The 279,586-nt window shown below is 54.5% G+C and overlaps 5 protein-coding genes and 1 non-coding gene across 36 annotated transcripts; 2 read left to right on the forward strand and 4 right to left on the reverse strand.

Moving 5' to 3' along the window:
- Nucleotides 1-46,298: 46,298 nt before the first annotated feature.
- On the forward strand, nucleotides 46,299-177,278 carry MPRIP (myosin phosphatase Rho interacting protein). 14 transcript variants are annotated; one of them, XM_073798408.1, is made up of 25 exons: nucleotides 46,299-46,674; nucleotides 81,803-81,880; nucleotides 83,684-83,860; nucleotides 128,043-128,194; nucleotides 132,721-132,805; nucleotides 137,899-138,118; nucleotides 139,276-139,789; nucleotides 143,336-143,477; nucleotides 144,287-144,391; nucleotides 145,897-145,953; nucleotides 146,984-147,052; nucleotides 149,402-149,491; nucleotides 153,357-153,466; nucleotides 155,741-156,296; nucleotides 157,874-157,990; nucleotides 160,580-164,302; nucleotides 167,013-167,160; nucleotides 167,829-167,946; nucleotides 169,058-169,217; nucleotides 170,310-170,429; nucleotides 171,096-171,182; nucleotides 171,688-171,850; nucleotides 172,893-172,978; nucleotides 173,445-173,509; nucleotides 176,604-177,278. In XM_073798408.1, exons 1-24 carry the CDS (start codon nucleotides 46,552-46,554, stop codon nucleotides 173,475-173,477), a joined length of 7,233 nt encoding a protein of 2,410 aa, XP_073654509.1. In that variant the 5' UTR covers nucleotides 46,299-46,551; the 3' UTR covers nucleotides 173,478-173,509; nucleotides 176,604-177,278. The 14 variants fall into 14 exon arrangements, 13 of the variants coding, with proteins under 13 accessions (XP_073654509.1, XP_073654508.1, XP_073654507.1 ...); XM_073798407.1 differs by having other exon boundaries at nucleotides 173,445-173,505; XM_073798406.1 differs by lacking the exon at nucleotides 173,445-173,509.
- On the reverse strand, nucleotides 71,470-71,542 carry TRNAG-CCC (transfer RNA glycine (anticodon CCC)). The gene has a single exon. It is a non-coding gene; the product is annotated as a tRNA-Gly (tRNA).
- PLD6 (phospholipase D family member 6) lies at nucleotides 173,466-205,530 on the reverse strand. Of its 3 annotated transcripts, none has more exons than XM_033848228.2 (4): nucleotides 196,786-205,530; nucleotides 195,781-195,852; nucleotides 194,704-195,581; nucleotides 173,466-192,353 (listed from the first exon to the last, which is right to left on the reverse strand). In XM_033848228.2, exons 1-4 carry the CDS (start codon nucleotides 196,935-196,937, stop codon nucleotides 192,106-192,108), a joined length of 1,350 nt encoding a protein of 449 aa, XP_033704119.2. In that variant the 5' UTR covers nucleotides 196,938-205,530; the 3' UTR covers nucleotides 173,466-192,105. The 3 variants fall into 3 exon arrangements, 2 of the variants coding, with proteins under 2 accessions (XP_033704119.2, XP_073654516.1); XR_004523980.2 differs by lacking the exon at nucleotides 173,466-192,353 and adding an exon at nucleotides 192,479-192,918 and having other exon boundaries at nucleotides 193,068-195,581; XM_073798415.1 differs by lacking the exon at nucleotides 173,466-192,353 and having other exon boundaries at nucleotides 192,479-195,581.
- Nucleotides 205,531-205,647: 117 nt separating this feature from the next.
- On the reverse strand, nucleotides 205,648-222,721 carry FLCN (folliculin). Of its 10 annotated transcripts, none has more exons than XM_019928995.3 (12): nucleotides 222,628-222,721; nucleotides 218,253-218,528; nucleotides 216,812-216,958; nucleotides 215,642-215,863; nucleotides 214,644-214,804; nucleotides 212,967-213,058; nucleotides 211,306-211,481; nucleotides 209,823-209,936; nucleotides 208,956-209,079; nucleotides 207,812-207,943; nucleotides 207,593-207,698; nucleotides 205,648-206,932 (listed from the first exon to the last, which is right to left on the reverse strand). In XM_019928995.3, exons 2-12 carry the CDS (start codon nucleotides 218,499-218,501, stop codon nucleotides 206,731-206,733), a joined length of 1,725 nt encoding a protein of 574 aa, XP_019784554.1. In that variant the 5' UTR covers nucleotides 218,502-218,528; nucleotides 222,628-222,721; the 3' UTR covers nucleotides 205,648-206,730. The 10 variants fall into 10 exon arrangements, 9 of the variants coding, with proteins under 9 accessions (XP_019784554.1, XP_019784558.1, XP_019784557.1 ...); XM_019928999.3 differs by having other exon boundaries at nucleotides 218,253-218,525; nucleotides 222,628-222,717; XM_019928998.3 differs by lacking the exon at nucleotides 222,628-222,721 and adding an exon at nucleotides 222,489-222,621 and having other exon boundaries at nucleotides 218,253-218,525.
- Nucleotides 222,722-227,366: 4,645 nt separating this feature from the next.
- COPS3 (COP9 signalosome subunit 3) lies at nucleotides 227,367-251,022 on the reverse strand. Of its 5 annotated transcripts, none has more exons than XM_033848567.2 (12): nucleotides 250,865-251,022; nucleotides 246,814-246,943; nucleotides 244,323-244,435; nucleotides 244,182-244,231; nucleotides 242,387-242,479; nucleotides 240,760-240,939; nucleotides 237,981-238,121; nucleotides 235,742-235,915; nucleotides 232,636-232,722; nucleotides 228,935-229,048; nucleotides 227,976-228,056; nucleotides 227,367-227,685 (listed from the first exon to the last, which is right to left on the reverse strand). In XM_033848567.2, the coding sequence occupies exons 1-12, from the start codon at nucleotides 250,917-250,919 to the stop codon at nucleotides 227,632-227,634; spliced, it is 1,272 nt and encodes a 423-aa protein (XP_033704458.1). In that variant the 5' UTR covers nucleotides 250,920-251,022; the 3' UTR covers nucleotides 227,367-227,631. The 5 variants fall into 5 exon arrangements, with proteins under 5 accessions (XP_033704458.1, XP_033704456.1, XP_073654518.1 ...); XM_033848565.2 differs by having other exon boundaries at nucleotides 246,814-246,962; nucleotides 250,865-250,970; XM_073798417.1 differs by lacking the exon at nucleotides 246,814-246,943 and having other exon boundaries at nucleotides 250,865-250,980.
- Nucleotides 251,023-253,725: 2,703 nt separating this feature from the next.
- On the forward strand, nucleotides 253,726-267,884 carry NT5M (5',3'-nucleotidase, mitochondrial). 3 transcript variants are annotated; one of them, XM_019929006.3, is made up of 5 exons: nucleotides 253,745-254,250; nucleotides 257,542-257,642; nucleotides 262,396-262,456; nucleotides 265,870-265,984; nucleotides 267,267-267,884. In XM_019929006.3, the coding sequence occupies exons 1-5, from the start codon at nucleotides 253,984-253,986 to the stop codon at nucleotides 267,407-267,409; spliced, it is 687 nt and encodes a 228-aa protein (XP_019784565.1). In that variant the 5' UTR covers nucleotides 253,745-253,983; the 3' UTR covers nucleotides 267,410-267,884. The 3 variants fall into 3 exon arrangements, with proteins under 3 accessions (XP_073654300.1, XP_019784565.1, XP_019784566.2); XM_073798199.1 differs by lacking the exons at nucleotides 262,396-262,456; nucleotides 265,870-265,984; nucleotides 267,267-267,884 and adding an exon at nucleotides 258,652-262,054 and having other exon boundaries at nucleotides 253,726-254,250; XM_019929007.2 differs by lacking the exons at nucleotides 253,745-254,250; nucleotides 257,542-257,642; nucleotides 262,396-262,456 and adding an exon at nucleotides 262,463-263,212.
- Nucleotides 267,885-279,586: the final 11,702 nt, after the last annotated feature.

Raw genomic sequence — 279,586 nt, forward strand, 5'->3', positions numbered from 1 at the left:
GTCTTCCTGTTTTCACCCAGCGTTGTTGTGATCAACTCGCGTTAGCGCGCACACGGCTAGTGCATTCCTGGTGTGGTGCTGCTGTGGTCCTGGTGTGTTCCGGTGTGTTCTGCTGTGTTCTTTTTCACCACTGTCTGGAGCCCCGCACCCACTCCCATCCCTCCTCAAGTGAGGAACATCTAGGTTGCTTCCGATTCCTTGGTGGTGTGAGCAACGCCATCCTGGGCAGACGTGCAGCCTCTTTGCGCAAACACACGAGCGTCTCTCCTGGGCGGATGTTGTCCAGCAGGACCTCTGACCTGCAGGGTCCGCATGCCCCGACTTCAGTGGCTGTCGCCAAACTGGCCACACTCCTACTCACTCCCAGTGGCAAGGGGTGACCTTCCTCGTCCCTCCTCGACTTTATCTGCACAGGACAGGGTCAGGCTGTTTCATTTAGATTTTTTGGCAACCTCACAGGTGAGAAGTGTATCTTGCTGCCTTAATTTCCTCATTGCTGGCAAGGCTGTGCACACGTGCTTATTGGCCATTGGGAGAAGGCCTGCGGTCACTCAGGGGGAAGGAAGAGGCCCGGGGAGTGCACCTGGGCCCCCGAGGCCAGCGGATACTGCGACTGTCAGGTGGGCATCGTGGAGGGTGGGCGTCGTGGAGGGAGTGTGATTATTCTCAGTTCCTAAGGCTCCCGTATTTCTATTAATAGAAACGCTTGCCGCCCATGCCTGGCTTACCGTGCACCAGGCACTGTACTTAATCAGATCTCATTTAATTCTCTCGGGAATGCATTTAATATTATTCCTATTTTGCTGAAGGGGACACGGGGGGTCCGCGAGGTGCACTGACCTGCCTGGGGTCACAGAGCTGGTAAGCGCACCGTCTCCAGTCCCAAACCCTTCCCTCCGCGCCGCGGCCCCTCCCACCCTCCCACCCGTGGGGAAGTTCCCAGAGGGGATAAACAATGGCTTCTCACAGAAAGAAGAGTCAGGCTCAGGTTTTGCTGCCCCTCCCCTTGGCTGTGAGCAAAGAACTTGTTTGTTAACTGAAATGTGCAACCTTGCAAATAGTTCCCAGCCCTCGGGCCCAGGAGACAGAGAAGGCGGGAGAGTGCTTCTCTCCAGGCAGCTCAGGAGGGAGAGGTGGGTTGGTGATCTCTTAATTTCTTGCAGTGTTTGGATCGTTTGTAGCCTGGGTAGGTGCGGGGCGGAGCTGCGAGGCTCCACACTCCACAGCTGGTTGCATCTTAGGTTTGAGAGCAAGAGGAAGCCCTCCCCCTCCCTCCCGCCTCCCCCCAGCCCTGTGTCACACACACGTGATGTTGGGGGAGATGCTTCCAGGCCCCCCCCAGCATCGGGGCTCTAGGAGAGCGGCGTCTGAGGCGGGCTCAGGTGCAGCCGGCCCAGGTTACAGGTGGGAAGGGAGACTCCGGGCTGCTTCTCCTCAGAGCCCAGCTGTGCACTCAGCACCGCGGCACACGCGTTGGTCGAGTGAATAAATGAATGGACGAGAAGGTTGGAAGTTAAAAGCAAACGCACTCTCAAGCTTTTGGCCCTTTGGGTTCTGCGGGGTGGAGGGAGAGGCGTAGGATCAACGAGGCGAGGCCTTCGTGAGAAGATGGCGCCGGGCCCCGCGGGAGGTGGCGGTGACTCAGCGAGCACGCGTCGCGGTCCACGGGCTGGCGGACGTCCTGTGCGGGCAGGAGCGCAGACGTGGGGACGGCATTGGACGAGGCGCCGCCCGGCTGGCCCCCCGCCTCCCTGCTGTCCTTCCAGCCCCGCCCCCCACCCGTGCGCTTCCTGCCGGGAACACTCAGACAGCACTTTCTCAGGGGGCCTGTCCCCGCCTCCCAGCCAGACCCCCCCCACCAGGGACCTGGTGTGCTTCCCTCTGAGCTGGTCGCACGCTTCCTCCTCGGAAGGCCAGGGCTTCGTCTTGACTGCTACATGGTCCGTTATGAGAAATCGACTGTGTATTGGAAGAACCTGTTGAAGAAACTGGGCTGCACTGGGATCTGTGGCTGGCAAGGCTGGATGGCAGGTCCCCCGGAAAGGCCTGGGGTCCCACCGGGGTCCCCAGAGCACACGATGAGAGCCCTTGTTAGAGAGCCTGGGGGCTTGGGTCCTCGCTCCCCCGTTCCCCCCTACAGGGACTCCCCCTCCGAGCCTCGGTTTTCTCCTCCATGAAGTGGAGTGACTGGTGGCATCTGCCTCTGGGGCCGAGCTGGGGGCTGCTGGAGATGATGTAGAGGGACACTCTGCACGGGGCCCACCCTGCCGTGACCTGGAGCCTGTCAAGGACTGAGTGGAGAATTGTTCTTAGCTAAAGTATCCGGAGGGCTTTTCACGGCGAGAAAAGCTGTACTCGGCCCAAGTCTTCATCCAGAGGTGGGGGGATGGGGGGAGGGTCACGTCAGGCTGGTTCTGCACCCTGCGGCGGGTTTTCCAGAAAGTTCCAGACACCTCCAGCGATGGATATCCCTTATCTGAGCGCCCCCCCTCCCCAAGCAGCTGCGTGTCTGCCCTGAGGTCCCCGGTCACCACCCAGGCCCCACCACGGCCGTGCCGGGCATGTGCTGTGAGGTGCCGGGGAGCCGGGATCCCTTTCCCGTGACCCGTGCGACCCCGTGGACGGCAGGATGGGGCGGCCGGGGTGCAGGCGTCTTCTGGTGCTGGGGGTGACTGGAGTGCGGGGCGCTCCGGTCCCCAGTGTCCTGCTCCCCGGCACCCAGGCTGATGGTTTCCAGCCCCTCCGGCCGTGTCACCTCTCCCCAGACTCACTTTGCCTGACCGTGGACTTCGCACAGAGGCGCTCACAGGGCGTCTGTGCCGGTACTCTGGGCCCCTCGCTCCACCTGCGTCGCGTGTGTCGGTAGGTCACCCACTGCGTTCCCGGGCTGTGTCCTCAGGCTGATGGACACTTGGGAAGTTCAGTTTGGGGCCGTTACAGACAGCTGCCGTGAACGTTGTTCTACCGGAAGGTTTACCCGGGAGTGAAATCGCGAGCTCGGGGGAGGCCGAAGCCCGTGGCCCCGTCACCCAGCGAGGACAGCGTCAGACACACTGGCCAGGCCCCGCTTTGGGCCCACGCCTCCCTTCTCCTAGCCTCAGTTTCTTCATCTGTAGAGTGGGGCGGCGAGGATGGGGTGAGATGAAGGCCTCAACCTCTTCCCCAAGAGTGACCCCCGCCCCCTCCTCAGAGCCCACAGGATGCCCTCCGTGGCCCGGTGGGCTTGGGTGGTGGTGCGAGGGGCGGGTCTCACCCGTCCCAGCAGGGTAAACCCTGGATCCTTCTTCCAGAAACAACACCTGTGGGGTCAGGATGGCTCTGACTCCACTCTGGGGGAAGGGGCTTCATGGGCCAGCCTCCGCACCACCATCCCCGCATGTGACGTGGAGCGCCGCTGGGCCCAAAGCAGAAGGGCACAGGGCCCTGCCCCCCGAGTCCCTGCCACCCCGGCCCAGGGCCCCTCCCGGCTGCCGCTCCACGCCACTCGCTGCCCGGGTTGGTGGGGGCTGGGGAGACCTTGCTGGGAACCACGCTGGGGATGACGAGCAGAGATGGCCACACCTGTGTCACCACCACGCCACACCTGTGTCACCACCACGCCACACCTGTCACCACCACGCCACACCTGTGTCACCACCACGCCCACACCTGTGTCACCACCACGCCACACCTGTCACCACCACGCCCACACCTGTGTCACCACCACACCACACCTGTGTCACCACGCCCACACCTGTGTCACCACCACGCCCACACCTGTGTCACCACCACGCCACACCTGTGTCACCACCACGCCCACACCTGTGTCACCACCATGCCCACACCTGTGTCACCACCATGCCCACACGTGTCACCACCATGCCACACCTGTGTCACCACCATGCCCACACCTGTGTCACCACCACGCCCATACCTGTCACAACCACCACCTGAGTCACCACCACGCCCACACCTGTGTCACCACCATGCCCACACCTGTGTCACCACCACGCCACACCTGTGTCACCACCACGCCCACACCTGTGTCACCACCATGCCCACACCTGTGTCACAACCACCACCTGAGTCACCACCACGCCACACCTTTGTCACCACCACACACCTGTGTCACCATATGCCCACACTGTGTCAAAACCACCACCTGTGTCACCACCACGCCACACCTGTGTCACCACCATGCCCACACCTGTGTCACAACCACCACCTGAGTCACCACCACGCCACACCTTTGTCACCACCACGTCACACCTGTGTCACCATATGCCCACACTGTGTCAAAACCACCACCTGTGTCACCACCACGCCACACCTGTGTCACCACCATGCCCACACCTGTGTCACAACCACCACCTGAGTCACCACCACGCCCACACCTGTGTCACCACCATGCCCACACCTGTGTCACCACCACGCCCACACCTGTGTCACAACCACCACCTGAGTCACCACCACGCCCACACCTGTGTCACAACCATGCCACACCTGTGTCACCACCACGCCCACACCTGTGTCACAACCACCACCTGAATCACCACCACGCCACACCTGTGTCACCACCATGCCAGACCTGTGTCACCAGCACGCCCACACCTGTGTCACAAGCACACCTGTGTCACCACTGGCCCACCAGCCAGCACTTCTCTGCCTGTAAACCCCTTTTCGTTCCTCAGCTGCCACCCCCTGTGCTGGCTCAGGGCCCTCACACATGCTGTTCCTTTTGCTTGAAACACTCTTCCCTTCCTCCGCCCGCCTGATGCTCTGTCTTCCTTGCGCCTCAGCTCTGCCTCTGCCGTCGGGAGGGAACCCCCTCTCGGCCACCGTGGCCCCAGGGCAGCCCCTCAGCCCCCCGGGCCCAGCCCTGCTCGCCTCGTGTTTCAGCCCCTGATGTGTAGCCACCTGTCTCCTCGGGAGGGATCTGGGGAGGAGAGGAGAGACCCATCAATGCCTGTCTCACGAGGAAGACAGACGGGGAGATGGGAGACTTGCCCGAGGTTCTCGTGAGCGGTGACTCTGGTGTCGTCACCCTCAGAACCGTGTCCGAGCCCTCGCCGAGCAGAGCGCCAGGCCCGTGGGCGGCCTCGTTCACTTGCAGCCTGTTGGGGCTCTGGGAGGCTGGCTGGGAGGGCGGTACGGGCACCCGGCCCCGAGCGGCTCGGACGCCCCGCTTCCCTCCACGGCCCACCCACATCTGTTGGAAGGTTCAGGGGTCCCCTTCACGGTGATTCTGAGACCACCACCTCCCACCTTCTCCTGCCCCGCCTGCTTCGAGCCACTTCCCCCCTCACCTGGCTGGGCCAGGTGGCCTCTCTCCTGCCTGCGCCCTCGTCCGTGGGATCCCCGCCCGGGCCCAGTGCCACCTGTAGCCCAGGTCACTGCTTCGTCGTCCTCTGCCCAGAGCCCTCGGAGTGGGAGCCTGAGGCCAGGTCCCTGCACCCGGACCCTTCCCTCTAGGAGCCGCACGACCCCACACACGGGCTCCCTCTCTGGGCCTCAAGCACGTCAGGGCCTTGCTGTGCAGTCCCTGGGCCGGGAGAGCTCTGTGCCCAGATACCTGCTAGGGGGACCCGTCGGCTCCTGCAAAGCTTTCTTGGCACCTCACCCTGTCCGTGAGGACAGCCCTGACCACGTCTGGCTTGTGGCACAAGCTCAACAAGTGTGGGGGTGCGGGGTCACCACACAGCCGCTTTCAGTGCGGTGAAGTCGGGTCACGGGGATCGCCAAAGAGCAGCCCAGATGGCGCAGCAGGGAAGACCGCTAAAGGCCACCATGAATGGGCGTGAGGGGGACGGAGGTGGCTCTCCCCGTCTGCCCTGACGCGGACTCTGGGACCCCAGACGGCACACAGTCTCATGCCCCTGCCTCCCCCTGAGGCTCAGCCCTGCCCACCCACCAGGAGGCCCAGGACCCTGGGAACAATGGGGTGGGCGGAGATGCTCAGGGTCCTCAAAGCTCAGCACGTTCCTCCTCCAAACAGGCAAGCCTGCCGCCCCTCGGAGGGGTCCAGACTCTGGACTCTGGTCCTGTTGGTGTCCCAAGCTCCGTGTGTGACCTCAGAGCAGGCGCTTGAGGTGCTGGGCCCCAGCTTCCCTGCTGTCAAAACCGGGGGAGCGGACGGCAGCCCCTCTGCGTTCTGAGTGTCTGTAAATACCGCACACGGTGCTTATCTGCTAGGAAACCTGGCCGCAGAACCAGCCTGACCAGTGTGGGTTTCACTCTGAGGCAGTAACCGCTGCACCTGGGCCGGCTGCACCCCAGACCAAGGGCGAGGTCACCTGGTGCCCCCCTTCCTCTCTGGGGGGACCGGGGTTTCACACGGAGCAACCGAGGCCCAAAAATAACAGCTGGCCACTCACAGGCCAACCCGCCCAGGCCCTAGAAAGGAAGTGAGAGAAAGGCGGGCACTTCCGTTCTTTCTACAGAAAGGAGCTGTTTCTAAGTATCTGCCGGGCGCAGGCCTGGCCCCTCCCCGCCGGTTCTCTGGGGCGGGTGTGGGCCGACTCCACCTGTGATGCCCCCAAGCGGACGGGTGAAGAGACAGAAGTACAGTCACACTCACAAGGGATGCGGCAGAGACTGGACCCAGGACTCTGTCCTGTATCATTCTGTGGCTCGCCGGAGTTCAAGGGGGTCGTGCTGACAAAACTGTGGAAAGAAAGCCCCGCGGGGGTCCTCCTAGTGACCCTCCAGGAGCAGGTGACTCAGGGTAAATCCCTTTGTGAGGTACCTTCACTTGTAGGTCCAAATAGTCACCCTGCCTTTCTTAGATTAAACTGGGCGGGGTAGTGCAGAGTCGCCTGGCCAGCCAGGCCCCTCGTGGGGACTTCGGAGGAGCTTCGACACACGGTCCCAGGACCCAAGGACAACGACGGTCCTTGCAGAGCCGGTGGGAGCAGAGGCGACGGGGAGGGTGTGAGTGTGTGGCTCTCGCGGGCCCCGCCCACCTTCATTCAGCTCCTCCTTGTTTTGGGTGGTCCCTCCTTTTCTGGCCCGGACTCTGCCCGGTGCAGCAGCAGGGTGCGGGATGAATAACGTGCTGCAGGTCCTGACAATGGAACACTGCACGGCAGGAAAAGGAAGGAGATCCTCGTGTGTCCCCTGCGGCCTGAAGAAAAGTCGCTCCATTTGTGTGAACTTTAAACACAGACCCCAAGGAGCAGTGGGTGTAACCCCTACACACTTCCATACAGGTGTAAAATGGAAAACACGGGCCAGGAGCGCACGACCCAGACTACAAGCATGGTTACCTCTGGGAGGCGAAATGGCACCGGCGGGCGTGGTCAGAGGGAGTGGGACAGAAAAACACGGAGCACACACACAGCCCGTTGTACACAAGGCCCATCTGGGGATTTGGTAAATTACGGCCTGCAGTACAATGAATATTAAAAGTCTTCTGGGCTATTGTTCCACTGTTGAATTCCAGCACGGAGTTTGCTGAGCCCGACTATATACTGGGCTGCAGGGCAGAGAGTGTGGGCAGAGCAGAGCAAGTCTCCCGCCCCCCTCCCAAGTTCATGGTCCCCTTAGAGAGACACACGGTAAACGAGACGAACAAAGAACATGGGAAGCATGTCGGGTGCTGAGAAGGGCAGGAGTGGGGCCCTGGGGACAGCAGCAAGACGGGGAGAGCGTCTGTCCCTGTGGCTGCCGTGGGGAGGTCCACTGTCTTGGCAACTCAGACGACGCGCACTTATCCCCTCGCCGTTCAGAAGTCCAGAAGCCCCGGCCCCGCACCCCTGGGCCCAGGAGAAGGCGTGGGCAGGGCTGGCTCCTCCTGGAGCCCCCCGGGCAGAGACCCTTCTCTGCCTTTTCAGCCTCCTGAGCTGCACTCCTCGCAGCCCTCGGCCCGTCGGGCGTCTCCCAGCCAGCAGCCGGGCATCCTGCTTCGGCCACGGAACCTGCTGCTTCTGCCTGCCTCTCACGGGACACTGGAGATCACATTTCGGGCCCACCTGGGTAACCCGGGCCCACCTCCCCATCTCGAGATCCTCAGTGTAATCGCGTCTGCGAAGCGCCTTTGTCATCTGCGGGAACCTCGCAGGCCCAGGGGGCCGGCCCTGCAGGCCTTCGGGGTCAGCATGTTTGTCTGGGAGACCTCGCGACAGTGTGATGTTTGGATGAAGGCCCGAGGGGCAGGAAAGGGAGGCGCGTGGTTCTCTTCGGAGGCACATCCCAGGCAGAGGGAGCGGCCGGGCAAGTTCGAGGCACCTCAGCTATTTCCAGGTTTGGGAGGTTACCAAGAGAGCTGCGTGTTTGCGTGGCGTCCACATTTGCATGGACATGTTCTTTCGTTTCCCTTGGGTGCATGTCTAGGAGTGGAATCGCTGGATCACACACTGTAGGCGCATGTTTAAAATGTCCAGAATCTGCCGTATTATTTACCAAAATGGTCACACAGTCTGTGTTTTGAGTCCCGCGCTTCCATGTGTCCTCACCGGCACTCAGTGTGGCAGCCATTCTGATAGGTGGGCAGATGTGTCCCCTTAGGGGTCTAAGTCGCGTTTCCCTAACGACGAATGACGTTGAGCATGTTCTCATGTGCTTACTGGCCGTTGTATATCTTCTTTGATGAAGTGTCTGTTCAAAGCTTTCGCCCACTTTAAAAAATTGGGTTGCTTATTTTCTTATTATTGGATAGGAGTGTTCTTTACATATTCTGCATAAAAGTCTTTCATCAGAGATTTGATTTGCAAGTATTTTCTCCTGTCTGTGGCTCGTCTTTTCATTCTCTTGAACAGCATCTACCGAAGAGCAGAAGTGTTTTATTTGAATGAAATCGATTTACCATTTTTTTTCTTTTATGGTTCGTGCTTCTGGTGTCGTATCTAAGAAATCTTGGCCTAACCAAGGTCTTCTCGTATATTTTTCTAGAAGTTTATACTTTTAGGCTTTACATCTAGGTCCATGACCTCTTTTGTGTTGATTTTTGTGTATTATGTTGATTTTTGTGTAATGATGTATTAACAATATTTTGTATTAATATTTATTTACAGTAGGTCCTTGTTGGTTGTCTGTTTTAAATGTAGCAGTGTGTACATGTCAATCCCAAACTCCCAATCTATCCCTCCCCCTATTAATTTTTATATATGGATCCAAGGTTTTTTTTGTTTTTGTTTTGTTTGCATACAGACTTCAATTGTTCCAGCACCATTTGTTGAAAGGCTAGCCTTTCTTCACTGCATTTCCTTTGCACCTTTGTTGCAATTCACTTGTCCAGATCTGTGGGTCTCTTTCTAGACTCTCTGTTCTGTTCCACTGACCTAGTTGTCTGCTCCACACCAATACCACACCCTCTTGATTACCGTAGCTTTAAGCAAGCTGGTGTCAGTGCTCCAACTTTGCTCTCTTCTCAGAGTTGGTTTGAATATTCTAGCTTCTTTGCATTTCCGCATGAGTAGGATACGTGTGTATATATATGTCTATATATCTGTATATCTCAATTCTATTGTTTCTGTCTCTCTGGAGAACTTTGACTAATACAACCAGTGCTTAGAACAGTGCCCGGCACATAGTAGGCAATAAATACTTGTTGAGTGAAATAATAAGCTTATCTGCTCGTTCATCCCCACACTGCCAGCACCTGACAGGCAGAACAATGCATGACAAATGTCGGCGTGAGTCTCTCCTGTTTAAGGCCAGGAACCCACACGCAACGCTGTCTAGGGGTTCAGCTTGCTCTCTGGGGTCCAGAGGCTTTGCACTTTGCTCCCCAAGAGGGGTGACCGCGGAGTCTTACTTGGCCCGCTCCTCTTTCCCCAGGTTTTGTCTACAACCCACGCGATTCTGCCCCCCGCCAGGGGACGTGTGACAATGTCTGGAGACATTTTTTGCTTGTCTCAAGGGTGGTGTGGTGGTGTGGGGGATGGAGGCCAGGGACGCTAGCAAACATCCGACAGTGCACAGGACGGCCTCACAGGAAAGAATGATCCAGCCCAAATGTGAATCGCGCTGATGCTGAGACACCCTGGTCTATACTCGCTGCTGGTCTAAACACGCCGCATTCGCGCCCTTTCACCGGCGGCTCTGTGCCAGCCTTCCGTCGGAACTGTGCCCCTGCGACGTGGGATGATCATGAAACTGTAAAACCACAGGCAAGACGCATTTGTTTTACGAGGAACATCCTGGAGACCACAGCCATCTACGAATTTTGCATACGGGAGGGTTTTGTTTCTGAAAACTGAAATTGCGGAATAAGTGCCCAAAGAGGCGAGAGAGAGAACTTCACTGTTTCTGTTCAAATTAGCAGCCTGAGTATTCTTGGCTCCTGACAGGAAAGACGGGCGGGTGCCCATGTCAGAGGAGCACATCTGCGGAGGCTGCGGGTTTCGTTCTGACCGGCTTCCCAGGCTCCGGCCACGAGAGCAGCAGATGTGTGGGAGACCAGATGCCTAGCCGGCCGCAGAGAGCGAGACTTGGACTTGGGGGCAAACAGAGTGATGATTTAGTAGGATGGGAAGATCTGCTGGCTGCCCACTCAGGGCGGGGCGTGGTGGTGTGCTGACCCCAAGGCTCGGACCGCAGGGCTGGGCGGGGAAACGGCCTGTCTGGCTCCCGCTGGGGCTGGGTCGAGGCTGGGGAAGGGGAGCCACCAGGTGGAGCTGCCGAACTGGCGCTCTCCGGACGCGGCTGCTAGAGTCTTGAGAGATTTACATTTAAATTCAAATTAAGTGGGACTTCCTTGGCGGTCCCGTGGTTGAGACTCCACACTCCCAACGCAGGCCGCCCAGGTTTGATCCCTGGTCAGGGAACTGGATCCCACATGCTGCAACTAAGACCTGGCGCAGGGCTTCCCTGGTGGCGCAGTGGTTGAGAATCCGCCTGCTAATGCGGGGGACACGGGTTCGGGCCCTGGTCTGGGAGGATCCCACATGCCGCGGAGCAGCTAGGCCCGTGCGCCACAACTACTGAGCCTGCGCGTCTGGAGCTTGTGCTCCGCAGCAAGAGAGGCCGCGACAGTGAGAGGCCCGCGCACCCCGGTGAAGAGTGGCCCCCGCTCTCCACAACTAGAGAAAGCCCTCGCACAGAAACCAAGACCCAACACAGCAAAAATTAATTAATTAATTAATAAAAGGTGTTGTTATAAAAAAAAGACCTGGCACAGCCAAATAAATAAATATATTTTGAAAAAGTGTGCATCTCTCAATAATTGCACTTGACTTTAGGATCGAAAAAAAAAATTAAAATTAAGTGAAGTTAAAAATTCGGTGTCTCTCTTGGGCTTCCCTGGTGGCGCAGTGGTTGAGAGTCCACCTGCCAATGCAGGGGACACTGGTTCATGCCCCGGTCCGGGAAGATCCCACGTGCCGCGGAGCGGCTGGGCCTGTGAGCCATGGCCACTGAGCCTGCGTGTCTGGAGCCTGTGCTCCGCAGCGGGAGAGGCCACAACAGTGAGACGCCCGCGTACCGCAAAAAAAAAAAAAAAAAAAAGGCCACTGGGATTTTGATGAAAATTGCATTGAATCTGTTTATTGCTCTGGGCAGTATTGCATCTGAACAATATTAAATCTTCCAGTCTATAAACACAAGATGTCTTCCCGTGTATTTAGGTCTTCTTTAATGTCTTTCAGCAATGTTTTGTAGGTTTCAGTGTACAAGTCTTTCGCCTACTTGGTAAAAGTTATTCCAAAGTATGTTATTCTTTTTGATGCCATTGTAAGTGGAATTATTTTCTTAATTTCCTTTTTGGATTGTTCACTGCTGTTTGGACTGTTCATAGTGTATAGAAATACAACTGATCTTTGTGTGCTGATCCTGTACCTGGCAACTTTGCTAAATTTGTTTCCTAGCACTAATAGTTACTCAGTGGAGTTTTTGAATTCTCTATATGTAAGGTCATGTTATCTATGAACAGAGATAGTTTTACTTTTTGCTTTTCAGTTTGGATATCTTTTGTTTCTTTTTTTTTTTTTTTGCCTAATTGCTCTGGCAAGGATTCCACCACTATGTTGAATAGCAGTGGTAAAAGCCGGCATACTCTTCTTGTTTCTGTCTTAGGGGGAAAGCTTTCCGTCTTACACCATTGAGTATGATGTCAGCTCTGGGCTCTTCGAAAACATCCTTTATCACACTTAGGAATTTTCCTCTATTCCCAGTTTGGTGAGTGTTTTATCATAAGGGGTGTTGGCTTTTGTGAAATGCATTTTCTGTGTCAGCTGAGATGATCGCGTGGCCTTTTCCCTTCGTTCTGTTAATGTGGTGTATTACATTGATAGATTGGGTAGCTCTGATTTTACAAGATAAGCTGGAAATCTGAATTCCAATGGGAAATCTTCTTTCTTTGAAACGATGACATGCGTAAAAAAATTGCACGGGCCAAATCAAAGTCAGCTGAGAGCCAAATTGTCTCTGGGGCCACCAGTTTGAAATCTCTGATCGAGAAACTTAAACATTATTCTGCCCTTTGCCTTAGGAATTCCACTTCCAGGGATCCATCCCGAAGAAGTAATCCAAAATACAGGCAAAGTTTTAAACCTACACTTGAGTGTCATTTTTATTTTTATTTTTTTGCGGTACGCGGGCCTCTCACTGTTGTGGCCTCTCCTGTTGCGGAGCACAGGCTCCGGACGCGCCAGCACAGCGGCCATGGCTCACGGGCCCAGCCGCTCCGCGGCATGTGGGATCTTCCCGGACCGGGGCACGAACCCGTGTCCCCTGCATCGGCAGGCGGACTCCCAACCACTGCGCCACCAGGGAAGCCCTTGAGTGTCATTTTTAAAGCCTGAAGTCGGAAAGTTCCTGAACACCCAGCAGTGGAGGTCTAAGGGTGCCGTGTTTGCCAGGGAACCAGGCTTTACCGCCACTTCAGGGAGGTTTTTGTGAAGATGGGGGGCCAGCAACAGACCCAGGCGAACAACCCTTCTTTTTGGCACTTTCTGCATTTGATTCACATTTGAAAACATTTGAATCTCAGGAGCGCATTTCCATACACCAATTTCCATTTTGCTGCTTACGTGGTCCACCTCCGTTTGCTGGTGGGTCATTATACATTAATTGCTTTGGGCAGAAATCCGTCCCTCGGCCCCAAACATCCCTGTCCTTTATAAGCACTTGAAGCAAAAACCATCTGGATTGTGGTTTTTGGCGTGACTGGCCGCCAGGGACCCACACCTGTTTAAGAATTAAACACCAAGTACAACAGTGTCCCCTCTGTGCTGATTTTGGCCATTTAAACTGTAGCCTTAACACTAAGCGGCTTGGATAAAGGCTGGCCTTGAGATTTATTACTTTATGAAACGTGCCACACCACAGAGACCTGATAGTTCTTTCCGTGGGTTCATCCTATAAATCCTGAATTCCATTTTGAGTATTCCAGGTCTAGGTATCCATGATGGTGCCTTAATAAGAAAAAAAAAAAATCCTGCTGCAGTTTTCTGTTTTTTTAAAAAATTTATTTAGTTTTGGCTGCGTTGGGTCTTCATAGTGGTGCGCGGGCTTCTCACTGCGGTGGCTTCTCCTGTTGCGGAGCACGGGCTCTGGGTGCGCGGGCTTCAGTAGTTGTGGTGCGTGGGCTTCAGTAGTTGTGGCTCACGGGCTGTAGAGCGCAGGCTCGGTAGTTGTGGCACACAGGCTTAGTTGCTCTGGGGCTTGTAGGATCTTCCCGGACCAGGGCTCGAACCCGTGTCCCCTGCATTGGCAGGCAGATTCTTAACCACTGCGCCACCAGGGAAGTCCCCCTGCTGCAGTTTTAATACCAAAGTGGGGATGGCCCATTCCTGCTGCATAAGGATGGGGCAGGACGGGGCAGGGGCTCTGACTCCCCAGAGTTGTGCTGGGATATCGTTGTAGAGGTGAGTGTAGGTGGGAACATGCTTCCCAGCCAGCAGGTTCAGAGCAGTGCGGTGCAGACCCCACCCAGCGGCCCACGTGCTCTGCTGGGCGCGGAGGACAGGGGCTGGTCCTGGTGGTGGTCAGGGAAGGCTGCGTCAGGGGCCTCTGCTGAGTTCAATAGAATGCACCCAAATTCACGTCCCCCTGGCCTGTGATGTGATCTCATTTGGAAATGGGGTCTTTGTAGATGTGATCGAGTTAAGAATGAGGCGTACTGGATCCGATGACTTGTGTCCTCACGGGAAAAGGGGAGCGAGGACGCAGATGCACGGGGAGGCGTCGTCCTGTGAGGACTGAGCAGAGGTGGAGCAGGGGGCCGCCACCCCCGGGAGCTGGGGAGCCCGGGAACTCCCTGGCCCCGGATTTCGGGGAGGGGGGGGCTCTGGACTCGGCCCTGGGAGGGATAAAATTCTGTAGCTGTCACCCCCGGGTTGGGTTGCGGAACCGCACAGACCCCGCCCGCACCCGCAGGAAGCCCGGCCCTGAACGCACCCGCGCGCCCCCTCCCCGCCTCCGCCAGCAGGTGGCGCCCCGCCCGTTCGGCGGCCGCGCAGCCCGGGTGTGGCCGGTGTGGCATGAGAGTGGCGTCCGCGGGGCTGGGGTGCGCGGTGCCGGCTCCGCCCGGGCCACCCTGATGCTGAGGCCCGTGTCAGGGCCCCCCGACCTGATCCACCTGCGTGAGGAGGGGGGGTCGCCCCTGCGGGGGGAACCAGTCCGCCGTCCTCCCTCCGGGCCGGCCGCCAAAGGACACCGGGGTTCGGGAAGGAGCGCGCGGAGCCAGGCCCAGCTCCACTCCCGCAGCCCACCCCAGCGCCCCCCACCCCAGCCTCGGTTTCCCTGGTGACACTGGCCTGAGCTGCGCTCCACGGAGCTTGTGCACGTGCGCGGCTCTGCCCACAGACCCGGGCCGACAGCAGAGGAACCTCTGCACGTGGTCTTGGTTTTTATTTTGGGGGGTTGTTGTTTTAGTATTTTTATTGTGGTAAAATATACGGAACGTCACATTTACCATTTTAAAGTGTACAGTTCGGTGGCATTAACGTTCACGTTGTTGCACAGCCATCACCGCCATCATCTCCAGAAATCATTCATCTTCCCAAACTGACACTCTGTCCCCATCAAACCCTCACTCCCCACCCCTCCCCCAGCCCCCGAGAACCACCCTTCCACTTGCTGCCTGTGTGGATTGGGACTCTAGGTGTCTTACGTAAGTGGGATCGTGCAGTACTTGTCCTTTTGTGCCGGGCTTGTTTCACTCGGCAAAATGGCTTCAGCTTCACGGGTGTTGGAGCCCGTGTCTGAATCTCCTTTCTTTCCAGGCTGAATGATATTATTCCGTTGCATGCGTAGACCACACTTTGTTCATCTGTGGACAGACATTTGCTTGCTTCCACCTTTTGGCTGCTGTGAATTGTGCTGCTCTGAACATCTGTGGGCAGGTACATATGCGAGGCACCTGTCTTCCCAGGGCCTGCCTCTGAAGGGCCCCCGGAAGTGTGGGTGCCGCCATCGTAGGACAAGCACACGCCCTGGCATCAGGTGTGGCCTGTGTTTGCAACGTGCATCCCACACCCGGGCTGGGAGAGCATACGCGGATTTGCAGCTCGTTCATCCTGCAGGCGCCCGGCTGAGCCGAGAAGGTTTCTGAGGCAGAACCACCTGTGCCTGCCACTCTTCTTCCTAAAAAGGCACCGCGTTCAAAGAGCTTCTCCAAAAGAAAGGCAAAGAATCTTTTCACCTTGAAACCTCATCGCTTATGATCCTTAAAATCATGCACATGTAATATTTATGTAACTGTGTTCACGTGACACATAAAGGCTTCCAAGCTGCCTGGTGCGTTCAGGGGCAGAGAAGGAGGGAGAAGACGTGAAGATCTGCTGTGCCTTATCTGTCCACAGCCCAGCAGTCCGAGACCAGCTGGGGGACGGGCACTGACCACTCAGCGGTTGCACTGCGTGGGCCTCCGCTCTCGCACACCAGCAGGATTTTCACTGCCTCCTGGAAAGCAAAGCCAGCCAGTGGAGAGGCAGATGTTGGCTCAGGACAGAGACAAGCTTTCAAATGACTAGAGAAATGACCTTGAGAGGTGGTGAGCCCCGTGTCCCCAGAGGTATGCAAGTAGAGACTAAAAGACCATTGGTGAGGGATACTATGACAGGCAGAGAACGGGGGGTGGTTCTTGGAGGACCTCGGTGGCCCAGCAGTGTTGATGCTTCTGAAGGAATGGTGTTCGCCACGCTGCCTTGACTCTACAGAGCCTTGGGAGGCAGCATCCACCCGGACAACAGCAGAGCAAATAACGACACTAGCTGCTGCACGAGGGCCCTGTAGGGAGGGCCGTCCGAGGCATGTGCTCCTGGCAGGAGAGCTGTGTTAAGAACGTGGATTCTGGAACCCAGGAATCTGGGTCCAACCCCTTTGTGAGGCAGGACGGGACCCAGGTGGAGGATGTTTTGATGGAGGTGACAGTGAGCCTTTCCCACAGCCGGGAAGGAAGGGCCTGCACTCTAGACAGTCCTGTCCTACTTGAACCATCACCACCACTGTCATCATCCCTGTGGGAGTCTGCTGTGTGCCAAGTACTATTTCAGTAACTCACTGAATCCTCCCCAGCCCTCCATTCTAAGGAAATGGAGGCCCAGAGAGGTTCGTTAACTTGCCTAAGGTCACACAGCAGATCAGTGGTAAAATCCAGTAAAGCTGGGATTTGTGGGGGCTCCAGCTCTGCGTGCCTGTGCGCAAGCCGGCTGCCTGCAGCCCCCACCTCTGCTGTGATGGGACCCACAGCCCTTCGAGCCCTCTGCCAGCGACACCTTCTTGACCACAGGCTGCGTCAGTGATGAGTCACCTCCTTCATTCCAAGGAGGAGCTGGTTCCGGCCTGGTTACCGCTGGGGTCCGCCCGCAGACCTCTGCAGCCTGTCTCCTCCCAGAGCCCCTCGCCAGTTGTCGTCACCCGCCTTTCCGCAAGCCCTCTCTTCGGGAGGCCCCGAGTTTACACACACACACACGCTATGGTTACTTCTTAGATTGCCTGCTTCCTGGCGACGTCGTGGGAGACGGTGACCGGATGAGTCTGAGGCTCACCCCGGGAGGAGCACCTGGGGCAGTCACCCCCATCTGGAGGGCCAGCTCGGGCTTTGCCTACATCAGGCATGAGCAAGCGAGGGATGTACGCTCTGGCAGTAGCCTGGGTCTTCAGTGACCTTCAGGTAAGGGGCAGCCTCCCAGCTCTGACACTTGAACAGGCCACGTTCCTTCCTTGGGCCTCAGTTTCCCCCCCGGACCTCTCAGGGGTGCCATGGATGCGGTTAATGCTCGCCCACACCCGCCGGGTCCCTTTCGTCAGACCCATGTGCCGCCCGAGCTACCGTGTGTGCTCACCTGCAGGGCTCACTCCTGCACCCTGGCCTGGGCTCCTGGGGCGGAGCCGCTGAACTGTGGGTGGCCCCTCATCCACCCCTGTCCTCAGCTAGTGACTGACGAGGGCTGGAGTTGAAAGCCCAGGTCCCACCTACTTCCCCGAGATGGAATTTATGCCCTGAGCCACCTGCAGCATCCAGCTGGGGTGGGGCTTCTCCTGAATAAACCACTCACACCAGTACTTGTCGGTGGGCTCCTTCCAGAATCAGCCCCCCACAGAGCTTGAGCCCACCTGACGTGACCCTGTAATAGAACCTTCCTTATTGCTTATCTCGGAAAGCACCTGTGGTTAATAGGCTCTGGTGTTTACCTGCCGTTCTGGAGGAGAGGCCATGCCCCTTCCCGAGGGGCACCGCGTGGCTCTAACGAAGCAGGAGAACCAGCAACACCGGCAAAGCCCGTTTAAAGCACTTGGTTTTAGGGATCAAACTCACCTGCTTCTAGCAGTGGCTGGCATTGGAAAGTCCCTTGTCTCTCGATATCCCAAATAAGGCAGAAGGAAACTGGGCTTGGATGTTGAGCACAAGAGCCTGCTCATTGCCTGCGCAATATCTAATCTCCCCTTCTCTCAAGGTGACCAGGTGAGCAGCTAAGACTGCCTTTCCCGCTTCCCTAGCAAACAGGTTGGCTAATGACATACAAGCAGAAGTTGTTGGGCAGGACTTCCAATAAAGCTCCTAAAGAGCTCGTGTGCGTTCCTCTTATTTTCTTCCTTTTTCTGCCTGCCTGGAACGTATACGTGATGGCTGGCCCTCCAGAGGCCATTTTGTGACCTTGAGGGTGGAGCCAAACTCTAAATATGGCAGAACAGAAAGGATTGGGGGTTCCCGATGATGCGCTAGAATTATCACACCTGTCCTGGGAGTCCCTGACTTCTTTGATCTGTGAGAGTAAACCTCTATTTTATCTGAGCCCCTATTTCCCAGGTTTCTGCTACTTATAGCTAAATACAGTTTCTAACTAGTATAGATGTTACCACACATCTACAGTTTGTTTTTTTGTGTTTTTTTTTGTTTTTTTTGCGGTACGCGGCCCTCTCACTGTTGTGGCCTCTCCCGTTGCGGAGCACAGGCTCCGGACGCGCAGGCTCAGCGGCCATGGCTCACGGGTCCAGCCGCTCCGCGGCATGTGGGATCCTCCCGGACCGAGGCACGAACCCGTGTCCCCTGCATCGGCAGGCGGACTCTCAACCACTGTGCCACCAGGGAAGCCCATGTCTACAGTTTTGATCCGAAGTGAAACAGGGTTCTCTCTTCCCCGTCTCTCCTTCACCAGGCCCTTCACCTGGCCCTGCTCACAGAGACTTGACTAGAAGGAGCAGGTGACCGTTCATATCACCGAGAAAACTACACCAACCCTGCGGCCCAGGACTGCTTAAGACAATCGGAGAATTGCACCTTCTAGCCTAGGGCCAGAGTGGGGACTTCCTGGTTCTGCACAGAAAAGGGGGAAACGAAAGTGGACACAATCCAGGGCTTTACCATCTCCATCTAATGAATGACAGTGACAGAGAGTCAAAGTGCCGGAGCGGCACTGTTCATAATAGTGGGAAAAACCCTGGGAACAGCCACATGCCCACGAGCAGTAAGATGGGTCACTTGTGTGTCTTCACCCGGTGGGCACGACGTCACTGAACGTCTGCTGCTGCTCGCGGAAACACACCTCTTGCAGGCGTGGCGTCCAGAGAAGACACTGGATACGGGTGACTGTCGGCTGTGTGATTTCATTCTGAACATGAAGTTCAAAACCCGGCAAAACCGATGTGCGGGTGGGAAATCAGGATGGCCGTTACCCTTGGGAAAGGCAGTAGTGGGGCGAAGGGGGCTCTGGGCTGTGGTCCCACAAGCGTGGTCACTTTTGAGATTCAGTGAGCTGCATAATTACGATTTGTGCAAATGTCTGCGTGTGGGTTGAACTTACAGAGAATTGGTGGTGATGGACCCAGAGGAGGGAGGTGACCTAGTTTGGCAGATGTAACACAAAGCAGGCTCAGCACGTGGTGGGGTCTCAATAAGTGGCATTACGACCCGAGTGGAACTCTCGGTGGAAAGGGCTGGGTGCTCCCTAAGGTGTAGGTCAGCTTTTTTTTTTTTTTTTTTTGCTGCACCGCGTGGCATGCAGATCTTAGTTCCCTGACCAGGGATCGAACCCTCACCACCTGCAGTGGAAGCTCAGGGTCTTAACCACTGGACCGCCAGGGAAATCCCAACGTGGGTCAGCTTTGAAAAGGAGCCTCGCTCAGGAGAGGGGCCGTCGCTGTGGCACTTGGGGCGCCGTGGCCAGTGCAAGGTGGCGGGGGTGGATGGTATGTGCCTGGGCAGGCAGCCTAGACCCCCCCCCACACAAACAGCACCGGCGGTCCTTCCCAGCCCCCCACCTGAGAGGCCCAGCTTGTCTGTGGGTGATGGGGCCGGGGCAGTGGCAGGAAACCCCGTGTAGTACGCATCCTACATCCTACGCACGGCTCTACTATACACCTTAGGTCTCTTTACGATAATTGCCTAAGGTAGTTATTACCATTGCAATCAGAGTGTTAATCAGGGTTCTTTTGGTTGCAAGTGAAGAAAATCAACTCAAACGGGCTTAACGAGAGAGTAAGAGAGAGAAGGAAGGGGAGAAGGGGAAGGGGGAAGGGGGGAGGGGAGAAGGGGGGAAAGGAGGCGTCCACATAGATCCACCCCACAATTCGTAGCGGCTATGCGGTTTCCCATATTGTGAACATACTATCATTTATTCTCCTTTTGATAGAAATCTGAATTGTTACCAACTTGACGGAAGGCCGCGTGTGTGGACCTTTGCACAGCAGGGCAGATACTCCTCCCGGGCTGCTTCTCACAGCGGGCATCTGGGACAGAGGGGAGCACGCGCGCGGATCCTGTAACTCGGTGGGTGTGCCAGTGCCCACCGGTAGCTCTGCACCGTGAGGCTTTCACCCCAGGGCTCTCTCCCCACATCCTTGGTGATGTCCGAGTTTGCTTATCAGTCTGCACCAACCTGGTGGGCCCGTGGCATCTTGTCCATTTGCTCCTGCTTCTCTGCTCCCGGGTCACGTGTGCTCTCGTGTGTGTCTGATGGCCGGGGGCATTTGCGCACGTCGCCTCTTGGTGTCCTTTCCCGCATTGCGATTTGTTTGCCTGTTTCTTGCTGATTTGTACAGCCTTTTTACGTAGTGGATGTTAACCCTCTGTCCTGGTTGACTGGTTACTGACGTTTTCTTAGTTGATCATCTCACTTCCAGCCCTGTTGACGGGGGTTTGTGCATTTGTTTTGCCCTGTGTTTGGCCTTTGGGAGCGTTTCATGCTCACGTAATCAGATGTGTCATTCTTTCCCTCTGTCATTTCTGGTTTCTGTATTAGGAATCCCCACTCTTAGGCTACATTCTTGGCCTCCCGCTTCAGACTGGCCTGCCATTCTCTCTAGGTTGACTCGCCCGCATCCCATTCTCTCTGGCCCTTCATGGAAAGCCAGGTGGCCATTCTCTTCCCCCTGTTCCACAAGAGCAAACTCCAAGCACCCCGTCCAGGACCCTCCACCCTCCCGTCCACTTCTCTGATCCACCTTGGGGTCCACCTCTCACTTTCCTCCTCTCTGGAGCCTCAGAGCCCAGCCTGGTCGCCCCTCCCTGACCTGACAGCAAAGCTCAACACACCTGCTCACCAGCACCGCCCAGCCTGGGCCAGGAGTCAGCATGCAAGGTCATTATTTCTCCAGAAGGGAGTCATCGGGTTGTCCAGATGATTCGAGAATGATCTAGAATCACCTGTGGCTTTGCCCCAGGTCTGCCCTGCTGGTGCCTCCTTCCTGCCTTCTCAGGCCGAACTCCCCCGTGTCTGTCCCGCTGCCCGTGATGGAGCACTTCACCTACAGACCAGGCTTGTCACAAGCTTGCGGACAGGAGTCCAGAGAAGCATGCCGTGCGAGCTCCTGCAGCGGGCTCTGTGGTCCTCTCCTCCCCTGCTGGCCAGAGGCAGGGTGCGTAGGGAGCTCGGGCGGCCCTGCAAATATCTCCACGGATGGAGCAGCTGTAGGAAAAAGGTCGCTGTCAATGAACCACATCACGCCGGGTCGGCTCCCAGGCCGGGACCTGGCAGCCTCCTCGTTGCTCCTGGCTCCCGGGACCATGCCCGGAGCTCCTGGTGCCCGTGCCAGGGTGGCCTGCGTGGCCAGGAGCAGCTGTTCCCCTCCATGCCCTCTGTGGGCTCCGGAAGACCCCGCCCTGCAGGTGGCAGGCAGGGGGCCCCTGCAGCCATGGCCAGTCTGGTCCTCACCTTCCCCTCCTGTTTTCATTGGCAAAGGGCCCCAGCCGATGTGGTGGGGAGCCCCCTCTCAGGTGCGCCGGCGGGTGCCTGGTTCCCAGCTGCTTGGCAGCCGGCTCAGGTCAGCGCACATTTCTGCAGCATCCACTGTATCTTCTTGGTTCCCGTGGGAGATCTTGCGGAGTGCCTGCTTTTATTTCTTCTATGACCCCGACCCTTGCTTCTGCTTTGCCGAGTGCCTGCTATATGCTGGGCTCTCTTCTACGGGCTGGGGATGCAGCCTTGAGCAAAGATGTCACTTTGTGTCCTCCCGGAAGCCGGCAACAAGACGAGCTAGAAATGCAAGGAACATTGGGGGACCCCCCTGCAGTAAGTGGGAAGGGGGCCTGAGCAAGCAGGGGGTGGCCCCAGCCCACAGAGGAGTCTGTGGGAGGGCCAGCAGGGGCCTCGGCCAGGCCAGCGGTGCAGCTGCAGGCTGTCGGCTGACAGCACTTCTTGTGGCAGCGTCTCTGGAAGGGGCATTGCCTGCGCAGCACACCCCACCCCGGCTGCCACGGCAAGATGGTGTGCAGCTGATATCCTCCCAGGTTGCAGGGGGCAGACAGCATACCAGCCGCATCCTCCTTCTGGTATAGAGGCCGGTGCCAGCGTCTGGAAGGAAGGCACCCCTCCTCCCTCCTTTGCTCCCTGCTGCTAAGGACAGGGATGTGGTGGTGAACCATCTCGAGCCTCGTGGCAAGACAAACGCCCTAGGGGTGGCCGGAGAGGAGCCGGGGCCCAGCGACTGCCGAGTAGAGTCTCCACGCCAGCCCTGCACAGCCTCCCTCCAGACCAGGTGCAGGAGAGGTGGATGCTGTCTGTTTCAGCCACTGGTGTTACAGGAGACAGACCCTATATCCTAAATAGAGGGATCGCATTCTTTTTTTAAAAAAAATTTAGTTAATTAATTTATGGCTGCATTGGGTCTTTGTTGTTGGGCCTTCGTTGCTGCACGTGGGCTTTCTCTAGTTGCGGTCAGCGGGGGCCACTCTCCGTTGTGGTTCATGGGCTTCTCACTGCGGTGGCCTCTCCCGTTGCAGAGCTCAGGCTCCAGGCATGCAGGCTTCAGTAGTTGTGGCTCGCAGGCTCTAGAGCGCAGGCTCAGTAGTTGTGGCGCATAGGCCCAGTTGCTCCGCGGCATGTGGGATCTTCCCGGACCAGGGCTCGAACCTGTGTCCCCTGCATTTGCAGGTGGATTCTCAACCACTGTGCCACCAGGGAAGTCCCAGGGATCCCATTCTTTTTGTCCACAACAGGACTCTGTCCAACAGACAGTGGCTGGAAAAGATCCCATCAGCCCCCAAGCCCCAGCCCTTAGCACAGAAGCTTAGTTGGGGGGAGGGAGGACGAGGGTGGAACTCCTTTGGGGCACACGATGACGTTTTCTATTGGTAAAATATACATACTGTAAAATTTGCCACTTTAGCCGTTGTAAGTGTTTAGTTCAGTGGCTTTAAGTACATTCATGTTGTCGTGCAGCCATCACCACCATCAACTCCAGAACTTTCTCATCTTCTAGGCTGAAACTCTGCCCCCGTTATGCCCTCACTCCCACCCCTCCTCCAGCCCCTGTGACCCGCCCTTCTACTTCCTGTCTCTGGATTGGGACTCTAGGGACCTCCTATGAGCGGAATCATACTGCGTTTGTCCTTGCATGTCTTGCTTATTTCAGTAACGTCCTCAGCGTTCATCCATGTTCTAGCAGGTGTCAGTCTCCTTCCTTTTTAAGGCTGAGTAATATTCCATTGTGTGGATGGACCCTATTTTGTCGTCCATTCATTTGTCGGTGACACTGGGTGGTTTCTATCTTCGGTTGACTGATGCCGCTGTGCACATGGGTGTACAAGTATCTCTTTGAGTCCCTGCTCTCTTTTCTTTTGGGTATATTTATACCTGTAAGTGGAATCGCTATATAACAGGTTAATTCTACACATGACCTTTTTTTTTTTTTTTTTTTTTTGCGGTACGCGGGCCTCTCACTGTTGTGGCCTCTCCCGTTGCGGAGCACAGGCTCCGGATGCGCAGGCTCAGCGGCCATGGCTCACGGGCCCAGTCGCTCCGCGGCATGTGGGATCTTCCCGGACCGGGGCATGAACCTATGTCCCCTGCATTGGCAGGCGGACTCTCAACCGCTGCGCCACCAGGGAAGCCCTACACATGACCTTTTAACTCGTTTTTAACGTACTTGGAGCCTGAGCCCTGACAGGGCCGGGTCCCTCCCACACCAGCTGGGAGGTGGTCAGTCCTGTCCTCTGGGGCCGAGCCGGGCCAGAGCCCTGGGCGCCGTGGCCCAGGAGGCCTGAGGCGTGTGGCTTTCTTGGGCCGGGGTCCGAGGCTGATGGCATTCTTTCGGCCCCGTCTCCAGGACTGGGGGGCTTGGCATGGGGACCCCTAAGAAACGCTTTTCCCCATGACGGTGTAGCTGCCATCAGGAGGGCCACCCGGGAGGGTCGGTGACCCGGGGCCGAGATGCAGCTCCAGCCGCTAGCTCTCCAGAGGCCGAGCGGTCAGGGCCAGCGTGGCCGCCGCAAACCACCCCAAGCTGGACGCCCTTCAGGCGGACCGGGGGACTCCTCGGGAACGAGGGCGCTAGGCCTCCCCTCCTGAGTCACGGGAAGGGCACGGGCTGAGCCCAGAGGCCCCGGTCTTCCTCCTGGGGCCTCACCTGGCTCCCAGGTGAGTCCCACCTGCCAGACCCTGGGTGGGGACTCTCTTTGGGGATAAAGCCCCTGCCGCGTCCCCCAGAGGAGGGGGAGACACGCGGGTGGGCAGGGAGGGGCCGGGGGAGGCCTCAGGCAGGACCCCCGACTGACTGCTGGGAGGCTGCTCTCAGAGGAAGTTGCGAAATCTTCCTTGGGACTAATTTGGGTTTTGGTTCGGGGCCAACCAGGCCTCTCTTTATGGCTCTGAGAACGTTCCCGGCGGTAGACATTCCTTCCGTGACGTGGCTTCATGAACACTAGACTCCCGGGTTCCTCACCCCTTCCTGGGGGGCCGCCTGCTCAGCCTCTCCGAAAGCCTTCGCACTGGGGAGGGAACGATTGCCAACACACGGGACAAAGGGCTGATTCCCCTCCTGTACCAGTAACGGTCTCGCCACGGGGCGCTCGGTCAGGGGGGCCTGGTCCCAAGCCCTCTTCGCGGTGGCTCCCCGGGTGCTCATGGAGGAGGAGGCCTGGGGTGCCGCGTGGGCAGCAGAGCCAGAGCTGGACTCCGAGGGAAGCAGTGCCCTGGCCTCCCTGTGCTACCCTCACGTCAGTCCTAATGACCGACAGGCGGTGACAAATGGCGGAAAACAGACCAAGGACACAGACGATGCACAGAAGGAAAGAACGCCAAATGGGTACCCCTGCATTCAAGGGAAACAGCGAGGCCCAGTTGGGACATGCCGGACTGGCTCATGTCTTAATGGTTTCCAGGGAGTCCGCGGCCAGGGAGCCTGGGGCAGGTGCCCCGCGTGGCGGGCGTGGTGGGCGTGGTGGGTGTGGTGGGTGTGGCGGTGGTATAACCTTTCTGGAATGCCGAGACGCCTGCCACCAGGCAGGACCCGCCAAATGCCCTTAAACACCAGCAGTGTCCCCCCAGTCCTCCCACCTTAGAATCTCCCCGAAGAGCCTGCTCAGAGGCGCGCGCGGCAGAGATGAACGGATAAAGCATTGCTTACGCAGGCGAAAAATACACAAATTAAAAGGAAATCGTGGGCAGGCTGCTGGGGAGCCACGCAAAGGGATGCTTTGGAGGGAAGTTTTGTTACACAGGAAAATGCTCATGATATAATGTTACACGAAAAGACCAGGATACACAACTGTGTGTGTTTAGGGAAAGAGGGTACGTGATTGCTTGCGAGCCAGGTGTTGAGTGGGTGAACGGGGTGCCTTCCTGAGGACTAAGGCACCAGGTACCAGGGCCGGGAGACCCGCTTCCCTGCCTTGTGAACGGCTGAGATCTCTGTCGTGTACATGTATTATTATTATTATTATTATTATTATTTTGCGCGGCATGTGCGACCTTAGTTCCCCAACCAGGGCTGGAACCCATGCCCCTCTAGTGGAAGCGTGGAGTCTTAACCACTGGACCGCCAGGGAAGTCCCTACATGAATTATTTTAAAAGTTTCTGTTCTGAAATAATTCCAAACCTACAGAAAATTATTAAGAGTAAAAAAAAAAGAACTTCTGGGGCTTCCCTGGTGGCGCAGTGGTTAAGAATCAGCCTGCCAATGCAGGGGACACGGGTTCGAGCCCTGGTCTGGGAAGATCCCACATGCCGCAGAGCAACTAAGCCCATGCGCCACAACTACTGAGCCTGTGAGCCACAACTGCTGAGCCTGTGTGCCACAACTACTGAGGCCCGTGCGCCTAGAGCCCGTGCTCCACAACAAGAGAAGCCACGGCAGTGAGAAGCCCTCACACTGCAGTGAAGAGTAGCCCTGTTTGCCTCAACTGGAGAAAGCCAGTGTGCAGCAATGAAGACCCATTGCAGCCAAAAAAAAAAAAAAAAAAAAACTTCCGTGACACCCTTCACCTTGGGTCACCGTGGTCAGCGTTTGATCACGTTTGTTTTCTCACTCACACTTTGTGCTAACGTGGAGTTATACGATGCCGCACGTTGTGCTTTACGTTATATGCGTCATACGTGATGATTACACGCAGTGATGTATCACGTGTGCACGTTTACCGAGGTTTTTGTGAGCCACTCGCTGGTGAACTGCAGACCGCATGTCCTTCACCCTGATGACTTCAGGGCGATCCCCTAGGGTCCTGAGATCAAGGGCGTTCTCTTCCCCACAGCACATTGATGGAATTCACAAAGTTAGCGCAAATAAGCCTGGTATACAGTCCATATTCAGACTCTGTCACCGGCCCAATAACAGCCTTTTAAAGCCCTTCGCCCCACTCCCGTCTCCCACCCAAACCAGGGTCACATCTATTTCACTTCCTTTAATCCTGGAAGCGGTTCTCAGCCTTTCTTCGTTTTCCATGACTATAGACAGTTGCTTTGTATAAAGTCTGTCTTCGGATCTGTCTGGTGTTTTCTGGTGATTAGATTCACGCCGTGTGTCTCGGGGACATCGCCGCAGCGACCCCGCAGGGGAGTGAGCCTGAGCTAGGAGGCTGAGCGTCCTTGCCTGCGATAAAAATCCTTGTACTAGTGTCGTTTGTACACGTGCAAATGTCCCTGCAGGATAAATTCCCAGGAGGGAGTTTTTAGGTCAAAAGGCACGTGCATGAAAAAAATGGGACTCCCCTGGCGGTCCAGTGGTTAGGATTTGGTGCTTCCACTGCAGGGGGCACGTGTCTGATCCCTGGTCGGGGAACTAAGATTCCACATGCCACCTGGCGCGGCCAAAAAAAAAAAGTGCACTCCCACCAGCAACGTGTGAGGGCTTGTGCCCCACACCAACACCAGCAGCGTCATCACTGCCAACCCAGAGGTGAGAAATGGAGTTGGACTGTACTTCCAATTTGCACTTCTATTTTGAATAAGACTAAACATCTTTTCAAAAGTTTGAGACTCAGTTGTATTTCCTGTTCTGTGGGCTGTCTGGTCACATTCGTGCTTACTTTTCTGTTGCAATTTTTGTTTGTCTTATTGGCTTGTGGAAACTCTTTACTATTACAGAAAGGTGAGTCTCGAACAGAAGGACGCAAGGATGGCAGCAGAGGGGGAACGTTCTTCCCTGAGGCTGCCCGTGAGTTGTTTCCTGAATCTCTGGCCAGACATGTTCTTGCCACTTATTCTTTTGCTCCTGTGAGCCAAGTACACCCCCTGCTCGTTTTGTTTTGGCTTCATTCACCAGAATGGAGTTCAGTGATTTAATGAACTGTGATGTGTCTGCCTTCTCCCCCCCGCAAGGTAGAGGTCCCAGGAAGGGTCTGAGGGGGTGTTCTCCCTCCTGGACTCCCTGCTTCCTCTGCTGCCCCCTGATTCCCAGGTCCCAGGTGCCTGGAGACCCTAACAAGCGTCTGCAGCTTCCTGTGTCCCATCCCCTCGTCCTGGCCGGGGCTGCTGCTCTCTTTACTTAGGAGGTGGTGGCAGGGCCTGGGCTCAGAGATGGTTTGTGCTTCCGGCTCTGGGAATGTGGATGGCGGGTGCCCCTTGATGACTGTACCCCAGAATCTCAAGGTCAGAGCCCATGGGCCTCAGGGAGTGTGGGGCTGGCTGCCTCTGTGGATGGAGGAGATGCAGTGGCCAGAGGTTGGCTTTCGCGGGGAAGGACTGGCCGCCCCTTAAAGGCTTCGTGGGAAAGCTTGGTGCTGGCTTGGAGGAGGCGTGACTCTTCGCGGGAACCACCCCGCCTTACGTGGCCACTGCCTTACGTAGCCCATCCAGGCCTCCCCTGAGCGCTTTCTCTGTGACACCCCTCCCCTGGGGAAGTGCAGAACTCACCCAGCAGCCCCAGCGTGGGGCGGCCAGCAGCCAAGGCCTGGTGGGAATTGGCGGGTCAGTATCCTGACGGCCAGTGGGCTGGTGACTGGGGGCTCCTGCAGGCGGGGGAGCCCACCGGGGCTCCTTCCCTTCCACTCACCTACAGTTTTCCGGATCCCCTCCACCCAGGCCACCCGCCCTCAGAACCTGTCTCAGGCTAGGGGACCGCAGAGCCAGAGGAGCTCGCGCAGGAGCCCTGGTTCTCCCCCTACCCGCCCGAGCCACGAGGTGTAATCCGACGCTCCTGACCCGTAAATTCCGCAGAATCGGAACCAGCCCCTTCTTGCTCGTTGCTGGCCCCCAGCCCTGGTAGGAGGCACCTGGTGGGTGGTGTTGGGCTGGGGCTCCTGCAGAGAAGTTGGCGGGGGTGGGGGGGGGGCCCCTGGGGGACTGAGGCCTTTCCCCAGGTGAGCTGGCCACAGGAGTCGGGCGGCCGTTCTGCAGGGCTGAGTTCTGTCTGCAGCAATCCCGCCAAACCGGCTGGAACCTGTCTGGCTGGGTGCAAGGCCCCTGGGACCTCGGTCCTCCCACTCAGGGGCCGTGGCGTCAGGCAAGGCCCACAGAGGCATTTCCACTGCTGGGCCCCTCCCTGGACAGAGCCCCCCTCCAGATCTGCCTGGGGGCCATACCCTGGGACGGCCTAGTTCTTCTACAAACCCAGAATGGACTCTAGATTTTGCTGGTCGTCACTGAACACATCCAGTACGCTGGACACCAGGCTGGGGATGAGGACACAATGATGGGTAGCAGGATGTCATGGGGTTTCTGGCGTCCTAGGGGAGCCCAGCCTGGATCGTGTGTCCCGTTCTCAAAGCCTCCAGTGCTGGGCAGGGAATGAGTGGGCAGCTCTGAGGGCCGAGGACAGAGGGGCCGGTGTGGGGGCAGATGGGAAGGTGGCTCAAAGAGGGCGGCCTGCAAAGACTAGTTTGGGCCCGGCGGAGGCGAGTGCCAAGGCCCTGAGGCAGGAAAGAGCAGGCATTTTGAGACCCCAAAGGGAGGCCGGAGGGGAGAGAAGTGAGGCAGGGGGGGAAGCGGGGAGTGGGGGGGGGTGCAGGTGGAGCCTGGGGGCCCACCAGGAGTGCTTCTGGGTGTGCTGTGAGCGGAAGCGGATGGGGAGCCAGGCTGTGACCGTTCTTGAGACGCAGGCCCTGGGAGGGGTGTGGGCATGAACAGGCCTCACACAGCTGCCCTCTGCCCACTTCACAGTCAAGGAAACTGAGGCTTGGAGACAGGAGGGAATTTCCCCGGTTCCCCCAGCAGCACCCTGCAGCCCCCGATGCCAGGCTGTTCTCTGCCTCCCCCGACGTCTTGATGGCGGGCCTCACGTGGCCAGGGCATCTGTGTCCCCAAGGGGGGGGACGGAGGAGGGAGGGGTTTGCCCACACGAGCCCCGGCCTGCAGCCCTGCCCCACCGTGTTCCGTGTTCTCACGGCTTGGCTTGATCAGTGTGCTGTCCGTGCTGGCCAGGAAGCAAGAACACGCAAGGACAGGGGACCGGCCGGGCCGCGGAGCCGACCAGCAGATAAAGGAGTGCACGCGGAGGCGTCCTCCTCTGCTGATCAAGGTCCGACCCCACTCACGAGGCCGGGTGACGGGACCTTGGGTCTGACCTCACCTCCTCCCGGTACTCTCTTGTATGGGCCTTCCTGACCCCTTCGGCCTCCAGGCTCCCAACTGGAATGAGAGGATCCTTAGAGATCCTTCCAGCAAGCAGGGGCTGAAGCCCGGCCAGTGGCTCCTGGCCCCTCGCCCGTCAGCCCCACGGGGTGCCTCCCACCGAGGCCCCGGCAGCTGGGCTTCCGTGGGGCTGGGACCCCTGTCGTGGCCCCCGGGGCTGGTGCGTCCTACCCCAGGGAGAAGGCCGAGAGCAAGGGTCTCTTTCACTAAGGAAGCTCCTGTCCCCTCCAGACCTCAGTTTCCCCTGCAGTGAGGGGTGGATGAGGGGTCTGGGAGGCTGGGATGCATTCCCAGAATCCCTTGGAGTCCCGGGACCGCCCACGCCCTTTGTCCCGCGATCCTGAGAAAGGCCAGGCTGACGAGGCTGTGGGTGGGAGGAGGGGCCTGGCCGCTCAGCTGCGCTGTCGGGGCCCCGGAGGTGGGGGGCAGCGGCCTGGGCTCCGGGCCGCCAGGGCACCACCCTCCTGGCATTTCAGCGATGCCGCGACGCGCCGGCCACAGAGGGCGGCCACAGTCTTATTTTGCAAGGTTTCCCGGAAAGAATGCCAAGTGGTGTAGGAGGGGAGGCGTGGCTGCCCTGGGCCCACCCCCAGCTGGGTCCCTCTGAAGCTCGCTCCTGAGCAGCGCTATTGTACCTTCTCCCTGGAGGATGGGACCCGCTGGCGTCGTTTCTGGGCTCATCCCATCTAGCGGGTGGGGGGCACGGTGCAGGACCACTCCCCTCCCTACCACCTCCAGCCCGGCCTCTCCCCTAGGCCTAGGGATGCAGTTCAGCCTCCGTGCCTAAAATTCCACCCTCGAGGCACAGTTCTTGCCAGGTAAGGCATCACCTTGGGTGAAAAACGTAGGTTTCCCTACTGTGAAATGCAAGCAGGATGGAATCGAAACGGGCTCAAGGAAACCGGCCGCTTTGCTCCGACGCCCGGCTGCGAACACCCAGAAAAAGCTGCTTTAAACAAGCAAGCCTGACAGATGGAGCTGGTCCAGCCCAGGGCTGCCTTGCCCAAGGAGGGCCCTGAAGGATGCTCCCATGGGTTAGGGGAGCGGGGACCCCAGATGCGTTAGGGCGGTGTCCCGGGGCCTTCCGTCGGCTTCTGGTGCCAGGAGGTATGGGTGTGGGGTACACGGAAGCCCTGAGTGCCCCCGCCCCCCGTGGGACCTCAGCCACCTTTGCCCCACTGAGCACCGTCTTTCAAAGGGCGTCACTGTGGTCCTCCTCTCAGAGCTGCTGGGAGCAGGGGCCGAAGCCGGAGCCAGGGCCGGACACACGCTTGGTGCTCAGTGAACGCTGGTGACGCCATAAGCTGCACGTGGCCCCCAAGCCCGTTTGCCCCCCGAGCCCTTTTCCAGGGGGCGCCCCACGGTGCTTGGCAGTGGGATGACCCCCTTGCAAGAGGGTGAACTCCCCGTCGGTGGGTGAGGCAGGTCACCAGGGTCTGGCTGGAATGGCCTCTGGTGGCGGAGGGGGAGGCTGCAGTGGCTGGGGACCCAGGCAGGGCCATGGGAGCCTGGTGGGCCCCTTCCCACACGGTCCAAGCCCACCACGCTCAGAAGATATCCACACTTCCTCTGAGGGCTGCCCCTGGTCTGGGCCTGCTGGGAAGGCAGCCAAAGACCTGGCAGGCGGGGCTCACGGCGGGGCTGTTCAGTAGCATCCCTGTCGCTGTGACACTGGGGTCAGGAGGAAAGCAGGAACTTGGGAGAGACGTTCAGGAATCCTTTTTCTTTTTCCTTAGTGTTAGACCCTTCTGTTCTTTAGTATGTCAGCAACCATTATCTCCCTTCAATGCCCGGAGACTCATTCTCTGACTCTTTCTATATATGTGTGTGTGTGTATATATATATATATATATATATATATATATATATATATATTATTTATTTATTTATTTAATTGGTTGCACTGCGTCTTAGTTGTGGCAGGCGGGCTCCTTAGTTGTGGCAGGCGAACTCTTAGTTGCGGCATGCATGTGGGATCTAGTTCCCTGACCAGGGATCGAACCCAGGCCCCCTGCATTGGGAGCGTGGAGTCTTACCCCCTGAGCCACCAGGGAAGTCCCCAGTGTACATATATATATATATATTTAAAATAGTTATATTTTTTAAAATTTTAAAAAAATTTATTTTTAGCTGCGTTGGGTCTTGGTTGCTGCACGCGGGCTTTCTCTAGTTGCGGCGAGCGGGGGCTACTCTTTGTTGCAGTGCGCGGGCTTCTCATGGCAGTGGCTTCTCTTGTTGTGGAGCACGGGCTCTAGGCACGTGGGCTGCAGTCGTTGTGGCCCGTGGACTCTAGAGCGCAGGCTCAGTAGTTGTGGCGCATGGGCTTGGTTGCTCCGAGGCATGTGGGATCTTCCCGGACCATGGGTCGACCCTGTGTCCCCTGAATTGGCAGGTGGATTCTTATCCACTGCACCACCAGGGAAGTCCTATATATATATATCTTTTCTCATTTTTTTTATTGTGGTGAAATTACACAATATAAGATTTACCATCTTAGCCATTTTTATTATTTTTTTTATATTTTATTTTTTCTTAGCCATTTTTAAGTGTACAGTTCAGTGGCCTTAATAAACATGTCCACATCATCGTGCAACCGTCAGCCCCATCCACCTCCAGAACTTTTTCCTCCTCGGAAACTGGAACTCTGTACCCATTACAACTCCCCCATCACCACTCCTCCCCAGCCCCTGGCACCCACCATTCTGCTTTCTGTCTCTCTGGGTTGGGCTCCTCTAGGAACTGCATGTGAGTGGGATCATACAGTATGTGTCTTTATGTGACGGGGGAAGCCCTATATTTTCAAAATATATTGATTAGCACTAAAAAATTATGAAACCTTTCGGACATCCATAACAAATATCGACGTTCTCACCCCTTGGACTTAACAAATGGTCTTCTTTCCAAAACAAAATTAGACTGCACATCAGAGATGAGTTGATAAGTCAAATGTATTCCATCCATATAACGGAAAATCATTCAGCCTCAAAAAGAAAGGAAGCACTGACACGTGCTACAACGTGGATGAACGTTGAACGCATTATACTAAGTGAAAGAAGCCAGTCACAGAAGGCCACACAGCACGTGATTCCACACGTGCGAAGTGTCCGGAATAGGCAAATGCATCGAGACAGAAAGCGGATGAGTAGTGTCTGGGCGTGGGGGTGTGTGGGGAGCCTGAGCAATGACCGCTTAACGGGTCCAGGCTTTCCTTTTGGGGTGAAGAAAGTGCTGTAAATTTCGATGAGGGTGAGAGGTGTGCAAATCTGTGAACAGAATTAGAGGAGTGAATTCTGTCACGTGTGACTTACACCTCAGTGAAGACACGTGTCAGTTTGCTGGGGCTGCTGTAACAAAGCCCCGCACGCTGCGCGGCTTCAACACCGCAACCTCCTGTCCCCCGTCTGGAGGCCGGAGCCCATCCAGGTGTCGCAGGGCTGGTCCTGCTGCGGCCGTGACGGGAGGAGCCTCCCCAGTCTCGCCCCCGGGACTGCAGACGGCCGTCTTCTCTGACGCGTGTCTGTCTCTGTGTCCAAATTTCCCCTTTTTCAAAGGGCACCTGTTATGTTGGATTAGGGCGCCACCTTAATGACCTCGTTTTAACCTCATGAGTCCTGTAAAGGCCCCGTCTCCAAGTAAGGAGACATTATCATCCTTCCCGGCACGTGGTTATTGACACAGAGTCCAGGAGGATTGAGGGCCGGGACACCCGGAGGAACCGGCCTGGGGTCCTGGTCGAGGCCCTCACGAACTGTGCAACTTGGGGAAGTCACGTCCTGACGGAGGAAGGCTGTTGGCCCCTGGCAAGAGGCCAAGTAGGCAGCATCTGCTCCGTCCAGCCCAGCCCAGCCGAGCCCAGCGTCCGCCCGCGGATTGCCGAGTGAACACGTGTGGAATAAGCGTCTCACGGCTCATGGTATAAATCTTCCCTCATTGATGACAGTCAGTCACTGGACCGCTCTCCAGGCCAGGCCCCCTGCTCAGTGCTTTACTCCCGACCCTCCCTGCGGGACCCCATTGTCCAGGAGTGGGCTCACCCCTCCCTCCAGAGGTGGGGGCCCAGCCTGGCAGGGGTGGTGCCTCCCCAAGGCCGCTGCTCAAAGGAGCAGCAAGATTGAAGCCAGGCTCCAGAGCCTGTGCTGCTTTTTTCAGAGTTACTCATTTTAAAAACTCGTAACTTCCACACCGTAAAGCGCATAGATCTGGTGTGTAGCTCACACGCGCGTGGCACCCAGATGGGGACCCAGCGTCTTCTTTGAGCTCTGTCCTTGCTGTTGGTTCACCAGCATTTATCCTGACTCCTCCCTTTGCAGGTGAGGAAGTGAGACCTAGGGTGTCACAGCAAGAGCAGGACAGTGCTGGGACTCAAGCCCCATGTTCTCTGGGGCCACCATGTGCTCCGTCTGGGTAGGATCTGGGCTCACCGTGATGCCGAGAGCTGTCTGCTAGGGGCTGTGCTGGCTGTGAGTCCCGGCTCCCTGTGCACTAGCTCTGCGAAAGGGGGCAGGTGTCCCAGGCCTCCACTTCCCCGTCTGCAGAAGGGGCATGATGACAGCACGTCCTCCTCAGGGGTGTCAGAAGGGCTAGAACATGCCTGCGTTGGGGAAGTGTTCCACACATGATTTTATTTAATTAATTAATTAATTAATTTTTTTGTGGTACGCGGGCCTCTCACTGTTGCGGCCTCTCCCGTTGCGGAACACAGGCTCCGGACACGCAGGCTCAGTGGCCATGGCTCACGGGCCCAGCCGCTCCGCGGCATGTGGGATCTTCCCAGACCGGGGCACGAACCCGTGTCCCCTGCATCGGCAGGCGGACTCTCAACCACTGCACCACCAGGGAAGCCCACGCACATGATTTTATAACACAGGTTGTTTTTTATTTATTATTTTTATTTTTTAAAATAAATTTATTTATTTTATTTAGTATTTTATTTTTGGCTGCGTTGGGTCTTTGTCATTGAGTCTCCATTGCTGCACGCGGGCTTTCTCTGGTTGTGGCAAGCGGGGGCTACTCTTCGTTCCGGTGCGTGGGCTTCTCATTGCAGTGGCCTCTCTTGTTGCGGAGCACGGGCTCTAGGCACGCGGGCTTCAGTAGTTGTGGCACACGGGCTCAGTAGTTGTGGCACGTGGGCTCAGTAGCTGTGGCCCATGGGCTTAGTTGCTCCGCGGCATGTGGGATCTTCCTGGACCAGGGCTCGAACCCGCGTCCCCTGCATTGGCAGACGGATTCTTAACCGCTGCGCCACCAGGGAAGCCCCACGGATTGCTTTTTACTCTCATTATAAAGTCTCAGTGTGTGGTGGAAAGATCAGATAATGATCTTTATTCCTGGAGCTGCCCAGACAGTCTTGGTTGGGGCTGCCCTCTCGGCCTGGATGGTCCGACGGCCTCCACCTTCACCTCCGGGTGGGGTCAGGAAGGAATCCTGGGAGGCGGCTCACAATGAGCCGCATTCTTCGGAGAGGTTGCCCCGTCCACAGTCCACCCCGCTGATGTATGCCTGGGGTGCAGCCAAGTGCACGCAGGGGGCAGGTCTGCAGCCCCGTGACCCAGGGAGCCACACGCCTGCCCAGGGCTCGGGCTGCCAGGCGGCCCAGCTGAGGCCACTGTGGGTACGACTCCCAGCTGTGCCTCTTTCCTTGGCTGCGTGACTCTGAGCTTCAGGGTCCCCATCCTGAACCGCAGGCCAGTCCCCTGGAGAGGCCACACCTGAGGTCAGCCCCGAGGTTGGGCAGGGCAGGAAGTGGAGGCCTGAGGCTGAGGGGAGAGCTGTCACGTGGGAGGTGTGCCCGCAGCCTCGCCAGCTGCTGGCTCTGGGACCAGCCGGGCCCCTCCAGGCCAGGCCCGCTGCACACCCTAGGCACCTGGGCCAGTGACCTCCCACCCCTCCCGCTCCCTCAGAGCCAGGACCCCTCCCTCCAGGCCGTTGGGGGTGGTGACAGCGTGCCCTGCTCCCCTGGGCCATCCGGTCACTCCAGGAGCCTCCGAGCCTCTCCCACGGCCCAGGCGGTTTTAGAAGGAAACTTGGGGAGGGGGTGTCGTACGGAAGGAAGCAAGTTGCACAACAGCTCCGTCCGCACAGAGCAGACGGTCCGGTACGGGAGGCAGGAGATTTCAGAGTGAGGTGCCGACCCATGAGGGTGAGAAGGGCCCTGGGAGCCGTTCCAGGCAGAGAGAGGGGTGGGGCAAAGGTCCTGGGGGAGGGAGTGTCGGGCGTTTGGGGGGGCAGACAGCAGGCCTCTGCCCACCGCTGAGGACAGGGCTTACCTGTCCCGTTCTTAGGGCCTTGGAGGCCCCTCCACTAGTGATGTACGGCTATGCCATCCGCTGTTTTTAGAGAGGACGTTCTTCCTAAGATGGAACCAAAGCCTCTCCCCTCGACGTGAAACCTCAGCCTCCCTTCTAGGCCCCCTGGACCCAGAGCAAGCTGGCTCCTGCCGCCACCTCCTCACCGGCTCCAAGGTGACCATCGTGGTGGGGAAGTGCATGGAACACCCGGTGACCTAAAGCATCTGCCCATGAACCCAAGACAACCAGATGGGCCTGTTTTATCAGCCTCTGACGCAGTGAGAGGAGCCAAACTCTGGAAGAGCAACTGGACCCAGGGCAGCGAGGGGAGGCTGGGGAACTGGTCTGAGCGCTCCGGACGGGGACTGGAGGGCTTTCAGTCAGCCTGTGGGGGAGGGGAAACAGGTGGACGGTACTAGTGAGGGTGTTCAAGTGAGTGCCCAGTAACTGAGAGGAGAGAAAGGAGCTTGGGGATCGAGTGAACCTTTGCTATGCTTATGGTCTGTCTCTGTGACTAGCGTATAAGCTCCATGAGGGCAAGGGTTGTGTCTGTCTGGTCCGTGCCTGTATCCCCAGGGCCTGGCTACAGTAGGTGCTCAGTACATGTTTGTTGAATGAATGAATGACTCCTGTGAACCCTGGTGCTACCCAGCTCTCTGAAGGGAAGGCCAGTTCTGCTGGGGAATTGCTGTGTGACCTCAGGTCAGGATCTTGCCCTCTCTGGGCTCAGTGTCCTCATCTGTAAAACAGGGGACTGGACCAGAGGGTCTCCAAGGGTCCCTCTGGCCTAAGGCTCTGAGGCTTCCTGCGTCTGTTACTCACCCCAGCTGACCCCCCATTCACCCATCGCCTCAATCCCCCAACCCTCCCCCAGCCCCCCCAGCTCACCTGTAAACAAAAGGCCTTCAGGCAGTACCTTGGTGGGCTGTGGGGGCTGTGTCTTGGAGCAAAGACTCTTCGAAGGCCAAAGGCAAGGGGCCCCCAGGAGCCACGCCAAGGCAGACTGGTGGCTGCAATGTGTGGAGGGGACGCAAAGGAGTGTACTCTGGGGCCTCCAAGCCTGGACTCTGCTGCTGGCCCACCCTTGGCCTTCTCACCCTGTGCCTCGGGCTCGGGAGCTGGAGGGGGTGCTTGGACCTACGTGCTTCTCACGGGGACCTGCAGGAACCAGGGAATTGAGAAGCTGGTGATGATTGTGACCTCTAACCCCCAAACCCCGACTCCTGACCTCCAGTATCCAACACTCCCACATACATGCACACATATGTACACTCAGTGGACACGCACACAGTTACAGACACTAACATACACTCACACGGACGCACAGACACACCCGAGACGCCCATACATACAATAGACATACAAGCAAACACAGCTGAACAGAGCAGACACACACACACATGTGCGCACGTGTACACACATGGTATAAACACACAGGCAGTCCCGCAGAAACACAGATATGTAGGCATTGGGGCCAGCCAGCCAGGGCCCCTGCCCACAGACACATAAACACAGAGGATCATCTCACACGCATACAACAGAGACACAGGTGTGCACATCTGCACGATGCGCCCTCACACTCACGGTTGTGGACCCACGGATGAACGTGCCAATACTCATGTAGGTACACAGCATGGCCATGCCTGTGGACACTCTGAAAGACGGCCAGACCCACCCAGACGTGCACAGACACGGACACCCGAGGGGATGCCGGATCCATCACTCACACGCATGCGCGCACACACATGCACAGTGACCTGCCCAACAGAGGGTCAGCACCGGCCCCGTGGGCCCCGAGCAGACCTCCGTCCCAGCCTGGCCGCGTGCAGGGCCGAGGCCGGGAAAGTGGCAGCTCCCCAGCCCCCACCCCGGGGAGCTGGCGGTCCTCCAGGCCCAGGAGCAGAGGGGGCCAAGGTGGGGCGGCCCCGCTGACGCCCGGGTTGCCTGCCTCTTGGCACCCAAGCCCTCTTCTCCTTGGCTGTGTGACCCTGGAGGCCTTCTCCCCACGGCCGAGTGGGTCCTAGAAATTTGGGTAGCAGCCTGGATTTCGATTTCTTTTGGAGAATGAGAAGATCCGTCGGGACTGGTTCCAGGTCCCGTAGGACATTTCAGAAGGACGGCGGGCACCAGCCCACCTCTCCCCCTTGCCCTGGGGCTGCAGCACCGGGAGTCTGTGCACCCAGACCTATTCTCCTGCGTGTGTGTACGTGCACATCCATTCACCTATATGCACACACCTTCTCAGTGATATTTTTACAAAAATGGGCTCGTTCAGCAAAAACTGTATGAGACCAGACACAGATTTCCCCTTTAATATATCATGTGTACATTCTTACGCTAAAAAATATCTACCTTCAGGAATTCCCCGGCCGTCCAGTGGTTAGGACTCCGAGCTTTCACCGCCCGGGCCTGGGTTTGATCCCTGGTTGGGAAACTGTCCTGGAAGCCGAGGGGTGGGGCCATAAAAAAAAAGAAAAAAAAAAAGGAAATACCTACCTTCTGGCTCTTTAAAATACTACTACATTTTGGAACAATTTAGATTTGCAGCAAAGAGAGCACAAAGGGCTCCTGTCCACGCTTTACCCAGCTTCCCTGAATGTGAATGTCTTACTTAACCGTGGCACATTTGCCGAAACTAAAAAATTAACATCAGTGAATTATTATTATTTAAAAAAATATTTATTTACTTATTTATTTGGCTGTGTTGGGTCTTAGTTGCGGTACATGGGCTCTTCGTTGTGGCACGCGGGCTCTCTAGTTGTGGCACGCTGGCTCTAGAGTGCACGGGCTTAGTTGCCCTGCAGCATGTGGGATCTTAGGTCCCCAAACAGGGGTCGAACCCATGTCCCTGGCAGTGGAAGGTAGATTCTTAACCACTGGACCACCAGGGAAGTCCCAACATTAGTAAATTATTGTTAACTAAACTAGGGGCTTTATTCGGATTTTGCAAGTTCTTCCACGACTGTCCTTTTCCTGTTCCAAGACCCTGTCCAGGACCCCATACGGCATTCAGGCCAAGCTGTTACCTTTCCTCCTGTTTTGTGACCTTGACAATTTTGAAGGGCACCGCTCAGGCGTCTTGTAGAATGTGGGTCCATTGGGTTTGTCTGATGTTTTTCTCACGATGAGACTGCGGTAATGGTTTTGTGGGGGAGACCCTTCTCGGGGCATCCCATCCGGGTACCTGACGTCCACATGATTTATCACTGCTGGTGTCCAGGGGCGGAGCATCTGCTGGGCTTCTCCACTGTAAACTACTGTTGTTGCATTCCTGCTCCATGCTCTGGATGTCAATCGTGAAGTCAAGCCACGCTCGAGGGAAGGGGGAGTATTGTGCGCGTTACCACGACCTGGTTGGTTTCAAATGACAGGGACAACACTCCATTGTATGGTTCTGTCGTCGTTTGTTGAGCTGGGACCCTAATGTCTTACACTTCTTCTGTTGCTTTCGGTTTTTCCTTTTACAAACAAAGCAGCAAAGAACAACGCTGGAGCTCAACCTCACATTCAACAAATATTTTCCAAGCAGCCTCTCTGTGGCAGGCGCGCGGCACACCCGGCAACAGTGTCCGCCTCTCTCTTTCATCTTGTTTTCCTAGAACAAATTCATGGGTTGGGATTGCAGGGTCAGAGATAAGCATATTTTTAAGGCTTTTGATAAGTGTCACTAAACAAACCTGCAGGAGAGTTGTACCAGTCTGTCTGTCCCCTGGATTGGCTTCCTTTTCGTTTTCAACCTTTATTATTATTATGAAAATAACTCACATTTTTTTGAGATAACTGGAAGTTACTGAACATATTAAAGAATTATTATTTTTTTAGGTGTGATCATGGTTTGTGGCTGTTCTAAAAAAATAGTCCTTGGGACTTGCCTGGTGGTACAGTGGTTAAGGCTCCATGCTCCCAATGCAGGGGCCCCAGGTTTGATCCCTGGTCGGGGAATTAGATCCCACATGCATGCCGCAGCTGGGAGTTCGCATGCCTCAACTGGGAGTTCGCATGCCTCCACTAAGGAGCCTGCGTGCTGCAACTAAGACCCAGTGCAACCAAATAAATAAATAAATGTTAAAACAAAAATTCTTAAAAAGAAATAGTCCTTATCTTTTAGAGACACACGTTGAAGTATTTTTGTTGTTGTTGTTGTGCAACTTCCTTTATCGCAATATTTTATTGCAGTGGTCTGGAACCAAACCCGCAGTATCTCCAAGGTATGCCTGTGTATGATCTTTGCACACGTTGAAGTACTTACTGAAGAATGGTATGAGTTTGGGGTCTGCTCTAATATAATATGGGAGGGGAGGGGAGGGGAGGAGGGTGCCTGAAAGGAGGCTCTTCCTGAGCTGGACTGTGGAAGCTGGGGGTGGGGACACCAACCTTCATCACATGACTCTCTATAAAAACCAAAAGTTTGTTTTCAAAAATTTACACACATGATATAAATCAATAGCTTAGCTGAGAGTCCACGTTCTTGTCCCTCCCAGGGTTAATTTCAGCAGTTTGGTTCCTGCGCCTCTAGAACTTCTCTGTGCAAATACTGTGTATGTTGTCTCTGTATCCACTTAAGACAGGAGGGAGCTACCAAGACACACACCATTTTCCTACCAGCTTTTAAACTTCACCTTACGTTGCAGACGGCTGGCCGCTTCAACCCTCTCATTCTTTACTAGCTTCGCGGTGCTCCCCTGTATCAAAGAACCATCATTTATTTATCGGATCCTCCGGTGGTGGCCAGCTGGCATGTCTCCGCGGTTCTGCTCTTGAGAACAGGGACGCATCCTTGTGTGTAACATACCTTTGTGCACGTGAGCAACTCCACACCTGTCTTTCTAGAGGGAATCACTAGGTCAAAGGGTGTGCATGCTTAAAATTTTAATCGAATGGCGAAATTGCCCTCCTGCCGGACTTTGTATGTCCAGTGCCTGTCATTCTCTTCAAGTGCATTTTTGAGGATTGTTGTCATTCGGTGTCTGCAGGAGTCAGAGCTGGAAGGGGCCTCCATGATCCTCTGATCTCCTTCCAGGGCAGCCGCACCTGAGCCCCGGGGAAGGGCGGGGCCCGCCTGCCCACAGCACCCTTGGCCGGGGTCGGGTAGGGCAGTGGTTATGGATATGCTGCCCACGTCTGAATTAGGCCTCACCGTTTACTGGTTGTACGACCTTGAATGCTGTCCTCGACCTTCCTGGGCCTCAGTTTCCTCACCTGTAAGCTGGGAGTAATACTAACCCCAGGCGGCAGTCAGGGAGGGGCTAGTAAGCTGCATTTGGACCATTTGGGGTGGCTTTGGGGGACAGCTGGGGGATGGGAGGTTAACAGTGACCCCCATCAGGCACCACTTGGCACTGCCAGAACTGCCTTCCAATGGTGGTAGTTGGGTTCAGTGCGCTTATATGTGATGGAACCTAGCATCCAGCCTAGGGCACACTGACAGCGCTCCATGACCATGGAACCCCGAGAGCCGACGTGATGGCTGACAGGGGCTAGACCAGGACCAGGGAGACCCACCTTCCTGAGAGACTGGCCAGGACAGGGAGGCCCGACCGAGAGGAAAAGAGGGGACCCAAGGAAGAGGGCCGACCTGGCCCCCCGCTTGTTATTGTAAATAAAGTTTTATTGGAACACAGCCTCGCCCACGTACTTATGTATTGTCTATGAAGCCTCCACGGGACAACAGCAAGAGGGGGTTAACTTGCGACAGAGACCACGGAGCCTGCAAAGCCTAAAATACAAGCTCACCAACCCCGACATAGAGGTTCTAGGCATAATAAAAGCTGAAAGTTTCGGAGCAGTTACTGTTTCAGATACCAAACTAGACACGTCACGTGTATTAATATATTTTGTCCTCACACAATAACCTATGAGTAAACACTGTTTGTGGCAGCCAGTCTCAAGGGGGCCCCCGGTGAAGCTCATGGAAAGGGGGCTGAGGCCCTGGGGCAGTGCCCGGGGCTGGGGCAGCTGTGCTGGCTCATAGAAGGCGGAGGGACTTTGAGACCCTGCTGGCTTCTGCCTCCCCCTCCTGGAGCACTTTGGGGATCCCTGAGCTGTGGGGAGAGCCTGGGCACCATCTCACTGGGCTCACACTAGACCCCCAGGCCAGGCCAGCAGGACGGAGCCGGGGCCCAGTCAGCCCGCACAACCTAGAGAGGCAATAAAGCAGCAGCCGGTGGCGCTGGGTCGGTGGGTGGTTTCGTGCAGCCCTGTGACCTCCTGGGCCCTCCTGGGCTGGCGACCTCGTGGGCTGTCCCTCCCACTCTCCCTGAACCAGTGGGCCGCGCCCCTGCCCCTACAGTAACTGCCTCGAGGAGTTTTTCCAGATGCCGATTAAATCCGAATATCTGGGAATCGGGGCCCAGAGTAGGTATTTTTTAAATCGCTCAAGACTGGAGAACCACAGCTCCATCACTGTTTCCAAAACTCGCCTAAAGGTCAGGCAGGCTTGGCAACCCATGGCTTCCAGAGCGCCGACAGGCCCTGGTTCGGCATTTCCAGGGAAGGCCCCGTGAGCTGGAGAAGCAACACATCCCCCAGGTGAATCTTATTACCAAGTTAAGAAGCAGAGGGGGAGAGGAGGGCCAGCCCCCAGATGGGAGGACTGTCCGGGAGTTTCCTGTTCTGTGAAACACAGGCTCACCAAATCCCCAGCTGTGCCCTCTTGGGTGGTCCCAACAGAAGTAAGTGCTTATGTGGGCCAGAGTCAGGCCAAAGGGTGCCCCTCCGAGCCTCACTCACCACGGCCCAGACTGGGGACATTCGCGGGGCCGCCCGGCCAGTGGACTCTGAGGCAGCGGTGAGAAATCGTGAGGCACTGACACACATGACGGCACAGGGTGCACAGACCCACGGGTGAGTGAGAAAGCCAGACACAGAGTGCACATTCCACTCACACGCGGTTCAAGGGCCGAGTAGACGGATCCGCGGTGACCGAGATTACAGCAGTTACCTCGGTGAGTGTGTCCACGCGGGGGTTCCACAGCTGGGTCTAAGAGCGGATACGCACACGTGTGCACACACAAGTCCCGCTCCTTACAGGATGCTGTCAGGTGTGCAGAGCACGACTTGCCTGCATTTGGGGCCCAGGTGAGAGAGCTTTGCTTGCTTGCCTGTTTATTGCCTATTTGAGCTCTGCGTTATCCACAGAGATGTCTGCAGTGAACAGATCATAAGTGTACAGCCCGATGAATGTTTCTGTGTTCACGTGCAGTATTTGACCTTGTCCCAAGTGCTGTTCTAGGATCCCGGAAATGGAAACCAAGGCTGGAAGACACCCTGTTCGCGTGGGTTTTATACTCTGGTGGGGGAGAGACAACAATACGAGACAGAACGGTCAGTTTTCGTTGGTTCATACTTTGTGAGTGCCTACCACATGCCAGGCGGTGAAGCAGGCGCGGAAATGCAGCCGGAACCACAACCCAGCCCTGCTCGGACAGTGCCACAGTCTGGTCATGTCTGGAGAGCCCCACTTGGAAGGGTTAAGTACACCCGTCCGTCCTGAATATTTCCCGAAGTCTCCCACTGACTCTGTCCTAATTCAAGCCTCTACCTTCGCCGCTCTGTGGCCTGTCGGAGTAGTTTCCTAATCAGTCATGTTTCTGGTCTCCACCTCTGCTTCATTCTCCAGGCCAATAGCCCTTCTTAAGTGTTCAATCTAAAGATTTCACTTAATGGTTCCCTACTGCCCAGGCAGCTCTGGGGTCAGTCTGTGTGGGCTTGAATCCTCACTTGGAGAGTGCATGTTGGGACCACAGGCAAGTTCTTCAAACGCCCTGAGCCTCATGTGTGTTTTCTGTAAGATGGAGACAAAACAACAATAATAATAAACACCAACATCGCCCATCTCCCTGAAGACGGTGAGCTTTAATCTGCCGTAATAGGTATTCGTTCAGCGAGGGCTAAACCTGTGCGAGCACCATCTGTTTACTGTTCCCCCTCACTCTCACCTCTCTGTGCTACTTCTGTCTGGAGTGACTTCCCTTTGCCTTCTCCTGGCTGGTTCTTATTCAGCTCAGGTCTCAGCCTGGCACTGCCTCCACCAAGGAGCCCTCCCTGAAGCCACAGACAGAGCTGGGTGCCCTTGACTGGACCCTCACAACACCCCGGATTGAATTTGTCTGTCTGCCCTCTGTTCTTATTTGTCTCCGCTTGCTCAAGTGTGAGCTCCTCCCAGGCAGGCCCGAATCAAATGCCTCTTTATTTCCCCAGCTGCAGACCCTTGCCATTCAAGGCAGGCACTGGATGTGTCGGCTGACTTGAGCGGAACCTGCCAAGCATCTTCTTTTTTCTTTTTATTATTTATTTATTTGGCCACCCCACGTGGCATGCGGGATCTTAGTTCCCCAACTAGGGATCGCACCCATGGCCCCTGCAGTGGAAGCACGGAGTCTTAACCACTGGACCTGCAGGGAAGTCCCCCAAGGATTTTCTTAAGGGAAGGGGCCTTTGAGTTGGCCTTGAGGCATGGGTAGGACTTCAAAAAGTTATTTTAAAACAAGTTACACATGCACACAATATCAAATCCAAAGTAGGACTTTAAAAAGTTACTTTAAAACAAGTTATACATGCACACAATATCAAATCCAAAGAAACAAAAGGGCTCACAGTGAAAATTAAAAGTAGGTCACCTCTCACCACCCAGCTCCCTCCCCAGAGGCCACCATTGGTGTCAGTTTCTGAGTATTCTGTGCAATTGTCTGTCTTCCCCACCACACACACACTTTTTTATTTTGCAAAAATTTAAACCAACAGAAAATTTGCAAGGATCGGACAATAAACACCTTTTGCTTGGATTCACCAATTAACATTCTGGCACATTATGCTAAATATTTGATAGGCATTATATCATGTAATGCTAACAATAAGCACACAATCATGCCAATTTTGTAGATGAGGTAACTGAGGCAGCGGGTAGGTGAAGGCACTCAACCAAGGTCAAGAGCTGGCCTTCCCCCTTAGGTGACCACAGGAGTTTGATCCACCTTTCTTCAGCTCTCTTGGGAGGAAAGTATTTTCTTACACTGACTTGAAATTCACCTCCCCGGGTTGTTCACCGGATGCTCAATGGAAAAGTACACAGCCCTGGAAGCAGTTGCTGCTCCTCCTAAAACCTTCCATTCCCTTAGCAACAGCTGCTGTCGCTGCCACTAACACATGCTTCAGTGTCGCCTCCTCTGTGAGGGCTGAGTTGGCTCACCCCCCGTTTGGAAACTCCCGTGGTAGACTCCTGGCTGCCGGCAGGATGACCTTTACGCGCGCCTGAGCTTGGAACCCGAGGCGTGGGGTGCCCTGGCCCTCGGGAATCCCTCAGCCTCATCCGTCCTGCTCCTTCCTCTGCTACCTCCACCCCAGCCCCTCTCGACCTCTCACCTTCTGCTTGAATTTCCCCTCCTCTCTGAAGCCACCCCTAATTTCCCCAAGGAGCCCCCCTCTCTTGGCTGCTGAGCCTTCTGCCTGCGCCCCCTTTACAGTCTTCTCCAAGTGGTCTTCTGGCCAGGAGGCTGGATAGTGGACGATTGGAGTGACAGTTGGGCCGCCTAGTAGACCCCGCACACGCACACATCGGAGCCTTATTTTCCTCAAGCACGTAGTGGGGACAGGAATGCCTGGCTCAGTACCTGGCACCGCGTCAGCCCTTACTAATCTTCTGCAATAGAACTGACAGCTCTTCCGGGCTGACATCTCTTAGTCACCCCCCGCCGCTCAAAACCCTACGTCCCTCTCCTTAACTTCTCTGCGCCTCAGTGTCCGCCCTCGTAAGATGGGGATGGGGATGGGGAGGCTGTGAGCCTTCGCTGAGCTCATGCATATCAAGTACTTGGAACAGTATGTAGCCTTGCTGACCGCCACGCGGGGCCGGCGCATAGTGGGTGCCAAACTAATCGTCTCCGCGTGGGCGCGGGACCGCGAGGTTGCAGGAACTGTTTGCAGAGCCAGCCCGCCGTCCCCGCCCCCGCCCCCGCCCCCGCCTCCGCCTCCGCCCCCGCCCCCGCCTCCGCCTGCAGGCCCCGCCCCGCCTGCAGGCCCCGCCCCGCCTTCAGGCCCCGCCCCTCCCGCAGGCCGCGCCCCCCCTCCCGCAGGCCCCGCCCACGCAGCTGTCAGGACCGGCGGCCGCGCGCCCGTCCACCAAGCCTGAACTCCCCACCACGCCCCGCCTTACTTCGCCTACACAAGTTACCTTGCGCCTGGCCGCCTTTTGTCCCACCCCCGGCTCCCATTGGCCAGGGGGTTTCTTTGTTAGCCAGGACGCGTCGCTGCCATTGACCCGCCGGGCCGCCGATCGCGCCGGGAAGCGGCCCCGCCCCGCGCACCGCCACGCCCCGCGCGCTGGCCTGTCGCTCCCTCGCGCGCGCCTGCCGCCCTGGAGTGCGCCCGGCGTTCCGCTCCCCTTCGCTGCGGCCGAGGGCGGTGCGGGCACCGAGCGCGGGGATCGGCGGGGCGGCGGCGGGAGTGGGAGTGGGCGCGCGAGGCCGCGTCCATGGGCCCGGGACCGGCGGGCGGCGGCGGCGGCGGCGGCGGCGCGGGCGGGCGGCGGGGGCCGCGCGCTCTGTGAGGCGCCGGCCTGCGTGCGCGGCTGGAGGCGGCGGCCGGGGATGCGGCGGTGCCCGGCCTGAGCCCGTTCCCGGCCATGTCGGCGGCCAAGGAGAACCCGTGCAGGAAATTCCAGGCCAACATCTTCAACAAGAGCAAGTGTCAGAACTGTTTCAAGCCCCGCGAGTCGCATCTGCTCAACGACGAGGACCTGACGCAGGTGAGCGGGCGGCACGGGCGGGGCGGACAAAGCGGCGCCCGCGGGACTGAGCGGCGCCCTCCGCTCGCCGCCCGGTGACTCATGCGTTTCGGCGTCTCGAGGCGCCCGGCCGAGCGCGGGAACAAAGCGCGGGGCCACACTCGGCCGCCCGGCTCCGCGCCCTCTCCCACCGGCGGCCACCGGGCGGGGGCGGCCTGGGTCCGGGTCTCGCTCTGGGCCGCGACCCGGGGCCGCCGGCGGGGGAGGGGCTCGCACGGCCTCCCCGCCCCCAGGGTCGCCGCTCCCGGCCGAGTCTCTGTCCCTCGTCCCTGGGGGGTTTCGCACGCTTTGGCGGCGGAAACCCGCCCACAGCGCGGCGCCGGGCCGTCCCGCGTGCCCCGGCGCGGGTCCAGGGCCCGGCCGGCCCTTCCGGAGCTGGGCTCTGCGGCCCCGCGCGGCCACTCCCGCTTTCCCGGTCGGCCCCGCCCCCCCCCCACCCCCGGCCTCTCCCCAGCCTCCGTCCCCCCCCCAAGCCTCCGTCCCCCCAGCCGCCACGAGCTTCCCTTGATCCCTCTGCGCGAGGCCGGGAGCCCCTTCCCGTTCCAGCCCAGCTGAGTTCGTCGTGGGCGCTCCTTCCACCGACACGCTGCTTTGGAGTGGACTGGCCTGGCCGTTTCTCTTGCTGCGAAGTGTTTACACGGCCGGCCGAGTGGGTGGCAGGGCAGGGGTGACGGCCTGGGACCGGCTGCCTTCCCCAGTGGCCAGAAAGAAACTTCTGGTACCCGAGACCCAGAGCTTCACCCCGCACCCAGGGCTGCGGAGTCAGAGCGTTAGGACGGCAGGGTCCGTGTCCTGGTGGTGTGCCGGGCTGTAGTGGGCTTCTGAGGGAGATGCTCTCCTCTCCACTGGACGCCTTGCCCTGGGAAGCAGTTCATGTGGCCATGAGGGTCCTGGACCAGGAGTCAGGGGACTGAACTTCTAGGCTTGGCTATCACTTGCAGCTGCGTGACCTTGAACAAGTCCCTTTGCCTCGTTATAATTTATTTTCCTTCTCTGTAAATTGGGAGCAGGGATCCCTGGCTCTCCTGCCTCACTAGGCTGTTGTGAAAAGCAAGGCATGACATCGTATGAAACTTTTTCTTCTTGCAGTTTAAAAAACAAATGAACAGGAATCACCTACAGAACAGTAAGCTTGGATTTAGGAAGTTTCTGGTTTGGCAAGGGTTATTCTGAGAGAGTTTTCTGGTTATTCCAGGCAGCTGCCTAAATTGGGTGTTTACACCTCCTAGGGCTTGTTTTCCGATTCTTAAACTTAGATGAATTAGAGTGGAATCTGCATATTTGAATTGAGTCTGTTTTTAAAATGCTGATTATTAATTGGATTTGGTGGGGAGGGGGATGTCACAAATTTAAAAGTACCTTAATCTTGCACTGTATTCACAGTTGAATTGTGGGTTTTGAAATAGGCCTGGGCCCTCCAGGGCACAAGTGGAATGGTCGTTTCTGAAATGAGTGGGGTTATTTGTGCTGGGAGAGACTAGGCCAGCCTTCTACCTCTTGGGATCTTTCAGGAAGAAACTGTTTTTGAAGAGAGACGGAGGGAGACTCAGGGCTGTTGCCAGCAGCCTTAGCTGCTGCTCCCTGCATCCGGCCCTCCCCCAGCCTCTTACTCTCATCCTCATGGCTCCATTAGAAAACCTCAGCCAATCGGTTCCCATCAGTCTCCTTCAAGCCCCTGCTTCCTGTTGCCCCTCCCACCCTGAGCTTATTTTAGACCATCAAGGCTGGAAGATAGATCAGTGATCATTGAGGCCACCTCCTCTTTAAGGCATTTATCCTTTAGTCCTTCTCCTATGCATTTCTCTGCATACATGCAGACTCAAGTACAGTTAAAAAACCTATTTAAACCTAAGCTGTATGTGCGTTTTTGCTCTGAAATATATTTTGTTTTTTCTGCTTAATGATGTTTTATAGCCATTTTCATGGTAATACATATCAATATACCAAACTTGTTTTTTGCACATTGTACCATCAGGGATATTTTGCATATTGTACCATCAGGGATGTACCATAGTTTAACCATTCCCTTATTGGTGGACAGCAAGGTTACTTCCAGGTTTTGTCATTATAGACAGTGAATGCCTCAACGAACAGCTTTCTAACTGCTTTTGGGTGTGTGTGTGTGTGTGTGTGTGTGCGTGCGTGTGTGTGTATGTGTGTGTGTGAGAGAGAGAGAGAGTGAGAGCGCGAGAATGCATGTGCGTGCGCACACGAAAGCAAGTATTTCTCTGGGGGCAGATACGTAAAAATAGAATAGCTAGGTTGACATCAAGTGCATTAAATTTTTTTTTTTCTACAGATAATCACCAAATTGTCTTCCAAAAAAGGCTGTATCATACCATTGCCAGGATTGGGTATTATCAAATTATTTAATTCTTTAATAATTTCCCTAGTTACCAGTGAGATTAAGCCTCTTTTAGTAATATTTATTGACTATATTTTGTTCTTTCGTGGATTTTCATATTATTTGCTCATTTTTCTATCGGGTTAGGGCCCCCCCACCATTGATTTGTAGGAGCTTCTGTATATACCCTAGGTCAGCGGTCCACAAACTTTTCCTAAAGGTCAGATAGTAAATATTTCAGCCTTGTGGGCCATAAGATCTTAGTGGCTACTACGTAGCGTTGCCATTGTAGCACAAAAGCCGATGTGTGAAGTTGCTGTATACAAGACATACACTAAGGGGTATGGCTCTTTCCAGTGAAACTTTTATTTACAAAAATAGGTAGCTGGCAGGATCGGCCTGTGAGCCATGGTTTGCCGACTCCTGCTCTAGATGTTAATCTGGCACCTGTCATACATTGTCTTTAATTGTATGGTCATTTTTCTTTCTCATGTGGTAGTTTTAAATATGACAGTTTAATTCCCATGTTTTTCTTTATAGTTTGTAGTTTTATTCTCATTCTTATGAAGATGTTCTTTCCAATGTTATAAAGTAGTCTCTGATGTTTTTCTTAGTTCTTTTATAGTTATTTTTATGCTTAGCTTTGCTTGTTCGTTTGGTTTTTGGCTGCACCGCATGGCTTGTGGGACCTTAGTTCCCTGACCAGGGATCGAACCCAGGCCCTTGGCAGTGAAAGCGTGGAGTCCTAACCACTGGACCTCCAGGGAATTTCCTATGCTTAGCTTTTTAATCCATTGGATTTGTGTTTTAGGAAGATAATTCTGGCTAAAGGCAGAAGTTCTAATAGATGCTCTTGAAGAAGTCCAATTAAATGTCAGTAAAGGTCTTCTCTAGGTCAGTGCTGGCCAGGAGGGAAAGGAGTCGTCAGACACCAGGGACAGGATATTGGCAGTTGATCGGAGTGGGGATTGAGGAAACCTGTGTGGATAAAAGTACCCTTAATGGCAGTTGAGAATAGCAGATTTGGAGTAGATTTGAGGGAGCGGGGAGGAGTAAAAATAGTGTGGTAAGTTTGACTTGGAGGAGGTAGAGGTCCAATTTGGTCCTTAGGTGGAATCACCCACTTAAGGCAGTAGGCGGTTAGAGCTGGAGGAGGGGTGGGGACCAGGTGGGAATTCTGATGTCATGGGAGTGAATGGAGTCACTCAGGAGGCTGTGTAGAGTGAACTGAGAATAGAGGGAGCAGAGCAGCAGGTCTGGAACTAGGGTTCTTGGCTTCCAGGTCCTCATCCCAGCCAGGGTTCCTGGTGGGTATTGACCTGACATGATGTCTCATTCTCCTGCTGACTCGTGCACTATTAGGAATCACTTTTTGTGGAAGGAGTACCAAACTTCAGTTCTAGTCCCTGGTCTAGCATTGTTTTGTTGTGGGACCTTGGCTGGGTTGTTTCTCCTTCCTGGAGAATGAGCAGGTTGGTCTTGATCTTTCCCAGCTCTTCAGTCCTTCTTTGTCCCCCCTCAGCCCTCCTGGTCTAATTCTGCCCCTTGCTGTGTCCATACTCCGCTGCTGGGACTGCTGGGGCCTTGGTGTAGGAATCCCAGACATAGAGGTGGGTGGGCCAGGAGTTGGCCTCAGTGAATCATTTCATCAGTCATTTCAGTCAATCATTTCATCATTTCCCTTTGTTCCTGTGACTTTCTTAGAAGTTCCATGGTATGGAACTTCTTTATTTGACTTAACATTCATCTCAGAAACAATGGGAAGATTCCATGCCCACCCTTTTTAGAAGATTTGTGATTATTCACAGATTGGTAGGTAGTTTGGCAAGGGGTGTGTCAGAAGTTCCAGACCTTACAAATGGCCAATAAGCACATGAAAAGATGGTTATCATCATTAGTCATTAGGGAAATGCAAATTGAAACCATAATGAGGTACTACTTCACACCTACTAGGATGGCTTTAGTAGAAAAGGGGAAGTATTAAGTGTGGTGAAAATGTGGAGAAATTGGAGCCCTTGTGCATTGCTCGTGGGAATGTAAAATGGTACAGCCGCTGTGGAAGTCAGTTTGGCAGTTCATCAGAACAATTAGCGTATGACTCAGTGATTCCATTGCTAGCATATACCCAAAAGAATTGAAAACAGGTATTCAAACAAATAGTTTTATGCATATGTTTGTAAGAGCGCTATTCACAATATCTAAAAAGTAGCAACAACCCAAATATTGATCAGTGGATGAATAGATAAACAAATTGTGGTCTAATCCATACAATGGAATATCATTCAGTCATAAAAAGGAACGAAGTACTGAGACATGCTACAACATGATGGACCCTCAGAAACATGATATTAAGTGAAAAGAATCAGACTCTAAAGGTCACATACTGTATGATTCCACTTATATGAAATGTCTACAACAGGTAAATCTGTAAAAACAGAAAGCAAGTTAGTGGTTGCCAAGGTTCTGGTAAGGGGGGAATGGGGAGTGCCTGCTGATGGGGTTGGGGTTCTGTTTTCGGGTAATGAAATGTTTTAGAATTCGATAGAGATGCTGTTTATATAACATGAGGAAATTACTAAATGCCACTGAACTATGCATTTTAAAGTGGTTAATTTTATGTGATGTGAATTTTATCTCAGTTAAAAAAATAAACGTGCAAAAATCACACACACACACAAATTCCAAACCTGCCCCCTGCTCCTTGTGTCATTGGAGTGAATATCCGATTGTTTCTAGAGTGTAGACAAGGGATTGGCAAATTTTTTCTTAAAGGGCCAGATAGTATATATTTTAGGCTTTGCAGGCCCATAGGAAAAATCGAGGAATTTAAGTAGGTACTTATATAACTCTTGGAAAATGTAAAAACCATTCTTGGTTTTGAGACCTTAAAAAAATAGCCAATGGGCTAGATTTGGTCAATGGAACGAGCATACATAGCTTGCCAACCCCCCTGGGTTAGACCAGCCCTGTCCAATAGAAGTGTAATGCGAGCAACATATGTAATTTAAAATTGTCTAGTTGCCACATTTAAAAAGTAAAAAGAAACAGGTGAAATTAACGTTACGTTTTATTTAACGTATCCAAAATATTATCATTTCAACATGTAACGAGGCTGTTATATACACTTCTACCTTTACAGCACCTTTGGTCCGGACTAGCCACTTTCCCAGTGCTCGGTAGCCACGTGTGGCTGGCGCCTACAGTGGTGGATGGGCGGCTCTGGCTGCAGTGGCCTGGCCTGAGACCCTTGGGGGAAGTCCAGGGTGGGAAGGCTGCGCTTGTGGGTTTTTCTCCTTGGCCTGCATTCGGATTCCTGGAATGTTGGCTCTCTCGTGCTGTTACTCCTGTTTGCATCCCCCTCTTGATGTCTTTTTGCCAACTTCAGGGGGTTCTTTCTTTGAATGTCACTTCTTTTTTGGTGACTCCTTTTACTGTGTTTTAGAGCTCTGGGGCTCTGATCCCTACTCCCTGCAGGGCAGAAGAGAGAAGGGTGTTTGCTGGTCAGGGCTTAGTGGACCTATGCTGTGGGGAGTGAATGAGAGCCCGGGGTGGGGGGGTGGGGACAGGCTTACATGTCCCTCCAGGCACATGGCAGGACGTGGTGACTGCATTCTGCACAACCCTTTGTATTTGCTGAGTGTTTTGCCGCTGTATCCTAGCTGCCTTTTTCCCTGTGTTCTAGCCTGCTACTTGACCTTTCTTTCTGAGTTCCTGTGCCCTTGCCACGCAGAAGGACTACAGTCGACGACCTGTGTTCTGTTCTTGGCACAGACGTGGCAGTGTGACCCAGAAAGGTTACTTACATTCTCCCGGCCTCGGTTTCCCACCTGTAAAGCAGGTGCCCACGTTCTGTACACAGGGAGTGTCCACTAATGGGATGGATGGAGACTCCTGAACCCCGTTTGTGGTAATTAATATTCCAAGAAGCATGCTGACGGTCTCTCCTGTGGGGAACAGATCTGTTCTCACCTGATCACTAGGACCCTGATGTTGTGTAGCTGAAATAAATTTGACTTGGAATATTTATCTTTAAATTGTTCCCAAGCTGCCAGCTAGACTTGAAGGAGAGGAGAGAGCATTGCAATCAGGGAAAAGAGACAAGAGGGAAGTAATATCCTACTGCCCACATCCTCGTCCTGTGGGGGAGCGAGGCACACAGGGAGGCGTGGTGAGCACTGGGTGCCAATTTCGAAGCATTTAATCTGAGAAAACAGGCTTTTCGTTTATCCTTGGAAACTCACTCTCCAAGCATCACTTTCTCATCTGAAACGACATGGTTGGACCAGGTCAGTGGTTTTCAAACTTTAAATTGTGGGGCCTTTTACTCAAAGGAATCTCGTACAGAAATATTGTGTATGAAACAGAAAAAGTGACACTGTTCTGGGCGACACGGGGTCAGAGCTTGGCCTCTCAGCCATCTGTTTCCCACCCATGGGACCTCCAGTCATTTCTGAGGTCTGCGAGGGGCAGGTTTGAAAACTCTGCCCTAGATTTCGTGGTCCCTTCAGTTTGAGCAGCTGAGGGCTCTGTGAAATTGTCTGCAGCTCTTTCTCAGCTGCCCTGGGATGGGACCCCTGAATGCCCATCCCCACGACTCCCATTATACTGTCACTTCCTTTTGGGGCGAGAGAGCCAGAGGATTGATTCGCTGCCATTTTGTTTCTGAAGCCTGGAACTAGAATCTTCCAAACCACTTGCTGGTTTTCTCAGTCAGGGTCATCCTAGTTCACATGAAACCACAGCCTGGTTCTTGCCTGGAGTCTGTAACCCTTCCAGCTCCTTCCTCTCCTCGCTCAGCTTGGTGTGTGTGCTGCGCTGGACGGTCTCCTGCCCAGTGCTTGGGGCAGCTCGCGGTGAGAATGAGTGGACGGGCCTGTGGAGTCCTCCTGAGCCTGCTTCGCACTGGATCAGGTGTTGTGTGTACTGTGACTTCCTGCCACCGCTGGCGGCTGGGGAGGCGAGCAGGGCTGGTGGCAACATGGCCACCTGTGGAGTGTAGGGGACGTCGAGTTTCAGAGAGGTTGGGTGCCTGCCCTAGGTCACGGAGCTGCCTGCGGATGGGGCTGTGTGCCACATGGTTCACACACCAGCCTTCGTGCGGCCGGGAACCTGCCCTCCCTCCTCCTGGCAAGGCCGCTTTGACTTGTTAACGTGGTACTGTTTCAGTAGGAGGCTGGGGTATTGCAAGCTGAGTTAGAGCTGTTTAATGGAGCTCTAATTCCTTCCCCCGGGAGGAGGGGCCTGAGGGGCTGGGGGATCCCCCCACCCTTGAGCAGGTGAAGGATTGTCCCCATTAGCAGGTGGAGCCACTGAGACCCAGGGAGGTGCAGCCTAGGTCACAGGAAGGCCAGTGTGGGTTTTTTCAAAGTTTTTCTTGGCCCTCCCTGTGTCTGCTAACATGCATTAACCTTTGCTGTCAGAAACAGGGCCTTACCCTGACTTGAATTCCTTGGTTGCTGGGGGCGCATGGGGCAGGCAGAGCATTTTACAGGTCCTCCTGCAGGTCCTAACATCTCAGCCTTGGGGTGTCTCACGTCCCCTGGACAGGCTGCTGGCCTGTTGCAGTGACCACACCTTTGGTGCAGCCCTGAACAGGAAGCACTGTTTTCCCCTGAGGGGTTCAGAATCAGGAAGTAGTTGTGTCCTTGATCCCTAGGTCCTAAAACACTGGTTGGAACAGGCAGACCGGGGAGACTCCATGTGCACCTGCGGTCCCGTCTCTCCCCTCCTAGTATCCTGGCCCACAGCTAAAGGGGCTGGGCGGGGGAGCAGCTGCTGGGAGTCCCAGCTGAACCAGAGAAAGAGTCCAGGTCTCCCGGGTGCCGCACTCAGAGCCTGTCTACCTGGGGCTGGCGGGTCTTCCGCTTAGGGACCGCCCTGACCTAGAAATCTGACACAGTTACACGTGCTCAGGTAAGGGAATGGGAGGGTTGAGGGAGGGGGCTTTCAGCTCAGATTTGGGTCTTATGCTGCTTGAGCAACTTACTCAGAATTTAAGAGTCTGCATCCCTCCTCTGAAAACGGGGGCTGCAACAAGATTCATGTCTGTGGGCGCCTGTGAGGATGGTGGAAGATGCAGGAAATAGCAAGAGTGCCAAATCTGTGAATGCTTGGGTGTGTAGTGGGCGCTCAGCATACGGGGTTCGTTTCATCAGCACTGACCCAGAGAGGGGAGCCACCTCTGTGGCGAGGTGCTAGCACGTGGGATGGCTGGCCCTCAGACTCTCTTTCTGTCTGCCCTGTCCCCACAGGGCAGGGGCCCAGGCCGCCTACTCTCCTGCGAGCTGCTTGGCATCACCCTAGCAGCTTCCCCACTTCAGCCCCGAGGGATTGGAAGGGCCTTGTGGGTTTCCTTATGTGGGTTTGATTTTCAGAACATGTTTAAGTGTAAAGAGTGAACTGATTTGAAGAATTTTTAGAGTATAAGAAGCGAAGAGTCGGGACTTCCCTGGTGGTCCAGTGGTTAAGACTCTGCACTTCCATTGCAGGGGGCATGGGTTCGATCCCTAGTCAGGGAACTAAGATGCCATAGGCCGTGCAGCGTGGCCCCCCTCCAAAAAAAGCGAAGAGGCCAGGTACCATCAGGCGGAGACTTACCATTAGAGGGTGTGGGCTGCTCCAGAGGCCAGCAGCCAGCGTGACAGCCACCCCGAGCACCTGCCAAGCCCAGAGAAGTGCACAGTGCACGTCCCGTGAGTGGCAGGGGCACATCCCGATTTCAGAAGTCACTGTGCATGCAAGTGTCTGAGTGGCCGTCAGCAAGGTGGGAGAGGGTTAAGAGAAGCTGCTTATCCTGCTGGTGTCCCTGGGAGCAGTTGTCTGGGAATCCAAGTTTTCTTGCCCGTGGGCCTGGGGGAAATGGGCAGAGGCGGGTAGAGAGCAGCCTGGGCCCAGTCCTGAATCACTGGGCAGTGAGCAGGAGGTCTGGCCAGGCCCTTTGGTCGCCAGCATTGATTAACTCACTTCAGCTGGCAGGTGGGTTCTCCAGCTTCCTCCCCTGCTGTCCCACATCCTTTACAGATCACACACTCTTCCAGGGGGTGGAGCGTTCCGTGGGGTCTAAACAAGCAGATGTGGCTCCTTGCGAGAGCCTGTGAGCAAGCTCTTCTAACAGGCAGATGCCATCTTGGCACACAGCCCGTTGACTCTCATCCCCACGTCTCCCTTCCCTCCTAGAAACCCTGTGAGCTTGGAGGATCTTCCTGGGAACTGGGCCAGCGAGCTGGCCATGCAGCCTTGTCTGGTGTGGCTTTCTATACTTAAATCGAAGGAGCAGTTGACGTGCTCTGAGATTAGTTATTGTGGCAGTGGTCAGTGGTGGCATTCATAGCTAACAATAACTGCTGTGTGCCAGGCCACTGTTAACTCATTTATATTCATAACAGCCTTATGAAGTAGAGAGATAAGAAAACTGAGATGGAAAGAGGTCCTAGAACTTGTCCCGGGGGTGACACAGCAAGTGGCAGAGGTGGGACGCAAACCCAGATAGTCTGACTTGGCCTCCTCCCACTGTTCCCCTTGTGGACCTGGGTGGGCTCAAGTAGGCTTTCTGGACCTTAGATCTCTAGCTGTGTGTGTCCCTTGGCCCCTCGTGTCCAGCAGCCAGGGGCTGCCCTGCCAGGGGTATATGTGCTGGGAAGGGTGGGGCTGGAGGATGAGGCTGGGGCTGAACTTGTTAAATTTCCTGTCTCTTTTTTTTTTCCTTCCATTGGACTTTCCTGTCCTACCTGTTACTTTATAGGAAGCACAGCTTTTTGAGGGACAGGGTGTGATATTTTTCCTGCAAAGCCGTTGCCTCAGAAATTTGTCCCCACGCATTCTCTAGCATTCCTCCCTTTGCCACAAGTGGCGTCATGTTCCAGAAATCCCACGGCCATCGGCTCCTTGTCAAGCCCAAACAGGGAAGGGGCTTTCTAAAGTGTCCCTTTCCCCTCTTCCTGCAGCTGCTGCTGTCCAGGGAGGAGCCCTGGGCATGGGCTGGGCTTGCAGGGCATGTGTGTGGGCAGAGGGGTGAGTGGGCAGCTGAGCTGGGGCGTGGGAGGGAGGATGGCCAGCAGGCCGGTGGCCTCGTGCCCTCCCGTCTCTAGGCCTGAGATCTAGTGAGGTCTGCGTGTGGGTTTTTGTTTGTTCTTGGTTTTTTGAGGTAAAATTCATGGAACGTAAAATTAATCACTTTAAAGCATACAGTTCAGGACTTCCCTGGTGGTGCAGTGGTTAAGAATCCGCCTGCCAATGCAGGGGACACAGGTTTGAGCCCTGGTCCGTGAAGATCCCACATGCCACGGAGCAACTAACCCTTGCGCCACAACTGCTGAGCCCGTGCACCACAACTACTGAAGCCCGCGTGCCTAGAGCCCGTGCTCCACAACAAGAGAGGCCACCACAGTGAGAAACCTGCACACCAAAAGAGTAGTCCCGCTTGCTGCAACAAGAGAAAGCTGGCGTGCAGCAACAAAGACCCAACACAACCAAAAATAAATAAATAAATAAAGTGTACTGTTCAGTTGCGTTTAGCACATTCACAATATGCTAAATTCACCAGCAGTCTGTAATTTAAAACATTTCATCACCCCAAAAGAACACGCCATTACTATTGAAGAGTTAGGCTCCACTCCCTACCCCCATCCTCAGCAACCACCAATCTGCTTTTCTTCCCTATGGATTTACCTCTTTTGGAAATTTCACCAAAATGGAATCGTAGAAATTGTGACCCCTTTTGTCTGGCTTTTTGCACCGAGCATGTTTTCAGGGTTCATGTGGTAGCATGAACCTGTGTTCACTGCTTGTTTCTGGCCGAGTATTGCATTATGTGGCATAGCGCATCTTGTTTATCTCTTTGTCTGTAGATGGACCCTTGGGCTGTCCTGCCTTCTGGCTGTTGTGACTAGTGCTGCTGTGAACACCCACATGCACACTTCTGTCTAACCCTCCTTTCAGCTCTTCTAGGTGGAGACCAGGGGAGGAATTGTTGGGTCCTGTGGAATTCTGTTGTGAGCCGCGTTGGGAAGCGGCACATTAAGCCAGACCTCAGCACTGCGGACTGTGGGGTGGGCGGGCAGATACGGCGCTGGGCGGGTGCAGGAGCCTGGGATGGGGACCTGGGGTCTGTGGCAGAGGCGCTGAGCCCGTGTACAGGGCTGGCCGAGCCACCTGGAGCTCTGCTCCCTCCTGAGTATCAGCCTAGCTGCCGAGAAGGAGCTAAGCTGGGGCTTCAGAGTTGTGGGGAAGAGGGCCGAGGGGGCTTGGGAGCTGAAGGCCAGGCCGTGTAGGGAGACACCGGTGCACCCCAGGGTGGTGAGGTGCGGAGGAGCTGCTGAGAGCCAGTCTCCGACCTGATCTGGCCTGTTTACTACTTTTTATTTTTACTTTTAGTTTTTGCGTTACGCGGGCCTCTCACTGTTGTGGCCTCTCCCGCTGCAGAGCACAGGCTCCGGACGCGCAGGCCCAGCGGCCATGGCTCACGGGCCCGGTCGCTCCGCGGCATGTGGGATCTTCCCAGACCAGGGCACGAACCCGCATCCCCTGCATCAGCAGGCGGACTCTCAACCACTGCGCCACCAGGGAAGCCCCTGTTTACTACTCTTATTACCAGTTTTCAAACTTTATTTCTTTAGCCATGGAGCATGGAGCCCCTTGAAATGGAACGCGGAACTTGCCCATGTGAAGTCCCCGGAGGGGGGAAGGGATGGTTCTCCAGCCGCCTGCCCCACCCCATGGTCTGCAGTGGCCCTGAAGCACTGTTTGAAAACCACTGATTGACTCTAACCCTTGCATTAAAATTTGTTAATAGAATGAAATATTTGATATATACGGAAGAACTTCAGTGGCGTGTGTGTACAGCATAGGTGCAGCCTTCCTGCTGAATGTTCGAGGTGCTGGTGTTTCTGCTGTGTCAGCCTCCCAGATGCTGGGATCCAGGGGAGGGGACCACAAGTAGGTGTTGCCCCGTTGTTGGGCCCAGCCCCCTCTGCAGACTTCCTCTCCATGCAGAGGCTCGCCTCTCGAGAGGAAGGTCTCCCTGCCCAGATGTGTGCAGGAGTCTTCCAGTTCCAGATGGACCTTAAGGCAGCTGCTGGGAGCAAGTCTGGTATGAGATGCGACCCGTTAAGATAGTGCTGTTGAGGAGAAAGGACTCTGTGTGGAGACCTGGAGACAGACCTGAAGGCTTGTGTGTTTGGGCTGACAGAGCCAGCGTGTGAGCAGGGCCCCTGAGAACCAGGAGGGCTGATCTGAGGACGGGCTGGCTGGGGGTGGGGCGGCTGGCTAGGTCAGTGGTTCCCAGAGTTGTTGTTTTTGGGCCCCTTTATGCTTTTGATTACTGAGGTCTTCAAAGGGCTTTTGTTTATGTCGGTTACATCCAATGGTATTTAACTGTATGAGAAATTAAAACGAGACATTTTAAAAATTTTATTAATTCATTAAAAAATAAAATAAACTTGTTACATGTTCACATAAATAACAGGTATATTCTGAAAAATAACTTTTCCAAAACAAAAAAAGTTTTGTTTAGAAGAGTCGCATCATTTTACCTTTGCAGATCTCTGTACCATCTATCTTAATGGAAGACAGTTGGATTCTCATATCTTTTGCACATGATCTGTTGTGATATCCTGTCGTGTAGCCTCTGGAAAAGCCTATATGCTAGTGAAAGAATGAGTGCAAAAAGGGCAAATGATGACTTAGTATTTTTGTAAAAATAGTTTTGGCTCATGGACCCCTTAAAAGGGTCTCAGGGCGCCCTTAAAAGGGCCATCCCTTTGAGGACCACTGGTCTGGCTCAAGCTGGGCCATTTGCTTGAAGGCCCCGAATGCCCCATGGGAGCGGCAGTGAGGACGTCTGTCAGGACGGGCAGAGCCCCAGGCAGTGCTCAGAGTGCTGTGGTGGGTAGAGGATGGAGCGGGAGGCATAAGCAGCCACCCTTGCCTCCTGCTGCCAAGGGCTGTCCGTGGAATAAATAAAGTGTGGGTAAGGCACACGGCATGTGGTGGGGAGTCGACGTGACACACAGGGAATGTTTATTCTGAGGCTTGGCGAAGTTGTTTTGCTGTCACATCTCCCCACTAGGCTCTGCAGCTCTCAGGAGGGAGGGTGGAGATGACCGGAGGTTTTAGGATGGAGCCTGCAGTGCTGGGGCTGGTGCCACCGTGATGTGTGGCGTGAGAGGTGGCTGAGGACTGCGGAGCAGGGCAGGCAGTCCTCCTTGGGCTCTGCCGCTGGTTTGCTCGGCAGCCAGAAGGCAAGGTGACCTCACTCTTTTCCCCTAGTGCTGCTTGACACATTCCGAGACCCTGGAGGCACAGCGTTGGGGCTTGGGTGGGAAGTCAGGGTGGAGAGGGAGATTAGGATTCCTCGCTCTTGGAGTGACGGTCAGTCGAGTCCTGCGCTCTTGAAGCATGTTGGCGGGAAGGGGATTCATGAGAGTCTCGGAGGCCCCCAGAGGTCTCAGGTGACACAATAGGGATTTTTAAATTCTATTTTGGGGGAAGAAGCTTGGATCAACCCTCAGGATTTTCCTTGGAGGAGGAAAATTACCTCTTCTGTTTGGGGTTAAAGTGCTCCTTAGCCGGGTCCTGCCCCTTGGATTTGGTAGCTGGCAGGAATTTAGTTGTCTTTCTTTAAAAAAAATTTTTGGCTGCACCTCACGACATGTGGGATCTTAGTTCCCCAACCAGGGATTGAACCCGCACCCCCTGCAGTGGAAGCACTGGAAGCGTGGAGTTTTAACTACTGGACACTCAGGGAAGTCCCGGAATTTCAGCATCTTTAATGTTAGATGAGAAGATATCCCCATAGACTTAGACCTTTTAGTTATACCACAGTTTCTGCTGTGACTATATCGTATGGCCTCTGTTAAAGAAAATATTTCTTTGCCCCTCCCTTCTTGTGCACTGGTTGCCCCGCCCTGTCCAGCCCGTGTGTGGCCGGCACGTGGAGGCTTCCAGCTTGAGCTTGATCTGAGCACTTGGGGCTGCTGCCCCCCAGTCTGCTTTCAGGGAGCCTCTCAGGACTCCCTTGCAGCACCCCATTCAACCCTTTTCCCTTTGCAGCTTTTGAAGAGCTGATTGTTCAGACTTCACATGACATGTGGTGTTTACCTCTTTGGTCTCTCCTAAAGGAGTTTTAACAACAGTCACCAAACTTGGATATGAATGTTCACAGCCACCAAAAGGGGGAAACAACCCCACTGTCATCAATAAACAGATGTGGTCCATCCACACAATGGAATATTACTTGGCCATGAAAAGGAGTGTGGTACAACCAACAACTACAGCATGGATGACCGTTGAAAACATCCGCTCAGTGGGAGAAGCCAGACACAAAAGACCATGTGTTATCTGATTCCATTCATGTGAAGCGTCCAGACTAGGCAAATCTGTAGAGACATAAAGCAGATTAGTGGTTGCTGGGGACTGGAGCGGGGAGTGTGTGGGGAATGATAGCTAAAGTATACAGGGCTTCTTTTTGGGATAGATTTGATTATGGTGGTGGGTGCACTACAAACCATTGACTTGTACACTTTTAAATGGGTGAGTTGTATGGTATGTGAATTATATCTCAAAAAAGTAAGTTATTACAAAAATACACCAAAACAGTTATTACCCGCACCGCCCCCCCCGTTTTTGGTTTGTGCTTATAATTCATATTTTTTAAAAAAATTTATTTATTTTTGGTTGCGTTGGGTTTTCGTTGCTGCCTGTGGTCTTTCTCTAGTTGTGGTGAGCAGGGGCTACTCTTTGTTGCAGTGCGCAGGCTTCTCATTGCAGCAGCTTCTCTTGCTGTGGAGCACGGGCTCTAGGTGCGCGGGCTCAGTAGGTGTGGCTCGCGGGCTCTAGAGCGCAGGCTCAGTAGTTGTGGCGTACGGGCTTCGTTGCTCCGTGGCATGTGGGATCTTCCCGGACCAGGGCTTGAACCCGTGTCCCCTGCATTGGCAGGTGGATTTTTCTTTTTTTTAATATTTTATTTATTTATTTGGTTGCTCCGGGTCTTAGCTGCAGCAGGCAGGCTCCTTAGTTGTGGCATGCAAACTCTTAGTTTGTGCAAACTCTTAGTTGCAGCATGCACGTGGGATCTAGTTCCCTGACCAGGGATCAAACCCTGGGCCCCCTGCACTGGGAGTGTGGAGTCTTATACACTGCGCCACCAGGGAAGTCCCGGCAGGTGGATTCTTAACCACTGCACCACCAGGGAAGTCCCTGTAATTCACATTTTGCCAAACCTTTATTTGACATCTTTGTTTCCTGTCTTTTTGTCATTTTTGGTTTGACATCTGCTACCCATGAGTAGCTAACACCTCAGATTCTACCTCCATCCTGCGCTCTGTCCTGGTTACCCCAGGCCCCCAGGAGCATGCTGGACGGGCATGGTGTTGGCCTCGCCCTCTTACACCCACGTGTGCGTGTGTGTGCACGCACAGCTTGGGGCTCAGCCGTGGTCAAGTGCGTGGCAGCTGCATGGCAGCAGCGTGGACATGTTCTGTGCTGAAAGCAACTGGCCATCAGATAACTTTATTTGGAGTTCGGTTCATTGTTTCACCAAGTATTTATTGTCTTTGTCTCCACCCAGTGCTACTTCTGATTTGGCTGAAGGGTGGGACTTTATCTCGAGGTTTAGAGCTCTGGAGGAGGGGGCCCCCAAAGACACTGGGCCTTATGGTATTTTGGGGGTGTGCCCTCTCCCCTTGGAACCCCGCGCCATAACATGCTGCCGGGTGGGCGGCATGAGGCAGTGTGTGAGGCTTGGCGGCCTCTGGAGGGAAGTGTGGGCCTCTGCACATGCCAGCCGGCCTCCCTGTCGCATGTCCCCTGACCTCCATTTCTGAGGTTGCCTTTGCTCGCTCCTCACGGAGGTCTCTCCCAGATCCCTCCTCTGTGCTCCCTGGTGCTGAGTTCCTTACCCTTAGCTCCAGTTTTTGTGTCTTTGTCTCGTTGTGGGTATTCTCAGTGGCTTTGTTGTCTTGGCATCCTGACATTTGACAGCAAAGATGGGTAAACTGCATTTCTTGTAAGTTTCTTTCTTCTGGGCCACATGTCCTTGTGTAATTAGTAGGCTCCCTACTCATTCCCCAAAGTATCCCAGTTTGGATGATAAATGTACAGGGTTACTCTACATTTGAGGCTCTACTTTCTCTGGGTGGAGGTGGGAGCCTGTGCTCACACTTACGTCTTTCATCCACAGGTACGAAAGACTCCTCCTTCTGGAGAAGAGCCCCATGGTCTCTGTCCACTCCCCAAATGCCTTCACAGCCCGTAGTGCCTGGCCAAGCTGGGTGGGCGGCTTCATGAAGGGTGGTTTGTGGAGGTTCATCCTCTAGTGAACTCCTTACGGGGACCATGCATTGGCACTACACACAGGCCCCAGGCCTCAGCTGCAGGGATGTCTAGGGGAGGCCCTGAGTGAGGTGCTGGTCAGGACTAGACCCCCAAGGAGAGTCACCCACTTGGGAACGTGCATCCTGCTGGGATAGTACCAGCCTTTACTTTTGGGAGTGGCTCACTGATGGGCGGTGTCGAGAGGTTAAAGGCAAGATATGGGGCCAGGTGGCCTTGACTCACACCTGCTTAGACACTGTGGTTTCCTTGTATGTGAAATGGAAGAGTGGCACAGGGTACATGATGTGAAGTGCCTGGAGCAGTGACTCGCCTCGTAAGCCGTGAGCGTTGGCTGTGGTGACAGTGGGGACAGCTGTGACTAACAGAGCAAACCGATGGGCATTTCAAGCAGACTTCCCATGTGCTCACTCAGAGGGAACGTGTTTCTTCAGGGCCACATACCTGATGCTTTCCTTTCTCGGAAGCTGGGCTTCGCCCTAGGCCCTGATGGCATTGAGTTGCATACGGTGGCTGCCCCACGATCGTGCGTATCTTCGCAGCAGCTGACAGTCCTCTCCTGACTTTCAGAGGCAGATGACAGGCCCTGGGCGCTCGTGCCGGCAGGTGGTGCCCACGTGGAGGAATGTAGTTTGGGTCTAGAACTGAATGTCTGTAAAGCAATAGGACAGTATTCTCCAGGACTTGATTGAGACATCTTGGACGAGGCTTAGAGACGAGTTCCAACACAGTTTGGTCCACGTGGCATTGGGAGGAGAAGCCTGGTGTGGCCTCTTGAGGGATCTGCAGTGATGGCTGACGCTGGTTGGCCCTGACGGGTTTGTCCTAAAAGAGAAGCCCCACGTTCCTGGGGTCTTGGCCCTACTGGCCTGTAGAGGTGTGTGCTAACCCAGGTGTGGGTCAGGCAGGTGGGCACAAGCTCCGCTGACAGGCCTCCCTCTGCGGTGTGCTTGGATGAAGTGGTCTTTGGGTGGCCAGGACACAGCGAGGTTTTGGCGGGGGCAAGGCGTCCGACTGACTTGGACATTTGCTCACATTTCCTTTTACTGACTTAACATCTACACATCCCAGAAGAGACAGGCAACCTTGGAATCTCCCATGATTTACAAGCTTGTAAAGATGGCCAGACGGCTGCTACCCAGGCATCGTTTCTCCTTTTGGAATTGAAATGCAGAAAATATTATACATCCTGTTTGCTATGAGTGTGGAAGCGTTTCCACAGAAACTCTTTTGTGGAAAAGAAGGTCAAGGAACCAACCTCAAAACCACAGAAGATATATTAGCTGCAATTTACACACCTTCTGCCCATAGATCTTTCAGTGAATCTTCTACCAAAGGGCCATTTGCCCTCACCTCATGCTTGAGTGCAGCTCCTCAACCCCCCACATCGGGCCCAGAGAAATCTTTGCCCCAGGAATCTCCCCGAAGCTGGGATACTGGCCCCCATAGGTATGGATCCTTCTTCAAGGCTGCTTGGAGATTGTTCTTCTTGAAGAACTTTCATGGGGATGGTCATTGTGCTTGGAGGTTATATGTTCAGGCTTGTGTGCGGGAGCCTGTGTGGGGTTTGCATGCTTTGCCCCTCCCCTCAGAGTCAGGAGTCCTGGGGTCCATCTGGACTGGCCTTGAATACTCTACAGTCTTACCCTTCACACTTGGGGTTCATTCCCCTGAGCACTGCTGGCCTCTACACACCAGCTGTGTGCATGGGCCTGAGTAGATGCTGGGATTTATGTCCCTGACTCTCAGGCATTGATTGTTTAGTGACTCAGTGTGTGTTTGTGTCTGATGTCATTTAAAAATTTTTTAATGGCAAGGATATATATATTTTCCTTTTATTGTAGATGTTGAAACTGAGATTCACAGCCGTAGCGTCTTGTTCTGGGCTACACAGTGATGAAGTCAAGGAACCAGGACTTGAACTTGGGCCTCCTGGCTCCCAGGCCGGGGTCTTTACACTGACTACCCAGAACTGTTAGGTCATGTTGGTGGAGAGTGCAGTACAGGGGTTCCCTAACCTCATCTTCTGCTGGGAATGATCAAGGCTGTATCAGAAGGCGTGCATACATGGGCAGTCAAACATCTTCCCTTCCTTTTAAAAAATAATATCTAGGGGTTTCCCTGGTGGTGCAGCGGTTAAGAATCTGCCTGCCAATGCAGGAGACATGGGTTTGAGCCCTGGTCCGGGAAGATCCCACATGCTGCTGAGCAACTGAGCCCGTGCACCACAACTATTGAGCCTGTGCTCTAGAGCCCGCGAGCCACAACTTACTGAAGCCCGCGCACCCTAGAGCCGGTGCTCTGCAACAAGAGACGCTACCACTGTGAGAAGACCGTGCACTGCAACAAAGAGTAGCCCCCGCTCGCTGCAACTAGAGAAAGCCCGCGCACAGCAACGAAGACCCAACGCAGCCAAAAATAACTAAAATAAATAAATAAATTAATTAAAACAAAAAATCTGGTAAGTGCTATATAGTAGCATTAGTTTACAAAAAATGATGTTAAGTAAACAAACAAAAACCCCCAAGAGTTGTTCATGATCCCAACAGTGAACGCAATAGCTGTTTTCTTGTTGACTCCCAATCTTACTCAGTCCTGCTGTATTTTTAAATCATAGGCCACATTTTCACATCCTGCCTTGGTTCCCTGAAGGAGACATCCCTGGTCCCCTTCACTAGACTGAATGCCCCTTGGGGACTATATGTGTTTCATGTTTTTATCTCTGATACCTTGAGTGATTGCAGCTTCAGAGCAGCTTGTGGGGAAATTCTGCTGAACACTTCCAGAGGGCTCTGATCACCCAGGAGGCAGAGAAAAGCCCCCAGCTCTGGGTGGGGAGCACTGACTTGATGGGAGTCCTGTGGGTTCATACTCTAGAGGGTTTCTTGACTTCCTCATAGTTATCTATAATTAATTAATTATAACTGATTGCTGTGTAATATTTTAGAGAGTTGATAGATCAGCATTCATTTAGCCATTGACTTGTTGGACAGCAAGTTGCTCCCAAGTCGTGAGTGGAGCTGTTTGTTGCTCTGTGTTATTTCTTTAGACTCCATTTCTGGCTGGTGGGATTCCTGGGGGCAGGAGCATGGAAATACCATGGTTCTTGCCACATGTGGCCGCGTGGCTGCTCCCCGAGAGTGCTGGCTTCCCTGTGGTGTTTCTGCCTTTTGTCGAGGCCAGCGTGGCGCACACAGTGTTGGTTGGGGATTGGATTCAGGAAAGGGAGAGACGGTTGGAGGTCAGCCTGTCTGTGTGCTCCTCAGCGTGCTGGTTTGTCCCTTAGTGTCGGGGGTGGACCGGTTCCTCCCGGTGACCGGGCTCTGAGTGTGGAAGGCAGAGGTGTGGCCCGGGCTCACCCAGCCTTGGCCGGGAGCCCTCACAGCAGCACCCAGAGAACAAGTAGGGAGCAGTTGGGTGACGCATCAGTGTGTCCACTGACTCATCCCGATCACTCGGCCCTGCTTTGCACTGGGCACCTCGCTGGGCGAAGGTGTGGAAACGGGAGGGATGGAGATGGCGCGGGGCTGGGAGATGGGTCTTAGGGGCGAGCAGACCGTTGCCAGCAGGATGTGGTGAAGAGCCCTCCACGCAGAGAACTGCTGTGCAAAGCCCAGAGGCCTAAGGTGGTTTTCTTTCCACGGGGAGGTGTAAGTGTAAGAGCAGCTCAGCAGGAGGAGCCCCAGGAAGTTCTCAGTAAGCATCTGGCTTTGGGTTGGTTACTGTACTTGAAGGGGGCTTGCGTTTTAAAAATATATATATATTTATTTATTTATTAATTATTTGGCTTCATCGGGTCTTAGTTGTGGCAGGCAGGATCTTCGTTGCAGCATGCGGGGATTCTCTTTAGTTGTGCTGCGTGGGCTCAGTAGTTGCAGTGCTGAGGCTCTCTAGTTGTGGCACGTGGGCTCTAGAGTGCACGGGCTTAGCTGTCCCGCAGCATGTGGGATCATAGTTCCCTGACCAGGGGTCAGACCCGTGTCCCCTGCATTGGAAGGCGGATTCTTAACCACTGGACCACCAGGGAAGACCCAGGCGTGGGATTTTTTCTTTTTTTATTTAATATTTATTTATTTATTTAGGTTGCATTGGGTCTTAGTTGCGGCAGGCAGGCTCCTTAGTTGTGGTTCGCTGGCTCCTTGGTTGCGGCACATGGGCTCCTTAGTTGCGGCTCAGCAGCTCCTTATTGTGGCATGTGAACTCTTAGTTATGGCATGCATGTGGGATCTAGTTCCCTGACCAGGGACTGAACCCATGCCCCCTGCATTGGGAGAGTGGAGTCTTATCCACTGGACTACCAGGGAAGCCCCCTGGGCATGGGATTTTGAGGGGACCTGCACAGGGGACAGGGAATTACCCTAGTCCGTGGAGTAGAGGTGTTTGTGTCGGGGGGTCAGCTTTGGAAGTGAGGGGCCCCAGTCCGTAGAGCGCCTTTAGGATGATGGGGTGTTAGCAGGGGGTCAGAAGGTGGTACCCACATTTCTGCAGGGATAGTTTTGGGTGCTCCCTCTATGTTGCCATACTGTGTGGCGTGTCTGACTGCCTTTCTCAATGCCCTGTGCACTCTGAGGGCGGGTGAATCTGAGGGGACAGAAAACTGAGCTTCACCGCCTGGCAGAAATCTGTCACTGATGTCTGCTCTCTTTGAGCCTCAGATGGGCACGGTGAAACTGAGAGACGTGCATGTAATGTTCTGGACGCCTTGGAGCTGGTTGTGATCGGGCAGCTGTGTGCAGAGGCCTGGATGTGTCTGGGAGGCATCCGTGTGGCAGCTTGACCACGCTGTATAAAGCCAGCCAGGGTGTTTGCTCCTTCACCTGCCTGCAGCCCACCCACTTGGCCTGAGTCGAGACATCAGGCTGTCCTTGATGCAACGCAGATCTGCCTGAGGAGGGTGGCGAGGGGCTGAAGAATCTCGCCATGGTCAAGTCCACAGGCCTCAGAGAAGGTGTATGCATGTGTGCCTGTGGCCTCAGGAGAAGCTGGTGGAAAGGCCAGTGGAGCTCATGCAGCACAGCTGAGGGCCATGCAGGGCCGCCTTGCCTGGGCATGACCCCTCTGGACTGCAGAGGCTTTTGTGGCTGGAGCCTCTGTGCTCTGGGGCTGCGATGGGTCCCCTTCCAGGGGTAAACGCTCATATGTGGGTGCAGGGAGTATTCTGAAGTAACAGGTTTTTTTTGTTCGTTTGAATTTTATTATATTTATTTTTTATACAGCAGGTTCTTATTAGTTATCTGTTTTATACATATTAGCATATATATGTCAATCCCAGTCTCCAGTTCATTCCCCCCGCACACACTTTCCTCCCTTGGTGTCCATACATTTGTTCTCTGCATCTGTGTCTCAATTTCTGCCTTGCAAAACGGTTCATCTGTACCATTTTTCTAGATTCCCCATATATGTGTTAATATACGATATTTGTTTCTCTCTTTCAGACTTACTTCACTCTGTATGACAGTCTCTAGGTCCATCCACGTCTCTACGAATGACCCAATTTCATTCCTTTTTATGGCTAATATTCCACTGTATACATGTACCACATCTTCTTTATCCATTCGTCTGTCGATGGGCATTTAGGTTGCTTCCATGACCTGGCTACTGTAAATAGTGCTGCAGTGAACATTGGGGTGCATGTGTCTTTTTGAATTACGATTTTCTCTGGATATATGCCCTGTAGTGGGATTGCTGGGTCATATGGTAATTCTATTTTTAGTTTTTTAAGGAACCTCCATAGTGTTCTCCATAGTAGCTGTATCAATTTACATTCCCACCAACAGTGCAAGAGGGTTCCCTTTTCTCCACATCCTCTCCAGCATTTGTTGTTTGTAGATTTTTTAAAAAATATATATTTTTAAAATTTAGTTGTTTTATTTATTTATTTTTGGCTGCATTGGATCTTCGTTGTGGTACATGGGCTTCTCATTGCAGTGGCTTCTCTTGTTGCAGAGCATGGGCTGTAGGCACACGGGCTTCAGTAGTTGTGGTGCATGGGCTTCAGTAGTTGTGGCTCGTGGGCTCTAGAGCACAGGCTCAGTAGTTGTGGCACACGGGCTTAGTTGCTCCGCGACATGTGGGATCTTCCCCGACCAGGGCTCGAACCTGTGTTCCCTGCATTGATTGGCAGGTGGATTCTTAACCACTGCGCCACCAGGGAAGCCCTGTAGACTGTTTTTAAATTAAACTTTTTATTTTGAGATAATTGTAGTTTTGCATGCAGTTGTAAGATACAATCCAGAGAGATCCTGTGTACTCTTTCCCCAGTTTTCCCCAGTGGTAACATCTTGTAAAATTACAGCACAGTGTCACAGTCAGCAGGATCTCAACATCCCTGCAGTCAAGATGCAGGATGCTTGCACCCCCGCAGGGTCCCTCACAACCACACGTCCTGCACCTCCTACCCTTGTTGCCTCCTTAACTCCTGGCAGCCGCAAATCTGTTCTCCATTTCTAGAAATTCCACATTTCAAGGATGCTATATCCGTGGAATCATACATCATGTAACCTTTCAAGGATTGACTTTTTTCACTCATCCTAATTCTCTGGAGATTCATCCAGGTTGTGTGCATCACCAGTTGTTTCCTTTTTATTGCTTACTAGTATTCCATGGTGTACACGGCTTAACCACTCATTCGCTGAAGGACATCTGCATTGCTTCCAGGGTTTTTTTTGGCCTTTACAGATAAAAATGCAGTAGCCACTCATGTACAGTTTTTGTGTGAGTGTAAGCTTTTATTTCTCTGTAATAAATGCCCAGGAATGCGGTTCCTGGATTATGTTGTAGTCGCATGTTTAGTGTTTAAAGAACCTGCTAAACTGTTTTTCAGAGTGGCTGTACCATTTTATATTCCCTCCAACAACATACGAGTTTCTTCACATCCTTGTCAGCATTTGGTGTTGTCACCATTTTTTTTTTTTTTCTTTTGCGGTACGCAGGCCTCTCACTGTTGTGGCCTCTCCCGTTGCGGAGCGCAGGCTCTGGATGTGCAGGCTCAGCAGCCATGGCTCGTGGGCCCAGCCGCTCTGCGGCATGTGGGATCTTCTCGGACCGGGGCATGAACCCGTGTCCCCTGCATCGGCAGACGGACTCTCAACCCCTGCGCCACCAGGGAAGCCCCGTTGTCACCATTGTTAATTTTAGTCATTCTGATAGGTGTGTAGTAGTATCTCATTCTTTTAAAAAAATAAATTTATTTATTTATTTTTGGCTGCGTTGGGTCTTTGTTGCTGCGTGTGGGCCTTCTCTAGTTGTGGCGAGCGGGGGCTGCTCTTCGTTGAGGTGCGCAGGCAGAGCACGGGCTCTAGGCGCGTGGGCTTCAGTAGTTGTGGCTCGTGAACTCTAGAGCGCAGGCTCAGTAGTTGTGGTGCACGGGCTTAGTTGCTCTGCGGCATGTGGGATTTTCCTGGACCAGGGCTTGAACCCGTGTACCCTGCATTGGCAGGCGGATTCTTAACCACTGCACCACCAGGGAAGTCCCTCTCATGTGGTTTTAATTTGCATTTCCCTAATAGCTAATGATGTTGAACATCTTTTCACGTATTTATTTGCCGTATGTATATCTTCTGTGAAATATCTTTTCATGTCTTTTGCCCATGTTCTAACTGGGTTGTTTGGTTTTTTTTATTATTGAGTTTTGAGAGGTCTTTATATATTCTAGATACTAATCCTTTGTTAGATATGTGGTTTGCAAATATTTTATCCCACTCTTATTTTTTCACCCTCCTAGTAGGGCCTTTTGTAAAACAAATATTTTAAATTTTAATGTGGTCCAAATTGCCAATTTAAGTGTGTGCTCCATTTTGAGTTAATTTTTGTGTAGGATTGAGCTTTATTTATTTTTTGCCTATGGATGTCCAGTTGCTACAGTACCATTTGTTGAAAGACTGTCACTCCTCCCCTGAAATTTTTAGCACCTTCGTTTTTTTTTTGTGGGGGGGTGCCTCGCCGTGCAGCACGTGGGATCTCAGTTCCTCAACCAGGGATCAACCTGTGCCCCTGCAGTGGACGCATGGAGTATCTTTTTAAAAAAATATATTTATTTTTTTATTTGGTTGCACCAGGTCTTAGTTGTGGCATGCAGGATCTAGTTCCCTGACCAGGGATTGAACCTGGGCCCCCTGCATTGGGAGTGCGGAGTCTTAACCACTGGACCACCAGGGAAGTCCCTTTTAGCACCTTTGTTCAAAGTTAAATTGGGCACATTTGTGTGGGTCTGTTTCTGGGTTTTCCAGTCTGTTCCATTAATCTATGTGTCTAACTTTCCATTAATACCACAGCTTTGATTACTGTGGATATATAATAAATCTTATAATCAGATAGATGGATTCCTCCCTCTGTCGTCTTCTTTTTAATTAAACATAGTTCCTTTGCCTTTCCGTATAAATTTTAGAATAATCTTGTCTATATCTGCAAAAAAGTCTTTGTGAGCTTTTGTTAGGAATTGAATTAAGCTTATATATCAGTTTGGGGACTATTGACAATTTAGAATCGTCCAGTCTATGAACACAATATGTCTCTCCCATTTATTTATGTCTTCTTTGATTTTTCATCAGCATTGTGTAGTTTTCAGCATGCAGTTCCTGTACATGTTTTGTTAGATTTACACCTAAGTATTTCATTTTTTTTAACAATTGCAAGTGGTATTTTATTTTTTTTAATTTTTTTAATTAATTAATTAATTTATTTTTTAACATCTTTATTGGAGTATAATTGCTTTACAATGGTATGTTAGTTTCAGCTTCACAACAAAATGAATCAGTTATATATATACATATATTCCCATATCTCTTCCCGCTTGCGTCTCCCTCCCTCCCACCCTCCCTATCCCACCCCTCCAGGCGGTCACAAAGCACCGAGCTGATCTCCCTGTGCTGTGCGGCTGCTTCCCACTAGCTAACTACCTTACTTTTGGTAGTGTATATATGTCCATGCCTCTTTATCGCTTTGTCACCGTTTACCCTTCCCCCTCCCCATAGCCTCAAGTCCATTCTCTAGTAAGTCTGTGTCTTTATTCCTGTTTCACCCCTAGGTTTTTCATGACATTTTTTTTTTAAATTCCATATATATGTGTTAGCATACGGTATTTGTCTCTCTCTTTCTGACTTACTTCACTCTGTATGACAGACTCTAGGTCTATCCACCTCATTACAAATAGCTCAATTTCGTCTCTTTGTATGGCTGAGTAATATTCCATTGTATATATGTGCCACATCTTCTTTATCCATTCATCCGATGATGGACACTTAGGTTGTTTCCATCTCTGGGCTATTGTAAATAGAGCTGCAATGAACATTTTGGTACATGACTCTTTTTGAATTATGGTTTTCTCAGGGTATATGCCCAGTAGTGGGATTGCTGGGTCATATGGTAGTTCTATTTGTAGCTTTTTAAGGAACCTCCATACTGTTCTCCACAGTGGCTGTATCAATTTACATTCCCACCAACAGTGTAAGAGGGTTCCCTTTTCTCCACACCCTCTCCAGCATTTATTGTTTCTAGATTTTTTGATGATGGCCATTCTGACTGGTGTGAGATGATATCTCATTGTAGTTTTGATTTGCATTTCTCTAATGATTAGTGATGTTGAGCATTCTTTCATGTGTTTGTTGGCACTCTGTATATCTTCTTTGGAGAAATGTCTATTTAGGTCTTCTGCCCATTTTTGGATTGGGTTGTTTGTTTTTTTGTTATTAAGCTGCATGAGCTGCTTATAAATTTTGGAGATTAATCCTTTGTCCGTTGCTTCATTTGCAAATATTTTCTCCCATTCTGAGGGTTGTCTTTTGGTCTTCTTTATGGTTTCCTTTGCTGCGCAAAAGCTTTTAAGTTTCATTAGGTCCCATTTGTTTACTTTTGTTTTTATTTCCATTTCTCTAGGAGGTGGGTCAAAAAGGACCTTGCTGTGATTTATGTCATAGAGTGTTCTGCCTATGTTTTCCTCTAAGAGTTTGATAGTTTCTGGCCTTACATTTAGGTCTTTAATCCATTTTGAGCTTACTTTTGTGTATGGTGTTAGGGAGTGATCTAATCTCATACTTTTACATGTAGCTGTCCAGTTTTCCCAGCACCACTTATTGAATAGTCTGTCCTTTCTCCACTGTACATTTCTGCCTCCTTTGTCAAAGATAAGGTGACCATATGTGCGTGGGTTTATCTCTGGGGGTATTTTATTTTTAATTTTGGTGTCCACATATTCATTACTAATACGTAGAAATACAGTTGATTTTCATATACCGATCTTATATACTATAACCTGTTGAACTCACTAGTTCTAGGAGTTCTTTTTTTAAAATAGATTCCTTGTGATTTTCTACATAGACAGTTGTGTCATCTGTAAATACTTTATTTCTTCTTCCCAATCTGTGTCTTTTATTTCCTTTACTTGCCTTATTGCACTGGCTAGATAGTCTAGCACTATGTTGAATAAGAGTTCTAAGAATGGACAACATTGCCTAGTTTCTGATCTTAGAGGGGAAGCATTTAGTCTTTCACCATTATGTATAATGTCAGCTCTAGGTTTTTTGTAGATGCTCTTTGTCAGTTGAGGAAGTTCCTTTCTATTTCTACTTTTCTGAGGGGTTTTGTTGTTGTTCATGTTTTTTAAATGAATGGGTGTTGAATTTTGTCAAATGCTTTTTCTGCATTAATTGATGTGACCACAGAAGTTTTCTTCTTTAGCCTGTTATTATGGTGGATAACACTGATTGATTTTTAAATAGTAAACCAGCCTTGCATCCCTGGAATAAACCCCACTTGGTCATGGTGTATAATGCTTTAAATATATTGCGGACTTCTATTTGCTAATTCTTTGTTGATTTTTGCATCTATATTCATGAGGGATATTGGTCCATAGTTGTTCTTTTTTGTCCCCTTTTTTGGTATCGTGTCTGATTGTGATATCTAGTTAATACTGTCTTCATAAAATGAATTGGGCAGTGTTTCTTACTTTTTCTTTTTCTAGAAAAGACTGTGTAGAATTGGTGTTAATTCTTCTTTAGACATTTGGTAGAATTCTCCAATGAAACCCTCTGAGCCTGGAGATTTCTTTTTTGGGGAATTTTTAAATTACATACTTAGTTTCTTTAATAGTTATAGGGTCATTCAGATTGTCTATGTTTTTTGAGAAGTTGGTCCGTTTCATCTAAGTTGTCAAGTTAAAGTTTGTAGAATTGTTTGTAATAGTCCTTCGTTATCTTTTTTTTTTTTAAATAAATTTATTTATTTATTTTTGGCTGCATTGGGTCTTCATTGCTACACGAGGGCTTTCTCTAGTTGGGGCAAGTGGGTGCTACTCTTCGTTGTGGTGTGCGGGCTTCTCACTGCGGTGACTTCTCTTGTTGCAGAGCATGGGCTCTAGGCACATGGGCTTCAGTAGTTGTGGCACATGGGCTCAGTAGTTGTGGCTTCTGGGTTCTCGCGCGCAGGCTCAGTAGTAGTGGCACATGGGCTTAGTTGCTCTGTGGTATCTTCCTGGACCAGGGCTCGAACCCATGTCCCCTGCATTGGCAGGCGGATTCTTAACCACTGTGCCACCAGGGAAACCCCTCTTTGATTTTTATTTCTCTTCCTGCTTGATCTTTTGGGTTTTTTTTCGAATTTCTTTTTTTTTTTTTACGATAAATTTCAAGATTTATCTATGGTGATTTTTTCAGTGTAGATTTTTTTTAGTGGCTGCTCTAGGAGTTTCATTGTATATGCATAACTTACACGCTCTGTTGGTGGTGTCATTTTACCAGTTCAAGTAAAGGGAGTACCTCCCTTTACCTCCTTTTACCATTCCCTATGTAAGTGTCTTAAATATTTCCTCTACATGATTCAGAACCACATTAGATAGTGTTATAATTTTTGCTTTGTTCATCAAGCATAATCTAGAAAACTCAAGGAAAGCCTGGTTACAGGTAGTTTTGCTTACTCAGGTTTCCTTCTTTTATCATTTCCTTTCTGTTTAGAGAACTTCCTGTAACCATTTTGTAAATGTAGGTCTGCTAACTATTTCTCTTAGTTTTCCTTCATCTGAGAATGTCTTGATTTCCCTTTTGTTCCTGAAAGATATTTTTATTGGTTACAGGATTCTGGGTTGACAGTTGTTTTCTTTTAGCACCTGAAAAGTATTGTGCTACTTCCCTCTGGCCTTTGTGGTTAAGCCCAAATCATTATATTTGGTTTCTCCTATCCAAAACCTGTTGTTTTTCTCTGGTTACTTTCAAGATTTTTTCTTGGGCTTTAGTTTTCAGAAATTTGTTTTAATGTGTCTTGGTGTGGATTTTTTTGGATTTATCCTTTGGAGTTCACTCAGCTTCTTGAATTTATAGGTTACCATTCTTGCCAAGTTTGGGAAGTTTTCAGTTATTCTCTCTCTGAGTATATTTGTACCCTACCCTTCTTTCCTTCCAGGACTCTGATGACACAAATGTTAGATCTTTTGTTATAGTCCCACAGGTCCCTGAGACTCTGTTCTTCTCTTACTTATTTTTTTCAGTCTGTTTTCTCTCTGTTATTTGATTGGGTAATTTCTGTGCTTTTGTATTCCAGCTCACTGATTCATTCCATGGTTCCCATCATTCTGCTGTTGAGCCCATCCATTGAACTTTTAATTTCAGTTATTGTATTTTTCAGTTTCAGAATTTCCGTATGGCTCTTATAGCTTCTGTTTCTTTGCTCAGGCTATCTGTGTTTTTTGTTTATTCCAAGCATGTTCATAATTTCTTGTTGAACCATTTAGCATGGCTGTTTTAAATCTTCATCAGATAACTGTGACATGCCTGTCACCTCGGTGTTGGCATCTGTCTTCGTTCATTCAGTTTGCAACCTTCCTGGTTCTTGGTATCATGGTGATTTTTCAATTGAAATCTGGACATTTTTGTGTCACATTAGGTGACTGCAGGTTGTGTTTGACCCTTCCTTCTCTTTCAGTCGGCTTTTTCTAACACTGATGCAGCAGGGGAAGCAGGGCTGCTGCCTTTTACTTTTAGGTGGAGGTAGAAATCTGGCTCCTCACTTGGGCTCCAGTGATACTTGAGGCAGGAGATCCCTTGTTACTGATGCAGGGTGTGGGGTTCAGCTCCCCAGGTGTCCTCCTCTGACGTTGTACCAGGAAGGAGAGGGAGGAGACCTGTTACTGCTGGGTGGGGCTGAAAGTCCCAGCTCCCTGCCTGACTGCCTGACACCTCCCTGGTAGGGGTGCTGGGGCGCCTCTTGGCCGGCAAAGGGAAGTCTGGCTTCTGCTGGTGGGGGTGAGGGTGTGGCTCTCTGTTCTTTGGTGTCCGGCTGGAGTAGGACAGTTATTGTCTAAGAGTTCTCTGTCTTGCCAAGTTGTTCTTCCCCGGTTCTTCAGCCAGATAGGGCCTTTACTGGGGCTTCTGTGTTTTTGGTCTGCGCCCGTTGGCACTTCCAAGTTGCCCCTCCTCCAGACTCCAGTCTGGGACAGTGAGGCAGAAAGAAATCCAGGGCGTTACACCTCTGTATGGTTCCTTGGGTCTCGAGGTTCCCAGCCCCTCTGCCTTCTACTCTCCATCTTTTCGAGTCTTCTTAGGTTTGTCTTATATACAGTGTCCAGGGTTTTATTTGTACTTAGTGGGAGGCATAGGGAACATTTACATCTACCCTATCTTGAAGCAGAAATTTCCAGTGACCATTTTCAGAAGGGCTTTGGGCTGAGGAGAATGCCTAGGCCACCAGCAGTCTCTTCCCAGAGATCAGCCGGAAGCGTAGCCTCTGGTTTATTGGGTTTGCAGGGCATGGCTCAGTTTAATCGGAAGGGAAGAGGCTCAGCGGGTGCTCTCAGGTGGTGACTTCTGCACAGGTCTGGTGCTTCTTCCCAGGTGGCCTGCCTGAAGCAGAACTCAGTCCCATCTTTTGGGTCCTCAGTGTTGACAAGAGTTACCTGCTTCTCCTTTTCCCGCTGCCCCTTAAAGTAAAACCCCAGCTGCCCAGCCAGAAAACAGCAGCAGAACTACATACCATTAAGAGTTTCTAGAGCCCACTTCCTGTGCCAGCCGCCTTTGGGGTTGCCACAGTTCGTACGTCAGGTTTTTGGGGGGCTCCCAGGAAGAGGGTGCCTTCGGTCCTGTCAGAGGCCCCGCCCCGCCCCAGAAAAGATGAGGCAAGAGAGGGAGGAATGCTGCCCTACAAAACCTCTGTCTGCTTGTGAGCCTCTCCCATGGGGACAGAGGCTGTGGTGGGTGTTTCTGGACTCACTGGCATGGCTGGGTCTGCTGTTGCCATTTTTAGACAGTCTGAGAAATAGTGGGAGCAGCAGCTCCTCTGGGGCGCCCTTCCATGCCTATGGGGTTACCTGAGAGAGCGGGGTGTCCTGGTGTGTGGCTCTCCAGGCCTGTGGACGGGGTTCCAGGTGCTGATGAGTTGAAGGAGGGCGGCAGCCAAGCCGCGCTGCACTGGTGGACGGGCTCCTGCCTCTGTCTTCACTTTAGCTGTGCCCGTGCCAGCGAGTCCTCTCCGCCCCAGGCCACCCTCCTTCTCACAGGTTGGTTGTTCCCTGTTTGTTTGCTTGCTTGGATGGCAGTGCAGGGTGGCAGGTACCTTCCTGTCCCCTGACGACCCTAGCGTTGCGCACTGGACATCTGGAGGTTCTCGTCACCCAGCTGTGGACGCCAAGTCTGCCCTGTTAGCCCTTTGCCCCACTCCCGGCCCCAGCAGACCTGAGCTGCTGCCTTGGGCTTCCCTCTGGATGCTGTCTAGTATGTTCTAGCTCGCTTGCTACAAACCAGGGGACCAGCTCATTGTCCTTGGAAACTTTTGTCCCTGTCTCTTTGACTGAAGTTTCCCAAATCTGGCTGGGGGTGGGGGGCGCAGAGCACAGAGTCACTTGAAAACTTACGTAGCGAATCCCTGCCCCCGCAACCTTCCCCCCCCCCCCCCCCCCCGCTTCCTTAGACTTGGCTTTCTTAGCTTAGACTTGGCTTTTCTTGGCTTTGGGAGAAGGACTCATTAGTTTACATTTCCTGTGGACTGTGAACCCATGAAGGTAGGAGCAGTTTCTTATTTATCTCTGCTTCCCCACTGCCTTACATGTTTGCCTTACAAACATTTGTAAATGTTTTTTTTTAAACAGCTTTATTGAGATAATTCTTCACATACCATATACAATTGACCTACTTAAAGTGTACAATTTGATGGTTTTAGTATACTCCCAGAGATGTGCAACTGTCATCACAATCAATTTTAGAATGCTTTCATCATCCCCAAAAGAAACCCTGTAGCTGTCACTCCCCACAATCCTTCCATCCCCTCTGCCCTGGGCAACCCCCGTCTGCCTTCTGTCACTATGGATTTGCCTTGGTAAATGCTCTTGTGGAACGTTACCCACTTCCCAGGCTGCTAGAGTACTTGTTTCTTGCCCTGTGCCCTCTACTGGCCCAGCCTTCCCACCTTTTAGGACGACCTGCCCACCTGAGATGGGTCCCCTTTGGGGTGATCCGTATATGGAAGTCTTGGCCAAGTGAGGTGGATGCTGGCAGGCTCCCTGAGTAGATGGTTGTTGAGCGAATAACGATGCTGATTTCGGGCCAGGTTCTGAGGGACTTGTGCCAGTCGCAGGTCTCCCACTGCCCCTTTTGAGGAAAGGGCAGGTAGGTGTAGCTGATAATGTGAAGTCGCCCCAAAGCCCTGCAGCCAGAAATGAGGAGGGTGATGTACGATCAAAGCCAGACAGAAACGGAGGAGACACGGCCTTGGGGTCTAACCTCCTGATTTTACAGGTCAGGGAACTGCAGGCCCAGCGGCCATGTGGGGGAGTCACCTGGCCGGGGTACACATGGGGTCGTCCCCCAGCACAGACCTCTCCGCCCTGTGTGCAGAGAGAGGCCAAGTGTGCTCGCATGCCTGGGGGATGGCTGGGTGCCGCTGGTGTTTGCTGAGAAAACAGACCTCTATTCTCTTTGCTTCTGCTTTCCCAGGCAGCATTTCATTCCACACACCCCATGGTCCTTCTGAGTCATGTCCCTCTAACTCTTGGTCCCCTGCCAGCACCCACTCCCCTGTTGCTTGCTTTCTTTTCTTTTTTTAATGTTTTTTCCTGCCTATAGACATTAGTATATCTTTTTTAAAAAATTAATTTGTTTATTTATTTATGGCTGTGTTGGGTCTTCATTGCTGCGTGTGGGCTTTCTCTAATCGCAGGGTACGGGGGCTACTCTTCTTTGCGGCGCGCAGGCTTCTCACTGCTGTGGCTTTTCTTTGTTGTGGAGCACGGGCTCTAGGCGTGCGGGCTTCAGTAGTTGTGGCATGTGGGCTCAGTAGTTGTGGCGCACGGGCTTAGTTGCTCCGTGGCACGTGGGATCTTCCCGGACCAGGGCTCGAACCCGCGTCCCCTGTGCTGGCAGGCGGATTCTTAACCACTGCGCCACCAGGGAAGCCCCCCCATGTTTCATCAACGCCAGTCTCGCTTCTTTCCTTCAGCCGACTCCATACCCCTTGCCCGAAGCCCTTCTTTCTGTTCACAGGGAAAAGCCAGTGCTTCCCCTGGGGGCCTGAGGACCCTGCAGAAGCCAAGAAAAGAGGCTCACCCCTCATGCTCTGTGACCTCTGGCAAGTGACCTTCCCTCTGTGAGTCACAGACTACACAGCTTTTCAAAATGAGGTGGTGTGACAGGGCCTCCCAGTTTGGAAATGTTGAATAAAAAGCATGCTAAGAGGACCCCTAGGGCTTACCCGGAGATAGTCTATGTGTGTAAATAGCAGGCAGAGGGTTTGGGCTTTAATTTGTGTTGCTGCCCTCCAAAGGGCAGTGCACACATTGGCCTGGTTGTGCCTTTCCCAGCCCTTTCTCAGGAGCTGGGTATGGCTTAAAAAAAGGGAGGTGGAGTCTTGAGTGTCTGTCTTTATCTTTTAGCTCCTGTTGAACTCCTACTGCCAGTATCTGGGGGGCCAGGGGGACGCTTTGGATATAAAAAATATAAAAATAGCCAGCATTTATTAAGTATTTTAGGCCACACGCTGTGCTCAGGTATATTTTTTCTCGTGCAATTTTTGAGATAATTCATATACCATAAAATTCACTCTTTAAAAGATATTTATTTACTTACTTGCTTATTTTGGCTGCTCCGGGTCTTAGTTGCAGCACGTGGACTCCTAGTTGTGGCAGGCATGCGGGATCTAGTGCCCTGACCAGGGATCGAACCTGGCCCCCCTGCATTGGGAGTGTGGAGTCTTACCCACTGGACCACAAGGGAAGTCCCAAAATTCACTCGTTTAAAGCATACGATTTAGTAATTTTTAGTGTACTCACAAGTTCATGCAGCTGACTCCACTGTCTAATTCCAGAACATTTTCATCACCCCCAAAGAAACCCCATACCTGTTAGCAGCCACTCCCCATTTCCTGCTCCCTCCACATCCTGGCTACCTCTCATCTGCTTTCTGCTTCTGTGGAGTTCCTTATTTTGGACCTTTCATATAACTGGAATCATGCAGTTTGTGGTCTTTTGTGTCTGTCTTCTTTCACTTAAAGCATAACGTCTTTAAGTGAAAGGTTCAACCATGTTGTAGCGTGTCAGTACTTCATGCCTTTTTATTTCTGAATGACGTTACATTGTTTGGATGGACCACATTTTCTTTATCCATTCATCTGCTATGGACATTGGGGTTGTTTCTACCTTCCGGCTATTGTGTATAGTGCTGCTGTGAACGGTCATGTCCAAGTTTTTACTTGAGCACCTGCTTCCAGTTTTCTTGGGGTTGTATATACCTAGGAGTGGAATTCTGGGTCATAGGGATTTCTGAGTTTAACCTTTTGAGGAACTGCCAGACTCTTCCCCAGTAGCCGCACTGTATTGCATTCCTGTGCTGGGCTGTGTTTTACTTGGATTGTCTCTTCAGTCCTCACATAAGATTCATGAGGTGTAGATTAATTATCATCACTCTCACCTTTCAAACGGGAAGATAGAAACTCGAAGGGTTTTCAGCCCAGGGTCATACAACCAGCGAGTTGGTGATTCTTTGGCCAGTGCTAATGATGATCGCTAAAGCAGTGTCTCTGCTCCCAGGCCCTGTTCTGTACCATCAGGATGAGGGGCTTTGACTGTGCTGGTCACATGATATCCCTAGTGCCTGCACATATTGGCACTCGCATGGTTATGAAGAAAATGCCATTTTCCCCTGATCCTGGTGGCTTGATAAGAAACTTGAGGGGGAGGTATCTGTTTCTTAGGAGTTCCTATATTCTCCGGTGTTTCAGACTCTTGCTGGGTTTGCATTCTTCTCCCACAGCAGATGCTACAGACCTGCCAGGAGGCTCTCCAACATCTCTCTTGGCAACTTGGCCTGGGGCTGGGGAATGGGATGCATGGAGTGTGTGGAGCAGAGGTGGATTCTTTTTCCAGCGAGCGCTTGTCAGCTTGTCATTAACTTGACCGTTGAAACTGTCCAAGGCCACTGATGACCTGCCCTCCTTTTTCTCCTCCAGGCAAAACCCATTTATGGTGGCTGGCTGCTCCTGGCTCCAGATGGGACTGACTTTGATAACCCAGTGCACCGATCTCGGGTAAGGGCATCAGAGTGAATTCTTGGGTGGAGAATTCACCAAGAGAGGGGCCCACCTAAGGCAGATTGACCGAGTGGAGGACGGAGATGGGGGGTTGAATGGTGGATCCTGGGATGGCGGATCAGCAGGGAACCCCTACCTATTTGGTGAACTTGCAGGTCCCAGTAGTTATTATGCCTCGCCCTCCATTCAAAAGAGATGCACTCGCATGGTGCTACCTGTTTTGTGGGTCAGCTCCACTCTAGAAACAGTTAAATGGAAAAGACCTAAGGGCAGTTCAGCGCACATTTGCATTATGCTAATTAGGGTCCGAGTTCTTTCAGGGCCAATGTTCTGCTTCCTGTAGCCCCCCCCCCCTTTCCCCTCCCTTCCTCCCCAGCTGGGAGCTCAGCAGATGAGCAGGAGTGAGGGGAGGCAGGCCTTAAGGGCCAACTTTGCTTGCGTCCCATCTCTCCTGGGCACCCAGCCCCGGGTGGGTCCTGCTGGACACAGGCTACTGCTTGGCCAGGTCTCAGCTGGAGCAGCGAGATGGTCAAACCAGAATCGTCCCGGGTCAGTGGCTTGTTCCTCTGTCAGGGAGCCCCTTTGGATTTGACTCCAATTAAAACATGCTTTCTTTTTCCACACGCTTTCCTCCAGGTACTGCCGCCTGCCCCCTTCCCCAGGGCCTCTGCCCTGCCTCTGGGTCTCTGCTGCCCCCAGCCTGAATGTTACACTCTGGGGTGGGGCCTTGGTACCCCACAGAACTTGCTTTGTATCTGGGATCTTTGGGCTTCCTTCCAGAATGGGTTTTAATTTTAAAAACAACAAATAGGAGCCTTGGAAATATTTCTTGGGAAGAGTCCAGTGGCCCAGCCTCTACAGGTCCTCTTTGCAAGGCCATGTGAGTGCCCTGTTCCTGCCACCCAGGCGTGAGGACAGCCAGAGCGACTGTGTTCCAGTGGCTGCAGTAACCAGGGAACAGCCCTCTTTCCTCTTTTGTATTTAGGTCATACAGAATTGCCATTTTCAGCTTCTGATGGGAAAATCATTATTACAAATGATATAATTCTGGCCCAAAGCAAAGAGACATGATATTTTAGTTAGTTCTTGTGGCCTTATTGCCAGTAAAAGTATGAATTTTGTTGGGCTTTTGGAAATGTTGAAAATAGGTCACGGATCTTCATGATGATTTTTGGGATTTGGGGACCAGCAGTCTCACGTTCTAGACATTTCCCCCCCACAAAAAGGAAGGGCCTTTCCATTCCACTGTCAGTGCCATTGGACCTCCATCAGCCGCTGGTGGCCTAGCCTTTGGGTGGAGGGCAGCGAGGGGGCAGGGGCACCCTTTGCCGGTCACTCCCTCCCTGGATGTCAGAGTTGTTCCCACTGGCCTCCCTCCTCAGTTTTGATTTTTGTTACTTCTGTCCCCTTCAGTGAATACTGGTGCCCGGCTGGCTTTTTCCCTTTTTCAACCTCCCTGTGGGTCACTGGAACAACCAACCCTTTTATACCATTTTTCCAGATTTTTTCAAAAGTGGGGAATCAGTGCTTGGCATTCTCAGGTTATCCCATGTCATGTCAGGTAATTCATCAAATTAATATTGACACATTATTAGTAATGAGCTCTGTGCTTGGTACATAAAGAATACAAAAAGGTGACCCAGACATTGCCTCTGCTCCTTTTTCTGAGGAGCTTACAGATTAAACTAGATCAGGCATCTTTTAAAATCTCAGTGATTGGGAACACACTGGGTGGTTTGGGCCTCTCCACTGGCCCAATCCTGGCTGACGAGGCACTGTTCTTCTACCCCTGGGCCCCAGAAATGGAAGCTGTGCAGCCAGCGTGCCTCAGAGGCAGGCTTGTCAGGCGCAGGGGCTCGGCAAGTGGAGACGGGCCAGAACCCTCCCGACACCCTCTGTGTTCCGTTGCAGAAATGGCAGCGCCGGTTCTTCATCCTCTACGAGCACGGCCTCTTGCGCTACGCCCTGGATGAGATGGTGAGTGTCCTCCTCCGCCCCTCCCCTCTCCTGCCCCGGCCTTCGCCAGGCCCCTTCGTTGCGGTGGTGTCGGCCTTGTGGCAGCTGTGTGCTCTTGCTTCGGCTTCTGCTCGGGAGGCTGGAGATGTGGAAGCCCGTGTGGCAGCTGGTTGCAGCAGCCCTCACAGCCCCGACCTTTGCCTCGAGGCGCCTTCAGTGGCCACGGGTGAGAGTCACGGTGAGGGAGGAAGTCACTTCTGTTCAGGGTGGTAGGAGCGCCTGGTTAGAGAGAAGCGGAGGAGGTTGCGGGCCCGCGGGAGCAGGTGCGGCCGCCCTGGGTGGGCGGGTGCCAGCTGACCCCCGCGGATCCGTGCGTAGTGCAGGGCTCCTCTCAGGTCCGTTGCTGGAATTGGTGTCGCTCATCGTATTTGATGTTCAGAGGTCTCCTGGCCACAGGGTTAGTGTTCTGGTCACTGAGCCAGGGTGTACGGGCTCCATCCTGTCCTGTCACCCACCTGATTTGTTTCCTGGGCTGGATGAGTATTTACCAACCAGGTAGAATATTCTGGCTTTTCTTTTCCCACCCATTTTGTCTCCTGACTTTTTTCTAAAGGAGATCAGTCTGTCCTAACTAATCTAAAGTATGACTGAGTTCCAAGCTTTATAAAGGATTGAAGGTGGAAGCTTTGAGTGCCTTTTCCTGTTCCATTGGCGTGTGTGTGTGTGTGCGTGCGTACCTTTGTGTGGGCAGCATTGTTAAACTGGGACTGTCCAAGAACATCTGTTCACACCATGTAAGACAGGTTGACCCCACCCCTTTCAGAGTTCATTTCCTTGCTGCAGGGGTGAGAGCAGGGTTCTGGAAGTGTGAGCACAGCACCTTGTAGTCTGTTGGGACACTTGGATGTTCGGTGGTTATCACAGCTGATACGTGACCAGGCCATCGGTGTTTCCGTTTCCATGTGGGGTCTTAATCTTTGTGATGCGTTTTCCATTTTGTTTGTGGGACAAGTTAATGGGTATGATATCTAGGAATGGGAATTAATAGGTATGATACCTAGTTCTGTGTTGACTATTTTGCCTCATTGGTTCCTTCAAAAAAAGAATTTTCTTCTTTTTCATTCTTTCTGATGAGCATATTTGTACAACGTGGGTGGTCCACAGAGGGTTTTTGCCGTGGAAACGTCTGTGGTCCAGAGTAGTTTGAGGCGACTGGGTTGGTACCACCGGTGGTGGTAGAATTTACTAGAGGCAGGAGCAGTGGGGCGGATTCACCTGGACACTCATTTCCTTTGGTGACTCAGCACTGCCCTCTGTGTTCTCCTGACTTGACCGTCATGTCAGCAGGCGCCCTGGGGCGGGAGGTGGGCTCCGACCTGCCTGGAGGTTTACTTTGTCCTCCCTGTGCCTGTCTGACTGCTGTTAAGTTCCGCAAAGACTAACCATAGAGAAGGGGCCTTGGAGGTCACTGGATGACATCCAGGCTGGGCCGGGCCATGAACCAGCCCAAAAAACAGAATTTTCTGGACTCGGCTTGGAGGCTGATTCTTCTCGTCAGGAAATCTTTCTTTAGGTCCAGCTGGAGTCCGGTATAGTCCATGGTTCTCTTCAGCTGCACGAGCCTGAGGGCGGCTGCTGGGCACAAATGCACAGCACACGCTTGTCCGAGAGCTGCTCCTGCACGACTGGGACTGTGAGCCGTGGGCGACACCCGGCCGTGCCTTCCGGTCTCCCCACAACCTGCCCGTCCTGTGCTGCTCGGGCGGAGGTGGGACGTGCCAGCCATGGAGAAGAAGGAAGCCGGGGAAAACCGGGGCTGCGGAGAGGGTGTTCGGGGTGCCCAGAGTGGAGGGATGGGCTCAGGTCACTCTGGCAGATCCCCGTGGGGATGAAGAGACTGACCGGTGCTGCTCTGTGGCCCAGACTGCAGTGCAGGGACACGGCCCTCCCGAGGTGAAGGGGCATCATTTCTGTGAGTGACAGGAAAGAGTAGCAGTTGTGTTGAAATACCTTTAGAGCGGCGTGGTTTTCCCTGTTGCGTTAGGAAGGCCCCGTGGGGGAAGTTCTGAGGAAGCCTCCGGGCCGTGTGCGCGAGGAGGCTGCTGAGGGACGGTCAGGTGCCGGCCGCCCGGTGGTTGGCGTTGGCGGCCGTTGCCGTGGGGGCTTGCGGGTGGGCTCCTCCTTGTGGGGCTGGAGTGGCCTCTCCCACCCCGTGGTCTGCGTCAGGCCTTGTTCTTCGTGGCCGCTCCCCAACCCAGAGGCCAGTTTTCCTGAAGCCTAGACTCCCGCCTCCACCTGGAGCAGAACACCATGCGTGCAGACTTGTGTGTGAACCAAGTTCCAGTCGTGCCAGAATTTTCCTCTCTGAGTACCTAGAAGTGGAGCCGTGGTCCTCAACTGGGCACCTTGTGCCTCCCGGGGCTGCCCGGCAATGTCTGGAGTCATCTTTGAGTCTCACAGCTGCACGAGGGTGCAGAGGTGCTATTGGCGTCTAGTGGGTGGAGGCCAGGGTGCTGCGAAACAGAGTGTGATGCCCAGGATGGCCCCACAGCAGAAGGTGATCCAGCCCCAAGTCCACAGTGCTGGGCTGAGAGACCCTGTGTGACCTGGTCCGTGGCTTACTTTTTTTTTTTTTAATTGTTTGACTTGCTATCATCCCGGTTCTTAAAAGGTTCAGAAGGCCCTACCCCTCAGATTTCCTGGGAGTGAGGGAGGTGATGGGCAGGGTTAGCCTGCTGGCTGGGATGGTGCGTGCTGCGCCTGGAATAGGATGGGCCTGTTCCTGGTGGGGAGGGGTTTCTGTGGGGTGTTCTTGCACATCAGACGACCACAGGGCCAGCAGAACTGCTTGTGTGGCTCTCTGCCGGGGAGTGGATAGGCACCGCTTCCTGTGGCAGCTCAGGGCAGTTCAGACCTCTGTACCTGTATAATAGGCCCATCTTGGTGTTGGTCTCCAAGAGCAGCAGCTCTGAGCAGCCGGTAGCCACTGCTGATCGTGCCACTGCTGCCAAGTTTAGCTTTAGCTCTCCCCCTTCCCCCACCCGCCCCATCCCTCCCCAGCGAATCTACTGCATGTAATAAATTAGCGTTTTATGGCTGGGACCTTAACACTTAGTGACAATCTGTTTCAAATTGTTATTTGGACTTTTATACAGTATTACTATTTGTTTTCATTTGCTTAAATGTTATCTTACCTACCGGATGGTACCTTTTTTCGTCAGTGCTGGGCCCCCGATAGTTTTTGGATACGTTTTTGGTACCTTCGTATTATCTGACCTGGGGTTTGGGTAGCGCAGACCTCGTAAACGTTTGTAAATGCGTTGCTGCAGGATCTCTGTCTCAGCGCGGGGCGGGGGTGGGGGGGGGCCTGGGCGCTCCTGGGGGAGGGGTTAGGTGCGCTTTGCATCGAAGCTCTTAGCGGTTCCTCAGCAGAAGGGAGGATGCGCTCCAGAGCATAGGGCGGGGACCCGGAGGGGCATCGTGGTGGCCAGGAGGCCCGGAGGAGGAGGGCTGCAGTCCCCGGGTCAGCGCCTGCCTGGAGGGCTGTATCGAGGGGCCCTCCTGCGTGGGCTCTTCTGCTGGGTCTGGGGCCTCAGGCTAGTCTGGCTCCCGGGGTGACTGTTGCCTTCTCTTCCAGGCAGCTCTGAGATGGGACTAACCTCCGGGAGTCACTTTTCCTTTTTTGGGAAATTTCTTTCTCGATACACCCACATACCCTGTAACCGTTGGGTGTGGAGGAGAGGCAAATTGCCCAAAAAAGGAAAAAAAAAAATCTCAAACGCAGGCCGAGGTGAGGTGGGCTCAGGGCAGCCTCACAGACAAGTGGGAGCCTGAATAGTTTGGCTGCGCCTCTGTTTCTTCAGGAGTGGACAGAGTGAAGAATCTAGAAACCCAGGCTGCTGCCTCTCTCTCTCCTCTGCTTTTGTTTTTCCCTCTGTGCTCTGCCTGTTTGTTTACCAAATTCTGCCACTTTCCTTGAGCTTTTGGGGACTGATGTAAAGCTAAGGTGCTGGGGTCACTAGAAGGCTTTCCTGAAGAAGCTCCTCATCCAGAGGGGGATCCAGGGCCCCGAGTTTCAGGTGGAGCCGCTGGGCTGTGAGGCTCTGGGGCTCCTGGGGGACTGTGTCCGATGAGCTCTGGCAGCCTTGTCTCTCGATTTCGTCTTCTCTTCCTTTCTCCTCCTGGAAGCCAGGCCAAAACATGTTTTGTTGTTGTTGTTTGCTTTTAAACTGTGGTAAAATATGTGCAACAAAATACACCATTTTAGCCATTTTTGTTTTGTTATGTTTTTTGCGGTACGCGGGCCTCTCACTGCTGTGGCCTCTCCCGCTGCGGAGCACAGGCTCCGGACGCGCAGGCCCAGCGGTCATGGCTCACGGGCCCAGCCGCTCCACGGCACGTGGGATCCTCCCGGACCGGGGCACGAACCTGCGTCCCCTGCATTGGTAGGCGGACTCTCAACCACTGCGCCACCAGGGAAGCCCTAGCCATTTTTAAGATTATAGTTCAGTGGCATTAAGCACGTTCACATTGTTGTGCAGCCATCACCACCATCCCTCTCTAGAACCCCTTCCATCTTCTAGGCTGAAACTCTGTCCCCGTTAAGCCCTCACTCCCCATCCCTCCCCCAGCCCCCACCACATACCCTTCTGCTTCCTGCCTCTACGGATTTGAGGACTCTAGGGACCTCCTGTAAGTGGGTCATATGGTATTTGTCCTTCTGTGTCTGGCGTATTTCACTTAGCATAATGTCCTCAAGGTTCATTCATGTCAGAGCATATGTCAGAATCTCCTTACTTTATTTTATTTTATTAAAAAAATTATCTATTTATTTAATTTGGTTGTGCTGGGTCTTAGCTGCGGCATGTGGGATCTAGTTCCCTGACCAGGGATTGAACCCAGGCCCCCTGCATTGGGAGTGCGAAGTCTTAACCACTGGACCACCAGGGAAGTCCCAGAATCTCCTTATTTAAAAAAAAAAAAAACAAAATTCTGGCAGGTCTAATGCTGTTGAACTCTTTCTGCTCTGAAACAAACTGACCCTGGGTCTTTCCTTTGTGGGAAGCGTGTAGAGGTTGTACCCATGCTTCCACGGCAGGTGTGTGGGGTGTCTCCCCCATCCTCTGCCCTGAGAGTCCTAGAAAGTCAGGACAGACCAGAGCTTTGCGCCTTCACAGGGGCCATGCTGCAAGGGCTTCAGTGTGCTTCACATCCCTACACATAGCAGGGAGAACACTTTTCGCCCTTGGGTGCCTTGTTCGAGGGCAGCTGTGGGTTTTCAGCCCCCTAGGAGGAGACGCTCCAGCCTGAGAAGTCACCCTTGGGGTCTGTGCTCGCATGTGAAGTGGTGGGCTTGGTCTGAACGCTCTTCAGAGGATGCTGAGTGCTAACAGGGTAGGGTTCTGGCTCCTTTACATTTTCCTTCCTGTAGGACCAAGTCTTGGAGGTTGCTTTGATCCCAGGACGTTTGCCTACTTCATTCTCAATGAATTTGGGCCCCAGGGGAGCATGGGGAGGGACTCACCTTGGCCCTGCTGCCAGTGGGGACTGTCTTTGAGGTTCTCTCGCTCCTCTGCAGCTGAGTCCCCATCGCATCCCCTGCTCAGAACCTCCTGAGGGCAAGGCCCAGGTAGCCACAGTTTAAATAACCATTTCCTGCGATTTTAAGAAGCACAGACATTGGAGAAGCCCTGCTTTAAGCGCTGGCTCTCCTCCCCCTTGCTAGGCAGGCCGATGCGTCTGAGTCAGTGGTAACCACAGTGGCTGTTGTGTCCGTAGCAAAGGGCCGTGGGGGGAGAACACACGGCCAAAAGAAGGTTCCTCTCACGGTGACGCTCACAGCCTGTTGGGACCCACGTGGACGCGTGAAGGTTAAATACCAAGCCAACCTCAGTGCGCATGCTCTTCAGGGCAGTGGATGACTGGGGAGTCAGAGGAGTCTTCTAGGAGGAGAGAGGGGGCCTTGGCCACCGTCCTGCTGGTCACAGGGTTGGGGAGGGGGCACATGCTCAGCCCGGTGCTCTGTGTTTGTTCTTCAGGCACGACCTCTAACGTGATGGTCACGTCAGTATTGCTTGACAGATACTGTTACTCTGTTTCACGGAAGAAACTGAGGCCCCGAGAGATGGTGGCATCACTCAACTTACGAGTGACAGAACTGGGATTTGTGAACTGGTGAGACGCCTTCTGGGAGAATGACGGGGTCCTTCCCCTGCTGTGTCTAGTGATGGGCGGCTCTGCGTGCCGTGTGGGAGGTGGCGCTGGCCGAGGGCCAGGCTGGCTCTTGGCCTCCTGCCCACCCCTCGGGTCTGTGCAGCTCTAGGAGGTTCTCATGTGCCTTCCAGCTCGCTGAACTAAACTAACTTCAGGCCTGTAGTCCGGGTGTGTGGACGTACGTTCAGAGATGTGTAGAAATCAGAACAGTACTCAGCTCCGTGCCGGTCTGAGCTGCGGAGAAGCTTCCCCACGTCTGATGTTTTACGGATTAGTCTCATGTCTTTAGATTTATTTTTAAACCCGTCATGTGTTTGGCCTGGCTTCGGCCTTCGTACTTTTCCACGCAGTTTCAGCCTCCAGGGCACAGAGGCAGGCCTGCTGTGTCAGGGTGCCGGGAAACTGAAGGGTGTAGGGAGAGAGCGTTGGTTTGGGGTCCAGTAACTAAGGGTTTTACTCTGGTTCCTCTCTTTCTGACTGAGTGTCCTTGAGCAGGGCCTCCTCCCTGCCTGATTTCCCTCCACAGAAACCTCGTGGTGGTGTTGGGCCCACAGTGAACCTGGGCTTCCTTCCGTCCCTTCCTCTGCTCAGCTGCTCTTCTGCAGTCCTGTGCTTGCCGTGGTAAAACTGGTAGTTTTGAAAAATAGCTTTGAACTTGGAAGTGTTCTCATCCTTACGCTAGCCTGTGAGCAAGATGCGGGCTGTTACAGAGCAGAAGCCGTTCCCGGGCCCTGCAGATGCACCACGTTCCACTGGGCCTCCTGGTGCTGTCACAGACAGGTTGGGAGACCTCTGTCTTTCAGTGGAATTCTGCACAGAAACTTAATACAAGTTTTAAAACTGATACAGTCTGGCGCTACTTTAGTTGAAATTGTGGGATACTCCCACCCCTCCTTCACCACCCCCCCACCCCACCCCCCAGCTGCAGAGAAGAATATGCCTTGACTGGACAGACCTGCTTCTGAGGTAGAATCATCTGGGTGTCTGAAGGCCCAGTCCACTAGCCTGCATGAGCAAGGCACCTCTTCTGTGTCGACCATTTAATTAACTTAGTTTTCCAAAATAATGAACTTTTAAAAAAACATTTGCAGAAGCGGTAAGTGCTTTGCCAGTGTTGCTGGATGTGTGAACAACACCCATCTTTCAAGGTAAACTCTGAGGCCTCTGCAGGGGCTGTTGTTCGTGAGGAAAAGCAGAGAGTGGCTCTCCACCCTCAGTGGCTCAGCCTGGGGGAGAGCTCAGGAGTCATGCACCCGCTGGGCTGTCTAGAAGGTGATTCCAGGGTGTTGAGGTGTTTTACTCCTGCCTGCTTTAATTTTCTAGACTTGGGGGCTGTAGATAGGGGGCTTACCCTATCTTTACTTAATCATGACAAGCTACACATCATTTTCACCTCTTTGGGAGGGATGTTGTAGCATTTAATTCCTTAATGACCCTTACGTATGTTGCGGATAAAATAGAGTCTGTAAATGTGTATTCTGTATGCAAGGGCTTCCTTGGCTGGAGGTGTGTGTAGTCTCTTGGGGCGGGTGTGGATGACAGCATGAGGGGTGGGTGCAGAGAGGACCCTGAGCTCTGCCTCTGGGCTTCCTGCAGGCCGCTTTGCCCTAGAGCATCTTTGGGTCAACTTCCAGTTACTTGGAAATGTTACAGTGAGTGAGCAAGGAAGGGCAAGATGAACCCAGTTGGGACTGGGAACCCCTCCCAACTGACAGCACAGCCTTCTTGTCAAAAGGTCAGGGGTTAGCGGTGAAACTCACAAGTGTCACATGCCTTCTTTCCTCAAGTTTGACTCACTGGGACGCAGGAGACTTCACCCATTAGAATGAAGCATCCCTGTGTACAGATGTTGTTCCCTGGAAACTGGTGGCCGAACTTTAAGTCCTTCCCTGCACTCCCCTCCTTTTTACTGAGTTGAGGAGGAGCTTGGAGACACGGGCTTGTTACGATGTCTGAGCCTGGTGTCTGTTGGAAGGTGCAGCGTTCTGCCTCTGGTAGCTTTTTGTTGGCATTTACCACTCTGCATGCTGACTTGGCTGACATTTCTCAGTATGGAACAGCTGGGGGATGGAGGCCACCAGCAGTTAATTATGGGGCTGTTTGGGATGAAGAACAGAGGTTTCTAGAGATGAGCTGGTCCAGATGTCCATTTGTGGCTGGGGAAACCCAGCGAGGAGGGGCTCAATCAGTAGGTGTGGGGCAAGCAGTCAGGTTCCTGGTTGCCTCGTCCCAAAGGGAAGGGCTAACTGTTAGCATGGGGGGCCTGAGTCTGGGGCAGGGCAGATGTTCTGTGCTTTCAGTGTTAGGGTCTGTCACCTGGTGGCCTGAGCCTTGTAGAGGAAAGAAGTTAGAGAAGAACACATGGGAATGAGTGGCTGCAGAGGGTCAGGTAGAAGGGAGCAAATACATACCTGCCAGGTGGGCTAGGAAGGCTCTACAGGTAACCCTGAATCATTCACAAGAACCAGGAGAAGACACAGGCACCACTCCCAGGTGGGTCCAGGTCAGACCGATCTCCTTCCTCTGTCCCTTGTCCCCAGGGCGCATGTTTCCGTGTGGGTCTCCCTCTACAGGGCAGTGAGCACCTCGAGGCAGAGGCTGCTATTTGCCTGCATAGGTGGGACCTTACATAATACACGCGGCTGTGGGAGAAGCTCGGCACCTGTTGGCTGACCGAGTGGGGAATCGGTCTGCTGTCCTCCTTGACTCTGCGCTTGAGTCTTTGTCGTAAACGTTTAAGAACGCCGCCCCCCGGGAATCCTCCTTCTTTGACTTTCAGACCAGAGTGAGAGGACTTGGTGACCGGGTTGCCCCGTGAGTGCCTTTCTGTGTTACTGGGACCGTCCCGTGTACTTTCCTTCCTTCCCAATTGCCTGAGTGCTGAGTCAAGGACAGCAGAATAGGGATCAGCTACCTGCCTGTGTCTGGTGCCCCTGAGCCTAGTGAGAACCCACGGTCTTCTCTCTGCTTCTCCCAGGGTGCCCGCAGCTGCTGAGGGGACACATACGACTTGTGAACAGAGGAGGCTGCAGGAGGTTCTACGTCCTCTTGTCCACTTGGTTCCCCTGTCCGGCCCGCAGCACGCACACAGCTCTTTCAATGATGGGAGGAGGTGATGGGGGCGGTTGGAGCAGCAGTTTTGTTGAGTTGGGGGAGGGAGTTCTGTGGCCCTCACTCTGCGCTGGGATAGCAGCTGAGGCAGTGGTGGGTGTCCTTGTTGGAGGTCTTCAGAGCTGTGGGGGGACTTCTGTGGCAGCTGCAACTGTGGCCTGGAGGGTGAGCGTCTGTGGTAATGGGCTGGGCAGCTCTGGCTCTCATGCAGAGACAGGAGTGGAGTGACTTTGGGTTTTAGGAAAGTGAGCAGCTGGGAATAATTGGTTAGGAAACTAATTAAGTGGCAGCAGGGAGAGAACTGTCAAAAAATGGGTCATTTTATGCGAGTCAGCAGCAGAAAACATTTGGAGTCCAAGAAACAAAGCCAAGTGACTGGTACTGGTGTGCCCACGGTGCCCACACGCGCCTATGCAGGGCTGGACGGCATGAAGCCAGGCTGCAGAGACCGCCAGGGCATAGCCCCTGCACCCCGACTTCTCGGGCTCCTCACTCTGCCCTCACTCAGCACTCTGTCATGCACCCAGCCCTCCCCACCTGACCATCTCCTTCCTTTGGACTTTCCTGGGAAATTGGCAACACAAACAGTCTGATAAGCCAATCCACTTAAGGCATTAATTGTGGGTAGGCAGCTTAATATGTTAGTGTCTTAATCTCTCCTGCTCTCCTTCCCTCCACAACACTTTTTCGGAAGAATCTTTTCTTGGACAGGGAAGGGAAGGGGATGTTCTTTTTGGTGGAAAAGCCCTCTGAACCCAGGGCATGATTCCACTCATAGAATCTCACAGATGGCAGGTGGGGTTTCTTAAGGAAGGTACCTCACTTGGTACCATGTGATGACTTACTCTGAAGGGCTGATCCAGGCCATGTGCATGTGCACGTTGATGAACTGACCATTCACAGATGTCTCTCGAGTGTCAGAAGTGAGCCCAAGGTGGCTTCATTCTGGGCAGAGGATTCTGATGATGATATACAATGTGTAAGTGTATTAGTCTCCCGTGGCTGCTGTGACCACTGCCACTGACCTACTGTTTTAAGACAGCATGACTTGCTCCCACGGTCCTGGAGGTCAGGAGTCCAGCTCAGCATCCCTGCGGCTCCAGGCGACGGTGGTGTCTCGCCCTTTTCAGATTCCAGGGGCCGCCTGCGCCCTTCGGCTCGTGGCCGCTTCCTTGCCTCTCTGCTTGCATCGTCACCTCTCCTCACCTGTGTCAGTTCTCCCCCGCTTCTCTCCTGAAAGGACACTTGTGATGACATGTAAAGCCCACCCGCATAAGGTGGGATCATCCCCACATCTCAGGATCTTTAATCACACCTGCAGAGTCCCTTCTGACATCTGAGGTCACACTCCAGGTTCTGGGGATTGGGGTGTGGATATCTCTGGGGCCATTATCCAGCAGCCACAAAGGGTGTGATCAGAGGGACCTAATGCAGAGTGCTGTAGATACAGAGCAGGGCAAGCTGGTTCTGCCTGGAAGGTTTCACAGCAGAGAGGAGCTGGGCCGGGTCTTAGGGCTGGAGGGCTTTGCCTGGGATGGGGCGGGGAGACAGTGGGCATGGCTGGCTCTTGACTTTGTCTTCCTCCCTCCTTCTGTCCTCAGCTCCAGTTCTGGGCAGGATTAGGTGGTACTTGTGGATGTCCCTGCCGGGCTTGAGACAGGCACAGGAGATGGGAACAGAGAAAGGCAGTACATGGAAGACGAAAAGGAGAATGATGGGCCCACCCATGGTTGTCCCCAACGGCACAGATGCGCTGTGTTTCCAGAGTGAGCTGGGCACGGGTGCAGCATGGGGAAGGACCAGCCCTGTACCCATGAGGGGATGGAGAGGTGACGTTGCCCAGGTTATGGGGTCAGCTCCTTGACACAGCCCTCCCGGCCGAAGGTTCCGCAGCCAGCGCGGCTGGCATCCCTCTCATCGAGCTGGCCCGCAGGGCGAGCTGAGGGAAGCGGGAATCCCATGGCGTCCTGTTGGCGAGGCTGGTTTTCTGTGACTTGTAACGAGGGTGGTATTGCTGACCCAGCCAGTGGGACCGTGAGGTGCGGGAATGGGGCAGCGCAGGTGGAGGGAACAGAAACCCCCCAAACCGTGGAGGGAGGCGCTGAAGAACTTTGTATCCTGGCAGTTGTGGCCCACCTCCAGCCGCACGGGAGCATGCTCGTCCTCGAGCAGCGGAGAAGGGTCCTTGCGGCCTCATTGCAAGGCCGGGATTCCAGCCAGCTTCTGCTGCACCTGCTCTCTGTCCCTCCTCAGGTCACCTTCCTTTTGGGTTTCTGTCTGTACCTCTGCCTGGTGGATGCACTGGGCTGTTCGTCCAAGTCCACTATGAGTGATTCACTTTTCCCTCTGAACCCACTGGTGGGGGTTGTACCTGTCTCCCCGCTGACCAGTGAGGATTTGGGGGCCCGACATTGCTTTGCGGTGCCCAGGCCCCAGCTGAAAGGCCGTGTACACGGACGCTCATCAGTGGCATCAGGCTGTCTGTCTAAGGGCGTGGTGGCTGCCACTGGGGCAGAAGCCCGAGGCTCACTTCTTCCACGTAGCCATGTACATTTTTTGGAACCAGCTAGCCTCTGATAAATGCAGAGCCAAAAAAAAAAAATCACAGCAATCACTGTACTAGCTGCTCTCACTGGGTTCCCATTTAATCCTGAAAATGGTTCTGTGGGGAGAGCCCAAGGTGAACCTTGCCCAAGGTGAGGTTCTCCCCGCCCCCCCGCAGAGCTGGGCTTCTGGCCTTGAGCCGTGGGTGGGAGGCCTGGTGGGTGGAGCTGCTCTGGCTCCTGTGCTGTGAGCCGAGCCCAGATCCCCCTCCCAGCACTTGGTGCCGGAGCTCTGCCTGGTTAACGTGGTGTGATGGGTACTGACGCCTGCTGAGCGCACAGGGCTGTGATGGGCAGAAAAGGGCCAGGCAGCCTTTTCTCCTCAGTCCCTCCCGTAAGGCAGCCAGTGTCTGAAGAATTCCCTGCTGGGTGGAGGCCAGACTTGTGCCTGGTGTGGAGGACACGCCTGGCCCTACCTTCCAGCGCTTTCTCAGGAGGAGACCTACCAGCACCGCCACATATTTGGGTGCCGGTGGTTGAGGGGCCGGGGAGTGGTAGATGTTGGGTGGTGTTGAGGGTCCTCGAAGGCATCCTCTCCTTCAGCCCTCACCTTTGACAGATGAGGAAACTGAGGCGCAGAGGGCAGGAGGGGTCTCTGTCGTCACCCTCCAGCAGGTTCAGAGACACGGCTGCGCCTCCACGCGGGGGCTCTCACTGCCTGGAGTCAGGGTTGCGTGTGAACAGGAGCTGTGAGCTCCTGAGGGATGGACACGCACCCCATTCTCACACCAGCAGACCCTCGCGTCTGTAATTGGCTCTCAGTCAGGCCTCCCTGCCCACCCGGTGGAGGAAGGTGGGGAGCAGGCCCAAGACAGGCTGGGGTGCCAACCCCATCTTGAGGTAGGAGGTGCGGCGTGAGTGTCGAGAGGACGCTTCAAGGCTTCTGATCTTTTGGGGGCTTCCGTCCGAGACAGAGAAGAGCACACAATTCCTGCTCTGTGAGAAGAGGTTAGGAAAACAGCCCGACCCCACATTGTTGGTGGGAATTCTCGAATGTTCCCTGATGCGCCTTCCTTTCCTTTCTCTTCATGGGCTTCCCTTGGCCACTGGACCGAGTCACCGTGCCCAGCTTCTTATCTGCCCTTCTGTTGCTGAAGTAAACACAAGCCCTGCCTTTCCAAACCAGGAAAAGCAGGGTGAAAGTGTCCTCTTAGGAGTGCCAAGCCATTTTATCTTCTTTGTCTAAGTAGGCCCATGTAGGTGACATTGACAGACATTGGAATGTCTTCTTAGATGGGACCCCTTGTCCTGCTGGTGTGGGCCAGGTGAGGGCGGCCACCACTGCCTGGAGGGCAGGGCAGGGCCAGTTCTCTGCAGAAGGAGTGGGTGTGGAAGCACTCCTGCTTTGTTCACTTATCCACTCACTAACGATTTGCCAGGTCACGGGGCGTTGGTTCCTAAAGGATGCTTGAAAGGTTGGAAGAGGGCGAGTCGCCGTGTGGAGCTCCAGCCTGGTGGTTTAATAGTGTGGACACCTGCGAGCTCGGTAGGATTTTCATCCATGCCGGCTTCTTCCATGGATTGTTAGCCGCGTCCCATCAGGGAGAAAAGCATGTGCCTGATTTTAGAACACACCTGGTTATTTAGTTTAAACTTTACATTAAACCCCAAGTCCAGTGTTCAAACCGTCACAACCTTAGAAATGATCTTTCCGTAATTACTTTGGGAGACACGTGAACTCTCCTCCAGCGAAGGCCGTGTTTGAGGTTTTTGACTTAGGAAAAACAGTCGTTTATTTCTAACAGCCTTGCCCAGGGAGGAAATAATATATGAACACACCCTAAAGAGAAGTTGCATCCAGAGCTAACTGACTTGTCTGAAGACCCTGGGGGTCGGCCTCCTGGACCTGTGGGGGTGATGGCGAGCAGTCTTTTGAAAGTTGTGTGTCCGTTTCCAACCAGTAACTCAGTATTTACCCTGGGATCTCTGTGCTCCCTGACATACGTGAAGCCTGAAAATGGGCCAGATGGGAATTTTAAACCATCATGGGGGCTTTAATTTTTTTTTTTTAATAATATACATACATAGTTTAAAAAGTCAAGTCTGTAGCCTCAACACTTGTTATGCAGAAACGCGCACCACCCTGCCCCACTCCTTCCTCCTGTGCCTGTTCCCGCAGGAGACCACTGCCAGTTCTTGTAGCTGGAGGATTTCAGTACTTACCTCTGTGTTTGTAAATAACACACGTATCCTGTCATTTCTTGAGTTTCGGAAGGCGGTGTCTGTGGATTTCATTCCCCACACCGTAGGGTTTGGTTCTTGCGCCTGCTGGCTTTGCCACCCCCACCTCCCCACACGTCAGTGTGTGCGGGCATGTGCCTGCCTCACACCCTCTCTCGTCCTCCCCCATCCTGCCGACACAGGTGCAGGGCAGTGAACAGTAGGGTTAAGGCAATAGTGTTTATGTTATTATGACACTGTAAGAAACGTGCGTATCCAAGCCGTGTAGTACACCATGACTATGTTTCCTTTCACATTTGATTTCTCTTGCAGTTGATAATTGCCCTCCCCCCCTTCGTTTGTTTGATTTGTATTTAACTAAGCTTGATTGAACTTTAAACTTTCTGACAGAACTACAAAACTCCTCTTAGTGAGGGCAAGTCCCTAGGTCAGTGGCTCTTTTTTTTTCCATGGTCAGATCCCTCATGGAGCCTTTTCTCCTCTTGTTCCCATTTGGCTCTTCTCCAGGCCCGCTGCTTAGCTCTTGACTTGGGAGTTCCCTTCCTCCTTCTCCTGAGTTTCTTAGATGGATCTCTTCTTTTTTGGTTTGCTTCTCCATTTGGTAAAGCCTCTTGAGAAGGGCACAGGGAAAAAAAGTTTTGAGACCTTGCATGTCTAAAAATGCCTTTCCTACCCACACTCTCGATTGATAGCTGGACTGGTTGTAGGATGTCAGGCTGGAAATAATTTTCCCTTGGAATTTTGAAGGCTTTGTTCTTTGTTTTTAATTTCTACCATTGCTATTGAGAGTTCATGTACAAAGGATCTGATTCCCGACCCTTTGTAAATGAATGGAATTTTCCCTCTGAAAACTTTTAGGAGCTTCTCATCACCCCTTGAGTTCTAAAATTTCATGAAGGTGTGCTTTGGCGTGGCTCTGGTTCTTTCATTGAGTCAGAAGCCTGTGTACCTTTCAATGAGGAAAGTTCTGTCCTTCTGGTCCAGAAAGTTTTCTTGTATTTTTTTTTCCTGTGGTAATTTCTTTTGCCTCGTTTTCCCTGGTCTTTACTCTCAGAGCTCCTGTTATTTGGCTGTTGGTCCTTTTGGACAGGCTCTGATTTTATTGTCTTTTTGCATGGCTTTGTCGTGTCGGAGATTTCATTAACCTTGCCATAAACCCTTCTATTTCTGATCCCAGCTATCCTGTTCTCTTATTTTTATTCTGGTTCTTAGGTCAGCTATCGTATTTTTAGTTTCTTAGGGCTCATTTTCATGTTCTCTCTGTGTCCCTTTTTATAGCATCTTATTCATGTTTCATGGATGCGATACTTTCTCTTATAATTTCAGTTATTTTGAAATTCTGTTCTGTCTCTGGTCTGACTTACTTTCTTCTTAGGTCCCTTTCTGCCTGTTTTGGTCTTGGGCTTCCTCATCCGAGTTGTGGCCCTTGGCTGTACGTTTGTGTTTAGGAACGAGACTGTGTGTGTGCGGGGTATACGTGGGTGACTGGTTGGCTTCATCTTAGAAGGACAGTCAGGCAGGGAACTGGCGAGTCCCCAGATCCAAATCCTCTGCTCTCCAGCCTGGGAGCCCTGTGGGCAGCAGAAGAACGTGGTGTTAGGGAGACCTCCACTTTCAGGATGCAGACTTTCATGGCATCTTCAACCCCGCCCCCCTGCCCCCCGCCGTGGTGCCTGCTGCCCCACGTCCAGAGCCTTTTCAGAGAGTACCTTCCGGGCGCTGCTGGCGAGGGCTGAGCCAGGGTCTCACTGCTCCTTGAACGGGCTGGCCAGGCCTCCTGCTCTCGGCCTTGCCTCCTTGGTCAGAGGTGCCTGGGGCCTCTAGGCCCTGAGCTTGCTGCTCTTCTGGGACAGCATCAGCCTCCTCCTCCTGGTTTCCCTCCAGAAGCTTCTCTGCTTCACCTGGTCACTCTCCGTGTATGCACACCCACTTCCCAAGTTTCAAAATTTATTTAATATCCCACATCTGCTGCTATCTCCTCTCCAGTTTTTCGTCTTTGAGAGTTTATGCCTTTTAAAGCTTCTCTGTGGTCATTTTGATTCGGGCTTTATCAGCAACTCAAACGTGTCACTGTGTGATTGTGGCAGCGTTTGACTGGAGACCCCCTCACGCATTTCAGGAATCGGTCTGCACAGAGGGCATGTGTGTGGGCACTCCCTCCTGCCTGCCCCACTCCTCTGTTTCTAGGCTGCTCTTCCCTTCTGTTCTCTCCTTGATTTGTCCTGTGTGGGTCAGTTGTTACCCTGGGTCTGCATAGCTCTTCATGTGTGCCTAGTGGGATGTGTGTGGCGTGCTTGAGAGTGAATGTACACCTGCCTGCTGCGGGTGTATGTGTGTTTGCCTCCTGAATTGTGTTCAATCTATAATTTGCTTCAGCACCTTTTATGAGGAAGAGATACTTTCATAGATAGTTGAAATTCTTGATTCTCTGGTCGGAAACCCAGGGGTTAATGATGACTGCTGTTCCAGAAAAGTTAGAGGGAGATAGTCTGTCTAATCTCCCTCTGGTGAATAAGGCCCTTGACTGACTGGGCCCAGTCACCTACTTGTACCAACAATAAGACCCTTGTTGTCATGGGCTGGGCAGGCTCTGTAACTGATATTCTGGCTGCCTTGAGAAAGACCGTCAGGGGATCTGGGGCTTGGGCCTGTCCTTATTCCAGGGCCTCATACACTATCGTGTTTTCCTTCTCCCCACGCCACATGTTTTCCTGATGACTTCCTGGAATCTTAGGAAACCAGGAGAGAGGTTGAATTCATTCATTCACTCATTGCTTGCTTGTTGTACACCATGGATGGGCTGGGAGTTGGAAAAATAAAGATGAGGAAGGGTCCTGCCCTCCAGGATCTCATAGTCCATAGTCAGGAAGGAGGGGTTAGCCAGCACGGGGGCATAGTGCTGAGAGAGACAGACGCACACACCCTGCGCGGCCCCAGGAGTGCTCCTGCCAAGCTCTGGGTCTCTCTGGGAAAGAACAAATTAGGAGTAATCTGGAGGTGGAGGTGCAGGATTGGTCAAAGCACAGAGATGGTGGTAGAAGATGGGGTTAAAGAAGTAGTGATTTTTGCTCCCCAAGGCCAGAAGTAAAATATGTTCATGATGAAAATTTTGGGAAGCACACAAAAAGCATGCAAAAAAAGCTGCCCTATACCAAGAGATCAAAATCTGTCAATTTCATGGTTTATGCGTCCTCTTAGGATGTGTAGTTGTATACTTATGTGAGGCCTAAAAGTAAGATTGTTACATTTAATAAAACTCTTCTGTTTAACAGTTCCTCATGTCACCCTTTGAAGTGCAGTCTTTAATAGCTATGTACTATGCCATAAGGTAGCCGTGTTTACTCATTTCCATACTGTGGGCCTTCAAGTTGCTTTTAAGTGTTTTCTTTTTCTTTCTTTCTTTTTTTTCTTAATATAATGCTTCAGCAGACATTCCCAGAAGCAGAATCGCTGGGTCCAGGATGTGAACGTTTTTGAGGTAGTCGATAGTTAGTTACTGCCGGATTGCACTCTGGAAACGCCGCACCGCATCAGTGGGAGGAGGGCATCCAAGGTCGCCCGCTTTGTTCTCTATTTTCCTCTCTCCACGTCCTGTACCCAGATTTGTGTGGCTATTCCGGAGGCTGTAGAGAGATGCTTTCTGAGTGAGGCACCCCACAGACGGTTAAGACCATATTTGTGGTCTTAAAGAACTGAGATAGCCTGACTCATCGGAAGGCTGGAGGTAATTGAAAATCCTTATTTTAGCTTCCATTTCATTTCCCCACAGTCAAACCAGAACCAGCAGCAAAGGAAGTTGGGGTGATCAGCATCTCACCCTGGCCCCTCACCACCTCCCCGTACTAATGAGAGCTGGGGGCTAAGAGCAGGTAGCCGAGGGGTGGCCCTGCTGGGGGCCCGGTGCCAGTGTTCTGTGCCACCCCACGCTGCTGTGTAGTCGTGACATTTGCCCAACTTGTGTAAGCGCGGTAGCAGCGAAGTGGCCCTCAGGGACCTCGGCTCCCCGCTTGTTTCTCCTTTCCTTGGAGTCTGATGCTTCCTCCCTGCCACGCTCTGCCTCCTGGGCCCTCACTCTCTATCACCCACTGGCCTTTCAGAGTTGGGATGGAAACAGAAACGTTTCCGGCCCCAGAAGGTCCCTGCTTGCTTAATTCCCATGTCTCTAAAAATATCTGTGAACTTCTTCCTGCCCAGTCTCCTCCCTACAGAATCCGCCTCTCTCCCTGCACCCCACCACTCAGGGGAAGAAACAAGATCTCCGTTTCATTGCTCTTTCCAGGCTCAGAATGGAATAAATAAGAAACGCTGAGTTTCCACAGTTAAAAGGGGAAAACTGCCTTTGTTCGGCCTGGAGGGCTGCCAGCGCGCCTGGGTCTGGGTCCACACTCTTAGGGTCCTGCCTCTCCTGCACTGGGAAGGGCACCAGGGAGGAAGAAGGAGGGGGCAGGAGTCCTCCCTTCCTTCTGTGCGTGGGGTGGCGCAGGGGGGCCAGCCCTCCTGCAGCGGGCAGGCCTCCTGAAGTGAGTTGCTGTGGGAATGAAGCCGGCCTCCCAGGCCTCTGGCCGCCTGATCAGTGAGGACCGAAAAGGAGTCTGTGGGAAGCCTCCACTCTCGGAGGCTGCTGGAGGCTCCTGGAGCTTTCTCAGGCATTCCTGGATTGGGACGGAGCCTCGGTCCCCTCCCCCGCCCCATCCCCAAACGTTGGATGCCTGCCTAATTGAGGCTTCATTTATTTCCACATTTTCCCAGCTCTGTATAAAGAGACAAGCAAGTGGGTGATGCCTCCCGATACTCCTAAGAGCATGGGGGGTGGTAAGGGGTGGCTGGGGGGAGAGAAATACTCCAGGGTGGGCTTCCTTCATCCCCGAGGGGCTGTGGAGCAGGGAGGGGCAGGGACGGGGAGCCAGGGCAAAGGGGCTGCCAAGCTAGGCAGTGGTGGGAAGAATTTCTTTTTTTCTCCCCACTCAGAAACCCAAAAATAGCCATGTCAAAGACACAAGCCTTGTGAGCTTGGAGCCAGCTGAAAGTCATTTGCTTCTCAGCCCCTCCCTCTTCCTCTCCTCTTCCTCCCAGGCCCCTTCTTTCCAAGCTCCTGCCCAGTCATAGGAGGACTGAGCCACCCAGTACTGTGTCCTTGCTGGTGCCTGTGGGGAAGTCTGAATGTACTGCCTTGCAGCCGTATCTTAGTGTAAAAAGTCACCCCTGCATTTACTTTCCTTCTAACTTTGAATTTGCCTATTAAGATTTCTTAAAATGAAGCAAATCTATAGCTAAAATGTAGACACTAAAAAATATGTAAAGACTGGATTGGATCTTGAAACCAAGGGGAGTGGTCATATGCAAGAGAGTAAATGCCACAAAAACTGTTTGCTATTACAAATGTTTTTCCCAATTATAAATTTATTTATTTATTTATTTTTAACTGCATTGGGTCTTGGTTGCTGCACGTGGGCTTTCTCTAGTTTCGGCGAGCGGGGGCTACTCTTCGTTGCGGTGCGCAGGCTTCTCATGGCGGTGGCTTCTCTTGCGGAGCATGGGCTCTAGGCCCGCGGGCTTCAGTGGTTGTGGCTCGTGGGCTTAGTTGCTCCACGGCATGTGGGATCTTCCTGGACCAGGGCTTGAACCCACGTCCCCTGCATTGGCAGGTAGATTGTTAACCACTGCACCGCCAGGGGAGTCCCTTTTTCCCAGTTATAAAAGTAACATGCTCATTGTACAAATCTTGTGAAAACAGGAAAGCACAAAGATGAAAATATACTGACTATTCAGAAAAAATTCTCTGATGTGAACTTTTGGGGTTTAAATGATGAGAGGCCCTTTTTTTTTTTTCTTGCGGTACGCAGGCCTCTCACTGTTGTGGCCTCTCCCGTTGCGGAGCACAGGCTCCGGACGCGCAGGCTCAGCGGCCACGGCTCACGGGCCCAGCCGCTCCGCGGCATGTGGGATCTTCTCGGACCGGGGCACGAACCCGCGTACCCTGCATCGGCAGGCGGACTCTCAACCACTGCGCCACCAGGGAAGCCCAAGAGGCCCTTTTTGGTTTCCTTGCTCAGAGTTATTCCCACAGGAGAAATCCTTCCAGGCATCACATCTCTGTTGCCAGCCTGTCACACGGGTAGTCAGCAAAGGGTGAAGTGGATGTCCTGCAGGGTGTCCCTCCTCGGGGGTGCTGGAAGGTGGGCTGACTTGCAGAGGCTCCGTTTGGGCTGCTGTGACGAGTACCATTGACTGAGTGGCTTATGTAGTTTGTTTCTCAAAGTTCTGGAGGCTGGAGGGGTTCAGCATGGTCGGGTCCTGGTGAGGGCCGTCTTCTGTGTTCCAGATTGCTCCTTGTGTCCTCGCGTGGCAGAGAGAGCATGCAGGCTACTAACGCCATTCATACATGCTCTGCCCTCATGACCTCATCCAATGCTACCACCTCCCAGAGGCCCCACCTCCCAATACCATCCCACTGGGGGGTAGGGTTTCATCGTAGAAATTTTGAGGGTGTCACTAACATTCGGTTCATAAAGAGGCCCTTCGGTGACTCTGGCCAGGCTCCACCTCTGCGCTGCAGCTGTCCTGGGTGTGGGGTGGTGGCAAGTTAGCCTGGAAACCTATGTCCCTGCATACCAAAGGGCTTCTGCCTCGAGGTCCGGCTTGTCCGGGGCGCCTTGCCCCACACCCCCGCAAATGCCCCAGTCAGTCTTGCCCAGGGGAGCAAGGCTGGGCTTGTTTTGGGCTGGACTTTTCCTCCTTGTGGAACCTGTCAAAATGAAACTGAATTGGTCAGTCCTCAAGCATTTTGTCAGAAAATACCTGGATTGATGTGTGTGGGTTGAATTCCAGCTGCATCTGCTAGCTGTCCGTGGTCACTTTCTGTAGCCTCGTACAATCTCAGTGTTCTCATCTGTGGTGTGGGGAGAGAAGTGCTTTTCAGGATGAGTGTGGATGTTGGACCAGAGCTCCGTGGAGCTGAGTGTCCTGTCTCCCTGCCGCCCTCCTGTCTCACTGGGGGTTCATCTCAGGCGCTGGGGGGAGTGGAGGGGGGTCCAGCTCCACCGTCAAAGCAAAGGCATGCTTCCCCTGAAGGAGCCCCTCCCTCTCAGATCTAGGGACACCTGTCACCTGGTTAAGAAGAGAGTTGAACGTTTTGAAATAGTACATCCAGATTTTTAAAAATATGTATTTTCTATGTTTTTTAAAAGAAAAAAATTTCAGAAGCATTTTGACAGTCGCGTTGACAACAGCAAGGACTCCAATTCTATGTCTATGTTTTCCTCGTTTTTGAAATTACTTTCTGCAGCGGTGACAGTCTCCTCCTCAGGGTCCCGAGGGGTTCAGGAGACGGGGTTGCGTGCCCGGCGTGAGGTGTGCGCACCTCTGTGGCCCGGCGGCATCTGCTGGTGGCACATCTCCCTCCCTGTCTTCTGCGTCCCCACACCAGCCAACAGGCGCTGGTCCTGGAGAATGCTGTGCGCCCAAGCCTCAAGAAGCTTCCCTGAGGCCGTTTGGACCCACCGGGCAGCGTAGTGTCCTGTGCCCTCTGCTCTGGGCTCACCTCTGGGAAAAAAGAGTCAGACGTGATTCTTTTTCCTGCCCTTACCCAACTGAACGAACCCAATGCCCTTCCGTGACTTGACCTCCTTTATTTATCCCTCGTGTGACCACTCTGTCTAGCATGTGCCCCTGCAGTTGGCACTGACGTCCACAGCTTGGAAGGCCCGCGTGTGCCCAAGTCCAGGTGCAGCTGTGCTGGGGTCCTCCTGCGAGTCAGTCCCTCTCCCCTTACCCACAGGTGTTTCATCGTCCCTGCCCCCCCCCACCCCGGGGGGGTCTTATCTCCCTTGAGGCAGGGCGGTGCGGTAGAGCGAACACCAGACTGAGAGTCCGAAGGCCTGGTCACTCTGGGCAGCCGTGGACAAAGTCACTGCCATGCCCCGGCCTGGGTCAGATGTGCGTTGGTGAAAGTTAAGAGTAAAAGTACTGGCCAAGCGTAGAGCTAAGGAGGCCTCATTCGCTTCCTTCTGTGGTCCAGCCAGCTTCCTGTGCAGAGGAACCTGTCACCGTGACCTTGACCTGTCCTCGGCCCCGCTGGCTCTGGGGCCCTGTGCTCGCCAGCCACCCTGCTGGAGGGAAGCACAGACCATATCTTCTGATCCTGGGGCAGCCTCAGCACCGTCGGTATCCAGCTGCTCTGGCTGTTTTGGAGGCAGTGGCCTTTATTTTTAGTAAAAGCTGCCTGATTGGAGGCCCAGGTGGAGCTTCTCCAGCTCACCTGTGCTGTGATCCTTGTGTCTGGCCTCCTCTGTTTACATGAAGAGGGTTGAAGTTCGTGCCCCAACCGAAGCAAAGCTGCGTTCGCTGAAGACAAAGGCTGTCGCTGCTGAAGGCTGGCCTCCCACGGCCCCTGCTCTGTCTCTTACAGGGTCCACAGTGGGCTGTCTGCACTGACGCTGCTGCCTTCCTGATAGGCTCCCTCTCTTATCTGCTGCATCAGGACATCACAGGAGTGAAAAGACTATTGAAAAAGATGGAAGCATAACTGCAGGAAAACAGTTTGGTTTCAGATATGCTCTCCTTACATCCTGCCTCAGACAATGGTGCTTTGCACACGATTTCCCTGACTTCTGATGCCCCCGTTTTATTTTAAGCTGGAATAATCAAATCCTTGAGTAAAGCTGCTTTGTTTCTTGTTAGCAACAGGACATCTCATAGGACGTGAGGCAGGATGTTTTCTTGGGAACAATCATCATTTAACTTTTCCTTAAAGGGGAGGAACGTTTTATGGCTCCAGCAGCTGTGGGGTTAGTGTGGAGAATACGCTCACAACCTGAGTGAGGGCTCTTACCCTGTGACCCCCCCACACCAAGTGGAGTTGGGGGCTGATGCTCTGGAGACAGTCCAGGTCATCCAGGAAGTTCCCCCGGCCTCTTGGCTCATCCCAAGTACAGAAATCCTGGAACTAAAATTAACTCAAGGCATTTCAGTAGCTTCCGAGGGGAGGGGGGTAGAATGTGAGTGTTGGACTGGGAGGGGTCCTGATGTGTAGGGTTGGGAGGGTCGTTAGAAGGCAAGAGGGACCTCCGTGGCAGCAGCAGGGAGAGGACTCCCCAGGACGCTTCTAGGGATGCAGCCTATTCCAGCGGCTCGTCGGGCAGCCGGCGCTCTCTGGGCCTGGGGCTTTCGAGGAGACTGGGGCCCTGAGCCCAGTTCCACTGCTTCCTGACTTGCACGGTCCTCCCAGCTTCCCAGCAGGCCTGAGCCTTACCTCTTCACGCTGATGAGGGGTAAATCTGAAAAGTGTTCCGCGGCCCAGGTGGCGCCTCCTGGCCGGGGCAGGCTGGGGACATGCTCTGTCACGAGACGAGGACCTGTCCTCTCTTGTGCCAGGGCGCGCAAGGGCGAGGATACAGAGGTCACGCCAGCCGATGCCTCCTAGTGGGCCTCGGGTCCAGGGGCATTTCTGGCCGGTGATGCTCTCCGGCCCTTCCAGGTGGAGCCTCGTTGTTCAGTGACTGCCCCGACCAGGGCTCCGAGGTAGTCACAGGAGCTGAGCGCTAAGGCCTTACCTTCTCTGTTGGAAAGGAAGTGCTGTGCTGTTTGCTCTCTTGTATGTTTGGTGATCTCTGAGCGTCAACTGCGTTTCTGCTGTTGAGCTAGGAAATGGGGTGGGGTGCTTCCTCCCAAGTCAGGGAGCTTGAGGCTTCGCTAGGAGGCAGACACACACTCCCAGGTGCCAGGTGTGGGTGGGAAGAGAGCCAGTGGTAGCGGCGGGGCTCCTGGGGCGGGGGTGGCAGCGGGGGTGGGGGTGGGGCGCTGCTGAATTGGACCTGGAGGAGGTGAGGCAGGAGTTTTCAGATCCCCGGGCAGAGGGGACGGAGGGGATAGACCAGCCTGCCTGGTGGAGCCTTGGGGGCCTGCGGTCCGTGCCGAAGGCAAGGAGGAGACTCCTTCCCATCCACGTGGTTTAGCCGGGTGGGGAGTGCGTGAGAGCCTGTGTGTGCGTGCGTGCGTCTTACCTCCTCCCTCCTCCAACTGCCATGTCCTGGCTGAGAACCTGGTTTCACTTGTACAGAGAGGACATGGTCCAGGGCTGCTCGTGGGAGCGATCTGCTGAAGCCTCCAGGGACAGTACCGAGGTTGGACGGATGAGGTGAGGGCAGGGTGGCAGGTGTGCTTGTTAATATAAAGCCTCCCCATGGCAAACGTAACATTTTCTGACTTTCTCTCTGGTGTGGGCTGCGTGTGTTCTCCTAAATTCTGATGCGTGGAGATATTGGACAGGTGGCCTTCATGCCCAGAAAACCCTGGAACGAGGCCTGTGAGGGGACACAGAAGGGTGGCCCAGGCCCTGGCCTGCCAACTTGCTAACTGTGTAACCTCAAGTAAAAAAAAAAAATTTTTTGTTAACCTTTTTATTGAGATATATAGTTCATACACCATGCAATTCATGCCTTAATGTAAACAATTCAGTGGTTCTTAGTATATTGACAGAGTTATACAACCATTATTTAACACAGTCAATTTTAGAACATTTTCATCACCCCAAAGAGAAAAACCCTGTGCCCTTCAGCAGTTATTGCCCGTTTCCTTCAGGCACCCCCCAGCCGCTCTGTGGACCTGCCTGTTCTGGACAGTTTATGTAAATGGAATCATACAACAGGTGGCCTTTGTGCCTGCTTCTCTCACCCAGCATCCCGTCTTCAAGGTTACCCCGTGTTGTCAGAATTTCATTCCTTCTTAAAGCTGTAGGATCTTCTGTTGTTTGGCTGAACCACGTTTTGTGTATCTGTTCATCTGCTGGTGGACATCGTGCTGTTGCTGCTTTGGCTGTTGTGCTGTTGCGGATGCCCGTGGACAGGTTTGCACCTGTGTTGCAGTTTCTTGGATGTCTGTCAGGGAGTGGAATCGCTGGGCCACGTGGTAACTCTGTCCGACCTTCTGAGGGCTCTCCACACTGTTCCTGCAGCGACTGCCCCATCTTACATCCTGACCAGTGAGGGAAGGTTCCAGTTTCTCCACGTCCTCCCCAGCACGCCCCTATCCATCTTTCACACTGTGCTCATGACGCTTGTCCTCGTGGGTGTGAAGTGGTCTCGACTCACGGGTTTGAATGTGTGTTCTCATGAGCAGAACTGTGATGGTAATGAAGAATGTCTGTTTTATTTATCAGGTATTCGTATGGCATTTCCTGTCTGCTCTGAAGTGCTCCGTGCCCTGTGGCTCATTTATGAAGCCATTTTGTAGATGGAAAAACTGAGGCTTGGAGAGCTTAGGTCTCTTGCCCAAGGCCACGCTGCTCTGCAGCTGTGTGATGAACTAACATGGTGCCTGGCACTTCCTGGGTGCACTTGGTGAAGTGTGCCAGGCGTGCCTGCTCGGGCCGCACATTCACGGGTTTGCGGCCCTGCGTCTTTGGCCTTGTGAATTACCAGAATTTGTTTTTCTTTTCCTGATAGAGAATGACTTCTGTGTCCTGGTAGAGGAGATGTACCATGAAGGACACACAAGTTGTCCCTGTTGCTGGGTGGCCCTTTCATCCTTCTTTCCTGCTAAGCACTTCCGGCAATCAGGTCTGGGTGGGAGATCACTAAGGCAGAACTATTCATCCTTCCTTTGTCCCTGTCACCTTCCTCCCCTGCCTACTGGCAGAGTACCTGTCCTGCGTCACAGGGACAGAGACCCGATTGTTTTCCTTTAGCCGCGTCCTCCTGGTGCCTCTCTCCTCAGGTCACCCGTAGTGGCCTGGTGGGCAAGCCGGTGCGGGGCCAGCAAGCCTGCTCCAGAGAGCGCCGGCCCTCCAGTCTTACCCGCCCCCGACTTGCCCAGCCCTACTCCACTCTGCTTCCCCTGAGATGCCCTGGGGCCCTGCTGAGGGCCACTTGGCAAGGCTTTCTGTCTCGAGAGAAGCTTACTCTGTTGAGGTTCTTACTGTTTGGGGAATGGCTGACATTGGTGGGGCTGCAGGGTGCCTTGTTGCTTTCAAGTACATCTGTGGGACAGTCCCAAACTTCTGCCATGTGTGTTCTGGTGCTTTCCTGTATTTCCTCCTGTATCATGCTTTCCCTGCATTAAGGCCAGAAGCCTCACACAAAAAGCCTAGACACAGACTTGCTGTTCATCCTTGAGCGGACACTCATCTCGCTCAGCATTACCTGAGATGGGCATGGTTTCCAGTCAGCGTGCAGGCTTCACCACCCTGCGGTGCTGCTGCCGGTGGGAGCTCCCTGGGGCTGTGCCGCCGCCTCCTGTGGCCCTGGCTGTGGCAGAGGAAGGTGGGCGGGTGCTCTTGAAACTGAGTGGGGACCCCTTCCTCCCTGTGCTGCCCTTGCTGGGGCAGGACTGCTCTGAGAATGTGGTGCGGGGAGGGCCCCATCCGAGACAGGCTTAGGCAGGGGGCTGGTTAGTTCCTTGGAGGTGGTGGTTCTTTGGAGACCCTGGCACAGGAGAGGCCGTTTCTGACGATCTGAAATCCTGTCAGGAGGAGGTGCTTTCAAGCCAGGGCTGTTCCTCTGGGAACCATGTCTCCTTGAAGAAGGGGTGCTCTGTGACCTGGCAGGCCTCTCTACACTTCAGTGCTTGGGTTTTTAAAATGGTAATTCCAGCCCTGTATGGGGCATATTCTACCCAAAGGCAGGTTTTTAAGTATTGGAGTACAGTGTACATATAGAGAAGCGTGCCCATTACAAGGTCCGGCTGGGTGAACGTTCACATGCCTGGGGTACCCGTGCCGCCAGCACCTAGCTCCTTGAGGTAAACATCTGTGGGGTGCCGTCCTGGGTGCCCCACCCTCATGTTCTCCAGCCCTGCTGGTGCTCAGTACTGTACATCCAGTGGCCAGAGGACTGAAAGCAGCCTTGGTCCCCCTGCTGTGAGTCTTTGCCAGCGAGCCTGAGCTTGTTCGGGGCCAGGGACACTCTGGAGACCACTCTCCCCACACCCTCCCTTCCCAGCCCCGCGCCAAGCTGGGCGCCGGGGCCCGGATGAGGCCTGCCACAGGGCTCAGGAGGCCCGCTCCTCCGAACGCCCCTGTGCTCTGAGCAGCTGCAGAGATTCAGGGTGGAGCGCGGTGCACGGGGCCCAGGCAGCCCCTGTTTCCTTCTGAGGCTGGGGCTTCCCTGGGGTTAAGGAGCATCATGAAGGACCTCATGCTGGCACACAGATGGCTGCTAGGTCTCCATAACCGATCTGTAAGTTTTCTCAGTCTTGGAAGGACATGTTGGGAACGGCAAATTATAAAGATGGACCTTAAAACGTTGCCAGGTCAATGCAGAGCCCCAGGAAGTGCAAATTTCTGAGAAATTGATTGGGAATTTCCAGTAGCAAAGAGACAAGTGAGAGCATCCTTTCTCAGATGCAGGCCCCGCCATACACGCAGGGGCCTCAGCTCTTCACAAGCCCATTTATTGGGGCGGGGAAGTCTTTGGAAGCAGAGAATGAGGGGAAGAGAACCTTGTGGTCGAGCCCCCTCCTCTCTGGAGGTTTTCCTCCTCCTCACTTCTGCTCCCGCTGTATGGAAGTGTAACCAGGAGGGTGTCCGGCTTTGGTGAGCTCCAGGCTCCCTACCCTGAGAGGGAGGGAGTTGGTGTTTGTGGGTTCTCTCTGTGGATCGTGGAGAAGCACTTCAGTCTGGGAAGAACAGGGTGCGTGTCCCAGGGCCCTGGTCTCGCACGGGGGCTCCAGCCCCTCCTGCTGACCAGCCCCAAGGAGCCTGCACAGGATGGGGCTTCGGTCCTGCGGCCGGGTTTGGACAGAGTGGGGAGGAACCAAGGTGGGCTGGGTCCCCGTTCACATTGCTCCAGCCCCGTGGCATGTGGGCACAGCGCCTGTCCTTAGAGGGGTTGGGGCTCTCAGCCCCAGGCCGGTTTCCCTTCTCCAGGCCTGCAGCAGGTGCGCCCTGGACCTGGCACCACTGCTGCAGGTGGACGCCTGCGTCTGACCTCAGAGCAGGCTTCCTCTGCCCTCGATCCTGGATGCCCGAGTTTCCCTGGAATCTGGGGCCCCTGGGGGCCATGGGAAGGGCTGGAGAGCTGTGGCTGTGCCTGGCCTGTATCCAGGCCGAGGGTCCCTTGCCGGAAGCTCTCGTTACCCGCTCTGCTCCCTTGCGTTCCAAAACCTGGATGGCAGGGGAGGCTCAGTGATTCCTGATGTGGTGTGAGCTCAGATCAGGGCTTCTCTCTCTCTAGGTTGTGTGGCTTCTTGAAATAAATCAGAGAATTTCTCCGTGAAGTGCTATTTGAAGTCCTTTGGGCTTCCAGCTTCTGTGGGTCCTGCTCAGCCAAGCCCTGTGGTAGCGCCAGGCCTGCTTGGTTTCAAGGTGTGTGTGTGTGCGCGCGCGCGCGTGTGCGTGTGCGTGTGTGTGCGCGTGTGTGTGTGTGTGTGTGCGTGCGCGCACTGCCTGCGTGCTCTGTGGCTCAGCGCATCCCCTGTGCTGCCTGCGAGCTCCCCCTGTGCTGTGTTCCAGCCAGAGGAGCCAGACCTAGTGCTCACGGCAGGGACGGTGGAGGCAGGAGCCTGTGCCTGCGTTGCTGGTCACCTGGGGCCCTCCCCCTCTCGTTACATGGAGCATGGTAGCCCCGGCCACAGGCCTCACCTCCCACCTGGCTCCTGTGGGTGGTGGGGTTGCCTGGCATGGTCTCCACTTTCTCAGTCTGCCGAGGGTCTCACAGTGTCACCAGGGAGGAGAGGACCGCCGTCCCTCCCCCCGTCCCCTCAGGCTGCTCGGGGTTTTGTTTTCTTCCTAGTTGTGGCTGGCGGGCCTTTTGGGGGTGCTAACACGAGCCGTGGGTGCTGGGGCCCCTTACGATACCGCATCTCCAGTAGCGCCCACTCTCCTGTGCACCCCATCGGCCCCCACACCCAGCAGGCTTGCGACAGCTGTGTTTTGTCTCTCCTCTCCTCTCTGTCACTGCTTTCATTAGGTCCTCTTTGGCCCGGCCAAAAGCTGCCAGTGACCTAGTACAGCTGGCCAGGGCTTGGGCCAGCCAGCCAGCCGCCAGGCCTGCTGTGGCAGCAAACGGATAGGTCTCCTCTCTAGGGAGTTGTTCCCAGCCTCAGCTGGACGTTAGAAGCATGAGGGGACTTTTTAGTAATTCTGATGCCCAAGCCCCACCCCAGAAAATTTAAATCTGAGTCTCTGGGCAGGGAACCTCCATTTAAGGATCTTCCCAGGTGATTCCTTTATTCAGCAAAAGTTGAAAACCATTGCTTTAAGCTCTGATTGCTTTAAGCTCTAAGACCTTAAAGTTTAAGACCGCTCGCCTTCTTTCCAGCCTCTCCCATGGGGTCTGGTCCCCGAGAGCCTCTTCTAGCTGCTTCAGACCCCAGTATTGGGGGTGAGCAGAAGGGAGCTGCAGGTGGGGCTTGATGAATGTTATGGCCCCAACAGCTGCATGGCTTTTAGTCCATTTGTAGCAAACAGCAGCTTGTTTTCTCTGGATCTACCTGGCAGGCCTTTGGGCAGGAGAGCAGTCAAACCCCGTAGCACCGCAGCACTCCCTGCCTCCCTGGCTGAGGCAGACTTGCAGGGGCGGCAGCAGCTGAAGACCAGAGCTGGGATGTGGGAATCTCCATATAAGGCACCGTCACTCCCCCGGCCTGCTGCCTTCCTGCCAGCCCTTGCCGCCTCTCCGGAGCAGCTCCCTCCCACCTGCCCTGGTCTCTGGCTAGGCTGGAAGGGCAGCTTCTGCCAGGAGGTGCCTTTCGCCCTCTGTGTCTCCTCCTTCCTCTGGTGCCCCCCTCCTTAGCGTGCCCTGGCAGAGGGGCTCAGGAGCCATGCTGGAGGCAGAAAGTGTGCGATAGTGTCTGCTCCCTCACTGGGCTCTTAGGTTCTTCTCCCTGCAGAGAGTCCAGGTGGTGCGTGAAAGGAAGCACGTGCCCTCGGACACCAGTGGAGTCTGCACAGCCGAAGGCAAGAGGAACATGCACGTGGTGCACGTGGTGCGTGGTGCGTGGGCGCCATGCGCTAGCTGGTGAAGTGGCCCCCGTGGAGCATTGATTTACAGTTCCGAGCCACTGTGCGTGTGCTGGGATGGGGTTGAGGGGTACGGGCAAGCGAAGGGAGAGGCTAGAGTGATCCGTGTGGTCTTGGGTTAAAGTTGGGGGCACCAGTATGTTTAGCTTAAGAGAGACATGTGAGGAGGGAGAGAGAGATAGATGGAGAGGGATACATAGATAGGTGGGGGGAGGGGAGTGGATGTAGATACGTGACTGTACATAGGTTATATGCACATGTATTTCTTTGTTCTGTCAGCTGAGAAGGCCTAGAGGCAGCAACATCCCAATAGCCATGAGCATACCTAGCACCTAGGTATTGATTTCTAATTCTGTTCTCTGATGAAAGGAACCAGGGGTCCTTGGAGAAACGGCTGACTCTAGGACCAGGGCAGGTACACACAAGCTGAGCCTGGGGCACCTTGTCATGCCAGACAGTGGGACATGCACACGCTGGTGGGGCACGTCCAGGAGACATGGGGCCACGTGATCAAGGCCAGAACAGCTTGAGCAACAAAATAATAGTGTGGTATTGGATTATAATTTACACTATAAAATAGGTACCATGAGTCAGGAATGAGTGAATGAAGAAATAAGTGGGGGACAAGACACAAAATCTCCTGTGCAGAAGGATTCCAGGCAATCTGTGTGGTGACTCCGCCCTCAAAGAGGTGGCGCTCACCCCCCACTCCTTACGTGTGGGCCGCTCACAGCGACGTCCCTCCTAGAAGGACAGTGTGGACAGGGGGCAACAGTGATGAACGCAGCCTCAGCCGGGCACTCAGGGTCAGCGTTGACAGTGGAAGGTCCTGTGCCCTGGACGTGATGTGGGGAGAACTGCGCTGCCCCTCTGCGGTCTCCTCCCCAGACCCACAACCCCGGTGTAACCATGAGGCAACACCCCAACTGAGGGACCTTCCACCACACACCTGGCGGTCAGTGTTACCACGAATAAGGCAAGTCTGAGAAAGTGTTACAGCGGAGAGGAGCTAAGGTGACACGACAACTGCACATCCTGTGGGGTCTGGGACAGAAAAGGACGTGAGGAGAATCTAGGGAAATGTGAGTAAAGGATGGACTCCAGTTAACCGTCCCGGATCAGTATTGGTTCCGTGACTGTGATGAACATACCACACTGATGTGAGACATTACTAGGAAGGGGAACCGAGAGCTCTCTGCTGTCTTCACAGCTTTCTGTAAACCTAAATGTATCCTAGAATTAGAAGTTCATTTTAAAAATAAAAAGGAAGAAGCAGTACCAAAGAAACTGGGAGAAAGAGGAGGTTTCTCCAGGCCAGGCAGCTGGGAAGGGCCGGGAAATGCAGTGCCTCTGGAGCTGCCCTTGGAGGGCAGCTGGAGGAAGGGGGTACCCTGACCACTGGCAGGGAAGCCCGGGCTGGTGTCCAGTGCAGGACGGGGGGCTCAGGTCATGGGAGCAAAGCCAGAAGGTGGGTGGGCTCAGGTCACAGTCGGAAAGTACCACGGGCTTCGCTCATCCCCTGCTGCCCTGGGCACCTGCTGCTGTGACCTGGTGTCGGGAGGCCAGTGACGGTGGTGAGTCTGAGGCTGCACTGGGAACGGCTGTTGAGGCGTAAACTAGCACCTTCTCAGGACTCCTTGTACTTTAGTTACTAGACTCTCCTTCAGACTCTTTGCCTGATTAAATCAGGGCAGCAGGACCGGAACGGGGCTTGAGGCTTACTCATCCATTGGCACCGGGAGGACTGGCGCCTTCCCACCTTCCCACGCGTGGGCATGACGGGTCCCCCTCGTCCTCTGTCCTCACTCCCACTTCACTCCCCACCGTGGCCCTTCACTGCCACCTCACACATTATTGACTCCGTCCATCTGACTTGTTTGACTCTGAGACCGCACGGTCAGCTCGGTGAGGACAGAGATGGTGGTCAGTTCTGTTTGTCGCTGCGTCCCCAGTGCCCACAGTGGAGCCCGGCACAGAGTAAGTAGGTGCTCGGCGAGTTCCTCCTGAGCGGCAAATGCTGTTGGGAGCGGCGCTTTGCCTTTATCTACAGTGGAGGTGGTGCCAGCCCCAGGTTTATGGGGACAAAATGTCCATTTATCAAGGGACCCCTTAGCGTCTGCATGTCCTCGGCTCCAGCTGAGCTCCACACCTGCGGCTTCTGCCCCTGAGCCTGGCTCTTCCCTGGGCCTTGCCAGACCAGCCTGGTCCTGGGCCACAAGAAGCCTTTTAGACTTGGCTCCTGCATTCCCGGCCTCCTTCCCTCCTCCCCGTAGGCTCTGCTCATGCCTTTACTGCAGTGCTGAACTCACCGTGGTGGTGCTGTGTCCCCGGGGCCTGGCGTCCCGTGTGGATGCTTGTCGAGTGGATGCTTTCAGAGATGAGGCCCTGTCCTGTGTCCCCAGCCCCTCCGCCCCAGCCCTCCTCCTCTAGGCTCAGCAGCCTGGGCGCCTTCAGTCTGCTCCTGTGGGACTCATCTCAGGAGCCTGTCTGCACCGCTTGCCACTCCTATGAACCAAGTTCTGTTTATTTCTGGTCTTTGTCGAGTCCTGACTTAAGTGCGTCCCATCCCTGAAACACCCTCCACTGGAGCAAGGTGGCCTCCTCGGGCTGCGGCTGCGGAGCCTGGAGCGGCATTTCAGAGCAGCACATGGGGGCTGAGGGGTGAAGGGGGGACAGCTGCTGGCTGTGTGAGCTGCAGCGTCCTGCCCCGCCCCCATCCCGCACATTTCTGTCAGGGGCGCCAACACTAGCCTTTCTACTCCCCCCTTGCCACGTCCTTCCCCTGGCTCCAGGAAGCCACCTGGTGGCCCTGGGCTTCATGGTGCTGCCCATGGGCCGTGTGACCCCTGTGGGTCTGTGCTCCCTTGGGCCGTGTGACCCCTCGTGGGTCTGCTTCCTTGCCCACTGGATACCTGATGTCTCAGGCCTCCTGCTCTGATGGATGTGAGTCTTTGCCAGAAGGAAACTGTCTCTGCTGAGAAGTGATAGGGCTGGGGACAGGGACACTGGCTCCATCTCCTTTACATCTCAGAAGAAAGTGGAGTTCAAGTCCCTTTCTTGATGTGTGTCCTCCTCAGCCCCCCAGCTCTGCCCCTCGGGACTGTTTCTGCTCTGTCTTGCGCCCCTTTCCTGCCGCACTCCTGCCCCAGCAAGGCTCTGCTCTCAGCCCTGAGCTGCCTCTGAGAGGCCTTTCCAGCTCCAACAGTCAGATGGTCCTTGGGTTCTCTGTCCCTCCAGCTCCCCTGATCTTTAGGTACCATCGTATGGGGGACCTCTCCCAGAGTTGCTGCCAGAACTGTCTTGTGCCCCAGGGGTGGCCGTAGCAAAGGCTGTGGTTGGCAGCTTGCTTTCTTCATGAAGCCAGCTGGTGACCTTGCCTTCCAGCCAGCTGCTGACCTCCGTCCTCTGCTGTCTCTGCCTTTCCTGCTCCTGCCTGTCTGAGTCCCGTCGCTTGTGTCATTAGCCTAAAAGGGTCCATTTTCTATGAAGGCGGGGGATAGAATTGCCCGTGAAAAGTAGCTGGAATATAAGCCAAGTGCAGAAAAGAAAAGAAATTCAGTTCTTGAGTTTAGCATCTTGTCCAGGGTCAGAGCCACAGTCAAGCGGTCTCCCTCTCCTGGGCCCCCCTCCGCAGCAGACCACGTCCTCGGGCCCTGCAGGCTGTGGCCACCCCGGGCCCCTTTGTTCCAGTCCTACCAGCAGGCCTGCCCTCTGGCTTCCGTGGGCCAGACCCTGCTCGTCCCTGTCGGGTGACCTGAGCGCTCGCTTTCTCCTCCACACGGCCTCTGCTGGGGTTCTGTGAGCGCGTCGCCTCCCCAGGCGCTCCCAGCCCCATACCTGCTGTCCTTGTATTCCTGTCACTTACCCCTACTTGAAATGGGATCGTTCTTTGTTCTTTTTATTTCCCTTCGTCACCACGAGAGTAAAGTGAACTTTTGTAAAGGTGACATTCTGTCTGTCCTGTTCTTACCTCTGTCCCTGGCACAAAGCAGGGGCTCGGTAAACACCTGTTGTCTGAATCCAGACTTTTGCCTGTGCGTTCTAAGGTGACCCTGGGGTCTTTCAGGCAGGCCTCGAGGGCTTCTCCTCTCTCTCCCTCAGTAGATGTGATTATAACTGTCAAGTGGATCTGGTCAGAACCCAGAACTTAGGCAGGTGTGAGTACAGCACCAGGTGTGAGTCAGGCAGGCAAGGACGTATTTCCTCCAGCAGTGTCCTCGGTCGGCTCCCAAAGACTGCCGCAAGTCTCCAGGAGCAGAGGTCGATACGAGGGACACTGTGCAGGCCCGCAGAAGAACGGGGATAGGGGTGTGGGTGCCGGGCGGGAACCGGGCAAGGCAAAATGTAAAGGTCGGCTTTAGTGGTTCTGCTGATGGGGAAGGAGACTGATTTACTTCAAGGGCTGGAGCTAAGGAAGTGAGCCTCCTGGCCCTGGGGTGGACCCGGCCATTGTGCTCAGCTGCCCCAGTCCTGTTGAAGTCAGAAGGCTCACCTGTCCTGGTTGCTCTTTCGTACGTAATTTGTGCCTGAGGTCACCACACCTTCCAGGAAGATAGTTCTTACGTCGTCCAGGTCTGGCTGAGGTGTGGGGCACTGACCCCTGTACGAGAGGGGAGCAGCAGGGTCCCGGGCCCTGTGCTGCCTGTGTGGGGTGCTTCTCCCGCCCCGGGACGAGGATTGGGAATGGGGAAAGGTAGGGGGCTGGGGGTGAGAGGGTTGAGGTCCGCGCCCGTTGTTCTGTTCTGTGCATGTTGGGGAGGGCCTCGCAGGAGGCCACTGTGCGTTGGGTGACTTGGCTGGGCTCCACCCATAGAACGACCACTTCCACTCAGGGAGCCTGTTGGCCTAAATGCAGTGTTTCTTTTTGCCTCTTTCCCTGCGTCGGTTACTGCCGTGCGTGTTTTCACTCCCAAGGTGGGAATCCAAGTTGGCCTGGGCACTGTTTCTTGGGGTATATGTATGTGTGTGTACGCGTGTGTGTTCAGATACAGATAACATAAAACTTACCATCTTGAGCATTTTCAAGTGTGCAGCTCAGTGGCATTAAATACATCACACTGTTGTGTAACTATCACCATCATCCATCTTTGGAATTTTTCGTCTTCCCAGATTGAAACTCCATACCAGTTAAACACTGATATTTGTCCTTTTGTGTCTCGTGTATTTCACTTAACATAATGTTTTCAAGGTTCATCCATTTTGTAGCACGTGTCAGAATTTCAGTCCTTCTTTTAAAATATATTTATTTATTTTTGGCTGCGTTGGGTCTTTGTTGCTGCACGTGGGCTTTCTCTAGTTGCGGCGAGCGGGGGCTACTCTTTGTTGTGGTGTGCGGGCTTCTCATTGCGGTGGCTTCTCTTTGTTGGGGAGCACAGGCTCTAGGCGCACGGGCTTCAGTAGTTGCGGCACGCAGGCTCAGTAGGTGTGGTTCTTGGGCTCTAGAGCGCAGGCTCAGTAGTTGTGGTGCACAGGCTTAGTTGCTTCACGGCATGTGGGATCCTCCTGGACCAGGGCTCGAACCCCTGTCCCCTGCATTGGCAGGCAGAGTCTTAACCACTGTGCCATCAGGGATGTCCCATTTATTCCTTTTTATAATGAATAATATTCCATTGTTTGGATAAACCATGCTTTGTTTATCTCAGTGGACACTTGGGTTGTTTCTACCTTTGGGCTCCTGTGAATAATGTTGCTATGTATGTGGGTGTGCAAATACCTGAGTTCCTGCTTTCAGTTCTTCTGGGTATATACCTAGAAGTGGAATTACTAGATGATAAGATGAGTCTATGTTTGATTTTCTGAGGAACTGCCAGACTGTTTTCCACAGTGGCAGCACCATTTTCTCTTCCACCAGCAACGCACCATGGGTTCCAGTTTTTCCACATCCTTGTCAACACTCATTACTTTCAGCTTTTTTAAAAAAATTATAACCATCCTAATAGGTGCAAAGTGGTATCTCATTGTGTTTTTTTGTTTGTTTGTTTGTTTGTTTTGCGGTACGCGGGCCTCTCACTGTTGGGGAGCACAGGCTCCGGACGCACAGGCTCAGCGGCCATGGCTTACGGGCCTAGCTGCTCTGCGGCATGTGGGATCTTCCCAGACCGCGGCACGAACCCGTGTCCCCTGCATCGGCAGGCGGACTCTCAACCACTGTACCACCAGGGAAGCCCTCATTGTGGTTTTAATTTGCGTTTTCCAAATAACTAATGATGTTGCACATCTTTTCATGTGCTTGTTGACCATTTGTATGTCTTCTTTGGAGAAACGTCCGTTCAGGTCTTTAGCTCATTTATTTTTAAGAAAATTTATTTTGTTTATTTATTTTATTTTTGGCTGCATTGGGTCCTGTTGCTGCACGCGGGCTTTCTCTAGTTGGAGCGAGCGGGGGCTACTCTTCATTGCATTGCGTGGGCTTCCTATTGCAGTGGCTTTTCTTGTTGCAGAGCACGGGCTCTAGGTGCGTGGACTTCAGTAGTTGCAGCACGCAGGCTCAGTAGTTGTGGCTCACGAGCTTAGTTGCTCCGCGGCATGTGGGATCATCCCGGACCAGGGCTCAAACCCGTGTCCCCTGCATTGGCAGGCAGATTCTTAACCACTGCACTGCCAGGGAAGTCCCTTTAGCTCATTTATTAATTGTCCGTGTTTTTGCTGTTGAGTTGTAAGGGTTCTTTATGTATTCTGGATATTAATCCTTTATCAGATATGTGATTTGCAAATGTTTTCTTCCATTCTGTGGGTTGCCTTTTTACTCTCTTCATTGTGTTCTTAGATGCACAGAAGTTTCTAATTTTGATGGAGTCCAGCTTATTTTTTTTGTTGCCTGTGCTTTTGATGTCACGTCCGAGAAGTCATTGTCAAATCCACTGTTATAAAGCTGTTGTCCTTGGTCTTCTTCTAAGAGGTTTATAGTTTCTGCTTTTACATTTGGGTGTTTGATCCAGTGTGAGTCAGCTGTCATGTGTGGTATAGCAGGCACCTGGCTCTTGTGCAGTGCTGTTGCCGTGCTGGCTGCGTGGGGAGAGCTGTCCTTCCCTGCGCTCCCAGCCCCATCTGAGGAGTAGGTGGGCCTTGGCCAGGAGCCTGAGGGCTGCCCAGCCAGCAGCCAGTCCTGCCCCGCAGGTGTGGGAAGGAACTTCCTGGCATCAGCAGCAAGTGGAAAGGGTCCTTGTGTTTTTTTCTTCCTTAAGAAATAAGTTTCGCTGACCCTACCAATGCCCCGTGAAGGCAAGGAGTTTGCTGGTCGACAAAGCCCAGAACAGGTCATCACCGCCATCTCCCCCAGACCACGGCACTTGTGCGACGTTGGGCTCCTCGGCCCTCTCCTCTTCCAACAGCTGCCAGGCTGCCGCCCCAGCGGGCCTGTCCTGCGTCCTGTGGGCCCCTCTGTGCTGAGTCCATGGAGGCCCACGCTACCCCTGGGTGGGCCCAGGGCCGGATCTTGGAAGGGGGCCTCCTGGGGATGGGAGCAGCTGCTCATGTGTCGTCTCCAGCAGACGCGTGTCGTCAGAGCCGGGAGACTGAAGTTGGCCCTCAGGCTGCTCCACTGAGCTGCCCTGCTCTTCCTGCGGTTGAGGCCATGCAGAGGTAGCTGAGGAGCCGGGCACCTGGGCTTCAGTCCACCTGCCGTCCTGGGCCTCTGTCACCTTCCAGGCCTGGGCTGGAGGCCATGGGCGAGGAGTGCTCCTCCCGCAGGACCCTGACTGGGGCCAGGACTAGCTGGCCACAAGCCCTCCTTGTTATTTTCCACGTTTGCGCAGTGTTTTGTTTTGTTTTTAGGTATACAGGTCATTGTCTTTTAGTGTATTCGCAGGGTTGTGTATGACCATCACCACAGTCTAATCTGAGAACTGTTTTCACCACCCCCTCCAAAGAAGCTCTGTACTCCTCAGCTGTCACCTTCAGTCCTCCCCAGCCTTGTCGTCCTTCTGTCTCTCTGTGTACTCTGGACATGTGTTGTAGATGAGATCATTGCAGTGTCACCACCCCATCTCTTGCCTTTCTACTCTGTCGTCTGCAACTTGCTACAGTTCTGGACCCAGGGCTGGTGGCCACAGAGCAGGGCCCTGGGCTCCTGGAGGCGGGGTTCCCTTTCTGGGCCCTGCATCTCCCTCCAGCTAACTCCTCTCCCTCAGGCTCCTCAACTGTGGAGGACTTGTCACTGTGGCCTTTGCACTTGTGTCCTCTGCTGTCTGCTTAACAAACATGAGATTTGGTAAGATTGGGTATTCCTATTTTATAAATAAAGTGTAACTTCTTTACAAATAAGGCATAAATATTTATGCAATATAAACTTAGACGGGTTGGTTTGTTTCGTCTGTCATTAGAAAATGTGTACTGAAGCTCATTTTGGGCAGTGCCAGCGTAGGTATGTGGAGGAGAATCCAGTTAGTTTTATCCAGGCCCATGCGTGGACCAGGGACTACACACAGGGCCCTCCCCTCCAGAGGGGACAGGGCGACCATCCTGGTGGTGAGGGAGGTAAGGCAGGCGCTTGCGGCAGGGAATGGCCGTGCAAGAGGTGACCTGTTCAGCGAGTGGCCGCAGTTGCCTAGACCTGCGGGCAGGGACAGGAGGGGAGGCCGGAGTGGTCAAGGACCTCAGACTCGGGGCGGAGGGCTTGGGCCCAAGGCTGTAGGAGCAGCTGAGATGAGGAGGTCTGGCGAGGCCTGGGCTCTTCCCGAGGAGCTGGCCGAGGAGCCGAAGCCACAGAGCCGCCACTGAACAGACCCCAGGCTCGGGGCTCCCACCTTCCTGACTTGATTCGAGGGGGATGCAGCCCTCACAGCTGGACCCCCTGCTCCAGGGAGCCCACGGGGAGGAGGGCGGGGATGCTGCACCGGGGAGGGGGTCGGTGCTGGGCAGAGGGCAGAGCCCTGCCTCCCCGCAACTTCCCCCAGCTCCCCCTGCAGAGTGTGGCTGGGGAACCAGAGCTAGATCTTCCCCAGGGCCTTAAGATGGGGGCTGACGAGGCACGGAGGATAGGCGTGAGCTGCTCGCCACCCTCGGGTAAACCCCTTGGTGTGGCCCGTCATTTTTAAGAGCCATTTGTTGGTCACCTTAGGGCCAGCAGGCAGGAGGCCAGGCTTTCCCTCCCGTCTCAGGGACAGGATGAGGCCTGGAGGTCCCTCCCGCCCAGCAGGTCAGCTCTCTCCCTTCACCCTGTGGCCCCCTCTGTGCCCCAGGGTAGGAGGCACACGTGGCCAACACTTGCATCCCTTCTTCCCGTGGCAGCACTCAGGGAAAATGCAGTGACTTAACATCTCCTCTCCGGGTCATAAGGTGACTCCATGTTTAACTTTTTGAGGAACTTCCACACTGTTTTCCACAGCAGCTACTCCATTTTACATCTGGAGTGGGCATACTGTTACTCCCACTTTATACCTGTGGAAACTGAGGCTCACAATGTACACGTTGCCCAAGGTCACAGAGGTGGTGGCGGCACAGTTAGGATTCTGGTCCAAGGCTGGGGCTCCTCTTGGCCAGTGGGTTCTGGAAACCTAAGGCCCAGAGTTTAGCTTAGCCCCTCCAATCTCTGCGGGAAGGAGGGGGCTGGGAGTGAGGTCGGTGTTTGGCACCAGCACTCCCTCCTGTCCTGGGGTGATGGGCGGTCAGGTGGCAGGTCCCCTGTGCCATAGCCCCTAGCCTGGCTGGCCAAGCATCCTCCAGGGCAGTGAGTTGGAGCAGGCAGGTTCACACTGGAGATCTAAGGGGCAGGGAGGGTGCAGAGTCAGGGCTCCCTGGGAGGAGATCAGGTGACAGCAAGGACACAGACCCGACGCCTGGGGACTGGCAGTGAGACTGTGGGCACAGCTTGGCCTGGGCTGCTCTGCAGGATGGCTGTGAGCCCCCTGTGGACCACGACGTGGAACATGGGGGAAGCTCACAGCACGACTGGGCACAGCTGGCTGCTGGCAACAAGAGGAACGGGAGGAAGGAAGTTCTGCTGGGCGGGCACCTCCTGTAGCCTCTTGTCCACCCCCACTGCTCCGGGGCCCTGGCCGAGATTGGCAGAGGCCTCTCTGAGCTGCTGGGTCCGGGCAGGGGCTTGGCTCACTCCGGGTCCTGGTGGGATCGTGATCTCATGGGTGCGCCTCAAGACCCCTTTTCCAAGAGTCTTTACAGTTTCCTTGGGGAACCTGGGCTTTGGGGATATCCATCTGGAGAGTGCTGGCTGCTGGGCTGGACTGTGGCCTGGGTGGCGCTTGGGGCGGTCACCAGCGCTGCCTCTTGAGAGAAGGATTCATGGTGTGCTAGGCTTGGGGCTCTGTGGACAGCTTGGCGGGAGTGGGAAGAGCCAGGAGACGGCCTCTGTGAGCCTGACCAGCACCTGCTTCTCCAGGGACGTGGGGCTCTGGGGGCGCCTGCAACTGGATGAGGTGCTCCCCAGGACCACCTCGCTTCTGTAGAGGACTCAGGTCCCACCTCCTCAATCCCAAAGAAAGGATGTGGGCTCTGCTTGGACCGGGCTTGAGTGGCCTAAGCAAGCTAGGACCTCAGACAGTGGACGGGGTTGGGCTCCCTTGAGAAGTACCTTCCGCCCTTGAGAGTGCTTCTTTGCCCTTTGCTTCTGTGGGTCTCCATTTTCCCCTCTGACTAGGGGAGTGAGGGGTAAAATGGCGGATTCCCATCCCAGCTGAGTCTCGCCTTCGAGCTGCCTCCCCTCTGGGTCTGCAAGCACAGCTGCCTGGTGGGACGGTCCTGCTGAAAGGTCTCAAGGGCCCTTCTCTGTGTTTCTGTCCAACTTTCCTCTTCTTTTTCTCAGGCTCTTAGAAGCTCACTGCTTCCCAAACTTCCAGGATCCGGCAAGAAATGGACAAGGGTTGTTTTCCCTGAATGGCACCTGCTTGGGCCGAGGGTGGGGGTGAGGCTGCTGCTCAGGAGTTTCCTGAGTGGGCCTCCTGTGAGCCAGCGAGCAGACGACAGGCAGGAAAGCTGGCTTCTCGGTAGAGCGTGGTCACATCCCCAGACAGAGGCCCTTGTCTTGTGCTCTCCTGCTTGGCCACCTCATTCTTAGAGGATCTTCAGCCCTGTCGCAGCTCTGCCATCTTAGCTGGTGCAGTGTGGAAGCCAGAGGAGGATCAGAGGCCCCCAGATGGCTGGAGGGCCGTCCAGTGACATTGCCGGGTGAGGACTGAACCCATAACTTGGCAACACAGCCGCATCGGTTGGCCTTCCGACAGCCATTCCTTTTTTGGAAAGTGAAATGAGCAAAACTAGGTGATGCCCAGCCTTGGGGAAGGCCTGGATTCCTAACCTCTTGAATTGCAGGATGAGGGCCGGGAGCTCGCTGGACTGGGCTGGTTTCTCTTCTGACAGTGCCAGGGGTGAGGGCTGCATTACAGCCTAGGTACTCACCCTGGCTCTCCCAGCACCAGGGCCGCCTAGCCAGGAAAGGGGTTGTTATATGGACTGTGCTCTCTTCTCTCCCCAATGCTGAGCATGCAGGTGGGTGTGCTCTGCTCCTGGACAGAGGTGGGGAGGGTCAGACCTCAGCCTGGGACTCCCTGGAGACCCTTGGTTGAGTCTGCCCGAGCTGTGAGTGCAAGAGATGCAGTTGAAGGCAGAGCAGTGAAGGGGCAGGTGCGGGTGATGGGAGCGGTCAGTGAGCGCGCAGCGGTGTGCGGGTGCTGCCTCTTCCCCTGGGTGGCGCTGTTGAGACCCCGAAGGAGCCGTCACGGGCAGGTCCCTGTGAACCTGGACCGGTTTGCCAGTTCTCCCTTCTGTTGATGACCGCTGTTTACTCTCTGCTCCCTCTCCTGCTTGTGTAACAGGATTAGATAATGCCCGCCTTGTGGTAAGCCACATTTAAGGAAGCAGGAAAGAGGTTGTAACTGGAAGATCCTGACACAGAGGTGGTAAAGAAACTTCCATGTCCTTCAGCCCTAGCTTGTTATGTTTTTGCCTTTCATTGGCCTTTCTGAAAGCTTTTCCGGAAGGAGGTAGAGCCTTCGTGTCAGGGAGAGGTTGCCAGAAGTCTCATGGTGCAGTTGGCGAGTGAGTCCTGTGACCACACGGAGCTGCAGGGCCGGCAGGGAAACCTCACCTGGGAACCTACTCACTGTGCAGAAGGGGCCAGTGAGCAGCTTGGTACCCCGAGCCCTGGAGCAGTGGTCTCTAAAGAGGAACGTGTGCCTCCAGGGGGCCCACTACGTGGTCTAGTGAGAAGAAAACTCTAGAACTTTTGATGATGTCTTTTATGGTTCCCATTGAACTTACCTGTGTGTATTGTGTGTGTAACAGACGGGTAACTCTTCAGGGCCGTGCGCCTGTGCCGGCAGCATGGTGGATGAAGGAGGAAGAGCCCCTCTGCTCCTGTCCGGCTCTCTCAGGAAAGGAGTGCACCAGGCGCGCCTGTGCTTTCAGCTCGTGCCTTACTCCTCGTGGCATCAGGGTCCTCCCTGAGGACCTGCCTCATAGAGGCCGTGTGCCTTGTCAGGGCCAGTGGGGATTGAGTGTTCCCGCCTGCGGGAGTCTGGCTCCAGAGAGGGCAGAGGTCGCCACCCAGAGACGGTTCCGAAGGGCACTGGCACGATGCTGGGGAAGGCCCAGTGTTAGACCCTCTGAAGGGAGCAGGGGCTGGGGCCGGGGCAGGAAGTGGGGGAAGACACACTCATCCGGGGTGGGGAACCCAGGCCACCTCCCTTGTCCGCTGCTCCCAAGGGACCCCCTCTGCTTGGTTGAGGACAACCTACCCAAGCTCCCTTTCCCAGCTCAAGGGCCGTCCAGGAGCCCCCAGGAGAGATGCTACCAGGTCACTTCACTCAACAAGGGCACTAGGCTTGGCGTGGGTGTGGCCCCTTGTCATGTCCCCACCTGGGGGGCAGTTCGGAGACGGGACACACTTTGAATACACAGCAAGGGTGCATGCTATTTCCCTGTTGTGGGCTCACGGCCAGCCCTCCTGCCCTGCCACCTCCCTTCTGAGCTGGGCCCAAGGAGGACAGGCTGATCCCAGAGGCCCCCCACAGAAAGGCTTCTGGGAGCCAGGGAGCTTAGTCCTTCCCCTGCGGTGGCCCAGCAAGCCCGCGGCCACGTCAGGGCCAGAACTCGGGGAACCCAGTGCCCCTTGGGTCTGGCTCCTGGGGTCGGGCCCCAGTGGATAAGAAGGGAGGTGGCGGTGGGTCAGAAGAGCTCGGGGCCCCCCTCCTCTGCTGGCAGGTGGGAGGGAGGGAGCACGGACGAGGCAGCCCCTAGTCCAGCAGCCACCATTGCCTTTTCTCCCTGCTGCTCCTCCAGGACCTGGGAAGCGCCGAGCGCTTGGGGAGGGCTCCGTGGGGCAGCTGGGGGAGCTGGCAGCTGCCCTGGAGGTGGAGGTGGGAGTCGGAGCTGGGGCTCGTCTCCCTGTGAGAGCCCTCAGCGGGGTCTTTGCACCTGGTGTGGTGGCAGCCATGGCCACCTGCCTCCCCCGCCCATAAGCCTCCTCTTGTTTGGGGGAGGTCCTCACCCTTCCCCTCAGTAGGAACTTCTTAAAACCATCTTTTCTTATTTCTGGGTTTCTCTCCCTGATATCAGTGTCTAATAGCCTAGCTGATAGAAAAGAGGGGGGAAGTTGTTATTCTGGCCCTGGCCAGGCAGCCTGGCGGTGCTCCTCATGGGCAGCCCTGGAGGTGGCCTGCCTGCCCCACAGCCCGCCCTCAAGATGTGCTTCTCTCTGGCCCCCTCTTGCCTCTAAAAGTAACCTTGCTATTTTGAAACCACCTCCTCTGGAGCTTTTCTCCCTGCTTTCCTGGATCAGTCACCCTCTGAGACCAGGCTCCTGGCTGCCTCTGTCGTCCCAGCTGTCTTAAAGGAGTGTCTCCTGCCTGTCCCCACCCCCCAGCCCCCCGCCCTCCTCCAGGACTAGCTGGGATGTTGTTCTCCAGTGGGAAGGAATGTCCAGCTGGATATCCTCTGAGAAGAGCAGGCCTGTCACCGCTCCTCCCTGGAGATGGGTCAGTGGGAAGGCGGGCTGTGAGGGCCGGGCTGAGGCAGTGCACACCCTGTCCTCTGCTGTAATCAGCTGTCTGCACAGCTGTGAGAGGTCCAGGTGACTGAGGAGAAGCACAGAGGGTCAGAAAGGACCGTGGGATGCAGGGACACTCCCTGCTGCCTTCCTCTGCCCCCAGAGTGACTGACTCCCTGCCCCATCTTCTTCCTCTCGCAGCCCACAACCCTCCCTCAGGGCACCATCAACATGAACCAGTGCACAGACGTGGTGGATGGGGAGGGCCGCACGGGCCAGAAGTTCTCCCTGTGCATTCTGACCCCCGAGAAGGAGCACTTCATCCGGGCAGAGACCAAGGAGATCATCAGCGGGTGAGTTCGCTCTGCACGTCTTGGGAAGAGGGGCCCTCGCCTGCCAGCAGCTCCTTGGACCAGGACTCTTAGGCACGACAGCTGGCGTTGCCCTCACTTTCTGCCCCGTGTGTTTCCTCTTCTGAGTCCCTCTCTTCACCCACACTGGCCTCACCCTCCACCCACCTTTGCTTCATCCCCATGTCCACACACTCGCCAGGCTGCCCCTGCATGTCCTGCTCCCCCAGCGGCCTCCCTCTGCTGGCGCTGGCGCATCTTTCCAGCCTCTCTCTGGGGTCTGCGCTCCATTCTCACTGCGCTCCAACCATCTATCGCTCAGCCACGAGGGGCTCAGTTTCCAGAGCTCATCCGACCTCGCCTCCCTCCTGCCTGAAAGCCCCTGGGGCCCTTCTCAGCCCCGCAGCCTTTGCCCCCACCGCCCTGTCCCTCCTTGCTGAGCTGCTTGTCACCGCACGCCCCCTGCTGCCTCGCCCCAGCTCCTCGCCTTCGTTCCCGCTCTCCCCTCTGTCTGCAGTGACCCTCTGTCCCCAAAGCTGTGACGTCTCTGGGAAGCCCTCCACTGCGACGCGTGTGGCTCCATCAGCTGGCGCTCATAAAGGGCGGGGCTTGTCTGAGTGGAGGAGGCCTGTGTCTCCCTCGTGTGCCCCGTGCCTGCCTATGGGAGTCACCGCAGGGTGACCGCACGCACTGCCTTCCTCAGCCGAGGGAAAGGGACAGAGTTCTGGGTCACCTGCTCCCCCAGCATGCCTTGGCAAGAGGCTTGGGGAAGCCCTAGGAAGTAGAGGGGCCCAGATTTTCAGGCAGCCAATAGGCCAGCGGACTGAGCTCTGTGCTCTGAGCCCTGCCACATCTGCCTTCTGGGAGCCCTGCTCCTGGGGCACCTGCCACCAGTCCTGTGCACCCAGCCACACACGGTACGTGACACGGTTCGTGACACGGTACGTGACATGGTACATGACAGCGAGCAGGTGCCCCGGCCCTGCCGGGAGCTTGGGTGCTGGGTCATGCAGAATCCCGTCATCCTTTAAGGTGAAAATGAAAAAGTGAACCAGAGGGGTTGGGGGACTGGGCTGATTATTACAGCACAGAAGACAGAGAATTAGAATGTCAGACACTTTGCTTTCAACAGATTGAAGGCTGCTGAGAGCCCTGGCCTGGGGTTCAGGGCTTCAGATGCAGCCTGCCCACGGCTGCTGAGTGAGAAAGTGAGAGTGTGGCCAGGAGACCCTGTTCTTGCTGAGGTGGGCGTGGAGCAGAGGCCAGACTCGTGCTGCCAAGGGGCTCAGAGGCCCCCTCCGGGGTACCAGCTCACCCCAAGTCCTCTTCTCCTGGGCAGAGGCAGGTTTGCGTTTCTGACTCTAGGGCCTAAAAGAAGGACCACTTTCACTGCTACTCCTTAATCCTCGTCTTAGAACCTTGTGGTTTAAGAGTGTAAAGGGTTTTACAAGCCCTCGTTCTGCGGTTGGGAGACTGAGGTCCAGGACATGAAGGGAGCCTAGTCACTCCAGGCGTGAGTGACAGCACGGAGCCATTTGCACGTCCTGGTTCACACTTGCTGCCATGGCCTTGTCTGGCAGGCACGCCTGGCCGAGGTTCCATTGCCCAACTGGATTCCTTGAGGAGATCTGTTCCCTGCCACTTGGGAGCTGGGTCCTAGGGAAAGGTCTGGGTGACGTTGGATGGGAAAGGGGTGTCTGAGGTCCCCAGGACAACAGGGAGCATGTGAGCTGGGGCCCAGGTCAGTGATGTAGTGGCGTGCCATGTGGTCTCTGGCCTCTCTGATGGGACCCTCCGTCAGGCACTTGGCAGGGTCCTCGGCTCAGTCCCTGAGCCCCTTTCCCACAGTCACTCCTATATGCATGTACAGGGCCTGCCATTCCTGTGCAGCGTGGGTAGACAAGGTCGTTAGCGGGTGAGATACCAGCTGTGTGTCCTGGGGGTCCTGAGGCTGGAGCCTAGTGTCGTGGCTTGGTGGCAAACCCAGAGCCGGAGCCAGTTACCTGGCACTCTTCCCCTCCCCTCATCCTGGGCTGGGCCTCGCTGCTTCCTGCCCAGTGCGAGGGCTCCTGCAACCCTGGGGACAGACTGTGTCTGCATCTTCTCTCCCTCCTCTGCCCTGCCCTTGGCCTCCTGGGTCTGAGCGCCTGGCAAGGCTCCTTGCTGGGTAACCTCATCTGTGGGCTCTGGGGCCCCCACATGGGTCCCTAAAGAGGTGCTGACTTCAAGGGAGAGGAGTAGAGAACAGTCCCTTCTGCCTTCTTTCCGGGGTCTTCTCTGAATGGAGACCCCTGGATGGCCAGAGGCAGCCGTGTCTGTCCCAGAGCTGATGGCGAGAGTCTCTTTCCCTGTCCCCTCACAGCAGGAGGTGCCGCTCCACCTGGCTCTTCAGAGGAGGTGAGATTTGGCAGGAGTTGGCAAGGGGGCTCTTCAGTGCCTCTGGCGGGGCTGGGTCCCAGCTGCCCCTCCTCTCCATACCGCTGCCTTTGAGCTCTGCCCTCAGAGTTGAGGGGCCCCTCTACCGTGTCCCTGGCGCCCACATTCACCACCAGCCGCGTGTGTTCATTCCCCGCACTCATCTCTTTCCTGGGTGTATTTTAACGTCTGTAACCCATCTGGGTAGCACCAGACACATGCTGCTGGGCTGCTGTGAGGAACCCCAGTACAGGGGACACGGCCCATTATCTGTGCCTGGACTGGGCATCCCCCAACCTCTGGCCACGGCACCGCTGAGTGGGGCAGGCCGGGCCCACCCTCGCCCTGCGCTCCATCCCTGAGTCTCCGGGGGCTCCACTTAGTCAGCAGCGTAGCCGCGGGGCAGATCTTCTCTCCTTTCCCGTGAGGCCCTGTCCTGCGAGGTGCACAGGTTTGCCCAGCTGGTTAGTGTTGCCATTCAAGAGCGACTGGGCCAGCGTGCAGAGGCTCCGGGCACCCTGAAGGCTCTGCCCCTCCCCGCCACGGCCCCCGCTCCTGGGGCTCTGCGGGATGAGGTGACTTCGCCGAGCAGTCTCTCCTCCCCTCCCCTCCCTTCCCCGGTAAAGCTTGAAGAGGGGCCCTCAGCAGGCGTGGTTCCTTGGTGTGAACTTCCCAGAGGAAATTCAGCCCCCGTGGCAGGCTAGAAAGCAGGTCTCTTAACCCCACAAGCACGCGAACTCCTTAGGTTACCTGAAGGAAGGCCTTGGAGAGTGCTCGTCTGCTGCTGTGCAGATTCAGCCGTGGCCTCCTTTCTTGCTTCGAGGACCACAGGCGCAGGACCTGTGCGTCAGGTCTGCACAGTGCAGGGATTGTTCATTCTCTCAGCAAACTGAGAATGCCCTGCTCTTGCTGGGCTGGGCCTCACCTCGGATGCTGGGATGCCCCACACCCAATCCTGCTCTCCCAGCTGACAGCTGTCAGCAGCACGACCAGCACAGCCCCCTAGGCTGTCCCAGAAGCCGGCTATGACCAGCCTCCACCCCGCCCCCCTCCCCCGCAAATGAAAGAAGCACCTCTGAGAACTAAAGACCAGAGCCCTTCTCCCTGCCCCAGGCTTGGGGTGCCGGTCATTGCTACAGCCAGGGCCCTGACCGTGCAGACCCTGCCTTGTACAGCAGCTCAGCCAGCGCCACCAGGTCGTCAGCCTAGGCTGGCAGCAGGCCCAACACGGACCCTGGGGTTCTGGGAAGAAGTGGCCCAGTGTCTCCTGCAGTACCTTCCCCTGTGGAGAAAGCACTGGGGCTGCCCTTCGCCACCACACCTCCTTCTTTCCCCTTCCTCCAACCTTCCCAGCTATTACGAAGCTCCAGTGAGGCAAGCAGTGGTCATGTCACGGCCTAATCCAGCCCCTGGCGTCAGAGACCAGGAGACAGAAGCCCAGAGGCCTGGGAGCCACCTGGGGTCATGGTTTGGGGGTGGCAGAGCCAGATCTGAATCCAAGCCTCCTGCCTCATTCCCTGTTCTTCCCACGCTCCCCCGTGGCCTTCCCTGCTGCTGGTCCAGCATGTGGGCCCTGGTATGGGTCCCTGGACAGGGTCCCTGGGCAGCTCTGCTGGGCCTTCCCCAAAACCGAGGTGCCCAGCGCCCTCCCTGTGCAAGTCGGGCCCAGAGGTGAGCGAATGAGTCTGGGAGGTCAGATGCGCAGCCCCCTGAAGTGACCCGCTGTGGGGAAGTTCAGTAGCAGAGTCCCGGGTTCCTTCCTCGAGTGGAGTCCAGGCCCCAGAGAAAGGTCAGTAGTAGAAACAGTGCCGAGTCCTTGGCAGGGGCCTGCGGTCAGGCCTCCCGCCGCACCAGCGTGGAGCCCGCCCCATCTCAAGGCCTGAAGGGCCTCCCCGCCTGCGCTGTGGTCATCGTGGGGTCAGCGCCTGGGAGTGGCCTCGGCTCAGTCTGTGCTCGTCCCGGCTGCGCTGCTGGGTTTCCTGCCCCAGCAGTGACAGCTCTGATCTGAGTGGTGCTCTGCCTTGCTCTGGTGCCTGGAGGCTGGGTGGGCACCGGCGGGGTCCTGGTCCCTGAGAGCAGGGTCTGACTGGCGCTCCCCCCTCCTCTTTCCCCAGCTGGCTGGAGATGCTCACGGTCTATCCCAGGACCAACAAGCAGAACCAGAAGAAGAAGCGGAAGGTGGAGCCCCCTACACCACAGGTGAGGGCGGGGCTGCCAGCTGGCATCCCCTTGGTGGAGCTGGGGCAAAGAGAGTGCGCCCTAGGAGGTTGGGGGGCTTCAGTACCCAGCCTAGAATAGGGTGCAAGGGAAAGGGGTCACGTCAGGGGTGAGGTGGCCATCAGCCCTGGGGTCCTTTCCTTCCTTCTGTTGGTCTGTGAGCTGCACACTCCTCTCCGAGCCACAAGGCAGGACCCCTACTGGGAGGGGGTGGCCTGCTGTGGAGCTGCCCCCAGAGGCATCCACCCTGCAGGCAGGGGGTTCGCAGCAGTAGCACAGTGCGTGTCCCTCCCCCGACCGTCCTGCCAGCTGCTGGGGAGCCGGGAGGAAAGGTTTCAGCTCAGCTCCACTTCCCACACAGAGATGATTCTGCAGACAGCAGGCTGAACAGGGGGGCTGGGCAGGGGGGTCCTAGAGTGTCCCAGCCAAGTGAGGGGCTCTTGAGGGGCCCCACTTATGCTCTGGGTTGACCATAAATGGAAAACACTGGCACTGGCCTTGATTTTGTGCCTCTGCCTCAGATCCCATGAGACCAGAGTGGGAGGTGGCTGGGGTGGTCCCACCAGGTCCAGCCCTTCCCTCCCTGGCTGGCCTGTAGGGGCTCAGGGCACTGGAGGGATTCAGGGACTCAGTGAGCTGATTTGCAAAATGGGCCTGTTGAAGTCTAGTTCTCGGCTACCCGTGTGTGTGGAAGGAAGTACTGGGCCCGTCCTGGGTGCTCAGTGCAGTTGACCCTGGAACACATGGGCTTGAGCTCTGTGGGCCCACTTTATGTGGGTTGTTTTCAATAGTAAATCCTGCAGGACTACACGGTCCGCGGTTGGTTGGAGCCGCGGACATGGAGGAACCGCGGATACAGAGAGCCGACTCTAAGTCGTGCTGGATATTTGACCGCTCAGAGGGGGCAGCGCTCCAACCCCTGCTTGTTCAAAGGGCCAACTGTACATGTGATTCCTTTCCTCTCTGCCCCAAACTTTCCTGTTACTCAGTTGTCTTGCCTGATTGAGCCTCACAGCACCCCTGAGAGTGAACAGGATGGTGATCGGGGGTCCCGTGAGCATCTCACAAGCCCCAGAGCCTGACAGCCCCCCCGTGGAGAACCTGGCTACCCTCTGGGGCTCATCAGTCCCTGCTGGCTCCTCTGGGCTTCCCTGGGTGACAGAGGTCTGGGCAGGAGAGGGAGGTGTGTGCTGGCCCGGTCCCCTTTCTCCTGCACGCCCCCTCAGACTCCCCTGGCCACGCCTGCTCTGGGCTGCTGCACAGGCCCTCCTGCTGATGGAGTGTGGCCCCGGCCTGCTCTCAGCCGATGGTCCTTGTCTGCCTTCTGCCCACCCTCCCCGAAGGGTCCCAGGCCAGCATCCCCCTGGAAGGTAGTGTCCCTGGCAGGAAGTCGGCAAAATGGAATTGCACGCGTTCCTAGAGACAGAAGGTGGAGCTTCCTGCTGGGGAACAGCAGACACACAGGCAAATCCCCCAAAGCTTCCTGATTTGAGAGAAAACCCCAGGCGGAATAAGGGTGTTTAGATTTCCATCGCGTTTCCATAGCGATGCCTTGGAAACAGTGTTGGAGCAGAGCTCCTGCCTCCAAATAAGGCAAATACACATACAGAAGGCACTTTCAACCAGGCCGGGGAATTTGGTTGTGTCCCTGCCCAGTTGTCCCTTCCCCTGTGACATCCTCTCCCCGCAAATGCTGCTTCACATTTTGGGTTGGTAGCAGGAGCCATGTGATTGCAGGGTGGGGAGATCACCCTCTTCCCTGAGGGTCTCTTAGAGCCCAGGGTACTGAGGTCCCAGCCTCCTCTGCTCGACCTACGGCAGGCAGGGTGTCTCTTCCTTCTGCCCTGGCTCCCCTGAGCATCCCATTCAAGGCTGCTGATTTCTGGAAGCTGTGAGCCTTCATCAGGGACAACCCCCTGTCAGTCAGTCTCGTGGAGGGCTGTGGGGCCTGTCCAGAGGAGACTTGGGTCCGGGGGGCGGGGGAGGGTCTCTGGGCAGGCCTCCCCTCCACAGCCCAAGATGCAGCTGTGGGAAAAGCCTAATGCCTTAGGGGCCCCCATAGAGACAAGAACCCAAGACCCCATACCTAGCCTTTTTCTCATGGCCCCGGAGTTTGGGATCAAACCAGCTGGGGGCTGGAGGTGTCCCTTTGCTGCACCCCACGCTCTAGGAACTCAGGCGGGCAGGGGAGCCCGGAGTCCTGTTTTGAGGAGGGTGTCGAGGCATTTGGGAGCTGGGGCCTTGGAGCGTGCAGGCACCCTTCAGGCATGAGGGGGGATGAGGATTGGGCTGTGGGGGAGAGCAGACGTCCTCTCTGCCGGGGGCGGGGGTCCCAGCAGAGCCCAGCGCAGTGGGGGAGACAGGCTGGCCCTGACCAGAGTCTCCGAGGCTGGAGCCTGAGAGGCACAGGCTCCCGGGAGCTGCTTCTTGCTCAGGCTGTTTGAGGAAAGACTTCCTGGTAACGAGGTGCCTGGAGAGGAGGAGTGATCATCCACTCAGGGTGTAACCAGCGGCCCTTGCCTCCCTCTCCCCAAAGCCCAGAGCTGGGACTCGGGTGAGGCCAGGGGCCATGTGTCTCCCAGCCCCGTGTGCAGGCCAGGGGCTGGATCCTCTGTCTCCCTACCTGCTCAGGCTCTTGGCCCTTGCTTCTTGGCGTTTCTTCAAAGACCCATAAAACAGCAGACCTTTCTCCATGAGTGAGGCCCCACGTCAGGTCCAGGGCCCGGCCCACCTCAGGGCCATACATGTGCTGTCAGCTGCCACCTCTTCTCAGGTATCTTATTTTCCACTTGGGTGCTTGCTGCCGTACCCACTCCGGGTCAGGACCCTCCTTCTCACTGGGTCCCTGCTCAGCTTCCATGCCCTGGAGGTAGAAAGCAAGGCTTTCTGTGAAACTCCCTCCAGAGGGGCCTGCTTAGCATGTGGAGGCTTCAGAGGCCCCTTGACTGGGGCCTGCCTTCCTGCCCTGCTTCCTCTTTCGTCTCTGCTTTGAAAACCCTTTCTGAGCAGCCAAACAGCACAGACTTTATTATGGCACTGACAGCCCTGGACGTGCAGCTGTCCCAGCCACACAGAGACAGCACCTGGGAGCCTGGGTGTCCCCTCTTTCCTCTCACACAGGCACCAGGGATCTGTGTTGGCGTGCGCCCCGGCACCCTCCCTCCCGTGATGGTGACGCCTGGGGGGTGGGGGTGGTGCCGTGTGGCCCTGGCCCAGCCCCTGCGAAGTCTGCTGTCCACCCAGCTGCGCTGGAGAGAAGCGACTTTACTTAGAAACCAGCCCCTCTCCTGCAAGCCACAGTGGCTTTGTTCCTGCCGCTAGACTGCCCTCCTGTCCCTGCTGACTCGGTGAGGCTTGGCATAGAGGCAGGAGAAAGCAGGGCTACCAAAAGGAGAAAAAAAGCTCCCTGTGGGCCTTGGCCGCCGTCCAGAGAACCCCAGGGCCCCTGTTCTCTGGGGTGAGTCCCCAGAAGTGGGAGCCTGGGAGGGATCTGTGGGTGCAACCAGCCCTGTGCAGGTTGAGGGCCCAGGCCCAGGAGGCAGGTCTGGGAGCGCTTGGTGCTGGGAAATGTGTTCCTTAAGCTCCCAGTCACTGCCCCTTGCATGTCAGGCCTGGAATTTCCTCTGCCTCTTGAGGATCCTTGCAAGCCCACTCCCTACCCAGTGCTGGGCTCACCCCAGGCATCAGAGAGGGGTATGCATGTGCCAGGGTGCTACACTCATGGCGTGGGGCTGAGAGCACTGGCAGGAAGGGCCTTCCATCATGGGCACAGCGCCGCCCCTCCCCCTCAACCCTTTTTGGCGGCCTCTGTCTCCCTTGGTTGTCTCCCTTGGTCCAGCCTCCCCTCCACAGAGGGGACAGATGCACCGAGCAAGGTCTTCAGGTCACCCCCGCCCAGCTCTGCAGGAGGAATCTCAGTGCCACCCTGGGCCCGGCAGAGCCACGCCCAGCCTCTGAGCACAAACCTCAGGTTGTTGCGAGGGGGCAGGGCAGTGGCACCCAGAACGGCTTCTGCTTAGGAAAGCGTCACCGCTGGGGTGTGGAGCAGGGGCCCCAGGGCCAGGCTTTCTCGGGTCATTGGAGCTGGTTCTGTTTTAGTGTCAGGAAACTGTCAGAAACCACACCATGTTCTTCCAAGTCCACTTCTTCCGTGGTGGGTCAGAGCTCTCGGGAATCTCCAGCTGGGGAGTCAGGTCTGCTAATGGCTCTGCCTGAATGGGCGGTCAGGTGTATCCTGGGTCTGTGGGAAGAGTCATCCTGGCTTTATCCCATCCCAGGAAGCCTGAGATCCTTGCAGAACTAAGGAAACTTTGGACCTGGTGAAATGCCTGTCTCTCACTTTGGGACACAGGGTGCCTGGGCTGCTTGGTGGCTCCTCAGGGGTGCCCGTACAACGTGAAGCCCCCTCTTGGGCCTTTCTCCTGCTCCCGGGGTGCCTGGTGGTGGAAAGTGCTCAGAGCCCCACTCTGCCTCTTACTGGCCGGGCGAGCGTGGGCTGCCGCCTCCTCTCAGCCCAGGCATCCTCCCCTGCGGGGTGGTTGGTGAGGGCTGGAGGGTGCGGCGCCCCGAGAGCCCAGCAGGTGGTCCCTGTGTTTTGGGGAAAGACAGCTGAGATGTGCCTCATTTCTGGGGGCACCCAGAGCCATCCTGCTGGCAGCCCCTCAGCAGCAGGCACCCCAGTGCCCTGGGTGGGCAGGGACTCGGGCCCAGGGCCCGAGCAGGTGCTGCATGGTGGCGGGGGTCCCAGCCCTGCCCTGTCTGGGCTCTAGGCTTGCAGTGTGGAGTTACGGTTCTCTGTGTGCTCTGGCCTTGGACTCTGTGTCTGGCTAAGTACCTCTCGCACAAATGCTTCTCCCTTGGGGCAGCACCAGCTCTGGCCTGGGTTCCCACCTGGGGTGCTAGCTGGGGCTGCAGAAGAGAAAAAGCTTCCAGCCCAACCAGGACATCTCTGTTCTGAGCCTTCCCTTCTGGCATTCTGGGCCTCTGACATGGTGTAGTTGACCTTGGTAGCCAGGTACCCGGGCGGCTCAGCCCGTGTGCTCCCAGGCCCGCACGGACACCGCTCTCCCCTGCAGGAGCCAGGGCCGGCCAAGATGGCTGTCACCAGCAGCAGCAGCAGCAGCAGCATCCCCAGTGCTGAGAAGGTTCCCACCACCAAGTCCACACTCTGGCAGGAAGAAATGAGGGCCAAGGACCAGCCCGATGGGAGCAGCCCGAGTCCAGCTCAGAGTCCCAGCCAGAGCCAGCCTCCTGTGGCCAGCACCCTGAGGGAGCCAGGGCTGGAGAGCAGAGATGGTAAGTGGTGGCCGGGCTGGCCCTCGGGCCCACCTGTCCTGGTGCCCCAGCTGGAAGCACTAGAATGGGCCTCCCGACAGAGCTGGTTCTGGGACTCGGGGCCTCTGAGCCGATCGTGAGCCCCGGGCCTCAGGCTCCCTCACCTTGTGTCCGTCAGCCCTGGGCTGGGCCTGGCCTGGTGTGGGACCTGGGTCGCTGGCCTCCAGCCATTGCCCTGCCCCTCCCCTGTAGCTCTTTTAGTCCTACCTGTAAAGGAGGAAGACAGCACCTGCTCTGTGAGCCCCAGGCAGGTGTCGTGTAATCAGGATGCTCTGTAACGAGGTCTGTGTACAAGGGGGCCTCTGGTTCCTGTGTCTCATGGCTGCTTCGTCTTCAAGTCCCCGTTATCTCTGGAAGCCCACTGTGTCCTGAGAGCAGCAGCAGTGAGGGCTGTCTCGTCCTGCTCTGTCCCATTCTGCCCAGGCGCCTGGGTGAAGCAGGGGAAGAGGATGCTGGGGAGGAAATGGTTGGCATGACTGCGCTTCTCTACCTAGCACTTGGAGTTGCCTGAGCAGAAGCGGGGCGGCAGCCTCAGCCTCCCTCGTCCAGGCCCTAGAGGGCTCTGCACGAGACAGGCTGGCTTTTCCCTTTACACCTGTCCAGGCCACTAGAGGCGCATGGACAGTTGGGACCCAGCTCGTTCAGGTGAAATGCATCTTGTACGGGCTCTGGATAGAAGGTCCCTCAGCCCTCCCCAGGCAGCACACACCCATCCACATCCAGAACCGTTCACTCCTCTCACTCCTGCCAAGGTGCTTCTCTGCCCGTCCCTCCAAAAATGTACTAAAAGGTTGCGTGGCTAGTTGGCCCCTGGATTCCTCCTTGATGTTCGGTAGGAAGTAGTTGTTGCTGGGACGTCTCTCCTGGGAGAATCCTGCTCTCCCAGCGGAGCCCCCAGTCTAGAAGCTCAGGGAGCCCCTGACAGTCTGTCAGCGGCAGCCCGGTAGGGAGAGGCCGATAAGGGTAGGTTCCTCTCCTGGGGCTCTGCCCTGGGGGGGCCACGCCAGCCTTTGGAGGTGGGAGGTAGAGAGGTGGCCTGTTTGGATCTGCGTGCCTTCTTGGAAAGTCCTCAACCAGAGGTGGCAGCCGGCCCAGCATGTCTCCTGCCCCTCTTCCAGAGGAGAGCACCTCGAGCAGCGAGCGTGTGGACTGTGGCCGCAAGGTCCGGGTGGAGAGCGGCTACTTCTCCCTGGAGAAGACCAAGCAGGACGTGAAGGCCGAGGAGCAGCCGCTGCCGCCGCCGCTCTCCCCGCCCAGCCCCGGCACTCCCACCAACAGGTACAGTGGCTCCGGCCCGCCCTCCCGGGAGCTTGGCCGTCCCCTTCCTCCCCCAGGTCCTCAGCCCTCTGGCCGAACCGTCTGCAGTGGCTCCTTCGGCTCCCCGGACACAGCCAGCCGGCCCCCTACCCACGTGGACTCCGGCAGCGCTGGGGGGCGGGGTGCAGAGAGACCGGGGCGCGCCTCTGCCTTTAAAGCCAGCAGGCAGTATGCCACCCTGGCCGACGTCCCTAAGGCCATCAGGATCAGCCACCGAGAAGCTTTCCAGGTGGAGAGAAGGCGGCTGGAGCGTAGGACTCGGGCCCGAAGCCCTGGCAGGGAAGAGGTGGCCCGTCTGTTTGGCAACGAGCGGAGGTAAGGGCGGTGGGGGGCCGACTGGAGGGCCATGTGCTCGCAAACGTGGGTGCACACTCTCCCACCCTTGCAGCCCCTGCCGTGCACACTCACATTCTCTTAGACACACACCCACCTGTGCACCCTCACACACGTGCATTCCGTCACATTCTCGTACACCCTCACACACTTTGTTACATGTTTCCTCCCTGCACCCCCCCCCGCCCCAACACACACACACACACACACACACACACACACACACACACACACAGACACACACACACACACACACACACACACACACACACACACACACGGGTGCCTGGGGAGAGACAGGGTTTGGAGATGGGCCTGGGCCAGGGCTGGTGGAGGTGTGGGACTTGACTGTGGTCTGAGGGTAGGAGGGCCCTTCCCTCGTTCCCCTGGAGAGTGGGGGGCAAGATCTTGCAAGGTTCCATCTTGGAGTCTTCAGGCCCAGGCCCGGCCCAGAGTGCCCCAGTGCCCCTGCCAGTAGGAGCTTCCACTCCTGAGTCTATAAATGGGGCGTCTGCCCAGCAAGAGGGTTCGCACCCAGCTGCGTGGGCTGCTGGCGGGATGTGAACCTCTCCAAACGATTCATGTTCTGGAAAAAGAAAATCCATAGTTTTCATTACATTTCCAAAGAAGTTGTTTTCTAAGAAAGAGGTTCAGACCCAAGTTCCACAAGTGTCTGTGGAGTGTCCTGCTGCCGCCCTCCCCCTGCCCAAGCCCAGCTCAGGGTTGGGGCGAGCTATGGGGACAGACTGGGTGGCCCTGGGCTCCCCCTCGAGGGGTTGGCTGGGAGCAGGTTGCTTTGCTCTCCTGCTCTCTTGCTTCTTAGCACCACCTGCTCTCCCAAATGTGCCCTCCAGCACTAGGAAGAGAGAGAAGGAAACAAGGTGCCTCAGTGCTGGGGAGGGGGAAGCTTACCTGTACTGGGGGGCGCCCTCCAGTGTCTGTCCGCCTGGTTCATTAGTAACCTTGAGAGATGTATGACCACCCTGGTATGCAGGGGCAGAGACGGGGGCGCAGAAGCAGGGCGGCTCCTCACGGGAACTGCCTGGGACAGCAGAGCCACGACATAAACCCCAGGCCGGACCTGGGAACGGGAGGGCCCTGCTGCCAGGATGGACCCGGGATAGGGCCGAGGCTGTCCTGAGCGCACTTAAGTATAAGTGAATGGACTTGCCAGAAGTATAAGTCAACGGACTTGCCAGATGTAGGCGGCCAGTCTTCTTGCTGCATCCTGGAGGCCCCTGAGTGGGCAGCCACACCTGGTTTGGCGGGGACCAAAGAATTAACATTCAGCGCACCTGCTTGGCTTGGAGTTCCCTCTCAGCTAGCAGCCCAGGCTACACAGCATCTCTGGGGCTTTGCTTCCGCCTGCTCTTCGCTACCACGGGATGTGCTTTCACCTGGTGCAGGCTGCCCTGGGGCCCCTCTGCGCTGCATCCTAACACTGTCACGTCACTTTCCTACTGACCCCTCATGACATCTGACTGGCTGCTGTCACTCTCCGAGGCCTGCTTTCTGGTCCTGAGTAGCCGCCCCTCCCAGTGCTGGACTGGATTCCTGTCTCTGGTGATGTAGAACAGAACGCCACGTGGGCAGGACGCCGGCCACAGCTACCCAGAGTGGCAGCTGCCCGGGGGCCCGACTGGGGGGCCTCAGGGGTGGGTTTCCTGACGAGCCCTGGCCCGGAAGTAATCCTTCTCGGATGGCGAGCTGCTGCCGACTGAGCGTGGGGGGCCCTGGCCCTGGTTGAACTGCTGGTGACTGACCCCAGAACCAGCTGCCGGCGGTCCTGTCTGCGCCTTGGCTGGCAGCCTGGAGAGGTCGGGTTCCGTCCCATCACTGGCCCACCTGGGAGGCCTTTGCTGTCACACCTGCAGGGCTTCAATGGACCCAAGTTTCAAAGGCCCCACTTGGCAGAGTCAACCGTGGCTGACTCCCTGGCAGGTGGCGCCGCCCTGTCCGCTCCTCTGACCCCCGCGCGGCCATGGCCGGCTCGCAGCATGCGATTCGCCTGTGCCCTGCCGGGCGCTGCTCCTCAAGGCCTTCCTGGGGCTTTCTGGTCCCGGGGTCAGTTGGAAGAGCTCTCGTTCTGCATGTGGCGGCACCGAGGCCTGTGAGCGGGCCTGGAGTGTCCTCTAAACCCGGCAGGTCGGTTGGGGACAGGCCACCTCAGCTGCCCGGCCAGCCCGAGCACCCGCGAGAGCTCCCCGTGGTTCCCAGGCCCTCCCGCCGCCCCGGCTTCCCGCGCTCGCTCGCTCCCCTGCTGCCCCCTCGGCCGCACCGCTGCTGGCCCCGCAGGCTGCCTGCGGACAGCTCTGTCCTTGGAGGAGACTCCGCAGGAGCTGAGAGCGCCGCAGGCCCTGGCTTCACAGGGAGCCGGGTCCCCAGGAGTTCTGCCTTCCTGAGGAAGAAGCCCTGAGAGCCACCTGTACTGTGCGCCTCCCGAGGGCGAGCTGGCCTCCGGGGCCTCGGGGTGGGGGCCCGTTCCCCCACTTCCTCACGGAGTTAGACTTTAGGCTTCTGGGCCCAGCGGCCCCTCACTAGGTGCCCTCGACTCTGCTGCTCGTCCAGATGCAAGGACAGCCCTCCGTGTGAGGCGATCTCGGGGCGCCTGCCTGGGCGGCATCTCCGGGAGGACAGGCCTCTGGCCGGAGACACGCGGACAGCCCCCGAGGGCGTGTCCCCCATGCGGCTGCTCGCGGCTCCTCACTGGTCGCGCTCCTCAGTGATCACCTCGGGTTTTTGCTACTTTAATTCTTTGAATAATTTTGATTTACCATGATTTGATTTTTACAAGCCGTCCTTTTCTGTTTATTCATTCTCCAGCCTTATTTTCTTTCAGGTCTTGCCCCTCTCCACCTCCTCCTGCTGTGTCGCTGTGTGACGTTACTCGCCCCTCCTCCGCCTGCTTCGCTCCCATCTCAGCTCCGTCTCCAGCCGTAGATGGCCTGACGATGCCGCCCGCCCTTTCACACGAAATCAACTTGCTTTGTTTTTAATTTGGGTTTTGATTCTTTTTACTGTTGGCAGAAACAATGTTAATTCGTGGGTCTTTTTCTTGCTAAATTTTGGATGCCCTGGGGTGGGGGCCGCATCAGATATGCTGAGGAATGTGATGAGGACGGTGCCCTCCGAGGTGCTGGCTGCCTTCTGATGCGTCTGGCTCAGGAGAGGGTGCCGAGCGCTGAGCATGTGACTGCCGAGTTCGTCAGCACGACAGAGCGACAGAGCGTGCGGGGACTCCAGTGTGGGGGCTGGGAGGCAGAGGGCAAGGAAGCGTCTGGTGGAAGGGAAGGGCCTTGCCCGTGAACTGCTGGCAGCCGCCCAAAAGACCCCCCTCAGCGGAGGTGGGAGAGGGAGCAGGGGTGTCCGAGGCGAGCTGGCTGAGCGAGCGGTGTGCACTGCCGGGGCCCTGCGCGAGCCAGGCGTGGGGTGTTGGCTACGGGAGCCCCTCCGAGACTCCGGACCACGTCCCCTCGGGCTCTGGGGGACCCTGTCTCCCCCTCAGCCGCCTCATGCTCTCTCTTGCAGGAGGTCCCAGGTAATAGAGAAATTTGAGGCCTTGGACATCGAGAAGGCAGAGCACATGGAGACCAACGTGTCAGCCGGGCCCTCGCTGTCCAGCGACACTCGCCAGGGCCGGAGCGAGAAGAGGGCCTTCCCCCGGAAGCGGGTGAGCGTTCAGGCTCCGGGGCGGCGGGGGCAGGGTCAGCACGAGGCCCCCACACCCACCGAGGCCCCACTCACACCCGGACGCTCTTCTGCCCGGCCTCCCACTCGCATCTCCTGGTTCTCTCTCGGGTCTCTCATCTCCTTCCCCATTGAGTGGACATCTTGAGGGTGAGGCCTGTCTTCTGCGTCTTCCTCTCGGAGCTCCGTCCGTCTCTGCTGAAAGCTGCTCTCGTGAGCCTTTTTTTGGTCCCAGGTCGTAACCAGAGCCAGTCTCTTCCTCTCTGAGGCAGTCGGGCCGCGAGGCTGAATACTTCTCCTTCCTCTCTCTTTCGGGTGGTGGCCACAGCCCCAGTTTCTCTCCGCCCAGTCCCCAAGGTGGATTCCGCTTCTGAAACCCACCTCTCCTGGGCCACCCACCTCTCGTGGCCCCCGTGAGTCTGCCCTCCGTCTTCCTCCTGTTCTCTCTGGGCTCAGAGGGGCCCTAGTGCTCACTGCACAGAGCCCAGCGTCTTTCCTCTGTGACCCCACGAGGCCCGGGGAGGACGGGGGCCAGGAGAGCCACATGGCTGGTGCGTCTGCAAGAAAAGGCTGCTCTCCCACCAGGGTGGCTCGGCCCCGGCCGCGGGCAGCTGGAGGCGTGGGACTAGGAGTCTGGGCGCAGGTCCTGTCCTCACGGGCAGAGGTGCTGAGGGAGCCCAGACGGCAGAGCGCCCCCTCCTCGTCCGGAACATGGCCCTGCAGCCCGGCCCTCCCGCGGCTCCGGCTGCCTCAGGGGCTGACTGGTGCTGACGGGGCTGCTCTCTGCCACAGGACCTCCCCAGCGAAGCTCCTCTCCCGGACGCCTCGGCCTCCCCCCTGTCTCCACACCGAAGAGCCAAGTCACTGGACAGGAGGTCCACGGAGCCCTCCCTGACGGTGAGCCCGGGCGCCCGCGCTCCGAGGCCTGGAGACGCTGCTCCTGCTGCTTCTGTCCCCTGGGCTCTTTGCTGCTGCTGCCTGTGCCTCCGCGCTGGCGTCCTTTCTGTGCACGGGCCCTCACATCCGTGCGTGGGAAGCAGGTGCCGTGTTTCTGCCCCTTCTCTGGGCTGCGTGGGCATCCTGAGCTCTGAGGTCCGCAGCAGAGGAGGCCATCTGGCCAGAGCAGTGGAATTCTGGTTCCGGGGAATCAGGGCCACAGGACGAACCTCCGTTCTTCTTGTTTTGGGTGTTTGTTTCTGTGACATTTTGGAGTCGGGAGCCCCCCTCTTGCTGGGCACTTGTCTTGTTCGTGGGGTCACCACGGAGGGAGCCCAGCCTTTGCTCCAGGGCATGGGAGCCGTGGCCATCGGGTGCAGGTAGGGAGTGGTCAGGCGGGTCGAGCGGGCCCGTCCCTCCCTTGGGGAGCCCCGCGTGGCAGGCCAACGTCCCAGGAGTGAGGACAGCTGGCAGCTGTATGGGCCCTCCTCTGCTTTGTCCTCAGCCTTCCGAGGAGCCTGGGGCTGATGCCGCCCCTCCCAGGCGTGGGGCCTCCAGCGGCAACCTGACTTGGAGCTGTGGGGCCAGGGTGGAGGCTTTCTTGCCTGGAGTCTGGGTTTCGCTCGCGGGTTTGGAGCAGAGGCTCCAGGACGCGTGTGGCTGACTGGTGTCCCACTACGTGGCATGTGTTCTCTTAAACCCTCCTTGGGTCCTTGGAATATAAAAACACAGCCCCGTTCTGGTCGCGATGGCTGTGGAAGAGCACATGGGCCGAGGGGAGCAGTGGGCCACATCTCTTTCCACACTGGCCTTGCCTGCGCCCCGATGTGTGACACAAGCCAGGCCCAGGGGGCTGCCTGCCTGCGGCCCTCAAGGTGCTCTCAGGCTGCTCCTCAGGCTCTGGCGCACAGGTGCCAGAGGGAACAGCAGGGACAGCGCCGCGTTCGGTGCCTGCGGCCCTGGTTCTGCTTCTTGTAGGGAAACGGAGACTCAGACTCATCTTGGCAGGTCAGTGGCCTGAGGGTCTTGGCAGGTTTGCTGCTGCGTCTTGCTTCACACCGGGCGTGGTCTCTGCTCTCAGTCTTCCTGTGGCCTCTGTGAGAACTTCTCAGCTCTCCTTTCAGCCATCGCTGCACAGCTTCCCTCCACGCGAAATGCCGGGTGACTCTGTCTGGGCCGTTCTTCTCTGCCTTCCGGGCGGCCCTGCGGGCGCAGCAGTCAGGCTGCCCCACTTGTGCTGCTCACGGGGTGAGGGGGCCTCGCGCTCCTCGAAGACGCGCGTCCGGGGAGCAGCTCTGGCAGCCCCTGCCAGGGCGAGGGGCCACGGGGGCTCCTCTGGCAGGTGGATAAGCCCCTTTCCGGGGCCCCCTCATTGGGGGAGAGACAGCTGCCTTGCCAGTCACCCTTTACCCAGAACCGGGACACCGCTGCTTTCCTCTCAACTGTTCTTTTTTTTCCTTTCTTAGCCCGACCTGCTGAACTTCAAGAAAGGCTGGCTGACCAGGCAGTATGAGGATGGCCAGGTGAGTGGCCAGAGCTGCTGTGGTTCCTGAGGCGCCGGGGAGCAGGCGTGAGGTCCAGCTGGCCTTGTCCCTGCGGGTGTATGAGCGCTGGCCCTGTCCCCCGCCTCCAGCACACCCCCTCATCTTGGGGACCAGGGTCGTGGCCAAGACCCCATCTCCTCAGAACTGGGGGTGCAGTGGGGGTGGGGGCCGCCGGCCTGCCCGCTGCCAGCACAGGGACTGTTCTGCTCCCGACGGGGTCTCAGCATCAGGCCTGGGGACGTGCTGCAGCACTGGCTCCCCACCTGGTGACCTTTCCCAGAAGTTTCCCGAGAGCCCAGGCTTCCCCAGGACAGGAGGGCCTTCTGGTTGTGGGGTGGAGCCAGTAGCCAGGGTGCAGCCGCGGCCCTGCGGGGAGCAGTGGACTTGAGCAGGAAGATCGAGCCATTCGTGGCTGCTGGGGTGGAGCCTCCCAGGAGGCAGGAGGATGAGCCTGCGGGTCCCACCGAGAGGCCCGTAGAGTCCCCTCCCCGCTTCCTGAGTGGCCGTGCCCAAATGCCCTCTTCTCTCTCTACCACATCAATCCCCTCGGCCCTGCCTGGAGCCTCGAGCCTCCCCGCCTTGCTCCTCACAGTGAAGATTTGGGAGGCCAGCTGGTTGGGTTGCTCCTGCCGGTGGCAGGTGGGCGCCCCTCTGGTTAGCCAGGGAGTGGCCGTGGCTTGCAGGTGGCCTCCTTTTGGCTCTGGGGGCCCAGCCCCTATCTGCAGCCTCTGGAGCCGCAGCCCCGCTCAGCAGCCACGCCTCTGCGGGTGGAGCACACGCAGCCCGTGGCCCACCACAGCTGTCCGCACCGCCTCGTCGCCGGGGAGAGGTTGTGCGCGCATGGCTGCCCATGGCCCGAGTGGAGTCCTGTGTGTGTCTGCCCCCAGCGGAAGGGGCCGCCTGCCCTCTGCGTTACCTGTGCCCAGTGAGGTGCCCCAGGACCCTGGCTGTTGGGTGCCTCAGAGCGGGAAGGGTGGGAGTTGAGTCTTGGTTTTCCCTTCTCTTTCAGTGGAAGAAACACTGGTTTGTCCTTGCTGATCAAAGCCTGAGGTTCTACAGGGACTCGGTGGCTGAGGAGGTGAGTGTCTCAGCTCCGTTCCTCTATAGGGACAGGGGAGGTCCAGGTGGCACCGCTGTTCCTGGGCCAAAGTCCCCTCCGGGTGGACGGGTAGCCCAGTCCAGATCTGCAGAGGAGTCTGATGTTCCCGGGGCTGGTTCCTGCTGGAAAGTGGGCTCTCTAGGCCCTGCTTTCAGCACCCAGGTACGGGGGTTTCAGTGGCTTTTCTTGTCTGTGTTCTTTGAAGAACACTGAAAGACGTCTTGTTTTAAAACTCAGGGTGAGTGGTTTTGTTCTTTCTATACAGAGATTTTGTGGTGAATTGAGTCTTTAAAGAACTGAACTAAATCTTGCCCCTTGTTTTCTGGACAAGGATGGGACGTGGCAGGTGAACTTGGCCAGCCTGGTTGAGAGTCCTGATTCCACGGTCGAACACCAAACAGAAGGGGCTCTTTTTTTCTTCACCTACAAAAAAAATCATCTGTTTTGAGCAACTTGGAAGTCTGTTTCTGCACCTTTTCCCTTGCATTCCACTCCAGGAATCCTTCAGATATACTCCCACATGTGAAGAAAGAGATGTGTTCCATGTCAGTGGTTCCTGCGCTTCTGTAACAGCAGGAGATCTGAAAGAACCTAAATGTCTAACGCTAGGGGCTGCTTATATACCCTGACACTAAGTTCTGTCTGGACTGCAGTGGAAGGACGTTGGTGACACAGGCACAGATGTAGAGCAGTGTGGGTGGTGGGTCTCTGGGGGAGCCTAAAGTCAGGGGCCACAGGAGCATGGGTGTTTGGCTGTTCTGAGTGTGGTCTGTGGACCCCTGGAGACCCGTTCAGGGATTCTTCTGTAACAAAAATAGTGTCATAAAACTATGATGCCATTTCCTTTTTCCGTTGTGTTGGCCTTTGCACTGATGGGTGCCTCAGCCTGGTCACGCTGCAGGAGCAGGTGGCTGGCCCCTGTGCATCCTTCACCGCCACACACTGTGAAGTTACAGAAAGGGCCTTAACAGAGCAGGAAAGGTGCCCACTTCGGTAATACTCTGTGATGTGAGATGGGAGGTTGGCAGAGGTTGCTCCTGCTGCTTGTCCAGGTGTGACGGCCGTCCCGGGGGAGCACTCGCCCGCTGCCTGCGCTGCCCGCCCCGCCGGCCACCTCTCCTCGCGGCCCACCGCCTCTGCCTGAATGTACGACGCACAAGTGCTCGCTCGGTTTGGGTGTTCGGCAGACGTTTTCTTAAAAATGAACCAAGTGAGTCTCTTCCTTCAAGGAAAACGACCGACAGAATTGTTACCAGTGATTCAGTTTGAGCTTCCAAGCAAAACTGGAACTTTGGAAAACTTGTGTTCACCATCACTAACTTGACAGTCTCCCCCGAGCTTACAGTCTCTCCTGACTGAACAGGTGGTGATAATAACAAATGCAGTGTTTGCTCCTGTACAAGGAAACGTCAGTATCTGGGGGCTCTTCCAGAGGACGAGACAGTGTCACCAGATCATGTGGGGGTGAAAGACCCCCTCAAGGAGCAGGGTAGAACCATGGGTTCTAATGCAGCAGAGGACAGAAAGCATCCCCTTCGCAGTTCACCTTCAAGAAACTACCACTTGTCAAAGGAGAACAGCCACAACTGTCTTTTTGAAAAGACTTAAAATTCACTTCCCTTTTCCAATCTCGTATCTGTGTGAGGCCAGACCGTCTTCATATGCTTCAACCAAAACATGTCAACAGGGCTTCCCTGGTGGCGCAGTGGTTGAGAGCCCGCCTGCCGATGCAGGGGACGCGGGTTCGTGCCCCGGTCCAGGAAGATCCCACATGCCGCGGAGCAGCTGGACCCGTGAGCCATGGCCGCTGAGCCTGTGCGTCCGGAGCCTGTGCTTCGCAACGGGAGAGCACACAACAGTGAGAGGCCCATGTACCGCCAAAACAAAAAAACAAAAAAAAACATGTCAACAAACAGACTTGAGTGCAGAGACGGGTGTGAGAACCCAGCTGTCCTCGGAAGTTAAGCATTAAAGAGAGTTGCAAAAATCTCTTGCTGTTTTTTTTAAATGATACTTTTTGTTAAAAAATGAAATGGGTTTGTGTACTTCAATGCATAAATTTTTTTTTCAATTTTTTTCCTAATTTCTAATAAGGCAGATATCATCAGTATGTACAACCCACATAAACAAGCTCTTTGGCACCATCAATTTTTAGGAGTGTAAAGGAGGTTTGAGAACCACGGGCATGGGATGTCTTTGGCAGGATGTGTGAAAAATGGTGGTGTGGATGCTTCTAGGTGGTGTGGGGTAGGCGGCGCCCTGCCTGTGAGCATGTACAGTTCACGGGGCACTGGCCTTTACTTTCTAAATCCCTCATTTTCTCCGCAGGCGGCCGACTTGGATGGGGAGATAGACTTGTCTACGTGTTATGATGTCACGGAGTACCCAGTGCAGAGAAACTATGGCTTCCAGATCCATGTGAGCTGGGTGGGGTTTGCAGGGAGGCTGAGTGCAAGGGTGGGGCCGTGGGCCTGACCAGCTGGTGCCTCATCCTGTCCCCTCCTCTGCCCTGGAGCTCCTCACCCCACCCCCAATCTGTGGTCTCGGCAAACATTAAGACATTAGCATCTCTCTCAAGGCTGTCTAAAAGGGTTTTTTACCAAAGGTTCTTTCTTTTTCTCCCATTTTTTAAACGCTGGAGTTCGGGCCAGTTGGAAGGATGTGGGAAGTTAGAGTGAAAGTGTTGAGTTCTTAACTCTCAGGGTGCTGGGTTTTTATGCACTTGCTCTGTCCTTCATTCATCCACTTACCCACTCACTGGAGTCCTTTCTCCCCACAATCCCCAACGAGCAAGGCATTGCCCCGTCCTCAAAAAAATAATCTGATCGGACAGATGAAACAGTCCTCACTGGCCATGTCATCAAAGCTCGGGCTCCAAGGGCTGCTCAGAGGTAGCCAGGCTCGTGGTGAGGGCACCGGCCCCCGGCTACCGTGTCTGCCCTCACTCTGATGCCACCTATAAGTCTGAGGGTGCCCCAGACCACCCTCACATTTGATAATTTGCCAGAAGGACTCACAGAACACAGGAAAACACCGTACTTAGGACTGTAGATTTATTTTACTAGAGGGACACAGATTGGTACCAGCCCAAGGAAGCAACGCGTGGTGAACTGGACTGAACAGGAGGGCCCTAAGTGAAGCTTTCGTGCCCTTGGGACGTGTTTCCCTCTTGGCGCTGACGTGTGATGACACACACAGCTTCCAACATGGGAAGCTCGCCCAAGCTTCAGGCCTGGTGCCAGGCCCAAGCCTCTGTGTCCAGAGTTTTTATAGAGGCTTCATAACTGATCAACTGAACTGCTGTCCACATGGTCAAATGCAGGTGCCAGCCCCCTGTCCCCCAGAGCCTGGCTGATGGCGCATGGCCAGAGCCCCAGCCCTTCACCGCATGGCTGGTCTTTCTGGTCTGGCTAGCCCCACTGTGCATCACAAGGACACAGGGCAAAGGCCAGACCTCCCTTTGGGGAAAGCTAATTCTTCCCCCATGAGAGCCTTAGGCGTGCGATAGGAACCAAGTGGCCTGACAGCTGTCACACTGGGGCTCCCCGGCTGGGACTCCTGCAGCGTCACCTTCTGACATTTGGGCCCAGAGACTCAGCTGTATCTCTGGATTCAGCCTAGATGCAGCATGTGGCAATGACTAATATTAACCAAACTCAGAGGAGTGAGTTCAGATCTGAAGGCCAATGAATTCATTAAAAGGAAAAATCCAGCCCCCAGTCCACCAGGCTGCAGGGCATCTGTGGGGGGCACCAAGTCATAGCTGAAGGTGGCGCCGATCTGACGGCCCGTGCCGTCCCACCGTGATGCCCTTCTGCCCCTCATCCCTTTAGGAGGAAAAGATATGCTCAGTGAGCTAGACCTCTAGCCTCCTCTCTGTGGACAGATTTGGGGACGGTGCCAAGTTCTGGCATTGTGGGCCGCACGCTGAGCCCCCCCCCATCTTTTTTCTTTTTAATTTATTTTTGGTTGCATTGCTGCGCGCGGACTTTCTCTAGTTGCGGCGAGCGGGCTTCTCATGGCAGTGGCTTCTCTTGTTGTGGAGCATGGGCTCTAGGCACACAGGCTTCGGTAGTTGTGGCTCATGGGCTCTAGAGTGCAGGCTCAGTAGTTGTGGTGCACGGGCTTAGTTGCTCCATAGCATGTGGGATCTTCCCGGACCAGGGCTTGAACCCGTGTGCCCTGCGTTGGCAGGCGGATTCCTAACCACTGTGCCACCAGGGAAGCCTCTCACCTCCCCATCTTGAAGGGCAGGCTTCTCTGGGCAGGGCACCCTGGGGGTATGCGTCCATTCCCATCACTGAGCAGGTTACATCATCACGTTCTAGGGTCACTTTCTGTGCAGTAAGGCCGTGACCTGGGACTCTCCTGGTCACAGATGGGGCGTTTCTGAGTCACCTGTGCTCCCTGGCTGATGTCGTCCACCAGCCTGACCCCTCGTCACTTTACCTGGGTGGGGGGCAGTGAGCTTATGAGTTCTGGGGCTTTCTCATGAGCCCCGTGGACTGGGAGTTCTAAGTCGGGAGAGATGGCGCCCAGCACGGGAGGCCAGCTTCCTGGCGGGACTCGGCCTGGCTCACTAGGGAGCTTTAGGATCTCGAGGGGCAAAGCTGTCCCTGGCCTGGCCACCAGACCTGGTGGCATCTACCAGGGGGCTGAGTGCAAAAGCTGGCGGGGTGGCATGGGGGAGCCCTGAGTGCCGAGTTGAGAGTCAGCCTTGCCCCGAGTTGTGGAAAGCACCGGAATGTGGAGGCAGCTGAGTGTCTGTGAGACGCATCTGGTGGGGCAGCAGGGACGGGAGGCCAGGTGTCTGGCAAGTGCGGGGCGCCCGGGAGAGGGAGGGGCAGGGTCAAGGGCTGGAGACCCAGAGTGCGGCGAGCTGTGTGCGGGAGTTGGCGGAGCCTGCAGCGTCCTGGCCCGTGGTGCGTTTGAGGCCGAGATGGGCCCTCTGAGACTGGTAGACAAGCAGCCAGCGTGTGGGCCTGGGGCCGGGAGAGAGCTCGTGGCAGCTGAGAACTGAGGTTGTGGGAGAAGGTGGCCGAGGTCACACTCCATAAACAGCACACCAGGAGCAGGAGGCGGCCCGGGGGCCAGCACTTCAGGGAGCCTGGAGGCCACGCCCCCCCCCCACCCCGGTTGGCCTGCTTTGGGGGGAACCGGAGGGAGAGAGGAGTGGACGTGGGTGGTGGGCTGTGGTCTAGATGGGGCGCCAGGTGGGGTCTGGGGTGGGCCGAGGTCACCCCGTGCTGTGCTGTGCTCTGCATGCCCTGATGCTCTCTTAGTTTTGGCCCCTGGCCATGCCAGCTCCTGTCCCGAACCCATCTTGCTAACAGTGTCTTCCCATCAGCTGTTTTGCTGACGTCTCGTGGGTCCATTTATGAGTAGCCTGAGCAGCTTGAAGAGTTCTGATTCCCTCACTTCTGTAAGACAGGAGCCCATGGGCTCAGAGGCAGGGGAGTGGACTCTGTGCAGCCACCACCACATCCTCACCCGCATCCCCACCCCTCCTCAGCTTTGCTGGAGCCGCGTGGGCCGCTCAGGGCCACAGGGACTGTGTCTCCAGGCCACTCATCACCCACTGCCCATGCCGCCCCCTCCTGTGATGTCCTTCATCTTGATTGGCATCCCACCAACTCACCCAAGTGTGTGTGTGGGGGTCCAGGGATTGTCCTTGAGGTGCCCCCCCCCACAAGCCTGTCAGTGCTGCGCTGTGCATGCCACCTCCTCCACCTCTCTGAAGCCCCTCTCATCACCTGAACAACCAGCCCGGCCGCCCAGCAGGTCTCCCTGCCCCTCCTCAGCCCAACAGACACAGCCCCCATCGGGCCCCAGCCACCACTGAGCCTCGTGCCTGCCACTCCTGTCCCCGGTCACCCTGTGAGCCTGTTGTGCGTGGTTGCACGCCCCAGGCCCACTCCCTCCACCTGGGTCATGCACCCCTTCCCCGTCCACTCGCCCACCCTCCCTAGCCCTGCCATGCCCTGGCCCCTTCCCGCTGCTCCCCGCACGCACGTTCTCCTTCCTTCCAGTCTGCGAGCTCCTTAAAGAGCAGGGAGTGTCAGTAAAAGGCCTGCTGGGTCCCATGGGGAGGGGACGCCCGGGTTAGCCACAGCCATGACAGTGTTCGCGGCTTTGCTCTCTCCTTCGCCCTCCAGCTCTGTTCATCCTGAGTGAGGCACATACCGCACTCCTGGGACGGCCACCTGGCCGCCAGCCTCCCTGCGGGGCCTTCTTCGGGGGTGGGGAGGTGCCAGTCACTGCTAACTCCTCGTCTTCTGTGTAGACAAAGGAGGGCGCCTTCACCCTCTCTGCTATGACGTCTGGAATCCGGCGGAATTGGATCCAGACCATCATGAAGCACGTCCACCCGATCTCTGCCCCCGACGTGACCAGGTGAGCCGGGAGGGTGCCCGAGGGGCCCAGCACAGCCTGCCCCCCGGCCTTCAGTCCGCCGCCCACTCACTCTCCACTTGGCCTCCTGGGAGGTTACCCTTCCCCCTCAGGCCTGGCCGCGGGAGAAGCTCCCCAGGGCCCGGGCACTGAGCCACGGCTGGGTGAGGGCGGCTCCGATGCCGCATTCACAGGCCACCTTAGCGTTTCCTTTTCTTGATCCTTCTGCCTCACTCCTGAATCTGCTGGATTTCCGTGCAGCTGTGACAAAGCTCTCTTTGCATCTCTTGGTGCTGGAGGCCAAAGTTGGGAAACGGTTCCCCGTGTCAACATCCATGCTTCATAAACCTCGTGATTCGCCCCACACCTTCCTCCTCCTGCCCTGATGGTTAGAAACCTGAAGTTTTCATTTTACAAAAAGCAGAGAAGCTCCCTGTGTGTGGCTGGTGCTGTGATGTCGAGAACTCTGCTGCCCTGACCCTCACGGCTTCGGCGCCTTGCCGGTTCTGAGAGCCTCTTGCTTGCGGTTTTCGGTCCGGTCGTTTAAATGCTTCTTGAGTGACTCTCTTGCGTTGGAGGTTGCGCCCAGGGGGCGACCCTGGTGCCCACGGAGCGCTCCTTGGCCTAGGGCGGCCTCACACCTTGGTCAAGTTCTGGCCTCCTTGCTAGTGACCTGCACCTCTTTGAACAAGAAGGCAGGAAGGGACCCTAAATGGAGGACTCTTCTCTCTAGTCCTTCCGTCCTGTGTTGTCTGTTCGATTGTTTGTTCATTCCTTCCTTTATTGCACGAACAGAATACCTGGTTGTTCCCGAGTCTCTACGACCAGGAGCAGAGACCAAAGCTCTTTCCGGGTACTTTGAGGAGGCTGCCGTGCGGTGGGTCGGGGCCCGGCTGGGTTCGTTAGCCTTGGGATGTCGCAGGTGTGTGGCTCTGGCCTCAGAAAGGGCAGGAAGAACGCGCTCAGGCGACACATGGCTTGGGAGAGGCGCCTCCCCTCCGTGTTGGGGCCACAGCCGATGGGGACAGTGTCCTCCTGATGAGCAGTGCACTCCAGGGTCAGCCGCCTCACAGCCGGGGTGCTTGCCTCACCCAGTTTGTTCTGTGTGGGCTTTTATACTTTGAGAAAAGATGGATTTTTTTAGTGCAGCAAGGCCATGTCCCGGGAAAGTTATTGGAAACAGGTACAGATGTCAGAAGTGTGGGTTTGAGCTGCACACCGCGGCCCCCCCAAGTCTGGTGGGGAGTCGCAGGGGCTTCTTCTCCTGCGGATAGTGGCGGGTCCGGCTTGTTGTGTCATCCTAATGGCTTATGCAGTCCGAGGCCTGGGCCAGCTCTCAGTTCAGTGGCATTGTTGAAAAGGTCCGTTCTGGAGAAACTGTGTGCAAGCGTGTGGTCTTGACTTGGAAGCTCCCAGGGCCACCTCCCGGGACAGGGAGGATGCTTCTTCTGCAGGCTCCCTTCTCTTTGGCCACCTTTCAAACACAGATGCTCCCTGGAGTCCCCAAGGCCCAGCCCTCGCCGCGCTGGGGGTCTTCCCACCCTGTTTTGAGGGCTTGGGGGGGACCAGAGGCCAGTCAGCTCAGGCCAGGGTCGCAGGCTCTCGTCCTTGGAGCCCGGAGACCTCTGCCTCGGACGGCCACAACCAGTGCCCTACAGCACCCTGCCCGGGGACCTCCGCTGTGGGGCAGGTGGGGGAGGCGCATCCAGCTGCTGGGCAGGAAGAGGTGCCCTCGAGTGTCCTGCTTCCTGCTCACCTCTGCCCCGGGTGGGCCACCAAGTCCTCTCAAGTCCTGTTCAGTGAGCCCCTGCCTGGTGCCGGCTCGTGGGTGCCACCTGGGCCATCGAGCTCACTGGCCCACAGGTGGTCCCAGGGCCATCACTCTGATCCGTTTTAAAAACCCATGAGCCTTTCGAGGGAAGCGGTGGTTGGTCTCGCTTGTTCCGTCACCGCCGGCCCAGTGCCTGCGTGCCGTGGGGTCTACCTCCCACGTGGCCTTGTGTGGGTGTGGCCGTGCCCGGCGCAGCCTGAAGGGGCTCGCGGCCCCCCCATTATCATCCTGCGGGAGACCTCTGGGCTGTTGTCTGCGGCTCCTTTTCTGCTGTCACCACTCAGTGCCACTTGGGGTTCCCTCCACAGACGTGTCAGTGAGTCAAGGCAGAGTCTCCCCCTTCCTTGTGGGAGCCACAGCCGCGTAGAAAAAGGCATGTGGTGACAGCAGGGAGCTGGGCCCTGTCGCCGGGAGCCCCGCCTGACCAACTGTCTCCCCCGCCCCAGCTCGCTGCCGCAGGGCAAAGACCGGAGCAGCTCCCCCTCGGAGACGAGGCTGCGGGAGAAGCAGGACGGGGAGCCCGGGGAGCCAGACCCCGAGCAGAAGCGGAGCCGGGCCCGTGAGCGCAGGCGGGAGGGCCGCTCCAAGACCTTCGACTGGGCCGAGTTCCGCCCCATCCAGCAGGCCCTGGCCCAGCAGAGAGCCAGCGCCCCGGGGCCTGCCACCACACGGCCCGAGGCGGAGCCCGGCGAGCTGGAGAGGGAGCGTGCGCGGCGGCGGGAGGAACGGCGCAAGCGCTTTGGGGCGGTGGACGTGGCTGACGGGCCCAGCATCGACGACACGGCCTTGCGCATGGAGGTCGACCGGGGCCCGGGGCCGCCCGCGACCGCCGACCTCAGGACCCAGAACGTGCACGTGGAGATCGAGCAGCGGTGGCATCAGGTGGAGACCACCCCTCTCCGGGAGGAGAAACAAGTGCCCATCGCCCCCCTGCACTTGTCCTCTGAGGATGGAAGCGACCGACTGTCCACTCCCGAGCTGACCTCTGTGCTGGAGAAGGAGGTAATGGCCGGGCGGTATGGGCAGGGCAGCTCCGTGCAGCCACCTTCCCGGGCACCCGCTGTGCCTAACCCGCCCCAGGAGCTTGCAGGCCCTCAGGCAGACAGACACGCGACAGCCCCCCCGCCTCCCCGCCGAGCGCAGTGCAGGCCTGAGGCACGCTGGGGTGGGGGGTGGCAGGGAGGGCACCGGACCCTTCTGGAGACCAGAGGAGTGGCGCTGACACTGAGAGCCAGAGGTGCCAGAGATGAGGCGGGTGGGCTGCAGGCCAGGTGGGGCCCCGTCTGCCCTGCTTCCGCCACGCACTAGAGGCTGGGGGCAGAAGAGACATGTGAACAGAGTTAGCTTTCTGTCTGGACTGGGCAGCCTTGCGACCCTCAGTGAGACCTGATGGGTGCGGGGCAGGCAGCAGGAGGCGGGGCTGATTCTAGGTATTGGGGGCAGGACGGGCCTGCTGGGGGGCCTGGCACGAGCCTCCTCCGGATGCAGAGGTGGGTGAGCGGTCCCTGCACTTGGTAACGTGACATTTCCCTTCATGAGGAAGCGCCCAGAAGTCAAATCTGCAGAAGCTGGGCCGTGGGTTTGTGAGTCTGAGCAGAGGTGCCACGGCCAAGGAGGTGGAGTTCCAGCTGCCTCTCAGGAGTCCTCAAGGATGCGATTCACGTGTGCGCTTGACTTGGGTGGCTGACGAAATCACAGCTTGGCCACTGGCCTGCCCACCTCTCATCCTCTTCTTATTTGGTTAGATTCACGAGGCTGACGTTTATCACTAGCATCAACACTTGGATTTTTTCCCAGTTTTTTCCATTTTCTACGCCTGTTAATACAGTAATAGAGGCAAGATGTGGAAGAGTAAGTAACAGTTCAAACTCACGTTGCTCTAAACAGCCAAAACGAGCCTGCAAGTCAGCAGGCCACACACTGGACCCTGAGTTTGTTTCAGACAGCAAGGTCTGAAAACCAAGGTCCGCGTGCCGGTCAGCACAGTCTGCTGCACACCCAGCTCCCTGCTTGCCACGGCCCAGCAGCTGAGGGCACGTAGGTAAGGTTCCAGAAGGGGGCAGACGGGTGACGGCTGGATTCACAGCCAGTGACAGCAAGAGTGTGAAGCAGCTCAACTCTTGAGGACCTCTTCTCACAAAAAGAATTTTATATGAAATCCATTGTACCCAACTGGTCAAACAGGGTTTCCCCAGAAGCCAAGGTCGAGCCTGGCGTGAGGCCTGCCCTGGGGCAGCACGGGCGTGCTTGGCCACGCTGAGAACACCCAAAGGCCCCAGTGGGCAGTCTTCCCTCTGACAGGGGCACGAAGTCCTCATTTCCTGGTGGGTCTGCACCTGGTGGATCCTCAAGCAGGTGTGGAGCTTACGTGGCTGCCCAGGTTGATTCACAGCTTGAGCTGGAACCTTGGGTGAAGACCCGACGAGCACATCCACCCAGGTGTGGCCGCCTGCAAGGCCCTCGGAGGCGCCACTGAGCTCCAGCCCAGCTGGAACTGGGCACGCCACCGAGCGCCCGTGCCATGCTGCTGCTCCTGTTACCGCCATTTTGCTTAAAAACGTGTGTCTTTTTGCCAACAGTTGGAGCAGAGCCAGAAGGAGGCCTCAGACCTTCTAGAGCAGAACCGGCTGCTGCAGGACCAGCTGAGGGTGGCTCTGGGCCGGGAGCAGAGCGCCCGGGAGGGCTATGTGCTACAGGTAGGGCTGCGGGGCCGCCACGGCCCTCCAGGCGCCCTCGGGCTTCAGTGTGCAGGACCCAGGCAGGCTAGGAACGTGCAAAACTGAGTGCCAGGCCTCTGGACTTCTGTGCCACTGGAGCGGGCTCCCTGGGCAGTGGGCTGCCTGGGTCTCCTCCTTGTGCAACAAGTTGGAGGATCTGCCTGAGCCCTCTACGTCGAAGGGTTATTTAGATGTTTTCGGTAGTAGTCTTTCTCTTTGGCTTCCAAAGAGTCCAATATATATTTATTATCAACATCACATGTTTGCATGTTGTTTCTAACTTTTTTCACAGTGGCAGCATTAGTCCCATTTTACAAATTTAAGAACTTGAGTAACAGCCACATGCCCATGGCAGAGCTAGAACTGGTTTCCTGCCCCTGACCGTGTCTGTACCACACCTACAAGGCAGCCTGGGACTGTTACCACTAGCCTAGTGGCCCATTTCTTACTTTCTGCCTAGGCTGAAGTTTGAGGGGGAAACATGGCCGCCCAGCCCTGAGCCAGCCTGCCCAGTGGTGTGGAGGGGAGGGAGGGCAGCAGCCTGAGTCCTGAGCTGAGAGTCCAAACCTAGCGTCTTCCTGCAGAGGCCTCTGTGCCAGAGTGCCGCCCCCCGCCACCCCCATGCAGCAGCGGGCATGCCACAGGCATCTTGTCAGGCAGGAGGTCACCTGGATGGAGCAGGCCGACGTGAGCCAACTCTTCCGCAGCGTTTCAGGCCCTGCTCTAGTTCTGGGGTATAAAACAACACTCTCCTGCCCCTTCAGCCAATGTGCAGTGGGGAGAGGTGATTCACAGATGAGTGCCGGGGGGAAAGCAAGACAGGGCGATGGGACGGAGAACTCGAGCTCTTGGCCAAGGCTGAAGGCACAGCGTTCAAGTCAGGGTCCTGCACTGACCAGAACCCGTGGCGCCCCTCCCCTGCAGCATCAGCCTCCTTGCCTGTGTAGACCTAGACTTCGTCCCCGAGGGCTCTTCAGACTCTCAAGGACCCAGAATCTCTGTGATAAGTTTTTGCATCAGCATTTCCAGACTGCAGCACACTAGCTTCCTTGGTCCAAGTGGATCTTCTGGGCGGAGTCTGCCCTCCTACCTCTCTCCATGCCCTTTTTGTGGCACGTTTCTTCTGCCTTCCTTTCCCCCTAAGCTTTGGCCATGGCCCTGGGCACCCCGTGTCCCCTGGACCCTCCTCCTTAGCCCTTCAACCATAGTTGTCGCCATGCCCAGTTCAGACTCTTGAGGTACTGGAACCTGGTGATGGGGGGCACCCCTCTTTCCTGCATGTCTCACTCCGGGGCTTTCTGAGTCATTTGTGCAGACCTCGCAGGTTTGGGAAGCATCTTTTTAAACCCTGGTTTGGGCCGCCATCCTACACGCACTCATTTCACACCAGGTGGTAAAAATCCTGGCAGCAGAGTTCGAACATTACTACCCTGTCCTGTGTCTGACCTGGACGATTGCATGAGCCCGCACTGAAGCCCATCCGTCAGCTGACACGCTGACACCTCCCCGCCAGGTCAAAGGACAGTTTACTTTTAACCTCCCTATGTGCTTTGACAATTCTTATAATCAAAAGTCTGAATGAGCAAGGGGCTTTGGGGTTAAGGGTGAGAAGGATCTGCAGCTGGGGGTGGGCTCCGCGCCGATGGCCGGGAGGAGCTGGCAGGGTGTGGACGTGGAGTGTCTAACTTACCGTAACTGAGTGTCACATCTGTGGCTTCCCCACCAGCACACCTGGAGGGAGCCACAGGCAGGCCAGTTCTTAGGCTGAGCTGTTCTCACTCCTTTCACGTTCTTCTTTTTTCCTGCGTTAATTAGTTCTGTCTGTTCTGCATGCCTTTTAGTTTGGGGAGTTTTGTTTCAATTGTGTTTTATTTTCTGCATGCTTCACTTTCTTATTTTGAATATGCCACAAAGGTTTGTTTGTTTTGTTAACTCTCATATTTCACTCCATGGTTTGCGTTTTCCCCTTCGTTTTGTCTTCTTGCAGGTAGAGATTAGTTCTTCCTGTTACTGTAGAGGACGGGCTCCACCTCTCACAGGAAAATGTTTCGGATGTCACCTCGCTGACATCTGCCAGCGGTGCCTCCCTTCCTTCTCCCCTGTCCCAGAAGGAAGTGGCGTCGTCACCGGTCCTGCGCTTTGGTGGGGTTTGTGGTCTGGAGCTGTGTGCCTTTTGTTTTGCAAAACAAACAAACGGATGCTTTGCTCTGCTCCTGCCCGTCCCTCTTGCTGGAGTCTCTCGTCCCTCAGTCTTCCTTTTGCTTATCAGTGTGCTCCATTATTCAGTTTTGTTTGGTTTATTTCTCCTAGAAGCTGTTCGGTTAGAGCTGTTTTGAATGTTAATGTCCATGTTTTCTGTTTACCTGGAAGCAGCTACTTACCAAAAAAAAAAAAAAAACAGACGATTTGTTAGGTGTTTTTCTTTTTTTTAAATGAAAATAAAATTGTGCAGAGGATAAAAGGCAGACCCACCAAGGAGCCTTTCTGTGGTTGACCCTGGCCAGAGGTGTGACACTCAGAACTGGGAGGCCGAGTGTTACTAACCCGTATTTCATCGGTTTTTTTAAGACTGAAGTGGCCACCTCCCCGTCCGGCGCCTGGCAGAGGCTCCACAGAGTCAACCAGGATCTGCACGGCGAGCTGGAGGCCCAGTGCCAGCGCCAGGAGCTCATCACGCGGCAGATCCAGGCCCTGAAGCGCAGCTACGGGGAGGCCAAGGACGCGATCCGGCACCACGAGGCCGAGATCCGGAGCCTCCAGGCGCGGCTTGGCAATGCCGCCGCCGAGCTCACCATCAAGGAGCAGGCACTGGCCAAGCTCCAGGGCGAGCTGAAGCTGGAGAAGGACAAGGTCCGCGAGCAGCTGGAGGAGCGGCAGCACAGCGAAGCCGCGCTCAACGCCCAGCTGCGCGCCAGCGAGCGGAAGCTCCAGAGCGCGGAGGCCCTGCTGCTGGGGAGGACGCAGGAGCTGCGGGACCTGGAGAGGCAACAGGCGCTGCAGCGGGACCGGCAGAAGGAGGTGCAGAGGCTGCAGGAGCGCATCGCCGACCTCAGCCAGCAGCTCAGCGCCAGCGAGCGGGCCCAGAGGCTGATGGAGGAGAAGCTGCAGAGGAACTACGAGCTGCTGCTGGGGAGCTGTGAGCGGGAGAAGCAGGAGCTTCTGCAGAGCCTGAAGGAGGCAGAGGACAGGGCCAGCGCCTTCGAGGACCGGCTCCAGGACCACGAGCAGCAGATGGAGGTCCTGCAGAAGGAGAAGCTGAGTGCCAAGTCCGAGGGCAGTGAGGTGGTGCACCGGCTGGAGGAGCAGCTGGAGATGAAGGAGGCCAGCATCCAGAAGCTGGCCGAGCACGTCCAGAGCCTCCGAGACGAGCGGGACCTGATCCGACAGCGCTTCCAAGAGCTGATGGGCCGTGTCGCCTTGTCCGACGGGGACGTGGCTGCGCTTGAGGAGAAGCTGAAGGGGAGGGAGGCTGACTACCAAAGCCTGGAGCGCTCCTACAGGAGGGTGGCCAGCCAGCTCCAGGGCGCGCACACGCGGCTCCGGGAGAAGGAGGAGGAGCTGAGGTGCATCCAGGACACGCACGAGAAGGCGCTGGCGAGGAAAGAGCGGGATCTCCAGGATGTGCTGGTTAAGATGACTGTCTTGGGGAGCAGCTTAGAGGAAACGGAAGTGAAGCTCCAGGCAAAGGAGTCCTCAGAGGACGCCGAGGAGCCACGGAGCTTCTTGGAAGAAGCCGAGGAGGAGGACGGCGTCGCGCGTTCGGGCCCACAGCTCCAGGCTGCCAGCACACCTCCGGGGGCTGCCCTGGGGGAGGAGCACAGGGACAGCAGCCCCAGGAGAGAGAAGAGCCCAGTGCCCCCAAGGTCAGAAGTGTCCGACAGGGAGGGGCACCTGCAGAGCACCTCAAAGCCCGACCAGGGAGCACCGGGCCTTAAGAGGCAAAGAATCCGGTTCTCCACGATCCAGTGCCAAAAGTACACGCACCCTGACGGGTCTGAGAGGACCTGGACCAGCAGCACGTCCTCTGACACCAGTCAGGACCGCTCACCCTCGGAGGAGAGCATGTCGTCGGAGGCCACCCCCAGCTCGCTCCCAGCGACCAGCGACTCGGACACCTACCTGTCCATCATCCACTCCCTGGAGACCAAGCTCTACGTCACCGAGGAGAAGCTCAAAGATGTGACAGTGAAGCTGGAGAGCCAGCAGGGCCAGAGCCAGGAGGCCCTGCTCGCTCTGCACCAACAGTGGGCTGGCACCGAGGCGCGGCTGCGCGAGCAGCTCCGTGCCAGCCTGCTCCAGGTCGCCGCGCTGGCCTCCCAGCTGGAGCAGGAGAGACAGGCGAGGGCGGAGGTGGTTGAGAACCACGTGGAGGAGCTCGGTGACTTCCGGGTGAAGAACAGCCAGGCCCTGGCTTGCCTGGAAAGCTGCCGGGAACAGCTGCGGTCGCTGCCGGCTGACGCGGGGGCAGGGCTCCTGGCCGGCGTGGAAAGCTTGCTGGTCGGTGCCATCCAGGCCCTGTGTCACCAGCCACCTCCCACAGGGGAGGCGGGTTTCTCGGAGGAAGAAAAAGCGACCTCACGGCAGCCACCATACCTGCCAGAGCTGAGCGACCAGGAGCAGCTCCAGCTCCTTTCTGATCAGATAGCTCTGGAAGCCACGCTGATAGACCAGATAGCAGACTCACTGAAAAACACCACCTCCGATATCTCGCACGTGCTCCTCGAGATCTCTCAGTCCGGAAAGTGGCCGCTGGAGTCCGAAAGTACCGTGGCCTGTCCTGGGGCCCCAGTGGATGCCTGGGCCAAGAAGGTGCTGGTGGATGGAGAATTCTGGAGCCAGGTCGAGTCCCTGAGCCGGCACCTGGAGACGCTGGGCGGAGAGGCAGCCAGTGCCTCGGGAGGTGGGCGGCCAAACGCCCCGCCAGCCCCGGTCGCTGCCCTGGCCGACGCCACGTGGGTCAGGGCGGAGCTCAGCCTTGCCGTGCATTCGGTGAGGGGGTCCCTCCAGCGCAGGCTGCAGAGCATCCAGGAGACCCTGCAGGGGACACAGGCAGCCCTGCAGCAGCACAAGCGCATGCTGGGGGAGATCCTAGGGGCCTACCAGACACCCGACTTCGAGAGAGTGATGCTGCAGGTCTCGGAAACCCTCCAGCTTCCAGCAGGTGCCGGAGATGGTGTCCAGGTGTCCTGGACTGGGAGCCTGCCAGAAGAAGTACCAAGTCATCCGGACCCAGCTGGCTCGCAGGCTCTCTGTCCCTTGTCCAGCCAGAGCTCTGGGGCCTTGGTTGCTATTCAGGAAGAGCTCGCCCTGCAGCTTAAGGATAAGGCCAGTCTCTTGGGAGAGATCTCTGCCACTTTAACCTCACTTCTCTCTGTGGAGGCAGTGCGAGACTGTCAGAAGCTTCTCCAGGCATCCCGGCATCTCTCCCGTAGCGCTTGTCTGGGAGGCCTCGGCCAGTATTCTTCCTTATTAGTTCAAGATGCGATTATTCAGGCTCAGGTGTGTTACACAGCCTGCAGGATCCGCCTGGAGTATGAAAAGGAGCTCCGGGGCTACAGGGAGTCCTGGTCGGGCGGGGGGGCCTCCTGTCAGGAGCACGAGCACGCTGTGGGGGCCCTGAGGGAGGAGTACGAGGGGCTTCTCCGCAAGCAGAAGAGCGAGTACCTGGAGCTGATCGCCATCGTTGAACGGGAGAACGCGGAGCTCAAGACCAAGGTCGCCCAGCTGGGCCAGCAGCAGAGGCGTCTGGAAGAGGGGCAGAGTGAGCGCCGTGAGAGCCTGGCTGCCCCACGAGGGTGGTTTGAGGAGTGGAAGGTCAGCTACACAGGGGAGCGGCTGAGCCGGGCGGAGGGTGCGCCGCAGACCGCGCGCGGCAGGGTCCTGAGCCAGCTGGATGCCTTGGCGGGGGACAGGCAGGACCTGGAGAGGCAGCCTGTGGACCAGGTGCAGACCCTGGAGGACAAGTTCCAGCTCAAGATCAGGGAGCTGCAGGCCATCCATGAGGAGGAGCTGCGGGCCCTGCAGGAGCATTACTCTCAGACGCTGCGGTGCCTGCAGGAGACCCTGCACCACTACCAGGGGCGGCCCCCTGCCGCCCCACCAGCCCACGGACCCCCGTCCTCCAGCCGGCCAGCTGAGGGGGAGGCCGACTCCATGATGGGGCTGAAGGGGCGCATCCAGGAGTTGGAGGCCCAGGTGGACGTCCTGCGGGAAGCGCTGGAGCACAAGGACCTGGCGGGTGGCGCGGCCTCACTGCGGGAAGAGCGCCAGAGGGACTTTGAGAGCCTCAAGGTTTCGAAGCAGAGCGGTCGGGGGGCGTCCAGTGCAGGCGGAGCTGGGACACGGTTCTTGGCTCCAAGTCACCGAACAGCAGAAGGAGCTGATGGGCTGTTCCCCGCTTGACCTCCCACTGGCTGCGGTGGGGTCCCAGCAGGGCTTGGCGAGGCAGGGTGGTGGGGAAGCTCCCCCACTGCCCCCACCTCCAGGCTGTGCAGACCTGGACCTGGGGAGGGTCCTCTTCTTCCTGCTGTCCTAGGAGAGCAGAGTTGGGCTTCCCAAAGGCTAGAATGTTTGCAGTGGGGTGTTGAGGGCCACTCCCCGCCCCAGTTCTGTGGGGACAGACGTCTGGTGGGAACGGCTGCTCTTACAGGGAGCACAGCCTTATTTGCTCCAGGGGTTTTGAGAAGTGACCTTCCCACCACACCCCGACCCCGTTTCACACCCACCTTGGTAGACAGGATTCCCAGGCCCTGGCCCATCAAGGTGATGTTTCGGGCCCTGGGGCATTGGGCTGTGTGGAGCCATCAGGGCAGCCTGGGCTCTGGGCTTCATCCTCTCGGGCTTCTCGCCATCCCTTGAGCTGCATCCAGTAGACGCCAGGCTCTTCCCGTGCCCTCCGTCCCCAGCCCCGTCCTCCAGCTGTGAGCCGGCAGTGCGTCCAGTCCTGAGGGCAGCCCGGCGCTGCTGCGACAAGCAGGCGGGCCGTTAGTGCCTGCCAGGCTGTTTCCAAGTCAGTGCAAAGCTTTTGAAGGCCATTCTGGATCCCAAGGAAGCTTCAAGGGCTGTTGGAAAGTGCCACACAGTCCCCGTGCGGCCGGCGCATACCAGTGCCGCGTTGAAAGTAACTTCCCGGCCGCTTCCCACAACACCCAGCGCGTCTGCGCAGCAGGAAACTCAGACGAGGCCCAGCCTGGCTCTCACGCCCATCGGCACGAACCCGGGAGGGAGGAAAGCCCTGGGCTGACACTGGGGGCAGGCTCTGCCCCGGCGGTGATGCAGGCTGGGGCTTGGATGCTGCCTGCTGTGGGCGGCGGCCTCTGTCCTGTGCCTATTCTTGTTGGGCCCTGTGAGACACGCAGAAATTACAACCAAACCGCTCTCCTGGGGCCCGGCTGACAGCTGTTACTTGTGCAGATTTTTGCCGAGGTCAGGGAGACTGGGGTCTTGGCCTGAGGGCCCCTCTTTTGATAGCTGAAGGCTGGTGCTCTTTCTCACAACTCCGCACAGTGGTTGCCGAGGAACTTTGATTGATCCCAGGGATTACTTACTGCCTTAAAAATTAGATTGTTTCTTAAACACGTATACTCTCCAAGGAAGCAGCCAGTCTTTAAAGACACCTCAGTGTTTCTGTAGGAAGAATTTTGACCCTTATCTTTATTCTAAAGCCCTCAAATCAAACTAAGACCTTGCAGCTATGTGTTAACCAAGAGTCCACGTTGAACCACAGCATGCGAGAGGGCAGCGCTAGGACCCTCCAGTGTCCCGGGGTGTGAGGGCAGTGAGAGGAGACAGCAGCTTCCAGGTGGAGCCCCTGCAAGAAGAAAAACGCCCCGTGAGTGGTGCACAGCACTTAAGACCACTTCCCCAGTGAAGCAGATCTGTCGCAGGGAAGTCCAGACTCTGACCGTGAGTTTGAAAAATACTGACTGGAGAGTCTCAGAAGGGCCTCTCAGTCACCGTGGGGGCTGAGACAGAGGTGCCCACACGGAGGCTGGATTTCTTGGTACCCTTCCTTGATTCATGTGCAAGTACAGGATACTTGGGTTTGGAATTAACGTGGCCACATTCTTCCAGTTTTTAAGGATCAGTGAAAGGCGCGATCCCTACTTTGAAACAGATCTTCCAAGGGATTTAGACAAGAAATGTGCCTCCACGCACAGAACAGCTGCACAGACCACCCCTCATACCCACCCCATCAGTGAGACCAACTGATAAGCCAGGCCTGGGCTACTACACAGTGAGGGGGTGTGGGGTGGTCTGAGCCCTTCTTATTGGGTCATGCCTGTGTCCTTCCCCACACCCACGTCTAGGTCAAACACCAAGCCAGGCTGCAGCGAGGCACAGACAGGTTTGGAGAGCAGCTCTTCCGTCGTGGGTCTCGGTACAGTTAGCAGAGGCACTCGTTAAATTAGTGCCCCCTCTTTGTACTCCTTCCAAAGGAAAAGGAAAAGTTGTACACCCTAGCCTAATTTTCTCGGACGCCTGAGAGGTTCAGTGACCCGGTGAGGGCGGCCAAGTTGGGCAGTGGCAGGGCTGGGCCCCCTGGCTCCGTGCACTGGGCTACCCGCTACCCGTCACTCACAGGATGGCCTTGCCTCCCTGCGGCTGACAAAGACATTACTGTTCATGACTGTGCTTGATGCCCATGAAACTCAGACCAGACACGGCCAGCCTCTGCCCGTTCACTCTGTCCTTCCCCCTCCTGTCGGTCCACAAAGGTCCAGGATTGGCTATTTTAAATTCTACTGCGGCCTTTTCCTGCCCACGATACCAACTCTTTTACAGAGAAATGGGATGCACAACAACCACAGAAATCAGGCACCCTTTTCTAAATGCTCTGGGAGCATGACACACGCAGGAGCAGAGTGAGTCTCCAGACAGCTGGCGCGGGGCTCAGCTCAAGAGAGCACCTTCTCTGTGCCAGGAGCCTGGAGGGCAGGGCTGAGGTCTGTTCAGTAAATAGCAGAAGAAAAGTCCGTAAAGCTTCTTGTGCACCTTGCAGGCCACGTGCGAGCGAGGGTTTGCAGCCATGGAAGAAACACACCAGAAGAAGATCGAAGACCTGCAGAGGCAGCACCAGCGGGAACTGGAGAAACTGCGGGAGGAGAAAGACCGCCTCCTGGCTGAGGAGACCGCGGCCACCATCTCAGGTGGGAGCCGCTAACCCCGGGACGGGCCGCAGGGTCTTCCTGAGCTGATCGCACAGCTCTGAGCAGTGACTGGCCTTCTCACCGTCTTTCGGCTGAGATTGAAGCCTTGCTACCCACGAGAATTCTTGGACAGTTCTCTTGGGGGAAAGGCTTGTTAGAGGAGCCCTTTGACAGCCCGAGAGCCCCGCGCCAGCACTCCCGCTTTCCGTGGCCGCCGGCACCCTTGGTGCTTGTGAGGGGCTGCCCTGGTCTCATCGGCCCGTCTGCTGGCACTGCTCTGGCAGCGGACACCTCTGCCCGCGGCCCTTGGTCCGTGAGAGCCCAGAGCGTCCGGACTGAGCCCTGGGCCTTTGGCCTGTGTCCCCTCCGTTCATGTAACTATCCTGCGGTGCTTGTGATTTCGGCACTAAGAAAACAGGCCTAGCCTGAAAGCCTGCTTGTCCTACAAACTCATACTTGGATTTAACATTGACATTTATTGAATCAGTTTGGTTTTCTGTTAACATCAAGAAAAAAACACACCTGCATCCCTTTCATGGGGCAGTTCCCCGGGAATCCTCCCGGCCCAACTGCCAATGGGCTGGCATGAGCAGTGGGGGGATGTCCCGCCTTCCTGTCGGTCTCACCTCCCAAGCCCGTGGGTGCTGAGGGCCACATCCTGTCCACAGCCATCGAAGCCATGAAGAATGCCCACCGCGAGGAGATGGAACGGGAGCTGGAGAAGAGCCAGCGGTCCCAGATCAGCAGTGTCAATGCGGACATCGATGCCCTGCAGCGGCAGTACCTGTGAGTCACCGGAGGTGGCCCTTGCGGGCAGGGCCGGAGGGAGGGCCTTCGGGGGCGGGGCGGCACCTTCCCTGTAAGAGCCACAGAGACTCGGGTCCCCAGGGTGGCGCAGGTGGAGGCCCGTGGGCGCTGAGGCTGCTCAGAGCCTCCTTCCTGAGGGGCCCAGCACCAACCTGGGGGTCAGCGAACCACTGCTCTCATGGCCCAAGTGGGCTCCTGTTACTGAGTCAGACAGAAACGAGTTACTAAAATGTAAAGAATAAGACGTGGCAGAGGAGATTTTATAAATACTGTCGGATCTTCAGGGCCGACCTCAGAGGCTACCCCAGATTCCTTCTGTCCGTCAGCTGCTGCTGCTTCAGGAGTTCGTGGGGAGGGGACGCGGTGTAGCGCATGACACAGATGCTCTGTGGCTGTGCGTGGCAGAAGTGGCCACGACCCCTACGTCTTTAAGACGTGCGTGTGCCAGTTCTCTTTGCAGAGGCAGGGGAATGGGGAGCGTTCACCAGCACGGCCACTCTTTAGTTTTGCCCTCAGTGGAACTCGCACCACTCGGAGCGCCTCGACTGGCTGCTGCAGGGGCCGTGCAGAGCCAGCCTTCATGGGGCTCCGCAACGCACAGAGTCAGGGTCTCTCCTCTCCCGGGCTCCCGTGCAGTGCAGTCAGGGAGCAGGTGGGTGGGCAGGTGGCCGGGAGCAGCTCACCTCGGCTGGAGGGGGTGTCGGTTCCACAGTACCAGCCCTTCTCAAGTCCAGGGTGGCCGAGAACGACGTCACGAGGCTTTGGTTTTCTGAACGTGGATCGAGTTGGCACAGTGCTAGAAACGGTCCCAGGTCTGACCTCTCTCTGACACAGCGTGTTTTGGGGTGCGTGGGTGAGGCCTCTCCTGACCCTGGGAGAGGAGTGCCGCCCGTGGGGGCTTTTCGACTGCTGGTAAGAGCACAGGGACGGAGCCGCCGAGCTGCATGGCCACAAGGTGCAGGGCTCTGCTCGCGGTCGCTCTGCTGTGTGGGTCTCGGCATCCTTGAGGCTTCGCGAAGGGGACTCTGAGCTTCTTAGAGGCCTGGGCCCTGGGGCGAGGGCAGAGGAGTGAGCAGTGCCCTCTCCCCAGGGAGGAGCTGCAGTCTGTGCAGCGCGAGCTGGAGGTCCTCTCTGAGCAGTACTCGCAGAAGTGCCTGGAGAACGCCCACCTGGCCCAGGCGCTGGAGGCCGAGCGGCAGGCCCTGCGGCAGTGCCAGCGCGAGAACCAGGAGCTCAACGCCCACAACCAGGTGCGCCGCACTGGGCCCCCAACCTGCAGGCATCTCCCGACGTCTGGCATCACCGGGGTGTGGACAGGAGCTCCCTGCAGCTGCTGGGATTGAGCCCCTCCGGCTCCGCAGCTGGCCGCTGGCCTTGGGGTCTGGAGGCTCCGAGATGTCTGTTCCTCCTCCGTGGTTGCTGGGCGGCACGGGTCCAGGTCTCCCGTCCCCACGGCTGGGACCGTGTTTAAACACCTCCCAGTCAAGACCATACCCTGCTCGCATTTGATTCTGTCAGATTATTCTCTTAGAATGTGCCTGCTCCTGGGCTTCCCCGGTGGCACAGTGGTTGAGAGTCCGCCTGCCGATGCAGGGGACGCGGGTTCGTGCCCCGGTCCGGGAGGATCCCACATGCCGCGGAGCGGCTGGGCCCGTGAGCCATGGCCGCTGAGCCTGCGCGTCCAGAGCCTGTGCTCAGCAACGGGAGAGGCCGCAGCGGTGAGAGGCCCGCGTACCGCAAAAAAAAAAAAAAAAAAAAAATGTGCCTGCTCCTTAGGAAACTAGGGTACATATAAAATCCTGGCTAATGGAACAGCTCAAGGTAGGTCTAGTTTCAAAAAAGCTTCTCTGTGGGTACAAGACCCCTCGTCCTCCCCCCGCACTGAGGAGACAGCCACGTCGGCCTGGCCCAGGCTCGAGGCCTCTGTGGGCCCACAGCTGCCCATATGTGGGGGACACTCCAGCAGGACTGGTTCTGCTTGGTCACTGCGGTGGCCTAAGACGACCACCTGCTGGCTGGAAAGAAGGTACAGAAAGCGAGTGGTGAGGGTGGCAGGAGGTCCTGATCCTGCAGAAACTCAGGAGCACAAATCCTGGAACTGATTAACACTAGTCACGGTGACAGAAAGGGGCTGAGGAGCATGGATCCTGCAGCTGCAGTTCCACAAAAGTATTGGGCCGTGTAAATGGCTTTGGCAAGGGTGTCCACACTGACTCTGAGATGCCACCGTGCACAGGCACCACTGCAGGCCTCCCGTGCTGCATGCTACCCTGGCCGCGCCCTGTGTTCGTGGTCAAACAGCTCTGTAGAGCACCCTGTTTGGTTGTGTTGCTGTCCCCCAGGAGCTGAACAACCGCCTGGCTGCTGAAATCTCACGGCTACGGACGCTGCTGACCGGGGACGCCGGTGGCGAGGCTGCTGGTTCACCTCTCACGCAGGGCAAGGACGCCTATGAGTTAGAGGTACGGCTCAGAGCCAGGTCCCTCTTTACCAGCTCACACCATACAAGCCCCTAGCTTATGGGCAGCAAGAGGGGGAGAACCTGGAAAGACCTGAGTCATGCCAGGACGCAAAAGAGAAGAGTTAGCTGCCAGGCAGCGTGGGACCCCTCACGAGGCCACAGGGACCTTTAACCCATCCTCACTCACCTGCCCTCCGCCCCTCTGTTCCACCACGTCACAAACACTGACCAACTAAAATGAAACTGAGTAACTGTGAACACTGCAGCTGCTTGAGATTCTTAAGGCTGTATTACTCAAGATCAGGAAAGTTCATTTTTAAGTCAGAATGATTGCTTCTTATGTATAAGGTGTTCTTTTAGGAAAGCACTTAGATTTTTCCCCATTCAATTAAAATTTCATGAAACCATCTCTTCCTAAATGATGGGAGAGGCTGACCTGAGGTCTCTGCAGGACCCCTTCCTGGGCTCTGTGCCAGGAGCTCCCGGGCTGAGGATGAGGCTTTCGGGTCAGGAGGGGTCACGGCCGTTTCTTCCTGACAAGGACCGGGAGAGAGCTGCCTGCCCACCGGCGTGTGGAGGCGAGTCCTCCGTGTGGCTCAGTCTTTGCTTCCGAGGCCCTGGCCGTCCCTCTGCTCCCGAACGTGAGTCTCTTAATTTCTCTTTCTAGGTCTTATTGCGGGTCAAGGAGTCAGAAATTCAGTACCTGAAACAGGAGATCAGCTCCCTCAAGGATGAGCTACAGACGGCGCTGCGGGTAACGCACGTCCCCGGGACCCGTGGACCTGGGGGATGGGCTCCGGATGGGGCGGGGCCACGCGTGTCCAGAGTCACATGTAGCAGCTCTGAAGTAGATTTCGCTTCCACGAGAAGAATGGCAGCCTGCAGGTGGGCGCGGCAGGAACAAGGGGCTGTCCCCGTGCCCGCCACGTGCTGGGGCAGGGACCCGAGACCCAGGCACACTGTTGCCTCCTGAGGGCGCTCCTGGAGGCCAAGTCACTTAGGAGATCCAAGGCACAGGGGTTTTCCAGCCTGAAGCCACACAGAGGTCCTCGGGGCTCAAGGCGGCGCCAGCCTGGCTATAGCCCGGGGCCCTGCTGTGCCTGTTCCACTCTGTGTCCAGTTTCTGCCTCTGGAAGGCGGGGGCTGGCCTGCCTTCTCTGCTGCCGGGCCCATCCCCAGTCACCCCCGAAGCGCTCTGGCCCCAGGAGCATGGGCCACCCAGCCTGGCTGTAACTGCTCTTTGCCCTTCTATCCCCAAGGACAAGAAGTACGCTAGTGACAAGTACAAGGACATCTACACAGAGCTCAGCATCGTGAGGGCGAAGGCCGACTGTGACGTCAGCAGGCTGCAGGAGCAGCTGAAAGCCGCGACCGACGCACTGGGTGAAAGGTCACCGGAACACACCCCCGTGTCCGGCTACGGTGAGTCCTCCAGCTCTGGATTCTGACTCAGTAACTCGCGCCGATTTAGTCCTGGAGCTGCTGGCGCTTGATTCAAGCAGAGGGGTCCTTTTCTGTGTCAGACTAACTTCCTGGTAGGGAACAGCTGCAGGGGTGGTAGGCGCCCGGCTCTCGGGCCCTCCTGGTTGGGAAGCCCTTCTCCTCCGACGCTGCACTGGTTGCCCTGAGGGACAGTCATACCTCGGGGTGTGTGTTTACAGTGACAGCCGGCTGTGTTCCCCATTTTCCTGAACAATTCACTCATTCCGTAAGCAGCTCTCGCTGGTTATTGATCCTGGGGGTTTACTATAAAATCTGCAGAAGGCCATGGGGGGAGGGGATGGGGGGATGCCGCCTACTGAAGAGATGCCCTAGCTCACTACCCGCTTCCTCTCGGCCGGCAAGGATCCCTCCTCGCCAGTTTGCATCGCTGCTGGGCGGGCACGTTACAGGTCTTCCCGAAGGCAGGCAGGCCATGTGCAGCGAAGCTCAAATCAGACCCGGGACGGGATGGTGACACTGGCTGCTTCCGAGGAGTCGTCTGGGGGCCGGGAGATTTAGGGTTAGGAGTGAGCACGTGCAGCCTGTGACCCTTCTGAACGCACAGGAGCACAGAGCTGGCTCTGCCTCCACGGTTGGGGGCTGAACCGTGAGGTCACTGCACAGCTCTCAGCAAGTGAGGGAGAGCGCCGTTAAGTATGGGAAGTTAAAAACCCTGAGCAGCCCGGGGCTCTCAGGAGGAGGAGGGCGGCAGGTGTGCCCAGCAGCCCAGGGGCAACGGGTGCTGCGGCCGGCCAACGGGGAGGAGCCTGGCCCGGGGCCTCGCGTGCCTCCTCCAGGTCTCCCAGCGCCCACAACTGTTCCAGGGATCTCGTGCTTTACAGCTCTTTGTTTGGGGTTCTCGTGGGTTGTTGAAGGAAACGTCTCACGTGTGGGTGAGGATGATAAGCCTTGGAAGCCTTCAAGCCCAAGTCTGTTCCCAGGGGGTTTACAAAACAGGCACTGGGTCTGCTTGTCTTCTCAGATATAATGAAGTCTAAAAGCAACCCTGACTTCTTGAAGAAAGACAGATCCTGCGTCAGCCGACAGCTCAGAAGCATCAGGTCCAAGGTGAGTCTGGGGTCCAGCCCCTGTGTACGTAGAGCCCACCTAGGGCCACAGCAGAGGGTCCCCAGGGTCCCAGAACTCACTGGCCCCACACGCTTAGCCTGCTGGGCCAGTTCCAGGGGCTTCGCACTGAGTGTGTCCCTCGCCCAGCAGGGGGACCATCTCCTGCCAGCGACAGCGGAGGGCCAGGCCCATTCAGCAAGCAGGGCTCGGGTGAATCCCCTCAGACCGGCGCCCTGCTGGGTCTGTCCTGCCCCATCTGGACTGCTCCTTGCATGTCCCTAGTTCATGCTGACGCCAGCTGCCTTCGAGAGACAAAGCTGCCCGCGCCCCTTCCCCCCCAGCGTGTGCCCTCCGCCCCCACGTGCCCCTCTGTGGGAAGGTGGGTTGGAGGGTGGGGGTGACCAGCACGTTGCATTTAGGATTTATTGTGTGTGTGTCTTTTGTTTTGTGCTCTTTCCCCCGACAGTCCGTAATTGAGCAGGTCTCATGGGATAACTGAAACGACCCGCTTCCCGGTCCCTTGTCGTGTAGGTAAACCACTCTCACCACCACCCACCCGCCCGCCGCCCTCGAGGGGGTGCTACCTGCATGCACACTGCTCACACCTCCATAGCGAGCTCCTTGTTTTCCGGTCACTTTCATTCCTCCCGCTCCAGCCGGCACATACACGATCCATGTGAAGTTTCTTAACCTGTTCTGGGGAGTTAACTGCACTGTAACCTCTTAACAGAGGGGAGTTCCCCCCAGCTTGGTGGGCTGCCCGTGGGGCCAGCATCTCGGCCCCGTCACATGCATGTCGAATGGTGTGTGCGCTCACGTTCTCTGGGGGCACCGCTGCCCTCCGTCGGGAAGCAGACTTGACAGAGCCACCCACTGCTGAAGTGCCCCCGCCCCGCGCCCCCCGCCCTGTTAACAGGCTCAGGAGGCCCGAGCCCAGCAAGCCAGGGAGCTGATACCTCGCGCACGCAGCTCCGGAAACCACTCAGTACAGCGAGCGCTTGGGGCTGAGCGTTTGCCAGCCCTGAGGACCCCGGGCGCCTCCAAAGACGGGAAGCAGGGGCTGAATGAGCGCTGGCTCAGAAACATCAGGCTGTCTGACCCCGACCCTGCCTGGACGCTCCCGACTCCCACGAGGCCCAGGCATCCGGGGCACAGAGTCACTCATTCCCTAGTGGGTTTATCAGCTCGGCTGACCTGATCTCGTTGATCCTCTGAGAAGGAAGTTGAGGACAGCAGGAAGGGCTCAGAACGGGACGCTGGCAGGTGCGCCCGGCTCACTTGGCGGGCTGAGGGGTTTGGTTTAGGGAGAGTTTACGGAAGGAAATCCAAGTAGTTCTGTACTTGATATGTTTATTTCCCTACAGTCCTGGCTCACTTATCACCAGAAACGTTTAAGCCTGTTCAAAACTTAGTTCGGGCTTTTTTCTTTAAACGTGGAAAACATTCTGTTTAGCAAAAGGGAAACGTGTTCTTGGTTTTCTTGTTGATGATTTTTACTTCTATCTGAGGCTGAACTGTAGCTGCTGCAAGTTCACCGTGAGTGCTTTGGGCCTTTTGCCTGTAAAATGACAAACACTTCTGCTAGGGCCCTTCCAGGGAAGCCTTGCTCCAGCAAGCCCGCCCCATCAGGCGGACCGTGTGTCGGGGGAGGGAAAGTGCTTTGCAGGAATCTGCTGGTGGTCCAGTGGTTAGGACTTGGCGCTCTCACTGCTGGGGCCTGGGTTCGATCCTTGGTCGGGGGACTAAGATCCCACAAGCTGCACAGTACTTTGGGCTCTGGCAAAGGGCCAGAAGATCAGTGGAAACATCTCTGTCAATAAGGGCCTTTGGCCATGAGATGTGCTGGCACACATGTGCGGCCGTGTAGATGGCGGCTTCTACGCTGGCCAGCAGCTTGCTAAAGCAGAGGCCGGGAATGAGAGAGGAAACTGTCAGGCACACCCACGAGGGTCTGCCTGCGGCTCTCTGCAAGGCCGGGACCCAGATGACTGTGGGGAGGAAGCCCAGGAGCAGGGTTTCCCAGAGTTGTGTTCGTTTGAGTCCGAGTTTGGCTTGCCAAGTTTGCGACGTAAAAGCAATGCTCTCGGTGTGTGGGGACAGCCCTGCTGGCCCAAGGAGGAAGCTGGGGCCCTTATGGTCCACCCTCGGGGACACCAGCCGTGATGCTGTGCCTGTAACGTGCTGTCAACGGACACTTGCACAGCTCTGTGCTGCCCTTTTTCCTGATTGTATTTGGAAACCGTGGAACCTCCCACAGGAAGACGGGAACTAAGTTGCCCAAAAACAACCTGTCACTGGTGCTTTTTGATACAGGGTCTGATGTATACAGATGTCTACCTTTTCACGTGTGTTGTCTCTGTACCTGCCTCCCTCAGCAGGACAGAAAGGCTCAGCCCCCATCACGTCAGAAAGCTCGTTGCCTAAGAGCAGCTGGGCTCTTCTGGGATGGAGACCAGAGAGGACGTTTCCCAGGCTCCTCCCGGAGGCCCCCGCCTGGTCGGCCTGAGCGTGGGGTCACGGAGATGCTGGGTGTGTGGGGCAGCACGGGGTCTTCTCAGGCTCCGCCCCCACAGCTGTGGTGAGCGGCTGCACAGCAGGGATGATCACCAAGCGTGTGTGACAGTGCGCGGAGGGAAAATCTCTGTCCCTCAGGACTCAGCAGTGGCGGTTTGCTGCCACCCAAGGGAAAGTCCCCAACTAAAGCGGTGCAGCGTGGCAGGTGACGGGGCCCAGCCCCCGGATGAGACTGGCTGCCGTGTAGACAGCAGCCGTGTAGGTGGCAGCCCTGACCTGAAGCAGGCGCACTTGGGAAGAGTCCCGAGAGCACGTGAGGCAGTCGTGTGTGTTAATGGATGTCAGCATGGGACGTGGATTGGTCCTCTTCCTCTGACCAGTGGCATCCAAATTAAAAATACAGGCAGGCAGAGCTGTCCTGGGTGAAGCTGGGGCCCCAGGGGACGCGGGTCAGCTCTGAGGGGGAGGCTCGGCTCGGTCTCACCTGCTGATTGTGGGCCGGCCCCGGTTCCGCAGCCTCAGTGAAGCCTGGACTTGCCACGCAGATCCGATGGCAGCGAGGCACCTTCGTTCCCAGTCGTGCTCTGAGGTGATGCTCCTTTTCTCGTCCAGAAATTAAGTCTCTGTGAAGAGCCTCCCAGAGTAAAGCAGGAAATCCTCTGTCCCCCACCTTCGCCGAGGTCCCACATGAACAAGGATGGGCTTCCGTTCTCAGAGACTCAGTAAAACAAACCGACATGTTCCCACCGCCACGTTCCCAAATCCCCGGGGCAGTGAGAGTCCAACAGGGTTTGTGATCGGTGCAGCAGGTGCCGCCAGCCTGCGGTCGCGAGAGAGCGGACGTGGATGCGGACGTAGCGGGCATCTTCACGTTCTTAGCAGGGCTCCTCTCCCGCTCCACTGGTCTGCTCCCTGCTTGTCGGGAGAGCCCTAAGCTCAGCGTCGGTCTTGTTTCTGTTTCCTTCTCATTTAGTAACACCACCACCTCGGGGGTCGTGGCCCTTCTAGCACGCCCACTAACCCTCCGGGAGCCCCGAGCCGCGCCTCTCGCCGGACTGCAGCCCGTGCCAAGCGGGGCCGCTGGCTAACGGCCTGTCTGTTTCTCCACCAGAGTCTGAAGGAAGGCCTGACGGTGCAAGATCGCCTGAAGCTCTTTGAGTCCAGGGACCTGGAGCGCGACTAGCTGCTCCCACGCAGCTCAGACGCACCCTCCCTGGCCCGCGGCCGCCACCCTCGTCTGTACCTTCGATTTCTGTTATCGTTATCGTCGTTATCGCCCTCAGTAACTGTGGTATGGATGCATGAGAGACTGGTCTGTGGGTTGCTCACATCACCCCTGTTGTGTTTACCGAAGCTTTTCCCCATGGTTTTCTACGACCAGCCCAGCCGAGGGGCCGAGCGCATGTGGCTCTCCCCCATCGCCCCCGCGCTCATGTCAGTATTAAGGCCCAGCAGCCTGCGATAAGCTAGCTCTGTCTCGCCCAGTGCGCGGTGGGGTCAGGGCCCGGGCGGGTCCCTGGGAGAGAACCGGCCACGAGGCGTGGAGGCGTCCGCTGCGGTCCCAGCGCGGATAGCTGGTAGCCTGCGGGGGAGGGGGAGCGTGGCCTAGAACCTTGGATGTACCACCTTTGGGCTTCAGAGGAGGACAGCATTTTGTATTTGTTCCACTAATGCCGCTTAGAACCACACCCCAGACACTCGTGGTAAACCTTTCACAACCTGGAAAATGTTGAGAGCAGCCATTCCTATTTTTGTTTGTTTTTTATTAAATCTTGCACAAAACCAGGCCCCTCTCATTCCTTCCTACGCTCGCTTCTTTCTTGGTCACCAGGAACCCTGGTCCTTTCATACTCGGTAGATGCTGACCTGTGATCACAAAGAATGAAGAGAGTTTTCCCTCAGAATACGGTTGACAGGAGACCCTGTGTTAAGCCGAGGTTAGAGCAGATGTTGGAACCAGATAAGAACTGGCCATTCGTGACGTGCTCCTAAGCCTCCTTCAGTTCACCTGAGGTCTCAGGCCCTGCGGCACTGGGGGCGCCTGCGCCGGGCCTGGACCGACGGCTCTGCTTCCTTAGTGGTCTGAGTAACAACTCTTTAACCGCCACCAGACACTCCACAGCACTTCTTGAAAACCTCTGAAATCGGGGTTCTATGACGGCCCCATGAAAACTCCTCATCCCGTTAGGGTGGGGAGTGTGAACAAAGCCCACCAGGTGGGAGCCAACCCCGGGCGCGGGGGCGAAGGCCTCCTGGCCTCGCTGCTTGGGTGAGCACCACTGTCTCGGGTACGTGGGTGCTTCGGGCGTGGAACGTAGAAATCATCTTGCTCAGTTTTTAGATTAAGTGAACGCACGAGGTCATTTGGAGAAAGTCCTGGAAGGGCAGGACAGAGGCCCTGGGGTGTGTAAGAAGTGCAGCTCCCGTGCCGTCTTCCCACTGGATGGTCTCAGGGCTCCTGGCTGCAGGGGGCCCTCCCTGCTCACAAGCTGTTCAGAGCCTCCCACCACGCCAGTCACTCCTTCGCCGCTATCCTCCCACGTCTTTAAAAGCAGAGAACATTAGCTCCTTTAATTCTGGCATCAGACACCCCCGCCACGTAGACTGGCGCTGTCTCCAGAATGGTCTGTGAGCGTGTCGTCGAGGGCAGTGTGACAGGTGCCCTGGGGATCTGCTGGGCGGGCCTCTGCCAGGCTCGGGCGGCTCTTCGGGTGTCATGACTGTGGCTTCGTGTCCCTCCTCCGAGCAGGCACCTCGTCAGGCCGGGTTGGCCCTGTGCTGCCCCTGCTGCCCCTGGGGGGATCTCCGGCCCTCCCAGAAGGGCAGGGTCCGCGCACAGAGTTGGGTTTCGTCTGCCCGTAGACGTGAGCGTTTGGATTGTGCAGTGCTCCTGATTAGGTCAAAAGAGCATTTTATTCACGTGTCTTCCTCAGTTGTCCTTTGAGGTCTGCCCTCAGGAATCTTGGGGAACAGGTGGCGGCAGCAGCATCCGGGGCTTGCAGGCAGAGGCGGCCAGGAAATGCACCGCGAGAGCTCAACCAGCCGAGCAGCGACCCCGGCAGTGCTGGGCAGCAGCACGTGGTGACGGCCGCCGCCTGGTTCGGAACCAGGTCTGAGCTTCGGGCTGGCGTGAGCAGGCAGGACAGGACGGCGAGGGTCTCTGCTCTGCATCTCACCGTCCCACCTCAGCCCCCGGCACGCAGCGTCCTCCGGACTCTCCCTGCGAGCACCCAAGCTCCCAGGCAGCAGTTCAGCTGCCGCACTCCAGAAGGGAGGAAGAACACGTATGCGGAGGTTGAGCCGGTGTCTGCGTTGGCAGAGAACGGGCCCTCGGGGGGCTGTGGACAGGGAGGCGCAGGTGACCGCAAGCCCAGGGTGCTCCCGGCACTCCCCCAGCATGGGGAGCGTCCCCACGTCCCCAGGGAGGAAAAGGTTCCCTGGGTCGTCTCTTCACAGCAGTGATATTTTCCTGTAAACGTTTCTCCTTCATCTGGGACCTGCGAGCACCTGCAGCTAAGCCGAGCCCGACAGGCCAGCGGGAGGCTGGACAGGCTCACACCACCTGACGGCTCTGTGAACACCTGCATCACTGCAGGGTACGTGCGCCGGGATCGCGGCCTCCTCTGCTCCGACGTGCTGCCGGGGCCTAAGCAGGTCTGAGGCCAGTGTTCTGGTGACTGTGCTGGCCGCAGAGTGCCTCGCGGGCTTGTGCCATGGCGCGAGAGCCAGCGTGGCTTTCTGGGATGAAGCGATGGCTGTGCTGGGGTGACCGGCGGAGACCGAGGACGACGGAAGGCCCAGCCTCTGGCCAGTCACGGGCAGCCTGTCGTTCACGGTGTCCAGATGCACGCAGCGGCTCACTGACCCCTCATGCTCAGGCCAGGCTCAGGAAGAGAGGGAGCTGCCTGAGAGCAGTTCTGACAGATGAGGCCACGAGACAAGACCTACGGCGTCAGCACTCTCAGAGACGTCTATTTAATGCCGTTTCTCTGCGAGGGAAACACCATCTTTCCATCGCTGCGCCTGGCAGCCCCCTCCACATCCTCTGGGTGAGGCGGCACAGTGCCTGCCCCCTCCGAGGGGCCTGTATGGTGAGCGCTCACCCTGGAACCTCCTCTCCAGCCAGGTGCCAGGGTCCCCCAGCTCTAGCCGGTGAGACCTGCGCGGGCGCCCCGGGGTGTCCCCCGCTGGGAGGAGCAGGTAGACAGGCGTGCGCGTTCTCCTCGCGAAGGAACTCACGCCCGCTCCTCCCTGAGGACGCGGCGTCCCGCCGGAGCACCACGAGCCAGGCTTCCCGCCGCCGCTCGCTCCTGACGTGGTCTTCTCCAGGGACTCAAAGCTGTTTTCCATTAGAGTAAAATGAACACAGCCCGCCAGCAGTTCTCTTTCCTGAAAGGAAGTTTGCTCATCATCGTTCTCAAGAAGCTTACTTTCAAGACGCAATTTCATAAAACAAAAATACTAGACACCTTTATCACCTAGAAAGGGGAGGAAACTTAACTGTTGCCAGAGTTTTACAAAGGACTGGAAAGTGTGTAGTATGATACTTAAAAAGAATGAAATACTAGAAGGAAAAAAGATCTGGCACCTTAACTGGAAGCTTCTCTCCTCTGGAAACTGCAGTATTCCGGAACGTCTCACACCCCAGAGTCCTGGACAGTGAGCTCTTGGTGTTTCATGTTGACTAGGAATTTGCTTTATGAACAGCTTTTACCTGTTGCCCTAGCATTTCCTCCACTCAGCCGAAACTAACGAGGGTCCCGGCGCCCTGGTGCTGCAGCCCCACCCTTAGAAGACTTGGGAGGTGCTGCTGAGAACCGACTTCTTCCAGAGGTTTTCACTGCAGGCATCTGCACACCCATCTTGTCCACCTGTGATCGTGGACGCTCCTTCATCCCGCCATCCTGAGAGGGGATCCTGGACGGCGCCGAGAGGCCTGAGCGCAGGTGTCGGACTCCCAAGCCTGGGAAAGGTCTTCCTCACCATAGGTCAGGTGAGACGTAGCGCCCGCCCCTGCTCTCGGCACTGAGCGCACGACGCTAGGGACACTCCCGCCGCAGCAGGCCCAGCCCGGCCCTCCTTAGCCTGCTCTCAGGAGGCGGGGCTGCACTTTAGTTTTGTGTATTTTCACGTGTGTACACTTTCGCAAGGCCATACTTTCCACAGCTGAAAACTTAAATAAGCAGCAGCCTTAAGTGAGGTCTCAGAAACCACGTGTTTTGGGTTCTTTGATAGGAAGACAGGACAGAAACCCAGTATGGAGATGAACTGTCAGTCTCTCAAGTTTTGTCTGACTGGAGAAGACCGGTCTCGTTCTTCTGCCCTTTTGAGAACGGTGGGTTTCTTCCTGTTTCTCTGTAAAGGGAAGCAGTCTCCCCTCCCTGAGGTCTGTCAACAGAAGACCCTCAGAAGAGCAGGCCTAAACCTGTGTCCCCGAGAGCAGCTCAGACACACTGTGTCCATTCCTTCCAGGGCCCACGGGACCCCGCACACCCCGTGCAGCTCCCAGGTCCTCTGTATTTAGAAAAACCGGATATTATTCAGAGCAAGCAGTGTAAATATTACTCAGAAGTTACTGCATGGATTTCTGTGACAAAGTCTGTGGGTTTTTTTCTTTTTTCCTCATACAAGCATTGCTTTCTAAGATAGGACGAACAGCTTTGGGTACAACACTGAATCCCACTCAACATTACAAGGAAGTGTTTTTAATGACTTGTGTTACCTTTCATAAAGCTCTGGCCGTTTAACAGGTGGTTTTGTTTTTCCCTGAAAGATCTCGGTTGTACTTGTTCCTCATTCTTGGCAGAGCCGTTCAAAGTGCTGAGGAAAATCAGGAGGAGGAGGAACACAGGAGGGGCTCCTGCCCGGACCCTGCACACAGTGACTGGGGACCTGCAGGAGACCCAGCACCTTGGCGTGTAAGTCAGTGACCTGTGGCCACCTGCTGGGGGCTGCGTGGGAGTCCAGCCAAGCACCGGGTTGTGCGCCCGTCAGGCTGGCAAGCGTACTTGAGAACTGGACCATCCAGGCCTGTGGGATGAGCCGGGAGGGCAGTCTGAGCTCACGCAGAGCAGCCTTCAGACGAACGGGCGCGTGCTGCCCATCACGTTTCCAGCCATCCGCCCTCTCCCCTTTACAGCTAGCTACGTCGCGCATTTCCGTTTTATTTTATAGAAAGCTAGAAATAGATTACGAAGAGCACTAACTTCATTCCTGTGCTATGCTTGCATCACAAGACCAATTAAAATGGATTTTAGGATTTACCTTTAGCATTAACAACATATCTACTGGCTTACTGTTAGGATTCAAAACCAGTTAAGCGATTAAGACTTTTCCTAAGTAATATTTATAAAACGTAAAGTTTCTCCTCAACAATTAGAATCCTCAGTGATCTTTCTCACAGATATGCTCTTCTATCAGGGTGAATGTCTCAATCCAGCTACTTGAGACGAAAGCATACTATGCCTAGCTGCTGGCTGGGCGGGGGCAGCATACGAACAAAGTGGAAAAGCGTAGGTAACTGCTTCTACTGTGACAAGTTCGGGAATAATTCACAGCAACAATCACTTCTGCCACAGCTACTTTTTCACGGGTGGTACATGTTCAAAGAATAAGCTTGTATAATTTTAACGGGCGTTTAATTTCTGTACTAACATAATGTTCGCCAGGCTGAAGTGGCATGGAGACCCACCGCGTGCCCCCCCCCCCGGCCCCCAGGAGGGGGCCCATCTCCCGTGGGACTGCAGGGGCCTCTTGAAGAGAAGGGCCTGGTCAGCTCGCTGCTCTCTGACAATTCAAGACTTCTACGGTTTAGTTTGAGGCTCCTTTTTAAATACAAAATTTCTGATCAACTGCTCACTACAACTGAAGTGTTACTTGTCAAAATATTTATTCCTTTGTGTGACATGCTAGATTCCCATGGATGTAGCTGATCATTTCTACTGTAAATATTACCTAACTTTACATAAACAGTATCATAATAAACTATTTTTGCATCACCCTTGGCATGCTGTAAACGAGGTTTTGTTTAACGGAAGGACATGACGCAAAACAGGCGTTTAGGTCACAAGTCAGAGGGCTTGGTCAGGAGCCCAGAGATTTATGATGGAGCTTTGGTTCTACTTGTACAAAACCTGCTTTTTAAGTGTCTGGATTAGTTGTCAACACTTTAAAATCAGGAGATTTCACATGTTCACACACAACGAAGAGTCAGAAATATTTTACATCCATAATCTAATTAAGGTACATTGGCTCTGTTACAGAAACTTTCAGGGGGCCAAAAAGACAATAAGAAATACAAGAAAAAGAACTATAACTCCCCCATACCTACCCCTTCATTCGTAGATTTACTTACAATATTTTTACTTTTTGTTTAAAAAAGAAAATGCGGGCTTCCCTGGTGGCGCAGTGGTTGGGAATCTGCCTGCCAATGCAGGGGACACGGGTTCGAGCCCTGGTCTGGGAAGATCCCACATGCCGCGGAGCAACTAGCCCCGTGAGCCACAACTACTGAGCTTGCGCGTCTGGAGCCTGTGCTCCGCAACGGGAGAGGCCGCAACAGTGAGAGGCACGCGCACCGCGATGAAGAGTGGCCCCTGCTCGCCGCAACTGGAGAAAGCCCTCGCACAGAAACGAAGACCCAACACAGTCAAAAATAATTAATTAATTAATTAAAATTTAAAAAAGAAATAAAAATAAAAGAAGAAAAAAGAAAATGCATTTTTCATCATGACCCAGTACGCACAAACATACACCCCAGCCACAATCCAACATTTCACAAAATAATGCACCCTTCCTAGGACACACACTGACGTCTCTATCCCATTTCATTTTGTAAAATTCTGGTTGTGACCCACTAAGTAAATTTAAAATAAGAAACTTTTTTCCCCCCAATATTGTCACAACCTTTGGAGTAAAACGTGAAAATGACTGCAGAATCCAAACTTTTACTCAGATAAACACAAACAAATTCAAGTCTGACTCTACCTATTAGAAATCAACTTGTGGAATCTGTAAAACTTGACAAAAATCAACTTGAGTACAGACACGTAAACATTTTCAGTACTATTCCAATTGTTCAAAGATGTTTCAGTTGTTTTTCACCCATTTAAAAAAATTATTCTTATCAAAGCATAGTTTCAGGACACTGGTCTAATATAATGGTGTTTTAACAGCTTTAACACTATTTTTTTAAAGCTATGTACATGCAGTTTTAAAAGCCAGTAGGCATTTGGAAAAGTGGTAAAGACACTCAACAAGCTAGGCACAGAAGTGAGCTTCCTCAATATTAAAGGACAGGGACTTCCCTGGTGGCGCAGCGGTTAAGAATCCGCCTGCCAATGCAGGGGACAGGGGCTTGATCCCTGGTCTGGGAGGATCCCACATGCTGCAGAGCACCTAAGCCCGTGAACCACAACTACTGAGCCCACGCGCTGCAACTACTGAAGCCCATGTGCCTAGAGCCTGTGCTCCACAACGAGAGAAGCCACCACAATGAGAAGCCTGCACACTGCAACGAAGAGTAGCCCCCTCTTGCTAGCCACAACTGGAGAGAAAAAGCCCATGCGCAGCAATGAAGACCCAACACAGCCAATAAATAAATAAATAAATAAAGGATAACTATGAAAAACCCAGTTAACATCACACTCAATGGTAACACTGAAAGCTTCCCCCTAAGATCAGGAGCAAGACAGGGATGTCTGTTCACGCCTTATCTGTCCAACACTGCTTGAGACTAGCCAGAGCAGTTAGGAAGAGAAAGGAAAGGCATCCATGTGGAAGAAGAAGTAAAACGACCTCCACCTGCAGATGACAGGATCTTGCATAGAAGAAGTTCTAAGGAATCCACCAAAAAAAAAAAAAAAAAAAACTATTAAAACTATAAATGAGCTCAGCACGTGTGCAGGATACAAGACTCACACAAAAACCAACTGCATTTCTCTACACTAGTAAATAATCTGAAACAAATACATTTTAGAAGTGTAAGACTTGCACACTGAAAACAATGAAACATTATTTAAAGAAATTAAAGAAGATTTAAATAAATTGAAAAGTATCCCATGTTCATGCGCTGGAAGATGGAATACTGTTAAAATAGCAATATTCTCCAATTTGATCTACAGATTCATGGCAATCCCTATCAAAATCCCAGCTGCTACTGCAGAAGTTGATCAGTTGATCCTAAGGTTCATAGGGAAATGTATGGGGTACCTGGAGCAGCCAAAGCACGTTGGAAAAGACGAACAAAGGTGGAGGACTCATTCTGCTGGATTTCAAAACACACTGCAAGGCTTCAGTAATCAACACAGTGTGGTATTGGCATACAGATCAGATCAATGGAAGATAACGGAGACCCAGAAGTAAGCCCTTACATTTACAGTCAGCTGATTCTGACAAGGGTGTCAAAGCCATTCAGTAGGGAAAAAAATATTCTCTTCAACAAGTGGTGCTGGGACAACTAGCTACCTACATGCAAAAGAATGAAGTCGGATCCCTTACATCACACCACATACAAAAATTAACTCAAAATGGGACTTCCCTGGTGGCGTAGTGGATAGGACTCCATGCTCCCAATGCAGGGGGCCCGGGTTTGATCCCTGGTCAGGGAACTAGATCCCACATGCATGCCTCAACTGGGAGTTCGCATGCCAAAACTAAGGAGCCCGCGTGCCGCATCTGGGGAGCCAGCTGGGCCGCAACTAAGGAGCCTGCCTGCTGCAACTAAGACCCAGCACAACCAAATAAATAAATATTCAAAAAAAAAAGTTCAAAGAAAATATATTTTAAAAAATAACTCAAAATGGTTCATAGACCTAAATATAAGACTTTCAGGAAAAAAAGTAAGAGCAAATCTTTGTCACCAATGGGTTGGGCATTGGTTCCTTAGTTAAGACACCAAAGCACAAACAGGTGAAGAACAGATAAATTGAACTATACCAAAATTAATAATATATGCTGCAAACAATGCTAGCAAGAAAGTGAAATGACTACCCAAAGATGGGAGAAAATATCTGCAAATCATACTTCTGATAAGGGACTTATATCCAGAATATACAAACACTCTTATAACTCAACAATAAAAATGCAACCCAATTTAAAAAATGGGTGAAGGATTTGAATAGACATTTCTCCAAAGACGATATATAAAAGACCAGTAAATACATGGTGGTGCTCAACACCATTAGTCATCCAGGAAATACAAGAAAAAAACCACACTTGAGGCAGCACCTCACACCCAATAGGATGGCTATCATTAAAGTCAGATAGGTGCTGGGAAAACTGGACAGCTGCATGTAAAAGAACGAAAGAACATTTTCCCACACCATATACAGCAATAAACTCAAAATGGATTAAAGACCTATTGGAGAGGATGTGTAAAAAAGGGAACACTCCTACACCGTTGGTGGGGATGTAAACTGGTGCAGCCATTATAAAGAACAGTATGGTGGTTTCTCAAAAAACTAAAAATAGTTACCATATGATCCTACTCCTGGGCATGTATCTGGAAAGACAAAAACTCTAATTCGAAAAGATACATGCACCCCAATGTTTGTGGCAGCACTACTTAAATAGCCAAGACATGGAAGCATCCTAAATGCCCATCAGCAGATGAATGGATAAAGAAGATGTGGTACATATATAATGGAATATTACTCAACCATAAAAAAAGAATGAGGGACTTCCCTGGTGGCACAGTGGTTAAGAATCCTCCTGCCAGCACAGGGGGACACGGGTTCAATCCCTGGTCTGGGAAGATCCCACGTGACACGAGGCAACTAAGCCCGTGCGCCTAGAGCCCATGCTCTGCAACAAGAGAAGCCACCGCAATGAGAAGCCCGCGCACCGCAACGAAGACCCAACGCAGCCAGAAGTAAGTAAATAAATAAATGTATTTTTTTTAAAAAAAAAATGAAATTTTTTTTCATTTTTCTGCAGCAACATGGATGTACCTAGAGATTATCATACTAAGTGAAGTAAGTCAGACAGAGAAAGGCAAATATCTTAAGATATTATTTATATGTGGAATCTAAAAAAATGATACAAATGAACTTACTTACAAAACAGAAATACTCTCACAGACACAGAAAACAAACATGGTTACCAAAGGGGAAGGGGAGTTTGGGAATAACAAACATTACTGTATGTGAAATAGATAAACAACAAGGACCTACTGTGTGGCACACGTAACTAATTCAATATCTTGTAATAACAAATAATGGAAAAAATGTAAAAAAGAATACATATAAAATATATAATGTGTATATATGTATATAACTGAATCACTTTGATGTACACCTGAAACTAACACAACATTGTAAATCGACTATAATTCGATTTTTAAAAAATGGATTAAAGACCTAAATGTAAGACCAGAAAACATGAAACTCCTAAAAGAAAACGTAAGTGGAATACTCTTGATGTAAACTGTAGCAATATTTTTTTGGATCTGTCTCCTAAAGCAAAGGAAATAAAAGCAAAAATAAACAAATGGGGCTTCCCTGGTGGCACAGTGGTTAAGAATCCGCCTTCCAAGGCAGGGGACACGGGTTCGTGCCCTGAAGATCCCACATGCCAAGGAGCAACTAAGCCCATACGCCACAACTACTGAGCCTGCGCTCTAGAGCCCGTGTGCCACAACTACTGAAGTCCACGTGCCTAGAGCCCGTGCTCCGCAACAAGAGAAGCCACCACAATGAGAAGCCCGCGCACCGCAATGAAGAGTAGCCCCCGCTCGCCACAACGAAAGAAAGCCCACAGCAGCAACAAAGACCCAACGCAGCCCCAGAAAATAAATAGATAAATAAACAAATGAAACCTAATTAAACTTAAAAACTGCACAGCAAAGGAAACCGTCAACAAAACATAAAGACAAGCTACTGAATGGGAGAAAATATTTGCAAATGATATGACTGATAAGGGGTTAATATGCAAAATATAATCAATATAAACAGTTTATACAGCTCAACATCAAAAAAGCAAACAACCCAATTAAAAAATGGGGAGAAGACCTGAACAGAAGTTTTTTTACAAATAAAAACCACAGATGGTTAACCGGCACATAAGCAGATGCTCAACATCGTCCACCATCAGGGAAATGCAAATTGAAACCACAATGAGATGGGACTTCCCTGGTGGGTCAGTGGTTAAGAATCCACCTGCCAATGTAGGGGACACGGGTTTGAGCCCCAGTCTGGGAAGATCCCACGTGCCACAGAGCAACTAAGCCCATGTGCCACAACTACTGAGCCTGCGCTCTAGAGCCCCTGAGCCACAACTGTCAAGCCCAGGTGCTGCAACTACTGAAGTCCGTATGCATAAAGCCTGTACTCGCAACAAGCAAAGCCACTGAAATGAAAAACCCTCACAGCGCAATGAAGAGCAGTCCCTACTCTCCACAGAGAAAGCCCGTGCACAGCAACGAAGACCCAACGCAGCCCAAAATAAATACATAAACTAAAAAAAAAACAAAAAAACACAATGAGATACCACTTCACACCAGTCAGAATGGCCATCATCAAAAAGACCACAAATAACACCCTCTGGTGAGGATGTGAAATAAAGAGAACCCTCACACACTGTTGGTGGGGATGCAAATTGGTGCAGCCACTATGGAGAACAGTCTGGCAGTTTCTAAACAAAGTAAAAATAGAGCCACCATGTGACCCAGCAGTTGCACTCCTAGGTACATATCCAAAGGAAATGAACAAACTGATCGGAAAAGATACACGCACCCCAATGCTCATAGCAGCACTATCTAAAACAGCCAAGATATGGAAGCAACCTAAGTGTCCATCAATAGGTAAATGACTAAAGAAGCTGTGGTACATATATGCAATGGAAGACTAGTCAGCCATGAAAGAGAATGAACTAATGCCATCTGCGACAACATGCGTGGACTTGGAGAATATTATGCTCGGTGAACTAAGTCAGACAAAGACAAATACTGTATGATATCATTTATATGCGGAATCTAAAAAATCAAATAGACTAGTGAACATAACAAAAAAGGAAGAGGCAGATCTAGAGAACTAGTGGTTACCAGTGGGAAGATGGGAGGGGGAGGGGCAAGATAAGAGTAGGGGATTAAGAGGTACAAACTTCAATGTACAAAATAAGTTACAAGGATATTTAGTACAACACAGAAAATATAGCCAATATTTTATAACTGCAAATGGAATATAACCCTTAAATACTGTGAGTCACTGTCGCACACCTGAAACTTACATAATATTGTACCTCAATTATACCTCCATTTTTAAAACTAATTTTTTAAAAAGTCAAATAATAGCTTTCTGTTCGTGAGGATGTGGAGAAAAAGGAACCCTGATACACTGTTGGTGGGAATGTAAAATGATTCAATCGCTTTGGAAAACAGTCTGGCAGTTTCTAAAATGGTTAAACAGAGTGACATGACCCAACAATTCCACTCCTAGGTATATACTCAAGAGAGACGAAAATATGCCCACACGAACACTCGTGTGTGAATGTTCACAGCATCGTATCTGTAACAGACAAAAGGTGGAAACAACCCCCATGTCCATCAGTTGACAAACAGGGAAACAAAATGTGTTCTGTCCATACAATGCGTTATTATTCAGCTATAAAAGAAGTAAAATGCTGACACCTGCTACAACACGGACAGCCCTCAACAGCACTACACTCAGGGAAAGGAGGCAGAGACCAGAGACCACAGGTTGTGGATTCCATTTATGTAAGACATCCACACCAGGTAAATCCACAGAAACGGGGTTTCTTTCTGGAGCGAAGAAAACACTCTGAAAGCAGACAGTAGTGATGGCTGCACAACTCTGGTAATGTAGTAAATAACAACTCTGTTAATACACTAATAACTGATAATCTCTTAATAGAATGTTAATACACCGAACTGCATACTTTAAAAGAATGAGTTTTATGGTATGTGAATCTGAGTGAAGTGTTTTTTTAAACTAGTCAGTTGCGTTAAAAACCAATTCAGAGGATTCCCTGGTGGCGCAGTGGTTGAGAGTCCGCCTGCCGATGGGTTCGTGCCCCGGTCGGGGAGGATCCCACATGCCGCGGAGCGGCTGGGCCCATGAGCCATGGCCACTGAGCATGCGCGTCCGGAGCCTGTGCTCCGCAACGGGGGAAGCCGCGGCAGTGCGAGGCCCGCCTACCGCAAAACAAACCAAAAAAACACTTCAGTACAACCAATACAGTGCTTTAAATACAATGGAACTGCATTGTTTGAACCCAACATTCTCGTGTATTTGACAGCTACGGGACAAACTACTACCAGGACATTTTTTTTTTTACCACAAGGGTTGCATGAGTTTAAAATATTTTACACGTTAACTGTGCCAATGTTTAATTAACTTTGCCTGTCAGGTTTGTTAAGCTGCATCACTGCCCCGTAGTTAAAATGACGACTTTGAACCAAAATCACGAGGCTGGCCAGGAGCCTGTGGGGCGGGGGCGGGGGCAGTAAGAGGGGAGCTGACCTCGATGCCTCTTAGGGAGCAACCGCCAAGCCTCCTGGGGGTTGATTTCCTCCTGTAATGGTTCCGTTCGTGACAGAATCTTGTGGACAAAGCGTGCAGCTTCGGACGCCACGCCACGCAAGTCCCCTCCCGGCCTCTTCCCCTCCGTGCTCAGGTCACTCCTGGTGTCCTCTGCCCGCCGATGTCAGCCACACCTCTGGGGGTCTCGTCGGTGCGCCTGCCCATCACTGGATGAGCCCCCAGACAACTGCCGCTCCGCACAAGCCACTGACTCGGCCTGAACTACCTTCTGAATCACGAAAATACCGACGGTTCCGCCCACCTGCTTCCACAACCCGGAGACCCGGGAACCACGCAGCCTCGGCCGCGACCCCCTCTGGCTCTCCTGGAGAACCAGACACGCCGGCCTGTGCCCTGCCCCCAGCCCAGCTGCCCCTCCTCACGCCTCTCCCGTCAGAGCGGGGCTCTGGTCACCTCGTATGGTCACCCACCCTCAAGGGACAGAACAGCCTCCGAAGTGGAGGCTGATCTCAGTGCTGCAGCCTCGTCAGCACCAAGGCCCTCAGAGAAAATGTTTTCCTTTCAGAAAGGCTGTTAATCTGGGACTTGATTAACTCCGATTCAAATTCCCACCGCTACGATGACAATAACTAAAACAATATAAATAAAATTACATTAAGTAAAAGACTACGTGAGATGAGCTCATTTCACAACTTCTGCAATATCAACCTGGATGGTGGGGCTGGATGGTCCGCTGCGCACAGTGCTGGGACTCCGGACACTGCCGGCTTCCGGAAGGAAGGCGCAGGCCCCACGCGGGCCGGGCGGACACTCGGAAGACACTGGGGGTCCCCCAAGCAACATCCCCAAATCTTCACTCCTCGAAAGGCTCCTGCCTTGGCCAATGGTTTCTAAATAGCTGGATGTTCCCCCACCACCACCACCAAAAGAAGTTTTGTTTAATAAGTAGCCGCCATTCGAATGAACAAAAGGCAGAAACACACAACGCTAGTCGACTAGGGGAGAGCGCGTTTATTCGAGGCGGCAGGCCCAGCTCGGGAGAAACACGGTCACTGTGAAGCCATGTCTGTGACTTCCAATCTGAGAATACAGCTTTGGTTAAGTAAGGAAAGCTAAGTTTCGGGTTTACGTATCTGACACTCTAAGTCAGAGGTAACTTTAAATCGAGAGGAACATGCCATGTGGGGGAGAGGTCCCCAGGGGCCGGGAGATGAGGGAGGAGACCCAGGGGTGCCCACCGGGCCTGAGCGACAGGAGAGAGCAACTGCTGTCCAGATGTCTTCGGAGCTGCCTCCGGGACAGTTCAAACATGTCACATCCCTGCCCCGGGAACGAGGACAGCCCAGTGAGGCCACCCCCGGGACCCGCCTCGCCTCGGTGATACTGAGCAAAGCCACGAGTGTCACGGTGAAGGTCAATTCTAAATGCACACACAGCCTAACTTCTCCGAATGTGAGAATGCTAAAAATTAAAATCCTAACACGTGGAAACGGGAGCAGCTTCTGGACACTCCTGTTTCCACGTGTTACGATTGCTCACTTCACCTTACACACACCAGGGGCTGCCAGGCGCCAAGCTCTCAGTGCTCATCCCTTCTACTGAGTGATTCCCAAGGATGACGGCCACTCCTCGCCGTGCCATCCCCCGCCCCTCCCCCCAGGAGCTGGAGGCAGCAGGGAGGGAGGGACCGTCACCTCTGGCCATCCAGGTTCCGCCCACTGGATGGGGGCTGAGGGAGCACTGAGGGGCCCGAGGGCTGGACCGACGGGTCAGGGGAAGCCGGGGAGGCCCCAGAACCAGGCAAGGGGCTCGGCGCGGCCTCCGTGACGAGGTGGTGGCCCTCCCTGCACGCGCAACCCTGACGGAGGCACCTGGCACCTGGTCCAAAAGCCCGCCCTTGCGCTGCACAGCATGGCCTCTTCCTCGTAAACCCCAACACTCTCTAGGGAACTGTACCATTTAACAAAGGAGGATTTAACGGGACTGGCTTTCCTTGCACAACACGTGGGATTCCGGCCCCGGAAGCGCGCAGCTCCTAGCGGGAATGTGGCCGTGGCCCCCAAGGGTCGCTCCAGCTCGAGGGACGCCGGCCCCACCTCCCCACGTGCAGGCGTCTCAGCGACTTCCCTTTTTGTGAGGGAAAAAGGTGTACTTGGTGGGGTTAAACTCCTCCCAGATGCGCTCAAACTCCTCCAGAAAGAGCCGCACGCACTCCTCGTCCTCTATGATGAGCACGTTCTCCCGGTTGCTCTGAATGGCCTGAGTGGTCCAGTTCAGCGAGCCAGTGATCAGCACCTTCTTGTCCACGATCGCGAACTTGTGGTGCATGTAGCCCAGATCCTGGTCGTGCCGGACCTGGATCCCTGCAAAAAGTGAGACGTCACTGCTGCCTGTCACCCCGACTGAGCCGCCGGCTGGGCGCTCCGTCTCATCACCCCCACGCGGGGGCCCCTCGCTCCCTCCCCCCAGCCCCTCCTCTCACCACCCATCGCTACAGTTCAGGCTCCTTCTGCAGCATGGATGTGTTCACATGACTGATCGCGCTCGTGTCCGGTTTCGCGGGCACCACCACGTCTGGATGGTGACGGCGGCTGAGCCAGGCAGGGACCCGCCCCACCAGCCCCAGGAGGAGGCGTGGAGGACACAGAGGCATCGGGGTGGGGGGACCACAGAGCCGAGGGCCGGGTGGCAGCAGGGACGCGTGACTCAGTTCCTCTGGAAACAGGCCCTGTTCCCAGCCCCTGATCCGGGGCAGGCTCCCCACCCCCGCCAGGGCACACGACCCGCATCATCCTTCAGTTACTGGTTCCAGGACGATCCAGTGGTGACTGGCGCAAAACCCATCTGCTTGGGTTCACTTGCCCCTAAGGTCTCACTCAGGCCCAGAAGCAGATCCCCTTCAGTCAGCACCTTGTAAGGGGGACAAGCCTGGAGGGAGGGAACAGCACAGGAGACACCGGGCCCTGGCCCTGAAGCCGTGGCTCTGGCCCTGTGACCACCCCGCTCGCACAGCCTCTCTGCCTGTTGGAGCCACGGAGCCCAAGGTGCACCCGGCAGCCCCTCCTCGTGACTCCCACCTTCGACCACAGGATCGCCTGCCACTCCTCACACGACAGCATGGGCCCTCATGCGTGTCACGTCGCGGGCAGCTGTCCTGCGACATCTCCTGACCCTTCCTGGCGCCTCAGGACTCCTGCTGCAGTCAGCCTCCCACCGTTCAGCAGTGTCTCCCCAGAGCCTGGAACCGGTCCAGGCAAATAGAGGCTCACAGAGAGACCGGTTCAACAGGGAGTGACAAACGACGGCCTGGATGCCCTCAGAGGGGTATCAAGGTTTAGACGGGGTCTGGTCGCGGGGCCCTTTAAGGTTCTTCCCAAACCCGAGGTTCTGCGGTTCTCTAAAAACGTAAACAAAATAAAACCGCTATGCCGAAACATAGCCAAGTTTCCCCATCGAAAGAGCCAACAGATCACAACACACGGCTACCAGGAAGAGCGAAAGCCAACGGTCCTCAACATTCACACTAGGTTTCCAACCCCGCCCACGCGGCAGCAGACGGAAAAGCAGCAGAAGACTGAAGTGCGTTCCCATCAGGAGAGCGGGCAAGAGGCCCGTGCAAGCTGGGCTGAGAGCAGCCGGGACAGTTCTTAAAGGCCCCACGCGTCTTTCGGCCACAGCGGCCACCAGAATCGATAGGTCAAACAGATGCTGGTGCAGGAATGTCCTTTCTGGGTGCCTCAGTGATCGAGAGACGGGCACGAGGTTCAGACTCCGAATAGCTCACACAAGACACAACGTCACACTGAGGCAGGAAGAGGAAGCAGAATTCACAGGTAAGGCAGGATGTGAATTTAGAACGTCTTCAAAATTATTCACACATCCGGGTTCATCTGTCCCCACTCCAGTGAGAGAGGCAGGCCGGCCACAGACCTGACTTCCCTGACATTTTGTAGCCTGAGAAACAAATTAACTGTCACCAACTAAACATTTCAGCTCCACGTTGTAGTGTATTTTTAAAATTCATTTCAGGGCTTCCCGGGTGGAGCAGTGGATAAGAATCCGCCTGCCAATGCAGGGGACGCGGGTTCGAGCTGGTCCGGGAAGATCCCACGTGCCGCGGAGCAACTAAGCCCGTGCGCCACAACTACTGAGCCTGCGCTCTAGAGCCCGAGAGCCACAACTACTGAGCCTGCGCTCTAGAGCCCGAGAGCCACAACTACTGGAGCTCGTGCTCCGCAACGAGAAGCCACCGCAATGAGAAGCCCACACACCACAACGAAGAGTAGTCCCCGCTCGCCGCAACCAGAGAAAAGCCCACGCGCAGCAACGAAGACCCAACGCATTCAAAAAATAAAATAAATTTTAAAAAATTCATTTCAGAAGCTCCAAAACGAAATTCACTAACGAGTTTAAGGGGAAAAGCCTTTTCCTCCCTTTGGTCTTTAAGCAGACGCAGCCTCTCTGCACACCTGCGCCCTGACCAGCTTCTGCTGGCAGACCTGCTTCCAGCCTCGGCCCCTCCCGGGGCTGTCGCCCAGGTTGCGGGCTCAGACGCTCTGCACAGAAGCTCCTGAGGAGACCTTGGAGTTTCCCCAGACCTTGCAAGGCCGCCAGGGGACGCGAGAGGGTCTCCCCGGTCCTCAGGCCCCCGCCCCAAACACCCACGCCATCCTGGCTCTGCCTCCCGCCTCCCAGGCCCCGCGCCCGGCCTACCTGCCTTGCGGAGCAGCCCAATCTGTGAGCCACTGAGGGCCATGTAGTCGCAGTCGGTGACCACGCGAACGCGCACCCCGCGCTGGTGCAGCAGCTGCACTGCGCGGCCCAGCTGCGGGCTGGAGAAGGCGAACAGGCAGAGCTCGAGGCTGGCGCGGGCTGCCAGCAGGGCACGCAACAGGCGGCTCAGCGAGCTCTCGCCGTGGGGCAGGTTGCAAGGGCAGCCCGAGGGCGCGGTACCCGGGACCCGCAACAGGGCCTCGGTGCACGTCACCTGCGACGGGAAGAACAGCACCTCGCGCCGCGGCGGCCGCCGCCCGGCCCACAGCCAGCGCAGCACAGCGGGTAGCGCCTCCAGGGCCAGCGCGAGGCCTCCGACAACAGCAGCCACCACCTGCCAGCGTAACGGCCCCATCTCGCCTTTGGCGTCTGAGGCCCCGCCTACCACGTGCACCCGCTGCCCACTGCGCCTGCGCGCCTGCCTGCCGCCCACCTGCGCCTGCGCATTCAGCACCCATCGCCCACTGCGCCTGTGCGCCCGCCGTCCACGGGCCACGTGCGCCCTCCGCCCCGGGGCACTTGCTCCTGCGCTTTCGGCGCCCATTGCCCACTGCGCCTGCGCACCCGCCTGCCGCCTACGTGCGCCCGCCCACACTGCGCCTGCGCACCCAACGCCCAAAGGACCCAGGAGGCAACCAAAGAAAACCCACAGGGTCTTCCCTGGTGGCGCAGTGGTTAAGAATCCGCCTGCCGATGCAGGGGATGCGGGTTCGTGCCCCGGTCCGGGACGATCCCACATGCCGCGGAGCGGCTGGCCTCGTGAGCCATGGCCGCTGAGCCTGCGCATCCGGAGCGGAGAGGCCACGGTGGTGAGAGGCCTGCGTACCGCAAAAAAAAAAAAAAAAAAAACAACTGGTGAAATCTAAATAAAGTCTGGACTTTAATAGTAATGTACCAATGTCAGTTTCTTCACCTTGGCAAATGAATTACAATAATGGAAGATGCTATCTTTGAAACTTTTTGGTAAATCTAAAATTATTCTGAATTAAAAGTTTATTTAAAATGTTAAACACACACCTTCCATATGGTCCAGCTGTCCCACTCCTAGGTATGACCAAAGAGAAATGAAAGCGTATCCCACACAAAGACCTGTACGCAAATGTTCAGAGCAGGTTTACTTGTAATAACTCAAATCTAGAAACAACATAAATGTCTGTCAACAGATAAACTTTTGCATATTAATGCAACAGAATATTTAGCAATAAAAAGAAATAAATTATTGATATATACTACCACATGGACGGATTTCAATTATGCTGACTGAAAAAAGCCAGAAAAAAAGAGTACAGACTTATGATTCCATTTATATAAAATTCTAGGAAATGCAAACTATAGTGACAGAAAGCAGATCTCTGGTTGCCTAGAGGTGAGGGAAGGGCAGGAGGGATTAGAAAGAGACATGTGATAGATATGTTTATTATCTTGGTGGTAGTGATGGTTTCACGGGCATATTCGTATGTAAAACTTGTCAAATTACGTGGCTTAAATAAAACTTTTTTAATAGAGTTCCTGAGTTTAACTCTGGCTCCCCTGCTTCCTAACTGCAGGACCTCAGGCAAGTGGCTTCATCTCTTTGAGCCTCACTTTCTTCATTTGAAATGATAATAAAGAATGAGAAGAAGGACTTCCTGTCACGGCAGTATAAAGAGGTGCTCAATTCCTCCTTGCAAAGAACAAACAAATTGGGACTTCCCTGGCAGTCCAGTGGTTAGGACTCCGAGCTCTCAGTGCTGAGGGCCCGGGTTCGATCCCTGGTCAGGGAACTAAACTCCCACAAGCCTCGCGGTGCAGCAAAGAACAAAAACCAAAAAACCCCCATAAAACTGGGGGAAATGGTCAAGAACAACAACTTCAGGGCATTGGAAATACCGCAAAGGCAGACATCAAAATGAGAAGTGTTCGCTTTTAAAACCCGGCGGTGCTTAGGATAGGAGCAGGAGGAGTCCGTGGCCCTGTGGACTGAGGCTCCCATCCCTTCAAAACCCACCCCTCAACCCTGGTTGGAAAAAGTAGCTGTCTTACCAATGTGGGACTGGCTGCAGAAACCTACAGTTGTGCTGGCCAAAAATGGTGGATTCAGTTGTGAATGAATGATCAAAACACGCAGCCTTACCAGCCCAAGAGGCAGTCCAAGTTAGGGCAAGCAGCAGATCAGTCAAAAATGTGACAGACATCCTGGAAGTGAGAAAACCATAAAAGGGCTGAGTTATGTTCTCCCCACATGCCTGGCTAACTGGGGAGCAACGTATGAGTGGGAGAGACCCAGGAGAGCATGGGGAAAAGTGAAAGCCAAGGGGCCCTTGAAAGCATTCCCCAACCCAGATTGATCAGCAGAGGGTATGAGGCCTACAGGCTCAGAGTATTTGGGTTAAACCAAAATCACTGCTGACTACCACATTAGAAAGACTCAGGGGTGACCCCTACGAATAAATAAAAATAATCTTAAAAAAACGAGCAGACACACCAGTGGCTGCAGAGTGCAGGGGAAGAGATGCTGAAGTTTAAGTCCAGGTAAGTTTCCAAAGGACAACCACCTCAGAAAAATAAAGTCCAGAGTTGCTACACTCTATTATCAAAAACGTCCAGTTGTCAACCAAAGCCTACTAGACATGCAAAGAAACAGGAGGTTTTTTTCAACAAAAAATACTAAGCTTTCCAATCTATTCTAATCTATATCATTTCCTTCCTTCTGCTAGCTTTGGGTTTAGTTTGTTGTTTTCTAGTTCCTTAAGTTGTAAAGTTAGGTTATTGACCTCAGATCTTTCTTCTTTTTCAATATAAGCATTTGTAGCTGTAAATTTCCCCCTCAGCACTGCTTTCACTGCATCCCATAAATTTTGTTGTGTTTTCATTTTCATTTGTTCTAATTTCCCTTGTAATTTCTTCTTGATCCATTGGTTGTTTAAAAGTGTATTGTTGGGGCTTCCCTGGTGGCGCAGTGGTTGAGAGTCCGCCTGCCGATGCAGAGGATACAGGTTCGTGCCCCAGTCCGGGAAGATCCCACATGCTGCGGAGCAGCTGGGCCCGTGAGCCATGGCCACAGAGCCTGTGCGTCTGGAGCCTGTGCTCCGCAACGGTAGAGGCCACAACAGTGAGAGGCCCGTGTACCGAAAAAAAAAAAAAGTGTGTTGTTGGACTTCCCTGGTGCTGCAGTGGTTAAGAACATGCCTGCCAATAGAGGGGACACGGGTTCGAGCCCTGGTCCGGGAAGATCCCACATACCACGGAGCAACTAAGCCCATGAGCCACGGCTACTGAGCCTGCGCTCTAGAGCCCACGAGCCACAATAACTGAGCCCACGTGCTGCAACTACTGAAGCCTGCGTGCCTAGAGCCCGTGCTCCGCAACAAGAGAAGCCACCACAATGAGAAGCCATCGCTCGCCGCAACTAGAGAGAGCCTGCGCACAGCAACGAAGACCCAACACAGCCAAAAATAATAAATAAATAAAATCAATTTTTTAAAAAGTGTATTGTTTACAAAGTGACCAACAAGAGATTAATCTCCAAAATATACACACAGCTTATGTAGCTCTATGTCAAAAAAACAAACAACCTAATCAAAAAATGGGCAGAAGATCTAAACAGACATTTCTCCAAAGAAGATATACAGATGGCCAAAAACCACATGAAAAGATGCTCAACATCAGTAATTATGAGAAAAATGCAAAACAAAACTACAGTGGGCACCAGCACACCGGTCAGAACGGCCATCATCAAAAGGTCTACAAACAATAAATGCTGGAGAGGGTGTGGAGAAAAGGGAACCCTCCTACACTCCTGGTGGGAATGTAAATTGGTACAGCCACTATGGAGAACAGTATGGAGGTTCCTTAAAAAACTAAAATGGAGGGCTTCCCTGGTGGTGCAGTGGTTGAGAGTCCACCTGCCGAGGCAGGGGACACGGGTTCGTGCCCCGGTCCGGGAAGATCCCACATCTTCCAGAGCGGCTGGGCCTGCGAGCCATGGCCACTGAGCCTGCACGTCCAGAGCCTGTGCTCCGTAACAGGAGAGGCCACAACAGTGAGAGGCCCGCGTACCACAACAACAACAACAAAAAACTAAAATGGAATCACCATATAATCCTTCAATCCCACTCCTGGGCATATATCCTGAGAAAACCATAATCTGAAAAGATACATGCACCCCAATGTTCATTGCAGTACTATTTACAATAGCCAGGACATGGAAACAACCTAAATGTCCATTGACAGAGGAATGGATAAAGAAGATGTCGTACATATACACAATGGAATATTACTCAGCCATAAAAGACAATGAAATAATGCCATGTGCAGCAACATGGATGGACGTAGAGATTATCATACTATGCAAAGTCAGTCAGAAAGAGAAAGACAAATACCATATGATATCACTTACATGTGGAATCTAAAATATGACACAAATGAACATATCTACAAAACAGAAACAAACTTATGGTTACCAAAGGGGAAACGTGAGGGGAGGGATAAATCAGGAGCTTGGGATGAACACACACACACTACTGTATATAAGATAGGTAACCAACAAGAACCTACTGCATAGCACAGGGAACTCTATTTAATATTCTGTGATAACCTATATGAGAAAATCTGAAAAAGAATGCATATATGTCCATGTACAATTGAATCACTGGGCTGTACACCTGACACTGACACAACATTGTATATCAACTATACTCAAAAAAAAAAGTGTTGTTTAATTTCCCCAATTTTGTAACTTTTCCAGTTTTATGTTATTGATTTCGAACTTCATCTTGTGGTCAGAGAAGATACTTTGTATGATATCTATATGTTAAGATCTACTGAGATTTAATTTGAGGTCTAACCTATGGTCTATCCTGGAAAATGTCCCAAGTGCACTTGAGAAGACTGTGTGTGCTGCTGCTGTTGTGAGGAGTGCTCTGTAAATGTCTGTTAGATCTAGTTGGTTTATTGTGGTGTTTAAAGGACTATAGGACTATCCCCTGAGTATTTCTTCCTTATTTATCTTCTGTTTTTTTAATCCATTATTGTGAGTGGGGTAGAACGATTATTGTAGAACTATTTCTCCCTTCAATTCTCTCAGTTTCTGTTTCATATATTTTGATGGTTGGTCATTAGTTATGTTAAGTGTTTACAATTGTTATAACTTCTTGCTGTACTTTATTATACAGAAGCCTTTTGTTATATATAATATCCTTCTTTGTCTCTTGTAAACGTTTCTGACTTACAGCCTATGTTTCTGTATGCCCTATAGCTTTTTGGTTCCTCATTTCTTGCATTCCTGTCTCCTTTTCTTTCTGTTTTTTGGCAGTGAGCTGTCTAAACTCCTTCTTAACTTCCTCTTCCATATATTCTGTAGCCATTTTCCTTGTGTTTACCATAAGCATTCCATTTAACATCCTAAAGTTATAACATTCTAATTTGAAGTTATAGCAGCTTAACTTCAATAACAAAAATGCTCCTCCTTTACAGCTCTGTCCCACCCCTTTTGGTGGTTACATCTTTATACATCATGTGCCACAAAACAGAAACTAGTAATTCTTCTCAATGTATTTCCTAAACTGTGTAGAAAACACAATTTGGAGTTACAAACCAAAGTTACAGTAACACAAGCTTTCACATTAATATTTTTTTCTTCAAAGGTATGTTTCTTGGTTATAGAAAACAAAAAGTAAGAAAACAACAAACCATTGTTATAGTAATTCTGGTTTTTATAATTGCCCATGTATTTATCTTTATTGAGATCTCTATTTCTCCATAGGGCTTTGAGGTACTGTCCAGTGTCCTTTCATGTCATCCTATAGGACTCCCCTGAGCAGTTCTTGCAGGACAGGTCTAATGACAACAAACCTCTCAGCTTTTATCTGGTAATGTCTTGATTTTTCCCTCACTTTTGAAGGACAGATTTGCTGGATAGGGACTCTCGGTTGACTTTTTTGTTGTAGACTTTTAACATATCAACCCCCTTGTCTTCTGGCCTCCAAAATGTCCGATGAGAATTCTGCAGATATTCGTACTGAGGATTCACTTCTCTCTTGCTGTTTTCAAGATTTGCTCTGTCTTTTGAAAGTTTTTTTTTAATTGTCTTTTGAATTTTATTTTATTATACAGTAGGTTCTTATTAGTTATCTATTGTTTACATATTAGTGTATATATGTCAATCCCAACCTCCCAATTCATCCCACCACCAACAACCCCCCACCACTTTCCCCCGTTGTTCGTACATTTGTTCTCTACATCTGTGTCTCTATTTCTGCCCTGCAAACCAGTTCATCTGTACCTTTTTTCTGGGTTTCACGAATATGCATTAATATACGATATTTGTTCTTCTCTTTCTGACTTACTTCACTCTGTACGACAGTCTCTAGGTCCATCCACATCTCTACAAATGACCCAATTTCGTTCCGTTTCACGGCTGAGTAATATTCCATTGTATATATGTACTACATCTTCTTTATCCATTCGTCTGTCGATGGGCGTTTAGGTTGCTTCCATGACCTGGCTATTGTAAATAGTGCTGCAATAAACACTGGGGTGCATGTGTCTTTTTGAATTCTGGTTTTCTCTGGGTATAGGCCAGTAGTGGGACTGCTGGATCATACAGTAATTCTATTTTTAGTTTTTTAAGGCACCTCCATACTGTTCTCCATGGTGGCTGCATCAATTTACATTCCCACCAACAGTGCAAGAGGGTTCCCTCTTCTCCACACCCTCTCCAGCATTTATTGTTTGTAGATTTTCTGATGATGCCCATTCTAACTGGTGTGAGGTGATACCTCATTGTAGTTTCGATTTGCATTTCTCTAATGATTAGTGATGTTGAGCAGCTTTTCATGTGCTTCTTGGCCATCTGTATGTCTTCTTTGGAGAAATGTCTATTTAGGTGTTTTTTTGTTGTTTGTTTGTTTTGCGGTACGCGGGCCTCTCACTGCTGTGGCCTCTCCCGTTGCGGAGCACAGGCTCCGGACGCGCAGGCTCAGCGGCCATGGCTCACGGGCCCAGCCACTCCGTGGCACGTGGGATCTTCCCGGACCGGGGCACGAACCCGTGTCCCCTGCATCGGCAGGCGGACTCTCAACCACTGCGCCACCAGGGAAGCCCAAATGTCCCATAAACGTCAATTAAATCTATCTGGTCTACTGGTCATTTAAAGCTTGTGTTTATTAATTTTCTGTCTGGATGATCTGTCCATTGGTGTAAGTGAGGTGTTAAAGTCCCCCACTATTATTGTGTTACTGTCGATTTCCTCTTTTATAGCTGTTAGCAGTTGCCTCATGTATTGAGGTGCTCCCATGTTGGGTGCATATATCTTTATAATGGTTATATCTTCTTCTTGGATTGATCCCTTGATCATTATGTAGTGTCCTTCCTTGTCTCTTGTAACATTCTTTATTTTAAAGTCTATTTTTTTCTGATATGAGTGCTGCTACAACAGCTTTCTTTTGATTTCCATCTGCATGGAATATCTTTTTCCATCCCCTCACTTTCAGTCTGTATGTGTCCCTAGGTCTGAAGTGGGTCTCTCGCAGACAGCATATATATGGGTCTTGTTTTTGTATCCATTCAGCGAGCCTCTGTCTTTCGGCTGGAGCATTTAATCCATTCACGTTTAAGGTAATTATTGATGTGTATGTTCCTATTACTATTTTCTTCATTGTTATGGGTTTGTTTTTGTAGATCCTTTTCTTCTCTTGTGTTTCCCACTTAGAGAAGTTCCTTTAGCATTTGTTGTAGAGCTGGTTTGGTGGTGCTGAATTCTCTTAGCTTTTGCTTGTCTGTAAAGCTTTTGATTTCTCCCACGAATCTGAATGAGATCCCTGCCGAGTAGAGTAATCTTGGTTGTAGGTTCTTCCCTTTCATCACTTTAAATATATCATGCCACTCCCCTCTGGCTTGTAGAATTTCTGCTGAGAAATCAGCTGTTAACCTTATGGGAGTTCCCTTATATGTTATTTGTTGTTTTTTCCCTTTTTGTTTTCAATAATTTTGTCATTTGATTACTATGTGTCTCAGTGTGTTTCTCCTTGGGTTTATCCTGCCTGGGACTCTGCGCTTCCTGGACTTGGGTAGTTGTTTCCTTTCCCATGTTAGGGAAGTTTTCGCCTATAATCTCCTCAAATATTTTCTCAGGTCCTTTCTCTCTCTCTTCTCCTTCTGGGACTCCTATAATGCGAATATTGTTGCATTTAATGTTGTGCCAGAGGTCTCTTAGGCTGTCTTCATTTCTCTCCATTCTTTTTCTTTATTCTGTTCTGCAGCAGTGAATTCCACCTTTCTGTCTCCCAGGTCACTTATCTGCTCCTCTGCCTTAGTTATTCTATTGATTCCTTCTAGTGTAGTTTTCATTTTAGTTATTGTATTGTTCATCTCTGTCTTTTTGTCCATTAATTCTTCTAGGTGTTTGTTCTTTAATTCTTCTAGGTCTTTGTTGAAGATTTCTTGCATCTTCTCGATCTTTGCCTCCATTCTTTTTCCAAGGTCCTGGTTCATCTTCACTATCATCATCCTGAATTCTTTTTCTGCAAGGTTGCCTATCTCTTCATTTAGTTGTTTTTCTGGGGGTTTATCTTATTCCTTCATCTCGTACCAAGTCCTCTGTCTTTTCATCTTGTCTATCTTTCTGTGAATGTGGTTTTCCCTCTACAGGCTGCAGAAATTGTAGTTCTTCTTCACTTGATCTTAGCCAAAAGGCCGAGAAGCGACAGAATTGTAGTTCTTCTTGCTTCTGCTGTCTGCCCTCTGTCTTTTGAAAGTTTGACTGCATGTCTTGTGATCTTCTGGAGTTCATCTTACTTGGAATTTGTTTAGCTTCTTGTACAGGCCATTCTTCATTTTACTGTGCTTTGCAGGTACTGGTTTTTTTTTTTTTTTTTTTTAACCAACTGAAGGTTTGTGGCAACCCTGCATCAGGCAAGTCTACTGGCACCATCATTCCAACAGCATTTGCTCACTTCATGTCTCTTATGTCACATTTTGCTGTTTCTTGCAATATTTCAAACTTTTTCATTATTATCATATTTGAATTGGTGATCTGTGATCAGTGATATTTGATGTTACCACTACAGCTCAGTGAAGGCTCGACGATGGTTAGGATTTTTTTGACAGTATTTTTTTAGCCAATGCTATTGCACACTTAATAGACCACAGTATAGGGACTTCCCTGGTGGCACAGTGGTTGGGAATCTGCCTGCCATTGCAGGGGACACGGGTTCGAGCCCTGGTCCGGAAGGATCCCACATGCTGCGGAGCAATTAAGCCCATGCACTACGACTACTGAGTCTGTGCTCCAGAGCCCGTGAGCCACAGCTGCTGAGCCCACGTGCCACAAACGCTGAGGCCTGTGTGCCTGGAGCCCATGCTCCACAAGTGAAGCCACCACAAGGAGAGGCCCACGCACCACAATGAAGAGTAGCCCCCCGCTCGCTGCAACTAGAGAAAGCCCGCGCATAGCATCAAAGATCCAACACAGCCATAAAGTAAATAATAAATTTATTTTAAAAGACCACAGTATAGTATGAACATAACTTTCATACGCAACGGGAAACCAAAAATTCGTGTGGACTCACTTAATTGCAATATTTGCTTTATTGCAGTGGTCTGGAACCAAACTCACAATCTCTAAGGTATGCCTGTATGTTTATATTCATGTGTCTCACGAAATCTGGAAAATTTTCAGCCATTATTTATTCACATATTCTGCCTCTTTCTTTCTTCTTCTCAGGCTCCCACGATGCATATGTTGGTCCTTCCGATGGTGTCCCGTGGATCTCTTAGGCTCTGTTAGCCTCAATAACTTCCACTGTCCTATCTTGAAGTTCACTGATTCTTCTGCCTGCTCAAATTGTCTTTAAAGCCTTCTAGCCAATTTGTCACTTCAGTTACTGCAGTTTTCGGCTCCATATTTTTGGTTTCTTTTTTTGGTTCTCTTTGATATTTCTATTTTGTTCACACATCATTTTCTTCACTTTCTCCACATCTTCAGTTCTTTGAGCATCTTTAACAGTTGTTTTAAAGTCTTTGGCTAATATGTCTGCCATTAAATCTCTTTCACGGACAGATTCTGCTGAATTCTTTTTTTTCCTTTCAACAGACCTTCCTGTTTCTTTATATGCCTTGTGATTTTGTTGTTGTTTTTGCTGAACACTGGACATTTAAATCTAATAATAGCATAACTCTGGAAATCAGATTCTCCCCCTTCCCCAGCGTTTACTGGTTTGTTATTTATTTTTACTGTTGTAGGCTCTTTGCCAGGGATCAGCTGGAGATGTAAACTTCAGTTTTTCTCAGGTTTTTTCTGAGCCCTTCCCTGGATGTGCACAGTCACTTTTCAATTTTCTCATACATGCAATTGTTTTTGAGTGTCCTACTCTTTAATGTCTGGCTCCTGAGAGGTGGAAGGCAAAAATGAAGCAGGGAGAGGCTGCCATCCACAGAGGGAGGCGCAGCGACAGTGGCTGCCCCCGCTTCGTCTGCACCCTAGTCAGAAGCAGCCGTCGGCGATGAGGCGTCGAGCCCTGACGTTCAGAGGACAGGATCCTCTTTGCCCAGAAGCAGCCGTCGGCGATGAGGCGTCGAGCCCTGACGTTCAGAGGACAGGATCCTCTTTGCCCACGCTGCTCCTGCAAGCTGCCCCAAGAACACGTGTACACCCTGCCCTGGGGCTGGGCTGGGACACAGGAACCTGCAACTGCCCTGCCCTGGGGCTGGGCTGGGACACAGGAACCTGCACCTGTACGAAGAGCTACAACTGTTTACTACGGCTTCCCCTGGAAACTGTAAGCCTTCAGGAGAGTAGAGTTCCAAAATAGTTATATCACTGGTGTTACTTTAAACATATTATTTTCTATGACTGATCCCAAGAAAATCTGAGGTATCAAACCAATAAAACCATGTAGTCAACAGTTTATAAAAATATATCTTTATTATTTCAATGTTCTTGCATGATACAGATACCTAGTCATATAAACATGGTCTTCCTGTTAAATATAAATTAAACACAAAAAACTATAAACAAATCAGCAAAATTACCGGAAAATCCTTCCAAACCATGAATCCTTATTAAAAGTGTACACAAGGGCGATGAACCAGTCTTAAACTACCATACTCTGAAACTTAACTGCAGCCAAATGTAAACGTTTAAAGAAGCAATAGAGGGCAAAGTGATATGGAATAAAACTATGATGGGCTTCTCAACTCCACATCCAGTGAGCCAGGCCAGCCAAACGACTCCATCTGACATTTCAGCAAAGTATCCTCTTTGTGTAAAAAAGATCAGGGCTCGTCCTCAAGCTACAGGGTAATTTCAAAGCAACCACAGAAGAGCACGGCCAGAAGACTTGGTCGTCAGGTAACTTCAGAACACGAATTCCAGATGATCCAAAGAGGAGGAAAACATCCACTCCACCCCAAAAGGCATTCCCAGAGCCCTAACTTAAAACCAGATTACTAACAATGACTACAGATCAGAACATAACCTGAAAATTCACAAAACTCACATATGCATGCACTACCTGGAAAACCCTTGCTGAACTTGAGAACAGAAAGGTTCAACCTCAAGAGAGGGTATGACATTGCGGCTAAGATACCCCAGGCGGAGCTGGCCCGACACGTTTCCCTGTAAATTCTGAGATCAGCACCCACGAGAGGCACGAGCTGCACACCTTCCTCACGCTCTTCTCTCCCAGGGGTGCGCGAATGCAGGGGACTAACTGTCACAAGTCTCTCACTGCCCCCTTCAGGGCTGGAGCAATTCAAATAGCTTGTGGGATGGTGCCAAGAACTACACCAGGCCCGCATCCCACACAGAGGGCAAAGTTCAGCCCCAACAGTTTCCACTCCTTACTAGGAAACAGCTTCATGCCAGCAGTTTGGAAACGGGAGGACAGCCTGAGAACGCCATCACAGACCTGTGTCCGAGCTCCGCGGCAAGGACGGACGTCACCGCGTCCCAGGAGGCCCACCCAGACACAGTGTCCCGGGACGGGGTCAGCTGCGAGGCTCTGAGGCCATGGGGCTGCGGACCGTGGACAGGAGGTGCGACTTGTACGTCTTGCTCAGGCCTGTCATCCAGAACTTGAGCAGCTTGACGTTGTCCTCCTCGGACGCCCCGAGGATGCTCAGCAGCTTCTGTGTGTCCTCTTTGGGCCGGCTATCCACCTTGGTGAACTTAAAGAGGACCTTCACTTTGCTGCAGAAGACCAAAACCAAACACTCAGCTACCGCAGAACCGTCAGCAGAGTTCTGGTCCTGGGGCCTAAACGGCTTCAAGACCAGCAACGGCTCGGCAGGCACAGCGGGAACTGAGACAGGAGAGGCAGCACAGCAGAGCGGCGGCTCGCGCCTGCACCCAGGGTCTCCCGTTTCCCCACCGCTGCTGACGCTGGTGCAGCCAAACAGGGAGATTAAAAAGACAAATGTTCCTCCCATTCATAAAAGGGACAGGTGGCTCCTAAGCGCCATTGTACTGTCTGAAATCAGAACAGTGTTTGACTAATTAAATTTGACAGAAAATTACTAAGAAGGCGGGAGGAAATACAGTAACTTGCTTAATAAGGAGGGAACATCTGCTCCCCGACCTTCCAATTCTTAAGTTAACTCAGCATCAAAATAACTGCCTCCCTTGGAGAGCACAGAGCAGCTTGAGGCTCAGGGGTGCGGGCTCACCTGCTCCAGGCCACCCAGCCAGGTCAGCGCGTGGTGGAGCCCTGCATCTCTTGTCCACACCCCCTCCCGCAGCAGCCACGGCCTCACCTCTGTCTCTGGCCACGGCTCCTGCTTCTCCTGCTGCCGGCAGCCCAGCCCTCCCCTGAAAGCACAGACTCTAGGGGCCGAGGTGGCACCCGCTTACTTCATCCACTCTTCCTTGAGGCAGACGAGGCACTGGTCGACCACGTCCACCGACAGATTCTGGTTGGTCAAAGCTGCTTCCACTTTACTCAGGATGGTGGGGCCAGCTGGGGACAAGCGGGGCACGGTGGGGGGGTCAGCACGTGGAGGGCAGGGGCGGCCTCAGCGCCCCCCAGCCCGCTCGCCGGGGGGAGAGCAGGCCCTGCTCAGCGGCGCCCACCTCGGTCTGCGGCCACAGCACTCCCACTGGTCACGACAAACTCGTGCTTGCTGAGGGACGGCTCGTCCTCACAGCCGGCCGGCTGCAGGCTGGAGCGGGCGGCCGTGTGCACTTCCACCACCACAGCAAACTCTGCGGCGACACAAGACACGCTGCCCGTCAAGTGCTCTTCACCCCGGGACAAAGCCCCTCCTTTGCAGCTCCCAATCATCTCAGATCATCTGGGGAAAACTCCAGCCGCCTGAGCTGACCACTGGCACCTAAAATCTTCGGTAGCTTGTGAAGAGTTAAGGGTTCACTTTTGACTCAGTTAAACTAATAACGCACTGTATTATATCACTACAAATTACTGCGTATACCTCCACTGGTCTAATACCAACCAGCCCTGGGAGAGTGGCCCCGCTACAACCCATTTTACAGATGGGGAAACAGACTCAGAGAAGCTAAGTGACTTGCACAAGGTCACATGGCTAGTGGTGGTAACAATATCAAGCCCATCTCTGAGACGAGAGCCTGTGTTCTGAACACTGCCTCTTGGACTCATGGCCCAGCCTGGTTGCTGAGAGGGTGACAGCTCTGTGATCAACCTTCCCACCGCTCTCACAGATGTGCCTGGAGGAGGCCTAGACGTGCCAGATGCGGGGATGTGCACCCACAAAGGGATGTACTGACTCCCGACCCCCCCAGACCAAGAATGAGGGATGTCGATCAGCTTCCTGGCTCTGTCTAGAGCAGTAAGCTTGTCAGTCAGTCCTGAGGGCGGAGGGGGGCAGAGCAAGGGCCACGGAGCTGATGAGCACCGGGGATGGATTTCAGGCAGATGAACACAGGAGAACAGAGAGGAAGGAAGACCACGAGGCGGAGGCTCAGTCCAGCGCCCCCTGAGCTGCCCCAGGGCCCAGGGCTGGGACCCGCCCCACAGAGAGCCACACCCCAGTGAGCAGCCCAGCCCAACCCTCACCCATCTTCAAGACAGACACTAGAAGCCAACGCCACAGGGAAAGCTGGTCCTGCAACGTGGGTCTTCCCGCCTGAGGCCAGCAGGCATCATCCTCAAACCCACAGCTGAGGTCCAGTCACGTGGTTTCACTTCTGAGCCCTGACATGCAGGGGCTCAGCCCGGACCAACGCGCGCGGCACGTACCTGAGGCCAGCACGTGGGGAGGGATCTGCACGTGGGGGCCGAGCCCCAGGAAGTTGCAGCGGTAGGCCTCCTCGTACTGGCTGCTGTAAGGGATGACGCGCACACAGCCCACGGGCAGCATGGTCTGAAGGACGGAACAACCCAGAGCTGAGCGCTGTCCGACCCGAGTCCCTCACCCACACCCCACGAGCCCCCTGCAGCTTGGTCCAGAGCCCTCGCATCCCGGCCCGCTCTGCAGGGTTAACTCTTCCATCATTCTCCGACTTCACAGACGTTCGTCTCTTCCCTCACCCACCAAAGGGATTCTAAGTTGTCTGAGAGATTGTTTCGTCTTGTACCTTCACGGGCCCAGGCAGACGGCTGGCATGCACACACGCTTAGAGCCGGACCTGGGCCTTGGCACCCCCTACACCTGTGGGACGGAGACAGCACGCCACACGTGCACTCCAGCCAGCCCGTCGATCAGGCTCTGTGCAGAGGACCACGTGGGGACCCAGGCCCGCCTCTGTGGCACAGGTGGCTTCTCAAAGGGATGCGGGGCTTGGGGAAGGGCGGATGGGAGAGTGATCAGTCTGTCAGGACAGCACAGACTCCTCACTCGAAATGAAAGCCAAAAATGACTACCTTTTTTTTTGGCCGCGCTGCGCAGCCTGTGGAATCTTAGTTCCCTGACCAGGGACAGAACCTGGGCCCTCGGCAGTGAAAGCACAGATGAATACCATTTTTAACAGTGGAGAAAAGCACAGGTCTTAGATTCAGGCGTGAACCTCTGCAACGAGGCTCTGGCACATCTTAACAGGTTTTTTAAAAACCCACTGGGCCAATACCGTCCTGCCACAAAACACAAAGGAACGCAGATCCTCTCACCCGAAGAACTTCAAAGGCTGAATGGACAAGGTCTGCGTCTCTACTTTTCCAGATCACCTGGTTCCCCATGAGGACGTGCCAGGCCAGTGTGCGGAAAGATGGGGCACCCAGGACCTGAAAAACACGGTGCACTGCTTTCTGTCCAGAGGAAGTTATTTGTGTGTTTGTCTAGAAACTTTCTCCGTAGAGTGAAGGAAGACGGGCAGGAGAGCGGAAGTCACCTATCTTCTCGGGGAGGCTGGGTGACGTGCCCGAAACCAGGAGGAGGGATGGCCCTGTGCTCACACCTGAAGGTCCGACCCCAGGGCTCTTGTACACTTCAAGATCTTTTCCCCAATCCCATTTTTAAAGATTTGAAGCAGATGAAGTGTTAGCTTTTTGCAACACGTACCCTCTCTCTCTACACCCTTAACTTTGGCCTAACCGCTTGAGAGCGAGCCAGGGCTGTGAGTCTTCAGCACCGAGGGAGAGCTCGGTCCAGATGCCGGCAGCCCAGGGCCGCCCGCTGAGTGGACCCCCGTCCGGAGCCCCGGCTCTAACCATGTCCTCTGGGCTGTGAGTCTCTCAATCTATGGCTTGTGACTTCCTCATCTGTCCTGTTTTTATCCTGCTTTAATCAATTCCAATTAACTCCGCGGCACTGACATTTTAGAAGAGCTCAGCCTGTTGTCTTAGGGCTTGTGAAAATGGCCAGAAAAAAAGAGGTGGCTGTGACACTGCCTTTTACCAAACCCTACCAGCCCCCAAGGACTCCCACCTCCGGTGGAATTCAAGATCCCCTCCAGCTGTAATCCACATTAGCTGTAACCCACTGTAATCAACAAGGACTGCGGCCAAATCAAGGACGATTTAACTGAATGGTTTTCACCCCAAAGCCCCACAGAACACCTGCTGGTAAACCAGGCTTTACTTCATTTTCCAAAGTAAAAATAACTGTTTTCTGATAGAATTCATGCTCAATGTAAAAGTAAACAGAGAGAGGGTCTACGAAAGGCCAGCCTGCTTCGTGATCTAGCGGTCACTCCCGCTGCCCTCCCGTGCGGCGAGCAGCCCCGCCCCCGCCCCGCCCCCCCCGCGGTGCAGGCTCCCGCGGATGCAACTCCTAGGGTCGCACGTTCAGGTTGTTTCCAGTTCTTTGTAAGAAAGGCCACCGTTTTCAATTTGCAAAGCATCTAGGCTGTGTGCAAACCAACGATGCTGTTCAATTCCCTTAGAAGGTTCCAGAATGACAAGATCAGAGAACCATGAGACGCCAGCCGCTGGGCCTTTCTTTAGAGAAACGCCCTGCATCCTCACTGAGCCTGGGGCTAAGACACCCCAGATGCCCCCTGTCATCTTCAGCCACCCACCAAGAAGGTTCCTGGTCACCCCTGAACACAACAGACCCAAAGGAAAAGGCGTGCTGGATGGAGATGAGCCAGAAGGAGAGGACGGGGCTCTTGTCCTGAGTTTCTGATCCGGGCTCTACCTCTCTACCGCCTACCTGCCTCATGTGCCGAAGGGATTTAAAGACAGAGAGCTTTCGGGGCTGCCAGTTTCCACAGTCTGAGAGCAAGGACGAATCCGCTGGGCACTTGGTCGGCTCCCGCCCCTCGGCCCCCTCTTTCTCCTCCTCTCCAGCCTCAGAGCTGCCCCAGCTTTCCGATTCCTCTTCCAAGTCTGCAAGACAGACAACAAATTCAGTTACGAAATGTGCGTCCCTAGATTCCTTCGCTCTCTGGATGCAAGTCTTTGCACACGATCACTTCAGCCCAAGGCATCTCGTGGTTAAACCGGCCAGAAGGCTACTGATCTCTGGTTCGGACCAGCTGTCTACACTACCTGCTGCCACTGGAGTCCTGGGGTGGGCCAGGAGTGTTCAGTCTGCTATGTTCTGTCCACTGCCGGTTGGAAAAGTCAAGTCAGCGCTAAGGACGCTAACAGTGTGTGGGCGCTCCCCTAAAGATGTCCACACATTCTGTCCTTTAATCCTCTCGCCTGCCCTGGGTCAGTACTGCTCTCCCCGTCTTACAGAAAGGAATATCTGCTATCTGAATTCATCGTCACGACAACCCCAGGAATGCAGCATCCTCACTGCACAGCTCGAGTGAAGGGGCCTTGCTGTGTGCACAGGACACACACATCTTGGAGCCTGGAGCTGAAGGCAGGTCTGTACAGGCTGCAGCGTGTGCTCTGAACCCCTATGCTCACCCTGTGACCAAAATACGACCCAAGACGAGACTGTGAGCACCGCACGCCTGCACCCCTCTCCCCCGACGCACTCAGCTCTCCATGCAAATAAATCTCACCAGCAGACTGCCCTTGCCACCGTCACTAACCTAGAAACGTGTCATCGCTCCGATAAATGGTTCCGGGCCGACCGTACTGTGAGGGCGCGGAAGTGGACCGCGCTTCTGTCTTCTCCGAGCGAGCCCTGCCCTTGATGAACCCGCCCACCCTCCCCTTCGCAGGGAAGCCTGCTCAGGTGCAGGTCACCGGACGACAGGAACAAGTTCCAAACAGCTCCAGCTTGTTCAGGTCAATCGTTTGCAAAAAGAAGCACGTTGTAACAGAGGACACACAAGACGCATCATGAATCTCGTTCACCCCGCCCCACATTTGAGATCCTGGACCTATGTCACTGAAAATCCAACCATCTCCAAAAGAAAAGCAGACTCCCAGACAACCCTGGGCAGTTACGTAGAACACCCAGATGTGGAGACCTGATTGCAAACCTGGGGAGGGCCGCCCAGTTACCAGGAGGCTTGGGAACCACTGCCCTGATGAAAACCTCGGGTCCAACTAAAGGACACCATTTTACTGTTGAAGAGCAGAGAGCAGGTCCCCATCCAGACAGGCCGAGTAAGTGCTTCTTGTACGATAGGGACACAAAAGCCTCACTCAACCCACCTCTCCAGAGCGACAGCCCCGGGGATGGTCCTTCCCAACCTGCCCAGACAGACTCTTACACGTGACTGTCAGGGAAGATGAGGCAGGAAATCACAATAAAACCACGAAGAGCAAAGGGCGAGCTTTTGTAGACACGGCTCCTGGGGCCCCCTCCACCAGCTCTCTCTGCTGGGATGGAGGAGAGGGGAGCTAAGCACGGGCCGACCCCAGGCCACCGCCGGCAGAGGCTCCCAGCACAGGCACCTCCCAGCTCACCCGCCAGCTGCTCCATCTGGACCAAGGTGTCCTCAGTGGGCGCGCCTTCCAGGAGCTTCTCGGTCAGCCGGCTGCCGCACGCCTTCAGGAGCCTGGGAAACACAGTGCCACCTATGCAGTGTTCTCGCCAAAAGGAAAACTAGACCTGAAGCCAATCAACCCTCCTGAGCTAACGACTGGTTAACAGAAAACATGGGCATAAAAGAACGAGTTGAGAACCACCACGAGGATTCGATCAGCCACAGGGGTTCCTACAGGACGCACAGCCCAGGCCTCTAACAAAAGGCAGGGAGGCTGGGGCAGAGGCGCACGAGGCGCTGCTCTAGACTAAGAGGCCTGGCACGATCCGCGCCTGTGTGGTGGTGCGCTGGTCCCAATGCCAGAGTCAACTCGGAGGCAAAGCAGGAAACGTGAACATGGACTGGACTGGATGATGCTAAGCAATGAGTCCATTCTGTTGCATGTGATAATGGGTTTCTGGTTGAAGTGGTACAACTAAGATTTGCTTTAAAAAACATTCCAGAAAAAAAAAAGTGAAGGACAGATGAAAAATCAGTGAAAGGTCGCTAACTGCTGAAGTAGGAGGGGGTGAAGTTCCTTGTAGTATTATACTTTGGGTCTGTCTGAAATTTTCCCAAATTAAAATAATTCCTAGGGGCTTCCCTGGTGGCGCAGTGGTTGAGACTCCGCCTGCCAATGCAGGGGACACGGGTTCGTGCCATGGTCTGGGAGGATCCCGCATGCCGCAGAGCGGCTGGGCCCGTGAGCCATGGCCACTGGGCCTGCGCGTCCGGAGCCTGTGCTCCGCAACGGGAGAGGCCACAACAGTGAGAGGCCCGTGTAATGCAAAATAATAATAATTTCTAAAAGATAAGAGGAACTGTCTGCCAGGTGGGGGAGACAAATATTTTTCTCTTTAGTTTGCAGGTTCTCAGAAGCTGCACTCAAGGATTATATGTGAGGAACGTCACCCACACCAGGACCTGATTTAGGTGATGCTGCACAGGAATGAGAATCTGGGGAGTCTTTGGAAGGAACATATCCTGCAGTGGGAGGAAGAGAAACAACCTGTGGCCGGAGGACAGATTGTGGTGGTTTCTAAGTATGTCCAGAAATCTGTCGGTACTCCTCCCTTCCAACGGCGGGGCCCGGTCCTCCCCTCCCGCCTAGGCTGAGCTACTTCTAACAACCAGGTGCAGGCAGGGCCCGTGTGCTGCTGAGGCTGGGTCGTGAGAGCCAGCAGAGCCCACCTCGCTCTCCCTGGATCACCCGCACGACCGTGGCGAGCAGAGGCCTCCCGCCCACGGCCAGACCGACCTGCCAGCCCCGAAGGAGCCCAGCCTTCACACGACAGCAGCTCCGCCTAAGGACCAGGGCCAGAACGGCCCAGCTCAGCCCCTGTCTGAGTCCTGACTCACAAGTGCTGTGCGAGACAAGCACTCACTGCTGCTCACAATAAGGGAGACCACTGGTCTTGGTCTAGGAACTTCACCTTAAAATTATGGCTGGGAAGGGAGCTCCACCTTAACGCAACTTCCACGCACTCAGAGGCGAGAAGGACTGAACCCAGTTCAGGACTCACGCATCACAGCACAGACCTGTCAGCAACTGTCCCCCCCAAGCTGGGCACAGTCCAGCCAATGCCCCAGTGGCCACGAGAAGACCGAGTCTGGTTACCAGGCGAAGGAGGTGTGCAGGCACGCCCACAAGCTGTCATCGTTCGTCAAGGACGTCAGCGAGCGGGCAGCGTTGCCGTTCCTTTGGTGCAGGAACGGTGTGAAAGCAGTGTTCATCCTCTGGGCACGCTGTGGGCACCCAAACTGCTCCGCCTCAAACACCTGACACACAAGGGGAAGGGGAAAGACCCTTAACGACAAAAGCAGCCAGCAGCCCAGGCCCCAGTCTGCTCTCTGGGCCAAGAGCAAAGAAGGGCCCCGGGTCTCATCCCAAAGAGAACAGCTTTGTCCCCCCGCTGGATCAGAAGCCACCTGACAAGAGGCTCAGTTAAGAGTCTCTCCTGCGGCCTCCCCGACACCGACTCTTCGGCACGTGACGGGGCTCAGGGGGCATCTGCGCTTTCCAGGCACCCCCGTTTCCAGGCACAGGGGGCTTCTGCTGCTCAGACCCTGTGTGGGTGGGACACGTGACCACTTCCTGCGATGGGGGAGAGGAGCCTGGCCTCCAGCCCCACCTGTGCACCCCAGCAGGCAACTGGGCAGCAACACCACTCCAGCCTGACCACAGCGCGCAGACCCCTGCTTGCCTGCGATGGACATAAACACGCTGCTGGGGCTTAAGCACTGTTTGTTCCCAGAGCACCACTGGCCTATCCTGGGCGGCCCTGGAGATGCAGGGCCGTGGCTGGAGATGCATGGTAGGTGCAGGTCTGTCACACCACTAGTGGACAGGCTGCTGAAATGATGGTCAGGGGAAGCAGAGACAGCGGGGATCAAACCAGGCCTCTGACTGCAGTAAAGGCAGAGCCAAGCGAGAAGCAAGACAACGACAGACTCGAGAGAGACACTGAAGCCAGCAGGACTGGCTGGCCCCGGGCCTATCGCCGCAACTCCGACTCCGCGGCGGCCAGGGGACCCCCAGGCAGGAACGCTGCCCTGCTCCTGGCCCCTCGCACACAGCCCTCCCTCCCCCCGCCCACTGCCCTGCCTCGGGGCCACCTTGAGCGCCTTGCCCTGGAGCTCGTCGATGATCCCACGGATCTTGCCCAGCAGGAAGGGCCAGGAGTTGATGAGGTAGATGCGGTCCATCATGATGGCGATGATGCTGTACCAGCGCTGGAAGCCCCGGGCCAGGCTGTCCTTGATGAAGAATGTGTGGCTGAACACAAAGCCGTGCTGCTCGTCCCCAAAAAAGATGGGGCCCTCGCGGCCGGGGCACACCTGGGACACAAGGACAGCGCTGCAGGACACCGCCCTCTGCACGCTGCAGCACTCAAACCCTCGTGCTCACTCTTCTTTCTGCGCTAATTAATCAGCATCAGTTACAGGGAGAGTGGAAAGGGCAGGGATGAGAAAGGAAAACTCTGCTCATCTCTCCCGTGACCGAACTTCCTAAAGAGAACGTTCGTTACCATGAAACCCAAGGACCAGTAGGTTCGTTAATTTTTCTTACCTTGAGTCATAAATAACTCGTATACAAGTATTACATCTACCCCAGGCTCAGATTTGCCAACATCACTCATCTGGAACATACCAGAGAACTGGCAAGTCAAAACAGCCACTGCAGCGTCCACGTAATAAAAAATCTGCATATGTTATGTGTAGGAGAGAACTGGGTCTCCCTCACACCACACCCACTCTTACACACAACCCCACCAGACACGGTCAGCTGCCCACCAGCAGGGACACAGCCAGGCGGGCACATGGCAGCAGTGAGTGAGGACGATCAAGTGGGGCAGTGACAGGAAGTGTGAGCGACTAGACTGTGAACTCTGTGACAAAGACACAGAGGCTAAGACAACTCGACAACGGCAGCCACGTGTCTTAGAAACACAGACTCACGCCTCGGTCGGCTAAGAGAGCACGTGATGAGCACTGAGGCTCTGACGTGACAGAGACGACACGAAGCTGACATCTGATGGGAGCCACACACCTACAAACACTTCACACCTTAGCAACACGTCCACGAAGAACGAATAATGAAAGCCTGGTGCTTAAAATGGTAAGTTAGCAACGAACCAGGGTGCAACGTGACTCACTCCAGGACCTGCCCGGCCGTCTCCGGGCTGCCGTCTGCCTTCCTTCCCGTAACCGACACCGAGCTTGCTCAGGGCGTGCTGGCGCGCACGTGAGCGACTCTCGCAGAGGCCCCGGGTCACGGGTGCTCACCTCACAGCTCAGGCTCCGCACACAGGCCTGGCGGACGATGCTGAAGAGCTGGGGGTGGTTGGGGTGCTGGTGACTGACGTACTTGATCGAGGTCTCCTTGTCATGGCTGATGTACCCAGGATGCCCTGCTGCAAGTGACCGGCAGCCCTGCCCACGAGAAAGGGAAGAAAACCAGTAAGCCAGCAACATGCTTGCTGACTCTTATGCAAATCTCAAGCAGAAAATTCAATCTGTTTTCACGTAAGAACAACCGGCTCCTAGAGTTATACTTGACTGAGGATTTCCGTGTTTCCCGAGTAGGAAAGTCAGGATGCACACATCACCAAGGTCGTCAGAGGGCATCGAATCTACTGAACACAGAGGTCACTGGACCTCATCTACTGGCACTTATGCAGCAGGGATCCCGAAGAGCTCTGTACCCATCACCTCACCTAATCCAAGGAGCAAACCTGTGAGACAGTTACCGGAAGAATCCCCACCTCACAGGTGGCAAAACTGAGGCCCGGAGCCTCCGTCCTCGATCCGGGCACGACCACTTGGCAGGGACCTCGTGCCAAGAGAGGCTGCCACACTCTGGCACTGGCGTGGCCGCCTGAGAACACATGCTCAGACCCCCTGCCATGGGGAAGGGGCCGGACCGGCGGCCCTGGCTGCTGCCCCTCTGAAGCCACCGTCACGTTGGCGCCAATGCTGTGAGCCCCGGCGGCAGCCCCCAACCTGGGACTGCGCACAGAGGCCCCGGAGCCAGCCCCTCCCTGGGCGATGCAGGACGCCTCCCAAGGCCGTTCCAGCTCAAGGACCCGCCCCCAAGGCCCCCACCGCGCAGGCCTCCTTCCTGCCTGCCTCTCCATCACAGGCAGCGGCGTTCCCAGCGGAGGGCCCTCCCCACCTCTGCTCCCCACCCTCGATCCCTCACAGTGAACCAGTCAAGCTCGAGCTCAGCGACTGCTTCTCAGCGGAACGAGGCTAACACGGCTGGGTTGTTGTCCACCCTGTAGTGACAGGTCCAATGCCACCCTGATTTCCAATCCCGACTCAGGGCTCCGGGTGAAGCAGCCGCCTGGTGCGGGGACCTAACCTTCATCCCCCAGAGCTCACGAAGCGGGCAGGGTGCCTGCGAGGAGGACGCCAGACTGACGGACGGGAGCTGAGAAGGCAGCGCGTGGACACGAGTGAGCGAGGCGAGGCCAAAAGGGCAGGCCCCACGGTGGTGGCCAGCATCGGCTGGCCCAGGGTGGTCTGAACAAGCTAAAGCTGGGACGCAGGGAAAGGACCGGAGGGAAGGAAAGCAGCAAGCGCACACCACACGGCCCACGGCGTGCGGCCTCCTGTCCACCCCCAGGAGGTCAAGCCCGAGCTCCGGCGGCGCCCGTGAGGCCACGCCCACGGCGCGCGGCCTCCGCGGAGAAGAAACGCCCCCAACGCCCCAGGAGACACTGGCCTCGCACATGTCCGACTTCTTGGGCCCCGGGCTGCTGGACTCCGCGCTGGCCCCTTCCGCCGGGCTGTGGGCGCGGAGGCGGCTGCTCATCTGGATACCGCCCTCCTCTTCCTCAGCGTGCTCGCCCCGGCCGGGGCCGTCCCCGCTCCCCGCCCCTTGCGGAAGCGGGGCGTGCAGGACCTCTGTGCAGAAGAGCGTGCGGGGGCCGTGGAGCTCGCAGAAGTGACAGAGCGCGACGATGGCGTTCATGGCGCCCTGGAGACTGTGCCAGGCCTGCTGGGGAGAGGAGGGAAATGCCATGAGCTAGCCCCAGAACCTGCCGGCTCCAGAGCCCAGTGACCTCTGCTGTCCTCAACGGGCTTCTGTCCAGCAGAGGCAGGTCACCCAGCCAGGCAGCACTGCCCAGCACCCACTCTGGGCCAGCACTGCATCGGCGGCAGGGGACACAAAGCAGACACCGTCCCTGTCCACAAGGAGTTAGGACAAAGAGGAGGGGAAACTTAATGCGGGATCACACAGAAACCCTTCAGTCAGGACTGTGCCGGCAGGGCCACGAGGTGGGCAGATGGGGACGGACACACAGACACACAAAGACACACACACACACCGCTTCCTCTAGTGCGGTGACCGCATTAGGGAGACAAGGACAGGGGTCCAGGACAGAGAAACACTGGAGGAGGGGGGATGTAGTTTCGGACAAAAGGATTCCCAGGTGACAGCGGAAGGAACAGAGGGCACCACGGGGGCTGAGGAGAGGCCGTGACGGGGCCTGAATGTCTGCAGAGCCGGGGGGTGAGGGCAGAAGACAAGCAAGAGGTGGATTTTAGGGACCCTTCTAGGCCATGGTAAGACCCTGAACTTTTCTTCAAAGATCAGAGAATCTTTGGTGGGTTCTGATGAGAAACACAATAAATTAGACTGTTATTTTAAAAGGTCGTTCTGGCCACTGTGCAGGAGCCAGGGCGGACGCAGGGAAGCGAGCTGGCCTGGGCCAGGGTGGGTGGGGGAAAGCGCTGAGGACCCTCAGAGCGTGAGTGCGTCCCAAAGAGATATGCAGACGCTGCTCACGGGCGGACTGTAGAGCACAAAGAAGGAAGCGGGGGACGTGGGGGATGGAAGAAGACGGCCGAGAGCAGCGCCTACTAAGCCTCCAGTGGAGATGATGATGACAGGCCATGGGAGATGGGAGTGGGGCAGCCAGGGCTGGGGGACCTAGGCCCCAGAGCTCAGACGTGGGAGGGAGGAAGAGCTGGTCAAAATGACAAAGGAGGACAGGCAGTGAGGTGAAGTCCAGTATCACGCCGGAGACCACGTGAGCAAAATCGCCCCAGAGGAGGGCAGCAGAGGGCGGGGAGGGCGTAGCGGGAACGCAGGCGCACTGCCCTCTGCGGGGAAACCTTAAAGGTGGGGCGTCTGTCCACTGGGCTCCAGCAGGTAGTGCAGAAACAGAGGCGGGACGGTGACCGCCCAGCCGACGTGACACGTGTGACACAGCAGGGCCTGGGAGCCAGGCTAAAGTGGGAACAAGTCTTCTCCAGACCACAGCATCCAAGAGCCATGTGTGGCAGCTCAGATCCAAATTAACGACGATGAAGAGCCCCCCTCCTGTCTCGCCAGCCACATGCGGCTCGCGGCCACCATTTTAAACGGACAGCACAGACCGTGGGAGGGCCATTTCTATCACCACAGAAAGTTCTCTTGGACAGCCGTGCTCAAAACAGTGAAGGACAATTTCAGTTACTGACGTCTGACTGTGTAGTGGACACCGGCAGGATCCACTGGAGAACGCCAGCCCCCATTACAGAATCAAAGGTCAGACATGCTCTGTGCTCACCCCCTGGTCGGCAGGCGCAGGCCTGAGCATGGCCTGGCCAGCCAGAGGCACCTGCTTGGGACGCTGAACCCAGACGACAGAGGCAAGGCAGCAGACAGTGTGAACACGCACAGCGGGGGCGGGGAGTCCGCGGAGCGGGTCCCGGGGAGCGGCACCCTCGCCCACCGGGCCTGGCGGGTCCCTCCACGGGCCCTCGAGAGGCCTCCCGCTGGCGGCCGCACTCATAGCCACTTCGCTACCCGCCTGCTCGCTCTGCCACCACCCGATGTCTGCGGTCAACCACTCAGCTGACATGGGCCGCCCACCTGCCCGCACAGGCTAGTAGGAGCGGCAGAGGCCAACCCAAAGGAGACATCTGGGGGTCAGACAGGGGACAGGAGGGGCAGCTGGAGGCCATGGCGGGCCAGGGCACAGAGGGCTCCCGGAGGGAGCTGAGCAGTGGGACAGAAGACAGTCTAAGACAGGAGGACATTTAGCTGGAAGACCTTGAGCTCCATGGAGATTCTAACAGCAGAGGGCCAGGAGGGCAGGGCCGGTGAGGAAGGCCCTGAACGCCGCCCCCAGCCCTCCAGCGGCTCGCTCCTTGCGCGCGCGGCCTCTCCCTGCACGCCCTCTGCTCAGAGAGGACCCTCAGCAGTGCTCACACCCAGCCACCTCTCTCAGCTCCCGACACACAGTGGGCACCAAACTGATGGGGGGTAGACAAGTGAATTTAGGAGCTGCCTGGAGAGAGGACAGTTGTTGCCACAGAAAGGGGAATGCTCGTGGATGATGTCAACACGAACCTCTACACCCAGCAGGACCACACAGCCACCACCCCGCCCAGGTGACAGCCAGCAAGGTCATTTCCAAACGAGTCAGGCACTGCAACAGCGGTCAATACCTCAGCTCTAAGACCTGACGCTTTCTAGGTAAGGAAAAAAATGAGAGCCAATTCTAAGAGCAGTGGGCATGGGGAAAAAAAAAAAAAAATGCAAGCAGCTTACAGCCAATCTCAAGTGAGAACATCACACAGAGGATGTGGTTCTGAGTGGCTCAGCAGGCCACTTGCCTTGTAAGCAGCAAGCGATGGAAAGCCGATGTTGTGGTCAAAGTCTACAGCCATGTTTCGTAAAGGAGCCCTTGTGATACAGGTACTTATATTTATATTTAAATGTCTATATAAAACGTAAGATATTTAAAAATATAAAGTCCTCATCCTTCCTGCTCTTGGTTATAAGGGGGCAGCACCCACGTCATGCCCATTTAGCCCTTCCGACCACAGGCCCACCCTTACATGGAAAGGAGAGAGCAGAGGTGATGTTGCTAAGCTACTTCCCGTGGGACAGGCTACTCTTACTTTGCTGTAAATGGGAAGCACTCCTGTCTGACAAGAGTTCTGACTACTGGAATCAGGGGTGCCACAGCCTAGATAAAACTTAGCTCTCCAGACCTGCGCACGCGGAAAAACGTCTGTCTCCAGCCCCGAGCAGCCAGGTGACCTCCGACAGGTCCAAATACCTCTCTCGGCACTAGCCTAAAGCTGCGCCCCACAGGCCTGGGAGGGAACTACGGCCCATGGCACCCGAACTCGGGCAGCATGAGGCCGGGTCTCCACTCACTCTCGGATTCCCATCTCTCTCTACCGGATGCCCAACAGTCCTTCCTTTCCAACCAGCCTTCCAGAAACCAAGAGGCAAAAACCCTCCCCCGCCCGACAGGCTCAACATTACACCCTGAAAGGCAGGGTCCTGTCCACGCCCCCTCCCATCGCCGACAGTGACGTGGGCACGACCCCCTCCCGCGGTGCACCCTGGCCCGGGTCCCTCTACCCCACTGCGGTCCGCCCGAGGACCACGGAAGGTTAAGGATGCGCTGAGCCCGGCAGCTCTCGACCCGCATCACACACGCTGCAGCTCCCCGACGGCGGCCCGGCCTCGTGCACGGGGGACAGGCGTGTGACACCCGAAGGTACCGCGGCGTCGCGCCACTGTCACTCAACCACTGGTAACCGGGCGCCTCAGCATGTCCTCTCGGAGACCCGGGTCCCCCGGCCACTCCGAGGGCCCCCGCAGGTCTGCCAAGTATCCCCGCGCTGGGGACCCAGTGCCTCCGGCCACCGCGACCCACCCCTTCCGCAACCAGGCCGCGCCCGATCGTACCCGCCATACTGGTCGCACCCTCAGCTCCAGGGTCGCCGAACCCTGCCATCCCGCCCCTAAGCCCGGCTTCCCCGGCCGGCGGGCTCGGCCCCCCTCGCCCTGGACCGCGCGGCCCGACTGACCGGACAGGCCGGGGAGCCGCCCTGGCTCCAAGCTCCAGGTCGCGTCGCGTCGCGCCGCGCCCCCCTCCTGGGTCTCCGGCCTTCCCCCCCTCCCCACTCTCTCGGCCTCCCTCCGGGTCCGCAAAGTGGCTCTCCTCACCGTGTACCCTCACAGATCCGCCGCGCCCGCCTCGGGGCGCGTGACTCGGCCGGGAGGTACCACCGCCCGGGCCGAGGAGGGGGAGCGGGCCGTCCGACGCCCCCACCCCGCGAGGCGCGCGGAGCCCCACCAGACTCACAGCCCGGGAAGACAGCACGAGCCCGGCAGCTCCAAAGTCCGGCGGAACGCTGCAACAGCTGCCGGACCCCCTCCGCCGCCCCAGCCCGTACCCCCACCGAGAAGCCCGGAGTGGTTCCGCCCGCGTGGGCGGGGGCAGCGGAGGAAACCATTCCAGAAGGGGGGAAGGATGCTTTAATTAAAAGTTTTTAAAGAGATTTGAGGAAAAATATATCTATCCTAGGACTCCCAGTCCACATCGAAGGAAGAAAGAAAGAGAACGTCGCGACGTTATAAATGACGCTGTAATTCCTTTTGGTTTCACCGTTGGTTTTCATTAAATTTCCGTTGGAACCAGTCTTCGGTGGAACGTGCGGGCAGGGGGCGGGGCGGGAGACGGCCGCCCGGTGACGCACGAACTGCGCGACGCCGGGGAAGGCGGGGTGGGGTGCGCATGCGCGACTGGCTCCCTCTCTTCCCTACCCAGCAGCGCGTCAAGCTTTTTAAAAAAACGTAGTTATCGAGTGATAATCTTCTTGAACCTGGGCGCCTTTTATTCAGCCTGTGTACTTAGAGGTCAGTCCGAAAGCCCTCAGGGCGTGATGTGACGTGGCCGAGGGCTGCTGGTTGACTTGCGGGGCCGCTTCTCTCTGGCTTATGAATTTTACTGAGTTTGCCAAATGCTCTTTGAAAGCCTTAGTGGAAAGGTTCCAGAAATGTTTGCAGCCTCCTAGTATGTCTGTGCCTTTCCAACTTGTAAAAGAAAACATTTCCAACAACTGTAATCTTGTTATTTCCCATTTTCTCTTAGTGGTAGTTGTTCTTGAAACATTGGTTTAGTCGGGTTTTAAGCCAAGAAAAAAAATTGCTTTTTCATTTTGTAACTTTAATTCCAGGAATTAACTTCCTCAGTTTGTCACTGGAGGACACCATCTTGATCAGATTATCCTTATTTCCATGATGATAGGCTAATGGAGGTCCCAAGTGAAGGAAGGTTTATTCAACCACTGACATTTTCAATAAAACTCAACGCGCATTCGACGGCAGCTCAACCCCATTTATGCCATTAATATCTTTGACAGCACCACTTTTGGAGGTGCTTTCTCAAATAAATCTATAAATCTGTTTAAAAGTAACAACTACAGGGCAATTCCTTGAATTAGTGAATTGTACCAAGGGTTAATTAAACTGACTCAGAGGATAAACTTTTAGGGACATTCAACAAAAGGGACATGTCAGAGGTCAGAAAATGTAACCCACCTTATCAGTGGGAAAGGCGATCAAAACTCAGCAGCAATGTTCACAAAGTATAGGTGGCAATACTCCCCAATAATGCTCAACTAAATGAAATACCATGCTAAACTCAGAGCTTCTATCCCATAACAGGAACGTTAAGAAATGTTACCAAAAGTGTTGGATGTACTCTTGCCTGGCATTTACAGTCCAGAACATGTTTTTCCATCACTGAAATGGGCTCAATCAGAATTAAAGATTTCTTGATGCTTTTCTGCCTTCCTACTGCCAAACGAAGGGGCTTTACTGGGGATGTATTGACAGCTGAGCATCCAGACTGAGGGGGTGCTTCACGGATGCCAGTTGCCAAGACCACAGAGCCAAGTGAAGAGAGAAAAGTAAAAGTCTCACTGTGAAAATGTCCTTTGAGGTTTTCAGGTGCACTCTCCCTAACATATGCCCTTGTGTAGCTATAGAATACAGCTGGGCTTTATCTTTGAGTCAAAACCACCATGTCCCTGAATTAGTTTTCAGTTTCAGAAGGAAGAGGTATGTTTTATTTGTAGGCAAGTTGGATCTAACACTTTTAATCGTGTCATTATTTTAAGGGTACTATAATTGGTTCCCTGTTATAAGAATAAATAATAATCTCAGCTTTCATTTCTTGGAGCAACCAAGACAACATTCCCTGGATTTTTAGATATGTATAACAGTTTGGGAGCCTGTCCAGCTGCTGAACGGCAGCAAGCAAGTAATGGGTAATATTTCAGAAGGAGAACTCGTGCAGGACTTGTATATCACGTTGAGGTTTTGGGATATTAGACAGTCAACTCTGCGTATAAGGTGTCCGGCCAGTTGCAAGGCAAGAATTACTAGTCGTCTAATATTATCTCTTATTAAAAAAAAAAAAACCCTACAGTTTATTTTGCATTTTTTATCACAGCACTTTCAGGAAACTTTAAAAAAATTAATTCCCCTCCCCAATTAGAATTCAACTGATAGCTTGCTTGTGTTTTAATCTAATACTAGCTGCTTCTTAAACCCCAAGCAGCTACTTTTTAGTCTAATAATAAACTTTAACAGTCCATTATGGATACAGGCTTATTAAATGCCTTTTACAATTAGCAAAAGTTCTCTGGTTTCAGCTTTTGATTTTAGAACAGGATACAGATAGGATTTTGTCTTTGTGCACCACCGTTAAGTAATTTAACTGCCTAAAAAGAGTAGCCATCATATTTCCCCATTCACAAGTATCTGATTTACCCTGTCATTTATTTTCTCTGGGCCCTTCGCAACTGCTCAGGCTTACATGCAAATAACAGTTTTCTTCTACAAATTGGCTACTGTTTCAAGTTGCAACCCGGAAACTTAGAATTTACAAATCCAAAACTGCATCTTTGAAAAGCAAGCAATAGAAGAGAATTAGAACACAAGTTGACCATTGGCATAGACAGAGGAGGGAATGTGAACAAGGACGGTCCACCTGTGAATGCCACGCTTAAAAAGCTAAGAGAGGTTTATAAGACCCTCTGCTAAATTATGTACTAGAAAAGTAAAAGCATTTGTCCCTGGTTAGATGACACAGGCATTATATCCTGTTACTAGGGCTAGTTAGGATTCTTCCCAGGAATGTTCTATTATCCAGCTTTGCTTGGGATTCCGATGTACTTACTAAACAAAGTAAAGAAGGTGCCTTCCATGCAGGCCAGAAAAATTCCATTATTGCCCATTTAGTACCATTCTTTGGCTCAGAAAACATCTACTGTCATTTCAAAAACATGCAACCAGATGTTTCTTTAAAGAATACCTTATACCAGTATATCTCAAACTGGAGGCCCCGCAGACTAAGCTACTCACCTAATAAAGTCTAGACTAGAAGCTGAATACTGTCCCTTTGAGGGGAGGCGGGGGGGTTCCCACTGGGCACCGATACAAATAGAAACACATATAACGCAAGTACTGAATTCTGAAGGTGATCGGTTATTCTCGTTAATCTGGAGTACTTATTAACATTTGAGAGCACCATGAAAAGACACACTTTAAGAGTCCACAGAGAAACAGTAGGTCCACTAATGAACACCAACCCCAGGCTACATCCTTGGACCTCAGAAACTGCCCTACTTGCCTAGGTGCAAGCTCACCATCTTCAGGCACCATCAAAATGCTACAGGTATTCATAAGTGAACGTGTTCACAAAGGGAGCTGCTGCTGAGAATTAACTCCAAGGAATGGCTGAGGCTATCTTAACTATTCACGCAAACAGATTCTGGTAACTATTCAAAAACGAGACTCAGGCAGTGCCAGGCAACATCTGCTCAGCATGTGGGGTCTCATGCTCACTTCTAGTAACAAACGAGGCCACTCATCTTGACCCAAGATTTTCAAAAGCCACTGCTGTGGAGAGAAACCGCTGGCCAGTTGAATAGAAACAATGTAGCAGAGCCATTAACCACACATTAGAAAAGGGAAAAAAGTCTCCCAAGGGATTCATAGAATGTAGGTGGCTGGAGGAGGTGCCCAGTGGAACTGGGTCCCCGACGGTTTGTGGAGGGGGAGGCCTGCCTCCTGGGCTGTATTGCCACGTGGACACGGGGGCTGCAGCGAGGCGGATCCCCAGCACCCTGCCAGGGTCCTGAGCCGACTGCAGGGGGGCCTGCTAGGTTTGCAGAGCTCTAGCCCCGGAACCAAGAGAACACACGAGGGCAGGTGTGAGGGCCGGGAGTGAGGGCCCTCCTCCCCAACCCCGACAGGAGGGGCTCACGTGAGCGCCCTGCGAACGCGGGACCAGGCCCTAAACACCGGGCCCTCTGGAAATCAAAGTTTCAAAATAACGCGGTGTTTCAATGAATCACTATTCGGGGAAGAATCTAGTAGTGTCCACATGAGGAGCCCACAAGAAAGTTACTTTTTCCTTAAATAGCCATGACTGGCAACTACTAGAATTCTCGAACACAGTTGAGGTGATTTTAATTCAGATCCAGGTAAATCAGAAGTTGTCCAATTGTTTTCATAAAAACAAGACTGTGTAACTTGCCACACTGATAGAGGGAAAATTTCTTTTTTTTAAATAAATTTATTTTGGGCTTCTTTGGGTCTTCGTTGCTGCCTGTGGGCTTTCTCTATTTGCGGTGAACGGGGGCTACTCTTCATTGCAGTGCGCGGGCTTCTCACTGCAGTGGCTTCTCTTGTTGTGGAGCATGGGCTCTAGGCGCGCGGGCTTCAGTAGTTGTGGCACGTAGGTTCAGTAGTTGTGGCTCACGGGCTCTAGAGCTCAGGCTCAATAGCTGTGGCCCACGGGCTTAGTTGCTCCACGGCATGTGGCATCTTCCCGGACCAGAGCTCGAACCTGTGTCCCCTGCATTGGCAGGTGGATTCTTAGCCACTGCGCCACCAGGGAAGTCCCCTGATATCAACTTTAGATTCACATCTTCCAATAATTCCTAAAATCTGTACCTATTCACAACGAATATGTTTGTTAAAAGCTTTTCTGAGGAAAAAAGTGATACAGAAGACACGCCAATGTTCAAATAATTTAAAACAAAAAGGTAGATTTAATGCAATAACCACATTAATCTGAGGATAAATAAATCCACAACAGGCTTTAAAGTTTGAAAACGTTTTCCTTTCTTTGCAGAGAGAATGGTTTTCTGAAAGCACACAGGACCGAAGACGTCAAAACAAAACACACCGCCTTAGTGTCTAGGTGAGACGGGCCTGGTCCTCCCTGCTGCCTTCCCGACACCTGCCCCGTACACGGAGAAGGCTTCTTTGAAACTCAGGAGAGGCACTGGCTTCAGGAATAACTGGATGGCTTGTTTCCCGAATCGTCTTCCTGTGACCCCATGCTCTGGAAGGGAGGGAGAGAGGCAGTGCACTTGTCTGCCCTGGCCAAGGGTTTCCCGCCAGCCCCGGACACCTACGCCCCCGAAGACGCCACCCCGTGTGCAGGGGAGGCAGGTCCAGGACCCCCACCCTCATCCCTAAACACACTTCCAGCCTGGAGTCTGGAAACGTCCCCAACGAGTATGTCTCTGTGAGCCTCCCCGATATGGCTTCTGGGCACAAGCTCACACACCTGATGGAGGATGCCACCCCACCCCGCCCAGCCCACTCCGTGAGTGAGGGGGCCCCAGTCACCTTCTGCACAAACTGGGGGTTCACTGTGATCTCCTGGTCCATGGCCCTCAGCCGTTCGTCCAGCTCTATGCACCTCAGCATCTGCGTGGCAGACAGGTGTGGATGCGCTGAGTGAGCGGGTTTAGGGCAACTTCACCTTTTTAGGCTAGACTATTACTGTGGGTGCTACAGGGTCACAACCCTGGGGCCAGATGAATTCTGGAGTCAGAAGTTTTGGATTCCGTCAGCAACACAGTACAGCAGGACCTGGGGCAGCACCCCGTCATCAAACACGCTGACATCTTTTGCAGTGAAACCTAAAAATATTCATTTGCCATCACATGAGTTACAAAAAAAACCTTCCCGTTTTCAGGGTTTTTTAAAGAAAACTTGGAATTGCCAAAAACAGACTGTGGAGACATACTGCTTTGAAGGTTCTGGAGCTGTTCAGTTCAATCCGTTTGCCTAAACAGAGGTAAGAAACCAGACCACCCACACACTCCTGGCTCATGTCCAGATCCCGGCAAGCACTCGGAGCAGGATGCGCTCCGGGGCCCACGCTGCTGCCCAGGGGCAACCGCGGACGGCTCGGCTCCTCCAGCTGCCCGCTCTCCCCCAGCAGAGACAGGAGATTCCTGACTTCCTGAGCTGGGGCTCCAGATTCACATTACTGAAGGCTCTACAGTATAGGTGGCCACTGGGTACGGATAAAACCGTACCGATTCTAAGACCCTTCAACTGTTTCAGGAGTTGAAGGAGGCTTTGGTGAGCTAGACAAATAAGCTAACCCACCATCTACTTATAATCGTACAACCTGGGAGAGTCCACCTTGAAATTAACTTTCTAAGAAATAAGATGTTCTTAGAAAACTAGTTGGGAACTACCCGTATTTAGAGCTAAAATTATCTCGGAATATAGAGTCAGTGTTTCAGGTATAACATCCTAAACATCAGCCCAAAACACCTGGCATTCATATTTACCTCCTGGTCGATGTTATGAAGCATGGCGGGGTTATTATATTTTTCAGGGTTATCATGGAAACTGACCATCCCATCCTTCTGATTAATACTTGCAAAAATTTCACCATCTTCTATCTATAAAAGAAAAATCAGGAAAGCAGTTTAGACCCCAAAACGATGCGAATATGCAGTGTTTCAACACAATCAGGAGAAATCACAGAAAGCAATAAATACATCTGCATGTGGATTTAGAAGCACCACCTGCTTATTCAAAGATACCTGTTCAATACCTATCACATGCTCTGCAGCAAGACAGATGTGAAGGGGTAAAATCCACATGAGGTAAATTAACCACTTTACTTAGTTTATTTATTTAGTTGGCCATGCGGCATACAGGATCTTAGTTCCCCAACCAGGGACCGAACCTGTGCCCCCTGCATTGGGAGCGCAGAGTCATAACCACTGGACTGCCAGGCAAGTCCCAAATTAACCATTTTAAAGTGAACAATTCAGAGGATTCAACTACACTTGTGATGTGCAGCCACCAACTCTACCCTGTTTCAAAAGATTTCACTGCCCCCACGGGGAACCCGCCCCATTTAGGCAGTCACTGCCCATTTCCCCTCCTCCCAAGCCCCCTGCACCCACTAGGCTACTTTCTGCCCCATGGATTTGCCTGTTCTGGATGTTTCATATAAATGGAGTCAGACAATATATGGTCTCCGTGTCTTGCTTCTCTAGCATAACGTTTCGGAAGTGCCCTTACATCTTTAGAAAATTTCTGTGAGATATAACTGACGTTGCCGCTGCATTTTAAAAAGTGAAACCCTAACACATTTTTGTTTCACCCCAGTAGAAATTGTCTTCTGGTCCTTTAAGAAAACTTTCCTGCCAATGTTGATTCCAAGGCAGTTTCAAGGTCTTTGTTCTTCGCATCAACAACTGGGGATTTATCTGTTTGAACTTCATCGCCAAATCCTGTCCATGAAGTAAAAAGCGAGAAGCCAATAAAATCCCAAACAGGTGTTTTTCTAACAAATTGCTCCCCAGGTGACAGTGGTCTGTCACAGTGGAACTGAGCTGCCTGAGTTGGTCTGCTCCTTTCCACCCTGGAAAGGGATGGGCCCCAGTTAGTGAAACACCAACAGCCCAACACACACTAAACAGAAGGCGTAACTCTGACCCCATGAGCAAAGAGAGCTGCCTCTTCACAAAGGGGAAGGACATGCACACCGGGCTCACCACAGTGGCACTCTCTGTAGTAACTACAACTGGAAACAACCCAAGCGTCCCCTGATGGGAACGGAAAGGCAGCCTCGTACAGTGGAACGCTGCAGCCCTGCAAATGAGCCAACTACGATGATACGCAACACTGTGCATGAATCTCATGGTGTTGAGCAAAAGAAGCCAGACCCCGCAGTACATATGCTGTACGTTGCCTTTTATATAAAACTCAAAAGTAGGACGTGACTAAAACTAGGCCGTTAGAGATCAGGATAATAATAACCTTTCTAGGCAGAGGTAGGGCTGGAAGCAGGTTTGAGAAGGCTACACACTGTATGATTCCAACTATATGACATTCTGGAAAAGGCAAAACTGTAGAGAAAATAAAAAGATCAGTGGGGGTGGGGGAGGGGGAGAGGGACAAATAGGCAGAGCACAGAGGACTTTCAGGGCAATGAAAATACTCCACACGATACTATGATGGACCCATGTCCTTATACACCTGTGCAAACCCATGAAAATACTCCACACGATACTATAATGATGGACCCATGTCCTTATACAGCTGTGCAAACCCATGAAAATACTCCACACGATACTATGATGATGGACCCATGTCCTTATACACCTGTGCAAACCCACAGAACGTCCAACACCATGAACGAACCCTAATGTGCACTAAGGCCTTGGGATGGTGACACATCTGTGTAGGGCTGTCAGTTGCTAAGAACTGTCCCACCCGGTAGGGATACTGATAAGGGGAAGCTGTGCACGTGTGGGGCGGGGAACCCTGTCCTTTCCCTTCAATTGTGCTATGAACCTCAAACCACTGTAAAAAAATTGAGTCTTATTTAAAGAACAACCCCTGCCTTCATAAATTTTACACGGTAGGGCAGGATTTTTCAGGTGTGGCCTGACGTTTTGAGCCAGACAATTCTTTGTGGCGGGCGCAGTCCTCTGCATCGTGGGAGCTTGAGCAGTGCCCCCCGCTCTACCCGCTACATGTGAGTAGCACCCCCAGCTGTGACGACCAGAAGCGCCCTCAGACATTTGCCCTGGCAAATGCCACGTGTCTCCGGCAGATAGAACACCGCCAGCGGGTCTGGAGCCTGTCAGGGTCCGTCTGGGCTGGGCAAGCACCTCGCTAGCTGTGTCCGCACCGCTGACAAGCAAGTCCGGGGAGGTGTGCGGCTGACCCACGGGACGAAACCCTGTGGGCGGCAAGGTGCTCTCAGCAGGCGCTCCGAGGCTGGGGAGGTGGGACTGGTTTTGTTTGTTTGGGATGTGTGTGTCTGTGTTTGGAGGATTACGTTGAAGGAAAAAACCTTCAAACATTTGTAAATTGAACTATGGAAAGAAAATACTCCATTATCACACTGAAAACAGTTTCATGACTCCTAATCCGGACCTGGCAGCACTCCTGACATCACAGGGGAGATCACTAGCAGAAAACACAGAATGCTGACTTTCTACATGAGAAGACGTGCCTGACCCGGGCTAAGGACAGAGATTTGCTCTTGGGGATCAGATCGGAGGCATGCGTTTGTGTAACAGAATAACTAAATGATGCTATTTCAACTTGGTGGGTTACCACATAGTCATTTAAATGCTTATCCAGGGACTTCCCTGATGGCGCAGTGGTTAAGAATCTGCCTGCCAGAGCAAGGGACACGGGTTCGAGCCCTGGTCTGGGAAGATCTCACATACCGTGGAACAACTAAGCCCGTGCGCCACAACTATTGAGCCCGCGTGCCGCAACTACTGAAGCCCGCGTGCCTAGAGCCATGCTCGGCAACAAGAGAAGCCACCGCAATGAGAAGCCCGCACACCGCAATGAAGACCCAATGCAGCCCTGCCAAAGTAAGTAAGTAAATAAATATAAAAATGCCAACCTTTAAAAAACAAATAAATAAATAAATGCACATCTAAATTTGGGGAGTGGGGAGTTACAACTGGGAAGTAAATGGGTCTCAGGTGTCCTGTGACATCTGCCATCTGCAGCTGGAGCTGAGCGCGTGGGGATCTGCTCTGAGTGTGGTCTCGGGGTGACACCGCCCAGGAGGGGGGTGAGTCAGACTGCCACCCATGAGGTCACCAGGCCCCTACCTCGCTGCACAGGACTTCCTCAGGGCAGCAGGGCCCTGCCCCACATATGGCTCGTCCGTGGGCTCATCACAGACCAGCAGGCAGAGCAGCACTGCTTTGTGTCTCTTTGTATTATCTGAAGTATTTCATGAGTGTTTTAAATGATATTCACAAAAGCCGTGACAATGAAAATATAAATACGGAGCACTGCTAAGACACCACTGTGTGTGACACATGAGTACATGTCACGGGAAAACCCCAAAGACTGTAAGGAAATCGACGAAAATGTCCACAGTGGTTGACGCTGGATGGGCCCCCTTCGTCCTCCTTTGGATTTTCTATCGTAAACACCTGTTACCTTTACAAGGACAAAAATACAGTGATTACTTTTTGAAAAACAGCAACACACTCACCATGTGCAAGACATACTTTTCTGCCTCCTGAGGTCCAGATAACTGCACACGACTTGCCATGTCTTGTAATGACAGCGTTAAAAAGGTCTGAAATTCAGAAGTTAATTAATCACAAGTAGAAATGCTGAGGAAAGAAATTTTATTAAATGTGTACAGTGTTCTACTGAGTCTCTGAAAAGCTTTCCGATACTGTACAAGACAACTTTTTGTTGTGAAGATGACATGCAATGGATAAACTAAGGTTTCAGCATCAGTTTTCTAGAGGACTAATGACTTTTAAGCAGTATCCCACACGTGTGTCCTGTACATCTGAAATGACGTGTGCACCGCCATTTCAGCGCCGCCTGCAACGGCAAAGATTGGAACCACCTAGAAGTCCGTCAGCAGAGGACTGGCTGAGTGCAGCACAATTACACGAATGGACTCCTACACGGTTGTAAAAAACTTACTGGGTGTGGACACTTTTTATGAGCTGGAAAAGAATCCAAGACATGTGCATCGTTAAATATAAAAAAGGATGCAAAACAGGGTCTACAGCACGCTCACATCTGTGTACAAGGAAAGAGTGCATATGTGTGACAGCACACATGCGTATGAGTGCATGTACTTCTATGTGCACAGATGATCTCTGAAAGGATATCCGAGAAGCGGGTGACACCAGGCTGCCTCTGGGGAAAGAAAAGGCCGGCTGGGGTATAGGAACTGGATGGAGATTTTTGTGTCTTTGAATTTCGTATTGTAAACATATTACCTTGTAAATAATATAAAATTGAAAAAAATCACATTCGTCCTTCAAAATTCAAAGCTAGAATGTGTAAACACATGGGGGTTAAAAGGAAACCAGTGTTTATCATGGGTTTGCCTGGGCCCTGATGAAAAGGCCCCCTTCCAGGAACAGATTAAAAGAGCTCTTCCTTTAGGGCAGCTGGCAATATTTACAATGATGGCATCTTCACAGCAGGCCATGTTAAGACTGTGATGTTGAAAACTCTTGATAAGTCAATGACCGAGAATTCTACTGATACATATACTTTAGTTCAAAGAGTAGCATGCCCTCTGCAAATGAAACTACTGTTAATCCTAAGAAGTATCTAAGTAGTTTAGCGCCAATGAGGACTCAAAAGTGAACATTTCTAAATACCCGGAACTGTCCTTTTCCCCATTTCAAAATAAGGAGAAACTTCCACTGGAATGTCTACCAGAAGAGGACTGGTTGAGTGACTTTGACCATCTGTACAACAGAGTATGATGTACAGTCATTGTGGTGCAGGCTTACATTGCCATGGAAACAAGGTGAAGACAGTGAAAAAAGCAGTGTACAGGACAGCACATACAATATGATCCCAACTACAGTTAATGGGGTGTCTACACACAGAGCAGAGGGATTTAGAGAGACGCCCACAAAACATGAATGTGGAGCAGATCTGAGCCTCACATGATAAGCCCATTTCCCTGGTGGCCCTGCAGCAGCCTCTCATCCCGACACCCACATGCAGTACACCTGCTGAGACTTCTTTAAAAGCCTGATTCTTTTGCCCTTTGAATAGCAGACTACTAACCTGGCTGGAAAATCCTCTGATGCCCCATCTACTGTTCTGGCACCACGGCATGACGCCACGCATCCTCCATGGCGGCGCCCCTGCCCACCAGCAGCTGTGATGCCCCCCCCCAAGGCCGCCGGGAAGGGCTTATCAGCCCAGCGGACTCAAATCAATGGTAAGTCAGCACAGTAGGACCAGGACGCTGGTGACTGTGAAGCCACTGCCCCGCCCTGGACTGGCCACCCAAGGCCCTTCACGTTTGCTTGGTCACACTCTGGATCCGTGTTTATCCAATCCAAAATGGAAAACTGCACTTTCCATATAAAGCATACCGACTTCTCGGCATAAGCTATCAACTGATTCCAAAGTGACGAACTGGGGTTGACTATTTCACAAGAGTTTAACTGATGATTTTCGCAGTGATGCCTACTTACTAGATTCCCTAAGTTCTAATTCTTCATTTAACTCTCATCCGCCATTTTGTAACTTAACATTTTTTTGAACGTGCACTGTCTTCTCTCCTTGTTCACATTTTGGTTTTCCATCTAAACTCCCAGTACCAGTCACCTACGGGTGCAGCTGTTTCCCAGCAGCTCCTCTCGATGGCGAGATAGAAACTTATTGTACTTAGAGCAGCTGTGTTGGCACCTGGGCCAAATGGAAAACACTGTGGGGAGAATTCAGCTGCTGGTCACCTTGAATCTTTTAGGTCCGGTCTTTCTAGCCTACGGGTCCAGCTGGCTTTTCTCTGACAGGACATTTGTTTTTCCTCTTCTCGAGGCGCTCTCTCTTTCGTGTCTCCATCTTCCTCTTACAGACGGATGTCTGGAGTGTCTGGAAGGGCCTCCTCCTCGTGTGCGGTGACCCTTCCCTCTCCTCCTGCTCCAGGAGCGATTCTCCCCGTGTAGTGGCGGCCTCCCCGGCTGCCCCTCCTCCCCCTGGTCCCCTCCAGCCTCCCTGGCCCTCGCATCAACTGAGCAGCATCCTTTCCCGTCCTCTGCCTGGAGCCCCACAGCCCCGTCCTTAAGCCCCAGGAGAAGAGCCGCACCGTCCCGGTCGCCGCTGCTCTTTGTTGGTTTACCACTCCCTGCAGCAAACGCCTTCCTGGCTCGTGGGGAGCTTCGTTTTTCTTTTTACACTTTCCTGGGCGGTTTTAACATTTGATAATAAGCGTATTTTCCGTCATCAAAAGCCACTAGGTTTATTTTCATCTTGAAAATAGAAAATACACGATCGGCTCACCTCCCCCAGCTCCAGTGTGCTGGCCCTGTGCCCCCGCGTGCGTCAGCCCGCCGCAGGGTCCAGAGCAGCATGGCCACGCCCCCGGGCTCCCTGTCTGTACCTCCCAGGGTGGCCATATCTCCTACCTCTTGCCCTTCACCTGTCCCTCTTCTCAAATACCCTGCCCCAGCACTGGAAAGACCAAAAGCACCCATCAAAGTGCCCTAGGGAGTCAGCTGGGAGAGCTCTTCCTCAGGACGAGACCCTGTGCTGCTGCCCCGGCGCTGAGGGGGGCGAGGGGAGAAAAGGAGCCCAGGGTCGGAGGGGCCCGGCCAGGGCCTCACCTTGGTGAGCCTCTGGATGTTCTTCTTGTACAGCGAGGACAGGCACTGCTTCACCAGCCCCATGTTGTTGTCGCGAGTGAAGGTCTCGCTGTGCTTGGTCACCAGGGTGCGGAGCTCCGAGGGGTTGTTGGTGGAATAAACTTGCGCTAACTCGTGGTACGCGTTGCTAAGAGGCTAAAGGTGTGCAGGCGGGAAGAAACCAGATTCGAGAGTTAGAGGAACGGAGCCTGTGTAAGACGCAAAAGAAAACATGGCACTAAATTTGGAGCAAGTACATTCAACATCCTTCACTGTTACCTAACAAATTATAATTTACCCAAAGCAAATGCCTAGTTTTCAAGACCAAGGATAGAAATGCACCATGGAGTAGTTTACTGTCAAACAAAAAAAACTCCCACTTTGTAGTACAGAGCAAACTGCTGCACAGCAAGTGCAGTACACACAGTTAGTAAAGGCACACAGGTCTTTTTTCTCCATCAGGGGCTCTTGATTTTTCTCTTGATAAACCACTTTGGGAAGAAAGAAGGAAAATTCCCACCCTTCTCAGTTCCCTCTCCCGCTCACACATACCTCACTGGGTGCAACAGGACAACCCGCTACTTCTGGGGGAACCAGAGACAACAGGGCTGAGGGCGCACTCAGAGGTGTGCTGCCTTCACCATCGCATGCGCTCCCCTCTACCTCATTACGTGAGCATGCGTTGCCCTCTATCTCATTACGTGAGCATGCGTTGCCCTCTATCTCATTACGTGAGCATGCGTTGCCCTCTATCTTACACGCGCGCATGCATTGCCCTCTAGCTTATTACGTGCACATGCGTTCCCCTCTATCTCATTACGTGAGCATGCGTTGCCCTCTATCTCATTACGTGAGCATGCGTTGCCCTCTATCTCATTACGTGAGCATGCGTTGCCCTCTATCTCATTACGTGAGCATGCGTTGCCCTCTATCATGCGTGTGCATGCGTTGCCCTTATTACGTGCGCATGCGTTCCCGTCTCATTACGTGAACATGCGTTCCCCTCTGTCTCATTACGTGAACATACGTTGCCCTCTTACTACATGCACATGCGTCCCCCTCTATCTTATACGTGTGCACGCATTCCCCTCTCTCTTATACGTGAGAAACTGGACCCAGGCCCACGAGTAGGTCCGTGGTCCTGAGACACGGATTCAAACCTGCATCCCCACCCTGAAGCCTGTGCCCTCTTCACCACTCTGATATCACCGCCAACAAACCACAACTGCGGGGAAGGAGGCCGAGTCATGGGGACCTCACCTTACAAAGGCCCTCCTCCTAGGGCCACCTCAATCACCCCAGGAGCTCCCCAAACCTGCGCGTCCTTCTACCCACCCCCATGCCCCCGTATGTGACTAAAAGCCTGGAGCCTGAGAAGCACGACGGGCTCTTAGAGAAGGACACGGGCCACCCTCAACAAGGCAGCACGGAAATCTTCTCATCAGGAAGACTCTCACACTGATCTAGTGAAATTCTGAATTTTGTACAAGGAGGGTCAGCAAAAAATTGTTATCAGAATGATAGTGACTTCAGTTTAAAAAAAAACAAAAACAAAACCCTATGAGCATGTATTATTTAAAAAAAAAAAAAAAGTAGGTCATTTCTTCACGTGATCCCAGGGCTGAGTCCTCAGGGAAACAAGAGCAGCTCTGTGAGCAGCGCTTGGGGTCTAATAAGATTCCCCGGCACTTGGTCAAAGTGAGAGTCCAACAGAGTCAGCACTGCTTTTCTAGGACCTTAAACATCTACAGCTATGATCACCCAGAGCAAAAGTGTGAAAACAGATTCCTAGGAACATCGCGGTCCGTCAGGCGATCGGTGTGCACGGACTGGGAGGGTTCGGGCTCTGCCACACGCCCAGCAGCCAGCAAGTGAGCATCTGCTAATTTAACGTGCCGGGAGAGCTAGGGCCCGCAGAATAAGACGACAGAGGGCTTCCCTGGTGGCGCAGTGGTTGAGAGTCCGCCTGCCGATGAAGGGGTCGCGGGTTCATGCCCCGGTCCGAGAAGATCCCACATGCCGCAGAGCGGCTGGGCCCGTGAGCCATGGCCGCTGAGCCTGCGCGTCCGGAGCCTGTGCTCCGCAACGGGAGAGGCCACAACAGTGAGAGGCCCGCGTACCGCAAAAAAAAAAAAAAAAAAAAAGATGACAGAGCTACACATCACCATAATTTCCTATGATCAGAACATGTCACCTAGGAAATTTTGTTTTAAAAACTCACCTTAATGAATCTTCCCACAATTTGAGACGTGTATTTCGGCAGCTGCTGCACTTTGCCAAGCAGTATCAAAGAAACGAGAATATACTTTTTATATGCCTCCAGCATGATGTGACTGACAGCCATAGCAGGAGTGGCGATGGCCTGAGCAGGAGTGAAGACAGCAGGGGAGCTTGAATTAGGAAAAGAGCACTTATACTAAATCACTACCTTTTAATAACTCTAGCATTTACCCTTTGAACACATCCAACTCACTGGGCTTTGGTGTCTTCACCAAGCTGTGCGACTATCACCACTACCGAATTTCAGAACATTTTCACCCCCTAAAAAGAAACCCCAGGCCGTCAGTGGTCACCGCCCACCCCCCTACCCCAGGCGACCACTCCTCTACTTCACATCTCAATGGATTTGGCTACTCTAGACAGTGCATATAAATGGCTTTTTTTCTGTGTGTGTGGCCTCGCTGCGTGGCTTATGGGATCCCAGTTCCCCAACCAGGGATTGAACCCAGGCCCTGGGCAGTGAGACCATGGAGTCCTAACCACTGGACCGCCAGGGAAGTCCCATAAATGGCTTCATGTAGTCTTTCGTGAGCAGCTTCGAGGTGACATTTTCAGGGCACACCCCTGCAGTGGCCTGTGTCAGGACATCATCCGTGTCATGGGCCAACAGTGCCCCACCTTCTGTGTACTCAGATCCTCAGCTGGCGGGCGTCTGGCCACGTGAATCATCATGGGGTGCTGTGAACATTCATGTATGGATCTGAGTGGACATTTGTCTTCACTTCCCTCGGGTGCAATCCTGGGAGCGAAGTGCCAGGTCATTTGGAAGTTGTAGGTTTAACGTTTTGAGGAAGCGCAGAACTATTTGCAAAGCGGCCACACCACTGTGCACTCCGCTGGCAGTCACGGGGGCTCTGAGTTCCCCACATCCTCATCAACACGTTACTGGCTCTCTTTTTAACTTCAGCCATCCTAGTGTGACTTGATATCACACTGTGGTTTTGATTTGCATTTCCCTGATGACTACTGCTTTTAGCCATCTGTCTATCTTCTTTAGAGCAATGTCTATTCAAACCCACTGCCCATTTTTAAAATTTTATTGTTGAGTTTTAAGACATCTTTGTATATTCTGGATGTAAGTCTCTTATCAGAAATGTGATCTGCCAATATTTCCTCCCATCCTGAGGCTGCCTTTCCACCTTTTTTCACCTGGATTCATGAGGGTTAAGAATTCAAAACTATCACACCCACATCAGCCCAAATGTTCCAAATCAAAATCCAAGCCACTGAGCCTACAAGGCACTTCTGAGAATTATTCAATGGAAACACTCATGCAAGTGCAGAAGAACACAAATGCCACGATCCACACGCAGCACTGCTTTAATGGCGAAGCACCAAACCTGCTTAGAGTACCACGCCGACCGGGGGCTAGTGGGCTGCCAGGGCCACCTGTGGCACGGGGTAAGAGGAGGAGGCTACTTTCACTCTTTACTTTATATAATGCTGCGTGATCTGAATTTTTTTCACTAAGTACATCGTTCTTTTGGATTTTAAAAAGGCAGTAAAACAAAATCTGTGTCACCTCCTGAAATTAAGGTACTAGTACTACCTGGAACTGATGTACATCATGAAGACACAGCGCCATGAAGCAGACTGTCACTTGGGCAAAAGAGGGACTACGTGGATTATCAGGTAAAAGCCTTCTAGCTGTAAACGTGAACATGCTGTGTCTTTGACATTTCAACTCTCTGTGACAGACCGCGCACCCTCCTGCCGCGCGCCCATGTCTCGGCACCCCTAGACCATCGGCGGGCTCATCCCACCTCTGCTAGGCTGCAGAGCCACCGCGCGTTCAGTCGCTGCGGGTGTGTGCTCGCGGTTTTCTGAGGAACTGAAATTGTGACCGTACGGTCAATGTAGTCCCCTGGAAGGTCCTACCTGACCAGTCACGTCCTTGAAAGACATCGCCCCTGCCAACAGCACCTGTGGTCACCCTGCCCTAGGCCCCCAGCGATGCTGGCCAGCTCCCGCTCACTGAGGCGACACCCACTCACAGGTCTGTGCGGGGGCTTCTACAGCACCTCAAATACACCATGAGCGCCTCTGAGGCTTGGAATGTCTTTTATCACCTGAACATGTGCTCTGAATGAAAGAACTTATGGACATCTGGCAAATTTATCCCAACACACTGGTTGTAGCCAGCACTGTCTATCTCTGTTAGACCCTGAGTGAAGCTGCAGAGCTGCGCAATACGTCTCATTACACAGACACAAAGGTGGGAGGCCCTCTTCACTGTGTGCTCCTTCACACCCTTTGAATCACAGACCAGAAGAATGTTTCACTTATTAAAGTAACAAAAACTCGGGAGTTCCCTGACAGTCCAGTGGTTAGGGCTCAGCGCTTTCACTGCTGTGGCCCTGGGTTCAATCCCTGGTCGGGGAGCTAAGATCCCACAGGCCACGCGGTGCAGCCAAAAAAAACAATGAAAGAAAGAAAAGCTTAACCGAACGTCACATCTGGTTTCAGAACAAGAAGATGCGTCAAAGGTCACTCGGTTCCATCCCTTCCCCACACACAAAGGAAGCTACAAAGTCAAGAGACACACACAACTCAACCCAAACCAGGGGTCGTGGCAAAGCCTGGTCAGCCTGCCCCACAGTGCCCATCCCTCCCCTGCCCTGCGCCCCTGGCCACAGGGAAACGGCCTCTGAAAGAACCCTCCTCTGCAGCTCCAGCCGCCAGCCTGCAAGTTCATACGCCCCCGGGGGAGCGCCGACTACCTGCTCGTAGAAGTAGAGTGCCCGCTCGAAGTTCTTCAGCCCGGTGTAGACCATCCCGCCGTAGTAATAGTAGCATAGGAAGTGCTTGGCCTCGTAGGCCCCGTTCTCTTTGCAGATGTCCACCATGTCCACGTCCAGGTACGGGAGGGCGGGCTTAAAGCACTTCGCCAGCAGACACAGCTGTGGAAACATTGACATGAAGCCATCATTCTAGGTGCACTTCGGCTTTAGCAGAAAGAGCAAATTCCCAGATTCCGCAAAGTTCTAGAAAATAACGGGCTTTACATTTTATTGACTAAAATGATCTAAATGTTAGCATGTTATTCCATTTTCTTAGGCATTCAGAATACAATAGCATTTCTTTAGAAAAGACTAACCAGCTATGACATAAAGGGCTCCACAAATGAAGCAAAGCCCATCTATTTACAGATGCACGACAAGTGTGACCTTTTCTCTTCACTGATCTGGTGAAGTAAGAACAGTTTCTCTCCAATCACTGCTTTTCCATGTCTGAACCCTTCAGGTAAGTGTAGGGAATGTGCAGCTCAAGAAAGCAAGATCCAGCAAAGTTCTGTGTCTGGGTGATGCGGCACAGGGCACGCACTGTACACCTGAGATCTGCAAACTTTACTGTATGTACGTCACACCTCCATCACAAAAGTTTTTAGAAGAAATAAAGAGGGGACTTCCCTGGTGGCACAGTGGTTAAGAATCCGCCTGCCAATGCAGGGGACACAGCTTTGAGCCCTGGTCCGGGGAGATCCCACATGCCGCAGAGCAACCAAGCCTGCGCACCACAACTACTGAGCCTGCGCTCTAGAGCCCGTGCGCCTAGAGCCCCTGTTCCACAACAAGAGAAGCCACCAACGATGAGAAGCCTGTGCACTGCAACGAAGACCCAACGCGGCCAATAAATAAATAAATAAATAAAGAGAAAAGAGAGCACGTCTCCATGTGAAATTAGAACATGTGGTTGAAAATAATCCACATACCATGTTACTCATTAAGGAAACAATCTAGATACCCCACAGGGACTGGCTAAACCCATGTTATGGAATTCTCTGCAGCTGTAAAGCACTGACATGGAATCATCTCCAAGACACAGTAAGAAAAAAGCAAGGTACATAAGACATTGTATAGATTAGTATTTCTGTTTAAAAAACTAGAGAGGACAAATATAAACATATCTGCTTATACGTGCATAAACCATCTTTGGAAGGATGCCTAAGAAACTACTAATTCCAGTTTCCTTTGGAGAGAAGGGATGGGTGGCCAGTCAGCAGGTGGGAGACGGGCTTCATTATATACCCACCGCCCTTTGCCATCTGGGTTTGGAGTCACACAAAATAAAATAAATACATGAACAACACTTTGAAGTGTAAGAAGTCACCTGGTTCGTCCTCAGGTTCCAGAGCTCCTTACTGGGATTGTTAAGGTCACAAGCCCTACTCACCCCACCTGCCCCCACATCACGAGCTGACTAGCTGGGCCTCAGTCGATGGTTTGCGCTCAGTAGCCCCAAGATTCCCTTCCCAGCAACAGGGGCAGCTACACATTCCGAGGCTTAGAACACAGCACCATCTTCACCAAGTCCAACCGTGACTCGGGGCAACCCCTCGCTGCTCACCTGGCAAAGGTCAGCATGGACGGAGGTCAACTGGTTTGTGTTCATCTGCATCTTGTCAATGGCCTGCTTAAGGACGCCGATTCCGCGCAGGGGCTGTCGGAAAGGACATCTGTCAGCACGCTGGGTCCTAGGCTGTCACTTAGAAACGAAAGTAACATACTGATGGGCTCTTCTAAACCACAAGAGGAGGGTCCCACAGCCTCTCACGAAACTTCTGTCCCTATTCAGTCAGAAAATGTTGTCTTAAGCTGTTTATTGTGATATGTAGAGTAATTCAGCACAACTTTTTAAATCATAAAGCTTTTTCTAATTATTGGAGATCAATAATCAAAAGCAACATTACATTCTCAAGAGTTCATTATACTTACAGCTAAACAAAAATTTTACAAATTATTTACAACAGATGAGACCTATGCTTAGGAGACTGAATTGTGGATAAGGATGTTGGCATTGTCCCACAGGGCAGTCTAGCTGTCACCTGTAAATTCTCTCCAGCAACATCTCTTACCTGGTGGTAAACTGCTGTTGAGAGTGATACCACAAGCCCCTTTTACAGCACAAGGGGCGCCAGAATGGCAGTTCCAAGCACAAACGGACCGTTTTCCTGCCCTGACCATGAATAACAAGACCAAGAACCACACGAGGTGCAGTCAGCTTCTGGAGAGGAGGTGTGACCATAAAATAGCTGAGGAACTTAACGTGTTTTTTCAGTAGAGACTTGGGATTAACCATCTCCCTCAAACAATAATTACGTAGTGCTCCCACAAAATACCAACTGGCTCTTTGTTTTCAGCCTCTTTTTTTTTTTTTTTTTTTGCGGTTGTTTTCAGCCTCTTTTACACTAGTCTTAAAGTTGAATTTCAAATCAAAAAGAAACTTACAAATTACAACTTGTGTCAGTATCACAAAAAATAAAGAGTTTACCAGATTAAAGGAAACTAAAGACACACAACAATGTAATTCAACCCGTGATCTGAGACTTTCTTCTGTTATAAAAGATATCAGTGAAACAACTGGTAAAATCGGAACCAGGTCAGATTTGCTAAAGGAGTCGGTCAGTGCTCATCTCCTCATGTTGGTCAGCGTGCTGCAGTCATGCAAGAGAACGTCTTAATTTGTCCTAATTTCTAAGAAACACTCGCTGAGGCACTCAGGCATCACATCTGCAACTTTCTTTCCGGGGCTCAGGAAAAAGAGAAAAGAATGAACAAGTATGGTAAGACACTAACAGCTGGGGGCTCTGGGTGTAAGACGCTAACAGCTGGGGGCTCTGGGTGTAAGACGCTAACAGCTGGGGGCTCTGGGTGTAAGACGCTAACAGCTGGGGGCTCTGGGTGTAAGACACTAACAGCTGGGGGCTCTGGGTGTAAGACACTAACAGCTGGGGGCTCTGGGTGTAAGACGCTAACAGCTGGGGGCTCTGGGTGTAAGACACTAACAGCTGGGGGCTCTGGGTGAAGGGCACTTATGGCAATTAAGCATACTAACCTAACAACTTTTTTGTAAAACTAAAATTATGTCATAATTGCAAGTTAAAAGGTTTAACAAACAAAAAAGTGGCATTTTACAGCACAAGGGTGCTAGAATGGCAGTTCCAAACACAAGCAGCAGCCTCCCCCTTGAGGCACCACTTCTGTGGTCAGAGCCCCACACTGGATGCTCTGAGCTCTCCACAGCGACCATGTACATCCGAGCATTAGGGTCTCAACACCAGGCTGGAACCCTTACACTCAGCGCATTGTGCAGGTTAGAGGCGTGCGAAACAGAACTATAAATACTCAAATAACATTCTTACCTGTTTTCTTTCCACAAGTGCATTTGTTAGCTGATGGCAAAGCCCAGCAACTAGACACAACAATAATAAAATATTGAAAACATAAATGACTACAGGGCAGAATACATTCCGTGGAAAAGAAGAAAAAGCTGCTCCCCTTACAGGTGTCTGTTGCATAGCGAATGTGCTCCCCGTTACAAGTGCTGATGAAGAGCTGAACCTGTGAGAACAGCGTCTCGAAGTCAGGAACGCTGGGCATAGAAAACTTCACAAACCTACAACACAGAGAAAAGAAGCAACTTGTCCTGGCGTCTCACAGGGAAACGGAGAAGTCCGTCCGTCCGTCTGTCCGTCCTGCCTCCAATGCTCTGTGAAGTTAAAGGAGTCACAGTACTTTTAAAAATGAAGAGCTGGAATCTGTGAGATTCTTCCGGCCTGGTTCTCTGCACAGTCAAGACACAGAACATGGACACAAATAGAGGTTAAGAAAAATATGCTTAAAAAAGAACAACTTTTACCCAGAGCAGTTAGGCAAGAAATAAAATGCAACCAAAAAAGAACTTTCAAAAAAGAAAACTCCGTCAAATGAGGCCAAATATCAGGTTGTCCTGATACTCGTGAAGTAACTGAATATAAACTCATAACCAAAAAATTTTAAAAATAGATTTCTTTAGCAGTCCAATGTGCTCAGTACTGCTTTATTCGCCTAGAAACCCGCTGTGGGCTTCTCCTGCCTGAGCAGAACACACTGGAGCTACGGCTGGCCGGAGGCCACGGCAGCGGCTCATGGTCACCGTGCTGCCCCAGGACCCAGGGGATGCTGGGTGACCTGGGAGAAAAACTAGCTGCAGGGCAGGCCCGGAAGGAGTGGAGCGCTGAGAAGAGGGACAACTCAGGCAGGTGGCCCGTGCCGAGCCACCTGGGAGATGATGCCACCAAGTGCCATCGTAACCACCAAGGGGGGTCGGAGAGGTTTCGAGGGAGGAATCACATAAGCTACCACCACTTAGGCGCTGCTTACACGTAAACTGCAAGCTCTTCTTTAAAAAGAACAAAAAACTGAATGGTTTAAACTCATTTCAAGAAAAATCAAATGGGTATTATTGCCTAATGACAATTTCTCCATCTTTCAATCTGTACTTCCATCTATATAGTATTACTTAACAATGCCACCTTACATCTGTAATTACACTTTCCAAGTATCAAAATGTGTCCGAACAATCTCATTTGGGCTTCACAATAGGTCAGTAAGGCATTGTGATGTCTATTTTATAAATAAAAATATGAAGCTCAGGGCCTCAAACCTCATCATCAGCAGAACATAGATTCAAACCCAGGGGACCTGGAAACAAGGTCGGGGCTCTTCCCAGGTTTCCTTTAACTGATATACAACGTAAAACGCCTTCTAGTTTCAAACAGCTTCCACACACATCACCTCACTTGACATGCGCATCCGCGTATGCTGACGTGTGTACAAATCACGCTTTCTGTTCTTTTAATCGGAAACCACAGGCGGCAGAAATCTTCCCCAGCCATCCCAACCCGCGGAACCTCCTGCAGCGGAGGCCCTGCTCCACATCTGCATCGTCTGAAACAGTGGCTACAGGCAGCTCCTGAGCCCTTGGGGTGTGGCAAGTGCTACTGAGGAACTGGACCTTTCACTTCACTCATCCATAAAGATTTACATTCAAACAGGCACATGAGCTACTGGCCGCCCGTGTTCCGACCGGCACCTTCCTCCTGACGCATACCTGTCTCAGAACCTCAGTGCAAGTGGAGCCAGACCCTCGCTTTAGGTCAATTTCTTCTCGGTTTACTTACATTACCTCAACTTTCATAACAACCACAAAATCCCGATTTATAACACTACAACGTCAAGAGAAAAGAATTCAACTGTCAAAGACGCAGAGTCACAAGAGTTCAACAGACCAATTGAAATAACGTCTATTTAACTTGGCCCTAAAACAGCTTAAACTTGTACAGCAACTATAGCTTTTTTAAAAAGGGAAAAAAAAAACCAGCTTCAACTTGTCTGAAGGGAATTGGAAGCCAGGCTGCTCTGGATCACTGGTAACTTCCCTCGGTATAGCCCCTGTGCCCTGTTCTGTCACTCTTCCCTCTTTTCTTTCTAAGTTAGAAAATGGGGAGAATCCAGTGGACTACGTGAATAGAAGTACTCAGATAAACGCAAACTACAGCGCCCTCAACTGAGATGGCCATTCATTTTTTAAAATACATTTCAAAATGTGTATAAACATAAGAGTTTTAAAAGATGATAAAACAGAACAAAATATAAAAGCACCTATTGTATAGCCCAGGGAACTCTACTCAATGCTCTGTGGTGACCTAAATGGGAAGGAAATCTAAAAAAGAGGGAATATATGTATAGTTGATTCACTTTGCTATACAGCAGAGACTAACACAACACTGTCAAGCAACTATACCCCAACAGAAATTAATTTTAAAAAGTAAAATAAATAAAAATGAAAGCAATGATTAGCCGCATCGAGTTAAAAGTAACTACTACAGCGTGACTTTAGTTGTGCAAAAGAGCTCACTGTCATTTCCAGGGCTTACTGCGCACAACAAACCCCAGCCAGAGAGTGCAGCGCTGAGGCTCAGCGTGCACAAAATCAGAGGAAAACGCCCTTACAGAACAGCAAGGACTCCCAAGGAGTGCTCCTGGACATCCAGAGCCCCGAGCACGGTGTCCAGATGGGATAAGTTCTTCGCAAGGAGCTCCCCACTCTTGTTGATCAGTTCACAAAGCTGAGTCATTTGCCCTGGAAAACAGGAATAACACTATCATTCAGTTATACCACTAACCAAACCAAAGGAGGTCAAATCCCAGACTTCACACATCAGACCTGCAGGTGCCTGAGGGTGATTTCTTCTCCTTCATTTCGGACGAGGACCCAGAAGGGCCAAAGACGTCTTGCCTGCAGCCTCAGCACTAAACTTCCCACTTTCCTCTGGCCCCTGAAGGTTTCCCCTTTTCTCCACTCTCGCTTCCAGTCCCCCAAGCCAGCAGTGTTCACATCACCGCCAGCACCGCCGCACCTCCAGGACTATGACTTCACCTTACGGCTATGCCTCTGGGTCCACTCCTTTCTCTTCCTCCACCTTCCCTCAGATCCCCACCATTTCCTGTCTGGACTCCACCGTCTTCCAAGTGGTCTGCCTCCTTCCATCTCTCTCGTCCAGCCCACAGCCCACGCTGCACCTGTCTGACCTTTCTGAAGTGCAGCTCCCATCACACCCCTCCAAACGCCCCCTCGGCCCCGCCTGGCCTCCTGAGCCCCCCCTCACACACCGGCGTCCCCGCTCTCGCCTTAGGTCTCTGCACGGCTGCTCTCCAAGCTCAGTGCTCCCTCGCGACTCTTCCACGACCCCCACGACCCGACTCACTCACGTCAACGGTCAGCCCGGGCCCCCCCTCCCACGGCTCTCTGTCCTCTGTGCTCTCTGCATCCCCGGGATCCTGGTGTTAGGTCATTCACATGAACTCAGCAGGAGAGTCGTCCCTTCCCCAGCTTCAGAATGCAGTGCTTGCCTAGCACCCGATCAACAAGCAGCTTGCTGAATTAATCTAACTGATCCACCAACCTTTCCCCAATACCACAATATTATGTCTTAACAACTAAGGTACAGAATCTAATTAGGCCAGAATTGGACTCACCGGCTTCCCCCCAAGGAAGTTTCTTTTTTAATTGAGATATAGTTGATTTACAATATTATATAAGTTTCAGGTGTACAAGATACTGACTCACAATTCCTAAAGGTTAGACTCCATTTATAGTTATTCTAAAATATTGGCTATATTCCCTGTGCTGTACAATATATCCTTATAGCTTATTCTATACATAGTAGTTTGTACCTTTTAATCCCCTACCCCTATCTTGCCCCCTCCCCTTCCCTCACCCCACTGGTAACCACTAGTTTGTTTCCTATATGTCAGTTTCTTTTTTGTTATATTCATTAGTTTGTTGTATTTTTTAGATTCCACATGTAGGTGATAACATGCAGTATTTGTCTTTCTCTCTCTGACTTACTTGACTAAACATAATACCCCCGAGGTCCAACCATGTTGTTGCAAACGGCAAAATTTCATTCTTTTTTATGGCTGAGTAGTATTCCACTGTGTGTGTGTGTGTGTGTGTGTGTGTGTGTGTGTGTGTGTGTGTGTACACCATATCTTCTGTATCTATTCATCTGTTGATGGACTCAGGTGCTTCCATATCTTGGCAATTGTAAACAGTGCTATGAGCACTGGGATGCATGTATCTTTCCAAATCAGTGTTTTCATTTCCTTTGGATATATACCCAGGAGTGGAATTGCTGGATTGTATGGTAGTTCTGTTTTTAGTTTTTTGGGGAACCTCCATACTATTTTCCACAGTGACTGCACCAATTTACATTCCCACCAACAGTGCACGAGGATTTCCCTTTCTCCACATCCTCGCCAACATGTGTTATTTGTGGACTTTTTGATGATAGCCACTCTGACAGGTGTGAGGTGGTATCTCATTGTGGCTCTGATTTGCATTTCCCTGATGATTATCAATGGTGTAGACTCACCGATTTTAATGGGTTATTCTGATGACAGACACCACGGCCACACTCTACTCCCACATCCTACCAGAGGTTTTCTGGTGACGGTGGAGGGTACACATAAGTCCACGGGCATTAACCTCTCAAGTTTCCTCCTCAACAGTTCTCTTTCACATTTTGAACTTCAAGCTACCCATGCCAGCTATTTCTATTTAGTAACTGAGTGATTTTTCCCATTAAAAAACACTTAGAAAAAAAAAAAAAAAACACTTAGGGGCTTCCCTGGTGGTGCAATGGTTAAGAATCCACCTGCCAAAGCAGGAGACACAGGTTCGAGCCCTGGTCTGTGAAGATCCCACATGCCACGGAGCAACTAAGCCCATGCACCACAAATACTGAGCCTGCGCTCTATAGCCCGCAAGCCACAACTATTGAGCCCACGTGCCACAACTACTGAAGCCCTTGCACCTAGAGTCCACAACAAGAGAAGCCATCGCAATGACAGTAGCCCCCGCTTGCTGCAACTAGAGAAAGCCCGCGTGCAGCAACAAAGACCCAACGCAGCCATAAATAAATAAATAAAAATTTACTAAAAAATAAAATAAATTTAAAAAACACTCAAATGGTATAATGCTTAAAAAATCCAAGTGACTGTAGCCAGGAACTCTGATAATTTCTAGAACTTCTTACTATACTTTTAACTTTTTACCAAAAATAAACATTCCATTATTATCACACTCACTGCAAAACAATAACAAAGAAAGTCCATTAGGTATCACCTTTCACGGTAATATTACTAGTTGAACTGGGAAATATCAATACCAACTCATCATCATGTTGTTAGAGATCTCACTGGCAGGAATGAAATAGCTTCTTTGCGGTGATTTGAATCACCCACAATTAAGCATTTCAGTCCATGATTTTCCCCCAATTAAATAACCAATCCTGAGATGAGACCTAAGAGAAATGCTGGGTCACCCTGAAATCATAAGGCAGTCACTTCGTGCAGGCCAAGGGGAGACACACCTAAGGGCCACAGGGTGCGTGTGAAATGAACCCAACCAGATGGGGGCCAATGAAACGTCCTCTAATCAGAGAAAGCTGGGACATTATGCCATTCCCTTCACTTAAGGTTCATGGGAGAAAATTCTGAATAAGAGCTGAGGAAACAAGCTCATTAACGTTTGCTATTCGGGGAGCATGAGGCACAAGCACGAGGCACAGGGGCACAGGCACGAGACACAGGGGCAGGGCAAGTGTCCTGTGCCTCTCTGTCCGGCACACTGCTCCTAAAGCAGCGACTTGCACAGAGCGTGTGTGCAAAGCTTTCAGATAAGTGATCCTGCTTGATGCTCACGACCACAGCCCTAGTTCTGTCTTGTAAATAAGGATACTGGCCCGGGGAAATTAGGCGGCTGGCACACCGAGCGACCGAGACAGGACTCCAGCCCAAAGCTTCTAGGCACACGGAACCGCGGGAAGGAGAAACTTAAGTCCGTGGCACGAACGAACGCATGGATTGCTTCTTCACGCCTAGAGAATATGGCTCACCTGTGAAGCCAACTCCTACCAGTAACGAGAGAAACAAGACAGAACCGCGCCCCACACCTGAGCAACCTCGGGGCAGCGCCTGCCCACGGAACTCAGGAGAGAAGCGTGCCTACCCAAGGTCACGCAGCTCCTGCAACTTTAACGGTTCCTCCCTCTCAGTCCTGACAACTCGGCGGAGTAGGGCCATTTCTATTCCACGAATGAACAAACAGGGTGGGGAAAGAGGCCTTACAGCAGCGGCCAACTACTTTAATTCTGGGCCCAGGGCTCGATACGCAGGTGATGAAACGAACGAACCAACTGCATGAAAATTAGGAAGAAAATTAACAACGGTCACAACTCCGCCCGCAAGAGGGGAGCCTGGAGCCAGGGCCCCCGGGGGACGTGCGCGCCAAGCCGCGAGGGGCCCCGCCACGCGGCCAGGTCGGGAGGGGCCGCCGGGAGCCGAGACCGAGGGGGCACCGACGACGGGGGGCGGAGGCCGGGGGTCGGGACCAGGGCGGAGAGGGCGCCCAGCTCGCGCGCTCGTCAGCCCCGGCCCAAGCGCCGAGACCCCCGGGCCAGCCCGGACGCAGACTCGCGGCCTGCGCCCACCGCCTCACCTTGGGCCGAGAGCTGGCGGACGCTGTTGACGAACTGCTCCAGGGCAGACGCCATGTTCCCGGCGACCCGGCGGCGGAGTCGGCGCACGCGGGACGAGGACCGGCGACCCACTGGAGGGCCTCGAGGGCGATGACGTCACTTCCGCCGCTCAAGCACCGCGAGATCTCACCTACCTGGGACCCGGCTACTGTTTCCATGGAATCCGCTCTAGGGATGCCACGCCGGAAGGCAGCTTTCTTTCCCTTCCGTCTTCGTTCTGTGCACACGCGAAATCGCTCCCTGGGTTTAACGGGGATGGTGGGCAAAGGAAGGAACTGAACTCCTAGTTAGGCACATCCCTTCCGGATTTTGTTGGGAATGGCTGTCCCGTTTAACACCTTGCCAAATCCTCCAAGCCCGGCTTAATTGCCACCTCTTCCCTGAGGCTTTTCCTGCGAGGTAGTAGTCCGGCCAGGCAGGCAGCATGCGGTCAAATCCCTTGTCTACCACTTAGTAGCTCTGTGACTCTGGGCAAGTACCTTGGCTTTCCTCTGTCTTGTTTCCCCATCTGTACAATTCTCACGGTAAACCACGTAAAATACTTATGGTTGGAGGGGAGTGATGTGAAGTGGGGCTGCTGCAGGATAGACAGGGACCACGTCGAGTAAGCTGTGTTAAAGATACTGGACTTTTCCCCGAAAGATTGGGACGCCACGGAGAGTTTGATGCAAGAGAGTGGCATGATCAGACTTGCACTTAGAAAGGGCTGTCTGACTTTACATGGATAACCTCAGAGAATCATTTAGGAAGCTATTACAGTAGTCAGTCGATATGAAATATAATAGTAAAAATTGTACCTTGAAATAGAGATGGAAATAAATTGATGTATTTGGGACAAGTATAGATGAATGACTTTAACACTTGTACTCTAGGATGGAGCTGTCCCTGAATGCTGTATGGCAACATTTGGTCCTCAAACAGAAGACAGACATTTTGAATTATAGGACACATTTCCACGGAAGTACATGGATTTTAATAAAAGCCAAAAATGTTGTGAGAAGTTAAGCACTACAATAATTCAAAATAGCCACAGCTACTAGTCATATTTTAAATTTTGTTGCCTATTTAGATTGTGGCGTCTGTTCTCAAAGTGTGGTTCCTCAGCCCGCAGCATCAACGCCACCTGGGAACTTCTTAGAAATGCAAATTCTTGGACTCCACTTTAGACTTCCTACAAACTCTGAGGGTGGTGCTCTGCAGTCTGAGTTTAACAAGCCCTGAAGATAACCTTGATGCACACTAAAGTTTGAGAATACCTGCATTGTGGCAAAGAGGAGCCAGGAATCAAATCACACTCATTTCAAAACTGCTAAGGGCCATCCCACCCTTCTCTCTTCCTCTCAAGAGAGAAATGACTGAAGGAGATGTGGTTAGAGGGATAACCTTGGATATATTCTAACTATTTTTTAAGCTATTCATGTGTAAAATCCAGCAATTAAGTTTATTTTTAACTATTTTTTATAAATCTATTTTATTTATAAATCTATTTTTGGCTGTATTGGGTCTTTGTTGCTGTGCGCAGGCTTTCTCTAGTTGTGGCGAGCAGGGGCTACTCTTTGTTGCGTTGCGTGGGCTTCTCATTGCGGTGACTTCTCTTGGTGCGGAGCAGGGACTCTAGGCACGCGGGGTCAGTAGTTGTGGCTCGGGGGCTCTAGAGCGCAGGCTCAGTAGCTGCGGCGCACGGGCTTAGTTGTGCGTTCTTAGATGTGGGATCTTCCTGGCCCAGGGCTCGAACCCATGTCCCCTTCATTGGCAGGTGGATTTTTAACCACTGCGCCACCAGCGAAGTCCCCAGCAGTTACTTGAGACACACCTTACAACAAACAGCCACAGCAGTGAGTGGAGATACCACATTTAACTATCTGTTTTTCATTCTTTGAGTACACATTTACTTTGTCTCTGATATGTGTCCAGCCCTGTGCCAGATGCCAGGTGTATATCTGTCATCAAGACAAAGTTCTTGCGGCAATGAAGCTCCGGCTGTAGGAGTTACACACAAAAGCAAGCAAACAAAATACTTTCAGCGAGTCAGTACCTGTTATGAAGAAAATGAAACATGGTCATGGGGTAGAGGAAGGTCAGGAAATGCTTCCAAGATGTGAAGGGTGAGAAGGAGCCAGTGAGAAGGGATCGGGGAGCGGAGAGTTTCAGGGAGAGGAACAAATGTATGCCAAGATCTTTAGACCCAAATAAGCTTGGTGTGTTTCTGGAAAAGACAAAATGCTAGTGTGTCTTAGAGTATAGTGGGTGAGGAGGGTACTGGTGTGTCTCTGTTGGATACTGCTTGCCTATAACAACAGTAATAGTCTCTTATTCATTCAAATTGACAATAAAAGATTTTAAAGCCAGAAGAAAAAGGAAAGCCACCTATAACGGGGTACATAATATTTATTTTAGATTCATTTGAAAGTCACCGGTTTTATTAAGGCTTCGTGATATTTGCACGGTGTTTATTGCTCCTCTAACAGCCTCTCCCCAGCCAGTCACCGTAAAGCAGGGGGCACATCACTGTTTTGGTTCCTTCCTACTACTGTCACTCCCTGAAGTTCTTCTGCCTATTTTGTTGACTTATTTGCTTTGTGTCCCTCTCCTCTTCTAAAATGTGAGTTCCAGGGTGGCAGGACCTCGTCCACGTGGTCCACTGCGCGACGCTCTAGGGGCTCAGTGAACGTCTCCGAGACACAGGCCTGCTCCTGCGGCACTGGGAGGAGGGAGCCCAGGCGCAGGATCCCGGGAGAAGGTGCCAGTGGAGATCCGGGGACTGCGGACGCCCCGGGGACAGCCCAGCGCCCAGGGCTGTCCTCCAGGCCACGCCCCTCGGGCCCGCCTCCGCCAGCGCGGGTCTCTTTAAGGGCGGCGAGGCCGCAGCCTCGCTCTGGGGCTTGAGCCTGCGCGCTCGTTTCCCGCTCGCCCCGCGCGCCCCACGCGCCCCGAGCCCCGCGCGCCCCACGCATCCCGCGCGTCCCCGGCCCCGCGCGCGCCCCCCGCATCCCGCGACCCCGACGCCGGCTCCCCTGTCCGCAGTGTCTCCTCCCGCGGACATGGCCCCGGTGTTCGCGGCGAGCGCCCGCCAGGGGCCATGATCCGGCTGCGCGGCTGGTGCGCGCGGAGGCCCCGCGGCGCAGCGGTGCCTGCGGGGCCCGCTGGGCTGCGCCGGGCGTCGGGCGGGCCTGCCGGCCGCGCCCTGCGGGTGCTGGTGGACATGGACGGCGTGCTGGCCGACTTCGAGGGCGGCTTCCTCAGGAAGTTCCGCGCGCGCTTCCCCGACCAGCCCTTCATCGCGCTGGAGGACCGGCGCGGCTTCTGGGTGTCGGAGCAGTACGACCGCCTGCAGCCCGGGCTGAGCGTGAGCATCCCCGCCCCGGGCGCGCGTGGCCCTGGGAGTCGCCACCCGTAGCACCGGGTCCTAGGGGCCTCTGCGTTCGATAGCTCTTGGCTGTCATCGAGGGCTTCTCAAAATTCAGGAGCACATAAGGCATAATATACCTAACTCCCTATCTTCAACTGACTTTTTAATTTTGGCCTCAAGTCACATTCCCGTTTCTTCTTCTACCTGAATTTGATGAGCATCTTTACCATCCATTCTTTTTTTCCCTTTTCCACCAAAGTGTGGTTCCCAGTAGCATTGAGGTTGCAAGTCTTCCTGGACAGCACACAGGGAGTCGTGGTGGGTCCGGATCTATTCCTTGGCTTATCCCCTGCCCCAGCCCGCCCAGCTGAGCACCTGAGCTCTGACACCAGGAACGTTCTTAGATCGCTTGGTTTGTCCATTTAAACTACTTGGTGAAAGGTACGGGATCTTGCCATGGACCAACTTAGAGACCTAATGTTTTCTGCTGTCCCTCAACTGGCCACCTAAGGTGGCTGCCAGGGGGAGTTGATGATGATTTTAGAACCTATTTTGTAACCCCAGGTTGCTGCATTCCCTCCTCTGTGAGGCAGACATTATTTTCTCCCTTGTGAGGTGAGGAAACCTGTCCCATGTCACAGCCAAGAAGGGTCAGCCTGGATCTGAGTTGTCTGTCCGCTTGCCAAGGTCGTTCAGTCCTGTCCTCTGTCCTCCTCTAACAAGTGCCAGTTGTTTGATTTACAAAAGGCATCTGGACAGTAATTTGGTTTGTGGAGGGGTGGGTGTTCAAAAGGAAATGAAGCGCCATTTCTTTTCATTAACACCAGGCGCTTCAGAAGGCAACTTTCCCCTGAGGCTGGGGTGCCGACCTCTCCCACTCCCGATACCTCATTAAAAACTTTAAACCGGAGAAAATGCCCTAGTAATTTTTGCAGGCCCAGTAATGTTCTCCCCTGCCCTGTGTGTGTCTTCATTCATAGACGGCACTCAGCGTTGCCGTCCGGGTTCTTCCTTTCCTCCCAGGACCGTGTTACTGTGATGCCACTAAGCCTGTTACTGAAATGGAAGTCCGTGTGCCCGATGCAGAGAGGCCAAACAATACCAAAACGTCAGAGTTTGGAACAGAGAAAGGTCTACTGCAGGGCCATGCAAGGAGATGGATGGCTCATGCCTTAAAACCCCAAACTTCCCAAAAGCTTTCAGCAAAGCCTTTTTCTAGGAAAGGTGAGGGAGGGGCTTGGTTAGTTGCTGCAGACTTCTTGGTGTTAGATCCTTTGTTCTCGAGGTCAGGTCATGGTCAGGTAATGATGTTCCTGTAAATTTCCACCAAGCAAATGTTATTCTCTGTTCTGACAAGAAAGGGCAAGGTCTTATGGCACAATTTTCACCCTCGAAGGTCCAGGTCCTGGCTAAGAGGAAGGGGTCCCTGCGGGGCCGGTTACCCTTCCCTGGAGCGTTCGTCCAGCACCAAGTCTGGGTCCTCCCGCCAGTGCCCAGGCCCGGCTGAAGATGCAGATCTCATTTGGCGGCTCCCTCAGGTCCAGGTCCCGCAGATGCCCCTGCCATTAGGTCGCCCACCCCCGCAGCTCTCCAAGGACAGTGGCTCTTCTAGTCCATTGTGCCAATGTGCAGACTCCGGGTCTAAGGGAATGCGTTACTGTCTTCCAAGAACAAGGCCTGGGAGCAGAACTCGGGCACCGAGGAGGGGTGCTCCGAGAGCTCACTGTGCACTGCCGCTCCTGGGAACATTGCAGGCAATGGGGCTTTAATAGACGCACACGTGACCTTTATCCCCAGGCACAGCTCATAGCAGGACCTCCCTGGTCTCCCCTTGGCCGAGCTGGCCCAGCATCTGCGTTAAAACCTCCGTGTCAAGCACCCGGCTTCCACACGGAGGCATCCCTGCTTTACAAAATGTGGGTCTTTCTGTGTTTCCTTTGAGCCTCGCTTGCCGAGGGGTGAGCAGGGCGGAGGGGAAGGCATAGCTCGTTTTCACTGACTTAGAATCTTACACTGTTAGGGCAGTTGAACGGGCCTCAGAGAAAGGAAGTCCCTTGACCAGGGTTTCAGGGAAAGTTGAGGGGGAGGGAGGTAAGCTGGGGTGCTGAGGGGAAATGGTTAGCCCTGGGCCACAGCCTGCTTTCCACCACTCACACTGCTTCGCTTTGAGTCAGAAGCCCCAAGTTCGAGTTCTGACAGTATCACCCTGAAGTGGCCTTGAATAAAAGCTTCAGTGAAGCCCAGTTTCCTCATCTGTAAATTGGGGGTGGCAGCTCTTGCCGCTTGTGGGATGTGAGGCTCAGACAGGAGAGGGCATATATTAGCAATAAGTACTGATGTGCTTAAGCCCATGCAGCTGACGACAGTATTGCCCGTGTGACCTCCGTGCACTCCCCATATGTCGCCGTGGTGGCATTTTTTCGGAGGGTGGTGTTCTGACAGCGGGTGGGGGAACGCTTCCTGCATTGCACACATGGGACATGGTTTCCTGCTTCTCAGAGGCTGGGGGTTGTCACTTTCCCCTTGTCCTGGCCCTGGAAGGGGGTGACATACTGCAGACATGAATTTGGCCGGCAGCGTAAGACGGACACTCCTAGCCGGGCGGTTGGGAGCCACCGTTTTGCTGTGTGACATTAAGTCAATCCCTTCCCCATTCTGAGCCTCCGTTTTCTCACATGTGAAATGAGGGTCTGGATTGGGGGCTTTTAAACTTTAAAAGCAGCAGAATAGTTTGTGTGTGTGTGTGTGTGTGTGTGTGTGTGTGTGTGTGTGTGTGTGTGTTTTAACGAAGTATTTTATTGGCATCCCAACGCGTAGCTCAGATAAAGAGCTGTTCTGCCGATGTGATGCGGAGCCTGGAGCTCTGCTCGGTCTGCCTTCTGCCCGCGCCCCCATCCCCCGTGGCACGGCGGTGCTCTGAAGGGCCTGAGCTCCTCCAGCAGTTGAAAGTGAGATTCCAGCGCCCTGGCAGGACCCAGCCCACCCTCGCTGCCTCCAGGGGGCCTCAGGCCTTTAGAATCAGGCAAATGTGTGGTTCCTGGGAGTCAACCTTCTGTCCCCGCCAGCTCCAGCAGGGCCTGTAGCAGCGCTGGCTTCAGAATCCACAGCCCCAGCACCGTAGCTGGTCCCTGTTGGATCCTCGCAGAAGCTGGAGCCCTCCTGCAAAGGGGCCGGAACACACGCCGGTGCCAGCTCCCACCCTTCCTCCCCCGGGAGCTGCGTCCTCGCGGTGTGGGCACGCAGGGTGCTGAGGACCTCGGGCATCACCTGCACTTCTCCCCTTCTCAGGAGAAGGCGATCAGCATCTGGGAGTCGGAGAATTTCTTCTTTGACCTCGAGCCTCTGCCAGGCGCTGTGGAGGCTGTGAAGCAGATGGCCAACCTGGAGAGGTGAGTTTGTCTCGGCCCAGGGTCCGCGCCCCTTCCCGTATCACGTCACCTCTGCTTCTCGTTCCTCACCCTGCACGGGCCTGCGCGGTCCATCCTCACGGGGCAAGTCTGTAGGCTGTTAAGATGCTTCCATCCAGTAACTTGGGAGAATGTCAAGTCTAATTTGACGGGGTTCGCTGGGTGTTCAGGGTTCATTTATTCAGCAAATAACTGAGAACTGACTGTCAGATGCCTCTGGGCACCAGCGGGTCACAAGCGAACAAAGCGCATTCCCTGCTCTCCTGGAGCTTACAGTCTAGCCAGAGAGCAGGTGTTACATAGAGCATCACATCCGGGAAGACAACCACGAACTAGGATCAGTGCTGAACACAGAGAGCCAGGTGTGTGCAGGGGTACGATTGGGAGACCTGGGAGATGGGGTGGGGGAAGCGACAGCAAGAGGATGAGGGGAACGTCTTCCTGGTGCTGTGAGCTGAGGCCCCCGCCCGTGCCCACCGCCCATCAAAATTCAGTGGCACTTACAGCGCTCCCCTGAGGACCTTAAAAAAGGAAATAGCCTTATTGAGGTACAATTCACATACCCTGCACCCACGTGGTTTTTAGCAGGTTCACAGAGATGTCCAAACAGCACCATAGTCGACTTCAGCACATTAACAGTCACTGCGCATTCCTGCTGTCTCTGGACAGCAGCCTCGGCAGTGGGCTTTGCTGTCTCTGGATTTGCCTAGTCTGGACGTTTCACTACGTTTCTTACGATACCTCGCCTCCTGTGACTGGCTTCTCTCACTCAGTATGATGTTTCCGGGTTCATGCGTGCCGCCAAGTGAATCAGCACTTCATCCCTTTTCACTGCTGAGTGATTCTCCGTGTGTGGTTATGCTACGTTCTGTCCATCCGTTCCTTAGTTGATAGATCTCGGGTGTTTCTTCTTTTTAGATGTGAAGAATAACACTGCAGTGAACGTTCACGTACGAGGGTTTTTGTGGCCGCATGTTTTTATTTCTCTTAGATGTGCACCAAGGAGTGGAACTGCTGGGTCATATGCTGAATCCAAACTACTTTCAAAGCAGCTGCACCATTTTACATTCCCAGTAGCAATGTCTGAGGGATCCAACTTCTCCCGAGCACTTGCCATGGTCTTTTTTTTTTTTTTTTTCCTTTCTTTTGCGGTACGTGGGCCTCTCACTGTTGTGGCCTCTCCCGCTGCGGAGCACAGGCTCCGGACGCGCAGGCTCAGCGGCCATGGCTCACGGGCCCAGCCGCCCCGCGGCACGTGGGATCCTCCCAGACCGGGGCACGAACCCGCGTCCCCTGCATCGGCAGGCGGACTCTCCACCACTGCGCCACCAGGGAAGCCCGCTATGGTCTTTTTGATTCCAGCCATTCTAGTGGGTGTGAAGTGATATCTCATTGTGGTTTTAATTTGCATTTCTCTGAAGACTAATGATGTTAAGCATCTTTTGGTGTGCATATTAGCTATTTGTATATCTTTTTTGGATAAATGGTTATTCAAATCCTTCGCTAATTTTTTTTCAATTTATTTGTCTTTTTTTGTTATTGTTAACTCATAAGACTGCTTTATATGTTCTGGATAACAAGTCCCTTGGGAGATATATGACTTGCAGGTATATTCTCTCATTCTGTGGATTGTTGCTTTACTTTCTGGGTGGGGTCCTTTGAAACCCGAAGTTTTTATTTTGATATAATTCAATTTATTTATTTTTTTTCTTTTGTCGTTTGTGTTTTTGGTGCCGTATGTAAGGATCCTTTGCCTAATCCAAGGTCACAAAGATTTGCTCCCGTGTTTTCTTCTAAGAGTTTTATAGTTTAAGCTCTTATATTTAGGTCTTTGATCCATTTTAATTTTTGCATATGGTGTGAGGAAGGGGGTCCCACTTCCTTCTTTGTCGTGTGGAAAATCCAGGTGTCCCAGAACCATTTGTTGAAAAGACTCTTCTTTCCTCTGTTGAATGGTCTTGGCTTCCTTGTTAAAAGTTAGGCCGCAGATGTTAGGATTTGCTACTCTGGTCTATGATTTGAACCTGATTTACACCAGAATCATGTACTGTAACTTCTCCCACCTGTAGCAAGAGCCGGGCGAGGCAAAGAATGTGTATTTTTGCACCGAAGCTTTTAAAACCTCTGTTCTTGTCTGGATCCTCATTTCCTGGACCACGTTCACCACCTGTATTCTGGGGAGCTGGATGGCACGGTGGTTACGTCTCAGTGTGAACTGGAGTTAGACCGCTTCTCCAGAATCGACCCCTCAGCAAGTCTCTAAACTTTCAGTTTCTTCATCTGTAAAATGTGTGCAGTGTAAATGTTAGCTGCCACTGTTACTATTCTGCAGGACTTAATAGGTGTGCAACAGAAGGGTGTTCTTTTTTTTTAATATTTATTTATTTATTATTTATTTATTTTGGCTGCACCGGGTCTTAGTTGTGGCATGTGGGATCTTAGTTCCCTTAGTTCCCAGGGATCGAACCCGGGCCCCCTGCATTGGGAGTGTGGAGTCTTAACCACTGGACCACCAGGGAAGTCCCGAGAAGAGTGTTCTTTGACCAAAGCAGCATGGGAAACATCGATGAGCGGAGTCTTTCCTGTGGGACTTCTCAGAGCTTTTAGTTTGTGGACATGCTTTGAGATTCTTCAGGGGGCGGCAGAGGAGGAAGCTTTCTTTATTTTTAAATTTATTTTTACTTTTGGCTGCATCGGGTCTTCGTTGCTGTGCGCGGGCTTTCTCTAGTTGCGGCGAGCGGGGGCTGCTCTTCGTTGCGGTGCACGGGCTTCTCATTGAGGCAGCTTTCGGGGAGCACGGGCTCTAGGCGTGTGGGCTTCAGTAGTTGTGGCGCATGGGCTCAGTAGTTGTGGCTCACGGACTTAGTTGCTCCGCGGCATGTGGGATCTTCCCGGATCAGGGCTCGATCCTGTGTCCCCCGCGTTGGCAGGTGGATTCCTAACCACTGCGCCACCAGGGAAGCCCCAAGGAGGCAGCTTTCTTCCCGTGGGTTCTGGCCCGGAGCACTTTTTCACAGCTGCCCTATTAACACATTCGCAGAAATTCCAGTCTGAGATGTCCAGGTTGAGACCACACCACTGGTCCTTTACTTCCACTTTGGCGCTTAGCGGGTGGGCGATTCTGACGGTCAGTCCATGGCCAGAGTTTGGGCTGAGAGAGGGGTCTAGCGGATGGCTAATCAAGTGGATGGCTCTGTCTTGTGCTTTGTGCAGGAAATGAGCAAGGTGACGTGTTAGAGGTCACCGGGGAGGGGCTACTTCAGGTGCAGATGCTTCTCCAAGGGGGTGATATCTGACGTCAGACCTGTAGGATCGGAATGAGTAGTGAAGGGCGGCGGGGAGCAAGGGACAGGCCCTGGGAGGGGAAGGGGTTTGCTGACTTGGGTAGCAAACGAGACCAGGAGGGTGAGGTTTCAGTGAGTGTGGGGCAGGTGGGATGTGGAGGAAGAGGTTGAAGGGAGAAGGGTGTCATCTAACTCAGGTTTTAAAAACATGGGCTCGGGCGCTGAGTTCGGCATTTCCTTGGCATTTCTCCAAAGAAGAGCTACAGATGGCGATTAAGGGCGTGAAAGTTTGCCTCAACATCGTTCGTCCTTAGGGAAATAAGGCAGAACCACAGTAAAAAGCCGCTCTGCACCACTAGAACGACTGTCGTAAAAAAGATGGACGATCGTGGGTGTAGCCAAGGATGGAGAGCTGGGAATCCTTATCGCTGGTGGTGGGATTGTAACCGGCGCAGCTGCCTTGGAAACCGCATCCTCAGGATGTTGGATACAGAGCCGCCTGTAACCCAGCAGTCACACCCGAGAGAAATGGAGACACAGGTCCACACGGACCCTGCACACGGGCGTCCCCAGCGCCACAGTTCCCGGGTGGAAGCGGCCCCACTGTCCATCCGTGGTAGCATGTAAACTGAACGTGGAGCATCTATACGAGGGATGTTACTGGGCAGTAAAAAGGCCCACAGTTCCAGTGCCCTTGAAAACATGACCCTGAATGAAAGAAGCCAGTCGCAAGAGACCATGTACCGTGGGGTTCTGTTAACATGAGATGTCCAGAACAGGCAAATCCACGGAGATGGGAAGCAGGCAGAGACCCAGGGTGCCCGGGACGCCACGCCCTCTGCCCGGGGCCTCAGTCTGACGCAGGCCTCTCGGGACTGCTCTCCAGGGATCCCATCCCCCGTGGGCTTGGCCCGATGAGACAGTAGGTGCCGCTCCTGGGGCAGGCGCCAGCTCGATGAGGACAGGGGACCAGCTGGCACTGTTGGCGGGCGCCGGGCCCAGGGCCGTGGGAGGAGCTGGCGCAGCACAGACCCCGAGGGTCCACCAGGGTCCACAGGAGTGTGTGAAGCCTGAGCCGCCGGCCGCACCCTTGACCTAGAGACTCCGGCTCGGCTTGTAGGTTTCCTGCCTCTGCGCCGTGTGAGGCCCTGATGTACGCCCCTTGAGTAGCTGGCTCTGGTCCTGTAATGCCTTCCTCGCAGGCTGGTACTCGCCGTTTCTCGGCATTTCCTGTCACGTCCCAGGGACGGCCGTTCCTCAGCTCTGCCAGCCTGCATGGCTGGCTGCACGGGGCTGCCCTGTGGTTTGCCCGGCCCTAAGCTGGTGTCGGGCCGGGGCTGGGGTCACACGCGGCGGCCGGGGCTGGGGGGACAGGGCATCGCTGGCCATCGGGGGCCGGGCTTGGGCAGGGGGACGCCGGCGCCCAGCCTCACTCTCCGCCTCTCCCCCAGCACGGACGTCTTCATCTGCACCAGCCCCACCAAGATGTACAAGTACTGTCCCTTCGAGAAGGTAAGACGCCTGGGGTTGGGCCTCTTCTCGCTTTGCCCCACGTCCCAGGGAAGGGCTTGGACCTGCACCCATGGCCGCCGCCTCCCGGGGCTGCCCCTCCTCCCGTCCAGCCTCCCGGGTCTGGGCCAGGGCCTCCTCCCAGCAGAGTCTGCAATTCTGCTGCGCCCGCTGGGTGGACCTGGCGAGGCACCAGGTTCTGTGGGAAGGTGACCGTCCCCGTTGGTGCAGCATCGACGTGAAGGATGGGACGAGGAGAGGATGTGGGTCGGGGAGGGGCTGGAGGCCACCCAAACCAAGTATTTGGGCACGAAAAGCCTCACAAAGGTGAAACAGTGAAGCTGCACTTTGCTCCATACTCACTTCGTCATCTTTATTGAAAATGGGTAGAATGACATAAAACTGAGACTTCTCTGGAGGCTGGGAACTTGCGGGGTTGCCAAACCCAGAGAGATGGTCTGTTCCCCGGGGGTGGGTTCCCACCAGAGGTGGGCCCAGGGATGCTCCTGCCCCGAGGAAGCTGAGGGGCTTCCCAAGTCTGGGAAGGTGGGGCTCGGGGGCCGACCTCGGCAGGGGTCCAGCACGTCCCCTCGGGACCTCTCCTCGCCCGGCTCCACGCGAGAAGCAAACACACACGGTCAGCCAACGTTCGGCGCCTCCTGCGCTTCACGCGGAAGGGATGCGCCTCATCGGCGCGTCGCGGGCGCTGGCCTCCACCGTGCGCCTCGTGCTCAGGACGCCCCTCAACCCGCCAGGACCGTGAGTGCAGCTCACCTCGGGGGGCGAGTGGCTCGGCTTGGTCAGCGGGGGTGGGCTCGGGCCTGGAGGCGTGTCCAGTCCCCAGCAGAGCAGTGAACTGGAGGCTTGGCATCCCCCGCACGCTAGAAGTGGGCATCGTCCGGCCCCTCGTGAGACCCCCGGCGGAAACGCTGGGAGTAGCCAGCGTGTTTCCACAAGCCCCCAGGTGCGCCGTGTTTGAGAACCGCCGGGCTGGGGCAGCTGTTTCAGCCAGGGCTGCGGTGGAGGCGGGGCTGGCTGTCCGGCCCTCGGGGTCCTCGTCCCTCCCCCAGGGTTCAAGTATCATCTGCATGCCGACCATCCGGCCCGTGCAGCCTCAGCCCAGCGCTCCCCTCTGAGCTCCAGATGGCTCCGACCTGGTGTGTCTGTCCCAGGGGTACCGACGTCCTTGTCCCACGTCCGCCCCTCCCTCCGAGGCTGGAAGCACCACCCTGCTTACCCCTCAGTACCTCAGCAAGCCTGCTTCCTGCTGATGCTGTCCTTCAAGCACACCTCTGTCTACATGGCCATCTGGGGAGAAATGCTGACATAGCCTCGGAGCTGCCCGTGCATTTCGGCTCCACACGCACACCCCCGGGGGTGCGGGACATGTCCCGCTGGCCCGACTTTAAAGCCTTTAGTTGTCTCTGCAGCAGCTGTGTCACCAAATGCTGCTCTTCCCTGAGGCCATGGAAAGACCTCCTCCCTCGAAAGTCTGTCTAGTAACTCTTTTGCTGCGTGTGGTTCAGATTCGGTTTGGGTCGTCTTGACAGATTCTGGTTCGGGAATAACACCACCACTTTACCTCGGATGGCTCTGTGTTCGCCAGGCCGAACTGTTTCCTGCCCAAGTGTCTTCAGGGACCAGACTTACGATTGGGTGGAAAACGAACCACCTTCCCTCCCCAGCCCCGCCCCCACAGTGGTGCCCTCGGACCCTGGCCCCCACCCTGGCCGGGCCCGGGAGTCAGACGAGAGCTCTGGGCCTCAGACCCCCCCACCCAGCCTCTCAGGGCCTCCGTCTCATAACCAGTGCGGTTGTGCTGATGCCTCCCTGGGTCGTAGGAAGGATGCAGAAGGCGGCATTCACGACCTTGCTAGCAGTAAACGTCACCCCTGTGTCTTCTCTCCGGCCCAAAGACCCCCACCCAGCACGAAAGAAAGAACCTCAGTGCACTTTTCTCAAACCAGAAAGCCTGGGCAATTTCACGGTTGATTATTTTTTCTGCATTCTTGGATCCTGGAAAAATAAGTTAGGTGCAAATTTGCCTATACAACTTCAATTAAAAACTACGTTTTGAAACGTGGTAAATTTTTTTTTAAAAAAAGGAAGGAAGGAAATTCTGCCAACTATAGATACTTCTCTAACTTATTTCCCAAATTTTCTCTGATTAGCCATTACTTTTGCAATAAAAAAGTAAATGCTTTTTTGGTTGGCAGTCATTCGGCCAACGTTTACTGGGCACCTGCTGCAACGCTAGGCGTCTGGGGCTTAAAAGAGCCGTCTCTTTGCTCTCGGGAGCTGAGGACAGTGTGGCAGGAAGAGAGACGGTCATCACTCTGTCACAGGCTCTGTGGTCCCCCAGGAAGGAGGCCAGGGCAGGTTCCTTGGGGAAGGTAAGAATTGGGTGGAGTCACGGAAACGAGAAGGCAAAGCACTGGAAGGACAAGTTCTGAGTAGACCTGATGCGGCCGAGGAGAGAATCTCTGAGCTTAAAGGTATCTCAGTGGACACCCTCCAAACTGATGAGCAGAGAGGGAGCAGAGCCTGCCTGCCCTCCCCCCGGGGTGGCCTGGAGACGCAGCTCCGATGGCTCCCCGTGGGCCTGGAACGCATCCGGGCGGGACGTCCGCGCCCTGCCCCCCACCCTCGTCACCCCCTTGTTGTACCGCCTCAGAGCCTTCGGGGTGCGCACCTGCCGCGCGGCTGTTGTGAGGCTTCAGTGCGGGGTGCGACGGGGCCCTCGGAGCAGCTGAGCTGGAACGGGAGCCCCGGCCGCCCCACCTCCCCTGGCCGCGCGGGGGCTGCCGTGCCCCCGTCAGGGCCTCTCCTCCCAGCCAGAGGCCTGGGGTGTCCGCGCCCTGGCCCGGTGGACGGCCCAGGGGTCAGCTCGTCTGCTGTCAGTCCAGCTCGGTGTGGAGACTTAGCCTCGCGAAGCTGTTTTGTGAACCTGACAGCCCCCTGTTATCTTGTGATGGGGGGTCTTCCTGAGAAGGTGGCCAGTGTGGTCGCTTGCATGGGGTCCTCCATCTGCTGGGTTAGGTCACTCAGGAGCAGGGCGTCGGGGGAGCCCCCGGCACTGGCACCATCTGCTTGAGACCCTCTCCCGCTCCCGTCGTGGGTCCAGTCCTCACGTGGCCTCCGGACGAAAATTCATCGGGTAGGACAGGAGGACGGCCAGTCTGTAAGGCGTTGTTTCGACGCGCCTTGGAGCTCCGTCCCCCTTTCCTTGCCCTAGAGCCTCGCCGCAGGGGCCGGGGCGTCTGCTCGGAGCCACGATTCTGCCGCCTTGTGGCCGAGGGGCCGGGACGGTCCTGTTGTCCGCTGAGCGTGGCAGTCTCCCGGGGTGGGCCCCTCTTGCAGGAGAGCCAGCTGTGCCCCCTCACGGCTCCACCTCCCCCCGCCTGCTGTCGTTCCAGTACGCCTGGGTGGAGAAGCACTTCGGCCCTGACTTTCTAGAGCAGATCGTGCTGACCAGAGACAAGACCGTGGTCTCCGCCGACCTCCTCATAGACGACCGCGTGGACATCACAGGCAAGTGGCCTGCAGCGGGGGAGGGGCGAGCGTGGCGGCCAGGCCTCACGGCCCCTGACTCCCCTCACTCATCAGACATGTGTTAGGCGTCACATCCAGCCTTAAGCCGCGCGTGGAGCGAGACAAGATTCTTCTCCGCGTCCGGCCTCGGAAGGGGCCCCACTGGGAGTCAGGAAGAGTGGGTCCTGCCTCTGGGGTAACTCGCTGGGTGGCCTCGAGTGAGTCCCTTTACACCTTGAAGCCTTGCCCTCGTGCAAAATGAGGGCTGGACTCTGGCTTCCAAACGTTTGTTTTTAGCAACAGAACCCCTCCCTTTTTTTTTCCCAGAAGTAATTTGGACTGAACCTCATGTGTTAAAGCAGAAAGGCAAAGCCTAATCTCTCTAGTTGAAGGTGGTTTGGGAGCTGTGTTTGTCCCTTTTGCTGATGGGCGACCCCCTCCCAAAAAATAAACAAACAAACCTTGGATTTGCCTAGAAAGGAGAGGGGAAACTTATTGGTTCATCAAACTGAAAATCTGGGGTAGGAGGGCTTCAGGCACGGCTGAATCTAGGAGCTCAAACAACCTCCGTCAGAATTTGGTTTCTTTATCTCCTGGTTCTGCTGTTCTCGCTGTGCCTGCGTACTCTGGCAGATGCTCCCCTCCTGGTAGCCATCACTAGTTTCAGGGTTAAAGCCTATGCTTTTGGACACCTCAGTGGGAACATTTGAAATATTCCTTCCCTGATGGTTTTTGGAGCTGGCCTGGGAAACATGCCCATCTCTACCCCGGTCAGTGTTCAGAAGGTAGAATCCACAGGTGTGCCCGCCACCGACCTCCCAGACCATATGGTTTCCCTAGGACAGTCAGGGCACAGTGCAGGGGTGGGGGAGGCCATGACTTCGAGGGGCCCAGGGACCCACTCAGCTTCTGTAGGGGAGGGCGGGCGTACCCTCTTCCGCAGGGGAGAGGCCGTACCGGAAGGGCAGGTCACCACTGGTGGCGTCAGTGTGGACTCAAGGGACTGAAGCCTGCGGGGCTTTTGGGGCCCACGGTCAACAGCTGGTGACGGAGCTGGTCCAGACGGTGCAGGATGGCTGGGCACAGGGGCGGGGAGGGCGGGTGTCTTGAGGCTCAGCCTCCAGCAGAGGCCGCGGCCGTAGGGAGCGCGTGGTCACTGTTTGCCGAGCACCCGCTGTGGGCTCTGGGGCTGCGAGGGGCCCCGCGTCCAGCCCCTGTGAGACAGGGCTGGTGCGATCGCCTGGGGCCCCGACATGGGACTGAGGTGCTGCTTTCCCCCCAGGGGCCGAGCCGAACCCCCACTGGGAGCACGTGCTCTTCACGGCCTGTCACAACCGGCATATGCGGCTGCAGCCCCCCGGCCGCAGGTTGCACTCATGGGCAGACGACTGGAGGGCCGTCCTGGACAGCAAGCGGCCCCGCTGAGCTGGCTGAGCCCCGGCCCCGCACGTTGCCCGGCCTGGCCTTACACGCACCTCGGGGCAAGCCTGGCCCAGGGTCCTGGACAGGACACGGGTGGCCAGGCCGACCTCAGGCCTCCGGTCAGGGAGGAGCCCGGGGCGTTGTTCAGAGGGGACAGCCCTCCCCTCCCTCAGGGAAGCCCCCTCCCCGGCCAGCAGCCGCCTGGTCTGAGGGTGACGTAGGAGCAGGTGGGGACAACCACCCCGCTCTGAACCACGGCCCCTGCTGCCCGGCGACCAGGGGGTCTCCCCCGTGGACCTGCCCCGGATCCAGCAAACACGGTGCGAGTTCTGGGCCGTGCCAGGCTCTGTGCCAGGGGTCCTCCCTGGGCCCCGCCTCTGACCGGCTAGAGGGCTCTGCCCCCCTCCCGCTCCCCCCACCCCGGGGGCCAAAGGCTTAGATGTTCGCTGAAGGCGTGAACAATAAATGCTGTTCTCTAGTCCCCGCCCCAAGGTCCTCCGGCATCTGGCCCCCGGGCGCCCAGCTGTCCCCCTGCGCTGCTGAGAGCCTGGGTTGGGGGTGCAGCTTGGTGGGTCTGCCTCGCCACGGGGCCGCATGGGGCCGGGAGGGATGGGCCCTGACGGTGGCGCAGGTGGCAGCGCTGGCGGCTGCGGTGTCCCCGGGCGGGAATTGGCCTCGTAACCGGCCACCCACGGCCTGCGCTTTCTTGCCCGCTCCTGCCCCCACTGTGCTCCCCACGGCTGCTCTCCTGGGACCCCCTGGTTGTCCCTTGGGCCCCGGGGGTGGGTCGGGCAGGAGCAAGGGTGAGGAGAGCGGCTGGTGGGTCCCAACTGGAGGGTATCAGGGCTGCATCACATGGGCTGGAGGCCCCTGGCCCGAGCAGGGTAGTGTCTGGAGGAGTCCCGGCCACCCTGGCCTGTGGCCTGGGAAGGAAGCGAGACCCTGGGACTCCGGGGGCACAGGAGAGCAGGTCACACGCGCCACGGGGTGTGTCACCTTCTTCCTGGGCTCTTTACTCTGCCTGCTCGTGCCGGCGGCCAGCAGCGGCCTGCCCACTGGGCCCTCTGCACCCGCCCTCCGAAGGCCTCCCTGCTTAGAATGATCAAGTCCGGATGCCCCAGCTCTGGACCGTCCGGGACCGCAGCCTCTGCCTGATGAGAACTGCGCCCTCCCCTGGACGTGGCCACCTTGTTCAAGGCTGTCTTGGGCTCTGTCGGTTTCTCAAGCGGGGGGGCTGGGGAGGGGCTGGGGGAGGGGCTGGGGGGAGGTGCTTCCTTCATGCAGAGATGTCCTGGGGAGGGCCATCCCTCCCCGTCCCCGGGTAGTGTTGTTGGCCCCGCTGGCGTAGCCTGTGCCCTGAGACCGGCTCCGGGACCCCACGTCTGGTGGGCGGACCTCTCAGCCACAGGGAGACACCTCCGCGGGGTATGATGAGACCCCCAGCCTGCGCTCCCGGGCCTCTGGTGCAGTGCAGGGTGTGAGCAGGGGTGGGGTGAGGCCCAGCCAGAGCCCCTCCCTCGCATCTGGGCTCTTCCAGCTGATGGCTGCCCTGGGTTTTAACGGCCAGTTCAGCTCAGCTGGAATCACTCACTCCAAGGTAGAAGCCACTGCAGCTGCCTAATCAGTTCAAGGAGAAAAAAATCATTGCAGGGGCCACGGTGTCTGGCTACTTTCTCAAGGTGCCAGGGAGCAGGGGGTCCCCTCCCACCAGGTGACATTGACGGAAATCTGGGTGGAGGAGGGGAGAGCCCGCCTGGCCCTGGCGGGGGTGGGGGAGGCACTGCAGAGGCCCTGGGGCTGCCAGTGAGGGAGCTGGGCGGGAAGGAGATGGCCGGACAGGCCTGGAACCTGGAGCAGAGGGGGGCATTGGAGGTGGTGGCTGTGACGGGCTGGGCCATGGGCCGGTACTGCCCTCCTTGTGAGGCAGGACCGTGGGGCTCTGCGATTCCCTTTTTGTCAAGCAGGATACACCTGCCTCATTTAGATGAAGGTGAGTTTCTTCAAACTTGAGGAGCACAGGTTTTGCTTCTGGACCCTTAATGACCTGCAGAAAAGGAAGGCCCCCTCCCATGGGTGACACGTCAGCTGGGGCCCTCGCCTCCTCCACTGGCCTCAAAATGCCTCAGCTCTGTCGAGAGCGGAGACTGACCCCTTTGAAAATATTGTAAATATTCTGGACTTGAGGCCCAGAGCCCCTGGGAGGAGCAGTGGCACCAGGTCTGGAGCAGAAAGACTCAGGATGGTTTCTTCACTGTTCTGGGTCACAGTTTCCCCAGCTGGGACCCATCCCAGTGTCACAACCCCAGTAACGACAGTGTCATCGGCATCCGCCATGTCCCGGGAGCTGACGCGCACTTTACGTGGCCTTGTAACCAACCACCTCCCGTGGCTGCTTCCACTTACCCGGGGGGCCAAGGGTGCGCCAGGTGGTGCAGCCGTGCTCTGGGCCTCCACACAACACTGTCCCCCGCTCCAGAGCCCCCTGTGGCTCAGCTGTCCAGGACAAAGCAGAGTCTGGGCTCAGGGGCTGGGCCTCCATCTGGAGATGAGACTCAGGCCCTTGGCCTGTGGCAGAAACCGAAGACAAGTCCTGGAAGCCGGAAGGTGGCGGTGGGCAGCAGTCTGACATGGGCCTCAGTCTCCAGGCCGAGGCAGAGGTGTGGGGAGGGGGGTAGAGGGACAGTCCCGTCTCCCCCATTCGCCATCGAGGGGAAGCCATGAGTCCTGCGGCCCCAAAGGAAGGTAGGGCCGGAGCCCATGGGATGAGGATGTAGGAGCCGGCTGGGTGGGTCCCCTCTAGAGGGAAAGGGCAGGAGGGGCCTCAGCTGGAGTGAGCGAGGGCCAGGCCCCTGGGGGTGCCCTGCCCCCTCCAAAGTGTGAGAAAGAGGATGGACGTTCCAGCAGAGACTCTGGCCAGCTGAGGAGGCGGGTCCCACACAGCAAGGCCGAGGTCGTGCCCCCAAGGTCCCCCCACTCTGGCACAGGAAGGAAAGGACTCAGGGTCCCTGGGTGCCTGTGGAGGTGGTGCTGAGGATGGATGAGGCCGTAGGCTGGGGGCTCATCGGGTGACCACCACCGAGGGGCTGAGTGACCCTGGGGCCGAGTCTGGCTGGGCCGAGGGCACCTTATGTCCCTGCTGCAGGCATTTGGATCAAACACAGGCTTTACTTTCTCAGCTTCAGTTTTCAAAAAATTAAAACGAGTGCACCTGGCCTTCCCTGGTGGCGCAGTGGTTGAGAGTCCGCCTGCCGATGCAGGGGGCGCGGGTTCATGCCCTTGTCCGAGAGGATCCCACGTGCCACGGAGCGGCTGGGCCCGTGAGCCGTGGCTGCTGGGCCTGTGCGTCCAGAGCCTGTGCTCCGCAGCGGGAGAGGCCACAACAGTGAGAGGCCCGCATACCGAAAAAAAAAAAATGAGCGCATCTTACCTGACCTCGTGGTCACGTGGGAGGATGGATGACCAGGCCCCAGCAGACCCAGCGCCTGGTCCAGATGTTCCCTAGGCAGGGATGAACACGGAGACCCTCTGAAGAGGGGGCATCGCCCCCCCCCCCAGGGAGCAGGGGCATGCTCCTGGGAAGAACCTGAATTAGAGGCCAAAGAAGCCATTTTAGGTGGAAAGACACTGAATTCGTTTTAGCTGTTGATTAAAAGTGATCAGTTATAGTGAATAATGAACATGTACCTGCAGGTCTGAGTTTTAGTGTATTTACATTTGGTCCTGCCCACACCCAGCCCAGGAGGCCAGGGCTCAGAGAGGGTCACAGGTGAGCCCGGGCCACCCAGCACAGAGCGCTGGAGCCGAGCTCAGCCCCCAGAGCTCGGAGGGGAGAGGCAGCAGGAGGGGCTAGGAACTGGGACCCTGGAGGCTGGGGCCTGGTTTATCCCTGACTTGCTGTGACCTGGGCAAAGCCAAGTCTCTGAGCCATTTCCAAGGTTGGTCAGCTTCTGCGAGAAAGGGTTGCAGGAAATAGGGACGTTTATTCCACAGCGCGGCTGCTTGGTGGAGGAAGTGGATTTGCTCTGTGAAACAAGGTGGGGCCTGGTGGCCGGAGCCCCAGTGGCCAGAGCTGGGGGCTCTGGAAGCTCTGACGGGGACCAGGGGCGCCAGTCCTGGCTCGAGCACCAGGTGGCAGCACAGCCCATTGAAATGGATGCAGGGGTGCGCGTGCGTGCGTGTGTGTGTGTGTGTGTGTGTGTGTGTGTGTGTGTGTGTGTGTGAGAGAGAGAGAGAGAGATGGGGGTGCTGGCGATTACTGGGGGCACAGGCAACTGTGGGGAAGGAAGCGCAGGTCCCCTAAACTCCCTCCCAGCCCCCTGGACCAGCCCCTCCTGCCCTTTCTCCCAGGCCACTGGGGACAAGGTCGGACCCTGCGTGTCAGCAGGCTGAGGACCGTGTCCAGCCTGCCTGGCCAGCAGAGCACCCGCCACTCTCACGACCTCCAAGCGGCTGAGACGTCGTCCTGCTTCCGAGTCAGGAGCGTGCGCGGGTCCAGGCGGCCTCGGCACGTGCCTGACCACCCCCCAGACGCCCACCACCCCTCCCAGTTCCTGGGGCGCATCTCTCCTGTGTCTTGCTTGCATTTTCATTCGGAGGGTTTTCTGCACCCAGCCGACCCCCAGCCTCCTTGTGGGGAGTCAGGCCACCGTCTTCCCAGCCCTGTGCGGTCCAAGGGAACGAGGGCAGGTCTGTGCCACGGCTGCCCTGTCCAGGGGGCTGGGCCTCACAGGGGAGAGGGGCAGGCCTGCAGGCTCAACAAAGCTGCTTCCCTCGAAGACTAGGCCACAGCTGCGGCAAATGACAGAAATAGGACCAATCACCTGCCCAGCCAACACCTCGGCCCTGTTGGCAATTTGGATGAAACTTTAAAAGAAAAATTATTGATTCGATTCTGCAAAGCTGGCTTGGACCCACAGGCTGAGGCCTAAGGAGGCCGGAAATGATCTGGGAATTTTTCACGTAGAAGCCAGGAGAGGTGTGCGGCCAAGGAGTCGCCGCCGGGGAGGACAGGTAGCGGGTGGTGCCGGCCTGTACGGGAGCTGCAGTTCACACAGATGGACACCGGATGGCACCAGAGAGCCAGCTCTGGCGGCTCTCACCTTCCGGGGCCGGAAGGAGCCCGGCACCCAGATCACCCCTGCCCCCGGTCCTGGACTCATCGTCCTGGTTCTGGAAACTCCTGTGGGCAGGGCCTGGGCTGTGCACAGAGGGGACCCCAGCTGCTGACAGCTGAGTGGACGGTACTTGAAAGCAGAGGCCTTGTGGCAGTTCGGGCCCCAGGGACAGACCAGGGCGGGAGACTGCGGTCCACGTGGGCCCAGCTGGGGAGGGCCGGGTGCTGGGAGACCTAGAGGGTCCCTGTACTCCTGGAGACTCCTCTGTGGCGGCCCAGCCTCGCCTCCTGTCTCCCGGCCTTCACAGGATCCCATACAAACCAGAGGTGCAGATGGGAGCCCTCAGACGTGTTTACAGACTGACGTTCTTTCAGGGCTCAGGTGCCCAGGGATCTGGCCCCAGGCCAGGGTCGGGGGGGCAGGGGCGTCGGCCGCTCTGGTTGGGCTCCAGCTCTCACCCCTGTGCGAGCCGAGGGTTCATCCCCCACCCCCCAACGACCCAGGCCTCCTGGACCCTGGTGGCAATCGAGCCCCTGACCTCTGACCTAAACAAGGGCCACCTGGCCGCGGCCCCATCCTCCTCTGACCTCCTTGGCACTGACTGCCTGAACTCAGACCCTGGGCGGGGGGTGCCCACTAAGTGAGTGGAAAGAGAGTCGAGAGCAGGGGGAAGGGCCCCGTATTCCTGGAGCATCTGCTGGACGTGAGCCACGTCGTCCATCTTCCCACGTGACCACGAGGCCGGGTGAGATGAGTTCGTTTTAATTTTGTGAAAACTGAAGCTGAGAGAGCGGAGCCTGATTTCAGTCCAAATGCCAAAGGCCATGCCCTTCCCACCGTCCACAGCTGCCGCTCGGGGCAGGGATGGGAAACCCAGAGGCGCACGAGGAAGGAGGCCCCAGTGGTGGGTGACTCGCAGCAAAGCCCCCCGTGGTCCCAGGTCCCCAGCGCGCTGAACAGCCGCCCCCTCTAGGAGGTGAACCTGCAACTGTGCGGAACACCTTAAAGGTGGGGGCAGCTGGGCCTGACGGAAGGAGGGAACCTGATGGATGGGGGCTGCTGCCAAATGTGAGAGGAGCCAGAGACCCTGGACAGTGTGTCTGGGGCTCGAGGGGGCCCAGCCCGCTGCAGGATGATGGTTTAGGGCACCTCCATGGGAGCCACCAGGTGAGTTGAACCCTCTTCCCCATCACCCCCCCCAACACGCGCACACACACACACACACACACACACACACACACACACACACACACCTGGGCCAAGCAGAGAACACAGGCATCTGGGGTTGGGGGGAGGGAGCGTGGGAGCCACGCTGAAGGGATGGGCAGGGGCCCCGATGGCCGGCACACCCGGGGGGTTGGGGGGCCCCCAGCACAGAACATCGGACATTGTCTAGGGGTGACTCTGCTCTCACACGCGCTGGGGGCAGGCTGTGCGGCTGGGGTGAACCTCAGGTACAAACAACAGGCATCAGACACCTGAACAAGTGAACTGATACCAAGGAAAGGGGTTAATGTGATGAGAACAAGAAATTAGAACAGGCATAACTGATATCCTTAGACAGAGGTGATAGGACACTGGACCCTCAGAAAGGCCAACTAGAGTATTTGGAACATTAAAATCTGGTCACTTGAAAGAAAAAATGGGCTTCGTGGCTGCAGCTGCAGAGCAAATAGACAAGCCAGAAGATGAACCTGAGGTTGCAGCACAAAAGGACAAAGGGGCGGAAGGTGCAAGATAAAAGTTAGCAGACGTGGAGAATGCGCTTCATTGCTAGTCCAAAGGAGACAAAAATGCAGGAGGAAACTTCCCAGAGCTGAGAATGAAAACGTCCAGAACTCAGACTCAAAGAGGCCACCGGGGCCACCAGTGGGTTGGAACGGGATTGAAGTGTGACTACGTTCTAAATATTTACAGACAAAAGCCAGACAGCTTGCAAGACAATGTAACAAATGCTAGAAGCAAGAAGAAAATGCGGTCATTGTCTTCAGGTTTTGAGGGAAAATAATTTCATGCTCAGAATTCTATACCCAGCCAAATGTAAGAATAAAAACCCTTCCTGAAGACATGCGAGGCCTCAGATGGTCTGGCATTGAAAACAATTCCTTTTTGAAAATATTACCAATTGATGTGCTCTAGCAAGAAGAAAAAGCAATCCAGGAAATGGAATACAAGAAACAATTGATATGAGGACTTCCCTGGTGGTGCAGGGTTTAAGAATCCGCCTGCCAATGCAGGGGACATGGGTTCGAACCCTGGTTGGGACGATCCCACATGCTGCGGAGCAGCTAAGCCCATGCGCCACAACTACTGAAGCCCACGCGCTCTAGGGCCCGTGTGCCGCAGCTACTGAGCCTGTACTCTAGAGCCCGTGCGCCACAACTACTGAAGCCTGCACGCCTAGAGCCCACGCCCCGCAACAAGAGAAGCCACCGCGATGAGAAGCCCGTGCTCCGCAGCGAAGAGTAGCCCCCGCTCTCTACAACTAGAGAAAGCCTGTGCACAGCAACGAAGACCCAACACAGCTAAAAATAAATTTAAAAAATTTAAAAAAGAAACAATGATGAGCCAGGAACGGACAAAACTTGCTAAATCTAAAGAAGTGTGGACTGCTTAAGAATTAGTAACAATCTGGAACTAAACTCGTAGTAGGTGTTAGCAACAAATGAGGTTGGGGTCTGTGGAGCGGAGGGCAGTGTGCTGAAGCTCTCACTGGACGTAGGTTCAGAATAAGTCTAGCACTGGTAGAATAAAATTCACTATGTGTGTGAAATGTCAAGGGACATCTCCATAAAGTAGAAATAGAATACATAACTTCAAACTATTAGAAGGAAAATCTGAAATGGAAAAAATGGAATCAATCCAGTAATGACTAGGACAGAGTGGAAGACAAAGCACAGGAAATAGAAAACAAAAGTGACACCAGGGATGATATCAAACATTTCTGTAGTTGCAATAAATGTGAATGTGTTAAATTTGCCTATTCAGGAAAAAAATCTCCCCAGATGGAAGCCAAAATCCCATCTTCAAGAGACGTGAATAAGTGATAACGACCCAGGACAGTTTCATAGCAGAAGGGAAAAGACATCCTAAAAAAAAGTCCTCATGAAAGGAAATCGGTGAGTGTGCACGAGGCTCAGAACAGAAATCAAAGGAAAAATATCTTAAAAGGGACAAAACTGGATTCGTGCTGCTGAAAGAGGCAACCTGCCCGCAAAATAAAGGTTATGGAAAGTTGTGCCCCTAACAACATAGTTTCAATACGTTTAAAACAAAAACTGGTAGAACTCTGAAGAGAAATGGTCAATTTCACGGAGAGGGAGGCTTGAATTCGTTTTCCTTGGCACCTGACAGATCAGAGAGGCAACATAAGGACTATATATATACAAACAGTTCAAAAAGACGTTGGGTTATTTTCAAATACACACAGATGGACGGGTCATAAAATTGAAATATTGAAAAAGGAGAGCTAAAGCCAGTTATTTTGTAGACAGTCCAACCCTCTCCTTAGAAAAAGGAGGAAGAATCAGTGGCTGAGCTCAGCGGAGTTGTTGGATCGCACTGTCAGGTGTGGGAACCACTGCTCCCGGCAGAGGGCCCGGGAAGAGGTGACATTGGGAAGGCAGGGGAGCCGGGCTGGGAGAGGGGACCCAGACGGCAGAGGGGGGCATCTTCCCTCTGAGCAGGTGAGGGCTGGCGGTCTCGGTGTGGGGAGGGTGCAGCGCCGGTGAGCCTGGACTTGCCAGCCTCCACTGGGTACCTCCCGAGCAGTTTACACGAGTCACTCTTAACACCCACTGCGAGGAAGAGAAGCCTGAGGTGCACACAGGTCCAGTAGGTCACAGCAGGGCCGGGGCTGGGACTTGGGCCCATCCGGTGCAACACAGCTGTGAATCGCTAAGCCACACGGAGCTCGTGAATCAGCGTAAGCGGTGCTCTCAGCGCTGCTCTGGGTCCCCTCTGGGGAGAGAGTCTAGCGGTTTTATTTGATCCTCTAAGAAGTTTATGATCTAGAAAACATTAAGAATCCCTGACTCATGTGTTGGGATACTTTCCAGAATTGGAAACAAGGGACTGCGAGAGCGGGGCATGGGGGGAAAGGGGCGCAGACTCCCCTGGGGCCCTGGAGCCTGGGTGAGAAGTCCTGGACTGTCTGCCCTGGCCCTTCTGACGCTCCTGCGGGTCAGGACGGGACACTCAGAGCAAACAGGCAGACTCTCCAGAGATTGTGTCTCTAGTCCAACCCTGTCGTTTCACAAATAAGGCCTCTGAGTCACCCGTGGTCCTTCAGCCAATGGGTGGCTGCCCTGACCTCGATGGTCCGGCCTCTCCTCCCGTGACATGACTCCCAGGACAGAAGGTGGAGCCCAGTGCCACCCAGGAGCCTTCAAGGCAACAGAGGGACCCCAAGACGTCAGCCTGGGGCCAGATGGTGTCACTTGGGTTGGTTTTTTTTTTTAATAGTGGTAAAATACATGTAACATTTACCGTTTTAACCAAGTGACAATGCACAATCCCATGGCATTAGGTACATCGGACCATCACCACTCTCTAGTTCCAGAACCTTTCCATCATCCCAAATCCATTCTCCCCTCCCCCAGCCCTGGGAAACCCCCCAGCTGCTTTCCGTCTCCGTGGATTTGCCTGTTCTGGACATCGCACAGGAGCAGAAACAGGCCTTCCGAGCCTGTCTCGTTTCACCTGGGTTCATCCACGCCACAGCAGGTGTCAGAACTTCGTCCCTTTTTATGACCAAATAACATTCCACCACATGGATATGCCACACTTTACCCACCATCCTGGTCAGACGCCTGGGCTGTTTCTAGCTTTAGGCTGCTGTGAACAGAGCTGCTCTGAGCGCTGGATACAAGTTTTCTGTGGAGCACCTGCTCTTGCTTCTTTTCAGTGAAAACCCAGGAGCGAGACTGTCGGGTGACGCAGTGACTCTAGGCCGATTTCCACAGCAGGGTAGGTCTCGCTGGCCCTTTCCCTCGGCGGGCGGCACGTCCCTGGGCTGCAGCCACCTGGGCGCTCCCCTGGGTTCCAGACCCACTGCCCACGTCCACATGACCCTGGCCTCCCAGGGCGTCGTCTCTTTCCCAGGTCCGCTCCACCCATGCCCCGCCTCCCTCTGACACTGCCACGCCCTCTGCTCAGCACCCCTGGGTCCCAGGTGATGCATGAGTCCTGGCCTCAGCGTGGCCCCTGGGCCGAGGTCACGAGGGCAAGCGCGGTACACCTACGGTGCGCTGCGGTCTAACTACACGCTTCATCCTGTTCAGTCCCCAGAGCAAGCCCGTGACGCAGACGCGAACACTGTGTCTCGTTAGAGCGACCGGGCCTCCGGGGCCTCCACAGCCCAGCTTCACTCAGGTTGGGGTGATCTCTGAGGGCAGAAGGCGGAAGGGGTCATCAGTGTGCCCAGGCCCGTTCTGGGTACAGGATCATGCTGGGGAGGCCAGGCCCCGTCCCTGCCTTCCTAAGCACGGGCCGTGCAAGCAAGGGAGAAGGTGGACATTCAAACTGGGACCAGAGGAGGTCGGTGGGGTCGGCGGGGAGAGATAACATGTGAGGACCCTGGGCAGGGGGGCTGAAAGAAGGCCCCGGTGGCTGCAAGTGTAGACAGGGTTGGGAGCGGGTGGGGCAGGGACAGAGGTGGACACAGCCTCCACCTGCCCCAACCTCAGCCTGCTATGCTCCTCGGGCCACCAGCCTCTTGTGACAGTGACCTGCCCGCACCTGCTCCCCCGGGTGACCATTCACGTCTCCCAGGTCGGCGGCAGCCTCGCTCGGCCTCACCTGCACCCAGCACAGGGCCTGGTCGGCACCCGGTGAGCGTCTGCAGGGCGGATAAATAAATAGGTGTTCGGATCAACCAACCAACCCCACGGAGAGACAAAAACAGGATTAGGTGAGGCCAAGGGACCTGTGTTCCTGCTTTAATCCTGAACTCCTGGGAGGGGTAGAGCAGCCCCCCTGGGGCGGGGCGGGGGGTGCTTCCAGATGGCAAGGGGTGTACTTTAAGGAACCAGACACCGACAAAGAGAAAATTGGTCTCCATGGTCCTCCTAGGAGGTGAAGCAACTTCTTGAAAACTTGGAGGGCTTCCTGGAAGAGGCAAGCCCACTCCCCTTGGAACCCAGAAACCCAGCCTATTCCCCTTCCAGCAGGGGCTCCCCTCCCCTGGCCCCAGGCCTGGGAAGGAGCCACAGGAAGTGGAAAAGCGCAGCCGGCCCAGCTCAGGGACACTGGTTAATTCATCAGGCTTCACTGCTTACCGGAGGTCTGCACCCTTCAGCTGAATATTCAGGCCGGCCCCCGGCTTAGCTCTGCCTGCGTCTGTGCAGCTCTATTTTTACAGCCGTGGGGATGGCTGACAAAAACATTTAAAAAGACACAAAAATTTAAAAATGTAGAAGCCGGACATCAGCTGTTTTGTTGGGAAAGCAGGATCACACCTGCGTTCTATCTCACTGAGCGGCATCCTATCCCCTGCCCCTCAGCCCCAGCCTGAGGGCCCAGGGGCTCAGGAGGGCCCAGGGGCTCAGGAGAGCCCGCTCAGGCCCCGCTTTACCCCTCGCCCCCTGCGGGTCCCTGCCAAGCCCCTTTCCTTCCTGTGCCTCGGTCTCCACCCTGTGGAAAAGAGAAGTTTGGACGAGTTGATTCTCATTCGCCTTGGGTGATTCAAGATCTTCCCCTGCAGTGGTGGAGGGGAGGCAGGCTCCAGACCTCCAGCCGTGGATCCCAGGCAGGAGCCTTCCTCTCCCTAAGCCTAGGTTCCTCATCTGCTCCCTCCCCGTGGCCCAGACAGCCCCCAGCTCTCTCCGTGGGGCCAATGCCAGTCACTCCTCGGCTGGCGGCACTTCCGAGCATCCCCCCCAGGTCAGGGGACTTTCCCACGAGTAAGACAGGAACGTGCTTCCCGAGCCCCCCGGCAGCCAGGCCCTCACGCCCGCAGGAGATGCTGCAGGAGCTGGTGGGCGTGGCCACCAGGGTCCAGAGTTACCAGTGGTCACGTCCAGTGCAGGGCAGCGTCCAGCCCCAGGCCCTGTTCCTTTGGGCTGTG

This window comes from Tursiops truncatus, chromosome 20 (assembly GCF_011762595.2).
Source record: "Tursiops truncatus isolate mTurTru1 chromosome 20, mTurTru1.mat.Y, whole genome shotgun sequence".
Lineage (NCBI taxonomy): Eukaryota > Metazoa > Chordata > Mammalia > Artiodactyla > Delphinidae > Tursiops > Tursiops truncatus.

Coding starts and splice junctions, on each gene's coding strand:
- PLD6 (XM_073798415.1), bottom strand. CDS start 196,937: ATGTCTGTCACATTTTTGACTGATCTGCTGCTTGCCCTAACTTGGACT. Junction 195,853..196,785: donor CTGCAGCCAGTCCCACATTG/GTAAGACAGCTA, acceptor ATTTGCGTACAG/GTCTTTGTGTGGGATACGCT. Junction 195,582..195,780: donor ACAGCTGGACCATATGGAAG/GTGTGTGTTTAA, acceptor TGCGGTACGCAG/GCCTCTCACCACCGTGGCCT.
- NT5M (XM_073798199.1), top strand. CDS start 253,984: ATGATCCGGCTGCGCGGCTGGTGCGCGCGGAGGCCCCGCGGCGCAGCG. Junction 254,251..257,541: donor GCCTGCAGCCCGGGCTGAGC/GTGAGCATCCCC, acceptor TCCCCTTCTCAG/GAGAAGGCGATCAGCATCTG. Junction 257,643..258,651: donor CAGATGGCCAACCTGGAGAG/GTGAGTTTGTCT, acceptor TATTTCTCTTAG/ATGTGCACCAAGGAGTGGAA.
- MPRIP (XM_073798405.1), top strand. CDS start 46,552: ATGTCGGCGGCCAAGGAGAACCCGTGCAGGAAATTCCAGGCCAACATC. Junction 83,861..128,042: donor GCTACGCCCTGGATGAGATG/GTGAGTGTCCTC, acceptor TTCCTCTCGCAG/CCCACAACCCTCCCTCAGGG. Junction 167,947..169,057: donor GCCCTGCAGCGGCAGTACCT/GTGAGTCACCGG, acceptor CCCTCTCCCCAG/GGAGGAGCTGCAGTCTGTGC.
- COPS3 (XM_033848567.2), bottom strand. CDS start 250,919: ATGGCGTCTGCCCTGGAGCAGTTCGTCAACAGCGTCCGCCAGCTCTCG. Junction 232,723..235,741: donor ACATCCAGAGGCTCACCAAG/GTGAGGCCCTGG, acceptor TCTGAATTTCAG/ACCTTTTTAACGCTGTCATT. Junction 227,686..227,975: donor ACCCCCAGTTTGTGCAGAAG/GTGACTGGGGCC, acceptor CCTCCCTTCCAG/AGCATGGGGTCACAGGAAGA.
- FLCN (XM_019928995.3), bottom strand. CDS start 218,501: ATGAACGCCATCGTCGCGCTCTGTCACTTCTGCGAGCTCCACGGCCCC. Junction 215,864..216,811: donor TGCGGAGCCTGAGCTGTGAG/GTGAGCACCCGT, acceptor CTTGTGTCCCAG/GTGTGCCCCGGCCGCGAGGG. Junction 213,059..214,643: donor CTGCACACCTCCTTCGCCTG/GTAACCAGACTC, acceptor TGTGTTTCCCAG/GCTCCTGAAGGCGTGCGGCA.